The 243793-nt window shown below is 37.8% G+C and overlaps 4 protein-coding genes and 1 non-coding gene across 6 annotated transcripts; 3 read left to right on the top strand and 2 right to left on the bottom strand.

Moving 5' to 3' along the window:
* Positions 1-1044: 1044 nt before the first annotated feature.
* FBXO43 (F-box protein 43) lies at positions 1045-15339 on the bottom strand. The gene is made up of 5 exons (XM_069466177.1): positions 14919-15339; positions 11275-12751; positions 8673-8775; positions 1857-2060; positions 1045-1751 (listed from the first exon to the last, which is right to left on the bottom strand). The coding sequence occupies exons 1-5, from the start codon at positions 15001-15003 to the stop codon at positions 1503-1505; spliced, it is 2118 nt and encodes a 705-aa protein (XP_069322278.1). The 5' UTR covers positions 15004-15339; the 3' UTR covers positions 1045-1502.
* Positions 15340-20142: 4803 nt separating this feature from the next.
* On the top strand, positions 20143-23382 carry POLR2K (RNA polymerase II, I and III subunit K). The gene is made up of 4 exons (XM_069466176.1): positions 20143-20214; positions 20834-20903; positions 21252-21344; positions 22680-23382. Exons 2-4 carry the CDS (start codon positions 20843-20845, stop codon positions 22700-22702), a joined length of 177 nt encoding a protein of 58 aa, XP_069322277.1. The 5' UTR covers positions 20143-20214; positions 20834-20842; the 3' UTR covers positions 22703-23382.
* Positions 23383-29702: 6320 nt separating this feature from the next.
* Positions 29703-95898, top strand: SPAG1 (sperm associated antigen 1). The gene is made up of 20 exons (XM_069465601.1): positions 29703-29842; positions 32076-32235; positions 39639-39764; positions 44444-44508; positions 45029-45138; positions 46074-46179; positions 50526-50656; positions 53744-53850; positions 58433-58650; positions 67765-68039; positions 70529-70639; positions 70789-71127; positions 71516-71615; positions 77578-77730; positions 81836-82002; positions 86650-86782; positions 88583-88709; positions 94099-94263; positions 95300-95671; positions 95767-95898. Exons 1-20 carry the CDS (start codon positions 29703-29705, stop codon positions 95896-95898), a joined length of 3237 nt encoding a protein of 1078 aa, XP_069321702.1.
* Positions 95899-100607: 4709 nt separating this feature from the next.
* On the top strand, positions 100608-100711 carry LOC138382299 (small nucleolar RNA U13). The gene has a single exon (XR_011233386.1). It is a non-coding gene; the product is annotated as a small nucleolar RNA U13 (small nucleolar RNA).
* Positions 100712-107783: 7072 nt separating this feature from the next.
* Positions 107784-164574, bottom strand: RNF19A (ring finger protein 19A, RBR E3 ubiquitin protein ligase). 2 transcript variants are annotated; one of them, XM_069466174.1, is made up of 10 exons: positions 164350-164574; positions 138193-138959; positions 124688-124896; positions 120214-120358; positions 119055-119217; positions 115155-115269; positions 114480-114641; positions 111868-112081; positions 110647-110790; positions 107784-109989 (listed from the first exon to the last, which is right to left on the bottom strand). In XM_069466174.1, the coding sequence occupies exons 2-10, from the start codon at positions 138864-138866 to the stop codon at positions 109299-109301; spliced, it is 2517 nt and encodes an 838-aa protein (XP_069322275.1). In that variant the 5' UTR covers positions 138867-138959; positions 164350-164574; the 3' UTR covers positions 107784-109298. The 2 variants fall into 2 exon arrangements, with proteins under 2 accessions (XP_069322275.1, XP_069322276.1); XM_069466175.1 differs by lacking the exon at positions 164350-164574 and having other exon boundaries at positions 138193-138963.
* Between the last annotated feature and the right edge of the window lie 79219 nt (positions 164575-243793).

Raw genomic sequence — 243793 nt, 5'->3', positions numbered from 1 at the left:
TAGCAATAATGTTCATATGACAGATGAAGATATGATTTGATCTGAGCCACAGAAAGAAAGGACAAAGAAAAGTAGTTTGGATTAAATAAATCAAAAAGTTAACTTTATAAATTAAGAGAATCAAGACTGGAAGAAATTTCCTAAAAACAAAGAAACTTCTCTGATGGAGAAAAAAGTTAAATCTTAAGAGAACAACATTAACTAATAAATTGATCCTGACACAGAAGATGTCTTAGAAAATTAAATAGGAATTAAAAACTGAACTTGGTTAGAATCAAATAAATCAGAAAATATGATGTAAAATTCAGAAATTTTGTAACTTTTATGAAACACAGCTAACACTTTGCTCATATTTATGTTTGGCTTCCAAAAATCCTTTGTGGAATTAGAAAAGATATAGATAAAAATTTAATATTTAGTAGTTAATCAAAATTTTATTGTAAGTAACAAATTAAAATGTTCCCAAATATTTTTATGTCTAATTCATACTTTAAATTTATTTATTAAAATAGCATATAAGAGCTACATTTAAATCTGTAGAGTGTACACACACATATATATACATAAGAGTTACCTAAACACAAAGAAAAAAATTGTGAAACTATCTTCAAATTTCCCCATGGTTTTAGTAATTTGTTCAACAATAGAACTTATCTCTTTTTTGCTGCTGTTCTCCAAATGGAACATGCAAAACCTCAAATCATTTTTGAAGGGGTACTTCCTAAATAACTTAGTAAATCTTATTTTTAAAAAAAAAAAAACTATCTTTTCCAATCGGCCCAAATTTGTCAAAATATTAATACCCAAGGCTATATTAAATAAATTAAATCTGTGACTATAGTTCTAGAATTTTTTAAAGTACTTATTTGAAATGTATGACTTATAAGGGTTTATTAACTAAGACTCCCATTATGAGTAACCACATATTTCCTATGATTTACTTTTTATATCTTCCTAGTTATCAATATTAAGTAAATTTTACTTAACTAGAAGTCTACCCAAATATGCCAAATAAGACAAAGATTGAAATTATAGAGTAAATTCATAGAACTTCTGAAAACATTTTATTTATATTTCATTTCAGTCAAGTACTCATTTTCCAAATCTATAAGGCCATCTGTGTCAAGTTCAAAATTTTTAGTATTTGGAAAACTAATTTTTAAAACTGAATGAAGACCATTTCAACACATAGTGATGAAATGCACAAATTTAAAATGTTACATAAAACAGTAAAATACATGCATATGAAAACACTGAATATTCTTTATTTAAAACACCAAGTTATTAAAATGGATAAAAATGACATAGTAAAATAAAAGTTTTTCAAAACTCATCACTTTAAAGAAAACATACAATGACATAGATTCTAATATATACAAACTAGCAAATAAACCATCATCTGTCATTAATGGGAAGATTTGCACATGTTCAAAATATTCATAATTTTACGTCAGACAAATAAAACACTGCATGGGGGAATGTGTCTTTTATATTTAGTCTCTTTAGAGGCGTTTTAAATTCCGCTTACTCTGGGCACTTCCTGGGACAGCATCTTTTCTAGTTCTTGACTTTGCTGCTTCTCTACTACATTCTTCAGACCCATGATAAGCACACAAACATAACACACAAAAGTCAAAACCACAGGCTTTGCGGCTACACAGTCCCCTTTTCTTATATGGCTGGTACTTAGCAGGGGATTGGCACCTTGGGCAAGGTTTTAAGGCTTCATCAATAAAAAGTGTTTTGGCAACCTGCAGTGAAAGCATATACACTAAATCTTCCGGTTTCATATAGAGAAGAGCTTTATTTCAAACTCTGTAAATATCTTTTTCTAATAACTTATAATAAATACTCACCTTAACATATTCTTCCTGTTTACTACTTAAGGGAGTAACAGAAGAGCTTGCTAAAGGTGTCAAAACTTCTCCCCAGGGAGATAATGTTGACACTTGCTCTTTCTGAGAACTGGATGTCCTAGCCTCTGCTTGCACAGATCGTAAGGCTGCGCGATTTAAAAGATGGAGCCGAGTGGCAGCATCCTCGACATTTAATACAGCCTCCTGTGGTAAAAGACAAGAGGAGTCAATAGCTTTCTGACGCACATGGATTAAACGCTTGGGAGTGGTTTTTTTTTTTTTTTTTTGTTGAGACAGAGTCTCACTTTGTTGCCCAGGCTAGAGTGAGTGCCGTGGCGTCAGCTTAGCTCACAGCAACCTCAGACTCCTCGGCTTAAGCGATCCTACTGCCTCAGCCTCCCGAGTAGCTGGGACTACAGGCATGCGCCACTATGCCCGGCTAATTTTTTCTATATAGATTTTTAGTTGTCCATATAATGTCGTTCTATTTTTAGTAGAGACGAGGTCTCGCTCAGGCTGGTCTCGAACTCCTGACCTTGAGCAATCCACCCGCCTTGGCCTCCCAGAGTGCTAGGATTACAGGCGTGAGCCACCGCGCCCAGCCTTGGGAGTGGTTTTATACCACCAGAATTTTCTCCCTAGACCATTCTTTTTCAGGAAAAAAAATTTTTTTTTTTATCATCTAACATTTAAAAGTCAAAGAACTATATACAAAGAAAAAATTAAAACAATAAATTCTAGCTCTGTCTGCATGATTGGCTATTTTTCCATTTATTTTAACCAAACTTATCCTGAAAAGGACCAGATAGTATGTATCTATTTTAGATTTTTCAGGCCATATCGTTGCAGCTACTCAACTCTGTGGTCCTGGAGAAAGCAGCTGCAGGCAGACAAGAAGTAAACAAAAGAGTGGGGCTATGTTCCAATGAAGCTTACATCAATCAGTAGTGGACGAGTCTTGGCCCATAGACCACAGTTTGCAACCCTGTGTTAAGCCAAGCTCTAAGAAGAAGTGAATCTTTTAAAACTTTGCTATGGGATATTATGAAATTCTCTGAAGATTTCTTACCTTAGCTACATGTCACAAGAACAATGGGACTGGTTAGAAGCCCAATTACTTCTGGTTGATTTTTGCAAATAAGTGGTGCTGATTCATTTCTACAGTTAAATTTTCAACAGCTTTGATATTGTAAAAGGGGAAAAAATCTTTCTCATCTGAACTGGATTGCCTCATTACTCAAATATTTAGTCAAGAAATATGTTAATTACATTGATTGTGATAATCATTTCACAATATATACATATATCAAAGCATCATGTTGTATACCATAAATATATATAATTTCTGTCAATTATACCTTAATAAAGCTGGAAAATATAAAAATAATTAAAAATTAAAAGAAACATGTTCAATGAGTAATCCTTATAGTCTATTTTGTTAAAGTTAGTAATGGGGAAAAAATAGTAAGCTTTTAAAAAACAGATTGACATACTTAACCACTTATCAAAATAAAATGTACTATGGCCTGTAATCCTAGCTACTCAGGAGGCCAAGGCAGGAGGACCAATTGAGACTAAGAGTTCAAGACCAGCCTGGGCAACATAGCAAGACCCTGTCTCTAAAACAATGGAAAAAAAAATTAGCTGGGTGTGGTGGCATGCACCTGTAGTCCTAACTGCTTGGGAAACTGAGGTGGGAGGATTGCTTAAGCCCAGGAGTTCAAGGCTAGAGTGAGCTATGATCACACCACTGCATTCCTGTGCAGCAGAGTGAGACTCCCCCCTTAAAAAAAAAAAGTACTACCAGTGAATCTCTTTACATGTCCAACTTTAATTATGTTTCGTCTCGCTTGATAGTCTCCCTTTACCGCAATTGGCTCCTAACTGTGGAAAGAGCTAAAGCATGAGAAATTACAGTAGGATAAGTACAGGAGACGAGATTAGCTGGTCTTGAAGAACCACATGATTAATAGTTTAAAAATATATGCATAAATGTAATGAATAAATGTAGGTCTTCAGAAATTAGAATGAATACCAATTGAACATATTGAACATGCTGAATCTACCAATTATCTCAAGGACTTGTAATACATCTCTTTATTCCACATTTGCATAAATGATTTCCAGCCTAGGCTACAGTGCATGTCCTAAGAGCACACTAAAAGGAGAATACCTACTGGGTTTCAATGCAGTTGGTAAATACAGTGATTATGCATGCACCAAAAAAATGAAGAAAGGTATGATGTTGAAGCAAATTTCAGCCACAGAAGAAACATTCATTCACTTAACAAATATTTATAGAACACTGAATAGATGTCAAGTGAATAAAACAGTCTAAACTCTGTCCTCATGAAGCTTAAAACATGTGCTATAATACTATCTCTCAACAAGAGGCAAAGCAGTCAACAAACGCATACATTCATCAGTGCCAAAAATTTCCACAATATAGTTATCATCACATTACCAGAAAATATTTAAATGTGAGGGTGGAGTCATCTGATGGTTGTTCATTTCTACAAATGTGAAAGAACAATGAAGAATTAAGAAATTCAATAGAAAAGGTGTGGTATTCTAATTCTAATGCTCATTCTCACTGTTCCAAAGAAAACAGATAAAGTTGAGAGCCTATTATACACACCTGTTCTGTGCCGGATCAGAAGCTTTCCGTAACACTATACAAGTGTGAGGAAAACCATCAAACAACTTCCTTTTATAATTTTTTTGTTTTGGTAATGATCCATTGGTATAGCTCAAGGAGAAAGCAACCAGTCCATATTTGGAATAGGAGGGCAAAGGGCCCCAGGAAGGAGGTCACTGAGAAACAGAATAAACAGGTAGAATACCTGATTTGTTCGGACTCACACAGAGGAGACTTTCAGTTCTGGTGGATAATGGAAGATGAATCAGGGATCTGTATGGAGAAACACTAAAAGGAAAGAAAAGGAAAGAAAGAAAGAAAGCAAAGAGAGAAAAAAAGAAAGAAAGGAAGGAAGGAAGGAAAAGAAAGAAAAGAAAAAGAAAAACTAGAAAATTATTAACTATGAAAAAAGTTATGTGTAATGTACAATATGTTACAGCTGTGAAAAAGTAATAATAATCTCAATAGTTTTATTCACGTCATTCCCTAATTCTGATTCACTATCAAATAGTGATATAATTATAGTCATAAGATAAAAGAAAGGAATTCAGAGGCTGGGTGGGGGGTTAGGTACGTAGTGGTAGTAGTGATGAAAGGTTAAAGAACTAACCTAATCCCTATATAGAAAAAAAGAAATAGCAGTAAAAGCTTATTAGTTAGAAATATGGAAGTAAATACTAGAAGAAACAACTAAAGCATTGAAAGTGATTGCCTTGATTGGGAAAGAATCAAGAGCATGAAGAGATAGCACAAGAGAATGGTGTGTTTTGTTACAAATGTAATAGTCCAATTTGACTTTTTAAACCATATACTTGTATTACTTTTTAAAAAGTTCTGAAAAGCAAAAGAAAATAAGAAAATGAGTTTAGAAAGGAAAAAAAGTATAATTCTTTAAAAAAACAAGTTTTTTTAAAAAAATAATGCCTATAATATGAGGATAAAATATTTTATCTGGAATTACCTTAAGGTAATGTGCTGGCACAGCCACGTTTCTACCTTAGAGGAACTGAGGAACATATGGAGCCAAACTTTTAAATATTAATGGTGCTTGCTTAAAAAACTGTGTTTTGGCCGGGCGCGGTGGCTCACGCCTGTAATCCTAGCACTCTGGGAGGCCAAGGCGGGTGGATCGCTCAAGGTCAGGAGTTCGAGACCAGCCTGAGCAATGAGCGAGACCCCGTCTCTACTAAAAATAGAAAAAAAAAATTATGGACAACTAAAAATATATATATAGAAAAATTAGCCAGGCATAGTGGCGCATGCCTGTAGTCCCAGCTACTCGGGAGGCTGAGGCAGGAGGATCGCTTGAGCCCAGGAGTTTGAGGTTGCTGTGAGCTAGGCTGACGCCACGGCACTCACTCTAGCCTGGGCAACAAAGTGAGACTCTGTCTCAAAAAAAAAAAAAAAAACAAAACTGTGTTTTAAGTCTTTCCCTAGCATGTAAGGCAGCATTCTAAAAGGGTATATTAAGAAGGCAATTAATATCTTCACTAGTATTAGGTTATTAAGTATGAAATGTCCGATTTCCTTAAGTATTAACTTTGACAGTTGATATCTCTGATATTTCACTTTGACACTTCTAGTTTTATTTTATTGTGAAGGTACATCCTCCTCAGTGTTGCAAATGTATGTTTTGGCTTGTGATTATCTTTCAAATTTTTTTTAGAGCAATTTTGTGAAACCATATAAAAAAATTTGTGTTGTGGCCAGGAGCGGTGGCTCACGCCTGTAATCCTAGCACTCTGCGAGGCCGAGGCGAGTGGATCATTTGAGCTCAGGAGTTCAAGACCAGCCTGAGCAAGAACAAGACCCCGTCTCTACTAAAAAAAATAGGAATAAATTAGCTGGACAACTAAAAATATACAGAAAAAATTAGCCTGGCATGGTGGTGCATGCCTGTAGTCCCAGCTACTTGGAAGGCTGAGGCAGTGGGATTGCTTGAGCCCAGGAGTTTGAGGTTGCTGTGAGCTAGGCTGACACCATGGCACTCTAGCCCAGGCAACAGAGTAAGACTCTGTCTCAAAAAAAAAAAAAAAAAAACTGTGTTATTTTTGAATATGAGTTCTGTTGTGGAACCAATGCAGCACAGACCTCAAAATATCAACGAAGTGTTGGGAAAGGCTGTGGCTAATGAACACATAGTATATCGATGATTTGAGAAGTTCCATTCTGGTGATTTTAATCTTGAAAATGAGCCACATGGGCAACCTGAGACCAAGGTGAATAATGATGAGCTGAAAGCTGTAGTGGAACCTACACAGGAATTAGCAGCAAGGTTTGATGTTACTAATCCAACAATATTGGACCATTTGAAACAAATTGCAAGGTAAAGAAGCTGGATAGATGGGTTCCAGATGAATTAAATAAGCATCAGAAGAGAAATTGTCTCAAGCTTGCCTTTCTTTGCTGTTACAACATAAAGACAAACCATTTCTACACCATATTGTTAAGTGTGGTGAAAAATGAATTCTTTTTGACAATCGCAAGCGTTCAGTATGATGGTTGGAAAAAGACACAGTGCCGAAACACAGTCCAAAACCAAATATTTATCAAAAGAAGCTAATGGTGACTGTTTGGTGGTCCAGCGCTGGTATTGTCCACTGCAGTTTCATGAAGCCTGGTCAGTTGATTACAGCGGATGTCTACTGCAACCAATTGGATGAAATGATGAAGATGCTTGCAATTAAGCAGCTGAGATTGGTCAATAGAGACAGGCCAATCCTCTTGCAAGACAACACTTGACCACATGTTGCACAAACAATGCTGCTCAAACTACAGAGGCTGGACTTGGAAACTCTGTCATCAGCTGTATTCACCAGACCTTGCACCAACTGACTACCACTCCTTCCAGGCTTTGGACCACTTCTTGCAAGGAAAAATATTCAATTCTCAACAAGTTGTGGAAAATGCCTTTTATGATTTCATCACCACTTGCTCTCCATGCTTCTTGGCTGCTGGCATAAGCAAGCTACCATTAAGATGGCAAAACTGTGTCGACAGTTTGGGTGCATACTTTGATTAATTGTACTGCTTCTTGTTTGAGATATAATAAACTAAACTTTTGATTTGAAATCAGACATTTCACATTCAATGACCTAATATAATCTCCCAGAACCAGCAGCTGCAGCAGTAAGTAGCCAGGAGTTCTGAATAGATGAGAAGGTAAAACTTTTCTTCAGAATAAAAAGGAAATTCAAAGTTTTAGTTAACAACAATCCCTAAAATTTCATTGTAATGAGAAACCTACCAGTCTATATCTAGGTGTTCATATTTGTTTCTGTTATACTTCATCTCAATTATTACATTTAGTCAAATTAGAAATTTACTTACAGTATGTTATTAAATAATTTTTAGTAGAACAAGAATAAGATAGAGAACTCTTAAAATCTCTTTTGGCTGCAAAGTTGAGTCTGCAATCAAACATAGGTTACTAGAGTAATCAGAAGCCTGTTACACAAAGTAGTGTGTCTGGGAAGAATTCATCAGGTTCTGTAGGACTTTTCTTGTAACTTTAAACCCAGATCTCAAATCCTCAAGGCAATACAGGTACAAATCGCAGGTACAAATCTGCTATGCTTTCTCACCTACAGGCCTGTATATGCTATTCCCTCTTCCCCATCTTCTTTGCCTGGCTAACTGCTAACTCATCATTCAAGTCTCAGCTGAGATACACTCCCCTTGATTCCCAAGTAAACACTCCTTTGAATCCAGTAAAACTCTGAGCTTTCTCTGACACACCTGTATTGTAGTCACTTGTTTACTTGTATCACCTCTGGGGTATGAGCTCCAAGAGGACAGGGACCATGTCAGAAATGTTCACCATTAGCAACTGGCACAGTTACTGGCATGTAATATCCACTCAAAAGACAGGATAAAAATGTTATCAGGGTATCTAATTATGAATAGGATCCAGCATATCATTGATATTCAAATGCTGCTAACAGCACATACACTTAAACAGCATCAAAACCCAACAAGCTGTTCTTGAGGTTATGTAGTCTACTCCACTTAAAGACTAGGTGAAAATGGAGTTTGGGAAAAGTAAAGAGTTTATGAGTGAATCTCTGCTAAATGCAAAAGCTTAAAAGATAGCAAGAAAACCAAATTAGGTTGTCTAGCAGTATGGGATTATTACATATTTATAAAAATCCAATTTAGGAAAGTATTATATACATTACCTCAGAATCTGTTTTCAGTTGTATGATGTAAAATTTCCTCCTCCGATTTGCTCTCTTATCTTGAATAACAATTTCGCGCCAATTTCTGCTTACTTTCCAAACACTATAACAAAAAGATCAGTCCTTATATTGTACATATTCAATAAGATTAACATTTTTTGTGTTTTCTAACTAATAAAAAAAAAACTTGTTTTAAAGATTTTGAGCAGTAAATTTAAACCTAAAAATTTACATTAAAAATATGACCTTGCTCTTCATAGTCAGTGCTAAAAAATATATTTTAAAATAAAAATATGACTTGGTCAACATTGTTGTTCCATATTGAGTTACCATATGAAAGAATTCCTATTAAAATATTAAGTATATGCCAGCATTACATTGAGAGATTACTATTTTATAAATGGTCACATAAAGCCAATGTGGGTCCACTGGGAGACTGATTAAGAGGATTTAACTTCAAATGTGACATTAAGATGAAAAATTTAGAACACAATATGCAGCAAATGATTATCCTCTGTAGCACAAGAGGTTTTATCAATTTCTCCTATTACTGTGTTTAACGAATCTGTCATTTTGATTAAATAAATGTAAGAACAATTAATCCTTCATTGGCAGTACTAAGTGCCAAATCATAAATACTATTATGGGTAGCACCACAAAGTTCCTACTAAAGTTTCTGAGGAGGAGGCAGCTAAAGAAAAAACACAATTTTTGTCCAGTGATTGCTTATGTATCAATAACTTTGACTATATTAATTGTTAAAGTAATTCTCAACTGTTAATCTAGTCTTTTTAATTACTCTGTTTTAACAAATCACTCAAAGGGAATAAGGTGAGGGATAAGAAGACTGTAAAAAAGAATCACTTGGTATGGAGGGCCCCAGGTGATGCTTGAATTGTCAACACTATTCTTCCAGCTACCATGGCCACTTCAGTTGCCATTGCCTCTCTCTAAGCTGATATATGTGCCTTATCTCAGGGGGAAGGAGAGGAATAGGCAGAAAGTCACCCATTAGTGGGGAAGAAATGAACTATATAATTGGGTATTGCCACAAATATTTCAACTGACCGTCAACTCTCTTGTTACCAAGAATGGCGCTGCTAACATAGATACACATTCTGTAGTGCAAATGCTGTAAGTTTTAAGTTTGGAGGGATGGGCAGGAGAGGTAATTGTAGAAATATGACTGAACATCAACTAAACTGCTAGCACAAATGACCACCCAAAACTCTCACCTGATTTTATATATTAACTGGTCCATATCCAATATAAAATAACATTCCTATATCTTAGCCATCTCCTTAATTTTTTAAACAAATAACTTATCTTTTGAACATTTTTAAAAGGCATATATCTATGGGTGCACTAATCTGTTTATTATCCTATTTGGGTTACACCACATATATTCCCAATCAACTCTATTGTAAAAGGTCTTAAACTTTAATAAGAGTTGTTGGAAAAATACTGGATTAGAAATTCAAGAACTCAGCTGTAGACTAGATTAATTTCTATCTCTTTGAGTGACTGTTGGCAGGTCACTTAACTTCTGGGTCTCAAATTTCCTCATCTGTAAAATACATGATTCAACTAGATATCTCAAAAGATTTCCAGCTATGGAATTCTACAATTCTCTACAATAGCCTACAATTAATGTATGGAGGAAAGGTGAAGACGGGCTTTAATAGAAGTACTGGCCATAAAAACAAGAACTCTATGAACCAAACTCTTTATACCTATCAAGATCTCCCCCAACCACCACCTTGCAGAAATCCTGTTCCACTTGACTTCCCTCCTTCCTGGCCATGGCATTCCCAAGGTTCTTGTTTTCTGATAACTCTGCAACTTCCCCAAATTGCAAGCATGAACACAGTCTCATTTTAGTATTTAGTAACCCCACCTCCCACCCTCAATACTCCTAAACATCTTAGTCTTTCTTTAATTATGTAGCAGCCTTCAATCTACTGGAATATCTGCAAACACAAATTCTTCAGTTTTTAAATTCTTGAAATTCCTCAAAGTAATTAATTTTCACTGCTGTGTTAGCCATGAAAATGAAATAATCCACATTTTCTTTGGTCTCTGGAAAGGCCAAACCCTAAAATGAAAGTTAACCATTGTTCTTGGATTCTAGAACTTAAATAATTAAACGGTATCCTTTGTATGTTGTCATTTCTCAGTTACCACAATGCTTTACATTATTTCTAACCAAGTGTCATAACTTTAATACAATTTGCAATCTGACAATAGGATTTGAAGTATTAAATAAATCATTAAGCAACTTCCATGGAATAAAGCTTGCCATTATGAAAATTTAAAGTTCAACTTTTAGTAACTCTCTTTCCAAATGACAGTGATAAGAGCTTTACTCAACAAAAGGCTATATTGTTGCTACCAAAGCAGGCTCTTAAATAGAAGCAACTATACTAACAAGCTCTATTGGGAAGTTCACTTAAACCGTCTTTGATATAGTATAAGACAACCAGAGATAGAGATAATAAAACAAAACAAACAAAAGAATAGGACAACCACTTGAGTCACAGGAAAACTTTCCAACTTAAAGAAACATAGAAGTTTTATTTCATAAGCAACTTTTATTTCTTACCTGCATAGGCTTTCTGCAGTCAAGGAATCTAAAACCATAGCAAGAATATGCTGTAAATTTCTATATTTTAATTCTGTTAAGATGTCTAGTTTTTCTAAACCCATTTTCTTGCCAATCAGTCCTGCAAGTAAACACTGCAGTACATCTATTTTGCCCCCATCCCTTTCTTCTAAGAATTCATGTGCACTGTTTTGCTGAAATCTTTTCCTTTTCCTTTTCATAAAGAGCTCATGCACTAATTGCAAGGCTGGGGTCTTTGATAAATTCTTAAAGCTTAAAGTCAAATCCCCACTCTTATCACTGCTCAGCTGACTCTCTGAGAGGTCAGAAGCAGCTGCTGGTCTTGCTTCAGAGTCAGAGTGGACAGTCTGCTTTTCCTCTTCTGTCTCTGACTGTGAGCCTTGCTCCCGAAGGGTGGACAGTCTTCTTGTCCTTATAAGACGCCTTGACTTTCTTATGGTGGCCCCCACTTTGAGAGTTCCCTTATGTTTCTGAAGCAACTCATGAAAAGAACTCTCTTGGTCAGAGAGGGAATCTTCTGATTTATCCAAGCTAAGTGAGTTAAAACCACTGTCTTCAGGAGTTGAAATATTGCCTCTCACTTCAGTTGAAGGAAAAGGTGCTTGACTTGCATTAAATTTAATATTTGCTACAAGATTACTTATTGGAGTCACAAATATGTCTTCACCTGTTCCACAAGTTGTTCCACTAATAGAGGAGCCCAGAAGTTGGTGATATGTATTCTCATCACTAATGCATAAACTGCTATTGCTAAAGTCATGTGTGATAGAGTCTTTAAAATTATTGCCCTGAATTGGAGATATACATTCAACTTCAAATAGACTATCATCTTGGGAATTATCTATTGTGGAAGTCTTTTGTTGAGAAAAATTAAGTCTCAATTTTTGACTACTTGAAGTCACTTCTTCTGTTTTTAAAGTACTCGTCACTAAAGAGCTAAAATAATTTTGCCTTGGAACATCTGAAGCACTGCTTGTAATATTTTTTTCTAAATCGAGAACTTGGCTTACACTACTTTCTAAAGAATTATTTTGTGATTCAGAGTCTCCTGTTAGAAGAGAGAAAGCTACATCCAACCTTCTGGGCACTAAATATTTTTTCCTACTGATTTTAGGAGTTTCCCAAAGTTCTGGGCTTTTATCCTCTTCCTTCGGAGAGAAGAGAAATTTCTTTTCTGGAGTGGGAGACTCTAAAGGATCTGGTAAGCTCAGGCCTGAAGTTTCAGGATGCTCATGGATTAATGTTGGGCTTTTTTCTTTCTTTCTAAAAAATTCTTCATCTGTATTATCAAAGCTATAAGATTTTAACTCATTATAGGCACTATCTTGAAATGAAGATGTGGAGAAATCTCTGAAGTTGCAGTACTTGAAATTGACAGTAGGAGAGTCCACCTCATTTCCCGCTCCAGGGCTAGCGTGACCTGAGTGCCTTTGTGACATCTTCAAAATCTCTGTTTCTATAAAATGAAAAGAAATTTATTCTTTTTTTGGATGAGAAGCCAGGCAGCTTACACCAAAATACATGATTTGTTAGGAATACAGATAATAATTGAAAACTGTATGGCAATTTTAAAAAGGTACTTTAAAAAACCAAATCTACTTCACAATGAACTGATATGTATCCTACTTAAAACAACTTTTTGACATCATAAAACCATAAAACCATTTTCAGGTTATAAATGCTCACAGATTACTTGACTTAACCATAGTAAGTATCAAGCACAAATTTTTTTGAACTACCCTTAAGGAAAAAACCTAGCAGCAGCATTTTTAGATTATTTTATTACCTTATGATGACTTTAACAGAACTAAAGTACATGAACTTAGTTTTAATATTCTAGTGTCTGTATGCTAGTCTATTTCTTTTAAAAGTTCTGGGATGTAAATAAAACTACTTAAAAAACACTAAGTGCTACTTTTTAAACATGACTTTGGGAAATTCATCAAACTATGAGTGCTGCCGTTAGATCTAACTGCAATAGGCTGAACTCCAGGGTAATGTTGTTCACACATATAACATAGACCTGTTGCAGAAATCTAGTTCCCATGACCATTCACAAGGTCTAAATTCTCAGACTTACATCTTTACAAAGACTCTAAATTACTGACACATTCTTCTTGAGCTAACCAAAATAAACCACCGCACCCTAGATATAGGGCCATTTCAAACTTGGCATGTTGTACTCATTCATATTTCAGTTTCTAAATATTTTGAGACATAAGGCCCAGTTGCTGGCTTGAATTCACAGATAATAGGCAACTATTTGTGGGAAAACCACCCCTTATAATATTCCTTTTTTTTTTTTTAACAACAGAGACCCTGTTCTTGCATATAATATTCTTGAAGTTGCAAATAAAGAATTCAACTCAATTAATTAAAGAAGAACAGTTACTTGGTAATTATATGAGCAAGGAGTATCAGTAGGAAATAGTTTACTCTTTCACCTATTGAACAGTATCATCAAATTCCTTCTTTTTAGAAATCTGAATTAAATCTTAACTCAAAAAAGCTAAGAAAAGAAATCTATTATACTTTTGGTATTTTTCCAGATTATTCAAAAGGCACTTAGAACATTGTTATTCCTTCAAAGTTTTCTCCAGGCTAAATGGCATGATTTTTCTCTAATAAAAGATCTTGGGAAGATATATTTTAGTTGACTGTAATGGAATAGTAATTTATTTAAATCTAAGCTACATCAGTTAAATATGTGAGTGAAATAACTTTGTTACAAAAGCAAATTGCTACTGTAAAAACAAAAAAAAATTATTTCTTTATGGTATAATGATCATTAGAAGATCATTTTTGATGAAAAAATACCTAAGTGTTTTTTAACCTTTTAAATCTATATTCCTTTTTGATAAATCTCACACGTCCTCTTCTGCTATACATTCTCTCAGATCACTAACTTCTGCACATGCTCATGAGCCATGATTATCAAACTCTGCTTTCTAGAATTTGTATTATATTTTAGAACAATTTTTGATTTCCAAATATTAAATTAATAAGAATGTGTTTTAAAATTACATCTCCACCCACGAACTGTTTCCACCCCTGAGAATCATTCTATTAAGTAACAGGTTTCACTCAATGTGATAAAATTAGGTCAGAGTCCTTTTAAAGTTAAAACAAATGTAACTATTCCGCCACTTCACCACTAGGTGTCTCACCATGCTGGAAATTGGGAAACTGAAAGGCAAGTTTCTAGAAACAAACTGGGATCCCCTTCCCCTAAAGTCCACAGATTACTTGTTATGAACAGAAAAAGTGGAGTTTTTTTCCTGTTCATCTACACATTTGAAGTTGCCTCCAAGTGCTTTCTCTCCTGTCATTTTCATCTTCCGACTACACCAAGGCGTTGGTCTCAAAACTTAATGTTGTTATAAGATTACTCATGTGAAATTACGGGCTTAGTTTAATTACTCAACGGTTTTCTGATGGATCAAGCAAGTCTCTTCGATATTCACTTTTTAAAACCAGGCTCCAGGCAAAGAGTTGAGAAAACTTATCTCCAAAGTGCTCTTTTAAAAAAGAGAAAAAGCACCTATCGAATCAGAGAATGAAATGACATTATTTAACTGTATTACAACCAAATTTCCTTCATTTGTTAAAGCGAAAAATCTTACCATCAGCAAATCTTGAGCTACTAGACGTCAAAGTTATGTAGGACTCCAAACAAGAACATCTCTCATCTTTGCCTTTAAAATTCATGCCAAAGAAAGGCCACCTAAAAACTTTAGTTTGAACAATTAATTAAAACGTGCAGCAGCATGGTGAACGCTAAAAGTTGAAGGGAACATAAAGCACATGCTGCAGGGATTATTTTTAACACTTGAAAAGGCCTAAATCATTTTAAATTTCCTCAGCCCTCCAGACAACAGTAATCTTAATTCCTTGTTTTAGCCAACTAGTCTCAGAAATGAGTAAATTTCCCAAATTCGGGTTCCTGAAAAGGCAGTGTGAGGGGCAGCGTTGTCATTTACTAGGCGAGGTGCTATCAGCGGGTGGGTGGGTAACGGCCTCACCGGCGTCAGAGATCCGCTCGGCCTCCCGCGACCCTCCCCAGGCCGGGCCGGCACAGACAGCTGGGGGCGGCCGAGGACGTTGGGAGTCACCTGGAGCGCAGGGAGCGGGGAAGCAAAGGGCTGCCGTTCGCCTCCCAAGTCCCAGCACCTGGAAAACACAGTCGGGGGCGGGGGCGGGGACCTGGACGCCCGGAGGCCCGTTACCGGGCTCAGAGCTGGTGTCCCCCCTTCCCACCCACCCAAAGGCCGACCCACGGGGGCGCGGGCCAGGTAGGGCGAGCCTAGGGCCAGGAGCCAAGCAGCTGCTGCTGGGTGTGCTGAGGAGGAGCCTCGGCCTCGCCCCTAGGGATGCCTGGTTATGGCAACCCCCACGCCAGCTCCGCACCGGCAGCCGCGTTTCCCTCCGTCGGTTTGAACTGCCCGCCCCGAATAACCGCCACACGCTGCCCCGCCCCTAATAACCGCCACACGCTGCCCCGCCCCGCCCCGCCCCGCCCCCCTGCTCCGCTGTGCCCCGCCCCCCTGCTCCGCCTTGCCCCGCCCCGGCCGCCCGCAGGCCCTGGCCTCGCGCTCCCTCTCGCTCTCACCCTTCCACTCGGCCCAAGCCCTCAAGGACTTCCTAGTTTGAAAGGCTCCTCCTCTCCCCTTCCTCACTTTGGGAAGCATTACTGTATTTAGGAAGGCTAACGTGTCCCACAGCGGCATATCATTAGAAATAATGTAGGAGAATATTCACCGTTTCTCCAACCTACCGAGTGTAAAAAGCAGGTTACAAATTGAATGTCTCCTTTTAGGTTAAAAGTGTAGATATACACAAGATAAGGCCTGAAAGGTATGAATAACTTGGTTACACTATCTCTGGACAGGATTATGTTTGTTTTCCAGTTGTCTTTTTGTCTGTATTTTCTTCTCATGTTTCTACAATGAATATATATGGATTTTGTATATATATATATAAAAGAAAAAAGCTATTAATAAAGAACGGACTGAAATGTGTTCATTGCTTACAAACATCCCCTTTTTGGCATCACAAACACCCAAGTACCTTCAATGCCAGATACAATTTTTAAACCCTGATTTTCATCCAATAAATAATTTAGTGAGCTATATATGCCAGGCACAGTCCTGTGCTCTTGACATTTTCTTCCCTAGTCTCCTTATTCTGGCTTCTTTTCCTCAGCCTATTTCCTAAATGAGATGTCTCACTTCAGCATTTGTCTAGTTTATCATTCCTTGCTTATATAATTCTCATTCAGATCTTCAACCATAACTTTTAAGCCAGTAACAGGTGCCACCACCACTGTCCTCTGATTGGACATTTCTCTATCTGGAAGTCCCTTGGTCATCTAAAATCAAACTCATTTACAATTATTAAGTTCCAACTATATTCCAGTTATTGGGCTAGGTACTGGATATACAAAGCTGAGGAAGGCACAGTTACTGTCATTAAGGGGCTCACTGGTACAGTGCAAGTGCTAAAACAGAGAAACAGTAGTAGCACAAAGGAAAGGGAAGAGGAACCTGCTAAGCCTACTAGAGAAGAGGGTGCAGCACTAACTTCATGAAGACCACGACATGAGGTAGATTTTGATGGACAAGTGGCAATTTAAAAGGCAGACAACAGAGAATTCCAAACTTAAAATGTAGAAGAGCAGGAAAATTCCGGACTCAAAACAAATTATGGGCCGGGCATGGTGGCTCACGCCTGTAATCCTAGCACTCTGGGAGGCCAAGGTGGGTGGATCGCTCAAGGTCAGGAGTTCGAGACCAGCCTGAGCAAGAGTGAGACCCCCGTCTCTACTAAAACTAGAAAGAAATTATCTGGCCAACTAAAATATATATAGAAAAAATTAGCCGGGCATGGTGGTGCATGCCTGTAGTCCCAGCTACCCGGGAGGCTGAGGCAGGAGGATCGCTTAAGCCCAGGAGTTTGAGGTTGCTGTGAGTTAGGCTGATGCCATGGCACTCACTCTAGCCCGGACAACAGAGTGAGACTCTGTCTCAAAAAAAAAAAAAAAAAAAAAATTATGCAAGAGCAGTTGGGCACATTAGAGAAACTGCAAATAATTTGTTATAGCTGGAAACTAAGACTTTTTGGAAGAAAGAGCATGAGAAAATTCTTGAGAAAGGAAGAAACCAAGTCCTGGAGAGTTTTGGATACATGTTAAGAGTCTGAAGTATATCCTCTAGGCAATGCAGAGCATTTTAGAAAGGCCACTCTTGTGGTATAATGGAGAAGAGAATGAAGAGAGGCAAGGGTGGCTGCAGGGAGACCAGTAGGAAGCTATTGCATCTCCCCAGTAGATAGTGGGGGTGGAGAAGAACCTGAACTGGACATATTCAGTTGGCAGAATCAACTGCATGGGGCAAGGAATGAAGAGTACAGGCTTTAGAGAAAACAAGATGAATTTAGTGGGAGATTGTTAAGTCTGAGGTACCTGTTGCATTTAGGTAAGGAATTCATTAATTACACATTCTTCAAGACAGCACCTCTCTGAAGCCTACCACACACTCCCAGGAAGAGTGAGTAGTACCCTCTCCAGCTCTTTAAACAAATCTCTATTACAGCTATTTTGCCCTTCCCTGCCCAGCATTTGCAATCCTTCTGCTGAGTTCTGCTGAATTTTCTCTGTGTAATTTATTACCTTCTAAAATCCCACCTTATTTACTTATTTAATGTCTGCTCCCCATCCCTATCTCAATGTTAATAGGACAGGAAATTTTGCCTATTGTTAAATAAAATCCACATAATTCCAAAGCACCATTTAAAGATTGCCCTTTTCTTTTTTTCTACAGTTAATTTATTTTTCTTGAGTTATTTTATTACAGTGGAAGAGTAAAAGAGTATATAATAACTCCTTTCACCCCTCCCTGCCCCCAAAAGGGAAAAAAGGTATCTGGTTATATGTAGCTTGCCCTGAGCTTTATTTATATACTCCAGATTTAAACCACTGAGATATAATTTCATATTCTTTACCCACCACAGTCTTTTGCCTTTTTTATTTCCTTTCTTGGATTAGATGTCATATCATCATTGACTTCAGAATTCTAAAACCCATCTGCTTTCCGCAAAATCTAATGCTTCTTTGTGGGACCATGCAATAAAACACGATGGAAGATTTTCCCAATTACCATAACATTCAAGCTATGCAGATATACTTAAGTGAATATGATTAAGGAAAAAGGAAAAGACAGATATTCGGGGGGAAAGTAGCAACTTGCATCTCCATAACCACATTATAAGGAGTTAAAAGTGCTATTGTCCAGGATGTCAAAACAACTACCCCATTTGGAGGGAGCAATGCAATGATTTCTGGCAACTAGTAAGTGCTCAAGAAATGTTAGTTAATGTTATCATTAATTAATAGGGCTGCTTACACTGACCATGCTCTATAGAGATCCTAAAACTACAGGTTTCTGCTGATAGCAAAAAGAGTGTTAGATTTGGAACTAGCACCAATGTGAACTCTTGTTGAAATTCTGGATCTCCTTGCTATGACCTGTCATTACCCTGCCCTTCTGTAGGGTCCCAGGGTCTATTTATATTCTACATATGTTGATCCATTCTGATCTCTGTAGATTGTTCTGTGGTAGAATCATCTCGGTATTTCAACCAGAGAGTCAAAATCCAAGACAGCTTGCAAATATGAAAGTTGTACTTTTGGGATCACTCCACTATTTTTCTCTTATGACAACAATGGTTCTATCTAATACTTCTTGTAGGGAAGCCTATTTTGACTCTTGTATTGCATTATTTCTTTGGTTGAAAGGACAGGTACTTTGTAACAGGGCTGATGGCCACAATATCTATGTTCTGTATGTCTGTGAAGGAAGAAACTGGGAACTGCTGTTTCCATGGAAATTTTTAAATTGGCATTTAGGAAGACTGTAAAGATCAAGTACCTCAAGCTGGTCTGTGGAGATGCAATCACAGTCTGAACTCCTGGATGTGAATGGTGAAGCTCAAAGTTCTCAAGTTGCCAGGTGGAGGACCAGAAAGGAGTGTAGCCTGCTTTTCAAGATACCAAAAACATAGTGCATGTTGGGAGAATGCAAGCCTGCTTCTCCGAATAACTTTATAATAGTTATTAACAACTAAGTTATTTTTGAATTTCAAGGATTTTATCTTCTTCACCTACTTTTAATATAAGTAAAATGCCTGCCATGAGAAAAGTAAACAAGTATAAACGTTCTGAACCGAACTGATTTATCTCACTGAAATTTTGATCTTTGAAAGAACGCACCTCCACTGAGCAGAACGTTTTGTTTTTTCTATGGAGGAATACATGGGACAGAAAGAGGGTCAGTAGACAGCTAAAGCTACCAAAACCCCTTAGCTTTAAGTGGGAGTTGTTGATGTAGCTACCCTCACACTAGCCTTTGCTTTAAAACGAGTAAAAGGAGTGGGAGAGAGGATGACAGGAACCTAGAGGAGAAACGGACAGAAAGCAAAAATGAAATCACGGAAAGGATAGGAAGCAGCTGCCCCACTACCCCAGCACAGGTACCAAACAATTTGAAAAACAATTTAGAAAGTGTTTTTCTACGTGGAAATCATTGGTGGAGTCGACTCTTCCATGTTCGTCGCTAGCCTAGGATTCCACCGACACTTGTCATCTCGGTTTCTCTTCTAACCTCTGCCCTTCCGGAAAAGTATTACTTTTAACCAACCTCGTTAGCTGAGGGCGAAACAGCACTTATGACTACAGAGTCTAACGTACAAAACTACCCACTTGCTCCCCTGTGCGCAATCCAGGTACCGCCCCCTACTCCCAGAACGGAAGGGGCGGAGACTCTACTGTGCGTCATATGCCAGCGCCGGAAGTTGGCGGCGACGCAGCTTCAAACTGGGTTTTGTTTGGAATCGCGGAGTGAGAAGTTTCTCTGTGCTGCTTAGGTAGGGAATTGGTGGCTTGGGATTCGTGCGTGGGTGTTTGGACCAAAACTGGAAAGACACTTGGAGTTAAAAAGGTCGAATGTGGGGTTAGAGTTGGGAGGGGTGGAGATAGCGTCCATGCTGTCAGCCTTTCCTTATTTTGTTTAGCCGCTAGGAATTATTTCATTTTTTTCCCCTTCGGTTAGCCTGCTCTGTTGAGAGGATATGTTTTTTTGCTATCTCCGGCTAAAGTTTTGAAAAATAGAACTTGTTAAATGAGAATGCGAGCCCTGCAGTTATATCTGAATCCCTTTGCCTCTTAAACTGAGTCCTGCAGAAGTTAATTTCTCTAAGCCTAAGTTTCTTCATCTGTAATACAAGAATGATATTTCCTAGGATTGTTGTGAAGATTATAGTAAAATAACATGTATAAAGTATTTATTATTGTGTCTAGTTTGGAATAAAAGCTCAATACTTGTGTGTTTGGGTGTATTTCGTCCTTTAGACCTAATCCATAGGGTTTAGGAAAAAGTTCAGATTAAGAATTGGACCTTTTTAGCTTTTCCTGAGGAAAATGGAGCCTGGTTGGATTTGTGAGAAGCCCCTCTGAGATATTCAATATTTGATTCTGTGATTTTAGGGACTAACAATGGACACCCAGAAAGACGTTCAACCACCAAAGCAGCAGCCAATGATATATATCTGTGGAGGTATGAGTAGCACTTACATAAATTAAGAGAATTTTACTTCTTAAGTTTTTTGAAATTATTACGTTTATCCTTTGTTTAAATTAATTGATGTTCGAAGTTATAAAGTAGAATACTTTAGCAACCATTTTTTAAAAAATTTCTTAAGATATCATTTTCTCTCCTGGGAAAAGAGCATTGCCTACAACTATTTTCATTCCTACCAAATATATTTAGTAATAGCAGCACACCCTTGAGATTGAGTGTGTTTTAGTGCTTTGGGTTGCCTTGGGTGAAAAATACAGTTAAGATAATTTACTTGTCTGTAATATTTTCCTTTTAGGCATTGAGTAAATGTGTTTTCTTTTCTAGAATGTCACACAGAAAATGAAATAAAATCCAGGGATCCGATCAGATGCAGAGAGTGTGGATACAGAATAATGTACAAGAAAAGGACTAAAAGATGTATCCTTTTAACTATGCTTTCTAAATATGAGGTAGGAGGAAATGAAGGATAATGCTAGAGTTGATAAATACAAATTTCTGGTAAAAATGGATTACAGTACTTTTTCAAAAATAAACATGATTTAGCATTTTCATGGATCAATGTATAGGTTTTAAGTAATCTAAATACTAGTTGATTTTGGTTCTCACAAGTTTATTTTTCAGGGATTCTGTACAGTCATGCTTAAGGACAGGGCTCTATTCTGAGAAATGCAGCCTTAGGTGATTTCATTGTTCTTACACAAACCTACATTGTATAGCCTACTGCACACCTTTGCTATGTGTTAAATAGACTATTGCTTCTAGGCTACAAACCTGCACGGCATGTTATTGTACTGAATACTGTAGGCAATTGTAACGTAATGCTAAATATTTGTATATCTAAACATAGAAAAGGAACAGCAAAAATGCAATGTAATCTTATGGGGACCACTGTTGTATGGGTATATGCAGTCCGTTGTTGGCCAAAGTGTCCTTATGTAATTTGCAACTACTTATGTAAGAGTGTGTGTGTGTGTGTGTATATATATATATATATATATATATTTTTTTTTTTTTTTTTTTTTTTTTTTTTTGAGACAGAGTCTCGCTCAGTTGCCCAGGCTAGAATGCCATGGTGTCAAGCTCACAGCAACCTCAAACTCCTGGGCTTAAGCAATCCTTCTGCCTCTGCCTCCCGAGTAGCTGGGACTACAGGCATGTGCCACCATGCCCGGCTAATTTTTCTGTATATATTTTTAGCTGTCCATATAATTTCTTTCTATTTTTAGTGGAGATGGGGTCTCGCTGTTGCTCAGGCTGGTCTCGAACTCCTGAGCTCAAACAATCTGCCCGCCTCGGCCTCCCAGAGTGCTAGGATTACAGGCTTGAGCCACCGCGCCCAACCTGTAAGTATATTCTTAAGCTTGAGTTTATGGCCAAACTGAATTATATGAGGGGAAATAAAAATAATTGTTTATACTACCTAACGGAAAAAGTGGGGTCACAAATTAACCTAAATACTGAGAGTAAATTGTTATGCGGTAACAGTTTTAAAGATCAACAAATTACTGCCTTTAACATTGCTTCACTGTGTTTTGATGCATTGGTCTTCTGTATCATGGAAAAAGTCATAAAAATTGAAATAGTTTTTTTAGTTCATCTATAATTGTCATAGTAAATAGTAAACCCCATTCTTTTGTGCATTTTAAATTAAATAACAAACTAGCTTATTGCAAGGAGAAGGTGATTTGGAAGTGTTAAATCTTATATATAATTTTTAAGTACTTTTGTTGTCCTTAACTCAGTTTAATACAGTGGTGGTTTTTGATGCCAGATGAAACCTGTGAATTCAGAGGATTGTCTTCATTTATACTTGGATTTGCCCATTGATGTTTCTCATTGTTGTATAGCTTTTGGTTTGACATACAGTAATACTCCCCTCTTACCCTTAGGGGATATGTTCCAAGACCCCCAGTGGATGCCTGAAACCTCAGATAGTACCAAACCCTACATACGCTATGTTTTTCCTGTATGTACATAGCTATGATAAAATTTAATTTATGAATTAGGCACAGTAAGAGATTAACAACAATAACTAATAAAAATAAAACAATTATAACAATATGCTGTGATAAAAGTTATGTGAATGTGACTGGTCTCTCTCTCTCAAAATATGGTATTGTACTGTATCCATCTATTTGGGGACTGTGATTGACCATGAGTAACTAAAACCACAGAAAATGAAACTATGGATAAGGGGGGACTACTGTACTTATGAATACGATTATATACATATTTTGTTTTTAAAACCATATTGTATTTAGGTATCAATATTTTGTATAAAGAAAGGTTTTGTTCAATTACATGATTTTTAATTTTATTGTATATGTAATCTGACACACAATAAAGGTTAAAAGTGCTTCCCCAAACCACACTTTAATCAAAACCTGTCATCTGCTGTCCTCGTTAAAAGTGCAGATTTCTAGAGCCCTTTGAAAGTCTGATTATATAAGTTCCTTGGAAACCACTCTTCCTTGTCACCAACTGTTAATAAACTCTAGTGTCATTTCTTACAGAGTATACCAGTGCACTTGCTTTCACTCTGCATACATCATTTGAGTTCAGTTTTTAATTCATTACATGGTACAGTCCTTCCTGTATTTTCTATATAATGCTTGACTATTTTTTAAATCTTAGAAGAGGGGGCCGGGCGCGGTGGCTCACGCCTGTAATCCTAGCACTCTGGGAGGCCGAGGCGGGTGGATCTCTCGAGGTCAGGAGTTCAAGACCAGCCTGAGCAAGAGTGAGACCCCGTCTCTACTAAAAATAGAAAGACATTATACGGACAACTAAAAATCTATATAGAAAAAATTAGTCGGGCATAGTGGCGCATGCCTGTAGTCCCAGCTACTCGGGAGGCTGAGACAGGAGGATCGCTCGAGCTCAGGAGTTTGAGGTTGCTGTGAGCTAGGCTGACGCCACGCCACTCACTCTAGCCTGGGCAACAAAGTGAGACTCTGTCTCAACAAAATAAATAAATCTTGGAAGAGGGAAGGGAAATTTTAATGGTTGCTTTCTGTAAGGTAAAGTCAACTCCAAGCAAGAGTGGATGAAGCAGGCTATTCAGATACAGTTTCCCCCAGGTGTCATCATTAAGGTCAACAATTCTGCTTTTAGAATCTAAAAAGAATAGGGATTGATTTACACTGAATTATTGGGTAAATGCTTAAATCATTGCCTTGATCTTAGGGATGGGAATTGATGGTCGCACTTACATTCTGTTCTAAGATTCCACAGTTAAAGGTTATGTTGGCCTCCCCAACATTCATTTTAACGATTAGATATATTCCAGTTTTATTAGCTGTGTCTGTGATATTAAAAAAAGCCTTGACATTTTTTTAAAAACACCTGTATTTTTACTACCATCTTCATATACTAAATTCTATAAATTTATTCTATGCTATTTGAAGTGCTGCCATGCTTAGATTTTTAAAGAATGCTTCCTTGGTCCAGGTTTTCCTTTCAATGGCTTTCATAATTTTATAATTTTGCTTTTGAACTTGCCCTTTTTAGACATGGGAGTACCAATATATTGATATCTCTTTATGACAGTCCCCCAAACAGATAAACCCCAGCTCATTGGATAATGTAGTTCTCTTAACTCCTCTAATTTCAGCATAGGTCCTTTGCATATCAGTAGTTTAACTGAATATTGTTATTTGGTTAACCAGACAGAGCAACTTAATGGAAAAAGTATTACTGGACCTCACTACTTTCAGTCAGCCTTTTTCCTCTTTGTGCCCCCTTCATTTATAAACTGGATATAATTTTATCTCTTGCGTACCTGGACAGTTTTAAGGAAAAAGTTGCTATAAAATTGCTTTTAAAATATTTTGAATAGTGTTTTATCAATATGAAAATTTGTAAACTTGAGCTTAAAATTAGCACATCACTTGTCCCTTAATAACTGACTATAGACCTGCTGAAAACCATGCCCCCATGCCCATGTTCATGGGAAAAGCACTGAATGGAGATTTGTTCAAATCCTGCCCCGCTATTCAATGACTGCCTAATTTACTTCATTTCCTTTAACTTCAGCTTCATTATCAAAGTGGAGGAATTGATTGTCAGTACATGGAGGTAACAGCACTTTAAGACTTTGAGAGATTGGAGTTATGAAAAATTCAAAAATGGATGAAATCAGAAATAGGTGTACAGAGGTAGCTGAAAAGGTATAAAAACAAGTTGCTTCCTCATACCTGCACATACGTCCCCACCCCTCCTAAAATAATTTCTGTGTAGAAAATTAGTCAATGTGGAGTGATTATTATAACAAATGACTGACAAATGAGATAGGGGGAAAAGCTTCTGTAAAAACTCTGGGATGGAAAGTGAGCTTGTCTTGTTCCCACTTTAGAATGAAGCCCACTAGTGACTCAAAACTTCATGAACTAGGGGACAGTAAGAGGAGATGAGCTTGCAAAGGTGGGCAGAGGTGAGCACTCTTAGGGCCTTGTGATGGGAATACATTGGGACAGCAAGCAGGAGGGTGACCTGGTTTAAGACAAAAATTACTCAGGCTGTTGTGTGAAATGGACTGTATAGGGACAGGTGGCAGCAGGGAAACCAGTTAAGGCCAATGATAATGGTGGCTGGGCCAGGGCAGTAGCAGGTAAGAAGTAGCTGGTTGTGAGATATGTTTTGAAGTTGACCCAATAGGACTTATTGATGAATTCGCTGGTAAATACGAGCTCAGTAAACAGCATGGGTTTTGGTGTAATTGGATCCATATATCCACACTGCCACTTGTTAGCTGTCTGTAAGACCTTACGAGACCTCACTTTATATATATTTCCTTGTTTCTTGGATATAATATCTTCTTTTATCTCTGTGAAGACTACAGTGATAATTTTCATTTGCCTACATAGTCTGTTTCTTTCAAATTGCTTTTTATCCTTGTTTATTCAGCATACATATATACATAATTATAGCCAGAAGAAATCATTAAGTGTGAGTGAAAAGAAAATGACAGGGCATGTGGAATTACCACCATTCCCCAAATACCTAAAGGATTTCTTCCTATGCTGGAAATAAAGTGATGTGAAATTATGGTAGGCTGAGTGTTTTGGATTTAGAGCATGATTATGGAGGAAGTTTGCTGGCTAGAATGAGGTGTGAAGTGACTTTACATTCTAAAGTTTGAGTCTGTGTCTAAAGCATGCAAATTTAACGTTCTCCAGTACTGGCAATAGAAATAATAATATAATTAATCATAGCTTGAGCATTAGAATTTTTACCACTAGGTGCTTGTTCACAAAACTGTAAGTGTGTAATTCAAATGCAAAAGGGGTAGAGAAATAACATTTATTGAACTGTTAAGTGCTGGGCACTGTACTAGGTGCTTTATGGTCATCATCTATTTTAACTAGTCTGAACTTATAAAACCGAAGTAAAGTTCCTGACAAATGATCACTATTGTTTTAATTATCCGAATTGTATTGTCTTATTCACCTTTGTATCCCTGCACCTACTACGGTGCCTAACTCATAACCGGCACTCAGAAAATGTGGAAGGCATGAAAAGGAAGAGGGAATCTTGACTTTCATTACTCTTGTTTAAAAGGGAAGAGGTTAATAAATCTAAGTTGCAATGCACTCTGAAATTGTAATTACGTTTTTATACTCAAGTAGGAGTAGGTAATTAATTTACCTAGCAGGGAGTACAGAACTCCAGGATATCAGAATAGTGACAACGTCTGAACTCATTCTACAGCAAATTGAAACTCATAGGAGAGGACTCTCCAACGATTCTGCCCAAATAGTCCGGGCGAAGGTGGGGAAAGTGAATCTGAGGCCCGGGAGGCCAATCAGAGGGATGACAAGTCGGGGAGCGACCTAGTCTCCGCCCCCGGCGGTCAGCCAGGCGCTGGGCCGCGGGCCGAGGTGACAGCCCCGCCCCGCCCCCAGCACCTGCAGCGCCGCCGGCCACGGTGCGGCGGCCGGTTCTCCGCTGGGCTCGGGGCTGAGAACAGGTGAGTGCTTCCGTGTGCCTGCCGGCCAGGAAGAAAACACGTCTCGGGTCGCAGTCCCGCCTGCGGGAGCGGGAGCGAAAGACGGAGGCGGAGGAGCAAAGGCTCCGACGGACTCAGGTGACGGGGAGCATGCTACGGGATGAACGACCTTCCTGGGCGGGGGAAACAAACTGGGGGCTTTCCAGGCCGCGGCGGGCGGTGGCGGATGGTGGGGCACGGTCGCAATGGTGGGGTCCGCCGGCGGCAGTCAGCCCTAGTGACCAAGGCCGGGGTGTGGGGAGCGATTTTAGACGGTTGCGGCTGTCGGTAGAGCTCCTGGCTCCCGGCCAGCCTCTAAGCCCGCGGATCGCGCTGTACATAGAAACCGTTGCTACGGCGGGAAGATGCCATTTCCTTTCGCTCTCCGGCCGCAGGGGGCGCTCGGCCTGTGCGTGCTGGAAGGAAGGTGCCTCGGTGGGAGAGACCTAGGTTTTCGCGTTACTAGTCCCAGGCCGTGTGCACCGGAGGTAATGCTAACAGACTGACTAGGAAATACGCGCAGTGGATGTGGATCAGGATGGTGGAGAAGAAATTAAATTCCCCTAGGACCAAAGGGTTTCCCAATTAGAGACCAAGACTTTTCAAACAGAGATGAAACAGAGCAAATATTGTATAACTTGTTTTTTGAAACTTGAGAATTAACATTTAGTAATCTTGAGGATGTGTATCCTACAGAAGAAATAAAAGCATGGTAGTTTTCAGAAAGGATTCTCAGAAATGTTAAAGTAGTGTTCAGAATGAAATTCATTTGATTAGATAATAGATGGCTCTATCATTTCATATGCTTTTTATTATATTTTATTCAAATCATAAAATCTCAGGGGTTGCAAGATACCTTCAGTTCAAGGTAATCTATTTTAATCCAATTACATGAAAAATCTCTCCAACCAAAGATCCTCCACCTTGTTAGAAAAATTCTCCTAAGACAATGCATTCTATTCTGGGCAGCATCAATAATTTAAAAGTTCTTCAGCTTGCCTTCCTGTAACTTCCACCCTTATAAGGTTATTCTTGTGATGGGAGCCATTCATCAATGAGCCCTGCAGATATGATGTAAAAGCCACATCTAATTTTTCTGCTGGATCTCATCTGAAAGCTGAAGAATTGTCATCTATAGTATATTCTAGACCCAAATCAAAGCCAGCAGGAATATGGAAGAGAAGCTGACAGAGTGTCCTCATTTTCTGCAGAGGTCTGATATATGATCAGTTTCCCACATGGCAGTCATGCTGAAAGGAATATACTTATATGAATTAGACCCATTTCTCCTTCTTGTTTTTAAAATTATCACCCAATAAATTCTAGTGCAGTGTTTTGTTTTGTTTTTAAACTTTGGCAATGACCCACACTAAGAAATATAGTTTATTTTGCAAACTTGTGCATTTATAGACACACATAATTTTCATTTATATAGACGTGGAACAAAAGTTTTTATAAAACAATATTTACTTTAATGTTATATGGTAGGTAATCTATTTTTTTATTCTACTCTATCTCATAAAATAATGCTGATTGCAACTCACTAAATTGATTTCATGGGTTGCTACCTGCCATTTGAAAAGCACTGGTATTAATACAATGATTAAGTATATGGGCTCAGCAGTAGTTAGCCTCCTGAGATTCGTATCTTCAGTTCACTTGTTAACTTTCTCATCTGTAAAATGGGAGTAATTATTAATATGTTTTATGAGAGTGGTTTTGAAGATTAAGTGTGCCATCTATGGCACATGGTAATTTAACTCCATAAATATTGACTGTTGTCACTACTCTCTACTTAAAATGAAACCTACCTGATACAGTAGTTGAAGGATTAAATGAAGTGATCTATGTAAAGCACTTAGAATGGTGCCCAGCATGCATTAAGAGATATTTAAGTATTTGTTGCTGTTATTATTATCATCACTAGCAGCGGTATCATTAGAGTAAAACTCTCCAAGGTCTCCTTATTCCCAATTCAGCAATTGTTTCTTAAGGGGTATAAGGCACTATTTATTATGTTAGTCCTGGAGCGATGAGGATGAATAAAGTAAGATCTCTCACAGTCTAGAAGGGAACACAAAGAAACATAATTAAAATATGTGTTACATGCTATGAGAGAGGTCTGTATAGAGTGCTTAGAACACAGTTCTGGGAGCTGTTGATGGCAGTGAGTGGGAGGGAGTATAAGGAGGCAGGAAATGGGAAAGAGGGCAATGTGGGCAATGTGAAGGAAAGTTATAGAAAGGGCTGGGCATGGTGGCTCATGCGTATGGGTAGTCCCAGCTACTTGGGAGGCTGAGGCAGGAGGATCACTTGAGCCCAGGAGTGTAAGACCAGCCTAGGCACTGCAACAAGTCCCCATCTCAAAAAAAAAAAAAAAAAAAAAAACCAAAACTCCAGACCCAGAAAAAAAGGGATGTTATTTATGTTTGTGCTAAATCACAAACGATGACTGGGATGTTAACAAACAGCTAAAGTAGAAGCACGTTGTTCAAAATCAATATTAAAAGATATCTTAAAAAGCAGTTATAGCATCAAAACCTGCCTTGTCATTGTATTCCAGCTTTGCTTAAGTGAAGATCAATTGAGATAATTCATATATGGCATATAGTAATTTAACTTCATAAATATTAACTTGTTATCAGCAAGAGAGAATACCATAGTCTTCCTCCTTGGAAAAAACACTCCACCTCCTTTTCTACAGAAGTACCTACATGGTTATTACTATCCAAATTGAGTATTATTATGTATATTAGGTTTGTGATTGTTTTCTATACTGTATTTCAGCCATGACTGCCAAAGAACATCCATCATTGTGGGGCTTTGGAACAACAAAAACATTTAAAATTCCCATTGAACATTTGGATTTCAAGTATATTAAAAAATGTTCAGACGTTAAACACCTGGAAAAAATTCTCTGTGTGCTCAGGTAAGCATTTAAAACCATTTTGTGTTTCAGTGTGCCAGTTTAATTATCTTGTTGCCTTCTGAAAGTGGAAACTACATTAGAAACATTGGAGAAGGGGTACACAGAGAAAAGACCATGTGAGGACACAGCAAGAAGCACTGGCATCTGCAAGCCAGGAGGAAAGACCTCAGGAGAAACCAACCCTTCTAGCACCTGATCATGGACCTCCATCCTCCGGAACTGTGAGAAAATAAATTTCTATTGTTTAAGCCAAGACAAAAAAAAGAAATAGTAGAGAAAATTTTCAAATATTAAGATTGTTGTTTTTGCCCATGTATGGTAGGTTCCAAAGTAGTGGTTTTGATCCTCTGGTTATTAAATAGTTTGGAGAGTTCTGGCTAAGTGTACTTTCAGCATGAGACTTAGGCTAATTAGCCTACAAGAGTGCATTTTTCTTGCTGCTTCCGCATTTCCTAGGAAAAGGTAAAGTAGCTGTGAAAGTAGCCATTAGGAGGTAAGGTTACCTCACCGGCCTGTGCTGATACAGTTCTTTGGCACTTTCCCACCTCATATCATCTGACAACAAAGGAGGATGACTCACTGCAAACTGATCACATGGAGGATGGTGGAAAGGCCTGAATATAATATTAGAAGGTAGGGGATGGCCAGGCGCGGTGGCTCACACCTGTAATCCTAGCACTCTGGGAGGCCGAGGCGGGTGGATCGTTTGAGCTCAGGAGTTCGAGACCAGCCTGAGCAAGAGCGAGACCCTGTCTCTACTAAAAAAAAAAAAAAATAGAAAGAAATTAGCTGGACAACTAAGAAAAAAAATACATACATACATATATATATATATATATATATATAAAATTAGCTGGGTATGGTGGCACATGCCTATAATCCCAGCTACTCGGGAGGCTGAGGCAGGAGGATTGCTTGAGCCCAGGAGTCTGAGGTTGCTGTGAGCTAGGCTGATGCCACGGCACTCTAGCCTGGGCAACAGAGTGAGACTCTGTCTCAGAAAAAAAAAAAAAGAAGTTGGGGATGAGGGCCTTTTCAAGGGAGAGCCCCATGGTGGTGATTGTCAAACTTTAATATGCATCAAATGTAGTTAATGAAGTCACAAATTTGAGGGCCCTATCCCAGACACTCTACTTCAGGAAATCTGGGGTAGGGCCCTGAAACATGTGTTTTTAACAAGCAGGCTGACAGGAACCCACTTCAATAAACACTGCCCCATGGGGTACCAACCTGTGACACCTCTTTTCTTTCCTCTGAACTTCTTCCTTGTCACTGTGTTCTTTCCCTTTTCTCTTTCATCACCTTTTGCCTCCTGTCCTTCCTGCTTGTCCCCAGCCAGAGCTGATGTAATAACTCCATCATTTCTGAAATGGAAACATGAAAAATCCTATCACTGTTTTCCCTTTGTCTCAGCAGAGTATTGGTCATGTATATTTGGTCAAAGGCTGATTTAAAAAATGTGAAGTTTATGGGATGAAAGAGTTTGAAAGCCACAGTTACAATGTTGGTTCCAAGAAATTCTATCAATAGCCTAATTAAATTAAATTGTATTGACTTGGAATTGTTTTTCAAAATTTAAGTTGGAAATGGGACTTATTTATATTTTTCTAGAAATTTAAGAGTGAACAGACCTACAAGAGAATGGAAAAAGATTGATTTTCCTTAAAAACAAACAAAAAGGAACACATGTCTCCATTTAACTCTGTAAGGAAGGAATTCTGTTTCTTTACTGGTTGAATTTAGGGGTGTTTTGTCTAGGCTGCCTCTCTGCCATTTTCTTCCTATTCCTTTGGAAAAAGAAAACAAAACTGAACTTGAACTGTGAACAGAAACTCTTCATTGAAAAGGAAGTCCAAATTCTCTCTTTGCCAGTCTCTAATACTGAATTTGCATTTATAAGTTTAAAATGACCTCATGTACAAAATGAACATATGTATGTTAAAAAGGAGAGAAAATGTTATTTATTCCATTTTTAAAGCATGTGATGGAAATTGGTTTCTTTGGGGTTCCTTTTTTTTCTCCATTGCATCACTCTGTAGATTAGCAGATAACATAGAGGATATACTGGTTAAGGAAGGAGAGTGGGAAGCCAGCAGCCCAGCCTTCAGCCCTATGCAGCCGTTGAGATCTCTGCAGAAGCCCTCGGCTCCATGGAATCAAGCTTGCAACCCACTAGTCTAGATGATCTCTAAATAATGTGCTAACTGTAAAATTATGATTTTTTTTTTTAAAGATCTGGTGAGGAAGGATATTATCCAGAACTTACAGAGTTTTGTGAAAAGCGCCTTCAAGGCTTGGCTCCTGCAAGTAGAGCTTTGAGGAAAGATAAACCAGCAGCTACAGCATCCAGTTTTACAGCAGAAGAATGGGAAAAAATTGATGGCGATATAAAGGTATAGAGTAACACCAGTTTTTGATCGATATTGTCGTGATATTGCGTATATGTCTACCTCACTTCACCTGAAATCCTAGGCTGCTTTTTTGTCGGTAAAGGGCTTTTGGTGGTATTTACTTAGGTAGTATTGGTTGCTTCTTATACCCAGGTTCTTCTGGTATAAATTGTGAATTTGTGTGTGCACACATACATTCATGTGTGGATTTTAACTGGCTAAATAATGTCCCATCCTATAAAAGAACCATAATTTAATCAGCTTCAATAAATAGTGCTATATAAATGTTTTTTTTTTTCCCCTGAGAAGCCCTAAAGGAAAAACGTGTTTATTCATAATTTTTTTACACCTCTCTGGTTATTTCCTCAGAATAAATTATTAGAATTCAAATTGCTTGATCAAAAGATTTGAATATTTTTAAGGTTTTTGAATCAGATTTCTATGTTCTCAGAAAAGTTGTGCCTTCATCCTCTCCCACCAGAAGTGTATAAAAATGCTCATGGCCGGGCGCGGTGGCTCACGCCTGTAATCCTAGCACTCTGGGAGGCTGAGGTGGGCGGATCGTTTGAGCTCAGGAGTTCGAGACCCCATCTCTACTAAAAATAGAAATTATATGGACAGCTAAAAATATATATAGAAAAAATTAGCCGGGCATGGTGGCGCATGTCTGTAGTCCCAGCTACTCCGGAGGCTGAGGCAGGAGGATTGCTTGAGCCCAGGAGTTTGAGGTTGCTGTGAGCTAGGCTGACGCCACGGCACTCACTCTAGCCTGGGCAACAAAGTGAGACTCTGTCTCAAAAAAAAAAAAAAAAAAAAAAAAAATGCTCATTTCCAAGTAACCTTCATTAGATACTGTAATCTTTTTTTTTTTTTTTTTTTTTTGAGACAGAGTCTTGCTCTGTTGCCTGGGCTAGAGTGCAGTGGCGTCAGCCTAGCTCACAGAAACCTCAAACTCCCGGGCTGAAGCGATCCTCCTGCCTCAGCCTCCCAAGTACCTGGGACTACAGACATGCGCCACTATGCCTGGCTAATTTTTCTATATATATATTTTTAGCTGTCCTGCTAATTTCTTTCTATTTCTAGTAGAGATGGGGGTCTCACTCTTGCTCAGGCTGGTCTTGAACTCCTGACCTCGAGCGATCCTTCCGCTTCAGCCTCCCAGAGTGCTAGGATTACAGGCGTGAGCCACTGTGCCCAGCCTATAATCATTTTTAAACAATTAAATAGTTGGAAAAAAATGATAGCACAGTTGTCTCTTTTTATCCTTGGGAGATATGTTCTAAGACCTCCAGTGGATACCTGAAACTGTGGATAGTACCAAACCCTGTGTATACTGTTTTTTCCTATACATACATGATAAAGTTTAATTTGTAAATTAGGCACGGTAAGAGATTAATAACAATAAAAATAAATTAGAACAATTATAACAATGTACTGTTATAAAAGTTATGTAAATGTGGTCTCTCTCTCTCTTTCTCTCAAAACATCTTATTGTACTGTACTCACCTATTTTCAGACCAAAGTTGACTTCAGGTAACTGAAACTTTGGAAATCAAAATTGTGGCTAAGCAGGGAATATACTGTAGTATATTTTTTGATTATTAGTAAAGTTGAATTATTTTTCATCTATCTGTCACTTGAATTTCTTCTTTTGTTAAGAAATCTCTATTGATTTCTTTTAATCAGCTTTATTGGGGTATAATTTATATTCAATAAAAATTACCAATTTTATAGTGTCCATTTCACTGATTTTTTTTTTTTTTTTTTTTTTGTTGAGACAGAGTCTCACTTTGTTGCCCGGGCTAGAGTGAGTGCCATGGCGTCAGCCTAGCTCACAGCAACCTCAAACTCCTGGGCTCAAGAGATCCTCCTGTCTCAGCCTCCCGAGTAGCTGGGACTATAGGCATGCGCCACCATGCCCGGCTAATTTTTTCTATATATATTTTAGTTGTCCATATAATTTCTTTCTATTTTTAGTAGAGACGGGGTCTCACTCTTGCTCAGGCTGGTCTCGAACTCCTGACCTTGAGCGATCCACCCGCCTCGGCCTCCCAGAGTGCTAGGATTACAGGCGTGAGCCACCGCGCCCGGCCATTTCACTGATTTTTGACCAATGTATGTGATACAGAACATTTCCATCACCCCCAAAGGTTTCCTTTTGAACCCTGGCCTCTGGCAACCACTGAACTACTGTTTCCCACCATGGTTTTGCTTTTTCTAGACTTTCATATAAATGTAATCATACAATATGTTGTCTTTCCTGTCTGTCTCCTTTCACTTAGTTTTTGAGATTCATCTATGTTGTTGCATGTGTCTCTAGTTCATTCCTTTGAAATCGCTAGTAGTATTGAATTGTATGCATATCCCACAGTTTGTTTACCCATTTACCAGTTGAACAAACTGCCAAAATGTTTTCCATAGTGGCTGTACCATTGTGCGATCTTGTCAGCAATATATAAAATGTCCAGTTGCTCTACATTCTGGTCAACATACAGTATTGCCAGTTTTATTAATTTTAGCCATCCTCCTAGGTATTTAGTGGTATCTCATTGAGTTTTAGTTTGCATATCTCTGATGACTTGATGATAAGGTTATTTGCCATCCATGTATCTTTTTTTATAAAGTGTCTTTAAATGGGCCAAATCCTTTGCCCATTTAAAAAAAAATTACATTGTTTGTGTTCTTACTATTGAATTATAAAATACACATTCTTTATTAAGTACATGTTTTGCACATATTTTTTGATACTCTATGGCTTGCCTTTTTATCTTTTTAACAGTAAGAGCAAAGTTTTAAATTTTGATTAAATCGATCTTTCTTTTATTGTGTGGGCTTTCGTGTTCTACTTTAGAAATCTTTGTCTAATCCAGTATCCCTAAGTTTTCTCCTAGAAAGTTTATAGTTTTAACTCTTATATTTAGGTCTCTAATATGTGATGTTTAAATGTTCAAGCACTGTTTAATGAGAAATTATTCTTTTCCCATTGAACTTCTTGGTACTACTGTCAAAATCAATTGAACAAAGTCGGGCATGGTAACATGTGCTTATAGTCCGCAGCTACTTGGGAGGCTGAGGAGAGAGGATCATCTGAGCCCAGGAGTTTGACTGTGGTGCACTATGATCATGCCTGTGAATAGCCACTTAACTCTATCTTGAACAACGTAGGGAGACCTCATCTCTAAAAAACAATTTAAAAAAATCAATTGACCATATATGTGTGGATCTGTTTCTGACTTCCTCTATTCTGTTTCATTATTCTAAATGTCTGTCTCTACTCCAGTACCCCGTTGTCTTGATTGCAATAGTTTTATGTTAAGTCTTGAAGTGAGGTAGTGTAAGTCCTTCTGCTTTGTTGTTCTTTTTCAAAGTTGTTTTTGCAATTCTAGGTCCTTTGCTTATCCATTTCTACAAAATAACTTTCTGTGTTTGAGTTGGGGTTGTGTTAAATTTGTGGATCAATTTTGGAAGAGCTGACATCTTAACAATATTGAGGTTTCTGATTCATTAACATTGTATGTTTCGCTATTCACGTAGGTCTCCTTTAATTTTTTACAGCAATGTCTGATAGTTTTCAGTGTATAGTTCTTGCATGTTTTTGTTAAATTTATTCCTAAGTATTTCTCATATGTTATGCTTTTGTAAATGTTGATTTTTTTTTAATTTCAATTTTTGCTCATTCTAAGTTACCCCAGTTATGAAATTTTATTGTTTCTTCACTGTGGTAAAATACATATAACATAAAATTTACCACCTTAACTATTTCTAAATTTCTAAATAGTTAAGATGGCAAATTTTATGTGTATTTACCACAATTTAAAATAAAAGGTAGGAAGGGCATTCCGGATAGAATGACATGATCACATTGCCACCTATAAAATTGGCCCATAGGAAACTATGATGTAGACAGTTGACCCTTGAACAATGTGGGGGGTAAGGGGTACTGAATCTCCTACAGTCAAAAATCCACATATAACTTTTGATGCCCCCAAAACTTAATTACTAATGGCGTATTGTTTACCGAAAGCCTTACCAATAACAAATAATCAACTAGCACATGTTTATATGTTATATGTATCTATACTGTACTCTTAAAGTAAGCTAGTGAAAAGAAAATGTTATTAAGAAAACCTTAAGTAAAAGAAAATATATTTACTGTTCATCAAGTAGAAGCGGATCATCCTAAAGGTCTTCATCCCCACTGGCTTCACATTGAATGGGTGGAGGGGGAGGGGGAAGGGGAGGGGTTGGTCTTGCTGTCTCAGGTGGCAGGGATGGAGGAGGTGGAAGGGGAGACAAGAGAGGCAGGTACACTTGGTGTGACTTTACAGAGGTACATTGTAATTTCTGTCCAACTTTTTTGTTTTTCCTTTCTCTAGAAATGTATCTATGTGGTACCAATCCTTCTTCCACCACTTCCTTTAGTTTTAGTGTTCTTATCATAGAAGAGTCCATGTCATAAAGGAAGTCAAAAGCAGTCTTGAAAAATCAGAGCCTTCTGCCAGATTGTCTAGTGTCAATTTGTTTTTTGGCACTGCTTCTATGTCTTTGTCCCCATTATCTGGCACTAGTTTGGAAGCACTCATCTCCATCAAGTCATCTGTTAATTCCCCTGGTGTGGTGTCTATTAGCTCTTGAATTTCTCCAAAATCCTTATCTTGGAACCCTCACCTGCACCCCACACAACTTTTCTTTGGCCATATCCACAATTTCTTTCATGATTTCCTTGGTTATAAATCTTGTGAAGTCCTGCACAACATCTGGACACAGTTTTCTCCAGCAGGAATTTATTGTTTCGGGTTTGATGGCTTTCACAGCTTTTTCTTTCTTAAAATTAAAAAAAAAATTTTTTTTTTTTCTTTTTAAAGAGATGGCATCTCACTGTATTGCCAGTTTTGGGTGCAGTGGCTATTCACAGGTGCAGTCCTAGCGAACTACAGCTTTAACTCCTGGGTTCAAGCGAGCCTCCTACCTCAGCCTCTGAAGTAGCTGGGGCTACTGGCTTTTTCTGTAACAATGATGGCATCTTCAATGGTGTAATCTTTCGAGACTTTCATGATGTTCTCTCTGTCAGGGTTACCTTCAATAGCATTGACAATAATTTCCGTAGAGTACCCTGTGTAATGAACCTTAAAGGTCTTTATGATCCCTTGATCTAGAGACTGAATTAGAGATGTTGTGTTTGGGGGAAGGAGACCACTTCGATACCACTGATGATGAACTCGTGGGGTTCTGGGTGGTCAAGGGCATTGTCCAATATCAAAAGAACTTTAAAAGGCAGTCCCTTACTAGTGAGGTACTTCCTGACTTCAGGGACAAAGCATCAGGGGAACCAATCCAGAAAAAGTATTCTTCTTGTCCAGGTCTTCTTGTACAACCAAAAGACCGGAAGCTGGCATTTGTCCTTTCCTTCAAGCCTCCAGGGTCAGCAGCTTTATAGGGAAGGCCAGTACTGATCATAAACCTGACTGCATTTGCGGAAAACAGTGGAGTTAGCCTACCCCTTCCTGCCTTATATCCTGGTGCTTGCTTCTCTTCCTTTACGAATAAGTGTTATTTGTGGCATTTTTTTTCTTAGAATAGGGCACGTTTGTTTACATTAAAAACCTGTTCAGGCAGATATTCTTTCTCCTCAATGATTCTCTTAATGGCATCTGGGAACAAGTGTGCCACCTCTTGGTCGACAAAAGCTGCTTCTCTTGTTCTCTTGATGTTTTTTAAACCAAACCTCTTTCTAAAATTGGCAAACCATCCTTTGCTGGCATTACCTTCTCCAGCTTTAGATCCCTCACCTTCCTTTTGCTTTAAGTTGTCATATAATGACTTCGCTTTTTCTTGTATCATACTAGAGTCTATATCTAGGAATGCCTTCCTTATAGCAATCCTGTACCCACATAAAAGCTGCATTTTCAATATGAGAGATAAAAAGGTATTTTGCAAAAAGTGCAAGCAGTTGCTGGCATAGCTGCAGTGACAGCTTCTTGAATTTCCTTTTCTTTTTTTACAATGGTCCTGTGAACTAAAATAAAATCTTAAGGCTCACCTCCCCCCCCACCAGCTGGGCTGACTGTGGACCCCCTCCTGGCCAAAGAAATATCCTAAAACTAAATTGCCTACCAGGAAGGAGGAGGTCAGACATGCCTCATCATGCCCCCCTCCCTTCTTGGGGACATTCTTTGTAAACCATTAACAGGCCTAAGGGTATGTAAGACAAACCTGCAGGTCCTCAATTTACACAACAAATATGTGTCTGGGTGGCTTATCTCTGATAAACAGCTCCTATGTTAAAACATTCCAAGCCTTTAGACAAAGCTTCATGTCTTCAACCAATTACAATCCAAAGAATCTTTAAACCCACCTATAATCTGTAAGCGCCCCCCCTTAGAGATGGCCCACCTTTTCAGGCCAAACCAATGTATGCCTCCCAAGCATTGATTTATGACTTTACCTGTCACCCCTGTCTCCCTGAAATGTATAAAACCAAACTGTAACCCAACCATAGCGACTGCAATTGCTCAAGGCTTCTTGGGCGTTGCTCCGGGTCATGGTCCTCAAATTTGGCTCAGAGTAAATCTCTTTAAAATTATTTTACAGAGTTTGGCTTTTATTTCCATTGACAGCCCTTACACTGGATTTGTTTGTCTTGAAATGGTGAGCAGCTACAGCTGTAGAGCTCAATCTACGGTACATAGTGAACAATTCAACTTTTTCTTGTAATGTCACGACTATTCTCTGCTTCTTGGGAGCACTTCCAGCATCACTAGTGGCACTTTGTATGGGTCCCATGGTGTTATTCAAGGTTTACAATATTACACTAAACACAATGAATCACTTTGTACTGAAATGCACAATTTACTGGAAAGATAACTGCTCACATGGAGGTGATTAGCATCACACAGCATTTTTAGCAGATACTGGCAACATATGAGCTCACCAGAATAGCAACAGGAGGTGGCTATGAAATTATTACAGTAGTACAGTATGTGCTACAGTTAATTTTCTGCAGTTATAATTTAATACTGTGTCTTTATGTTTGTTTACATTTCTCTCCACTGCAAATGGTGCCGTGTAAGGTCTGTGTGTGCATAAGTTTTTATAAATTTTAACTTTTTATAATTTGTGTATATTTTATGGCAGTCAATGATAAAATAGACTAGTATCTACATATATTTTATGCATTTGTGATATTCTTGACTTTTAAAAATTTTTTTTGATATTTCTAGTTCCTCTGAGTTTTTTCAAATTGTCACAAATCTCCAAAATTTTTTCCAGTACTTTTACTGAAAAAAATCCAAATGTAAGTGGATCTGTGCAGTTCAAACTCGTACTGTTCAAGGACCAACCGTTTCTTATGCCTGGTTAATTATTTCAAACTATATATTTACCTTCTTTTTCTGTATTCCTCTCAGAGTTGGGTATCAGAAATTAAAAAAGAAGAAAATAAAATGCACTTTTCTGAAACTGAAACATTTCCAGCAATGGAAGATAATTTGCCTCCAGTTCGTGGTTCAAATAGCTGTCTTCATGTTGGCAAGGTAGGCCTTTTAGATGTGGGTGGGGTATGGGTGGCAGGGAGAGAGGATTGTTGTTGTTTATTAACGGGCTGTCTCAGTTTAATCAGAGAGCCAAAATGTGATGTCCTCCAGGAGAGCTGTGGAGTGTTTTCAGCTTGCTGTGTATTATTACCGCCTTCAGTGGGCTGTATCTCATCACTTGGAGATCAGACTTGCATCTTGGGTTTATTGCCTTTCTTCTCCTCCTCGTCTTCCTCCTTCTTTCTTCTCTCTTCTTTTTTGTTTTGATATCCTGTCTCTTCCACTCTGAACAGTTTTGATGACACATAAGGTCTAATTCAGTGTGTGAGAATTTCAGGGTCCCATGGTGTTGTTCTTCAAGGTACAATAGAGGTATAGAGGATATGTCTTATTATATAATTTAATTAACCATGAGTTTAAAATATGAAACGGATACTTTTAAGCACTTATACATGTAATTCCTCTATGTGATGTATGTTTTTTCCCTTATCCCCATTTCTCTGTGGTTGGTCCCTATGTTGTCACATGGACCTCTATTTTTAACCCATGGGTTCCATAGGGGCCTGTTGGAGTTCCAGGTCCATTCTACTTAACTTGAGATTGAAACTGGGCTTCCTGGCATCCATCTGACCTTGCTATTTCTTCTAACAGGATGGCTACCCAAGTCTTTGATTCTAGGTTAATTTAGAATGAAAGTTATTATTCTCATCTTTTCTTTGAATCCTGAATTTTATTTTAAAAATATTAACAGCCCTTCATCACTCTGCTCTCTGATAATTAACCTTCCTGGATCTTTTTACTCCCCATTAGGAATTACTCAGGTAACAGAGGTGCACAGTGGATGATGAGGATGTCACCATCTGTAATCAATGACTTCATATTTTTGTTGAATACCCACTATGTGCTAAGTCTATGCCCTGAACATATAACAATGAATAATAATCTTTGCCCTCCAAGAGCTTATAGTCCAGTGGAGTAGACAGGCTAGTGATACAGTGGTTCTCAAAGTATGGTCTGGGGACCCTTGAATTCCAGAGATCCTTCCAGGGAGTCCACAAAGTAAATGCTGTTTTTAAGATAATACTAACACTTTGTTTTTTTTCACTGTGTTGACATTTGCGCTGAGGATAACACTGCTGGTGCCTAAACATGAATCAAGGCAGCGACAGCAAACTGTCCTAACACATACAGTAAAAAAATTCCAATTTTGCCTAAAAATACCTTTGATAAAACAATAAAATATTTACTTTGTTAGATTGTGAGCCTCAAGGACATGGCTTTTTAGCATTTTGTGTGACCAAGTGGGAAGTATGCAGAAAGCACCTCATGGCGCAGTGAAAATGTGGTAGTTATCTCAAGAAAAGCACTTGTGAGCTGACGTATCCACTTTTTCCTGGAACGCAGTTTTTGCTTGTCAGAGTGGCTGACAGACAAACTATGGTTATTCAGACTTGGGTTTTTGGCAGAAATTTTGTTGAAAATGAATGAAGTGGGCCTGTCACATTAAGGAAAATAACTATTTGTTGCCAGTGAGAAAATCTGAGCTTTCAACTGCAAATTAAGGTTTTAATATTTATATGCATTTCTTAAATACCTGCTTGTGACAAAAAATATCCCCTTAGAGGGGATACTTTTCAAAGGACAAAATCATAACAAATTCAGTTTAAAGATCTAATTGGTTTTCATTAGTAATTCATGCATCAGGGTGGCATCTCCTCTAAAAATGTAGAAAATGTGCTCTGCCGGCCACAGCAGAACAGTTGTTTCTTATAAGGTAGTTTGAGCAGGAACAAAGAATACAAAAAGTGGATTGTTTAATATCAGGTTACTTTCCTTATAAGGGTTAAAGCAAAGGGGACTTCGTTATCATGCTGGCTAAAACTGGCCTGTTAGGGGATTTGGCTATTATCTCTCTCCTCTGATTTCTCTGGTCACATAAACAACTTAGTTTTGGTTTGATAATGTGGTACTTTAGCATGAGTGACTCCATTTTGGTTTAGTCTACTGGGGCCTAATGCAGGAGCTCAGTCCAAATCAATGGCCTCCTATAAAGTTTATTTAACATATTTGAAAGACTTTCCTGATGAGCTCCAAGGAATATTAACAAATGTGATTTTTTTAAGTTGTAAATGAAATGTGTGAATATTTGGAAGATCTGCATAACTCCAGATGACTATTAATTTTCAAGAATATGAGAATGTCACAATACCAAAAGTTTGTGCCCCATTGATGTAATATGTTATGCATTATGGCAGTAAATATATAGGGTGCTATGGGAATATGTAGAAGGGCCACATGTCCTAATCTTTCAGTCAGGGAGCATTGCCTTCTTATAATATAAAAATACAGGACAGTGTGGTGCCTACCGCCTGTAATCCCAGCACTTTGGGAGGCCGGGGTGGGAAGATCACTTGAGTCCAAGAATTTGAGACCAGCCTGGGCAACTTAGCAAGACCTGGTCTCTACGGAAAGTAGAAAAATTAGCTGGGCGTGGTGGCAGGCCTGTAGTCTCAGCTACTTGGGAGGCTGAGGCAGGAGGATCGCTTGAGCCAAGGAGTCTGAAGTTACAATGAGCTGTGGTCATGCCACAGCACTCTAGCCCAGGCAACAGAGCAAGACCCTGTCTAAAAAAAAAAGTATGTGTATATATGCATATGTAAATATATATGTGTGTGCATATATATGTACATATATGTGTATATATTTATATAATGTATAAAGTGTACATTATATTTTATCCCATGTACCTGTGTCCATGTCTTGAGAATCATATTAATCCACATTCATTATTTTATTAAAAATTTTTTTTCTTCTTTAGTTATAATTGAAAAATAAAAATTTATATTATTTATGGTATACAACATGATGTTTTCGTATAGCTACACCTTGTGAAATGATTACCACAAGCCAATTCATGTTCATTTTTTGATCCCTTAAGGGGGATATTTTTTGTCACAGGTTGGTATTTGAGAGTCACATATGAATATTAAATACCTCTGATTTCTAATCAGTGTCCTTTTTAAACTAAGCTATACCATCTGTATTAGTTTCCTAGGGCTGCTATAACAAAGTAACACAAAACGGTTGAAATTTTAACCTTTAAAACAAGAGACATTTATTCTTTCACAGTTCTGGAGGCTGGAAGTCCAAAATCAAGGTATTGGCAGGGATGTCCTCCCTCAGAAACCTGCAGGGGAGGATCCTTCCTTGTCTCTTTCAGCTTCTGGTAGCGCCAGTGTTCCTTGGCTTATGGCAACACGACTCTAATCTCTGTTTTCATCTTCATGTGGCCGTCTTTCCTCTATGTGAATCTCTTTTTCTCTTTTTATAAGGACATGTCATATTGGATCCTAATGACCTCATCTTAGCTTGATTGTACCTGCAAAGATCTTACTTTCCAATAAGGTCTCATTCACAGGTACCAGGGGTTAGGACTTTACCAGTTCATTTTGGGAGACACAGTTCAACCCATAACACCATCTTAGCATTGAGAACATTGTCTTATAAGCAGGAAATAAAGTGCAAGCATCAAATGATTCTTATTGAGCCTGTGAGGAGTACATAATACCCCATCATGCAGTTTATACAGATCCTATTAAAAAATATATTGCTAAGTCATCTATTAGCAAACACAAACATAATGATACTGAAGATATGTAAATTGTTTAAAAACAAATCAGTACCTGATTTATTTTATTATTATAAATTCAGCTGTACTTCCCTTTCTTCAGACTACATATATATATATTTTTTAAGTTAATGTATCTTAATACTTACCAAGCATAAAATTGTACTTTCTCTGGGAGATTATTTGTGAGTATAATGGCTATAATTTGTGTTTTTACCAGTCCCTTCTAGTGAAGAACCTGCCCTCTGTCTATAGCAGTGGGCATGTGGCCTACTTTGGGCCACTTAGCACCAAGCTAGTGATTGGTCAGGGGTGGGCATGTGACCCAAGGTGGTCAATCAGAGTCCTTCTCTGGGATTTCTCTCACTGAAGATGGAGAGAAGAGTCACCTCTGTTTCTTCTCTGATGGGGAAGCCTGTGAGGTTATAATCCCAGACTTCTTGTGGTTATGCTTTCTGCCACATGGAGAAAGCAAGTAGCCATAGGGGAAAATGAAATCAATAAGGAGGAGCAGAGACTAGACATGGGGGAGAGGGAGAGCTGGAGAAAAGGCATAGGAATTCCTTTATCCGGCAGCACCCCTGCTCTTTCATCAGTTTGGTTATATCAGCTGATAATTTATTCTTTTTAATAAAAGTCCAAGTCAGGTGACTGTCATTGCAAACAAAACACTACTGACACACACAGCAAAGTAGTTATTCTTGTTTCTCCAATGCCAGGTTTTAAAAGAACGAATCAGAATTTAGTACTTTTTTATTATAAGAAAAATCAGTAATAATCACATTTCACACATGTGAGTTTTAAAATTTTATATATATACTTGAAAGCCTGCAGATTGTCCCCAGAATTAACTATAAACCTAAAATCCTTTTTTAATCTACTGTATCTTATCATGTTAATAATTATAATATTCAAGTTGTTATAACTTCAAGGGTACGTATTTTTCTCATCCTTTCCATTTGGATATCTTAATACTTTACATTGCATTTACAGTAAAATCTGCTGATTTTAGATTAAATATGTCTCATAAAATATGATTTTATTCTTTTAGGAAAAATATTCTAAAAGTAGACCAGCTAAAAAGAAAATTCCAAGGGATTATGCAGAATGGGATAAGTATGTTACATTTCTTTATATAAAATTTGTCACTAAAGTATTCTCTACCATAAAATACTGTAATAACTTCTTAAATAATTGTTATAAACCTGAACATGTCAAGAATACCAAATTAATTCAGTAGAGTACTGAGAGTATATACCCTAAGCACTTTTGATGTTATTTTTTCATTAAATAAAAAAACTACTATATCCTTTTGTTTATAAAACCAACCAAAAATAACTAACATAATCCTTCTGCCCATCTAAAATAAAAAAGAACAAAAATTTAAAATTGAGAGAAATTAGTGACAATTTTAATTACAAAGTTCTGAATAGTTCAGATACAATTAATATTTAAGTCCTCATTAAATTGCATGTTTTCTTAAGAAAGAATGCAGATAACTTCAACTACAAACATATTATGCATTTTTGAATATGCATCCAAAGGCACAGTTGTACAAATACAAGACTATCAATAATAAATTTGTTTTCTGCTAGTATTGTAGTTTTTTTCAGTTTTTGTTTTTCTTTCATTTAAGATTTGACGTGGAAAAGGAATGTTTAAAAATTGACGAAGATTACAAAGAAAAGATTGTAGTAGACAACAAGTCACATTTGTCTAAAATTGAGAAAAGAATAGACACAGCAGGTAATTTGGGGAAAATAAGAATAATTTAGTAGGTATTAAATGTTTTGAGTTATAATAAAAACTGTTGACCTAGAAGATATTTTCAAGTGCTGCAGAATTTTCTCCTAGAGTTGGCCACCCCTAACAAATTAATTTCACTCTTTTACCTACTTAATTTTATGTAATAGTTATAATAATTACATTTGGCAAGACTTTAAAAAATATGCGCCTTATTTTTCTTACCATAATTCGTTTTTCATTCTTTTTTCCAGTCCTCTTTTTCCTCCAAATTCCTCAAATTGTTTTCTTTTTGCCTCAAAACAAAAAGATGCGACAGTTTTGTTTTCATTTGAAGTCCATAGATGTATAGCACCTATACAGTAAAATAAAACCAGTCATAAGAAAATCTAAATCCTCAATAATTGTGAATGATTAAAAAAAGAAAATATCTCTAAACTTAGGAAACCTTTTATTTTCTTATGTTTGTTTTATGATTTTCTGCTTCTATTAAAATAAGCATTCTTGGATTTAAACTTTTTTTTTTTTTTTTTTTTTTTTTTTTTTTTTTGAGACAGAGTCTCACTCTGTTGCCCGGGCTAGAGTGAGTGCCGTGGCGTCAGCCTAGCTCACAGCAACCTCAAACTCCTGGGCTTAAGCGATCCTACTGCCTCAGCCTCCCGAGTAGCTGGGACTACAGGCATGCGCCACCATGCCCGGCTAATTTTTTGTATATATATGTTTTAGTTGTCCATATAATTTCTTTCTATTTATAGTAGAGATGGGGTCTCACTCTTGCTCAGGCTGGTCTCGAACTCCTGAGCTCAAATGATCCGCCCACCTCGGCCTCCCAGAGTGCTAGGATTACAGGCGTGAGCCACCACGCCCGGCCGGATTTAAACTTTTAAATATTCCGTTAAATTATATTTTCACATATGGCAAATAACATTTATTTTTAGGTCTAAATGAGAAGGAAAAGGATTTTCTTGCTACTCGTGAAAAGGAAAAAGGAAATGAAGCTTTCAATTCAGGAGATTATGAAGAGGCAGTGATGTATTATACCAGGTGAGCAGATACCTGTTGTAGTTTAAACTTGCCATTTTAAAAAATGATAATGTTTTAATCAATGAAACAATATAAATAAGCTAAGTAGTCTATGTCAGAATCACTCAATGTATTGTACTTGTGATTTTATGTTTTGTCTGTCTTTTCAGTACTTTTCTCAAACCTCTAAGTGCCCACCCCACTTCCACTTTTACAGAGGGCCTAACTTTTCTATTTTACGGAGAAAATAGAAGCCATCTGAAAGGAATTCAACAGAAAGTCCATATAGCATAAAAAAAGTTAAGAACTTGGCTTTTGTAGTCAGACTGCCTGGATTTTAATTCTGGTACTTATAGTGTTCCCTCCTACCACAGGGCCTTTGCCATTCTGGGTCCTGCATCAAAAATGCTCTTCTTTCCTCTTATTATCTAGTTAATTCTAACTTATCCTTTAGATTTTAGCCCATGACTTGAGTCTTTGGAGAAGTCTTCCCTGACCTTCCAGACTAGATTAAATCTTCATCCCACCCCATCTACCTCATGCCCCAATTTATAGGCTCTTATAGCAATCTTACCACTCCTTTCTAGCACTGGCTGGAAGTACAATTTAAGTTTGTGTGATTTGATATTAACTGGACTGTAAGCTGTGTAAGAACAGAACACACTTGTCAAGATTTTTTACACCATTGCATCCCCAATGCCCAGCAAAGTACCTGGTTGTAGTAGATGTTCAATACATACTTGTATGAACGTTTAAAGTTCTTAATAGTCTATTAAAAATAGAATAAGTTCATAAAAAGTTGTTACAGACAAACTGTGCTTATGGAAACACTAATACCAATTAAGTACTATACTCTGTTTAGTCTTTTTTCAACATTTGGAAAGAAGATAGATTTTTTTTTTTTTTTTTTTTTTTTTGAGACAGAGTCTCACTCTGTTGCCCAGGCTAGAGTGAGTGCCGCGGCGTCAGCCTAGCTCACAGCAACCTCAAACTCCTGAGCTCAAGCGATCCTCCTGTCTCAGCCTCCCGAGTAGCTGGGACTACAGGCATGCACCACCATGCCCGGCTAATTTTTTCTATATATATTTTTTAGCTGTCCATATAATTTCTTTCTATTTTTAGTAGAGATGGGGTCTCGCTCTTGCTCAGGCTGGTCTCGAACTTCTGAGCTCAAACGATCCGCCCATCTCGGCCTCCCAGAGTGCTAGGATTACAGGCGTGAGCCACCGCGCCCGGCCGATTTTTTTTTTTTTCCCGTGTTGTTTGTATCTCTAAAGAAGTGTGTTGCAGACTGAGTGAACGCATAAGGTAAACAGGACATTTGATGGATCATTCATTCAGTACAGCCTCCCTGTACAGACAGGTGGATGTCAGCCTTAATACTATTCTCTCCTTTCTTGCAGATTTCCACCAGTGGAGATTCTCTCGTCTATTACAGGGGAAAAAATCTTAACGTCTTCTTTTGAGGAGTTATATAGTTGAAGAACTAAAACAGCATACTATGATGGTTAAGGGAACTCCAACTACCACTTTCTGACCTCGGGCAGATTCTTTACCTCTCTTGTCTTAGTTTCCTTAATGTGATGAGGCTCTCGTAGTGCCTATTTCAGAGCTTCTCTGAAGATTAAATAAAACAATGTGTTGAAAGGCAGGATAATATGGTGGTAAAGAGAGCAGACTGTCTGGGTTTGAATTTTGACTCTACCATTTACTAGTTTGTGGCTATGGGCACATTATTTAACCTTTCTGTTGCATCTGTTTTTTCATCTGTAAAAATGAGAAGAGCAGTAATATCTTCTCCATGGATTGTAATTGAGGATTAAATGAGTATTGTCAGGTGTGTTTGTGTTGGAGAATTGTTGTCCTGGTCCTGTAGCTCCTTGCTTGGAAGAATTGCGAGCAGAGCCAGTACGATGGAATGAGGACAGACATGAAGCACTTCCACACAAGCAGCCTTTATTGCAAAGTTAAGGATACAAAGTGAAAGTACGGCCCGGGGTCTGTCTCTGCGAGTGGAGAAGACCTTGAGGTCTTAACACACTTCTACTTTTATGTATACACCTTATGATATGCTAAATGGTAGGCAGAATATTCATTATTTTTCTGGGAAAAGGTGGAGAGTTCTTGTAGATAAGGGCTCTCCTCACTTTTATCCTTATAAGGTAACATTCAGGGGTTGCCATGACATTTGTAAACAGTCATGGTGCTGGTGGGTGTGATTTTTACTATGCTAATGTATGTTAATTGGAAAGGTTACCTTTGGTTATGAACTCCTAGTTTCTGCGCATGCTACTGGCCTGGCTGGGAAAAGTCCCTAACCTCAAGTTCCTGCTGTTGCAGGTTTGGTTCTTGATGCTCATTGGCCTGCTCATAGTTGTCCCCCTCCTCTTTTCCTGTGGTTAGCGCTGCCAACTTGCACCTGTCCCTAATAGTATGTATGTAAAATGCTTGGTGCCTGGCCTGTGGGGAGTACTCAGTGTCGGGTACTCTTACATGTATTTTCCATGTCTGGTCTCTACTCAACTGTGTAATTTCTTTATATTAAATATTTATTTTTAATTATCTTAGTAAATTGACCCTTTCTGTGACTTTTCCATTTTCACCCTCTATTCATCTTCTGTATTTAGTAAATTCAGTGTACCAATACCCTTATCTTTCCTATATCTGAGTATTCATTATTTCATGGCATTCCAAATCAACTTTCTAAGCAACAGCCAGATATATTTTAAAATCTTTTCATTAATTATTTTGTACTTACATCCATAGTCTAGCAAAATTTGCTCTCTTGAAGTCTGTATTCCTCATCCCACTGACTACTCTATTCTGTTTCCTTCAATTAAGTTTCTTCTATTAACTTACCTCATGATCATTTCTTTAGAGTTAAATCTACTTTTAGATTACAAACTAATTTGTTTCTATTAACACAATAACAGCTGAACAAAAGATATTGTGATTGCTCCATTTTTTTTCATTTTCTTAAACTATAATATTGTTCCCAAAGAGTCAAAAAATTATGTTTGATATTTGATGTTAACTAAACTGTTTTCTTAGGCGATCTATAGGTATTTAAATTCCCATGTCACCTCTAAAGACTGAGTCAGCTTTAAACCTATTAACTGAATTTTTAAGCATGTATTTACTTATTTATCTATTCATTTATTTATTTATTTTGGAGACAGAGTCTCACTCTGTTGCCCGGGCTTGAGTGCCATGGCATCAGCCTAGCTCACAGCAACCTCAAACTCCTGGGCTCAAGCAATCCTACTGCCTCAGCCTCCCGAGTAGCTGGGACTACAGGCATGCACCACTATGCTCGGCTAATTTTTTGTACATATATTTTTAGTTGTCCAGCTAATTTCTTTCTATTTTTAATAGAGATGGGGTCTCGTTCTTGCTCAGGCTGGTCTCGAACTCCTGACCTCGAGTGATCCTCCCACCTCGGCCTCCCAGAGTGCTAGGATTATAGGCGTGAACCACCGTGCCTGGCCTAAGCATCTATTTAAATGTTGATTTCGTTTGTTTGTAGAATTGTATTTTATTACTTTTGATGTTATAGGCTGTATTAGTTTGCTAGGGTTGCCATAATAAAGTAGCACAGACTGAGTGGCTTGAAGAGAAATGTATTTTCTCAGAGTACTAGAGGCTGTGAGATCAAGGTGTTGGCAGGGTTGGTTTCTTCTAAGACCTGTTTCCTTGGCTTGTAAGTGGCTGTCTTCACTCTGTGTCTTCACAAGGTCTGTCCATACATGTCTGTGTTCTAATATGCTCTTGTTTCTATTTTTCTGTTTCTTTCTTTCTTTCTTTCTTTTTTTTTTAACAGGGCCTCCCTCTGGTGCCCAAGCTGGAGTACAGTGGTGTAATCTTAGCTCAATGTAACCCCCAACTCCTGGGCTCAAGTGATCTTCTTGCCTCAGCTTCCCAAGTAGCTGGGACCACAAGTACAAACCACCATGCCTGGCTAAGTTTTAAATTTTGGGGGGACAGAGTCTCACCACATTTTCCAGGCTAGTTTGAACTCCTTGCTTCAAGCAGTCCTTCTGCCTCAGCCTCCCAAAGTGCTGGGATTATAGGCATTGAGCCACTGCACCTGGACCCTAACATCCTCTTCTTTAAAGACCCCAGTTTTATTGGATTAGGGCCCACTCTCGTGACGTCTTTTAACCTTAGTCTTCTCTAAAAACCCTGTCCCCAAATACTGTCACATTTTAAGGTACTATGGAGTTAGGACTTCAATATATAAATTTTTAGGGGACACAATTCAGCCCATACACAGCCTATAATTTTTTAATTTACAACTTAACCTGAGTTTCTGTATATTGTTTGTTTACCATAGGCCTGCTTGTTGTCAATAAATGTTTCTTTTATAGGAGCATATCAGCGCTTCCCACTGTAGCTGCCTATAACAATCGAGCTCAAGCAGAAATCAAATTACAGAACTGGAATAGTGCTTTTCAGGATTGTGAAAAGGTCTTGGAGTTAGAACCTGGAAACATAAAGGGTAAAAAATATTCATAGAATGCTTTTAAAATTACACTAGGACCCATTAAAGACCATTTATAGACACTTACTATGTTTACATTAAAAATATTTCAGATAAACTCGAATTCTAGATGTCAATCACCACCTTCCTAAATTTACCTCTAAGTTTAACTTGGAATTTAAGTCCTTGATTATTTATACTGAGGTAGCTAATAATCTCAGAAGATTGAATAAAATATATTTTTTTCTTAAAGGAAAATACCTCTAGTTTGCATTTGAATTATCTTTTTATCCAAAAAAATTTAAGTATAATTAATATAGATTTTCTGTGTTTATTAATATAATAAAATAGTAAGCCCACACTGGAGCTCTAGCAGCTTCTTTGTGGGTATTTCCACCTAGATGGCTATATATAATTTATTTTTAATTTTAAATTAATAATAATTTAATTTCAAATTAAACTTGTCCAAAACTGACTACATCTTTCCACTAAAAACCTGGACTCTGTCTTGATTCTCTGTCTCTGCGACTGACCACCTTGTCTTAGGTGAAGCCTAGAGTATTCAAGTCAAACTCTGCTGCTATCAAGAAGGAATCCTTCCAAGAGGGAGTGACATACATTATAATAGACACATTATATTTCTTAAGCACTAATAGCTTCAAATAAATATAAACACTTAATTTTTTTCACATGGACTGTACACCTTTGTACCTACTTCGTTGGGGGAACAGAAACCATGGGTGTGCTAACGGGGAGCCTGGTACATCAGCTGCCGCCGTCATTGTCATGGATTGCCCTCCATTTAACAATAAAGTCCTCTTGGGCCTGTGTTTTGTCCAAACTGGTCTCTATCACAGAGTATGGATGGGCTCCCAGCTTTAGGCAGGTGCCTGGTGAAGGCCTTGCCATTTCCTATGGGCCCCCACCACTGCTATCTGTCAGGCCTTATGCCAAGTACTTTATATGTATTAACTCTATTAATTTTAACAACAGCCTCATTGAGATGCAGACACTATTATTAGCACACTCATTTTACAAAGGAGGAAACCAGGCACAGACATAGTAAGCAATTCACCCGAGATCGCATGGCTAACAAATGACAGAGCCAGGACTCAGTACTGGACAGCAGATTCCAGGGCCGGTGTTGAACTACTGTGCTATTCTTCTGCCACTGGGATGGCATATGTTTGAATTCTTCTTTGAGTAATTTCTTAAGTACTTGAATCTTCACTATTAAAAAACAAATTTAGCAGAACCAAATGTAGTAACGGTAATAGCCATAAAACATTAAGAAATCTTACGTTTGCTTCAGTGAATAACTTTCTCTTCAAAACTTTATTTTTATTTCAAAAGATAATTGTTCTAAATACAGTGTGTTGTCTTGGATTCCATCCTGGAACTAAAAAAGGACATCAGTAGAAAAACTGGTAAAATCCAAATAAAGTCTGTAGTTTAGTTAATAGTATTGTGCCCATGTTAATTTCTGAGTTTTGGCAAATGTACTGCGGTTCTGTAAGATGTTAGTATTAGGAGAAGCTGAGTAAAGGTACCCAGTACAGGAACTCTCTGTACTATCTTTGCAACTTTTCTGTAAATCTCAAATTATTTCAAAATAAAAAGTTTAGGCCGGGCGCGGTGGCTCACGCCTGTAATCCTAGCACTCTGGGAGGCCGAGGCGGGTGGATTGCTCAAGGTCAGGAGTTCGAGACCAGCCTGAGCGAGACCCCGTCTCTACTAAAAAATAGAACGACATTATATGGACAACTAAAAATCTATATAGAAAAAATTAGCCGGGCATAGTGGCGCATGCCTGTAGTCCCAGCTACTCGGGAGGCTGAGGCAGTAGGATCGCTTAAAGCCGAGGAGTCTGAGGTTGCTGTGAGCTAGGCTGACGCCACGGCACTCACTCTAGCCTGGGCAACAAAGTGAGACTCTGTCTCAACAAAAAAAAAAAAAAAAACAAAAAAAAAAACAAAAAAACAAAATAAAAAGTTTAAAAAAAGGTAATTGTGGCTGGTCCGAAGGTAGTGAGTTATCTCACTTGATTGTTCACAGTCAGTTACAGATTGAACTCCTTGTTCTACTACTTTCCCCTCTCCTCACTACTGCACTTGACTAGTCTTAAAAAAAAAAAAAAAAAAAGTAATTGTTATATCACGAATGTTTCTTCATGGAAATTCTGTTCAGAAATCTGAGTAGCACTAGCAATACCAAAACTGTACACAAAGCACAGTGCTCCAGTTTTTATTAAATTTATAACAAAATAATTTATCTTTTAGATTTTCATGGCTCATTCTAAGACTAAAATCAAATTGGTCAAATTTATAACTGTGTTTTAAAATAGCATATTAAAATATGTCAGTATAAATTTCTCACTTTTCAGAATTACCAAACTTTATTCTTTTCAAAATAATGGCTTTTTACACAAAGTTCTCTTACTATACAATGGATAATGATGGGACAAGAGGCATTGATGGTCAGTATTAAATAATTATCAAATTATATGTTGAAAGCTACCTAAAATATCTGATGCAAATTACCAAAGTACTCAATTTCTGAGTCCAGCTGACTTCATCATCAGGATTCTCTATTTCCTGTGTTAAGTAGCTCCTTCTAATGACTTTAGAGATTGCTATACAGATTGCACTAATGAGCCATATTCTTCTGAGCTAGATGCTGGTCACTAATCTACTAAATTTTGATAAGGAATTTTCTAAGTTTTCAAAAAGTGGTAAAATAATACTAGCTATGATTATAAGAAGGAAAACATTATGGTTTAGTGAAAAGCTTCCTGATATTGCAGCACAGTGTGGTACCTGTGAAGGGTTAGATATGAAGCCTCTTAGCCCTTGGAGGAGCTAGTAGAGCCTGGGCTACCAGAGGGCCAGAGGGTCATTAGAGGGGACAGCTGCCTGATGCAGCCTCTTCTGTTTACCTCAGTATCATTTTCTATGTGTGCAAAAACATGCAAATGGCTGTAGGTAAGCTTTGCATAATTCCATGCTGAAGTGTTCTGTTTTACTTACATTCTTCCACTTGTAAAATATGTTATAACCGTAATGCCATAAGATAAAAAATATAACTTCTATTTTGGCAAATTTTCAGCTCTTCTGCGGCGTGCCACTACATATAAACATCAAAACAAGCTACAGGAAGCTATTGAAGATTTGAGTAAAGTACTAGATGCTGAGCCTGATAATGATTTGGCCAAGGTAAGTACAGAAAGTAATTTCTCACCTAATTTTGTAGTTGGCTATTTCTGTATTTATGTTAAAATGGTATCAATCTTGCTGGATAAATTACAGTGAGGGTTAGGTCACAGCTTTAAAAGGTAGGTATATCACAGACACCCCAAAATCTTAACATCTATTTGAAGTGAAAGAAAGCAGGCTCTTAACAATTTTTTTCCAAAACTATAACCTACCTCTGAGTGACAAATATTTAATTTTTCTCTTCCCTGTAGTGTTGTAGGCAATGTTTTTCTCTGAGCTAATCTCACTTTATTTATTAAGTGGGGTGGTATAGAAGTTCCCTGGGTAGGATTGGGGTGAGTTCCATGGCCACAGAACAATGTCTGTCTTTGTGGCTAGCATGGTAAACATGGCATCATGATAGCATGCGCTACCTGGCTGAGCAGAGTGACTCTGATATGCACTTCGGGGATCTGTGTTAAAGCCTAAAGAGTAGAAGTAAGTGTCAACAACTGTGATTTCACCCTACTTGCAAAGTAACAAGGTGGCCTAGCAAAGGATACAAGATATCCTGGGTCAGACACAAAGGCCTTTGTTACTCATGGCACACAAAGCAGATGGGCTTCACATTCATGTCAGTTCCTGTGGCTCCCAAGTCCCACAGGGGTGACAAAGAGTGGCCCAGATGGATTTCATACACTCCGTGGGTTTGTGTGATGGCTAATGAATGCAAAATTTAGGAACTCCTCATCTTTTATAATGGGCTGTAAGTAGACCTGTCCAACTTCTGCTCCACAGGGAAGCATATCTTTATTATACTGGAGAGCAAACAAACCTGCCGTCTCCTCTGCAGGTAAATGCTATTTCTATTTTCCAAGGCTGTTCTCAGTACAAACATCATAAAGATGTCCAGAATTAAGATGGTTTAGCACCATTTATGCTCTCAATATAGGCAGAAATAGGAGAAACCCATGGAGAATTGTCTTCCAATAATAAGTTGTCATTGAGTTCCCACATACACCTATCAGGTAATCTATTACACTCTCTCCGAGTGGCAGCTAATGGCCCTTGTGTATCAGCTGCTTTTGTCAAGTCAGCATTTCCGTGGATTAGGTTTAGGGCCTGGCTCAGGAACGCATCTTTTCCCCATAGTATTTCCTTTTTATAATGGTTATGTTTATTAAAAAGTTAATGTGACAATATTGTAAAATAAAAAAAATTGAAACAAGGAAAACCACCTTTAATTTTACTCCTTGACACAATTTCATGTGTACATATTAAGTTTTAGGCCAAATGCATTTTTTCTTAACCATATGCAAAGGTTAACTCAAAATGAATCATATACTTTAATGTAAAACCTAAGTTATAAAAGTTTTAGAAGAAAACATAAGAGAAAATTTTTATGAGCTTGGATTAGATGAATATTTATTACATATGACATGAAAATTATAATTCATAAAAGTTGACAAATTAGACTTCATCAGAATTAAAAATGTCTGCTCTTTGAAAAAAAGTATTAGAAGAATAAAAAGACAAGCCACAGGCTGGGTGCAGTGGCTCACGCATGTAATCCTAGAACTCTGGGAGGCGAAGGCAAGGATGCCTATAGTCCCAGCTACTTAGGAGGCTGAGGCAGGAGGATCGCTTGAACGTAGGAGTTTGAGGTTGCAGTGAGCTATGATGATGATGACATTGTGGGGCGACAGAGCAAGACTTTGTCTCAAAAAAAATAAATAAATAAAATAAAATAAAATAAACACCAGCCACAGGCTGGGAGAAAATATTTGCAAAATCATGAACCCAACAAAGGACTTGTATCGAGAATATATAAAGAACTTTTAAAACTCAATAATAATAAGAAAATAAACAACCAAACTAAAAATAAGCAAGATATTTGATCTGACACTTTACCAAAAGAGATATGTGGATGGAAAATAAACACATGAAAAGATGTGCAGCCTGAGTATAAAATTGTCCAAAGCAATTTTAAGCAAAAAGAACGAACAAATTTGGAGGCATCACATTACCAGACTTCAAACTATACTACAAGGCTGTGGTAACCAAAACAGCATGGTTTTGGTACAAAAATAAAGACATAGACCAATGGAACAAAAAATAGAGAACCCAGATATATAAAATTACCTACCTATAGCCAACTGATCTTTTATAAAACAGATAACATTGTACACTGGGGAAAAAAACCCTATTCAATAAATGGTGCTGAGAAAATTGGATAGCCACATGCAGAGAATGAAACTGGATCCCTATCTCTCACGACTCACAAAAATTAATTTAAGATGGATAAGAGACTTAAATGTAAGGCATGAAACCATAAGAATTCTAGAGGAAAATGTAGGAAAAACTCTTCTAGATATTGGCCGAGGCAAAGAATTTATGAATAAGACCCCAGTGATAATCACAGTAACAACAAAAATAAATAAACTGGATTTGATTAAACTAAAAAGCTGCTTCTGCACAGCTAAGGACACAATCAACAGAGCAAACAGACAACCTACAGAACAGGAGAAAATATTCATAAGTTATGTATCCGATAAAAGGCTAATAACCAGAATCTACAAAGAACTCAAGCAAATCAGTGAGGAAAAAAAACAAACAACCCTGTTAAAAGGTGGGCAAAAAACGTGAACAGAAGCTTTTCAAAAGAAGATAGACAAATGGCCAAGAAACATATGAAAATATGCTCAACGTCACTAATAATCAGAGAAATGCAAATTAAAGCCACAATGAGATATCACCTTACCCCTCTAAGAATGCCTTTTTATTAAAAAGTCCAAAAACAATAGATGCTGGCATAGATGCAGAGAGAATGGAACATTTATACACTGTTGGTGGGACTGCAAATTAGTACAACCCCTATGGAAAACATTATGAAGATTCCTCAAAGAACTAAAAGTAGACCTACCATTCGATCCAGCAATTCCACTACTGAATATCCAAAAGAAAAGAAGTCTTTCTATCAAAAAGACACCTGCACTTGAATGTTTATTGCAGCACAATTCACAATTGCAAAGATGTGGAATCAACCCAAGTGCCCATCAATTCATGAGTGGATTAATAAAATGTGGTGTATGTATACCATGGAGTACTACTCAGCCATAAAAGGATGAATTAATGCCTTTTGGCAACAATTTGGATGGAACTGGAGACCATTATCCCAAGTGAAGTATCTCAAGATTGGAAAAACAAACCCCACATGTACTCATTATTAAATTGGAACTAACTGATGAGCACACATGTGCACAGAGGAAAGTAAAACTCAGTGGAAATCAAGCAGTGGGGAGTAGAGGAGGTGAAGGGCAGAAACCTACCTAATAGGTACAGTAAACACTATTTGGGTGATGGGCATACCTATAGCCGTGACTCAAGCATTACAAAAGCGATCCATGTAACCAGCAACATTTGTATTCCCTTAATATTTAAAAAAAAAAAAAAAGATGCTCAATATCATTAGTCATTAGAGAAATGTAAACTTAAAACCTCAAGTAGATACCACTATACACATTGTTAAAATACCTAAAATTAAAAAGACTGACCATACCAAGAGTTGTCAAGAACATAGAAGAACTGAAATTCTTGGGAATATAAAATGATACCACCACTTTGGAAAACAGTTTGGTGGTTTCTTAAAAACTTAAACATAAAAACATATACCTACCATATAATCCAGCCATTTCACTCCTATGTATTTACCCAAGAAAAGTGCAAGTATATGTTTATACAAAGACTTATGCACAAATGTTCATAGTAGTTTTATTTGTAATTGCCAAGGCCTGAAAACAGTCTAAAATGTCCATTAGCAGGTGAACATACTATGAGCAATAGAGAGGAATGAACTATTGACACACACATAGTCATGGATGGGTTTCAAAATAGTTATTCTTAGTTAAAGAAGTCAGACAAAAAAGATATATACAATATAATTCTATTTATGTAAAATTGTAGAAAATACAAACTAATCTGTCATTATGACAAAAAGAATAGTGGTTGTAGGGAGAGGTGAGAGGGAGGTATTACAAAGAGACAGGAAGAAACATTTGGAAGTGATGAGTATGTTTATTATTTTGTCAAAACCTATCAACTTGTGTACTTTAAGTGTGTGCAGTTTATATTAATTATACCTCAATAAAGCTGTTAAAAATGAGAGGGGAAAGGAAAGTGGTTTTATATATATACTTGGCATTTTAGTTGGCATAAAATATTTCAGAACTTTCAACATTTTAGAAAACAGCAAGTATAGCATGATTTAATTTATATAAAACTATATATCTCTGTGTATATGTGCATACAAACATACCTAGGAAGATGATCCAAAATGTCAGTAGTGTTATCCGAGTGGCAAGATTTCCACTGATTTTTTTTTTTACTTTTTTATACTTGTTAATCTCAGTTTTTTTTTTTCTTTTTACAGTGGACATATATGATTGCAATCAAACAAAGCAATGAAGTTGCTTTGAAAAAGAAAGTACACCACCAAAAAAGCCTTATCTTAGTTATCTTTATTAATTTTTAATATCTTTATATTTTTACCTGAAAATGGTTTTTTTATTAAAGGAAAACATTTAATATGGTGATTATGTTGCAGAAAACCTTGTCAGAGGTTGAAAGAGATCTGAAAAATTCTGAACCTGCATCTAAGACTCAAACCAAAGGGAAAAGGATGGTTATTCAGGAAGTAGAAAACTCCGAAGATGAAGGTGGAAAGGACGATGGAGGAAAACATGAAGATGGCAGTGGAGATGACAGTAAAACATTTTTTCTATTTTGGTTATGTAAAGAACTGCCTTTTTATATGATAAGCTGGCTCGAATTTTTATTTGTACAGAAATTCTTAGTCTACCAAACTTTATCTAACTTTGCCTGTGAATCCACAAGCAAGTTTAGCTCATCCTTTTAATACAGCTGAACACAATCTCTCAAACCCATTTCTTTCTTAACCTGTCACCTTTTTCTAGTGCTCAATTGAATCCCTGATTATCACTTTTAAATGTAAATGGCTGTGTCTGATGTGACACAGGCCATTTGCAAGTCAACCTTAGAAATCTCTCTTAGGTGACTGTTTTGTATATGTCTACTTGGTGGCAGCAAATGCATTGTTTTCCAAGTGGGTGTGGCTAGCTCTATTTATATGACTAAAATGAATGCATTACTGGAAAATTGCTGTGTGTGCCTGTCAAAAAAATTTTTAAACACAGAAAAGAAATAAGTACAATTTCATTTTTGAAATAATTTTAAAAAGAGAATCTAGACTAGATAAAGCTTCATCTTCATAATATAAAACATTGGAATTATGTCACTTTTGAGGGGCAAGATTTGCCTCCTCATTTGACCAGGACATAAAAACTTTTCCCTCCTTCTTGAGAACCCCTGAGCAACAGGGGGAAAATAATCAATTTTGAAAATCATTCACAAGTAAAAAAATCAACATGTAAGTAATTTGACAGAATAATTTTGAGAGAGAAATATAAAATATTCAGTTCATGCAACTTTTTAAAAAATGAAGAACAAGAAGTATAAGTTTTAAAAAATTAATGAGAAAAATATAAAGTGTACACATCAGATTAAAATATGATCAGTTAAGATAGAATAAAGACAAAGGAACCAAAAAGGAGGGAGGGAGGTAGAGGAAGAGACAGAGGAAGAGCACACCAGAGAGCTGGGAAGGAACAGAGTGCATCAAAAGGATAAAAAAAGGAGAAATTAAGGTAACCAGTTTTTCAAGGATTGAAGCTCACCTTTCAGCCTGATTTTAAGTTCTGGCAGAAAGACGTTCTTCTTCAGGTTTATATTTAGCTTAACACAGTTAGCCAAATGTCTTACAGTTAAAGGAAATCATTTTAAATCATATCTGGGGCAAGATGAAGTATAAACTATATTAATTGCTACTATTTTTAAATTATTGTTTTAAAATTTTACCTGTAGTAAAAATGGACTTTTCTTAGTATACAGTTCTAACACACGTACAATTTCGTGTATCACCACAGTCAGGATGCAGAGCAATTTCATGACTGTTTTGGATGATTTTTTTACCTCCTTCTTGCTTTCCTGTTAGTCAAATCCTTCCTTAACCCCAACTCTTGGTTGAACAGAGAACAGATCAAACTTTTGTTTTCCCTTTTCCAGAATGTCATATAAATGGAATCAGAGAGTTTGTAACCTTTTGAGACTAGCTTCCTTTACTTAGCATGTCACTGAGATTCATTCATATAGTTGTATGTATCATTGGTTTTTTCCTTTGTATTGCTGAGTAGCAATACAGTATAATTCCATCATATGGATGTACTGAAGTTTATCTGTTCACCTGTTCAAGGACATTCAGCTTGTTTCCAGTATTTGGTAATCATGAATATAGCTGCTCTAAACATCATGTGCAGGTTTGTGTGAACATACGTTTTTATTTTCCTTGGGTAAATATTAAGTACCTAACAGCGGGATTGCTGGGTCATTTGGCAAGTGTATGTTTAACTTATGACCAAACTGTTTTCCAGAGCAGCTGTACCTTTTTGCATTGCCATTAGCAACATATGAGAGTTCTAGTTGCTTCACATCCTTGCTAGCATTTGGTATTGTCCATTTTTTTTTTCTTTTTTACCCATTCTATTAGGTGTGTGGTGGTTTCTCATTATGGTTTTAATTTGCATTTTCCTAATGTCTAATCATGGTGAACGTCATTTCATGTGCTCATTTGCTGTCTCTATACCATTTTTAGTGAAGTGTCTGTTCAAATTATTCCATCAATTTTTTTAATTGGATTGTTGTTTTCTTACTGTTTGGTTTTGAGATTTCTTTTTATATTTTCAATGCAAGTCCTTTGTTATAAGATTTGCAAATATTTTTTTTTCCTGTCTATGGCTTGTTTTTTCATTCTTTTAACAGTGTCTTTCACAGAAAAAAAGTTTTTAATTTTGTTGGAGTCCATTTTTTCCAGTTTGTTTTTATGGTCTGTGCTTTTTATGTTATATCTAAGAACATTTTGCCTAACTCAAAGTCATGAAGCTTTTATTATATGTATTCTTTTCAAAGTTTTATAGTTTTATATTTTACATTTAGATATATGTCAATTCTGAGTTAATTTTTATATGAAGAGTGAGGATTAGATTGAATTTAATTTTTTGCATATGGATATCCAATTGTTCCAAAATGATTTGTTGAAAACTCTCCTTACTCTTTGAATTGCCTTTGCACCTTTGTAAAAAAAAAAATCCCACAACCACATTTGCATGGCCAGTAGAATCTAATTCTAAACTCCATTCTTTCCACTGGTCTGTGTGTCTATTCCTGTGTCAGTACCACAGTGTCTTGATTAATATAGTATAGCTTTATAATTAAGTCTTAGAATTGATGTTGAATTTTTTCAAATGCTTTTTCTGCCATCAATTGATTTTATCATGTGGTTTTTCCTCTGTAATCTGTTAATATATTAGATTACCTTGATTGATTTTTGAATGTTGAGCCAGCCTTGAATTCTTGGGATAAACTTCATTGATCATGATGTATTATTCTTTTCATATATTGCTAGATTTTATTTGCCAATAGTTTGTAGAGGATTTGTACATCTGTGTTCATGAGAAATACTGGACTCTACCCTTTCTTTCTTTCCTTCCTTCCTTCCTTCCTTTGTTTTCTTTTCTTTCTTTCTTTCTTTTACTTTCTCCCCTCCCCTCCCTTCCCCTCCCTTTCCCTCGCCTCCCCTCGCTTCTCCTCTCCTCCGCTCTCCTCTCCTCTCTACTCCTCTCCTCTCTGTGAAAGATTGATTCATAAATCAGGCACCCCTTAGAACTAGAAGAGAGTCAGAGACCTCTCCTGGATGTGAGCTTCTTGAATCTATAAATTTATGTCTTTACCAGATTTTGGAAATTGTCTGCCATTATTTCTTCAAATATTTTTTTCTGAGCAACACTATTTCTCCTCTCCTACTGGGGCTGTTATAACACAATTGTTAGGCCATTTAGTGTTATCCTACAAGTCCTTGAGCCTCTGTTCTTTTTTTTCCTTTCAATTTTTTTCTCTCTATTGTTCAGATTGAATAATTTATATGTAAATTCACCAACATTTTCTCTGTCTTCTCAATGCTGCTATTGTACCCATTCACTGAATTTTTAAATTTTGCTTATTATATTTTTTCATTCTAAAATTTACATGTTTTAAAAAAAATTCTATTTCTCTGCAAAGATTTTTAATCTTTCTATTCATCTCAAGTGTGTTTGACTTTATTTCTCGGAGCATGGTTATAATAGTCACTTTAAAGTCTTTGTTGGAGAATTCACAACATCTGTGTTATCTAGAGTTTGTCTTTTTTCCCTTGCCAAACGTTGAGATTTTCTTTGTTCCTCATTTGTCAAGTAATTTTGGACTATATGCTCACAATTTTGAATATTAAGTTATGACATTTTCAGTCCTGTTTAAATTCTGTGGAGAATTTTTTTTTTTTTTTTTTAGCAGTTGAACAATTTGGTTAGGTTGGGGTATTAATTTTCTACCTGACTTCTGTGGAATATGGTTTTAATGACAGTATACTTTTCAAAATCTTTGCAGTGCTATTTGGATCTGTCCCACTTGTGCTCTGCAGTGACCAGCTGGGGCCTGGACAGTGGTCTTTACTCATAATTTAGGTCTCAAAAATTGAGATGTTTAGGGTCAGATTTATGCATATGATCACCTGAAAGGTGAGCCCAGGAGTTCATATACAATTTTATGTAATTATTTTCTTGCCTTCCCTCTTCTTTGTAAGCTTCCCTATACTTTCTGGCTCCCAGAGGTTTCCCTTCTTCTTCCTCTGGCTAGAAAGTCTGGCCTTTAATTTTTTCATTCTATGCACTTCTTATGGCTGTGTGCCCCCAGGACTAAGCAGCAAGAGGATAGCATAAGGTTTTTTGTTTTTTGTTTTTTTTTTTTTTTTTTTTTGAGACAGAGTCTCACTTTGTTACCCAGGCTAGAGTGAGTGCCGTGGCGTCAGCCTAGCTCACAGCAACCTCAAACTCCTGGGCTCAAGCGATCCTCCTGCCTCAGCCTCCCGAGTAGCTGGGACTATAGGCATGCGCCACTATGCTCGGCTAATTTTTCTATATATATATTTTTAGTTGTCCATATAATTTCTTTCTATTTTTAGTAGAGACGGGGTCTCGCTCTTGCTCAGGCTGGTCTCGAACTCCTGACCTTGAGCGATCCACCCGCCTCGGCCTCCCAGAGTGCTAGGATTACAGGCGTGAGCCACCGCGCCCGGCCTGCATAAGGTTTTAAGAACGGAGTGTCCAGTGCCAGAGAAAGAAAGACGAGCAGAGTTGAAAGGGATAAGTAAAGAGGCTTTATTGAGGTGCTCCCGGGTGGGGGTAATGGGTCCCAAGAGAGGGACCGGGCGAGCCCCCTAGTCCCACGAGTGGAATCAGAGAAGCCACCCTGCCCAGAAGTCTGGGTGGGCTTATATACGTTTTTAGGGGTGGGGGATGGGAGTTTCTCTGGAGGGAAGGTTTCGGCGGGAAGAGTGAGGAATTTCTTTGTTTCAGCTTTAGGGCAGGTATGGAGGAGTAAGAGGGGCTCCATTTGAGAGGGGAGGGGTGCCCGCCACCAGCCTTACAGATAGAGTGAGAAAATAAGCAATGAGGAGTCCCCTGACATTGTTGGGACTACAGTTTCTCTGGCCAGAGATAAGAGCTGCCCTCCCTCAAAGTTTTAGGTGCCTGCTTGGCTGCCACTGCCACTGTAACAGCCTGTTGGACCGACTGCCTGAGGGCCGGGATGGGAGGGAATCGAAAAACAAACCAAACCAAAAGGAAACAGGGAATTCTCAACTCTCTCTCCCACAAGGGTCAGCTGTCTTTTTGTTTCAGATAAATAGTAGAGAGCTTCTCCTGAAGCTTTTTCTGTCCACACTAAGTGCACAGTGCTGGGTTTCAGGCTACTTTTGAATCCAGGCCAGGAGATACCAGAGGAAAGAAAAATGAGAAACTCACTGCTGGACTGGGGGTATTTCAAGTTTCTTTCCCCAATCTGCCTGCTACCACTTACTTTTCAGTGTCCTTGTGTAGCTGTTCCATGAATTCTGTCCCAGGTTTTTAGTTTATTCAGGGTTTATTTAGAGACAGAATGGAATATGTTTACTCCATCTTAGCTGGAACTGTCCTATTAATACTATTTTTAAAAAATGATTAGCACATTTGAAGAACTATGGATGTACTTTACATATTTTATTTTTTTTAATCTTCAAGGAACCTGTTAACTATCCATACTCTTGTAGATTAGGCAATAACAACTTAGAAAGGTTAAGTTACTTGCCACATTTGCACAGGTTGTGCATGTGGTTGGGATATAGCCCCAAATCTGAGTGAGTCCAAAGTCTCTCTCCTAAAAGTGGTTACTGGATGCCAACTAAGAGAGTACATGTTTTATAAAACCCAGGCTACCTTGTCAAAGAAACAGATATAATTTGGTATTTATCCACTCTTATGCTCACTGATGTACCAAGAAGTCTAATGAGAAGCTGAACCTATGCTGATGAGCAAGTAAGTTAGGGACTAGCGTGATCATTTTTGAAACTAAAAGGTCCTCCTCACAAATAGAGATAAACAAACAAGAGGGGCTAATCATTTTTAAAAATTCACTAATACTACTTCTGTGATTAGAGATCTGAGTCAGGGCCAGCTGCAATGGTTCATACCTATAATCCTATCACTTTGGGAGGCCAAGGCAGGAGAATCCCTTGAGGCCAGAAGTTCAAGGCCAACCTGAACAACATAGTGAGACTCCCATCTCTACAAAAATTTTTTAAAAAAATTAGCCGGGCATGGTGGCCCACGCCTGTGGTCCCAGCTACTTGGGAGGCTGAGTCAGGAGGATCACTTGAGCCCAGGAGTTGAAGCTTCAGTGAGAGCTATGATTGTGCCACTCTACTCTAACCTGGATGACAGAGTGAGACATTGTCTCAAAAAAAAAAAAAAAAAAGGAAGGAAAGAAAAGAAATCTGAATCAGGATTGTTATAGTATAATATCATTTAACAGATTGATAAAATATTGCTCTTTGAATTAAGCAGTTATCTTTAAGGGGAGTCCCATAGAGAAGCAATATTCCCACTCAGCTCTCCAGACAGCCAGAGCTTTAAGAGAACCATTCTGATCCTGTCATTCATGTCCTGCTCCTTCATAATTATTTTGTAGATTAGGGAATACATAAAATATATAAGATTCAGATACCCAAAATGTCTCGATAGAAAGTATATAAATTTTAAGCTGGGTGCAGTGGTGTGTGCCTATAGTTGCAGCTACTCAGGAGCTTGGGAGACTGAAACAGGAGGATCGTTTGAGCCACATCTAGGCAACATAGCAAGACCTCATCTCTTACCAAAAAGAAAAAAAAAAAAATATATATATATATATATATATATTTATATATTAAGACCAATAAGTTCCCTTTTATCAGGAAAGCAAATCAAGATGAGTTGGAATAAATAGCTGGAAATTCAGAAGTAATCTTTTCAGCCTAAGAAGAAATGAAATCAATTGAACTAGCTTATGCTCACCTCTACCAAGTTACATTATTAGGTGTAGTACAAAAAGAGGTCTAGAGCCTTGGACATGAGAGAAGTAACCCCACTCACTTTTAGGAAAGTAATGTTAAAGCACAGAGGGAAGTTATCAATTTGGAATCTTTGCATATGCTTTTCCATCTCACCACATTCCAAGAAAGAATTCTTGGTCATTATGGGGTCTGTTCCAGGGAGCCCCCGGGGCCATGGAAAAAGGCATCAATTAGTGTTTTAGTGTTTTGTAATGTTGGCTGATAACACTGCTCCTTCATGAGCTCCCCTCCAGCTGGCCAGGCCCAGTTCATCCAGACTGAAGTATAAGATAACCAATGTATTTAATTTAACAACCGACAATTAGTGAGCACCTACCCTGTGTCAGGGACTGAGGTAAGACAACTGACAGGCTTTTTTCACCTCTCCTTCTAAGGACTAATGTTAAGAAATACCTGCCTAATTTGCCAGGATGATTAGGTCTGGGGATTTGAGTTTGTGGGCTTTCTCTTGGAAGCTCCTCATCTATTTGTGTTTTCCTTCCCCAGTAGAGATCACTTAGGAGTGGCCATCATCATACACTGTAGCTGTCAGGGACTTTGGTATTTATTCCATCTGTCTCTTTACAGAGTCTATGAGAAACAGAGGGAAAAAATGAGCATTTAACCCCCTTGGCAGTACTGTTGCTTATTTTCCACTTAAAATGAAATCTAAGAAAATTAAACAGTTACTCACAAACAAAAGAATAAAATATATAAATAGATAAATATCTCTCTTGTCCTAGAATTGGCAGGAATTACACAAGGACTTCTAAGAGTTAAATAATAGAGAAAATCGTAAAGAGAAAGGTGAATAATTTTAACTATGTAAAAATGAAAAATGTATATCATAGGTGCCATAAAAAAATCTAAAAAGTAAATGACAAACTAGGAAAAATGGCAAAGTATTGATAACTTTATAACATGAAAACTTTTTAGAAAACAATAAGAAAAGAATGAAGAACCTGTATAAAAGTGGGCAAAACACATGAACAGACAAATCACTAATGAAGAAATACCAATGGTCAATGAATTTTTTATTTCTAGTGAAAATGAAAATTAAATATACATTATTTTTTCTCCTATTACATTGGCCAAGATGGAAAAAGAGAGTACCCTTTGTTTTCAAGGGTGAGGTGAAATAAGGATTCTTTAATATATATAGATAGATAGATAGATAGATTTCATATATCATAAAATTCATCCTTTTCAAATTCAGTGAATTTTAGTATATTCACAAGTTATACAACTATTACTGCTATCTAGTTCCAGAACATTTTTATCATCCCCAAAAGAAATCTCACACCCATTGCCTCTCGAACTTTTGGCTAAGATCAAGTGTAGAAATCTCATACCCATTGGCAATTACTCCCCATATTACACTTTCCCTGGCCCCTGGCAACCACTAATCTACTCTTGTCACTATGGATTTGCTTATTCCGAATATTTCATGTAAATGAAATCATACAATATGTAGTCTTTTGTGTCTGTCTTCTTTCACTTAACATAATGTTTTCAAGGCTCATCTAAGTTGCAGCATGTATCAGTATTTCATTCCTTTTTATGTATAAATAATACTGCATTATATGAATGATGTCACATTTTCTTTATCAGTTGATAGACAATTGGGTTGTTTGTCCATTTTTTGGCCATTATGAATAATGCTGTCATGGACATTTATGTACAAATTTTTGTATGAACAGATGTTTTAAATTTTCTTGGGTATATATTTGGGAGTGGAATTGTTGGGTTATATAGTAACTCTATGTTTAACTTTTTGAGGAACTGCAGATTGTTTTCCAAAATGGCTACACCATTTTACATTCCCCTCAGCAATGTATGAGAGTTCCAGTTGCTCCACATTCATGACAACACTTGTTATTGTCTGCCTTTTTTGATTATAGCCATCCTAGGGGGTGTGAAGTAGTATCTCCTTATGGTTTTGATTTGCATTTCCCTGAGGACTAGTCAATATAATTAGTCCTCAGGGAAATAATCCAATAATTGGGGTTATGATACATATGATTTATAAATTTTGATTTGTAAATTTGTAAATATTCCTCCCATTCTGTGGGTTGTCTTTTTAGTTTCTTGATAATCCCTTTCATGCACAAAAGTTTTTAATTTTGATGTGTAATTAACTATTTTTTTCTTTTGTTGCTTTTGCTTTTGGCATCATATATAAGAATCCATTGTCAAATCTAAGATCATAAAGATTTACCCCTATGTTTTCTTCTAAGATTTTTGTGATTTTAGCTCTCATATTTAGGTCATTGATCCATTTTGATTAATTTTAAATATGGTGTGCGATAAGTGTCCAACTTGGTTTTGTTAGTTAGTTTTCTGTTTTGTTTTTCGTTTGTTTTTAGTACGTGGAAATCCAGTTCTTTTGTTAAGGAAACTGTACTTTCCCTATTGAATAGATGTGGCACCCTTGCCAAGCAGTTGGCCATAGATGTATGGGTGTATTTCTGGACTTTCAGTACCATTGTTAGAGCCGGTTCCCCTCGGCCCCAGGAACAGAGAGGCAGAGTCACCGAGGCTGCAAAAGGCAAAGGAGTTTATTGGCTAGCCCGAGAGCTAGGATCCAAGTCCCAGAGTGCCAATGCAGTGGCCTCTCCACGAACCAGGACCCTGCCCTGGGGTAAAGGTTAAGCTTTTATACTTTTCTGTATGCTAGTTTTCACACAACACAACACTGCACACGACATACTGGTCTGCACTCCATCCCCCTTTAGTTTATTTGTTCTTTTTTAGAAGTGGCTGATCGCGTTGGCTCCTGATTGGTTGACTCTAAGCTTTGGGCTTTTCGCACTGGTGCCAGTTGTAGTTAACGTCATTTAGGGGAAGAGGAGGGTCTCCGACGGGGAAGGGGGGATGTTGTTGCATACCTTCTAGTTTTTGGTTACAAGCGATACTGGGAACACACGCCCTGCACAAGCCGTTCATGCACTGATCACGTCTTGCTCTTCTTATCTACTTAGTTGGTTGGAGGGCCCCTGGACTCTCCAGCCCTTTATCAGGAAGTAACTTGCAGTTATTTTAGTGAAGACTGCCATGGCTCCACTTATGCTAAGCACCAAGCCAGCAAGCCATATATACAGAAGCAGAACTAGGCTGTTAGCTTCTCACATCCAGGAAGCCTAGCCTATCATGGAGTTACCTTTGCTCTTATCCCTGTTTTTCATTCTAATTAACTATATTTATCAAACAACTAAAAGCAAGCATAGTCACAGAAGCGAATAGCATCAGTTAGAATCAAAGAGAGCACACATTTTCCTACTATCAATTCCTGTTCTTCACCATTCCATTGGCCCAAGTGTATGTCTTTATGCCAGCACCATACTGTTTTGATTACTGATTTTTATGTGTTCATCTTATACTTTGTAACTTAGCTAAATTTGTTTTTTGCTCTAATAGGGTTTTTTGGGAGGGAGGGTGGATTCTTTGGGATTTTCTATATATATAGGATCATGTCATTATGAATAGAGATAGTTTTACTTCTTCCTTTCCAATATGGATACCCTTTATTTCATTTTCTTGCCTAATATATCAGGCTACAACTTCTAGTATACTGTTCAATAACATTGGTGAAAAAGGGCATCCTTTTCTTGTTGCTGATGTTTGGGAGAAAGCTTTGCATTCAGTTCAAATCTGGGTTATGTTGGTTTGTTCCTTCCTTAGCTTTTTCTTTGTGTCTCTGTTGCCTTGTTTATAAAGTGGGAATGATAATCCCTGGTATCAGGATTAATGAATATGTATGTAATGGTCTTGACTCATATTAAGTTTTAAATAAACAGCTATTTAATGATAGTATTCGTCAAACATGAGGGGATACCATGCAAGGGGATTAAAAATAATACATTGACCACTGTTTCTACTGACACTGATTTGTACTTTCATCCAGTTTCCAGTTGAGGACTTGAGTAGCAGATATCAGTTGAAAACTGGAGCCTTGCTCTAATCTTACTGGGTCCCATCCAGGGATTTATCTCTATAACAAAATCTTTTTATTGTTTTAATAATTAAACCTCTTTTGGTTAGAGATCCAAATTGGATGTGATTCTGCTGTGTAGAAAACTATATTAATTAATGTGTTTTTATACTCAAGGTGATCTCACTGATTTTCACTTAGATAATTGTGGTTTTCTATTCTCCCTTTGTGCTTTAAATCTTGGCTTTCCCATTTATGGACAAGAATGAAAAATCATTAAGAATCGGATTAGAATTTGTTAAAAGAGAAAGCTTGGAAATCTCTGTATTTAAGTGCTTTTTTTTTTTTTTTTTTTTTTTTTTGTTGAGACAGAGTCTCACTTTGTTGCCCAGGCTAGAGTGAGTGCCGTGGCGTCAGCTTAGCTCACAGCAACCTCAAACTCCTGGGCTTAAGCGATCCTACTGCCTCAGCCTCCCGAGTAGCTGGGACTACAGGCATGCGCCACTATGCCCGGCTAATTTTTTCTATATAGATTTTTAGGTGTCCATATAATGTCTTTCTATTTTTAGTAGAGACGGGGTCTCGCTCAGGCTGGTCTCGAACTCCTGACCTTGAGCAATCCACCCGCCTCGGCCTCCCAGAGTGCTAGGATTACAGGCGTGAGCCACCGCGCCCGGCCTATTTAAGTGCTTTTTAACAGTGCTTTGAAATGATTAGTTGCTTTGTGTTAAATATTGATACAATCAATAAAATATTAATACATCATTTTCATACTTAAAAATAGTAGATTCAATAATCAATTACTAAAGCTATTAATACCTGAAATCTTTCAATCAAAATCAAAGGAATTTTTAGTTTGAATTAGGCATTGGGATGGAGAATTTGCTGTTTTTAAAACTCCTGTTAAGTTTAAAAATTAGGTACCTATCTTATGTGACTTCTTTGCTAAATTCACTTTAAAATGACTTAAAAATCACTTTGACATTTTTTTCCAAATCTTTTCCTCCTATTCCTTTAAAATAAGGAAAGAGTTCTCCCAACCTTGGGTGCGGTTACTGTATTCATCAAGTTTTAGTAAGTTTTAGTATTCATTCATAAATTGTAAATGGAATGAGAAAGTACGCATTCTGTAAGATCTACCTGAGCAGGTATGGCCTGATGCAGGGAATGGTTTGAAATGCCGGTTTTCACGTCACAAGACCTTCCGGCGCTGGAGGAGTTAAACACAGGGTTGGCTTCAGTCCGGAGCCGCAGCACCGTGTCCTCAGGAAGCCGCAGGGACCCCGGGGGCCGCGTAAGTGCCCCTGGAGGTCGGGAAGCCGCCGGGCTCCGCCCGCGGGGGTAGCGCCGGCCCGGCTTCCCCCGCGAGACCGCCCCCTGCGCCGGGCACCCCCGCGGCCTCCGCGGTAGTTTCTCCTGATGATGCAAACACTCACTTCCCGCACCCACTTCCCCACAGAGGCCGCCGAGCCGCACGCCATGGGCAACATCCAGAAGAAGCTGACGGGCAAAGCCGAGGGCGGCAAGCGGCAGGCCAGGGGCGCGCCGCGGCGGGGCCGGGCGGCGGGCGCCGGCGCGGACAAGCGAGGCCGGCCGCGGGCCTCGGCGACGGCGGGCGGTGGCGCCAACAGGCACCCAGGCAGCGGGCCGGGCGCTGGGGACCCCCCCGCGCCGCCGCCCGCAGCCCCGGCCGGCCCCGCCAGCCTGAAGACCCAGGGCAACGAGCTGTTCAAGGGTGGGCAGTTCGCCGAGGCGGCCGGCAAGTACTCGGCGGCGATAGCGCAGCTGGAGCCCGGAGGTAGGTGTGCTGCGCCCCGCGACGTCCCCAGGCCCGTCGGGCTGCGGCAGGTCACCGGACCTAAGGGGGCCCCCGCGGGAGAGTCACAAGCCGCCTCTTGAATGACAGGCCTTGCATCTGTGCATTCCTTCCTGGTGATTAAGGGCGCTGTGCGACTTGACCTCCGTGAACAATACCTTGGAATGCAGAGCATGTGCCCGGCCTGGCGTGTTTGCATCTGTCCCTGAGGGCTTTCCCTCTGTGGCCATTGCGGGCATAGCTCCTCGGAGCTCTGCATGATCAGCAGTCTCTAGGACTGCAGTGCCACTGGAGACGTCACTCTTGCAATTCTGGTGAACTGTGATCTTGCTAATGGATTTTAACTGTATTTAATTAAATGTGATTTTAGGAAGTGAAAGTGCAGATGATCTAAGTATCTTATATTCAAATAGAGCAGCATGTTACCTAAAAGAAGGAAACTGCAGTGGCTGCATTCAAGATTGTAACAGGTAAACTGCACGTTTTCAGGTTTGTCAAGAGATTGTTATAATGTCATTGTGATGAATGCAATGTTCAATATCCTCCTAAATTTTCTGCATATGGTTCTAATTTCTTAAAACAGTTTTACAGTATGTTAATACTTAAAAATCATAAATTCTCCTCTCTCAGACATACGAAGACACTTATAGAAGATTGTGCAAGCTTTTTTCGTTTCTACTGCTACCACCCTAATTCATGCTCTTTTCATATCACTCCTAGACTACCGGAAAAGCCTGATAACTAGTTCCAATCCACTGTGGCATCAGAATAATGTTTCCTGAAGCATTATTTTGCTCAGATTGTTTCAAACAGGCCTTTAATGGCTCAGTATTGTCTTCCAGATAATTGTAAACTTCTCTGTCACCATGTTGCCCCCCAAACAAATTTTTGCTCCCATTTGGTCCACTGGACCACTTCCTTACACTCGCCCTGTTCTCTGAGGCCTTGCCCTCATTGTCCCCAATGTCTGTAGTGCCCTCTGCACATCTTGGCTTCTGAAATCTCTCCTCAGCTGACCCTCCTCTCTGCCTTCCTGAGTGCCCTAAGCTTCCTGGTCATCTCAGATCTGTAACACCTGCAGTGACACTTCGTCACACCTGTAGGTCCTGTGTTATCCACTGCAGTGGATTTAAACTCCTTGAGGTCAGGAACTGTGTCTTTCCTTTCTTTTTTAATTGACATAAAATAATCGAACATATTTATGGGCTATATAATGGTGTTTTGACACATAATATTTAATGACTAGATCAGGGTAAGTAGCATATCCATCATCTTGGATGTTTATCATTTCTTTGTGTTGGGAACATTCACTATTCTTCTTTTAGCTATTTGAAACTATATATTATTGTTAACTATAGAAACCATGTCTTATACAGCTTTCTACTCCTTGAAGCACAGTAGTTACCCGTGATACTTAATAAATTACCTGTCTGGATGGATAAATATATTTACATAAATAAAACATAGTTTTCTTTTATCATTAAGTATCAATAATAAGCCTGCTTCAGAAGCCTTTTGGTAAGAAGCTACTATTAGTACATCTGAAAAATAAGAAGTTATGTCCTGGTTTGACTAACAGTCCAGATTTACTCCTGTTGTCTCATATAATTATTAATATTACCCCGCAGTTTGGACAGTGAATTATATGGACACTCTGTTGATAAGGTGAGCAATTTATTATTTATTTCATTGGCAGTATCAGTTTATCTAGGTAAAGCTTGCTTGTATACATGCCTGTGGTTTAAAAAGAAGGCCTTGAAGCATTTGGATTTTTTGCCAATTTTATATATTCAAATGCAAAATAAAAATATATAATATTTATATTCTCTTTGCCCTGACTTTAGACCCTGTTCATGGTTATGCTGAGTCACACTAACTAGCTGTTACATTTTCAAGATTCTGGTTGATGTCAAGTTGATTGCTTGAAATCTGCCATGGTAGGATACCATTTAATACCATGAAAACTGGCAAATGCCACAAATCTGGGCTTTTTTCCTTTCCCAGAAAATTCTTAAACATATTTACCATGGCTCATAATGAACTGAGAAGACCATGTGAATTTGTTGGCTACTAGGCACGTGGTGATTTGCAGCCAACATCCTTTCAGCTATGTCTGTTTCTGATATTTACTCCATTGCCCTTGGATTTGTCTTAGGCCTTCCCCACAGTGAGTGAGGTTAAAATTCTTTAGTTAAAACTTCAGACCCCTACAGTTAAGGCTGCTGCAAAACAATGGATTCACTTTGTCCTTTAGTGACAGGGGGGTGGACATTTTCTGGCTAAAATAACATAGACCCAGGAGGAAGTCAGGAATGGGACTCTAGCCATGGTGTCCCAGGAGTCCAGGATGGGGGCTTGTCCTGTGGGAAAGCAGGAGATGGCCTGCCAATGAGGGAGGTGGGTGTCAATTTGGGTAGCTTGTTCTTAGATAAGAGCTGTGTTCTAGGCCAAGGAATCTGGCTGTGCTGGTCGGTGCTGACCTCCATAGAGACCGACCTACTTAGATGTTTTCTTTGATAGCTGGCCTAAGAGTCCCAGCACTGGGCGTGGAGGTAATGCCCAGTAGAGTGTGATTTTACTCTAAAGCAGTGATTCTCAAGCTTGTTTTAAAGCCAGAGAAGCCATGATGTGCTTTTGTGAACCTGTTGAAATATGGATGTATTTACATTTATATGAATTAGGAATAATGTATTAGCAGAAAATATGACTGTGTTTTCTCTTTCACCTCAAAAAGATTGCATACATATTAAAGGAGGCTTATTTTTTATTTATTTATTTATTTATTTTTTTTTTTTGAGACAGAGTCTCACTCTGTTGCCCAGGCTAGAGTGAGTGCCGTGGCGTTAGCCTAGCTCACAGCAACCTCAAACTCCTGAGCTTAAGCGATCCTCCTGTCTCAGCCTCCCGAGTAGCTGGGACTACAGGCATGCACCACCATGCCCGGCTAATTTTTTCTATATATATTTTTAGCTGTCCATATAGTTTCTTTCTATTTTTAGTAGAGATGGGGTCTCGCTCTTGCTCAGGCTGGTCTCGAACTCCTGAGCTCAAACGATCCGCCCACCTCGGCCTCCCAGAGTGCTAGGATTACAGGCGTGAGCCACCGCGCCCGGCCTACTAAAGGAGGCTTATTTTTTAGTTTTTCAGTTAATTATCTTTGCTCTTTGGGAAGTTCCATGAGCTCTTATTACCAGACAAGAGGTATCAGTAGTCAAACATTGAAAAAGAAAACTCATGGGGGCAAAATTTAAAATAAAGGAAAAGCAAGAAACTTCTACCTATGAAAATAATTTTTTATGTATTTTGGGGAAAAACTACTATTTGATTTTAAATATCTAACCTCTGAGGAGTGTGGGTGTGTTTGCATAGTGACCCTTGGGTGAGTAGGGGACCTTTGAGGAACTGGGGCGGGGGTGGGGGGTGGAAAGCACTTGCACTTCCGCCGTCCTCGCCGCAGCATCTGCACAGCTCTCTTTAGACCTGCAGGTGAGACATGAGCAAAAGTTTGAAAGCCATTATTCTAGAAATTACTTTTTGTCCTTATAATTGTTTATCAGCTAAAAAAATATCTTTACTTTTCCCAACTGTCAGAGAACCTTTTTGGTTTATTTAGACCACACCAAAAAATCGTGGGGTAACTTTCCATTGAAGGCATTTTGACAGACTAAAGACAAATGAATGTTACCCTAGTAATTCTTTGCTTTTTTGCTTATCTTTGCTACTTTCTGACAGACTTAAAACTAGAAGACTCTTTAGGGTTTTAACTGTGTTAACTTGAATGGACAGCCTCTTTTGTAAGCTCTGGCTTAAAAGTCCCCTGGGCTTGTTTTTATGAATGGGTGGGTTTTTTCCTTAATGGCATTTCCATTCAAAAGCTCATATTCATTTTCAGGATTGTGGTTAAAGGAAAAAACAAAAAACCAAAACAAAACCTTGAATTTGCTAGGCTAGAAAGTACTAAAAATTAAATGCATCTTCTCATCAGTTTTAGATCCCAAGCTTGGCTCAGGGTCATCTTGATTGGATAAATGACACCTCGGGTGTTGGAAGTCCCCTGTGAAGTGAAGGGAGTCATGTGGTTGTGAGAGGGACACATTTACAATCTCTGTCATGGGGTTAATATCCCCTGAGCATTAAGCTAAGCTAGATTTAAGGCAGTGGTGCAGGTGACAGTTCCTGATGCCCAAAGATCTATTGGGCGTAGTATTTAAGTATGTTTACTTGATTTTAATTTTATTTTTAAAATAACTTTTACTAATTGCAAAAGTAACACATACCTATTATAGAAAACTTAAAAAAAATCAGCACAATACAAAGAATATCATTTAAATCACTCACAATCCTAATACTTAGAGCAAAACTATTTTTCAGAGAAATGAATCTAATTAGGTTTAATAGCATTTTTCCACTTGATCTTAGCAAAAGGCTGAGAAGTGACAGGTTTAATAGCATTTTTAACTTTTGTGGGACAAAGTCCAGAAGGGCTCCCACAAGTACAATTGAGTATCTGTGTGATGTGGAGAACTGTGGAGGAGTCTGAGTGGCAGATGACTCAGAGTTCCTTCATTTGCAGTGTTTTGTGTGTGTGTAGGAGGAAGAGAGTAGGCTCTGAGGGTTCACTCAGGAGTTTGCTGAGTGCCTTTTATGGCCTAGATGTTGCTCTAGGACTGGGAATGTCATGGTGTTCAGGACAGGTGATGCACTTGCCTTTGTGACAATCACATTTGAAAGAACTGACACGTGGGCGCATCACTCCCTGTGTCTCTCAATTTCCTCACCTGCATAGTGAACATACTAATATTTACCTTACAGGTTTGTTGTAAGATCAGATGAGAAAGTCTACAGTGACTAGCATGTAGCAGATACCCTATCAGTGCTTCTTCCTTGCCAAATAATTGTAGACAGGAATAGACAGCAGATTTCTAAGACTATTGGAAAAAAACAAGTTAAACAAAGCATGCTTTCTCACTCATGCTTTCCCTGAGGCAAGTTAAATATTTGATATATAAAGTTGCTTATATCTTGAGTTATCACAAAGAACAAACCTGTAATCTCCAGTGTAGACAATCTAGTGCAGATGCTGGTGAGTAGATTATGTAGAAAGTAGGCTCTTCATAGGAGTTCTGCATGGAAGACTTCTTTACAGCTTCAGGTGATTCCGTTAAAACCAGCATTATGATAGTTTTCAGTTATAAATACAGATGGTCCCCAACTTACGACTTTTTGACTTTACGACGGTGTAAAAGTGATACACAACCACAAGGTTTCAGTCTTCAAGCATTGGTGATTCTTTGACCAAAGACTCTCTGGAATGCCTTTCTGAATTATGATATTTTCAATTTATGATGGCTTTATCAAGATGTAACCATATCGTAAGTTGAGCATCTGTATGGTTCTTTGATTGTTTTATTTCAGAATATAATGAAGTACATTAAATACCAAAATTGCTTTAAACAGTTACTTCAAAACCAAAGAACACAACCTTAAAATATATCTTTAGTGATATTGGAAACACTTCATAGACTACAAGATGAAATTGATGACTTATAAGAAATCATTGTATGTTTAGTTCCTTCATTTCCTTCTGGTCTATTTTTAAAGCCCTTTTGCAGTAAGTAAATCCTAATGAACTGTAGTAAGTTTTAGAGTGCTGATTTGAAAAATGTAATGTAAGTTTTCAGGGTTCTATACTAAGGTGCCTTATTAAATATATAGGTGCAAATAAAAATCTTCTCTCCTTCTTTCCTTCCTCCTCCTTCTCTTCCTTCCTTCCCTTTTTTTTTTTTTTTTTTTTTTTGAGATAGGATCTCGTTCTGTTGTCCAGGCTAGAGTGTAGTGGCATCATCATAGCTCACTGCAGCTTCCAGTTACTGGGCTCAAGCAATCTTCCTGCTTTAGCCTCCCGAGTAGCTGGGACTATAGGTGCACACCACCATGCCCAGCTAATTTTTTAATTTTTTGTAGAGACAGGGTCTGGATATTGCCCAGGCTGGTCTCAAACTCCTGGGCTCAAGCAATCCTCCCATCTTGACCTCCCAAAGTGCTAGGATTATAGGTGTGAGCCACCATGCCCGGCCAGAATTTTCTTTGTAATTTGTCAATAACAAGAATCTGTTCAAACCTTGATCTGTGTCTGGTCCATGCTGTGCTCTTTCAGGACACTAGGTTGGCTGCCAGGGAGCTCACGCGTCAGTGGGGAAAGAGTAAATGCCAGGGCGCTTTGATACTGGTTTACTGGTTTACGAGAGAGTAACCAAATTTGATAACTGCTACTCTGGGTTTGCCTTTCTGGTATTTTGCTAGGTACCCAAGATGAAATATCAGATAGGTGGTACGTATTTGTGAGTTCAGTACTGCAGTATATATTTAGTTAAGTATAAATTAAAGAGTAGTTTGCAAAACAAATGATATGTAACTTTTTTTCTTCTTTAGGGCCCTGGAACTTCATCCATTCTCAATGAAACCTCTTTTGCGACGAGCAATGGCCTATGAGACTTTAGAGCAGTATGGGAAAGCTTATGTGGATTATAAAACAGTGCTGCAGATGGACTGTGGAGTCCAGCTGGCAAATGACAGTATTAACAGGTAATCTAATCTAGGCAACTACCTGAAGTCTAGTTGTCTTATAATGGAATTAGATTTTTTTCCTTCCCTTCTTTAAAGAACATGTCAAAATGTAGACGTGTTCTCAGCTATTTACTCTACGTGAATGATTGCCTTCTTTCACTCCATTAAACCAAGTGGTTCTTTCTCTCTAACTTAATTTCTCACTATTGCTTAATACATTTTGAGTTGTCCTCTGACACCTTTATATTTCTTTCCTTGTTCATTTATTACCATTAAGTGAATATTCTTTTTTTTTCTTAATAACACAGGTGGTTATAGCTCCTATGTGTTGCTTAAATATCTGTGGCGATAGGAAGGTGTTTTCATTGATATCATAAATCTGTACTAACTGTAGGACAGGATCCAAAAACGTAGTGAAAACTGCCATGTTGAATCTTCTCCTCCCACAAGGATTTACAAGTATTCACTGGCACCACACCTGTCAGTGGAAACGTCTCTGTGTTTTTCTCCTTAGGAGAATGGATGTCTTCATGAGCCTGCTAGATATTTGTGTTATATGCCCTTGTAAATAGACATTCATCTAGGATGAGTATTAATTTATAATGGTGAAATAGCAAAGAATTTGGATCTAATTTATTTTGTGATCTGTTTACCCCCTGAGTGAGAATGGGAAGGTAAGAACTTCCAGACTTCATAAACTGCTTTCAGGTGAAATTTGAAAATTACTAGTTATATAACATTTCTAGTTATGTGTGATGTTTTCGGATCCCATTTGCCCAAAGTATAACTTCTGAAGTATTTGTATGTTACACTGTCCCCTGTGACGGTCTAGCATACCATGTCCCACTCCCCCAAAAAAAGACAAAAGGGGAAAAAATGACATGGTCTCTGTCTTTAAGCAAACTAGTATACAGCTGGGGGGAAACTTAATGTAAGACAGGTTGTCCCCAGCTGGGAAAATTGTTAGTAAGGTTGGGGGGATCCCAGGAGGGTCACACCACCTTTGTCTGTGTGGGCTGCGGTGGTTGCAGAGGGAGCACTTGAGGTGGTCTTTGAAGGGCGCTGATAGAACATGAGACCGAGAGCAGAACTGGAGAAAATGAGAATGGCATGTTTCATGTTAATGTATTTTTATATCATGCCTTACCTTCCCACATGGTCCCAGCACTCTTTGGCTGTAGGCAGAGCCGACAGCCATTCCCTGGAGCTTCCACCCGGTGGCTACGCGGAACCTGTCTGATCCCAGCCCGACAGAAGAAAGGGATAAATATTTGGTATTTGTGGCAGAGTGGGACGAGACAGAACCTCAGGCATCTGCCACCTCCTTGATCTTGAGCTTATAAAATCAGGCCGCCTCACCTGGTGCTGCATGGCCACCTCACTGCGTGTCATCTGCTGCCTCCTTGTACGTGCCTGCAGGCCCTTCCCCTTTCTGTGTGGTTAATTCCTTCTCATCCTTTAGGAGAGGACTTGCTTTCTCTAGGAAATGACTTTCCCTGACCCACTGTCTTTCCGTACCCCACACACACACCTTAGTTCCCTTTCTAACACTTCCATATTACCCAACTTCCATATTGTTTTTACATTCTCTGTCTCTCCTGTTTTGTAAAATTCTTTTCCTGTCACTCTAGTGGATGTTCCTTGAGGTCAGAAATTGTGTTTTATCCATCTTTGTAGCTGCAGTGCCTCCTACAGAATATATCCTGAGTAAAAATGTGTTGGATGAGTGCATTCTCCAACAGAGAAAGCATGGTTTAGTCCTGTGCTTGGAGGCTTTGCTTTTAATTTGCCCCATCCTCTGCCTGGTAGTTTTCAAGGTACAGTTGGAGAAAGTAGGATCTTCTCACAGTGGGGTAGAGGTTCTTGTGAAACATAAAGTATTAATAGAAAAACATGTGAAGTATCTGGCAGAGAGGAGGGGCCTGATTAAAGAGTATTTCAACAATCTAATTAGTAGTAGACTGAGTGGTTTAAAGGGAGAAATGTGTCTGAGAGATCATGATTACTCACATATTTAAACATTTTGCATTATGCTTTTTTAAAAAATTGAAATGGATTTCACATAACATAAAACTATTAATACTTTAAAGTGTGCAATACAGTGGCATTAGTACTCACAATGTTGTGCAATCATCACTTCTTTCTAGTTCCAAAACATTTCCAGCACTTGAAAATGGAACCCTGTACCCATTAAGCAGTCACTCTTCGTTCTCCCTTCCCCCAGCGCCTGGCAACCACCAATCTGCTTTCTGTTTCTGTGGATTTATCTCTTCTGGATATTTCATATAAATGGCATCATACAATATATGACCTGTTTTGCCTGGCTTCTTTCACTTAATGCTTTCAGGGTTCATCCATGATGTAGCATGTATCAGTACTTCATTTCTTTTTGGCTGAATAATCCATTACGTGTATGTATATATCACATCTTGTTGATCCATTCATCAGTTGATGGACATTTGGGTTGTTTCCACCTGTTGGCTATTGTGAATAGTGCTGCTATGAAGAGCTGTGTACAAGTTTGTGTTTGAGTCCCTGTTTTCAGTTCTTCTGGGTGACTACCTAGGAGTGGAATTGCTGGGTCATATGGTAATTCTATGTTTACATTTTTGAGGATTGTATTATATTTTTTTATGTAGTCAAGAAGGTTCTTTTATATCTATTGACTTTTAAGACTCAGTCATTTTTTAATTGAATGGTTCTTGTTGCTATCTTGTTGATGAGGAGGCTCTGTCTGGTTTTGCCATAAAATATTTTTAAATAAAATATCCATTTTCTGAAATTTCACTATTCCTTTTTGTGAATCCATATTTATGCTTGCTTTTCCATCTATTCCAGTTCATTATGGAAAATTAAGCAGCAGCAGCTTATTTATTTATTTATTTATTTTTAATTTAAACATCTGTGCTTATTTTGTTTCTGTCTTCCATTAACCATATTCCTCTCTTCCTCTCCAGGAATCTTACATGTTATATTTCTCTGCACATACTTATTTACTCCCTGGCAACACATCATCTCTTTTCAACTGCTTCTTCCTTCCTCTCTGCTGGTAATATAAGTTTTGCTTGAAAATTCTTTTTTCTAAAACTTCTTTTTCTTCTGCAAATGTGGGTGGTTACACATTGATTTTATAAAAATTTATTTTTTACACTTAAACATGAGATTTAGTTGTAATCAAAGGTTGCTATTGACATTTCAGTTTAAGAAACTGTAGGGAGAGTATGTGTATTATATTTGTCTATATGTAAATATAAAGATTTTTTTGTACAAAAAGTATATGAGACTACAGAATTAACTAACTTTGAATGTATTCTACTAATTACCAGTAAATCTTCTCAGTCTTGGGAAATACCTTTTAAAATCAGATTCATCCCAAAGACATAATTCAATTTTGTTTTTAAATTTAAGTTTAACATTTTTGTATATTTAAATTAATGAGAAAGTGATAATTGAGGATGTTAATCTGAATTTCTTGATGGCCATTAGTAAATGTCATTAATACAAGGACTCTTGTAGTAGAGTCTAGTATCCTGTTTTTTATCTTTATTCATATGAAAAGGATATAAGTGGATAATTATAGAGGTGAAAATGATGCAAGGTAAGAAAGAGTATCTTAACCACATGTAAATGTTTTAAGAAAAAGCAATATTCTAGGACAGTTAGCACTCAGCCGTTTTAGCAACCAGTTTTGAACGCCTGTTTTCAACCACTTTAGTGTATGGTTTGGGCACAGAAATTCTAAAGTACTTCTGATTATTTTCAAGAGTAATAACATCCTCAATTTAGTAATTATATTAAATATTACAAGGGGCATTTCTTCTAAGCCTCCAAAAGTTTAGTTTTATATTTCACTTTCTCAAAAATTAAAATTTTTTTAACAAATTAAAAATATCTCATTTTTTCTTTGGTCTAAATAATATTCTAAGTTACATTATTTATGGCAACTTTTAAAAGTCCTTTTGAAAACATTTAGTTTACATGGACAGAAAATAGCTCAGGATTGGGTGTTTCTACAAGGAAGTACACATACACATAGCATTTGTAAATCTTACTCTTGATCTGACTTTCAGTAATACAAAAAACAAATTGCATGATCAATAGAGAAAACTCATTTTCTCTTTAGAATAACAAGAATTTTAATGGAACTGGATGGACCAAATTGGCGGGAGAAACTGTCGCCCATTCCTGCCGTGCCCACTTCTGCACCACTGGGAGGTTGGTGTCCTACAGCAGAGACAACCTCAAACCAGGTGGGAGATTCCAGCAGCCATCACCAGCTGGGCGTCACAGGTAGGGGAAGCCTGCACTCGTTTCTTCTGAAGGTGCTCTTGAGCTGTGTGCATACTTGTATAGTAAAGCAGAGATATAAGAGGATGAACTCTGGCATCAGACCTGGGTTTCAGTCAAGTCGCTGTTCTCCCTCTTTTTAACTACATGGTCTTAAGAAGTTGCTTCACACCTCCCATGTCCTAGTGTACACGAAAGCAGGGAAATATTAATAGCTGTCTCATGAGATGATTCTCAGAAGGAAATGAAGATATGCGTATAAAACACTTAGCACATACGCTGACTATGTAAACCTCTAGTAACCTCTTAATAAAGATTAAGTTAGCATTATTTCTAGTAAGAAAAAGAATTAAGTAGCATATAGCTCTACAGTAGACCATGTATGTGATGAGGCTAAAGGAATAAGATTGATGTGTTTAAAATAATAAAACAAAATTAAACCCCACAACATAAATACAGTCATGTACCACATGATGATGTTTTGGTCAATGACAGACCACATATGACAGTGGCCCCATAAGATTATAATACCACATTTTGACTGTACCTTTTCTATGTTTAGACATGTTTATATACACGGATACTTAACACTGTGTTACAATTGCCTACAGTATTCAGTACAGTAATGTGCTATACAGGTTTGTAGTCTAGGAGCAATAGGTCATACCATATAGCCTGGGTGTGTGGTAGGCTAGACCATCTAGGTTTGTGTAAGTTCACTCTATGATGTTCACATGATGATGAAATTGCCTAACGATGAATTTCTTCAAACATATCCCTGTGGTTGAGCAACACGTGACAGTATACAGTAGGTACTTTTGCCTTCTATCATAGTTGTTAACATACTTGTATTCCCATGGTGCCTACCTTATTACTTTGTGATAGTAAGTATTTAATAAATGTGGCTTCGCTCTTGCTTTCTGCTTCAAAGCCAGCTGAGGCCCCATTTCTCCCATAAGCTTAGACACTCCACGTGTGTCCCCAGGATGAGCTTCATCTTGCAGATACCCTGAGGTCCCTCACTCGTGAAGTCCTAATGACTAGCGCTGGATACTCATCCTCTTTATTGCCTAGAAAGAACATTCAGGGAACATATACCAAGGCTTTCAGATTTAGCAGTCCTAGGAAAATTGTGGAGATCTCCAATTTTCTAGAGTCTGTTATTAATGGGGCCTTACACAAAGCATTTGCTTAATTAAGAGAAGCTATTTCTTATTAACAAAATGCATATATAGCTATGTGGTAGAAAATCATAAGTATAATCAGCTCTTTTTGAATTTTTCCATCTGTATTTGTTTACTAAGAATTAGTGAGAATGGATACCAAAGGTTTAAAGACATTGCAGGATAAAAGCTTGAGGAAGGTTTTTCAGCAAATGTGGGAAAAATCCTCTGTAATATTCTATTTTGGGGTTTATATACCAGGATTCAAAGGAAGTTTCATTTGACCCCATTTTGTGAGATCTTTTGAAATAGCAAACATAGGCAGAAACATTCTGTGATTTGAAGTAAAAGATGAAAAGTTAACTAACATTTTATACAATTTGTACAGAAGGACAAATAAGATTGCGTTTACATTCCAAGTTTAATATTAGTTATTAAGTATGAAATGTCCAGTTTCCTTAAGTACTAAGTTTAGCAACTGATACCTCGGACACTCCACTTTGACACTTCTTGTTTTATTTTTATTGTGAAGGTACATCCTCGGTCTTTCAAACGCACATTTTGGCTTGTGATTATCTTTCACATTTTTTTTTAGAGCAATATTTGTGAAACCATGGATAAGTCAGAAATTTGTGTTAATTTCAAATGAGTTCCATCATGGAACCAACGCAGTACAGACAGCTCAAAATATCACAAAGTGTTGGGGAAGGATGTGGCTAATGAATACATAGTACATCAATGGTTTGAGAAGTTCCATTCTGGTGATTTTAATCTTGAAAATGAGCCACATGGGCAATCTGAGACCAAGGTGGATAATGATGAGCTGAAAGCTGTAGTGGAAGCAAATCCATCTCAACATACGTCTGAATTAGCAGCAAAGTGTGATGTTACTAATCCAACAATACTGGACCATTTGAAACAAATTGGCAAGGTAAAGAAGCTGGGTAGATAGGTTCCACATGAATTAAAGAGCATCAGAAGAGAAATCTTCTTGAAGCTTGCCTTTCTTTGCTGTCATGACATAAAGGTGATCCATTTCTACACCGTAGTGTTACGTGTGATGAAAAATGAATTCTTTTTGACAATCGCAAGCATTCAGCACAATGGCTGGATAAAGATGCAGTGCCGAAACACAGTCCAAAACCAAATATTTATCAAAAAAGCTAATGGTGTCTGTTTGGTGGTCCAGTGCTGGTATTGTCCACCATGGCTTCATGAAACCTGTTCAGTCGATTATAGTAGATGTCTACTGCAACCAGTTGGACAAAATGATGAGGATGCTTGCCATTAAGCAGCTGAGATCGGTAGACAGAGACAGGCCAATCCTCTTGCAAGACAACACTTTACCACATGTCACACAAACAATGCCCTCAAACTACAGACGCTAGACTTGGAATCTCTGTCATCTACCATATTCACCAGACCTTGCACCAATTGACTACCCCACTTCTTCCAGACTTTGGACCACTTGTTGCAAGGAAACATATTCAGCTCTCAACAAGCTGTGGAAAATGCCTTTCACGATTGCCTCTCCCCTCGCTCTCCAGGCTTCTTCGCTGTTGGCATAAATAAGCTACCATTAAGATGGCAAAACTGTGTCGATAGTTTAGGTGCATACTTTGATTAATTGTACTGCTGCTTGTTTAAGATATAATAAACTACACTTTTGATTCGAAATCAGACATTTCATATTTAATGACCTAATATTATAAATTCACTATATGAGAAGATTTTTAGATTACAGAAGTTAAAGGCATATTTTAAATTTTAATTTACGGATTTTTTTAATGTATCAAGCTACTCTGTAGGGTAAAGTTGTTACATAGGTTTAAAACTTTCAATTTTAATATTTTGCATATTTGAAAACTTTGGTTACAAATAATAGAAAATCTGTTCCCTTAAATCCTAAAGGACAGTATTGGCTCATGTAACTGAAAGGGCCCAGACAGACTCTGAGATCCGGTACAGCTCATCAGGGCTCACGCTGTAGCCAGAAATAGTAGAACTATGGCAGTTTTAGGCTTCACATCTGCGCATTTCAATATCCAAAGGGAGAGAGACACCTTTGCTTTTGGTGGCAATAGTTTAAGAATGAGGAAATATGTTGCCTCAGAGCCCAAGCTTTTTTATGTTATTCTAATGGCCTGAAGTGGGCCCTGTGCCCATTCCTGAGCCAGTCTCTTTCATGAAGAAATGCCATGTACTGACTGGCTTAGCCCTGGGTTCTTTCTGATCAGTGGGGTCAGCTTCCCTTGAACACAAGGGCTGAATGGGAGAGGGGTGATAGCTGAATGAATATCGAGGTTCCCTTAGGGGGAAATAGATTCCAAGCAGGGAGTCAGCTGTGTTCACTGAAAGATAATAAGAATAGTTCTGTAATTCTGGATGAACAGTTGGTGCTCTTTGATTACAGATAACAGAAAGCCCAACTCTTAATGCCTTAGGCAAAAAGCCATTTATGAGCATTTACTGTGGACAAGTCCACAGGGTAAAGCAGCTGCAGGGATGGCTGGATTCAGGATTCAGAGTCTCTTCAGCTTTCCATCTCAGCCCCCACCTTGCTCTATTGGCCCCATTCTTAAAACACACTCCCCTTTTTTATCACAAGATGGCAAAATAGCTTCTCCTTTTAGCCCCAAATTCCATGGGAAAGAGCAAGAATTACTTTATAAGAATCTGGCACAAAAATCTTACAGGCTCTCATAGGCCCATTCCTGACCAATCCTTTAGATTATTGGCCATGGGACTATAATGTGCTAATTAATAAAATGAAAATTATCCCAAAGGGTAAGATTCAGGTGGGGTTTGAGTTACCTAAACCACAGGAGCAGAGAGTGGAAGAGATGTGATTTCCCAAGGAAATTTGGGGTGCTGGATAGATGTCCGCTTCAGATTTTAAGAGGTTTGTTTATTCATGATTTATGAGATAGTTATTGAGCCAAACACTGTAGATGTTTGTGTCCCCATTTCATTGACTGATTCTTTCATACCTGCAGCTTCACTGAGGGTCTAAAGTACCCCTGTGCTGCTGTAAAAGTGTTACTTGAGGCAGCATGATTGAGATGACAGAAGACACTGTCAGCCTTGCTAGTTCAAATGAACAGCCATATCTGAGACCCTGCCTCTCGTCATAGAGTCACCTGTGTCTTGGTATCCTTGTTTGGCTTGATTCTCTCCATCTCTGAGGTGGTTCTGTCCTCTGTCAATATGTCCAGAATCCCAGCAGAGAACAGAAGGCATGCCAATATGGATAAAAATGACAGAATTACTTGCATTTTATTTTCTAATTTGAAAATAATAGTGTCATAATTATATAATTATTTTTACTTAGAGCCAATTTCTTTTTAATTTGTCTACAAAGTTTTGTTCTATTTAAACATTAGGTCTAGTTAATTTGCAACAGAAGATTTACTTATAGCTGTACTTAAGATTTTGTAGAGGTGGCTTATATGAATATTTCCTCTCTCTTTTTTGGGGTGTCCCATAGATGAAACAATGTTTAAAGCCCTAAAAGAAGAAGGAAATCAATGTGTAAAGGACAAAAACTATAAAGATGCTCTTAGTAAATACAGTGAATGCTTAAAGATTAACAACAAGGAATGTGCTATATATACAAACAGGCAAGTTTTTTTATAACTTTATATATTTCTTATGTTACTAGCTTTATTAACAATAATCATTTATAATAAATTATTTAATAAAATTGTTTAATTGCCAAAGATTTTTGTTGTGGTTCTAGGAATTTATATAGCAAGTTGTCTTAAGTGAGTGTTTCTGAAAGAGGTGGGGCCGTGGGAGTTCCGGAGAGACGGGAGGTTTGAATAGTCTGTGTCACCAGGTTTTCGCATCTTTGGCTGCTGCTCTGATTCAGCATTTCCTGGCTGTCTGGCCTCACTGCAGCTAGCTGGGCCTGGGCACTGTCCGACACGGGAGGAGCAGGAGCCGATGCCCTTTCAAAATAGTGTCTTACAGAGCAACACCTTGCTGCTTCCGAAGTGCTGAGGGAAGTGACCAGCATGTTTTATAGTGTGCAGTAGGAATGGGCAGATTGTTCTAGAATGCTGCTCCGGGGCCATCTTTGACACATATGGTAACAGATACCTATATAGAATATGGTGATAGAATAATGCCAGCCTTTTTGCCAGAAATGTCACTAAATCCAAGAGATATTTTTCTGTCCTTCTCCTGTTCAGCCTCTGCAGGATGGGGCATTATCAGCCACTCAGTTTTCCCTGAAGACCCCTTCTCTCCTTGGCTGCAGTGGCAGAGAACTCATTGCCTGATTCTCCTCTTCTCCCCCTGTAGGCTTTTCTTTCCCTGGTGTTGTCAGAGTTCCAAAGGTCTAGATCCCTTTTTGTTCCACATACTCTCGAGGCCATTCCATCCTTTCCCCAGCTCCATTTGCCACTTTACTGATGTCTCCCAACTCTCTGTCTTCTGAGTTCCACACCCAAATGCTCCCTTCTCTTCTGCACTCAGGGCTGGTTATCATCCCTGACCAACACCTCCCACCCCCAACCTCCCTCTTCCAGTCAGTCAGCAAGCTTGGGTGGTCCTACCTTAGAAATCCCTCTTTAGTGTGAGCCTTTCTGTGCACCCCCACTGTTATGCCCCTGCTCTGGGCCACTGGCATCTCCCAGATGTCTGCAGCACCCTCCATGCTGTCCTGCATAGCCTTGCTCCCTCTCGTCTCCTTCTCCCAGTTGCAGCTCGAGTGATCTGTCTAGAACATGGTGAACAAGTCAGCCCTTACTCAAAACCCTTCAGCGGACTTCTGTTAGGCTCAGGATGAAGTTCAGCCTCCTTGTCATGATTTACAAGAGACTTTGTGATCTGGCTTGCCCACTCTTCTAGCTTCATCCCTGGGCTCCAGCCATTCGAAACTTTTCTTAATTCATCAAGATCACCATGTTCTCTCCCACCATGGGTCTATGCCCTTGGCCTCCACTCTCCCCTATCTCCATCTTAACCCTCTCAACCCAGTGCCTTTGCATTGGATATTTCTCACTCCACACTCAGGTTTCAACTTAAATGTTACTACTTTTGGGAGGTCTTCCCTGACTGCTCTGCCTCTTGCCTCGGTCCCCCTGGATCTGGTGTGGTTCTGAACCGTGTGCTCCCAGAGCACCTTGTACAGATTTTACTGTGTGTGCTTGTTTTAATGTTCTGTCTCCTCCACTATACTGTATCCTCCTTGTGGGGGTGGGACTGCATATTGTTTGCAGTTATACCCCCAGTGCTATAATTTCATGCACTGCAAGAGAGTGCCATAATTGGAATCAAATGTTAAGTTTCCATTGAAACAGCTGTAGTATAGAAACAGACTTACTGAGTTATTTTCTGATTTTACTTAGCTGTCTAAATTTCTAGATATGCTATCTTTACCTTTCTTAATACTGAGTTCCATTACATTATGCCAGAGCTCTCTGTTACTTGAAGCTGTGCCAGTTTGAAGAGGCAAAGCAGGACTGTGACCAGGCACTTCAGATAGATGATGGGAACATGAAAGCGTACTATAGACGAGCTCTGGCTCACAAAGGACTCAAGGTGAGAAAATCTCCATTTTAATGTGTAAATTTTAGTTCTGAACAAATCAAGTGGTTTTCATGAACATAAATCATGATCATGGAATGAAAGTGAGATTATCCTGGGATTTAATCTTAGTGCTATACTAACCAGTTCTAAAACGTTGGAATAGGCCTCAGCTTTCACCCCTAATTATAACATGGAATTGGATAATTTCTAAGATTCCTTCCAGCTAAAAATTATGATTTATTCTCTAATTTTCCAAGGAGTATTAGGAGTATTGTAAGTTATAATAGGTTCACTTTAAGGAACAGGAAGTTTTGTTACTAAATTACTGAAAGCCACTGGCCATGCTACTGGTTCCTCCAGCAAGGATTGGAGTTGGAGGTGGAGTGGGGGAAGGCATCACATTGGAAGATGGATCACTCAGTGGAAATTGGTAGCAACATATCAGATTTGAACGCTTGTAGTGATCTGGGCCTCAAGCTGCCTGATGGTCAGTGTGAGACTACAAAATGGCATTCTTCTCCAAGAAAACCACACCATTAGTTTAGAAGAAAGAAGGTACTGTATAATTACACTTTTCTTTATGTAGATTCTTCAGCATGAAAATCTTGAATGAATGTTCACATATGTAGAAAATAACATCACAAGAAAAAACCAGAACGTATTAGAAAATGGCATTTACTAAAGTAGTTTTTTTCTGAGACACAGTCTTGCTCTGTCACCCTGGGTAGAGTGCAGTGGCCTCATCGTAGCTCACTGCAACCTCAAACTCCTGGCCTCAGCCTCCCGAGTAGCTGGGAGTACAGGAGCCTGCCATGACACCCAGCTGATTTTTCTATTTTTAGTAGAGACAGGGTCTTGCTCTTGCTCAGGCTGGTCTCGAACTCCTGAGCTCAAGCAATCCTCCTGCCTTGGCCTCCCAGGTTTTGTAACAAAAAATTATTAAGGTCTAATACAATGAAATTCACACATTGTGAGTGTGCAGGTCATTGATTTTTGATATATCTTCTTATAGCTACCATCCCAATCAAGATCAATAACATTTCTATCTCTCTAGAAAGTTCCCTGTGCCCCTTTGAAATCAACCCCTAACCCCAGGCAACCATTCATCTAATTTCTATCACTATAGATTGGTTTGACTTCTTTCTGACTTTATGATAAATATATAAAAGGTACTCTACTCTTTGGCTTATTTCACTCAGCATAACCTGACATTCATCCATATTGTGTGAGTATCAGAAATTGTTCCTTTTTATCACTGAGTTGTATGACTACCACAATTTGTTTATATATTCACCAGTTGATGCCACTTAGGTTGTTTCCAGTTTGGGGCTGTTACAAATAGAGCTGCTGTGACATTCTTGTGCACATGTTTTATGGCTTTGTTCACATACTGTACAGCCAGATGTGGGGGGAGGGGGTGCAGCTTGGCAGGCCATGCCGAGGAGGCTGTGCTTGACCTGAGGGTGATGGGAGCCCCCAAGGGGGTAAATGGTGGCATGATGGGTCAGGTTTGGGGACAACATGGAAGGTGGGTCAGAGGGGCCCAGCATGGAGTAGGAAGACAAGTGAGAGTCCACCAAGGTGAGAAGCAGATGCCTGAAGGAAAGTAATGGCTGAGGGAAGAGAGAAGATATATTAATTTGCTAATAACAAAGTGCCACAGACCTGGTGGCCTATACAACAGAAATTTATTTTCTCACAATTCTGGAGGCTGGAAGTCTGAGATCAAGGTGTCCACAGGGTTGGTTTCTTCTGGCATGTAGATGGATGTCTTCTCCCTGTGCCTTCCCGTGGTTTTCCCTCTATGTGTGTCTGTGCCCAAATGCCCTCTTCTTATTAATATAAAGTACCAGTCATATTAGATTAGGGCCCAACTCTAATAAACTACTAATAATTTTAACTTGATTACCTTTTTAAAGATCCTATCTCCAAATATGGTTACATTCTGAGGTACTGAGGGTTAGAACTTCAACATGTGAATTTCTGGAGGACACAGTTCAGCCTATACCAGAAGGTGAGGGGTTATTTCAAGGTTGGCTGATAGTAAAATTGACAGGACATAGTGAGCAGTAAGATGTGTGGGCAAAGGAATGAAGGGGATGCCTCCCAGGTTCCCGGCTGGGGTGGCTGAGTGGAGCAGTGTGATAATGGAGGGTGTACAGGGGTTGGGGACAAGTTTAGGGATGGGAAGAGGGATAGTTTTGCCCTAATGAGTTTGAGATAGTTCTTTTATTCCTTGCCCATCACTGACAGAAAAATATCTAGGTTTTCTTGGGAGGCAGCAGTCATGTTGTTGCATAGTATTAATATATGTCCAATGGGGACAATCTGTGTGCACGGAATGATCAGAATTTTCTAGATCACAGGCCCACGCAGGCTGCAGTGGAGCCATGCCTGCACTTCTTGCCAGGACTCAGACAGTGTCCGTGTGACCCTAACACCCTCACCTCTCCCATGTTTATTTTGTGAGCAACACACTCATTTGTGAACCTCACGTAAAGATTTCCTAGATGGCGTGTGGCACCATGAATTAAGAATCTTCTTCAAAATTTACTCAACTCTTTGAGTGTGATGGATTTGGGTAAATGAGGGTAGATCCGCATGACTCATGAGTTTATACACGTCTAAACTCCTAGAGCAGGTTTACCTCATACCGGCTGTCTGACTCGTTGAACCTGGTTAGCTGAATAAAAGTCAGAAGCTGTACCTAATGAAAGACTTGAATTGTATACTTCCTTGGAAGGAATTCTAGAAATTGTATTATGATGCAGAAAAATATTCTCAAATTTGAGTAATCCTATCCCACTAGATTATGAGGCTGGTACCTTGTTTTTCTGGTTTGATTTTTTCATAGCTTGATTTGTATGTCCGGTAGTTTAGGGCATGTGCCACGTGAATTTAATTTAAGGCTCTTCAAAGGCTACAACTCCTTACAGAATGTGTCAGAACTCACGCCTGGATGCATCTGCTCAGCACGGCTGTAATGAGGACATGGAACGGGCTCACAGTTTGGAGCAGGTGCCCTGCCTTTAGCTCCCAGCTGAACACTTTGCTTTCCTCAGATTTCTAACTGACTTTAATAGTGGGTTTTTTTTTTTTTGGTACCAGTTTTGAAAACTATGGGCAGTCTTTAATGTACAGCTGTTCTTCACAAGAAAAGATCACTGAACATTTTGCTTTATTTATAATTTTTTCCTCTTATTGAGTGCCAGTTACGTGCCAGGTGTTGGGAGTATAGAGGTGAATAAGACGTGGTGCCTATTTAAGGAATTTACAACCAATAGGGGATGCTACAAGGCCAAAAATATCAAAAAGAAATATGTATAATTATTATGTATCAATAAAAATATAAAAAAGAATATCTAATTGCTTTTATAGTTTGAGCACATCTGTTAATAGGAAATATTATCACAAACACATGTGATTACAGTATTTATAGTATATCATTTCTTAAAGGCCTGATGAGGTTGTTAGAAACTTCTAATGTCCTCCTTTTTGCCAAAGCCACACTTTCTCTTTGTATAAGCTCCACTTTTCCCTCCACTCTGGATGGCTGGTTTCTCACTTCTCTGACAACTGTAGCAAAAGGAGACGCCTCCCTCTTTGTATCCAGCTCAACCTTTGGTTTTCTTAATTGCATCAATGACAATTCATAATTATCCATTTGTTTACACTTTTTTTTTTAATTGCTTCCCCTCACAGGACATAGGCTTCCATAAAGGGGAAGGCCCAAGTCTGTCTTTTCTGCCATGGTCTTCCCAGCTCCCAGCACACGGACGCGCTCAGTGACCATTTGTGAAGTGATGAACCCGGCCCCTTCTCTCACCGCCTCCTTGCTGTGCCCGCCCTTCCTGCTGTCCTGTCCTCTCTTTACACTTGTCTGCCTTTGTTAACACTTATTTATCAAAGTGTATTTCCTGTTTTCTTATGTCTCCTCCAACCAGGCAGGTTGCTCTTTAAACAGAGACTTTCTTGAATACATGAAAATGGTAATAGTGACTCCTGTGATGTTGGACTTCCACTTCCAAGGCCAAAGCCCACAGATCTCTATTTTCAGACCTTCCCCTTGAGGTGTATTACCATCAACCTTCTGGTCATTGCTGCTAGGATCATCCCAAAGATAATTTCTTTAGGCCTCAGTTTCTTCATTTTTAAAATGGGAACAATAAAAATTAATATTTATAGGGCTATTGCAAGAGTAAAGTAATACCTGTAAAATGCTTAGCATGTAAGAGTTAGCTTTTATTACTCCCTCAACTTGCCCTCCTGCCCCACTCCCTTGCCTTTCCCATATGGTCCCCTGCCTAGAATACTTAGGATATAAATACAGTGTCATTTTTTCCCCCCTAGTAGTTTCCAACTGCTGTTGTAAGACAGTGGTATGTGGAGATTTGTTACTAATAGTATATAATGTATTATAGTTTGTAGATAATTTACCTTTTTTATAGATTAGAGCAGATTTAAGGTTACCCTTTAAACATGTCACTCTTGCTGTGGTGATGCTGTGGGGGGAGGAGGAAGGGATATGGCATTACACTTAGTCCTCTGGATGTCACCTGACCACTAGCTTAGCTTATCTGTGGCTCAGCCTCCAGTGCATGCTGTTATTGAGGTGACGTAAATACTTAAAGATGTTACACATCTTTGCAATTCTTTGCCACCTTTGTTTTAATCAAAATATAGGTGTAGTCTATAGTTTCTAGAACATGGCTTTTCACAGTAGACTGATCTTACATAGTATCTGTCTCTGCTGCCATATTCAGTGGCCTTGTCTTATTAATCTTAGATTCCCTTTTCCCCCCTCAATTCCTCCAATGTATTGTCTGACTCTTATAGAAGATTAAATATTGACTCTAGCCTATTTTGAAGAGTAAACAACTCTGAAGGGTTTTATGGAACAAAAGTAATAATTACCATTTGCATAGTTTTTTATAGATTTAAACCATATATTATTTATTCCTTTATTCCTTGGTATAGCCTTGTGAAAATTTGGATAGAGTTTTTATCCTTAGACATAACAAGCCTGAAGCCCAGAAAGGTTAAGTAAGATCTTGTTTGTTTCACTGCTAGTAGGTGCAAATATAAAGATGTTCATTGTTTCATTTATTCATTCAGCAAACAAGTGCCTACCATGTTTTAAGGACTGGGAATTTGTGGTGATACAGAATTGAACTTGAGTTTTCTAATTCTGGATTCTGTGCTCTTTCCTCTATAGTGGATGTTCACTGTGTTTTGGGTTATAATTTATTAGCATACTCACCCCTTCGGCACATTTCATAAGAGTGGTACTAATGGGGACCCCCTGCACACACTCTGCACAGCTCACTTCATCACTCGCAGGCTAATCTAGGCCTCTTCTTTTATTTATGAAAATTATTTTCTCTGTCTTCCTGCTTAACAGAATTACCAGAAAAGTTTAACTGATCTCAATAAAGTTCTCCTACTAGACCCAAATATTGCTGAGGCAAAGATGGAACTGGAAGAGATAACCAGATTCCTTAATATTAAGGATAATACAGCATCATTCAACAAAGAAAAGGAGAGAAGAAAAATTGACATTCAAGAGGTATTTTTATTTGATTATCTTTGAAAGTATTATTTTGGGGATCTTAGACTGGATTCTAAGGTTATATTCACTATGCTTTAAAAAACTTTAAAAAAAATTAAATTTTGTTTGTATTCTGGTTAATGAAAAAATTTCATACAGTTATGAAAACAAAATTTCTCCTTTGCAGTGGTAATTAGTCCCTGTATTTCCCAATGTGAGTCTGTGGATGGTACTAGGAGTCCCTGCATTACCGAAGCTCTTCCTTTCTTTGTCCCCCCTTCCTCTGGCCTGTGACTATACTACTCCCACCGCAGAGAGCACGGAGAGCCTGTGGCCATTGAGCTTTGTTTCAGAGTAGAAACTCACAGGACTGATTGAGTTTCAGGCGCCCTGCAAGCCACACCCCATGGGATTTTCCAGATTGACTCAGATCTATTTAGCACTCTGAAGTAAGACTGCCTCATCGGAGATCTCGGACTACCTCAGAATCAAACCTGTCTTTGTGATTTCAGATAACTCAGATGTTTTGCTTTGCTTTAGTGAAGAATGTCAGGCCATAATTCCTGTACATTCACGAATGCTAATATCATCCCATTTATAATCTTACATTTCCACTAAGAGTAAGAGGCTAATATGTGAGAGAAGCTAGGAAGTTTTTTACCTTTAAAGGAAGAAAAGGCTGTTTTAAGAGAATTGAAAAATGTAAGCACACTTCTCAGCTAAAAAAAAGATTAAATTGTTGTAGGTTTTTATTTTATGTAAAATTTTTATTCATGGGAAGTTCTAAAAATAAAATTTCATTGTCATAGTTTCAATGTCAAATGGTTTTTTAAAACTTCACAAAATACTTTTATGAATTGGATTCTTATACTTTAAAACTTCTCTTCCTAAAAAATTATAGGTTTTACAATTTATTACAACTTACAGATTTTTCACTTAGAACTTGACTAAAATACAGTCTATTTAAGGTTTTCAGTTCCCATTTTGAAAAATGTAACTTAGGATGTGTGTGGTGACTGTTCAGTGTCCCAGTATGTTTCTTTTCCTGACAAAGGTGAATGAAAGCAATGAAGAGGAGTCTGAAAGACCCTCCAAGGAGGTCTCCGCTGCCTGCCTTGCTTCTGAGAAGGGAGACAAAAGCAACTGGCTACCAGAATACTCTGAAAAACTTCAGATCGCCAAGCCTAATAATGCCTATGAATTTGGTCAGGTTATAAATGCTATCAATACTAGGAAAGATAAAGAAGCCTGTGCACACCTTTTAGCCATCACTGTACCAGAAGATTTGCCAATGTTGTTGAGTAACAAACTTGAAGGGGATACATTCCTCCTCCTCATTCAGTCTCTGAAAAATGATCTTATTGCTAAAGATCCTTCATTGGTATATCAGCATCTTTTATATCTGAGTAAAGCAGAAAGGTTTAAGGTGAGTGGAAAAGTATTTTACTAATAGAGATTTATTTTTTAAGGATTTCTGTAACTTAATGTTATTTATACTAATAACGTTTTCCCTTCTTTCAGATGATGTTGACACTAATTAGCAAGGGCCAAAAGGAGCAAATCGAACAGCTATTTGATGACCTTTCAGACACACCCAACAACCATTTTACCTTAGAAGACATACAGGCCCTAAAAAGGCAGTATGAGCTTTAAATCAAGATTTTTCTTCCATGCATGTATGTGTTCCAGTAATGCTAATGAAATGATATTGTATTAGAATTGCATGGATAAAATCTGGCTGAGAAAAGATCCCTTTGTCTGGACTATAAAACATTTTACTTATTTTTATACACAGAACATGTATATTCTATAATCTGCTTTTTATTAGTTGTAAATATTTTCTTATGTACCAGAGCCAACATCTTTATATTTAATAAGTATATTTGGAACTTGTTAAAAATACATTTTAATTTATAGTATACATTTTCTTTTAATAACTCACCTGTTGAAAATTTGAGTTAAATTGCATTCCTTTGAGCTATGAAACAGTCCTCTTAAGTTTGACTGAAATGAATTTCTTTGTAGTTCTTTTTTAAAAGTGAAAGTCATTAACAGTGATTATTATATCACCTTATATCCTGCTGAGATATACATAAATCCCATTTTATACTAGTACCTGTGGGTTAGTCAATTAAAATGAAATGTAACACTGAAGTCTATAACATCAAATGATTATTAAATTGTGTTTATTTAGAGCTATAAGAGGAACTTTTCTAGTATGCCTCATAATTAAGAACAAAAATTGCCAAAAATTTCTACCACTTTTTACTAGATTTCTAAAAGCCACTTTCTCTTATATGTTGCTTATATAAGTAAAAACAACCAACCATTATATAAAAGCAAACTAAGCCTGCATTTATATTTGAATTGTCATGCCTGTATTTTCCCCACACATTTAAATGTCTCCCTCCTCCTCTTCTGTTTCCTGCTGTCATGACTATATTCTTTCACTGTAAAAGGGAAAGTGAAGAACTCTTATCATATTGAAAGCTCCTTTGTTAACTGACTCAAAGTAAAGGTATTTTGGTCTCTGTCAGTATGCTGTTATTTATTCCTGCAGTCTATTGTCAACGCTCTTCTTCTGGAGCACTTTCTTGTTCATTTAGAAATGAAGATGAAAGACTAATAACACTTTTATTATTTTCATGTTTATTATTTTATCTAATCTTATAGAATATTTTCAAAATCATCATGGGTAAAGGGTACCTTTCAAACTGTGCCATTTCTCTTTGAACTGTTCTTTCCTTCCTTCATAAGTGAAAATCTACTATAATGGGTACTTAACTTTAGTCTTCATATAAACAGGTTTCTCCTTTTTGATGGTTATTAAATTTTTGTAAAAGTAAATGATGGCTTGTGTTAGAACTGTACAAAGTTTATTTATAGACAGAGGACCACTGATTTCCTATACATAGCAACTTGAGATTGAGAGTAACTTTAGAGACACAGAAAAGAAACTTTTTCTTTTGTTGACAATCACATAACTCAGCACCTTGCACAGTCCTGATATAGTGACATTAATAACTCTAGGTAATGGTTTTTGAGCTTAGTACTAGGCACTCTGCATAGTTTATTGCACATTGTCTAATTTAATCCTAATAGTAACTCTGTTATAGATCAGGAAAAAGCAGCACAGAGAAGCTGTGTAAATTAACAACGACTACAGATGTTGCACGTGTTCCATCCAAGCTCCGTATCTGTGCAAACTGCCTTTTGAGCTCATATACTCTGTGCTGTGTAATGGAAAATATTAAATATATGAATGGAATAATGGGTAAGGTACCTGGCCTTTAAGGGTTACAGATTATTGGCTGGATACAGTGGCTCACACCTGTAATCCCAGCGTTTTGGGAGGTTGAGGTGGTGGGGGGATCGCTTGAGGCCAGGAATTCAAGACAGCCTGGGCAACATAGTGAGACTCCATCTCTACAAAAAAATTTAAAAATTAGCCAGGTATGGTGGCACACCTGTAGTCCCACCTACTTGGGAGGCTGAGGCAGGAGGATCACTTGAGCCCAGGAGTTTGAGGCTGCAGCAAGCTATGATCATGCCATTGCACTCCAGCCTGGGTGATACAGTGAGACCCTGTCTCTAAAAAAAAAAAAAAAAAGAATTACAGATTAGTGAATGGATATGTAAATTGTATACTAATATAAGTATCTACAGTGACAACACAAAAGCAGGAGTGCCTGGGCCTGCCTGTGAGAGGGTTAGGAAAGGTTTCAAGAGAGAAGTAATGCCACAGCTTGAGTTTGTCATATGGGCAAGAGAAAAGGACATGCCAGGCAGAGAAACAAGATGCAAGGGCATCAGGGTGCATATTCAAGGTGCAGTTTGAATGAAGGTGTGAATAACTTGGCATGTTCAGGAAGCTACACGTAATCTTAATATTAGTGGAACATAGGGTTTGTGATACCTAGAACAGAAAGTTGCATGCCACATATAAAATGGCAGAAAATATCAGAGTTTTAATTATAACAAGTAGTTCCTTTGTGAGTCACGCATTACCACTCTTCACTAATAACCTGATTTTCTTCCCCTTCTTACTTTTACTTTTTAGCTTCTTTGTGATTGTTTGGGGCCACATGCCCAATTCTGCCAATAGAGTTTAGGTAGGAGTGGGAAACTGCTTAAGAGCATAGTCTTGGCATCAGATAAACCTGGAATCAAATCCCAGCTCTACTTAGGAGCTTTATGACCTGACATGACAATCTTTAGTTTCCTCATCTGCAAAAATGGGGATATCCTTCTAGCATTCAGAGTTGTAATTTGTGGTTTGTGAAAAATGCCTGGTGGTTCTTAATAAGTACCTTATCTTTCTTTCCATGTGTATGTATAACTGCTTTCTTCCAGTAAGTGTAATTATCTCACCTATGTTGTTAGGAAAGGATAAGAAAGCTCTTTTCAAATACTGTGGACACCTTAACAAGCTGTTTACTGGATAATAAATGCACATTATGACCCCTCCAATAGAAATATTATAGCCAGAGAGTTAGCTGGCCTTGGACCTCTGGTGCCATCTTCTGGAAATTAGTCCTGTTACAGCAGCCAAGAGATTACTCCACAAGTTGAACTGCACAGAGAATCTATTTGTAATAGTAAGCATCTTTCTTTTCCACCTGTCACTGTTTTGAGGGTGAGCCAACACACACAAACAGTTGTACATTCAGAGTCTGGCATAGGCTGGTTGGCGCTTAGTAAATGTTTGTTGAATTAATGAATCTAGAGGACACTGTCCTATTGGTGCTCTTGTTTCCAGAGTTTAGACTAGAGAGTTCCTATTACTGAGAAGCTTTCAATGACACTCTAAATATTTCTCATTCTTGGAATGTTTGTATAGGGTCACTCGAAAATTTACAGACCAGGGGGTGGGGAATATAAAAATATCTCTTGTGATTCTTAGAAAGTTGGAATTTATGACCTACTGGCAAAGAAGCTGAGTGTGCAATAATTAATATCTCAATTGCACTATTTATGACCCTCTGAATAAAGTATTGTGGACCGTAAATAAAAAAGATGGCCCTGATTTTAATGAATTTATACTTCATTTGGAAAAAATTGGCAAGAGACTCTGACCTCTTCTATGTCAGTTTCCCACCTGTAAAATACAACTAATTATTTGCTATAATTAAGCAGTGGGTTGGGAGGAGGACTACTTCAATAAACACCATTTTGATCACAATTCATATTTGTGCTAGAACAAGGGCAAAGATTTCATTGGGATGGCTATAAATAAAAAAGATGGGCAATAAGTATTGGTGAGGATGTGGAGAAATTAGAAACCCCATACATTGCTGACTGGAATGTAAAATGGTGCAGCTGCTCTGGAAAACATTTTGGCAGTTCCTCAAAAAGTTACACAGAGTTTCCATTTGACCCAACAATTCCAAAACTCCTAGTATTATACTCAAGAAAATTGAAAACGTATGTTCATGCAAAAACTTGTACACGAATGTTCATAGCAGGATTATTCATAATAGCCAAAAAGTGGAAACGGTCCAAATGTCCATCAACTAACTGATGAATGGATAAACAAGAATGTGGTATTATCCAAACAATAGAATATTATTCAGCCATAATGAAGAATGAGGTAGCAATACATGCTGCTCCATGGATGAACTTTGAAAGCATTGAGAAGTGAAGAAAGCTAGACACAGAAGGCCACATTTTATGATTACTTTTATATAAAATGTCCAGAATGGACAAATCCATACAGATAGAAAGTAAATTAGTGGTTTCCAGGGACTGAGAGGAAGGGAGAATGGGAACTTACTGCTAATGGATACAGGGTTTCTTTTGGGGATGATGAAAATGTTCCAGAATTAGATAGTAGTGATGGTTGTGCAACCTTGTGAATACACTGAAAACACTGAATTGTACATTTATTTTTAAAGTGTGAATTTTATGGTATGTGAACTATATCTCAATTTTAAAAAAATGAGAGAAAAAAAAGAATAAACTACCCAAGGTAGTGAACAATTCAGATGCAAACTCTGGGGTCTTCCATCAGTCCTGAAAGGCCACCCATTTGAGCTTGTCAAGAACTTACCCAGAGGAATAAAAGTTAAGGAAGAGTGAAAGACTAAGTATTTCCACCCCGTGATTAGAAATGAGGTAAAGATGTCCACTATTACCATTCCTATTTAACATTGTACTGGAGGTTGAAGCTGGTACAATAAGGAGGGGAAAAAAGTTATAAAAGGCATACAGTTTGGAAAGGAAGAAGTAAAACTGTCTTTTTATTTGCAAACATAATTATCTATATAAAAAATCCTATAGAATCTACCAAAAAGAACCAGCAAGAATTAATGTTACTTACAAAGTTGTAGGATTCAAGATAAATATACAAAAATCAATTCTAGATCCTTTTGTAGTTCCCAAGTATGATGACTGGGTGTTCACGTGCATGTGTGAGATGTGCCTCCCTCAAACCTTGTTAGGTTGTTAGCACATTACCCGTTTAATGTGAAAAGAAAAAAAATCAATTGTATTTCTATATACTAGAAATGAAAAATCACAAATTGAGATTTTTAGAAGATCTGTACACCGAAAACTACAAAATATTGTTGCAAGAAATTAAAGAACTAAATAAAAGGATATGCTGTATTCGTGGGCTAGGAAGACTCAATACTGTTAAGAAACCAGTTTATCCCAAATTGATATAAAGGTTTAATGGTATCTCAATCAAAATCAAAAGCAGTTTTTTTGGTAGAAATCTACAAATGGATTCCAGTATAAATGTAGTATTGAAATCAATGGGAAAAGAACAGATTATTTAACAAATAGTGTCATCACAAATGGCTTTCCATCTGGAAGAAAATAAAACTGGACCTCTATATTATACCAAATGCTAAGATAAATTCAAGACAGATTAAAGCAAATGTAAAAAATTAAAAATTTCACAAGAAAATACCAAAAAGTCTCGCAAGAGACAAGTACAATTTAGGATGAAAGGAGAACTTAACCATGACCAGAAGGTCTGAAATATTACAATTAAACACACTGACAATATAGCCTTCATATTTCAAAAAAATAATGTATGGGTGAAGAGTGTATGTGAAGTCTCTGAACTATCTTTGCAACTTTTCTGTAAATCTAAAAATATTCCAAAATAAAAAGTTTAAGAATAAAATAGAATGTGTGCATGCACACCCACAAAGCTATTGAAGTCAACAGTCAAATGCTAGATTCAGAGAAAAATACGACAAGAGTCAGACTGCTAACAGCTATAGTATACAAAAATCTCTTTCAAACTGATAAGGAGAAAACAACCCAAAAGAAAACAGGCAAAGGATGTAATAGCCAATCTACAAAACAGCAAATTCAAATACCACCCTCAAGCCCCCCGACCCTGCCTCAGACCAACAACAACAACAACAACAACAACGACAAAACATGAAAAGATGTACAAATTTACTAGTCAGGAAAATGTAAAATCAGGTAATAGATACTACTTTATACCAAATAGTGTTGCCAAAATTATAAAGCTCTAATATCTATTATTGGTGGAATGCAGGGAGAAGGGAACTCAGGTAGTGTTAGTGGATTATAAATTTTGACAGCCTTTTTTGGAAGGCAATCTGGTAACCAACCTTTCCATGTATTAGAATGTTTCTTGCAGTGTTTTGTTTTGTTTTTCTGAGACAAGGTCTCACTATATCACCCAAGGTGGTTTCAAACTCCTAGGCCCAAGCAATCTGCTTGCTGCCTCGGCCTCCCAAGTAGCTGGGACTACAGGCATGCCACCACGCCTGGCTCTTTTAGTGTTCTGTAGTGAGGAAAAAACACAACAAAGTGAATGCTCATCAATATGAGAATGTTTGAATAACTGCAGCACATCTATGCCATAGAATTTTTAAGTAGTTATTAAAAAGAATGAGTTGGAGCTATATAGTTGACTTGGAAAGATTTCCTGAAGCTATTACTCAGAAAATCAAGATATATGCATTGTGTATAACTGTACCAACATGTTGAAAACTGTGGCATCATACATATTTGGTTACTTGTGCTGGTTATGTGAAGGTAATGTGGGAAGGGGTACAGAAGTGGGGGGGAACAAAGCAAAAAGGGAAGGAAAGGAAAAAAGAAGGATAGGGAAATAAATCGTTTTGTGCATATTTTACTTAAACTTTCAATAATTGTCTCTAAAACATGTTTATGTTACCTTTAAAGCAACTATGATTTCTTTAGCTGAAAGTATTACATTTTCTTTAAACAACAAAAAGTCCCCAAAAGCAAAATTAAAATGCCTTTTATTAACCCTGAACAATTACATTTCAGTGGCTGTCACATGTTCCACAATATTTATAAACATATTTGGTATAAAACCTTGTTAAAAGTGACTGCCTTTCAGCCACTGTATTGTTTCAAGCAACTTATTTTACTGTACAGTATGATGAAGTAATTGGTCAACTCTGAGGCAAGTCCACAACATCCTCATTCCTTTAGCTGTTATTCTTCTGTCCCATGCATCATAGCAAGCTTATCCTTAACTTCCTCTTCAAATATGAAGTAAACACTGTAAGTATAAGAAAAATAAAAGGAAAGACAAGGTTCCTGCCCTCAAGAGCCTAGAGTTTCGTTCTTTTCTTAAGATGTGTTTTCTGGCCGGGGCGCGGTGGCTCACACCTGTAATCCCAGCACTCTGGATGGCCAAGGCTGGAGGATCATTTGATGCCAGGAGTTTGAGACAAGCCTGAGCAACATAGCAAGACCCCATCTCTACAAAAAATTAAAAAATTATCCAGGCATGACGATGCACACCTGTAGCTGCAGCTGCTCGTGAGACCGAGGCAGGAGGATTGCTTGAGCCCAGGAGCTTGAGGTTATAGTGAGCTGTAACACCATCGTACTCCAGCCTGGGCAATCGAGGGAGACTCTGTCTCCAAAAAAAAAAAAAAAAGTTTGTTTTCCTAGTATCTTAAATACAGAATTAAGAATTTAGGGGTACTTGGTACACCCGGTATTGTGTAATATCTAAGTTTTACCCCCTTCACACAGGACAATAGGTAGCAGAAACAGGTGCTCCAATGCTCTTTAGGCAAAAGGCTGGAAAGAGACAAAAGTAAGTAAAAGTAAGACTATATTTTCACCAGCCGGCCCACATATTCTAGAATTAGTTAACTCTTACAGAAGAGAGAGACTTCCTTTTCATACTGCTCATTATTATATAGATGAAAATGAGCTGCTTCCTAATCCTGAAAACCTAGCTCTCCATGAGATGAAAAAACAAACAATTCAAGCCCAAGTAGCCTTAACAGCAATTTCTCCCAAACATTCAAGGAAGACATCATTCCAATTTTACCCTGATACTGAAGTTTATCTCAGGTTAATATTAGAAAAATTTAATTTACCACATTAACACATTAAAGTAATAAATCACAACTGTATGACACATGCAAAAAGAACAGCCAATAAAATTCAACATATTTGCCAAGGTAAGAACTCTTGGCAAACTAGGAGTTAGAAGAGAATTTACCAAATTTAATAAAGGGTATCTACAAATATATTTGCAGCAGGTATCATAATTAATGGTTGAAACAATGAAAGGTTTCCCTTTGAGATTAACAAGTAAACAATGCTCCATGATCACTGCTATTCAGCATTATACACTAGAAGTCCTAGCCAGTGCAAATGGGCCAGAAAAAGAAATAAAGGATATAATGAGGCTGGGCGCGGTGGCTCACGCCTGTAATCCTAGCACTCTGGGAGGCCGAGGTGGGCGGATAGTTTGAGCTCAGGAGTTCGAGACCAGCCTGAGCAAGAGCGAGACCCCATCTCTACTAAAAATAGAAAGAAATTATATGGACAGCTAAAAATATATATAGAAAAAATTAGCCGGGCATGGTGGCACATGCCTGTAGTCCCAGACTCGGGAGGCTGAGGCAGTAGGATTGCTTAAGCCCAGGAGTTTGAGGTTGCTGTGAGCTAGGCTGACGCCACGGCACTCACTCTAGCCCGGGCAACAAAGCAAGACTCTGTCTCAAAAAAAAAAAAAAAAAAAAGAAAAGAAAAGAAGGATATGATTTAAGGGGAAGAAACGAAACAATTTGAATCCCATCTCTGCCACTTACCAGCTATGCAAGTCTGGGCAAAGTACTTAGTATCTCTGTGCCTCAGTTACCTCATTTGTTTTGTTTTATTTTGTTTTGTTTTTGAGACAGAGTCTTGCTCTGTTGCCCCAGCTAGATTACAGTAGCATCATCATAGCTCACTGCAACCTCAAACTCCTGAGCTCAAGTGATCCTCCTGCCTCAGTCTCCCGGGTAGCCAGAACAGGTATATGCCACCATGCCTGGCTAATTTTTCTATTTTTCTGTAGAGACAGGGTCTTGCTCTTGCTCAGGCTGGTCTTGAACTCCTGGTCTCAAGCAATCCTCCCTCCTCAGCCTGCCAGAGTGCTGGGATTACAGACATGAGCCACTGCTTCTGGCCTCAGTCACCTCAATTGTAAAGCAGAGATAATAAGTGTACCTTCACACGTTTGTTCTGAGGAGTAAATAAGTTAATATTTTAAAAGTGCTTAGAAAGTGATACTTCAAAGCACTTTAAATGTGTTTATTAAATAAAAATATTCAAAAATGATGATTGTGTACACAGATATCACAAACAACTAGAGATAAACTATTAGAAATAAAAGAGTAAGATCTATAAATTATATAAAATCAATGGTATTTCTATATACTATCAGTAATAAACAGAAAATGACATTTTAAAAAGATACTATTATAATAGTATAAAAAATATCAAGTACCTGGGAATAAAATGCAACAAAAGATGTAAAAGGCTTCTATAAGGATAATTATAGATTCAATGTAAACCAATCAAAATTGGTGGAACTCAAAGGTTATTCTAAGATGTTTATGGAAATGTAAAGTACCAAAAACAGTCAAGAAAAACAAGGTGGCAGACTTGCCCTGCTAGATATCAAACTCAAATTCCAAGATTGATGTCGAAATTGTCCATTAACTCACCTTGGAGAAGATGTGTTTCTGAAATGCTCGTTCACCAGGTTATGTCTACATGGCTCCCTCTTCACTTCCTTTAAATCTTTGCGCAAATGTCCTCTAAGCAGAGATCTTTCCTGTTTGCCCTGTATAAAACAGTACTACTTCCCAATAACCTCAGTCACTCTATCACCCCTGCCTCAAATTTTTCATAGCAACCATCATCCGGCTATTATTTTACATCTGGTTACATTATTTTAAGGTATGTGATATTTTTGTCTTTCTTCCAACTATAAGCTCTTTGGAGCCAGAATATTTATTTGGTATTATGCTATCTTTCCAGCATCTACTTCGTTACTTTGTTGAATTAATAAATAAATTGGTAGAAATAACAAAAATTCTGAGTAGCATATGAAGTATAGTGATTCAATTTGAACTAAATTTAAAAACTGCAAACTCCCTTTCACTATTCATCTATTAAATAACTACCTAAATAACATAACTCTCCCCAAATTTAGAATACATTTTGGGCATTCAAAATCAACCAGTATATAAACATTGGCTTTTAGTAATGATGCCTCACAGTTTAATAAGGGAAATAAATGAAACAACAAATCCATACAAAATGAACCATATAAAATGTAGCCTTGAGAATCCTGATGACTCTGAATGCAAAGGCAAAATGATCTATGAAGCAGTAGTTATCTTGCTCACACCCATGTGGGAATTAATAACTCTGATGGTTTTCAACATATACTTTATCTTTTGGTGATCTAAGTCTAGAGACAATATGCTATGGGAAATCTTACTTATTTACAAATTAACCCAATTTCTAGCAAAAATAAGTTACAAGTGATGGATTACGTGCATTTAGCATAAAAAGCTAATTAATTCAGTGTTCTGAAGCTGGGAATTTGTATATTTAAGAGAATCCACCAGTTAAACTGGTAGTCTACATAATCAACAGTACGGCACACTATTATCATCTTTGTATTCTTTTCTCACTGCCAAGTGATTTTTCTTATAGGACTTAAAGAAAAAGTACAAAGGGTTTTAAAAATATTTCAGTGAGTTAAGGTTTGTCTTAAATACCCTGGTATTCTCTTGTTCTAGGCTAGCCCAGAGTTGAGCTCCAGGGGAATCTGGCTCAGTCCTAAATTAATCTAAGTTTGAACGATCTGGGAAGACAAGGACCGTTTTTTTTTTTTTTTTTTGAGACAGAGTCTGTTGCCCAGGCTAGAGTGCCGTGGCGTCAGCCTAGCTCACAGCAACCTCAAACTCCTGGGCTCAAGTAATCCTACTGCCTCAGCCTTCCGAGTAGCTGGGACTACAGGCATGCGCCACCATGCCCGGCTAATTTTTTCTATATATATTTTTAGTTGGCCAGATAATTTCTTTCTATTTTTAGTAGAGACAGGGTCTCGCTCTTGCTCAGGCTGGTCTCGAACTCCTGACCTCGAGCGATCCTCCCGCCTCAGCCTCCCAGAGTGCTAGGATTACAGGCGTGAGCCACCGCACCCGGCAGAGACAAGGAACTTTTGAAGCCAGTTGAAGTCTAAATGAAAATGAAAGTGGTGGTACTGGTTGTGGGATACAAGCAGAAGAGGACAGGGCGAACTGAACGCACTGGCCTCTCAAATGTCATCACTTTTGTTGTATTCCTCCTAAAATCATTTAGCTTTCCATTTCATATTTAGCCTTTTACAGAAATGTCAAGAAGGCAGTCAATATATTCATACAGATCATTTTCATGAAGTATTATCTGTGTACCAGGAAATCAGAAAAACCATCTATGCATTTTATAGAAGCTAAAAGAATAGAAAACATTTGATTACTGTTATGTTGAATATAAATGGCTCAAGTTTCATAATCTAATGTTGCCAGAGTTGAATCTTTTAAACTAGTCTTTTAAGATCTTTTTACTCAGCTGGGCGCGGTGGCTCATGCCTGTAATCCTAGCACTCTGGGAGGCCGAGGCGGGTGGATCGCTCGAGGTCAGGAGTTCGAGACCAGCCTGAGCAAGGGCGAGACCCCCATCTCTACTAAAAATAGAGAGAAATAATCTGGCCAACTAAAAAATATATATATAGAAAAAAATTAGCCGGTCATGGTGGTGCATGCCTGTAGTCCCAGCTACTCAGGAGGTTGAGGCAGAAGGATTGCTTAAGCCCAGGAGTTTGAGGTTGCTGTGAGCTAGGCTGACGCCACGGCACTCACTCTAGCCCAGGCAACAGAGCAAGACTCTGTCTCAAAAAATAAAATAAAATAAAATAAAATAAAATAAGATCTTTTTACTTTTCTAAGGTGAATACTTATAATACTGAGCTCTTTTCACAATTTAATGATAGATCTTTTTACTCAAGTTAAACTCAACAAATTTACTTTAAAAAATAATGAATAAAGAAAGGCAGGAATTAGATATGAAGAAAAGATAGTTTCTAACACTGTTGAAAAGTTCAGCAAATGTTTCCCTTTGGGCTGAGACCAGAAGGCAAACTCATCTCAATGGCTTACAATATTTATGACTACTACATAGCCAATGACTATTCCTATTCTTAAAAAAACACCTGTGCACACACCAAAAGGCAGCAATACATTAGTATTTACATTTATTTCACGTATGCAGTTTACACACTCATTATTGAACAAAATTGGAATGCAAACAAATATACAAATACCATAATAAGCATTATCAAATAAAATAACTGGCACTAGTGTTTTAAGCGTATTAATGGACCTGGTGAGCAAACGTGATGGAAGAAGACTGCAGCCCATGGCATTTTTCTTTTTATGAAAAGAAAATGCTCAGTAGCACCATACTGGTAATACTTAAAAGAAACACATAAGATAGGACATTTTAACTGCTATCATTGAGGTTAACCTACTTTATTTAAGTGAATTATACAGGAAGTTAACAGTACAGGCAGTATTTTGGCCAACTTCTGCTTATTTCAGCTGAACAACTTCCATAAACAGAAGAAAAAGAAAAAATAGCCAACCATAAGTGGACCTTTTGTACTTGGTACAAGCTCTGCACTGTGCTTCGATTTCATGGTTGGAGAAAATACGCATGTGTTAAAAATTGAGGTTATGTAAAGTTATTCACTAAAGCCTGAGTGTGTCTTTGGTAGGCTAATACTTTTTCAGCATTGTTATTAATCACATTCATGCTTATCTATTTGCTGCATTTTTCTATATAATCCAAGGTGACCAGAGAAGACATTATGGAAAACAATACAGCAAAATCCTCAAACAACCAGGCCCTTAAAACCCAGTCTATCCCAAAGGCACCAAGAATCAACAGGGTGCAAATTTCCTCTTTGGGAAAGATGACTTTTTTGTAATACTTATAACCTAATGGGATTTTACTTTGCAGTTTTATATATCTTATTATATTTACTGCTGTCAATGTACTTAATTACCTACCTTTACATTTTTCTTCTAAGATGGCATCAACAATATACAATATATAGAGTACCAGGTATTTCTATTTCAAAGTTGTGCAAAAACTGCCACAATCTTGCTCAAAGTGTCTAAGTATCCAAATGGTAGCAAATGGGCTGCATTAAGCTTTATATATCCACATTGCATATGAAGAAAAAAATGAAATTGATGCCAAGATATAAATAGAAATGTTACAAAGAGTATCATGTACTGAGAATAACCTGCAAAGTTCTTTTAAACACTATCCCTTAGTGGTTTCAATAAAATATCACCAACCACTTATCCCTAAGCCTCAAGTTTTCTTCATAAGAATGCTATAGAACTGCATTAGTACTTTATATTGATTATAAATTAAGCCAAATTTCTATCTAAATACACATAAGCATGTGCTTCAAGAAATGTTTTGTGGCAAATACACAAAACATGCTTTGTTCTTAAGATTTATTATCTTTACAATAATGCACTTTTAAAGCCTTCATTTCATAGTTTGGTAATTAAGATCCACATGGAACACAATGCGTTGCTGAACACAGAAAATGTATCTGCATTATGATTACGAAACCCGGCTTTTGCTGGTAACTTGAAACTTAAAGTAGTTGCATGTAGTTCAACCAGCTCCAAACAAGGTTGTTCAGTGGTAATTATTTTGCAGCATTTATGGGCCTAAATGTCAGTCTGAATTGCAACTTTTAATTCCATTGTCTGATGTGAGTGGTTGTTATTTGTTTCTTTTAGTGCATCACCAAAATATAAATCAACATTAGGTTTTATTCCATTGTTACCATGTTCTTCAGCAATATGATTCAACTGTGGAACTTCTGAACATGAAGCAGTTTTGGTAAGCACAGATATGCTACACTGATGTGGGGAATTTTCCAGACGGTCATTTTCTACCTCAGGAAGAATGTTAACAGTAGCAAAGCGGGCATGATAATCACTGGAACCATGACTACAAGAAGTTTTCATGCTTTCTAGGTCAGAACAACTAAATTCAGAAAAATGACTAGAGTGGGAATCTGCTACAGATGGCATACTGTCACTGAGGGAGGGGGCTTCAAACTCACTTGAGTTCGTGCTTTGTTGTTCTAACAACTGTGCATCCATGTCCTCTCTGGTCTCATTTATCTTCATGTTACCCTTTTTCCTCAATTTACCACTTTTAGATTTTTTTGCTGCTGTTGCTTCTTTGGACCACTTGGTGGCACTGGATTTACCTTCAGGCAAGCCACTGGATGAACCACCAGCATGACTTCGGGTGGCACTGCCATCATCCACACTACTGCTTCCACTGTTGTGCCTGAATTTGGATGGCTTTGATTCAATATCTACTTGCACCTCCATACTGTTGCCTTCTCTGAAACATAAAAGTAACAAATACAAACATAATTTCTGATTTCCTTTTTAATTTTATTCAGATGAAAGCAAAGCAGGAAGGGTTTTTATGTGAAAAATTCAAACACCATATAAAAGCTGTCAGAACATATTAATGCAGAACACAGACTACTTAAAAAACTACCTGAAAGAGAACTTTTTTTATAATGTTTCAATTTTTTTAATAGTAGTAGCAGATGCATTTATTGCTTATGCTACTCTAGGCACCGTGCTACCTTCTTTTTTTAAAAAACAACCTTATTGAGATATAATTTATATACCATAAAATTCACTTAAAGTGCACAATTCAGTGGATTTTAGTATATTCAGACATGTGCAACCGCCATCACCTAACTTCAGAACATTTTCATCATCCCTAAAAGAAACCTATACCCATTAGCAGCCAGTTCCTAAGTTCCTATTCTTCCCTCCAACTCAGCCCCCACCCCAGCTCCTGGCAACCACTAATCTACTTTCTGTCTGTATGGATTTGCCTATTCTGGACATCTCACATTTTCTTTCCTCAAGAATTTAATAGTTGGTAAACCATTTTTCATGATAATTTTGTCTAATGATAGGGATAATTCCTTTAAAATTAATTTAAAAAATACTTATGATTTTATAACAATTTTTTCCTTACTTGTCCAATGGTATGTAGGAATTCAGAATGGATCCTGCCATTGCTTTGGTGCTGGCATTATCACTAACTGTTCCCAAGCTGACTGTGCCAGATTCTCCACTCAGACTGTACCGTTCTTTCTGTACATCTGCTTGTACTTCCAATCTTAAAAGAGGGAGGTATCAGATAAAAACCAAAATTATACATAATATCAGCACTACCATAATATGTATCTTTAAATAATTCAGTTAAGAACCCTAGTAACAAGAAGCTATTTTAGAAACCATTATTTGTTTGTTTGTTTCTTCTTATTTGATTATTCAAATTCTGTTGCAGCACACTGAACAATATCAGCCATCCAAAGGGAATGGGAAAAATTAATTGTCTGCCAAGTAAGGTAGTAACAGAATAACACAAAAAGGATACAAAGGATTTTAACTTAAATATGCTCCATTATTCTCACTAAGGATGTGGTACACTTTGTAATGTTTCAGTGCAAAACACAAAGTCAGAGTACATTATCAACCATGAAACATGACAGATCAGTAAATCAAAAAATCCTGGGGAACTGTATTTAAAATGGCTCTATAAATAACGTCTAATTTTTAAAATAAGAGATAATAATATATACCACTATAACTTAAGAGTTTCTATAGACTACCTAAAAATAAGATAAATATTACTAACTTGTCTTTTAATTCATGTATTGTCCCCTACAGTTAAAAGAAATCAAAGCTAATAAACAGAAGTAAAGAATAGTGAATCAAAGAGAAAACGAGAGAAGATAAAAACACATTAATTTTTCCTACTTATCTATATGGCTATTGGTAAAAGACTTGGTGAAAATGAAGTAACCGTTAATACATAAAAGGACCCACACAGTTCATGCATTCCCGGATGTCCTGACTCCACTTATTCCCCAGGCCTCGGCCAGAGTCCCATCTCCTAACATCCAGCTCTTGTTACTCCCAAAGGTAAGGTCTAGGCTTAAGCACTGCCTTTATTACTTCAGTGTTCACTGAAGCTGCTCCAGCATGATTTATAACATAAAATCTGACAAGTGCACTGAAAAAATTGGTAGAAGTTGTTTTAAACATTACTATTTTCAACTCTGACATAGTAGGGTTATATATAATCATCATGCTGTTTTCAAAATTCTCCCAATTAATAATTTTCTAATTAATAATTTATAGTTAGCAGAAGGCAGAAAAATACAAACCAAAACACGCTGCTATTTCTTACCTGTTAAAACAATTTACCATAGCACTTCCTGACAGACTTCCTGTTATACTAGCTCCAGCCAGTGCCATGGTGCTAGCCGTTTCACTCAGGTTGTCTCGAATGGCTCCTATTCGATCCATGTGGCTTCCACTTGCACTCAAACTGCCAGTCAGACCACCGACACTTCCCTCCCCTATGCTAGGGTTGTGTCTTGCTTCTGCTACTGATGTTGTATCTAAATGCAAATATTTCAAAGTAACTATGAAGTATGATTATCAATTTGCCCTTCTTAAATTCCTCTATGATTTCAGATAAGACATTTTATTATACAAAGTGTAACACACAGTAATGGAAAAGATATCTGGAGTCAAGGACATATAACTATGGGGTAAGAGTAAAGGGAAATATTTTAGAGAACAGTTGGATCAGGGACTAACCTTCAATCTTAAATGGTCACGAATTTTTTTTAAATCCAGAAGATTTAGGAATTCTATAAAGAACTTGATTGTTGAAAATTTTAGCTGACTTTGGAGGAAAATTATGCAATAGTTTTCAATAAGGGTGTCATTTAAAGTGCTTACTATTCTCTAGGTCAATAAGAATGGCCCAAAAGTTGATTTCTACATAACAGTTCTAACTGTCTGTAGCTATTACAAAATCTGCTAACACCAATCTGATATTGCAATCTTACCGTACTCTGTACACGTGCTGTATTGAAGGATTCATTTATTTGTGCCAATATCTGAGTTCCTGTTTATATACCTAATCATATGATGATAAATGCTACGAGGAAAAAAATAAAGCAGAGTAAAGGGGAATAAGAGTGATTGAAAAGTGCATGTATATGCACATCTGTGTAGCATTTTGTACAATGTGATCAGGGAAGGCCTCTTTGACAAGGTAACACTAGCAGAGACTCAAAGGAAGTGAAGGAGTGTACCATATGAAATGGTCTGGGGGAGAGTATTCCAGGCGGGGAGAATTGTAAGTTTAGAAGTAGAAGCATGCTTTGCATCCTCAAAAATCAAGGAAGGATAGCATAAAATAGGAGGGTGACAAGAGATGAACTCAGAGACATTGTTGATCATATGGGGCCTTGTGGGGCATGATAAGGACTTTGGATTTTTTTCCCCCAATACAGTTAGAAGCCACTGGGGAAGTTTTGAGTACAAGACAGACATGATCAGACATGTTTTAGAGGTATGACTATGGCTGCACTGTGCAATAGTGAGTGGAGGCTGAGAAGCTGACAGATCAGTTAGGAGGCTATTACAATAATCCAGGAAAGAAGACAGTAGCTCAGACTAATGGAAGAGCAGTGAAGAGGATAAGAAGAGGTTAGATTATGGCTAAATATTGAAGGAAGCAGCAGAATTTGCTGATAGATACGATGTAGGGTATGAAGGGAAAATAGGGAGTCACTGGAAGTGAAGATTTTTCACTCAAGCAACAGGAAGAACAGGTTTTAGAGCAGAGTTTGGTTATAGACAAGTTAGACTTGAAAACCTTGTCAGACACTCAAGTGCAGATTAAAGAGGAAAATTAGATAGACAAGTTTGAAGTTCAGGGGACAGTTCTACCCTAGATATAAATTTATAGAGAGGCCAGTCTATATATTATTTAATATTAATAGATGAGAAAGGAGAAAGTATAGATAAATAAGAAAAGTTGTCTGAGAACTGAGCCTAGGAGACACATATTTAGAGGTTAGGAGAGAACAGAAGGTAAAGAAGTAGGCATTATCTTTACACATCTGCCCGAGTACTTTCCTAAGACAAATTTCTATAACAAGAATTGCCAGAATATAGAACATGCACTTTTTAAAAAAGGTTTAACTTATACTCCTACTGGAAGTCTATAAAGGCCTTTCTGTTACTCTCTGCTAGTTATTGTTCTAATTCACATTTCTTTGAATAACACCGAGTTGAAGATATTTTCAAGTTATTTATTCGTCATTTGTAGTTCTTTCATGAGCTGCATTCCTCTTTCATGTCCTTTTCTTTCTTTCTTTTTTTTTTTTTTTTTGAGACAGAGTCTCACTCTGTTGCCCAGGCTAGAGTGAGTGCCGTGGCATCAGCCTAGCTCACAGCAACCTCAGACTCCTGAGCTCGAGCGATCCTCCTGTCTCAGCCTCCCAAGTAGCTGGGACTACAGGCATGCACCACCATGCCCGGCTAATTTTTTCTATATATATTTTTAGCTATCCATATAATTTCTTTCTATTTTTAGTAGAGGTGGGGTCTCGCTCTTGCTCAGGCTGGTCTCGAACTCCTGAGCTCAAACGATCCGCCCACCTCGGCCTCCCAGAGTGCTAGGATTACAGGCGTGAGCCACCGCGCCCGGCCTTCTTTCTTAATGATTTATAATGTTTCAGGCAAAATTTAAGATGAAAAGTTTAGGATTTCTAGGACACTATATTTCCATTAGAGGTTAGGTTACCTAGAATTATTCAACTTTCTTTCATCCATGTACCATCTCTTGCCAGTTCATTTTACTGATGTACTTCTGGATGAATATTGTGAGGCCTAGTAAAAAGGAGTGCAATGGAAATTCTGACTTGCATGTTACCTATGGCCTCCCCTCCACTTAAGCTATTAATAAACACATTTTCTGCCTTTGCTTAATGGACTTACCTACAGCTGTGTTAGTGCCACCAACATTTATATCATTTTCATCATCAAATTCAATCCTGACTCCTTTTCCATTGCCCGCTGAGACTCCACAACCTCCACTTCGACAGAGAGAAATTGGAACAACGCCATAGACATAAGCTAACATAATAGGAACACCAATACCTAAAGAGGAATTAAATTAGTCATTATAAACAAACAAACAAAAAAATCACAGAAATGTGAGTTTTAGAAAGTCTTTTCAAGAGAAGGTTTATAGGAGAAAAGTGCTAGGGTTCTGCAAATTTGGCTGGAACACTTGCCAAAACGGTATTTATCCAGCTTTTAAGGAACACAAGCAAATTCAATGCTCCCAGACTTTTAGGTGACACACACAAGAAGGAAAAAAAAAGATAAAGAGATGTAAACTTTTTTTTTTTTTTAAGTGCCGTATTTGGGGCAAAAGGGTAACAACCATTAACAATTTACTAACTGCCCTAAGGCCAGACTCTTGAGTCTATAATACTTTTAACCAACGAGAGATTTTTCTATAGGCTCAACTTAAATTGTCCTTAAATAAGTAAAAATGTAACCCTCTTACAGTTAACAACAATATAACACTTTGTTTTAAATATTCCTTCCACAAAACTTTAACTCCATAAAATTTGAGGTAATTAGTATTTTTCAGCATTTTCTTACCTACAGTCACTGCAGCTACTACCGGAGATACAATTACAGACAATGTTACACCACCTGCTATGGCCAAATTCCGTTTGTGCTTTGAAACATCCTTGCCTTCGTATCGATTATGAATCTTGAATTAAAAATAAAAATGGGGTTGGGGGATTAAAGAGAAAATATATTACATATTTAGATGCAACAGACATACATTTGCTAGAAGTTTAAAGTGATCCTCATACAGTTTCATAGTTGAGTGTCCTAATTCAAGGTAACCCTACTATTGTTCTTAAACCACGTTTTTACAAATAATTAGCTCCTTATTAATACTTTGCTTTCATAAGAAGACAATGATTTAACAGATTTTACTTTGTGTTTAATTTTAGAAATCTTGAGTAAACGGAGTCTTTATAGTTTTATTCAATAGTAGTATAATCATGTACTGAGCAAAGAAGAAGAAATTAAGAATATTATTTTCAACACAGTTATGAGTTGAGTGTTTCATTAACAGGATACTTCTAAGAAGTTTAACATTCCACAGGTTTATTTCTAAATAAGATTCTCTAAATGGTAAAAATTGGCTCCTAGGGGAGGTTTCCACAAACTTTCTTAAAAAATTCATCTTAAAACGTTCTAATAAACAAATATCACTAAATAGAATAATTTTTTCTCAGATCCCTTTCTATGAAGACAAATATTAACAAATGACTAAAAATCCTGGACTCCCATTTATAGCTCAAAGTAAGGGGTAGAGAAACAAAAAAAGAGAATAAATAATGGCTGCCAGAGGACAGGAAATGGATCTACTTAGCGTCTTTGTACCGTATAGGTATTAATAAATAGAATTTAATATATCACCACAAAAGTGGCTTGTGAGGTACTATATAAACTTTGGGAAATAGCTTGGTATCTTTATTCTCATGGTTTGCACATGCCAATAAAGCATATTTTCCCCTCTGTTTCAAGACAGATTCAAAACAGCCTCAAATGTGTATAAGCAGTCTCTAAAATATTTGACATATAAACAATATTACAGATGAGACAATAAAATAACCTATTATGTGGTTATTTTGAAGGCTGTAAAGTACAGTGAGTCTTATGGGATATATGAAACAGTGTAGAAGCTGGGGTCGGAGGTGGGCGAAGCATTAATGGGACAGGAACATGTTTACTTCATAGTCAGAATTCTGTTTCCCAGCACTGACTGTGTTCCCAAAGAATGAGCCTCCTCACTTCCCTACACAGTCTGTACAGGCAGAGATAGCAGACCTTACCCAAGGTACCTTTTGTTACCCTTCAGTACTGCAGCTAACTCCTGCTCCTCCCCACTCCCATAAACTCAGCACTGAAGCAGAGAAAAGCCAAAGCTACAAACTAATGGAGCAGACTTACAAAAGGCAGGCTGCCAAGAGAAAGGCATCTTCCAGAAAATTTTTCAACATCAAGCACCAATGTTCAATTATAGTGATCACATCATCCCACCCACTATTTCTAGTTCAATTTAACTTTTCCTGTTCACTATTTTTTGCCACATTTTCTATTTTTTATTGTAAATGAAGCCTCAGTTTTTGGGTACTCTATTGACTGTTAGGTTTTCCTGGGCTTGCTGGAAGACCTAAACACCACAGAACATTGTTTCAATGGAAAACTAATTCATCAGCTTGCAACCCTTTGGGTACATGTTTGAAAAAAGGAGACTTGTAACTGCACCTAAGACTTGAACAATGAGGTAAATAATCTCTCCTCTATAAATTATTTGTAGGTATGTGCAGAACAACAGTCTCTCTTTCCTTTCTAAGCATCTGAATAAACAAGTTTTGTCTTCAGCACAACCTTGTTTTGGATAACTACATGAAAATTATTATAATCAGCTATTGTATGAGTTTTTTTTTCTTTATTTAAGCTCACTGCTGATGAATCTATTTGAGATATTTCAAAGTTTAGGTTTACTAACTCAAAACTTCTGAAATAAATATTTGGTTTATAAATATCTATGTATGTCATCAGTTCCAAAACTAATTTTTAAAAAATAGTATATAGTATTTTTCTGATTATAAATATATGTTGAATAAAAAAAATTTGGCTGTGATACAGAAGACGATCAACTTTATCCTGAGTTTGGTCCCAAAAGTCAGAAATAGAATTAAAGGAAACAATTTAAAGGGAAACAGATTCTGACTCAACATAAGAATTTTCTAACAATTAATGGCCATTTGACAACAGAATAAGCTGCCTCATCAGTTGGTCCATTTCCCATTGCTGAGGTTCCCAAATGGCTAATGAAACTTATCAGAAACTTATATAAAGAATTCATGCGTCTGGGTTCAAATTTCAGCTCTACTTCTTCCAGCGTAACTGAAGATAAATTACATATGCTTACCTAAACCTCAATATTCTAACAGATAAATTAGAGACAAAAATACCCAGGCTGCAAGGTTAAAATGAGTCAAAGTACATAAAACACCTATCATACAGCATAGGTTGATGACCATTAGTTTCCTTTTTAAAAATTCCAATTCTTTGTTCTGCTCAGGTGTAAGGTTGGAATAAGATAATTTGTAAAGTTACTTAACAATTCTGAGATTTTATTAATTTAGACAGCAGCAGACTTCTTAGGACTTCATAAATTATCCCATTAACCCTTTAAAAGAGAATTATTTGCTTATAATTCATCAATCACAGCCCAGTGGTGGTCATTAATAAATACGATTGGACTTTCACAAGATTGTTATAAGCTACAAAACAGCATATTTGTTATTTTTTTTTTTTTTTTTTTTTGAGACAGAGTCTCACTGTGTTCCCTGGGCTAGAGTGCCGTGGCGTCAGCCTAGCTCACAGCAACCTCAAACTCCCGGGCTCAAGCAATCCTTCTGCCTCAGCCTCCCGAGTAGCTGGGACTACAGGCATGCGCCACCATGCCCGGCTAATTTTTTTCTATATATATAATTTTAGCTGTCCAGATCATTTCTTTCTATTTTTTGTAGAGATGGGGTCTCGCTCTTGCTCAGGCTGGTCTCGAACTCCTGAGCTCAAACGATCCGCCCACCTCGGCCTCCCAGAGTGCTAGGATTACAGGCGTGAGCCACCACGCCCGGCCGACAGCATATTTGTTAATAGCAGTAGTCCAACAGAAAAAAAAGCCTTGAACTGAAGTGGAAATAATTCAAGAATTAGTTAATTATTCTTTGCCTGAGGGCATATGTTATTTAGCTACTTTTATTGAAAAGATCTCACAGACCAGACTTCACAAGGATATATCTGTAAGAAAAATATCAGGCATATATCCTCAAACTTGGTTTTATATTGCAAATGTACTAAAGTTTTCAGATTCAGATAATTTTAAAGCAAGTCTGCTTTTTATGCATATATATAAGAAGCTTGCTAAACACTGAAAATTTATTATCTTGTGAAAAAATAGTAACCGTTTTATATTGAAGAAACTAAAAATACCCTTTGGCCGGGCGCGGTGGCTCACGCCTGTAATCCTAGCACTTTGGGAGGCCGAGGCGGGTGGATCACTCGAGGTCAGGAGTTCGAGACCAGCCTGAGCAAGAGTGAGACCCCGTCTCTACTAAAAATAGAAAGAAATTATATGGACAACTAAAATATATATATACAAAAAATTAGCCGGGCATGGTGGCGTATGCCTGTAGTCCCAGCTACTCGGGAGGCTGAGGCAGAAGGATCGCTTAAGTCCAGGAGTTTGAGGTTGCTGTGAGCTAGACTGATGCCACAGCACTCACTCTAGCCCGGGCAACAAAGCGAGACTCTGTCTCAAAAAAAAAAAAAAAAAGAAAGGAATAAAAATACCCTTTGTCTAAAAACAAATAAACAAACAGAAAAAAGCAAAAAATCGACACTAAAGAAATACACAAAGATTTAGAATAAGATAATGAACTATCAAGGAAGTATGCATTTTACCTTACGGCCCACATACACAGGAATGCCAATAATCATTGCAGGAATAGCAATGCCAGCTATTAAAGCAATTCCTACAGGAGCACCAACAAGTGTTCCCAGCTGCCACAGTATTTTCTTCTTTCTGCTCCAGGGTTTCTTCCCCCAAAAAGTACATCCTGATGGACTAATAGGAAAAATTATAATGTAAAGTAACAGCTGTAAAGCATCACCACAACAAATTGCTACAATACACTAAAGCAATTACTATTAAAAAAACCTTCTCATACTTAGGCATTTTCTCCCCCTTTCTTTGAATTCTGAGTTCATTAAAAGCCAAAAAATTAAGGTCCACTATTAAATTATATTAAGATACAGATAACTGTGATTCACATTAAAAATTTATCCCTATTCCTCCAATACCCTCAAGACCTTCAGTTAGTTTCTGAAGAGAAGAATTAATGCCAAACACATGCTTATTTTATCCCTATGTTAGGCATTATCTGATTATATCATAAACTCACTTTGTGGCCTGAATGAGGAAATTTATATATGAGAAAATTAAATGGAAATATTTATGACTTAGCATTATTACATAGGGTATTAAATACTAACATTCTAGTTTAACAAAAAAAAAAAAAAAAATCTCCATTTTGTATTTTTGACAAGATATTAAGCCCAAATGACTTAGCATAGTAATCTGATTCCTTTTACATTTATGTACCAAGGGTGAGCACAGTGGCTCATGTCTGTAATCCTAGCTCTCTGGGAGGCCAAGGTGAGAGGATCATTTGAGGCCAGGAGTTCAAGATCAGCCTGAGCAACACAGCAAGACTGTCTCTACAAAAAACTTAAAACCTAGCCAGGTGTGGTGGCACATGCCTGTAGTCCCAGCTACTCAGGAGACTGAGGCAGAAGGATGGATCACTTGAGCCCAGGAGTTTGAGGTACAGTGAGCTACAATGATGCCACTAAACTCTAGCCTGGGTGACAAAGCGAGACGCTGTCTCAAAAAAAAAAAAAAAAGAAAAAATTATATAACAATGATAAAAACAATCCCTTTTAGTATTTTATAAATCGCAAGTTTAAAAATGCTTAGGATAACACTTTCTCCAAAAAGAGTTATTCTGTCTTATAATACAAAATTATATTTACAAATAAATAATTCCTTCTATAAACTTACCTTAGATAATGTAAATCAGAAATTTCTTTCATACATAACCAACAAAACTCACAGCCACAAACAGCACATGTCATGTGATTGCAGCTTCCATCATTCATCTTTATTATATAAGCAGCACATCGTGGACATGGCTTTATATCATCAGCTATTGGGAACACAGAGAGAACTTATAAGTAGATAAAACTGGTCTAAAAATAATTTCTAGTAGATTATCAATTACAGCACTGCCAAAAAAATCTTAGGATGTATATAGTTTGTTAACTGATATCTTTAACCTTCTGTTTTTAGTATATAAAGCATTTTTTCCCTTCTTAGAAAGGGAATATATTTGACATTAAAATTTCAAGATATAAACATTTTTCAAACACACCAGTAAAACAATAACAAAAAATAACAAAAGAATAAAAAGAGAAAGGAAAATTAAGGATAGCTCTAGACAAATTCTGAACTATGTAAAGTTTGTCTTTGTCCTGACCCCTTAAAGTTGTCTTCTCTGAGTGGCACTTCCTGTTCTAGAACTTTTCTAACCATCTTCACTTAAATGTGGATATTCTATATACTATTCCTTTAGTGAATGAATACTAACAGAGAGTGACAATGTGATATTAATCTGAAGCACTATAACCAAAGCACTATAAATTAATAATACACAAAGTAAAAATAACAATACAGATATCTTTAGAAAAGCAGCTTTTTCCCAGTATTTTACTTCATACAATAGATATATGGACCTTGCAAAGAATCAGTACCTAGAATAAAAGGGAGGAGGTAAGAGATTAAGGAAGGGTATAATGGAGCCAAGGTAAAATCAAGTGGTATATAACTTTAGGAATCACTGACAACAGAAGAAGAGTTACCTCAAATTATACAACTATTTTGAACTGTTACTATTAGCCAGCTATATTTTCTAATTACACATAGACAGTTTAGAAAAGATATTTATAGTGCTAACCACTGAATTTAAGTATTTGTTCCAATTTATTACATTATAAGCCTTAAGCTATATTCTATTCTCCTTTCTACAAGTTTTACAGTCAAATTTTACCTATGCTTTATCAGTGAATTCAGGTTTCCTTAGCACTTCTTCTAGAGCCAAAGCTATTTTTTAACTTAATAACTGGTCAATGCTCATAATTAGTGTTTTAACAATTCAAGGAATTTTGAGTAAACTGGTAACTCTATGCAGCCAGATCAAGAAAAATGACAATTACTAGAATATAAAAATTAAAAATATCCATAAGTCATGATTTAAATGATCCAAAAACCTTAAAAGTCTGCATTAAAATTTTTAAACACCAGGGTACTAATGGAAAAAAAAGCTGGCTTTTTTACCTGACACAATATCTAGTACATCAAATTAAAGAAATGCTAATCCTATCTGCTTAAGCAGCATGTTAATTGATAAACTTCCTCATTCTAGAGTATTTTCAAGTAGTAGATATCTCGATTAGAGGTGGGAGTAAATACAATACATGCAAGCTTTGGCTCTGATCCGTGCAATACGTGGAACAAACTGAAAGGTAACATTCCTATTTATTCTTAGGGCTCTAAAAACAAAAAACAGCCTTTTAATAGGCTAATATCACATGTTAGACAACCCCACAGGGATGTATTTTTGATAGGTCTCTTTTATGTATCGGTATCCACATTATTCATTCTCTGAATACTTATTTACCTATGAAAGGCTGTTTTGTCTGCTTTGTCTATTTCCTCAAACCAACAAATTAGAAAAAAAATTTACTGTGTACATTATATGATGATAATTTCTTGCTATATATTCTCATAATGCAAAAATCCTAAATGAAATTGCTTTGCCAATTATATGGTCAACTAATTTCCCATTCCCCAAGCATCAATTAAGCCACAGTTCCTTGATAGTAAAAAGACTTCTATTTAAAGAGTTTGGCAAAGCTTCTGTCTTTTTTGATTACTATATTTCTGTTTACTGTTAAAATATGGATCATTGCCAGCTAAGAAAAAAAAAGGTTACAAAACACTATGTTCTCAAATGTTAAGAGTGGTTATGTCTTAGGGTGGTAGTAGGAGGACACAGAGGTAGAGGTGGGGAGCCAATTAAATATTATATTTTTACAAAAGGGAAAAAAATATAGTAATAAAAGATATGGTTCATTTAAAATGTAACTGCAAGAGCATACGCCCCCTAGCAGCTATAAGTGTCTCCCATGGATGCAACACTGTTACCATTTCAAGACAAACATAAACATAACATAAATTACTTAATGTACCTTTATAATTAAGCACACATTTATCTTCAGTGACTGATTAGAAAGAAATAACCCACCAATCAATATTATTATTTTACCAACCAATTATTAAAAGTGCAACCAATTTTTCAATGTATCATAATAATGGGAAATGAAGAATACCAAGATATCGGGAATAACAGTGATTAATAAAACTCTTTTGAATGGTAGCTCCCTCTCCTTTTTCTCTTCTCACAGGTCTCATTTGGCAAGAAGCCAAATTCAAATTTTTAATTCTTTATAGATTACATCAAAAGAAACTATCACAGAGCCATTTTTTCTGAGAGCTTTGATTTTTGAAGCATTGAAGGTAAAAATGCACGGACTTTAAATTTTTAGAACTATGAGATAAGATTTTTAAACAAACATGCAACAAATTCCAACTCAAGTTTATTTTTAAAATAATCACCTTGTGATTATTTACTCTGACAATACTACTGTTTGGCTCAAATCATTTGGCAATGTTTTGTTCAGAGTTATCTTCAAAGCTACTTTATATAAAAAAATCACTCTCATGATCATATAGTGACCTCTTACTTTGGATCCACCCCAAACCAATGATTTCACCTGTTATAATACTCTAGCTGTTAGACTTAGCTCTAAAAGAACTCTTGGTCATGCTCAGAATTCAAACTGTCAAATCAAACTGACATTAAATTGACATGATATAAAGTTATGCCAATATGGCATTCCAGCATAACAGTGCTGAAATAAACATAAAATATACCATGGTGACTACTTTAAGGAATATCAATATTCATTTGGATAACTAAATCATGATGTTTATTTTAAAAAATAACAAAAGCCATCTCTCAGTCATTATTTATTTACTGGTGGTCCAGATATACTCAAATTTCTAGTAGGTGACTGTGGTTTCTCTAAGTTTCTCTACCTCATGTAGCCAGAACACTTACTATAAGCCAGAAAATGTTTCAACCATAAGACATAAGTATTGTTAGTATCTTCATTTTAATCATGAGGTAACTAACTTGCTCAGGCTTACACAAACAGTAAGTGAAGAATATGGGATTTGAATCCAGGAGTCTGATTCGAGAATCCATTTTCTCTTACTCTGTATGACTGTGTGTCCTGTAACCAATAAAGACACACCCACCCCCAGTTATAGGAGAGCAAAATAATTTCCAAGTGAACTACCCAATGGCTACTGCTGACTCTTCAGGGAACAGTTTAGGTATATTTAGGTCCTCTCTAAATTGCTTCTGGACCCATACCTACAAATTACTACTAATATCTTTGAGTTCTACCCCAATCTTCAGGAAAGGAAACAGAAACAAATCAGTAAACAAGCATGAAAATCCGTGTATATTACATAAGGTATTAAATGTTGAATATTCTGTGTTAAAGTTTAATAAGATTTTTTTTCTAGTAGCAGAAAATACATGATGACTATCTCAGTACACTGCTGGTAGGAATGTAAATTGTTTTCTTAACAAATTTATGTATTTTTCAAGTTTTTCTCTGTCACAATCAGCAAGAAAAACATTTTTTCAAAAAAGGACTGAAATTCCAATAAACAATGAAAATTCTGTCAACATGAAATATTAATTTTTTGAATTTTTATTCAAAGAACATTAAGATGTCCAGATTTTTCAAACATTTTTGAGATTTATGAGGTACATACATTGTACATGTACTGATCCCCAGGAAATTTTTAAATTCCTGGCCAAAGACACTTTAAAGTTCTTAGTGTCTTCCCCCACTAAGGTATAATTTTTATATCCTTGGTTCCAGGGATTGGGTAACTTAAGTAAAAAATGTATTTCACAAAATATTTTAAATGAAAAGGATTCCAAGAATAAATACTGTTTTAAATCTGTAATTTTGCGATATTTATACAATTAGAAATAATCTAAAGATAATATATTTAAAATTAATATCTTATTAGAAATATTTGCTAAGTTTTGCATAAGATATTATAGAGCTAACAGTTTGGACTATCTTTGGCTATCTGTTATATAAATCATCACGATACTCCTTATTTTCTTTTTGTTGGACAAAAAATCTTTCCAATCTCAGAACCACTTTCTTTCAAAGGAAAGAATGAGTGCTTCTGGGACAGAAATTCACTTAAAAAATAAATCATTTTGAAAAGTGAAGGTAAAACAGGAACTGAATACTTTATTATATTAAAATAACTAGTATTCTGTATGTGTCAAATTATTTTATAGAAAAAAATCAGACATAAATACCTGCTGCTCCAGACTCTTGACTGTAACTAATGGATGAAGAACGTATAGTTCTCAAACGTAAACTCTGGGCTCTCTCTTGTCGAGCAGCATCACAGGTCTGGTTGGGATGCCAAATCTGTTTACAGTGGTAGCAAAACTCTGTTCCACAGCCTTCTCGCCCGCAAGTTAATTTTGGACAGCTGGCACATCCAAATGCTATCACAGCATATCTTGAAAACAAGAAAAACAATTTAAAATGTGACATAAAACAAGAGATGTTCATTCAGTAAAAAATGGTCCAACTAAAATCTTATTCCTGAAAAACATTTTCTATTTATGCATTAACAGTCATAAACCCTATCTCACCAATATAAAAATGGGGGGAAAAATTAACAGTTTACAAATGAAGACATAAATGGCTTTAAAATATTTGAGAAGTTCAATTTTTACCTTTTACCTTTCAACTTTTAAGCAGGATAATAAATTGTATTTTGGCTAATCCCATTTTTACAAAAACTATATTAAATTAGTATAGTATTTTATACACAAAGAAAAGACTAGAATACACCAAAAATCTTAACAGTGGTTTTCCTGGTACTGGGGTTTTAATTTTCTTCTTATGTATTTATACATACCTGATTTTCTACAATTACTTGTCATTTTTAAAAAAAGAAAGGTTAAAAGAAAAAGATTACTTATTTAAAAATGTAATGATTATGGATAAGCTACACCTGTTAGTTAATGGCACGCTATATCAATTTATAAATTATGTGATAATCTTGTGTTCATGAATAAATTCTCACATTTTTATTTCTAAGATGCGTGGCAAAAGTGGCTTTTGGCGCCAATCTCCTACCAAAGTACACCAACTGGAATTTCTCAATCAAGAAGTTGGGTGGTTTTTTTTTGTTTGTTTTTGTTTTGATTCAGATAAAAGACAGACAGAGAATAGAAGACTTGTGACTATCCCTAATACCTATTATCTGAGCTAATATTTCTGACACTTTAACAATGTTTGACTTCTGGGCACTCTTTGGCATTTATCCCACAGAAATGAAAGTTTATGTTCACAAAAAAACCTGTACATGAATGTTCACAGCAGCTTTATTCACAATAGCTAAAAACTGGCACAAGCCCAGATGTTCTTCAAAAGGTGAATGGTTCAACAAACTATGGTGCATATACACAATCAACAACAAAAAAAATTACTGATACGCATAATAAGCTAAATCTCTGGGGAATTACACTAAGTGAAAAAAGAAGTCAATCTCAAAAAGTTACATACTATATGATTCCATTTATATAACATTTTGAAATGACAGCATTTTAGAAAGGATAAATAGATTAGTAGTTGCCAGGGGTTAGGAACTGGGATTAGGATGGGGAGAGAGTGAGAGAGAAGTAGATGAAGTTATAAAAGAGTAACATGAGGGATCTTTGTTGTGATGGAACTGTTCAGTACCTTGACTGTGGTAGTGGATAAACAAACCTACACATGATAAAATTCTATACAACTAAATACACACACACAAATAAGTACAAGTAAGACTGGTAAAATTTAATTAAGATTGGTAGATTGTATCTCCGCCAATATCCTGGTTGTGATGTTGTTCTATAGCTTTATAATATGGTACCACTGAGGCAAACAGTGTGAAGGGTACACAGGATCTCTCTGAATTATTTCATACATCTGCATGTGAATCTACAATTATTTCAATAAAACTTTCAATTAAAAAATTTCTAGGGGGTTCTAGTTCTCTTTGAAAACAGCAACACACAAATCTTACCTGTGTATAAGAGGCTTTTGTAAATACCAAATATTTCCTTTTGCCTAGAAATTTAGGGGAGTTTTCAGGGCTTTTCTGGTTACTGGCAATAAAATTTAAACAATTATAATTGAGATTTTTATTAAATTTCAAGATAATTTATAAAATTATGCAAGATTTTAAGAGTCAGGGAGTTCCTTCTGTTGCTCCCTTAGTACCTCACCCTGCAAACTTATACATCTCAAATTCCATTTTATTTCTGACAGACCAAGTCTCTAATTACCGTTCTCTCCTTATTTATTTAATTTATTTATTTATTTATTTATTTGAGACAGCGTCTCACTCTGTTGCCCGGGCTAGACTGCCATGGCATCAGCCTCGCTCACAGCAACCTCAAACTCCTGGGCTCAAGCGATCCTCCTGCCTCAGTCTCCCGAGTAGCTGGGACTACAGGCATGCGCCACCATGCCTGGCTAATTTTTTCTGTATATATTTTTAGTTGTCCATATAATTTCTTTCTATTTTAGTAGAGACAGGGTCTCGCTCTTGCTCAGGCTGGTCTTGAACTCCTGAGCTCAAACGATCCACCCGCCTCAGCCTCCCAGAGTGCTAGGATTACAGGCGTGAGCCACCGTGCCCGGCCTAATTACCATTCTCTATCATAGATATGTTCAAACAGGACTGAATCAAATTACCATTCTCTATCATAGATACATTCAAACAGGACTGAATTAAAGGCAATTTATATCAACATTGAGTAATCTGGTATAGCTTCATTTTCCTGAGCTTTAAGATTTCCAAGAAAGCTTATTCATTACAGTCTCAGAAAAAAAGACCCTATACTTTATTTTCTATTAAAGTTATCTAAAGTATCTATGATCTAAAATAAAGTCGTTTAAAACAGTAATTGCAGTGAAAAGAAAATGGCATTCTCTTCTAAACCTCTTCTCTAACCTACCTTTTATTGAAGGAAGGGAGGGAGGAGGGGAAGACAAGGGGCAGAATGGAGAAATTTGTGAATGCAGGGGACAACGCAAGACCAACTATTTTCTGAAGTTGATCATAATTTACTAAGGCAGAAGAAAGGTTCATTTCAGGCTAGCTGGTCCAAATTCCACTTCCACCAATTTTGTGTAATTTTACGTAAGTTACACAATCTCCCTACACACCAAGTTTTCCCATACATAAAACAGGAATTCACTAAAGTTTGGCTTAGCCTCAGTATTCAGTCAAAATCATCATCAGTTTTGGCCTTGGTTTTTAGAAGGCCAGATTAGCAAATGACTGCTTCAATGACATGTCTAGTACCCCTGCACTTGTTCATGACTAATGACCTTGTGATCACACAAGTTACCATCATTTCTACATCAATAATATAAATGATGTTTGTCATTTGGATTGAATATAACATTTAAATACTCATTTTAAGATAACTAGCATTCCAGACATAACTTAGAGTAGATATCTTTTATATAGTGAAATTCTACCAGATAGCTGAAGTATTAATGTACGCTATGTTGCAAGAATAAAATGTTGTAATCTTCAGTGATGATGGTAAAAGCAAAATTCAGGTACAAGCTTAACTTTCAAATAATTAGATAGGGAAATAGATTTAGAGTTAATATGAACACTGAGAGTGCTTTAACTAGATAAATTTAGGAAGAACATATCCTTTATGAGCAAATAAATATTTCTAAAAATATGAGGTAGATTAATAGAAATTAGATAATATAATTCTAACCTCTGTAGAGGTTGTTCAGTATACTAGTATTCTCATCACTAAATAAAACTTTTAAGAACTGACCTAATTTTTAATTAATGATTTAGATTATGAGTCTTAAAACAAAAAGTCCTATTGGGGAATTTCTCACTTATATATGTGTGTGTGTGTGTGTGTGTGTATATATATATATATATATATATATATTTTTTTTTTTTTTTTTTTTTTTTTTTGAGACAGAGTCTTACTCTGTTGCCCGGGCTAGAGTGCCGTGGCATCAGCCTCGCTCACAGCAACCTCAAACTCCTGGGCTCAAGCAATCCTCCTGCCTCAGCCTCCCGAGTAGCTGGGACTACAGGCATGTGCCACCATGCCCGGCTAATTTTTTCTATATATATTTTTAGTTGTTCAGCTAATTTCTTTCTATTTTTAGTAGAGATGGGGTCTCACTCTTGGTCAGGATGGTCTCGAACTCCTGAGCTCAAACGATCCACTCATCCCGGCCTCCCAGAGTGCTAGGATTACAGGCGTGAGCCACCGCGTCCGGCCTCTCACATCTTGACAGTAAGAATTAAAAGCAGAAAATCAGAATGTGCCTTAAATGTGCCCTTTAAAAATTTCATGACAAGTTCCCAAATCTGGCACAATATCCACAAAAACATAAAGGTGTATGGCGAGAAAACTGAGAGAACACTGGAGACCTAAAACACATTTTTTCTCAATAATGAAAGTTCAAAACAACTTCATAAATTGCTTTAAGATGACAATTCCTTATGGTATTGAGTCTAGAGACTTAAGCTTATTGAAAATGCTTATACACAACAAGATTTTTTAGATTTATCCAAATATTCTATGCCTAATACAGTGTTCCTCCTATAAAATATATTACTACAAAACGTTGCCCTGAATTATATATTCTGCTATGAACAAGAGTAGGGATATTATTAAAGTGAATATCTATTTAGAATTTTTAAGATATGCAGTATAATTATCAGGAGCAAACTAACAGCTGACAGTGTAAGGAAATTACTATCAAGTCAAACATTTACTATTTGATTGCTAATTTTTTAAAATTATTTTTTAAAATAAAAATTTCCATCTATTCTTGTATCCCAGAAGTTTATCATAACATGATGGTGATATTTGATCTGGTCTTGGAGGAATATTGAGTTAACATTTGACCAGTTGGCATTTGGTCAAAATGCATTCTCCAAATTAGGATATAATAATAAAAAGAGTTGTGAGATTTAAATAAGACAATGTTTGTCAATTTTGGGGTGGGGAGAGGAAAAAGGAGAGGTAGGGTTAAAGAGGTAGAGAAAGGAAGAGTTTAGTTCATGGCACACTATATGCACTCAAATGTTAGAGATAAAGTATATCAAACTGATTTTATGCTACTTCTCACTTTTTTTAATGAAAAAGCTAAGATGTCCTACCTCAGGACTAAACATTCAAGTCTACTGAATCTGCAAATTCTCAAGAAAAACAGGATTATTTTTAATAATACTGACAAATTTTTCATAAATGTACATTTTGATTACTGTAGAAGTCAATCTAGTATTTTCTTATGCTAACAATTCTTGAGTGTTTACTATATAAGCATTTCATGTTCATGGGTATTCAATTTTAAGAATAAGTGTATTAGATACAATCTGTAATATATCAAGGAATTGAAAACAGAATGTTATATCACTTAAAGAAGATTTTTATTACGTGGGAGCCAAATTTATTTTCTACTGGAAAACAGCTCTCAAAATTATAACTGAAGCAAATGGTAAAACTAAATTAAATACAAAACACTTGCTTTACAGAAAATTTCAGGAATCTTTCTGCTTCAACACAATAGGTGTTATTTGGACAAAGAACGGGCTCGGCAGAAGGTCACAGAAATAACTGAATAATAGTGGTTAACTAACTAAATATCTGTGGCTTAAAGAACACTCAAATCTTGGTTTAGTAAAATAGCTCCATTTCCTTCTACTGAACATTATTTAATTCAAGCCTTACCTTCTTTCTCTATCCTTCAGCAGAAAGTCTCTGGCTACTATACTTGAAATGCTTAAACCTTCCCGCTTAGCAGGAGTGGAAGGATAGGATGAAAGGGGGGAATAGGAAGGGACTGAAATAGGGCAGGCTTTCCAAAAGTATCTTCTGTTCACTGGATTGTTATTAATAAGAGGTGATCCATACTAAGAAAGGACTCAGTGGTCAAGTTAGAAAAATGCTAAGCAAAATTAAAGTGGTTTATTGCTCATTTTTACTATAAGATTGCCAAAAGAATTTTTAACACACCAATGTTCAGTATATAGTCAGCAGTATTTCCTATATTTTTTTGACCATGACATTTATTTCCCAGCAGAGTTTCAAAGTACCAGTGTTTACAAATTATACTATCAAAAACACTGAGGAAGTTGGGATACCAGCTAGGGTGGTATATTCCACCTGGAACAAACTCCTTATAAAGGAACAAAGAAGGCAAGAAACAATATACCTAAAATGAAATATGATTCTAAGAAAGATAAGACAGTCCCAGTAAAGATTTTGATTAAAAAATGAGAAGAATGAAGAGAGATTATCTGGAAATCCAAAATTATTTTTTTCAAAAGCATCAAGAATACCTTTAAAGAACAAAGAAAACATAATCAGAAATATCAAAATAATTTGATTCAGTTAAGGGAAAAAGTCAAGTTTTATATCAGAATCAATAGGCTTATGTTTCCACTTTCAAGAAGTTATTATCACTCTGGCGGAAAACAAAAGATGTACCTGATTAATGTATTTGAGAGAAGGTCTAGACAAAGTGAGTCTCATCTCTTGGTTCCCTTTTTTAGGATCTGTAACCCACCCAGAGGATGTACTCTGTTCTTTCCATTACATGCTGCAGGGGCAGCCCTCAGTTATTCTCAGGCCTACATGTATGATACTAGTTGGGGAAGTCTATCTAATTTAGGGATCTAACTTTGGCTGCATATCTAAAGCCACATTTTTTTAGTCAACTAATTAGTAAGAGAAAACTAACATGTCCCCTGTGTCTTATATATTAACCTGGCTCTGAACGAGGGTATGAGAAGAAGACTCTTATTTTTATTGACTCCCTAAAACACTACCAAAAATCTTAATATCAATTGACCTTTTTTTTTTTTTTTTTTTTTTAGACAGAGTCCTGCTCTGTCGCCCCGGATAGAGTGCAGTGGCATCACCCTTGTTCACTGCAACCTCAAACTCCTGGGCTCAATTGATCCTCCTGCCTCAGCCTCCTAAGTAGCTGGGACTACAGGCACGCACCACTGACGCCTTTCTAATTTTTCTATTTTTAGTAGAAACAGGGGCTCACTCTTGCTCTGGCTGGCCTTGAACTCCTGTCCTCAAGCAGTACTCCTGCCTCTGCCTTTCACAGTGCTAGGATTACAGGTGTGAACCACCATGCCCAGGCAATTGACAATGTTTGGTGTAGGAGTAGTATACAGGTTGAGTAACCCTAATCCAACAATCTGAAATCTGAAATGCTTAGAGTTTACCGCACTATCTAGACACAGATAATATGAACTTTAAACTTCAAAGAAATACCCATATAGCATACCGAATACTTGGTGTTAAAATATACCTGGGTTAATTTTATGGTAAGGAAGAATAAATTAAAAAGAGCAAACTCTCAGTTCAAGCTATTGACTCTTAGAATACTTTCAAGACTGTGTGTTCTAACACATAAAATTCATCACTAGTCATGAGTTACAACTTCCCCTGCAACACAGTTTATTCATTATGGCTCCCTATATACAAAACTTGTTTTCTAAGTCACATATACTTGTTTCCTCTGGATAAAATCAAAGCTGGATCTGTGATCTGTGCAAAATTTGTTAAAGGTAGGCCTACAAAAGCATTTTCAGCATGTCAAAAGATGGTCAGGGTATAGCTAAAACCCTTCTTTGTCAAATAGGAATAAGAGTCTTATAGACATTAATTAGAATTCTAAAAATATATGTTCTTTAGTCCCTAAGCCTATGGCCCCATTTTTCTTTTATCCATTAAGAACAATATCCTCCAACCAGAATAAGTTACTATTGACAGCCATTTAAATGTCATAGCAAACCAGCGTGAAGCTACACATACTTGATTACAGCTGATCACATTACCCCAAGGTATACGACTTAAGTTACTAGCATATAGTCAGACTGGTTCATTCAACAATTTTTTATTGAGCATGGTGGTTAACCTGTGGTTACTTACCACAAAAACCAAACTTTTTTTTTTTTGCTCTTCAGGGGCTCACAGACATTAAGTCATTAATTACATTCTAGTAAAATAAATGCTCCTGTATATTCAAAGCTTCCTAGCCAAGTCAGAAGCACTCACACGAGATGACAGGGATAATGCGTGCTGGTAACAGGGTGGCCTCAGCCAAGAGAAACATGTGATGATAGGAACTAAAACACCAACATTTTGCTATTTGCCTAGACAATGCACAAACTAGGCTTCCAAGGCAGAAGGTAATCAGATATTTTTTACCCAAGATAGCGTCTATACTTCTCCTCTTACACTGCGGTCTCTCACCCCAATTTTTCTCCCTAGCCATGGCCAGATTTTTCTCTCAAACTGTGAGGACTGGCATGTCTTAAAAGCAGACTAGGTAGCCTCACTCTGGATAAATCACAGCAGTCAGATTTGGTCCTTTGGGCCCCTTCTGAAGAGAGGTTTTTAGAAATATTGTCCTTTAAACAGGCTTAATCTGTCCTAGCCCTCAGAAGAGTAGAAAGAATATTAGGTCAAAAACCCCAAGAGATCTCAAATAGAAACCAGGTCAGGTAATTCTCTTTTCTACTCTGAGGTAATAACAGTATTTCTCAAGGTGTGTTAAACTATATGTTTAAGTAAAATTAATCTCAGATACAGAAAATGGCCATATTGATAAATATCAAATGCAAGAGGAAAAATTCTTAATTACACACCTAGCATTTCTGGGAAAAAATCTTTCAAGTGTATTGTACAATGAAAGGGTTATTAAATGTATGCCTGTGGTCCTGGTACTGTTGCTAAGTATTTCTATGAATGACTGCCAAATATTCAGATATTTACCAATATTGCTTATGCCAGATTTAAATAATACATGGAGTTTTACTAAAAAACATCCCTCTGTGGGTTCCAAAGTTTTTAATAAGTTCCAAGAGGGCAGGGATTTTCATCTTTTGTTCATTTAATAATCTCTAGTACCTGGCACATAGGTGCATTAAATATTTGAATGATGTATTTCTGAAGATAAGGAATAATAAATAACAGCTATGAGAAGCTTACTGTATATTAGTAATTTTACAAGTAATAACATTAAAGATCTATCTCACTTAATCCTTATAACAACAACATGTTAGGATAGGGATTCAAAATGAGGTTGTACATGTTCTTGATAAGTAAAACTAACTTTTAATCAAGTCTTATGTAGTATTCTATATTTTCAAAGCATACATACAAATTTTATGTTACTGGGTGACGTTTTCTATGTAATAAAACCATAAAACCTGTAACATCACTAAGTATATTAAATATGCTCTTAACAACCTAGGGAGCCAGCATAAACCAAATATAAATGACAATACATAAACATAATTAATCTCTGTAACATGTTTTCTGCCCTTTGTGGTTAAGACTAATGACAACCATATAATTTATTTATTATATGTATCATCTGCATCCTTGCACTAGAATGCAACTCCAAGAGAAAGACGATCTCTGTATTTTTTTCTCATTGTTCTATTGTCAGGGCCTACTTTAGGGCCAAGCACAAAGTGAGTGCTAAATAAATATTTATTGAAGAACAAATGAATTCTATAAAAAAGATATCTGCACTCAAATGTTTACAGCAGCACAAGTCACAATTGCAAAGATGTGGAAACTACCCAAGTGCCCATCAATACATGAGCGGATTAATAAAATGTGGTATGTGCATACCATGGAGTACTATTGAGCCATAAAAAATGATGAACTACCTATTGTATTATCCTGGATGGAGCTGGAGCCCATTCTTTTAAGTGAAGTATCACAAGAATGGAAAACAAACACCACATGTACTCATCATTAAATTGGTACTAATTGATCAACACTAATGTGCACATATGGAAAGTAACACTCATAGGGTGTCGGGCAAGTGAGAGAGAGGAGGAGGGAATGTATAAATTCACAGCAAATGGGTGCGGTGTGCGAGCTGTCAGGGGGATTGGTATGCTTTTTGGGCAGTGTAAGGGCAATTTATGTAATCAACGCATGTGTACACCCATAATACTCTGAAATAAAAATAAATTAAATTAAAAACTTAAAAAAGAAAAAAAAAAAGACTAATGACAACCAACACCACCAAAAATCAATGTAGAGCCAAATTAATCAAGAATAATACGTCACCCAATTTATGTAATAGTCAAGTGTTTATTTTCATAGTAACAATTCTGTTAAAATAAATGTTTCTATTATTTTATATTTTATACTTGAGTTAATGTTTATCTTTTCAAAATTTTTAGAATACTGAGTCATTTTAGGTTTTTTTTTTTTTTTGAGACAGAGTCTCACTCTGTTGCCCAGGCTAGAGTGAGTGCCGTGGCATCAGCCTACCTCACAGCAACCTCAGCCTCCTGGGCTCAAGCGATCCTCCTGCCTCAGCCTCCCAAGTAGCTGGGACTACAGACATGCGCCACCATTCCCGGCTAATTTTTTCTACATATATTTTTAGCTGTCCACATAGTGTCTTTCTATTTTTAGTAGAGACGAGGTCTCGCTCTTGCTCCAGCTGGTCTGGAACTCCTGAACTCAAACAATCCTCCCACCTCGGCCTCCCAGAGTGCTAGGATTACAGGCATGAGCCACCGCGCCTGGCCCATTTTAGTTTTTAATAATGAAATCTCAATGAGAAAAAAATATGCCAAAATATCCCAAAGTGTGAGTTTCTGAAAAAAATTTTAATTTTACTAAGAACTATCACATATAAGTGCTTATAAAGAATAATAAAACGAATACTCCTTTATCTACCACATAAGAATATTATCAGTAGGCTGATCATATTAATTCACAACCTAAACTGGAACATGAGAAAGGTAATGCTATTGAAAATCACACCGGTACAATAAGCATGAACTGAAATCAGAACCTACGGTTACCTCATTTATTAGTGGCTTTAGAAGTTCCTTGGTTGCCTCTTGCTTGAAGTTCACATAGTCTCCTCTAGCTCTCAAGAGGTAACTAATAAACTAAATGTATTTATCTATTCTATTGTTAACGAACATTTGTGTTTTCTTATTTGTTATTATGAACATTCCTAAACATTTCTCCTGCTGGTACACAAGTAAGAGCTTCTCTACAATTTAACTAAGAATTGAATTGAATTCTCAGTTGTAGAATAAATATTATGTGTGTGGTTTTTTTTTTTTTTTTTTTGAGACAGGGTCTTCCTCTGTAACCCAGGCTGGAGTGCAGTATCATGATCATAGCTCACTGCAGCCTCAAACTCCTGGGCTCAAGTGATCCTCCTACCTCAGTCTCCTGAGTAGCTAGGTCGACAGGTTCATGTTACCATACCTAGCTAATTTTTTAAAAAAATTTTTATAGAGATGGGGGGGGTCTTGCTATGTTGCCCACAATTTTAATAGATAAAGTGGCAGCAAGTGAGCTAATGCCAATGGTCCCCAACCGACTGGTTTCATGGAAGACAATTTTGTAACGGAGCTCTGTGGCCTGGGGGCTGGGGACCACAGAGCTCATCATTCACTTCTACATTCTTTTAGTCTAACTTTTCCCCTTTTATTTAGACAACTTACCTCTGTAATCCGTTTTGATTTTAATTTATTATGTGTGGTGGCAATCTAATTTTCACCCTCAAATAATTAATTTTCACAATTCATGTTGAATAATCAATCCTTTTCCAGTTGGTTTGACATACTTCCCCTAAAATCAAGTTCTCCTTCTTTTTTTTGAAACAGAGTTTCACACTCTGTTGCCCAGGCTAGAGTACTGTGGCATCAGCCTAGCTCACAGCAACCTTAAACTCCTGGGCTCAAGCAATCCTACTGCCTTAGCCTCTTGAGTAGCTGGGACTACAGGCATGCACCACCATGCCCGGCTAATTTTTTCTATACATTTTTAGTTGTCCGATTAATTTCTTTCTATTTTTTTAGTAGAGACGGGGTCTCACTCTTGCTCAGGCTGATCTCAAACTCCTGACCTCAAGTGATCCTCCCACCTCGGCCTCCCAGAGTGCTAGGATTACAGGCATGAGCCACCCCGTCCGGCCTCTAAAATCAAGTTCTTATACAAACTATAATCTGTTTCAGCCATACCTATGGTCTTCTACTAGGTTGATAGTGGTGACTATCCATTATGCTGATGTGATTAATTAACCCAGCACAAGACAATATACAGCTCTTTAGCAACCTGAAAGTTTATGCCCCTGGATTTATTGTCTCAATCTCTCTTGGCTGTAGGTTCTGACACTTAATCCTCCTTTCTCTTTATTCCATCATTTCAGATTTTTTTTTAAAGCTATTAAACATTTAGAGGAATTCATAAAGCACCTCTTGCACTCTGGGGTTCATGGAAGATAGTTAGAAAACCACACTTCTTCTCCAGATAAAACATAACATAGTATGTTCAGTATTTGAATTCTTCCTGTGGGAGTATTTGCTATCATTACTTACAAAATTTTAAACCTTAAATTTGCTATTCAACTTGAAATCTACTCTACTTTCAAAAGTATGATTTACACCAGTGAAAATGCTATGCAGGGGTCCATGGGATCAAGAGTGATACAATCAGATCTAGGCTGTTTTTCTGGCAGAATACTGTTTCCTGCTCAAGTGATTTAAAGGTACTATTTATTAACCTTATTTTCTTCCCATATTTTTCTTGAGAATTTAGCCTTTCATGGATCTGAGTCCCAGAGTTTGCTTCTCCCATTACACCTGGAAGCACAGCTAACCTTGGCTCAGTTTAGACAGTAACTTTAACACATCATTTTGTTGTTTATTTATGTTATAGTACAAGTTCCCTGCAGTATAATTCAAATCTGATACTGAATAGTATCTCTGAGTCCAAAAGACAACTAAGGAATTAATAAAATACTAATTAGGTAATTTTTTAATGCTATATATTATGCAGAAATATTTGATGGATGGTTAAGTGCTAGTGATAACTGAGAAAACTGGGATTTTCACAGGCTGGAAACATTACTTTTCTTCATCTAAATTATGGAATACAGGTTAGATGTAATCTGATAATTCACTACCCAACAAGCTTTTAATAGTGGATTCAATTCAGGTAATCTGAGGCCTGAAATTGTAATTTCATAGATTAAACTCACATCTCAGCCTTGCTTCTGAGATTATACCCAGATAATCTTGGAAATTCTGGGTTTTCCCAAACTCTTATTTATAATCTCTGGTTTACTAAATCATATTGTTTGCGGCTTTTCCTATTCTTAAAGAGTTTATGACTTTTTTCCCTAGTTCTGACAACTGTACATAATAAATGCTCTACAAATAGGGCCATTAACAATAATCAAATATGTAAACAAAATTATTTTATTTTAAATGTTGAGAAAATGGTATTTATAATTCAAAAATTTGAGGCGAATGATGTATTACATCATCCCTAGATCTTGAAACTAGCAAATGTTTATGTATATCAACATGAGCACACTACACACAAGGTACCTTTTAAAAGGGTCATTTAAGTTTATGACCACAAATAACTTCCTCACCACAAACAACCCAGATCATTTCACCTTTTATTCCAAAATAAAAATTCTCCATATGGGTGGGGAAAGCCAATTTTGTATGATAACTAGATCCTGTATTCTACCACCTTATCCTTTTCTTCCAAAAATGGTCTTACGTGATTATGTAATACAGAGACAATATAATGCCTGACACATGATATGCACTCAACATGTTTGTCTATTGAATAAATTCTCTGGTATGTTAAAATTTTTCTTTTGACTAACAGCAAATTCTTATTTTATCCCCAGAGGAAAAAAATTGCCTCAAGAAAATCAAACAATATTTTCTTACCCACAGTCTGGAGCTGGGCACCACCTACAATCAGGATCTGCAACAAGCCACCGTCTAAGCATAAATTCTTCGTATTTTTCCATCAAGACATCATCACTTAATATCAAGCGAATATCATGAGGATTAAATCGTTCAGTACATTCTGGGCAACTGATATTAACTCTACTTTCAGAGATTTCTATCCTTAGATATTGTCGTAAGCAATCCACACAAGATCTGTGATGACAAGTCATTATATCAGGAAATCTGTCTTTAGAATGCCGCAAAAGGCACAAAGGGCACTCTATGAAATCTCCAATTTGCTTGCTGATAGAAGTTAATCCATTATCAGAAGAGGTATTTGTAGAGAAAATAGAGTTCTTATCAGTACACATTTCAGAATGTATACTTTCAATACTTGCAATTCCATCCACCCCACCATTTAGCTCTCTTGATTTACGTTTGTTATCCTTTTTCCTCCGAAACAGAGAGCCTATTGAAATTCTTCTTTTTTTGGGTGCCTTTTTGACTGAAGGCAGGCTCACAGATGAAGCAGAAGACTGAAGATCTCGATCTGAACCCATTTGCCGATGTAAACTCATGTCTAAAATGCTCATGAAAATTAGGTCAGGGTCAGTGTTTACACACAGCCCTTCATTATATTTAGAGATAAAACTTATTTCTTGTTCTTGCATTCAGATTAAGTCATGATGTAAGGAAATCCTACATGGTTCTTTCAGAGGATTCTTGAAAAGTTTGACTTACAGAAGACTGTTATCATAGATGTTCTGAAAATTAAAAAAAAAAAACAAATTAATTTAGTTGTATTCTTAGTTTGCATATTTTTATAAACTCACAAACTCATTATGAAATTTCAAACAATTATGTTCTTTTAACCATTAATATTTTCTTAAAAATAAGGCCAATTTTACATGCTATAAGAGAATATAAAACTAATGTTGAAATAGCAATGAGGACATTCTTTAATCTTTATAAGATTGTCTAGATTTGAGCTGACCTAAACATTTTTAAAATCTTAGATACAACTTCTGATCATTATTGCTCTGACTTCAATGATTCCTCACTGCCTTTAGGAGTTTTTTGTTCCTGTTTTTTATTTTAATTTTTTTTAGTTTTCACACACAGCATTGATGTCTTTGTTTTTAACTGACAATAAAATATACATGTAAATACAAAGGGCTAAGACTAGCTTACACAATCTTGCAGAAGAAAGTCAGAGGAGGGTTCTTAGACTGCCAGATATAATGACTTATTATAAAGTTGCAGTAATTAAGACAGTGTGGTATGTTACAAGGATTGATACAAAGACCAATGGAACAGAACATAGTTCACAAGGAAGTCCCATATATATGAGATACTTGATTTATGACAAAGGTAACATTGCTGAGTGCTAAGAATGGCCTTAAAAAAAAAAAAAAGTACTATGTCTACTGGTTATCCATCTGAAAAAAGAAAAGGAACTTAACCTATGGCTCATCCATGCATAAAAACTGACTCCAGGCTGGGTGCAGTGGCTCATGCCTATAATCCTAGCACTTTGGGAGGCTAATGCAGAAGGATCACTTGAGGCCAGGAGTTCAAGATGAAGATACCATCACTACACAAGAAATAAAGAAATCAGCCAGGCATGGTGGTACATGCCTATAGTCCCAGCTACCTGGGAGGCTGAGGCAAAGGGATTGCTTGAGTCCAGGAGTTTAAAGTTGCAGTGAGCTATAATGATGCCACTGCACTCTAGTTTGGGGCAACAAAGTGAAACCCTGTCTCAAAAAAAAAAAAAAAAATCAATCAATCCCAGATGGTTCATAGATCTAAATACAAAAAGTAAAACCATAAAGCTTCTTCTAGGAGACAACACAAAAGAATATTTCAATGAAAAGATTTCTTAAACAGAACATAGAAAAGCACTAAAAGGACTGATAAACTGGACTATGATAAAGTCAAGAGACAGTATTAAGGGCATGGGAGAAGACATTTGCCATATATAACTAATAAAGGAACACTATCCAGAATATGTAAAGAACACTTACAAATCAATAAGTAGACAATCCAATAAAAACACAGGCAGGGGACTTAACAGGCATTTCACAAAGGATATGAAAAAGTTTTCAACATCATCAGTTATAAGAGAAAAACATATTAAAGCCACATTGAGACCACTACACATCCAGGAGGATGCCTAAAATTAAGACTGACACTTCCAAGTATTAGTAAGGATGTTGAGGAGTAGAAACTCTCATAATACTGGTTGGAGGATAAAATAGCACTACTTTAGAAAACTGTTTAACAATATCTACCAAATTGGACCATACAAATACCCTATTATCTATCAATTTTACTCCTACAAATAAGTGTACAAGAGAAATGAATGTACATATATCAAAAGACATACATAAAAATGTTCACAGCAGCATTAGTTATAACAGTCAAAATACTGGAAACATACATTTTCATCAACAGAAGGGATAAATACCTTGTGGTATATTCACAATCTGGTATACTATAAAGCAATGAAAATGAAAAAATACTGCTAAATACAAAACAAGAAAGAATATCTATCACACAGAAGAGTATGTGCTACAGTTCAATTTATATAAAGTTCAAAACAGGCAGAACTAATCTACAATGTTAGAAGTCAGGATTGTGGCTACCTTTTGTGGAGAGGCACAAAGAAAACTTTCTTAATATGTGTAGTATGTGCAGTAGTTACAAAGGTATGTTCACTTTGTAATAAATCACTGATCCACAAACTAATGATTAATGTGCATTTTTGGATGACTGACACAATTAACAACTGTTTTCTGGAAAAACATTTCACTCAGGCAAACTTTATTCATGCCTGTCAGTGTATATTTTCCCATTATTTGCAGCATTTTTCTTTAAGTCTGAGGAAAATATAGAGTGTGACAGTAGGTTTATGTGAATATTTTCTTCTTTATGTATTTTTACTTTTTCTTGCATCTCAAAATGCTTTCTGTACTCCAAGGCTCAATATATGCATCACAGAAAAGAATTATATAGGGAATCCATCTTGGATCTTGTCCTAAGAATTTATCATTTAAAATATTAAACCAGTGGTTCTTAATCAGTATCGCCTGGGGAATTTTTCCAAATACACACTTTTAGAAATTCAGTAACTATATAATTTATTACCCAGACAAGAACTATATAAGAGTGACTGAAGGTAGTACTAATACTTAAACTGAGACAACAGGGGCAAACTGGAATATGTAGTCATCCTACCTAGGAATCCTTTGCAAAACATTGCAAATAAATAGGCCTCAAAGAGAAACAAATTTGAATATGAAAAATTTTACTATATGGTAAAAAAATAGTACAAATATTCAAACATTAGATACCATCTTTGTGCATATTAGATTGACAAAGGTTGTAAAGGGTTGGTGAGTGTGTAGTGAAAGAAGCATCACACTTATTGTTGGGAGGAATGCAAATCAACATAATTTTGGGGAACCAATTTGGCATTATCTATTAAACTTTAAAATGGAAATATTCTTTGACCAGCAATCCTACATGTAAAAGTTCCTTCTGCAGAAGATATAAGGATACATGTGTACAAGATGTACTGTGCAAGGAAATCCACTGCAGCCTACTTGATAGAAGCAAGAAAACAAAACAAAAACAACACAAACCCCAACACAAAGCCTGGAAATAATTCAAGTCTCCAACAGGGCACTCAAATGAACCAATCTCTAGGTTTAATGATACAGAAAGATCCTCAAATAGAATGCTGAATGAACAATGATCATTACAAAATATTAACAGTACATATGGTATAAGCCCATTTATAGGGAAAGAAACACAACCATACAGGCTTATATAATGCATACATAATTTCTGGGAAAACATGTTAAGAAACCATTAACAATGGTTATCTTGAGGAGTACAATCTTTAGTATTCACTTTCTGCCTTCTGCATAGCTTAAAACTGTATCATGGGCCGGGAGCGGTGGCTCACTCCTGTAATCCTAGCACTTTGGGAGGCCGAGGCGAGAGGATCGCTTGAGCTCAGGAGTTTGAGAACAGCCTGGGCAAGAGTGAGACCTCGTCTCTACTAAAAATAGAAAGAAATCTGCCAAACAACTAAAAATAGAAAAAAATTAGCCGGGCATGGTGGCGCATGCCTGTAGTCCTAGCTACTTGGGAGGCTGAGGCAGAAGGATCGCTTGAGCCCAGGAGTTTGAGGTTGCTGTGAGCGAGGCTGATGCCACGGCACTCTAACCCGGGCAACAGAGCGAGACTCTGTCTCAAAAAAAAAAAAAAAAAAACCTGTATCATGAATATCTATTATAGTTAAAAATAAATAAATAATTGAATCCCACAAACAAAATACTGTATACTATCCTGGAGCTACCCAATCAAAATTTCTGGCATAGTCCCAGCTACTCAAGAGGCTAAGGCAGGAAAATCTCTTGAGCCCAGAAATTTGAGGCTGTAGTGAGCTGTGATCATACCACTATATAGCTGGGCAACATAGTGAGACCCTGTCTTTTAAAAAAATAAAAAATCCACATAATTGAATGACTATCCTCTGTAGAAATAATCCTAGGAAGTGTCTATAAGCAGGTGACTAACGGGGGTTAGGAGTATCTCAGTCACAAGGACTTTGTCATTACCATTAACAAAAGAGGCATGGTCCCTTATCCTCAATGTGATGATCTAGAGAAGAAACATATTATCCTAAGACTAATAATTACAAACCTATATAGACAAAATTAAAATTTGTGTCTCTGTTACTACATCTCTTAAAAATAGCCCAGTCAATTTTTACTAAATTTAGGGGGAGTGTTTGAGACATTATGACAAACTATAGGTTAACACCAAATTCACCTTACAAGAAAGGAAGCCATCTTGCAAGCCATCCGAACAAGATTAAGAGGCCAATGTAACACTGGATTTATAGTCAATATTTCATACCACGACCCCAGAGGTGTGTACATATCCATCCCTCCTTCCCCTCCTCAATGATGTCCAATTTACAAATTTTCATCAATACATTTTTTCCTTATTCTCATTTTGCAGATGGAAAAACAAAGACTCAGAAAATATCAGTCTTATTTCATTGCCATACCTCCTAGGCATATACATATTACATTTTTTAAAAAAATCCCATGAGTATGATAGTTCAGACTAGGTCAACAAGTACAAATAATGAGATCTAATGGATTAAATATAGAATAAATTGTACATACAAACCTAAACGTTTACATGGTATAACAACAGTTTCGGAACAGGAACAGATGATGAGAGGCAGTAAATGCACTTGATGACATCATATAAAATATCCGCAACTCCTAATAATCCCCAGCCTTAGAAGCTCTTTATATAAACTTACTATCACAAGGATTTGTCAAGCTGTAAGTCATTGATAAGAATGCATAAAGAAAAGTAGTGAAGAGAAAAGACAATTTAGGTTGGCCTCTGTGATGGTTAGTTTTATGTGTCGACTGGACGAAGGGATACCCAGATTAGCTAGTAAAATATTTCTGGGTGTGTCTGTGTGGGTGTTTCTAGAGGAGACCATCAGCACCTAAACAGGTAGACTGAGTAAAGAAGATCACCCTCACCAATGCAGGTGGGCACTAATTCACTGAGGGCCTGCATAGAATAAAAAGACAGAGGAAGGGTGAACTTGCTCTCTGCTTAAGCTGGGATATCCATCTACTCCTGCCCCGGTGCTCCTGATTCTCAGGCCTTTGAACTCAGACTGGGACTTACACCACTGGCTCCCCTCGTTCTCAGGACTTTAGGTTTGGACTGAAACTGCACCAACTTTCTTGGGCCTCTAGCTTGCATACGGCAGATGGTGGGACTACTCTGCCTCCACAATTGCATGAGTCAAACCTTCATAATAAATCTCTTTCTATATCTATATCTCTTATTGGTTTGTTTCTCTGGAGAACCTTGACTAATATAGCCTCCATGATGTTATGGTTATTGACTTAGTGGAATCCCTTCCCCCTAAAATAAAAGTATGGATTCAAAATCAAAGATGCTAGAAAAGTCTGGTTACTAAAATAGAAGAGAATATTAAAATACAAGTAGACTGTAAATTATGTATTTTCAACTAGCAATCTAAAATCATAAAAGAGACACTTCTCTAACAGCAATGTCATAAGAAACTCCAGTTAACCTATTAATTAAGCCATGAGAAACGTCCCTCCTTTTCCCTCTTTCCCAGTCTAGCACAATTCCAGCAAGTAACCCAAGAGCCCTTGCCAATCGCTTCTCCAAAAAGAATCTGGCTGGAGAATTAGTTTTATCACTGGCAAAGAAGCCCCACTCCTGACCTTTTTATGTACTTCAATTGAAGAGGAACACCTAAAATTGGTATTGAAAAGGACAAAGACCTGAACCTACTTACCTAATTTTCTGCAGTCCATAGTGTTTATACCTCTTTAAAGTCAAGATTTCTTGATTCCTACTTTTTTATGTGTGGGGAATTAAGAAATAAGAGTGGTGGCCCTAAACAAAGGTGTCAAAACTTCGTGGACCAAAGATCTAGTAAAAATGCTGGTAACCTTGCACTGACTCATTATAAAATACATTTAATTTGGCACCATGCTATTTTTTACACTTTGCAAAAATTACAAAAGTTGAACATTACAGTTGAAGCATCTAACCAACAATTACAATATTGCTTTAAATGAAAATGTGTCTCAGATTTCAAATACTCAACTTATAAACACAGGATAGATAAGAACAATAAAAAAGCTCAATCTATACGAATGTAGTCATGCAACACTTAACGACGGAGATACATTCTGAGAAATGAGTCATTAGGTGATTTTATCAGTGTGCAAACATCACAGAATGTACTTACACAAACCTAGATGGTACAGCCTACTACACACACCTAGGCTATATGGTATAGCCTGGTGCTTCTAGGCTACAAACCTGTACACTATGTTACTATACTGAATAATGTAAGCAACAGTAACACAATGGTAAGTATCAATATATCTAAACATATTTAAACATACATAGAAAAGGAATTTTTCAGCTCCATTATAAGCATATGGGACGACCATTATGTGCAGTCCATCATGAACTGACATGGTACATGACTACAGTAGCCCATGTTTTAAGAAAAGCTGTATGTTATCACTTAGGGTCCTGGCAAAAAACCAAGCATTCTCAAAGAGATAACTGATGGGTACACTTAAGCAGGAATGGGCACGGTTAAAGGAACCAAACAGGTATGTACTTAGGAAACTCCTGTTACCCCTGGGAATGAAGGGGCAGTGAGGGAGTAATTACTGAAAAGGGACTGCCCAATAGAACCTGGAGGAATAAATATCCAGCTTCTTTCTCCTCTGGTGCTCCAGTATGCTACCAGTTCCTCACATTGGCTAAATTCAACCAGAAGCCAGCTGCCTCTAAGGCAGTCTTGAGGTCAACTTTCTGGGGCACAAAGCAGGTTAGAGAAGGGTGAATGAAGAGTGGATCTGGAAGAGCAAACAAAAAACATGCAGTATTGGACATATAAAGAGAGAATTTGGGAGTCAGACCTGGCTCAGCTACTTTTAGTTATAATTTCCTAAAGTACATTCCCGAGTCTGCAATCTCCACTACAAAATATGGATGATACCACTCACTTCAAATAGATGTTACGAGAATAATGTGAAACTGACATATGTTACAAGTGCCTAACAAAGCCTGACACATTGCTAAATGTGAGCTGAAATGAAAGGTAAGATAAACTTATATTTTCCTAGTGCCTTACATAATGTGAAGTTTATAGCAGATGCCTAATAAATACTGGCCAAATAAATGATGCTTTGGGGTTGCTACTGCTCTGTGATCCTCATTAAGCCACACAGACTTATTACATCCAGATTTTTAAACTGTGAAAAGAACATTTTACCCCACAAATGTTACAGGATTCATAAAATATGTTAAGTATCTTGATATTCTACAACATCAAGAATTATACATTTGAAATACTGCACCAGTAAACATCTCATAACCATAAACACTTTAGTAGCATCTAACAGCCACCTATGTGCCTAAATGACTTATGACTCATTAGAGGGTACTCTGGAAAGGGAGAAGGCCGGGCAAAAAGTTTGCAGACAAAAAAAAAAAATTTACTTTCTGAGAGGAAATCCCATCATATGATCAAATATCTGTTTTTGCTTCTGTTATTCAGCTAAAATTAAGTTTCTTCTGTCACTTCTCAAAGAGGTTAAGATATGTAGAAAATCCAATAATTTTGTGCTGATGGTCTAAATGCTAAATATAAGAGCAAAGAGTACCTACAATTTCTAATTTTCACTTCTTTTTTAGATGTTTGACATCCAGATGTATAGCACCTCTAAAATATGCATGTAATAAAAGTAGCATGCAACAATATTTACTAGCACTGTTGAACAGAACAGAAAGAGGACTAAGCCTTTTTTTTTTTTTTTTTTTAAGTGAAGAAGGAATAGGTGCAGAGAATTCCCAGCAGTTTCTACTAATCACTAATTTGGTCACTACTGAAGCCTGAAAGCTACCCTATACTCAAGTGAAAGAGTCATGAAAGAAGGCAAAGAAAAAAGATTCTCTATTTTAAATGATGTGTTCTACATTACAAAAGTGTAATAGGCTATTAACTTCTTCAGCACATGCTTACGTTGACAGGATGGAAGATGAGGAATAAAGAAAAAATTTTAGGGCGTGGTGGCTCACACCTATAATCCTAGCACTCTAGGAGGCTGAGCCTGAGCCTGAGTCTGAGCCTGAGCCCAGGAGTTTGAGGTTGCAGTGAGCTGAGATGACACCACCGCACTCTAGCCAGGGTGACAAAGAGAGACTGTCTCAAAAAAAACAAAAAAATTAAAAAATTAAAATTAAAAAAAAAAAAAAAGAAAAAATTTAATGGCTACATATTTGTATCTAAGATTAGGAAACCAAGAGGAACATTTGCTTTGATGGGAAAGACATTTTTATTAATAGTATTTTTTCATTACAATTCATTTACATTTTACTTTCTGTGAGCTAACCCCATGTTCCTATCCTGCTGCAGGACTTTTTCATATTGATGTGTAAGACCTAGTTCTATATAAAGGAACCTTGCTATCAGTGTCAAATACATCTTTTAAAAAATTGTATTTGATTATATGGCAGTTTTCCAATGCAAAAAATTTCAAAATGTGTTTATGTGCTCAAATTCACATATCTTCTCTTTGTGACTTTGGTTTCTACACCTGGCTTAGAAAATACTTGCCCACTCCAAGATTATATATTTTAAATTCCCTCATGTTTTTTTCTGATAATTCTATAGTTTGTTTGTTTATTTATTTATTTTTGTTTAAATCTTTGAACCACTTCAGTTTATTTTAATGTTAGGAATAAGTAGAGATCAAAATGTATTTTCTAAATGGCTAGGTAGTTATCTCAACACCAGTAATTGAATAATGATCTTTTCTCAAGATTCCCCACTGATGTGATAAGCCACCTCTTGGTATAAGAATCTCCTATATCTAGGTGCTATGGACTTGTCTTGAAAAGGGCTACCAAACTGTTTTGTTCCAATTTGTACTCCCACCAGCCAGAAAAGTGCTTATTTCCCTGAATTCTCACCAGTATCCTTTATTTTAATAGCTATGTACTTCAATTTCCATTTCTTTGATTACTAAACAATTTAAACATTAGTTCACATGCACTATCCTCTTTACTTACTACTTATATGTTTTATTTGTTCATATTTTTGGCACACTTTTATGCTAGAATAGTAATGTTCCTCTTTAATTTTAAAAACTGTTTACTTTCTCCAAACACTTGCCCTTTTATTTTTTGATGTTTTGAAGTACAGAGGTATAAAATTTTAATTTAGTCACATCTACCAAAGGATAGCTTTATCCTTTCAGGACTTTAAATTCTTCCATTACAAAGTCCTTTTGGAGGATGAAACCTATTTGTCCATATATTTACTTTCTGATACTCTTCATTCCTTCTTGTGGATCCAAGTTTCATTTGGTGTCATTTCCCTTCAGCCTCAAGAACTCTCTTTAGCATTTCTTGGTATGCAGGTCTCCTAGCAATGAATTCTCTTAACGTTTATATGGAAAAAAAAAAAAAGATCCTTATTTCACCTTCATTTTTTTTTCTTTGCTCAGGCTGGAGTGCAGTGGTGCAATCATAGTTCACTGCAGCCTTGAACTCCTAGGCTCAAGCAATCCTCCTGCCTCAGCCTCCTGTATAGCTGGGACTACAGGTGCAGGCCACAATTCTATTTTTATTAGAAACGGGGTCTTGTTCTTGCTCAGGCTGGTCTCCAACTCTTGAGTTCAAGCGATCCTTCCAACTCAGCCTCCCAGAGTCCTGGGATTACAGGTGTAAGGCACTGCACCCAGCAGTGCCTTTTTCCTATCTTTTATGTTCAGTAGTTTGATTATCATGTGCCTAGATATGGTTTTCCTTGTTATTTACCCTGCTTGGAGTTCACTGAACTTCTTAGGTTTGAAGTTGACTTAAACTGATTAAAGGAATTTGGGGGGAATTATTTCCTTAAATTTTTTTTACCCTACTGTATTTCTCTGTCCTCTGCTTCTGAAATTCTAATTATTTGTATGACAGTTTAATTTTGTCTCATTGGCCACCAAGGCTCTGTTCATTTTTCATAATCTTTTATTTCATTCTTTAAACTGGCAAATTTTTATTGATCTATCTTCAATTCACCAACTTTCTCCTCTGTCATCTCCAATCTGCTGTTAAATCTAGTGAAATTTTCATTTTAGATATTGTACTTTTCAGTTTTAGAATATTAATTGCTCCTTTTTACAGTTCCCACTTCTCTGCTGAGATTATCCATCTGTTCAATCATTATGATCATATTTTCCTTTTTAAGTCCTTAAAAATATTATAGTCCTTAAAAATATTAAGTCTGCTAACTTCTGCTAATTTTGGGGTCTGCTACCTATTTTGGGGGGAAGTCTTGACATTGAGCCACATTTTCAAATGTCTAGTAATTGCTTATTATAAACTGGATACTGCAGAAGACATGTTGTGGAGACTCTGGAATCTCTTATCTTTTCCTGAAGAGTGATGATTTTTATTATACCTGGCAGTTAAATCACTGGCTAATCAGCCTGAACTGGTGAAGGCTTGGCTTTATGATCTTTTAGAGTGTTTCTGTGGAAATTACAAATGTTTACCAAGTCCCTCTTACCTTAGTGGGAATCATACACCAAATTCTGTCTCTCTTGCAGAGGGCAGCAGCTAAAATCTCTATTCATCTTTTTCTGTCTTCCAGCTATTACTTTCCATTGACTCCTCAGAATCTCCCATGCACATTTCAGGGGACAACTAGGTATTTGAGATTTTCAGGCTATCCTACTATAACTCCCTCCTTTCTGGGATTTATCCACTCAATTTCCAGCCACTCTAATAGTCCCAAATTCCATCCTGACACCTCAAGCCAATAAGACTGTCTTTCTGCTTGAGTTCCAGTAGCCCAGTGCTACAAGGGCTTTTCCACACAAGGAAAGATGTATAAACAAATTGTTTTTGTAAACATCTGGCAGTTTTCCAAGGATATCTTCATCTAGGCTCTGAGATACAGTATTTTTGAATTTTTTTTTTTTTTTTTTTGAGACAGAGTCTCACTCTGTTGCCTAGGCTAGAGTGAGTGCCATGGCGTCAGCCTAGCTCACAGCAACCTCAAACTCCTGAGCTCAAGCGATCCTCCTGTCTCAGCCTCCCAAGTAGCTGGGACTACAGGCATGCACCACCATGCCTGGCTAATTTTTTCTATATATATATTTTTAGCTGTCCATATAATTTCTTTCTATTTTTAGTAGAGATGGGGTCTTGCTCTTGCTCAGGCTGGTCTCGAACTCCTGAGCTCAAACGATCCGCCCACCTCGGCCTCCCAGAGTGCTAGGATTACAGGCATGAGCCACCTCGCCCGGCCAGTATTTTTGAATTTGCATAGGATGCTGTCACAGGAAATCTTAGCATAAGTTTAAGTATGCATCTATGATCTCCACCATATAACCATTTACTTGACTGCTTTTTAAAAATAATCTTTAGACGGTTTTATTAAATTATCCAACACCTGCAACTGTAAGGTCTTCTAGGAATAATTACATTTGTTAAACTTTTTGCCTTTTTGCTCCAAGTAACCTGTTTGTAAGTATTAATTCATTTATTCTTTTAACAGATGCGTGACTATCACATGCCAGATACTCTTCCAAGTGCTAGATATACAACAGTGAACAAAATGGACAAGGTCCCTGTTCTGTGGAACTGTCACGTTAGTGCATCTAAACTAAGAACTCAACAGATATTTCAGAGCTTCTCTTTCCCAAACAGTAACATGAACAACTTTGCAAGGATCTAAATTTTTAAAGAAAAAAACTTGATTTATATTTGGGCATATATGGTAGTCCCATAATCTAAACAAATATTTATAAAATCCATTTTAAAGGTTTCTTCCCAATAGACAATACATACTTTTGACAGCACCTCTATTTTTCACAGTAGCAATGGTTTTCTTAACACCCTAACACTCTGGTAGACAATTTAAGCTGCACAAAAAGAAATCACTAGTTATCTAACCAAAAGATCTAGTATAGAGAATACTTATTTAGTTCACTGTGCATAACTTCAGGAACCAATACTTGTGGCTAAACAGTGGGAGAAATCCTCAAAATTTGACTCACTATTTTGGCTTTGCTCTGCCTCTAGTGTTAAACATTTCTAAGATATTGAGGAAAGGAAGTATCTGTCATTCCTTAGCATCTCCTATGTGTAGTGTTGCAATCAACACCTCATCAAATTTAAATATGGCTATGTACCATTTAAGGTAACAGCTGACTACCAAAAAGTAGAATAATTATCATAAGCCATCCTTTGATCAGACTACAACTAGAAGTAATATACTAGAAATGATATATTTCTACACAAGTTAATTTTGACCCAAAGTAAATAGAGTTTTTGTAAATCTGAACCACATCATTAAGAAGTTTGAGGAATTAAACTGTGTGAATTTTCATATATGGCTTTTTCTTATCAGAGATAAAGCACTAAAGTTCATTATAATGAAGTTTGCCATTACTCAAAAAGGTCATTTAAATGTTTAAAGTTATTATTTTTTTTTTTTTTTGAGACAGAGTCTCACTCTGTTGCCCAGGCTAGAGTGAGTGCCGTGGCGTTAGCCTAGCTCACAGCAACCTCAAACTCCTGAGCTCAAGCGATCCTCCTGTCTCAGCCTCCCGAGTAGCTGGGACTACAGGCATGCACCACCATGCCCGGCTAATTTTTTTTCTATATATATTTTTAGCTGTCCATATAATTTCTTTCTATTTTTAGTAGAGATGGGGTCTCGCTCTTGCTCAGGCTGGTCTCGAACTTCTGAGCTCAAACGATCCGCCCACCTCGGCCTCCCAGAGTGCTAGGATTACAGGCATGAGCCACCGCGCCCGGCCTAAAGTTATTTTTAAGTAATGTCATTCATAATGTATATGCTTACTTACAAGACTTGTTTAACTTGCCAACCTCAAATTTGCAAATGCCATGTTTTCCTCTAATAAATCTATTCCCCTAACATAGCTGCCAAATTCAGATACCAGACAGCAATGCATTCTCTAGGCATAATTCTTGCTGCTCAAATAATATTAAGGAGACAGACTGTCTATAAAATACTCTAACTTATTAAACATCTCTTTAACATACAGCCTGTTAAAATAAAAATATAATAGGTACAATACATTTTTAGAAAAAAATTAAAAATGCTTAAAAATAACCACTAATGCATACACTGGTTTCAAAGAAATCCATGAAATCTCAAATTATATATTAAATTGTGAATATATGTATATTCTAGTGGTAAGATACATCCATAGTTTTCAACAGATTCTCCAAGGAGTCTAAAGTATAACAAAAGGCTGTTACTGCTGAAATGTCAGATTTAACTTGCCAGTAAAAGTTAACATCAGTTTCTGTAAATCTTTTCTGCTTTCACTAATTATCATATACTATTAGTGCAACGTTCATATGTGTATCAATTATGAGCTCAGTTAAAAAATACTTTTATTCCATTAAGATTTGAAGCTGCAACTCTTTCCACAATAGTTAAATTTTGGGAAAGGTTAAAAAAATAACTTTCATCCCTAAACAAATGTTTCTGATTCATCGTGCAAGAATAAATATTACATAGATAGATGGCCTTCCTAGAGTAATCCATCACACGTACTGAAAACAAAAATCAAACAAATAAAGGTTAATCAATATTGTATATTCAAAGGGCAACTGATTATAAATATGTACATATATTATAATGCCATTTATGTCACCTTCACTTAAAATGGCAATCACCACTGGAAAACGTTTTTAAGTTGATTATTCCTTACAAGGCAAGTCAATCTCTATTTAAAATGTAACAGATACAGAAAGGTATATAACATTTAACATACAATGTGAAAGACAGCAATGATGCTAGAAATACAATCTAAATGCCTTTCAATTATTTCAATGTCTCCTCAGAAACACGAGTATATTATATACATATCTAAGGAAACCTGGGTTCTATGATCTCTGCCAAGTGGTTTTATGGCTTTAGTTCAATAATGACCTCTCTGTATCATCTGTAAAACAGAGAACACGCTATTGTGGTAGAGATGATGTTATATGCTTGCCTGTTTCATTTTCCTCCTGAGCACAAAGGAGAACTAAATTTTCCATTCTGCTTGTAGCTAGGTGTGGTTATGTGATTAGTCTTGGCCAAACAATGCAATTTGAGTATAATAATGTATGTCCTTTCAAGGACTGGCCTCTAAATCATCCCTTCAAACATCCATCAAGCTCTCACTCTTCACTCAATGGCTAGTCAAATGTAGTGATTCCTGTGGTTGACTCCACGCAGAACTTGGGGGACAAAAGAGTCGAAAAATAGAAGGAATCTGGATACCTGAATCCTCTACATGGTTGTGTGAGAAACAAATTTTTTTTTTTTTTTTATTTCAGCTTATCATCATGGGGGTACAAAAGTTCAGGCCACATACACTGCCCATGTCCCGCCCATCCCCCCGAGTCAGAACTTCAAGCATGAGATTTTGGGACTGTTACAGACACAATTATTAAAAATAAAGTGGGCAAGACAGGTTGGGAGATAAGATGAGGTAATATAATTTAGAGTAGCTTGAACAGAAAAGTTTTTAAAATACTATACAAATATAGAGTAATGATAGGATATATTTTATTGAGCAAGTAAAGCATGGACTTTGGAATCAGTATATCTCGAGTTCAAGTTCAGCCTCTGAGACATTAACTAGCCTTGTGACACTGGGTTAAATTACTGAGACTCATTTTCTTCAATGATAAAATGGGAATGATAGTGCCACAGTACTACAGTCCACAGATTAAAGATTAGATAACATATAAAGAATTCAGCATAAAGTGTGGCATACATATTAATCACTTAACGAATATTAGCTATAGGTACTATAAATATCTGAGAAGACGGCACAAATGTATCTAAAGCATTTACTGAATAAAACTGTCGGAAGGATTATTACACATTAGATTGGAAATAAAACAAATGTTTGGTTCTTAAATGACTTTTCTAATATAATCAGCTTAGCCACTTGGGAGTTTGGAATATATTATTAAAGTACACGAATTTCTCAAAGGTAAATATAAATAACATTTTCAGTTTTCTCATGTTTATATAGCTAGTGCAAACCTAACTCAAGTGGTCTAATTTAAAAATGGAATAAATATTTTCAACTCAACTACTTATTAATAAGGGAGATAGAGATAATTCACAGGGATAATTAGTGTAGGCAAATACGAGTTTCCAGCAAGTTCTTTGGAAAATAAATGGTTACCAAGACCCAAATATACTACCGTAGGTTCTATCCTAAAATAGTTTCTATGATCTCCTAGAAACAAAACTAAAAGTTCAGAATAAACTATTACCATATGCCACCAAGCCTCCCCAAAGAGCTATTTCTTAAACAGCCTCACAAACATGCACCTGCCACATTTACCTATTTAAGCCCATTCTCAATTGGAAGGTAAAACAGAATGGTGCTTTATGGTTTTTAATAAGAATCATTACAAATAATACTCATTACTCAATCCATTACAAAAAGCAAGCTGCTGCAGAAAGGAAAAAGCATTACTCGTTCCATTTTCCCAATAAAAAGATTAAAAACATTTTGGCTAGCTCATTCCAGGACCTCTTTGATAAGAAAGACAAGCAATACACCAATAGGGAAATGGTAGGGAAAGCAAAGTGCAAAATGCCAGGTATGATCAAATGCCAGAGACATGTAAGTTTTTAAATAGGTTTTTAAAAAGATATTTAGCTGTCAAAATTTCTTCTTCAATTGGTTAAAACACACATTACTGCTGATGAACAGAAGGTAAATGCTAACCTAGCAAAGCTAACCTAATATGAAGGCTTAACCAAGTTTGTCTACTTTTTTTGAATTTCAATTTCCATATTTGAAAACTAAGTGATTAAGACCAGATAATGTCTAAGGTCCCTTAGTTCTGAAAGACCATAAAAATAATAGACAAATGTATAGACAGTTTTAGTACACAGAATACTCCGGGGTTAAAATTAGATAATTAAGATTTTTCTGGGATAAACAAATAATTTTTATTTCTGTTCTTTTTACAATGTCTCCAAATTCTCTCAAGCATTAGTATACTCTTCTGTCTCAGTAAATTTAGTGGAATGAATATTATCTTGGCAAAGTGAATTTTACCAAGTTTCATGATTAATCTAATTCTACTATTTGGACAATTAGAAATATTAAGTGTTTGGGCTAATTTTATCCTAACCACTTTTTCTGGAAGTTTCTCCAATTTTGGAAGCTCATTTGCCTCTTTCTCTGAAAGCTGTGGTCCTCAACCCCCAGACTGCAGACTGGTACCAGCCCATGGCCTGTTAGGAAGGAAGTGAGCACTAGTGAGCAAAGCTTCAACTGTATTTACAAGAGCTCCCCATCGCTTGCATCACTGCCTGGGCTCTGCCTCCTGTCAGATCAGTGGTGGCATTAGATTTTGCATTATGGTGAGTTTGTCCGTGGAAAAATTATCTTCCATGAAACCAGTCCCTGGTGCCAAAAAGGCTGGGAACCTATATCCTAAACAACACAATGGGCAAGAGGGAGGGAAGACCTCTGGTGACCTCAATCATTGTATGTATGTAATTTTATAACATATATGTACACCACGAGGTGGAATACAAACTAAAACAGGTGTATGGTAGAGGTCCTAGAACCTACTTTTAAAATTTTCTTCAAATTATAAAGTAATTCTCAGAAGGAAAAATATCTCTTGGGAAACAAGCAGCACAATAAACAAAACGTGTCTGTTTTCCTTTGGATATACAGCATTCATATTAGCCACTCTCTAAACATGTACCCCCAAAATGAGATAAAAACTCAAATACAAAGGAAATATTATTAACTTTATAAGGAAAGAAAACAAGTAGGGGAATACTTTCTAAAGAAAATAGAAGAAGCTAGGTAGGAATTACATAGCAGGTAAATAATCATAAAATTTATCATTGCTATGGTTTTCTCATCAAGAATTCAAAAGTAATGAAATTGGTTTAACTACAATTCTAAAACATATTATTAAATGAGATATTTAACTATTGACTCCCGGGAGGCATCAATCCAAAGACTAATTTGAAAAAGCAGCCATCAAGAGACAGAGTGGGTCTTTTAAATAAGTCATGGAGATACAAAGAGTGAAAAGGCAACAAACCCTGGACCTATTTCACAAATACTGGTCATGCACAGATACATCTGCCCAAGTACCTATTTGCTCTTCTCAGAAGGCTGCACCAACTTCATGTGGCTGTGGAACCTATTTTTCTAGCGATACAAATATTCTAATCTAACTTCTACACTGTGTAAGTGAGAAAACTGAAATCTATAGCTACTAGATCTAATATATAACCACTAGCCACATGAGGCTATTTAAACTTAAATTAATCAAAATTAAATTTAAATTTCAGTTCCTCAGTTGCTCTAGTCACATTTCAACTGCTCTACAGCCATATGTGGCTATTGGCTACCATATTGGACAGCACAGGTCTAGAACATTTCCTTCACTGCAGAAAGTTCTATTGCATAGCTTCAGTTTAGATATATCCACACAGCTAATGTGGTAGAGCCAAAATCTGAGTGCTCTTTTTACTATCTTACCTCCTAGAGTAAGCCTTCATTAATCACTTGCTGTTTAAATTATGACATTGGCCTCTTTGTTAAAGTCTACTTACAAATATCCATTGGTTTCCCACAGATAAAAAATAAAATTCAAGCTTTACATGGCTTTCAAAGCCCTCCACAGTCTAATCTTAGGCTCTCACTGCTCTACATAAAAATCCCATACTCTAGCCATCTGACCTATTTGTTAACTATCTTAACAAAACATACATAGTTTCACCTCCCTGACTTTTCCTATGTCTTTGTCTTTGCCTGCCATACTCTTTTCCATTTTTCCGCTAAAGTCCTACTCCTCTTTCAAGGCCCAACTCCTATCTTATCTCCACATCTCATTCTAGGTCAGTAATTACAAATAAGCACTACTAAAAATTGCTGCATGCTTTTATATAGAAGTTTACAATTTTCTAAATACTTTATCTAAATATTTTAATGTGATTATTTGCTAGAAGGTGGGAAAAAAGTTAAGCAGAGTAAAGGAGATCTGTGTATGTGTGGTGTACAATTTTAAACAGGGTGATGAGTGTCTCACTGAAAAGGTAACATTTAAGCAGAGATTTGAAGGAGGTGAAGGAAGAGTTAGCCATGTGGAAATCAGGAGCGAGAGCATCCACAGCACAGAGAACAGTCATTACAAAGGCCCTAAGGGAGGAATGTGCCTGATATGTTTGAGGAATAGCCAGGTGGCCAGAATGTGGCCAAAATGAAATGAGCAAGGCAAAGAATACATGAGATAGGTCAGAATGTAATGAGGCCAAGTTGTATAAGGATACAGGCCACTGTAAGGACTTTCACTTTTATTCTAAGTGAGGGGGAAACTTTTGGGGCTTCTGATATGACAGAGTTTGACTCTGAATAGTTTAAAAGGATCATTCTGGTGTTAAGAATAGATAAGTGGGGGTCAAGGAGGGTAATATGGAAAATAGTTTAAAGACTGGCAGTAATCTAGGAAAGATGATGACTCACCAGTGATGGTGATGAGGGTATGTTTTGACGCATAGTTTGAAGGTAAAACTGTTAAGATTTCCTGATGGATTACAAGGGAGGATTTTTGCCTATTTAACCAGAAGGCTGAAACTGCCTGCTATCAACTGAAATGGAGAAGGCCATGAGAAGAACAAGTTTTAGGAAGGAGCCAAGACCAGGAATTCATTTTCAGACTTTAAATTTGAGATACCTTTTATATCTAGGTGGAGATATATATCCAAACACCTGTTTGACAAGCCTGGAGTTCAGGAAAAAAGTCTGGCCTAGAGATGTAAACTTGGGAGTTGTATGGATGATGTGTAAAATCATGAGCACGGATGAAATCACCAAGGAAGTAAATACAGAAAAGTAAGGATTGAGCCCTGTGACATTCCAATGTTAAGATGTGGGAGACAAGAGAAGAATCCAGTAAAGGAGACAGAAAAGGTGGAAGGATGACCACTTAGGAATCTATACTTTAAGAAGACAAAACCTGTTAGTTTACCCCTATTAGTGTGTTACTCACCCCCCTCCCCCAAATGTCAACTTTATCTTAAAAACCATGTAAAGAGCAAAGAAGAGGCAAGTTAGGAGAGAAAGAGAAGGAATAACACAAGCAAAAGTAACAAAATGTATCTTAAAAGATATAATCTATTTCTTAAGCCTATTGAGACTAGAAACTATTAAAATACTTCCTCTGATATTTCTTTTTTTTTTTTTGAGACAGAGTCTCACTCTGTTGCCCAGGCTAGAGTGCTGTGGCATCAGCCTAGCTCACAGCAACCTCAAACTCCTGGGCTCAAGCAATCCTTCTGCCTCAGCCTCCCGAGTAGCTGGGACTACAAGCATGCACCACCAGGCCCAGCTAATTTTTTCTATATATATTTTTAGTTGTCCATATAATTTCTTTCTATTTTTTTAGTAGAGATGAGGTCTCGCTTTTGCTCAGGCTGGTCTTGAACTCCTGAGCTCAAACGATCCACCCGCCTCGGCCTCCCAGAATGTTCCTCTGATATTTCTAAGAAAGCATATGAATTCTAAAGAAAGGTTTATCTAATCTCTGATAGTCACAACATATGATATAAAACAAAGATAAGCACAGGTCTTTGGTTTACTGAAGACTATTGACTATATATTAATTTCCTGTGGTTGTTATAACAAATCATCACAAACTGGGTGGCTGAAGACAACAGAAATTTATTCTCTCACAGTTCTGGAGGCTAGAAGTCCAAAATCCAGCAGGGCCATGCTCCCGTCTGGGGCTCTAGGGGAGAATCTGTTCTTTGCCTCCTCCAGCTTCTGGTGACTATAAGCATTCCTCGGCTTGTGGCTACATCACTCCAATTTCTGCCTCCATGGCCACACTGCTTCCTCCTCCTCTGTGTGTCTGAGTCTCCTCTGTAATTTCCCTCTGCTTTTCCCTTATTAGAACACTTGTCACTGGATTTTGAGGCTACTTGTTTAATCCAGGATAATCGTATCTCAAGATCCTCAATTTAATTACATCTGCAAAGACCCTTTCCCCAAATAAGGTAACATTCACAGGTTCCTGGGGATTAGGATGTGAACTTACCTTTTTGGGGACTACCATTCAACCTACTAAAACATGGTTCCAGAAATTTTTGCTAAGGACATCACTAAAGTGTGCTATGTTTATGCAAAAAGCCAAAGGATATTTAATGTTTGTCCACAGTTTTAAAAATTGTTTTAAAATTAAAGGGTATAGCTGTAAGGAGACATCTATTTGATATGGCTATGTATATAACCAGGTCTCCCAACTGCTTACCAGGTAACCACTGCCACCCTCAGTTTGGATAAAAGAATTACAATCATCGTGCTATATACATCACATAACCCAGAGAAGACAGGCTTTTCTAAATGGTTATTTTATTTTCCCACTTACCCACTCACACTACTTACCAGTCCCCATCACCTCTTTCCAAAGGACCCATTTCATGATTTTGATTCAAGGATGCCTATCTAAGAAGTCCCACTTATTCATATAAACAAAAACTGAAGGACAGATTAGTTCAGGCAATAATTAAATAGATTAGAGGTTTAAAATGTGCTCGAACCAACCTAGTCACCTTTCCTGATTCTATATGTTACAAGAGCATCTTGTATTGATTTATTCATTGTAACTGATTGCAAAGTGGTAGGTAACAGCACACTCAATAAGTAACAGTCTCATGGGAACTTCTTCCTTTTGTTTTTATACCGAGCCTTGTTATGACAAGTTACTAATAATCAAAAGCTCTCTCTTGGAAGTCTGGTCTGAGTTCAGAGTATTTCAAAGGCATAATTAATTTATATTAATCCAACGAAACAGATGATAGCACATTCTCCCTCATTTTATAGACTGGGAAGAGAGTTGCGCACAAAGTCATCTTGGGGGATATATAAAACTGAGAGCAGAGAAGACAGGTACCCTGACTTTCAAATTAACTTTATAATTCCAATTCAATGGCATATGCGATTCTGTATTTGGCCTCAAAAGACATGTCAATTAGAAAAAGACTACCAAAAAGATCAAAAAGACAAAGAATTTCTATGGACAGGAACATGTCACACAAAATGGCCATAGAGCTATACTGTTCAGTATGAATAAAAGAGAATGTAAAGTCACTCATTAATACATACTGAAATAACATTTTGGGTTATATAAATGATATGTTGAGTTAAATAAAATATATTATGAAAATTAATTTCACCTGTTTCCTTTTACTTTTTAAATGTGGCATTAGAAAATCTTAAATAATGTTTGTGGCTCACATTATATTTCTACTAGACAGCGCAGATGGAGAAAAAGTTATAAAATAAATACCTTACATTGTAGATACTTTTATTCAGTTAGCAAATACTTATTCAACACCTATTGCTGTCAGGCTTCATGCTAAGTGCTGAGACCTTAAGAATGAACAAAGAAAATGGTCCCTGTCAGCACTAAGTTTGCATTATCTCCTACATTTCTACTGCACATTTCACATATATCATCTCATTTGTGATCATGCACAAGAATGATTTAATGTAGAAAATTTTACCATTTTGGGGGGCAAATGCCAAGACTTAGAATTTGCAAAATATAAATCAATAGATGCATACTAATGACAGTATTTTTGTGATACAGTATTTATGTTAATACGCTATATAGTATGTATCTGGAAGCTTAATACTATCACATTTCCAATAGCTTCTCCTGGTTTCATGCTCCTCCCTTCTAACTAGTTTGGCTCCCTCCTCATGGCTCATCTCCACCAGAGTCTCTTCAAATGGCAACTTGCCTGCTATTCACATTATAACAGGGCTATTTTTATGCTCATGGGTCTCTGAAGTAGGACAGAGATTAAAAATGTTAAGTGTACATAATTTATGGGGCCAACTCTGTTTTTTGGACCAAAGATTGAGTTTTGAAGTTTCTTTTGGGCTTAAACTAGGGTGATTTTTCAGCTAGGTTTTGCATCATATTAATCAATGCACAAACTTATTTGAGGACTAAAACAACTCCTTATCAGTTCTGTCTTATGGAGACTTTCACATAACAAAACCTTCCCAAATAGGACTTCTAAAACAAATTAATAAGTAGTAATTCTCTAGTAAATGATTTTTAAAATAAAATACTAGGTAACATTGATAGAACTAGACTACATAATGGTTTTAAGGCTAATGGCATAGCTTTCAAAAAATGTTACCAATAAAAATAATTCTTTAGGTGTTCTTGACAGCGACAGAGAGCAATACAAGCAAAACCTATTTTATCAAAAGGTGCTAATTCCTTCTACTTTAATACAGAAAGTATCACAGACATGTGATAGCTATTGAGAAACAAATGAAGTACCCAAGTTTTAAACACCCGAAATGACTTCATTGCCTTTTTTGGTTGACGTCTACCACCATCTGAAATACAGATGTGTTTAGCAAAGGAATATTTTCCTTCAGTCTTTAGCTGTACAGGTATGATTATGCACATGTGTTGTTTCAATGTTATATATCTTCTCTCAGTTAACAAAGAACTGACATCTTATGACTTTAAAAAAGAAAAAAAGACCAAAAAAATAATAATAATTACTCTTGGCTGGAGAAAAAAATTTCCTAAGTAAAGAAAATTTACCTATTCTCTATAAGTAATCAGATTAGCATGTTGCTAAATAGAAGTCAAACCTGAGCCATGAAGCCAAAGTACTCCATATATGATCACAGGTCCTTTCAGACAATCATTAAACTACTACTTTCCTATGATATGCTAGGTTGCCAAATACAGTGCAATATGCAACCAAATGTAAATTTAGAAATTTGACTTTACTTTGGCCTTCAGCCCAAGGTGGCCTAATCGTGGCCTAAACAATAAAAAAAGATAAAAGAGCATATGCTTAGCATAAAACTAGTCTGTATTTGACAATCATCACTTGTTAATAGCATTAGAAAAACAAGAAACAATTCTCTAACATTTCCTATGTAACCTGAAAAGAGAAGATATAAGTGAGCAATTCAGATGCAAATGTAACAAAACTTATCTCCAGCGTACTCTGTGTCCAGCATTTGACTAGGGGCTCTTTACATGTTATCACAAATATTTTGCTGTTTTCCCATTCTTGGAAATTTCAGAAAACTACATTTCTCAATCCTTAGTGCCCTCCAGATTAAAAAAAAAAGTGGGGTGGGGGAGAAATAATTAGAAATTGAAGAATTACTGTGATAAATCTAAATAAACGTTTAAGATAAAATCAGGACCTGCCATAATATACAAGAGGTTCTTTCAAATGGTTAAAAAAAAAAAGTTTACCTTTACCCATATTTAATTCCATCTAACAGCCTCATAATAAATAATATCCTTAATACAATCCCATTAAAAGAGTGGTGACCCCAAGTGTCTTACATTCATAACTGCAAAAATATTGCTTTATGACTTTACTTATGTTCAAATTTGGGAAGTGTATTTACTTTCCACCAAGATGGTGAAGTATCTTAAAAACAGATACTAATCTTAGTGCCTCTCATGTGTTAGGTAAAACATAATATGGTTTTATTTAGTCAAGTAAAAAGACATCAAAAATTCAACAAATTACCACCAGTATTTAAAAAATAAATTCCAACACCCTAGATGACAGTAAAACAGACAGTTCTTTATATTAACTCTAATGATTAACTGTCTCATTTGAGGCATCCCCAAATGAGACAACAATATTTCAAGTAGCTACTATTTGGATAGTAAGAACCAGGTTGTGTTTCCACTCCTAAAATAATGTTGCTGTTTTAAAAATTAATATACTGGAATCCTCTTGGAAGCTTGACATATTAAAAAAGTACACTAACATCAGCTAGCAAATCTAATTCTTTCCTCAGAAAGACACCTTGCAATGACATTAAAACATTTCCCATGGACACATGAAATTTAAAACTTCAGTTAAATCATATACAATAATAAAAAAAAAGAACATTAAGCAGAACATTAACAAATTTTAAAAGTGGGTTTGTTTTTTTTTGTGCACAATTTGGTTTAAGTCTCAAAACTTAATTCTAAATCCTTACCATGGAATTGCATGTAGCAAGGAAAGAACATTTGAAAATAAGATCGCCATTTTCTAAATAGAGAAGTATTTACATTTCTACTCAATTCAGACAGTTCAGTGTTAAAGAAGCATAAACATGCAAATACGGTAAAATTGAATTATAAACAGAAGTGGTAAGATGCGCATTAAAATGGTTAATGGCAAAACTGAAAATAAAACTTAGGCATTACCGTCAGACTTCATGCCAGACCAAAAGGGTCAATGAAATGTAGGTTAAAATAAGAAAAGAAACAAAACAAAAAATAAAAAAAAGACATCCATGTTCTTACAAAAAAAAAAATCACAAACATTTTAAGGCACCGATCAACGGAAAGGATTGTTTTATGCCTCCACTGTTTACTAACATTTAAAACTAGCATTTCCAGCCAACACATACGTTTCAAAATTGTAGCGGCTCTTAAACGCTGTGCTTTCCAACGTCAACCTAACAACATTCTGCAACATTTTGAATAGTAAATATTAAGTAAGGCATCGTTCCTTTATTTCTACCTCCAAGGGCCAATGGGAAAAAATTAAACCTTTCTCTCTCCCATATATAGCCTTAACCACTCTCTTCCCTCTTCTATTTACTGGCCTTGTCTCGGGGTTAATGAACCCTAAACTTCTTTTTCTTCTTCCCATTAATGGAAATGGGGAAAAAGAGTAACGGCAGAGTGGAACCGAGATGATTGGAAAAACTGGGAATGAAAAATACTGGCATTACTGCTGGGGGAGGCTGTGGAACACCCTGAAGGTTCAGGGAAGGTATAGGGAAGACAATTCCGGAAGACCCCTATTAACACACACTTTACCCCAACTCTACATCATTTTTCGTGTGTGTAATTTCTGCTTTAGAAGGGGGTGGTGGTTGTCCTGGATGAACCTTCCCCGGTAGCTGGCTCCCCTGCCCTAGCGCGCCAGGCAACGGGCAACGGGGGGCAACGTCCCCAACGCCGAATTTGCACTGAGGCCCGGAAATCGGTCCCGTTAGGGGCGATTTCACCCATCAGGAATGTGCTCCGCCCCCACCGCCTCCTCGCGGCAGCCGCCCTCAGGACTCCCCTGCTTCAGGGGCCAGGGAGTGCTCGAGCGGAGTGCCGCCTCCGCCCGTCACAACATTGCTGGGCCAGCCGCCGGGTCCACCCGATACCCGGGCCAGGACAGGGCTTGGGGCGGATCCCACGCTCCGCCTCGGCCTGCGCGGCCCAAGAAACGATCGCGCCTGGGCCGGGTGGGGGACCCGGAACTAGCCCGAGGCCTGACCCCCAGAGTCGACCCAACCCTGGCCCCGAGCTAGACACGGAAGGGGGCGCCCTTCCCAAGAGACTTCCGAATCCATTTCCGTCCCGGGAGGGGCGCGAGGGCAGCAGCCGGGCCACAGGTCTTCGGGCCACAAACGGGAGCCGCCCTGCCCTCCGCTCCCGGGCGCAACCTCCTCTGGTGCCCGCTCGTACCTTTAACTCCTCAGAGCTGCAGCGGCGCAGAGCGGCGGGCGAGCAGGCCCATCTCCCAGCGGCGGCGACACAAGCCGGAGAAGTACGGGGAGGGTCCGCCAGACCCGCCCAAGCGCCTCTCAGCTGGGGCGGGGGGAGCAGAGGGGAGGGGTCCCGACGGCCGCTTTCCCGAACTCCTCCTCCGCAGTTGTGGCCCGACGGCTGCTCCAGGAACCAGCGCCGCAATTGCCATTCTCCCCCCTCCCTCAGCCCCCGCTTTCTCCGCCTCCTCCTCCCACCCCTTCCTCCCGCCCCGGCTGCCCCGCCCCGCCCGCGTGCCCTGCGTCATGGCGTCACGCCCACCGGCCCGCCGCGGGCGGCTCTGGGACGCGGTCGTTCCCTTGCGCACGTTCGCCCCGCTCCACCCCGGGTTGGCCCAGAGCGCGGTCTCCACGTCTGTCCCAGGCGCAGGGCAGTCTGCTGCCCCTCCTGGCCGCAGGACTTCGCCCCCGAGCGGGCTGGGCTGTGGGGCAGGTGCCTCCCCGCCGCCTCTCCGTGGCTCCCAGAGAGTCTCCTCCAAGAACAGGTGGGGGTGGCCGCAGCTGCGCCCGAGGTGGAGGGAGACGCGGACTTGAGGACCCTGGCCGTTGGCATTTCCCACGGCATACATTCCTTTGTGTTCTCACGGTTCACCTGCTGGATCGGCAATCCCAGGGAGAGAAGGGCCAGGATGTTGCAGCTCTCGCCCGCTCTGGCGAGAAAATGTCCTCTCCCGAAGAGTGGAACACCCTGTACGTCGCTGCTGCCCTCTTTTCGTTTTAATGGACCTCAGGCTTCGCACAGGCTGCTAGGAGCAGCGCTTAGCCATAATAACACCCTACGTGAGAGTTTGGAGAGTATCTTCCACTCACCTCTTTTATTTCATTTTGTTTTTTATATTTCACCAAGTCATTTACGTATTCAGAATTTCTATTTCAGTCCTTATTGATCTCTAATACTTTCTGAATTACTTTAATACAGCTTTTTGTCCCCATCCCCTCATATCTTTTAAGCCAATCATACCCCCTTTGAATGTTTTAACCTACACAAGACTTGGTATAGATTCTTAGTTGAATAAACATATTCAGTCCAGGCCTGGTTCATTTCCTCCTAGTTTTTCTCTTCAAAATTTAGATCACTCTTCTGTGGAATACTGAGAAACGCATTTGATAGATGCTGGACAGAATGTCCATCTGCCATCTGTTACTTAACTAAATATATCACCCTCTCAATCCTTGTTTTAGTGTGTCTAATTTAAATTAGAAACCACGGAGCCATGATCTTTCAAACTGTACTTGGTATCTTTGGTAACCCAGTAAATGTTTACAAATTAGAAAATTGAACAAGTCAGGCAGTTTAGGTCTAAGTATCTTTGACATCTTAAAGGAAGTAATTGTGAATATGTTTATTTTCATTTATGGGAATTTTAAAGCTGTTATATGTACCTAAAAATGCTACTTGAAAGCTGCCAGCAATTTTATCTATGGGATACTTTAAACCTACAGATAGTACAAGAATAGTAAGTTAAATGGATTTATGGAACGGTATCCATACATAATATAATTCTTCTTAAAAATATATCAACATGTTAAACAATATTTCAGCACAGATGGGGCATTGGCTTGGAAGGGGATTTGAATAAAGAAGTTGTGCAGAATGAGAATGGTCTTACACTATGTACAGTGTCATATTTTCCAGAGATGCCTTTTCTGCTTTTCTTGTCTTCCTAAATATTAGAAGGATTTCCTACTCTTCACAAGGCCAACATAAATCTATTAAGAAGTGAATACCTATCGAACATCTCCACTCAAATCCCCACAGGCACCTCAAACTCAAGGTGTCCAAGATGGAATTTGTTATCTTTTCCTCAAAGTTTGTTTCTTTTATTCACCCAGGCCTAAGCCAGAAATCTAGGATTCTTCCCAGTTAATCTCATTTCTGTCATTTCCAATTCATAATTAACCACCAAGTCCTGTGTATTATGGTGGTAATACACCGTAATGGGAAATGGTGTAAAAGTGGAAGTGGAAGTGAGAGAGAACAATGAGGTTACAATAACAGCTACTCTTTATTAGTACACACTACATGACAGCTACTGTTCTGAGTGCTTTAAAAGTATTAAGCCATTTAATTATCATAAGAGTCCCCAAAGGTAGGGGGACTGTTATTATCCCATTAATAAATTAGGATCTGAGGCTCAATAGGTTAAGTAATTTGCTCAATGTTACATAGCTAGTAAGCGACAGAGCTGGGATTTGGACCATCCAGGCAGTCTCTGACTCCAGAGCTCATACTCTTCTCTCACCGTTACCCCAGCGCCCTCCGTTGGTGTCACAGTCCTAGTGAAAATTCTTTTAGGCACACTAAGCTTCTTGCAGTTCCACAAATCCTCCCTCCTCTCCTCTCTTCCTTCTCTTCTCTCTCTCTCTTTCTTTCTCTCACACACACACACACACACACACACACACACGCCTTTCGTTTTTTGTAGGTGCAACCTCACTTTGTGGTTGCTACCCTGCCTGGAACCCCTCCTCCCCTCTTCTGTGCCTGGCTCATTTATCAACTGTCACTGGTGCTGACAGGCTAAGTCAAGCCCACCTTCCCAGACTCCAGAGCAACCCTGTGCTTACCTCTATAATTTTCTGTATAAAACACCACATTATCATTATTTGTAGGTGTTTCCCACTAAACGTTGAAGGGAAGGAGCGTAATGCCTGACACATAAGGGAGAAAAGAAGAAAGCAAGCAAAGAAGCTTAGCAATGCATGGGACATGCCTTCCCTAGGTGCTGGGAGACACAAACGTGGCAAAGCATTGTCCCTGTCCTCAAGTAGCTTATAAACTTGGCAGGGAAACAGAAAGAAAATCACTCTAATACAGGGGCGAGGAACCTTTTCATGTTGTAAGGCTATATTAATTTAGCTGTAATCAAATGAGGCCACACTCAACAAACTTCAAATAGATACACTTAAAAATGTACATTATTTTGTAAAAATATAATTACTGTGTACTTAATTTCAAAAAATGAAAACTATTTGTTAATTTTAAAGTTAACTAACCTTTTAATGACTTTTTATATCTGCTTTCTGTTGGTAAGCATTTGAATAATTGGTTGCAGCATGGAGGTTGGCAGTTTCAGTTGATCCTCTTGGTGGGTATCAGTCATTTGTGCCCTTAAGGGCATCTTGATTTGGATTAAGTAGGAGAATGTAAATTTGCAGCAAAAAGTGGTTGAAGAGCAAGAAAGCATTCTTTGGGCATGTTGCTGAAGGCCTGTCCATATTTCAATTGGGTCTTTCTTAGGATCAAACCATGACTTTAAAATGTCATCTTCTGAGAACTCAATTCCATCTGTAGTTCTTTAGGTGCCTTGGTGACATCAACTAGACGAGACTAAAAGGCTCATTTGAGTGTGACATCATGATTCTCAAAGTCAGTGAACCTTTCATTGTATTCTCCAATTATTAGGTCTATAACAGCTGCATATTCTTCAGATGATTCACTTACATCATCCTGCTCATCAATGACCTTTCCTAACTGGAGAAAATGTTCGTCTGAAATTACCTTTTGAAGAAGTGTTTTGAAAAAAGGTAGCTTTTTTGGAAATGCTTGGATTTTTTGCCACATATCATATATAGATTTAGTTTTACCTTGCAAAGAAATATTCAAGTCATTTTGATTTGACATGATATCACACAGAAATGCTGCATTCCTGTAGAAATCTTCTTTCAATAATTAATATTGCTGATTCTGTTTTTCATAAAATTGAACCATCTGTTCTCACAGAGATAAAATTTTGACTAACACCTGTCCCTGTGATAGCCAATGCACTTTAGAGTGATACTGCAAATCCACCCTGAATACCCCATCCTTCAACTTTTGCATGTTACAAAACTGATGATGTTGTGTTGCATTTGCAGGCATATAGTTAATAATACTTACAACTTGTTACAAAGTGTCACTTAAAATAGTAGGTTTAGCACAGAGATTTTGCCGACGCAGGATACAATGAAAAGAAATGAGAGCATCTGGATCTGTTAATACTTCACTGAGTCAGTAGTATCAGTTGATTCATCCAAAACGATTGAATAATATATATTTTCCTCTTGAAGTATTGCATGAAGTTGTTCTGTTAAGTTGAAGCCTGATTCTTTCTGCTGATCATTATATTTTCCTTAAAAGAGGCAGTTGTTTGTACTTTGAAACGTTATCGGGGTCTAAGCATCCTACAACTTCCAGAATAAATTCTTTCATAATTTCTAAATCACTGAATGATTCAGCTTCCCTTTTCCTCCAAGTATACAAGCCACTTTATAAGTTGCTTCAGTGGCATTATTTCCAGGTCTTATTGCTGCTTGAAAGAACTATCTTTGCTTTTGCTTTTCATCTTTTAATTTCTGCAATACAATCTTTTGTGCCTCTCCCTCTAATTTAAAATATTTGTGGTCCTTATAAGTGTTATAATGCTGCTGAGCACTGAATTTCTTTAATATTGCTATTGCAGTATCACAAAGCAAGCAAATCATCTTATCTTTAGCAGAAACAAGATAATATTGCAATTCCTAATCCTTATTAAAAAAATCTGTTTTCTTCCTTCAACGTTATCTTGGTCTTCTTTGACATCATGAGCTGTTAGACAGAATTAAAAAATACAGTTGAGCTGTGCTACTATTCACAAATTCCACTTCAAACAGAAACACAGTGCACTGTTTTCAAAAGCTGATAACAGTCTGGCATACTCGACCCCCATAAATTCTAGCCAACCAGCCTCCTGTGTTAGTGGCATCAGTCAGGTGGGAAAGTTAGAACTAAATCATGAGCATAGCAGCCGTCAATTTAGTCTTTATGGCTTACTAATGTTTTAATTGTGTCAGTCAGTCTGGAAGGATTATTTTGTTGAAACTTAATTTTATTCTTTGCTATTTTAAATATGTTGATTTAAAAAAATAAAATAAAACTATAAAAGATGAACAAAAACGTATTAAAAATAAAAGGATTTGTTTTGTAAAATCTGGATTTAATCAAAAGGCCACACTTAAGGATCTAAAAGGCCTTCAGGCCACAAGTTCCCCACCCCCGGTATATACCCTAGGGAAACTCTCCTGCATGTAAAAAAAAAGAGATATGTATAAAAATGCTCATTTATCTCGCAGTTTAAATGAATGAATTTTTTTCTGATGGATGTGTATGGTAAAATAAAAATAAAAATAAATGAATGAACTAAATTTCCATGTATCAACATGGGTAGATCTTAAAAGCAATGTTGAGGTTTTTTTTTAAGGCTATAAAATCATACATTCAGTACAAAATCATTTATGTAAATATTTTGTTTAGTAAAAACTATGTTTGAAAACATAAAACAATAGAATATACTATTTATGCATTTATATTTATATAGTAAAAGTATGACAATGTGAACCAGATAGGTAAAACTTTCAGAATAACAGTTAACTGGGGGAGGTCGGGAATTGGGGTATGGGAAGGTACAACATGGGCTTCCATTCTGTTTATAACACCTCATTTGTTTTAAAAAGTAATGCAAATATGAGAAAAATTAGCATTTATTCTTACAGCAGCTACACAAATTTGTTACCTTATTCTCTGAAAGTTTTTGGATTTTAAAAAATACTTCCATCCTAAGAAAAATAAAATAATACGTACATTCATGCTGGAAAAGAGCAGGAATCACCACATAGAGCGTGAACTCACTAATTTTGGGGTTAAAATTTTTTTTGTAGCAGCTTTAACTAGATGCCCAATTTACCAGTAAAATAACTCAGTAAACCATCTATAGGCCCTCCCTCTCTTTTTTTTTTAATGACATAGAATCTCGCTCTGTCAGCTTGGCTAGAGTGCAGTGGCATCATCATAGTTCACTGTAACCTCAAACTCCTGGGCTCAAGCGATCCTCCTGCCTCAGCCTCCTGAGTAGCTGGGACTACAGGTGTGCACCACCACACCTGGCTAATTTTTTCTATTTTTTGTAGAGATGGAGTCTTGCTCTTGCTCAGGCTGGTGTTGAACTCCTGGCCTCAAGAGATTCTCCAGCCTCAGCCTCCCAAAGTGCTAGGATTACAGGTGTGAGCCACTGTGCCTCACCAGATTACCTGTCTTTGTGTCTTGTAAATTCAATGTGTCCTCCAAAATAAACTAGTTGTAAAAGGTATTCCTCAGTAATTTGATTATGGTGAATTTCTTTATTCAGCTTTCTGTTGGCTGCAAACCACAGGGTGCAGCCCCCAGACCCCTCACAACGTTATCAAGGGCAGCAGAAAGAACAGTCGCCTGGAGACTGTTACAGGCTACATGTTTCTGGCAAAGACACCTCCTCATGGGTCATGATTGTCATTTGGATTGTGCATTCCCAAATCCGATTCCCCAGCCTTCCCTTTTCCTCTCCAACAGCACAGGATTTCACTCTGAGGGTAAACACCCATGAATGCTATCAAACTAGGCTGTGCAATTCCGGTAGTGAGTATTCTTCATTACATTGTTTGGTATCAAGGTTCTGGGTCATAGCTAAAAGTGTTCCAGCTTGAAAATGAATATAATCTTTTGTTTGTGTGTTTTTGTTTGGAATCTTTTCACTGTCTAAATAATAATGTAGTTGAAGAATGCTAAAGCCAGCATTACTTAAAGTGCTATTCTTTGGTTAACATTATATTTTATAGTGAGGAAATTATTCTTTGAATACATTTAAATACAATCCCTTTCAATTATATAACTAGCAAACAGTACCAGTTTGCTCATGCACATTTTTTTCCACGCCTGCCTTGTTTCAAAAATGATAAAAGATGGGTTACAAATACATATAGTACAGCACCAGAAAAATTTAATCTGAAGTTAGTGAAGAAATGGGAACACAGGATTTAAGCCAGGAGTGAGTTAAGTATACAAAGTACATCCTGTTAAATCTTACACACAAGCCGGAAGCAGACCACATATATGGCTGTAAGCATTCTCACAGCCAAGGGAAATACTGTCAGTTCCACAATTAGGAATCCAGAAGACAAGAACAAATGTGGATAATAAACAAGGGAAACACAACTATACCAGGTGCTAAAACCAAAGAAAAAATATTTTTCTAGATATTGTCAGAGAGAGAGAGAAAGTAAATATAGCAACAAGTTTGATGGTTCTTTCTTATAAATCCCTTACTGTACACCCAAAATATTACACCAAAGTGAATTTATTAAGGAAATCTGAAGGCAAGAAGGAGCCATGGCAGGGGATCGAGGGCTGAAGGGAAGGAAGGGGGTGTTTTAGGCACAATCCAGGAGCTGAAACATCACAACAATTGGCCTTGACAGGAGGATCCTTACCAGTATAACCATGTCTTACCCAAGACCCTTTGAGAGTGAAAGGAGGTATTATTAATAATTAATCCTCACAACAGGCATAAGCCATGACTGTCCAGGACAAACATATGGTCACTCCAAGTCATTGCTTATCACTCACTGACATCGTGCTCCTGGTGCAACCTGTCACTGGGGACCTAGTGGGCCAAACTCATCCTGTCCAACAGGGAGTGAGTCTAGCCAGCTCTAGTGATAGGAGACTCTGGGAGTTTCCGGTGCAGGTCACCAGCACAGAGTGGGCTTGCCTGTAAGTCAGCCAAATAGGGAAGGTAATCAAGGAAGACTGCAGTAAGCAATTGGGAAAAATGGCCTGAGAATCCATCAAGAAAAGTTTAGCGGGGGATGTCCAGAGAATGGGTGAGGATCGGGAATAAATCAGATTGCAGGTAATTGCATGGATCCCCTGTAGAGGAAAGAAATATCTTCCTTTCTCCCCAGGACTCTGGGCAGGGCCCAGTGAGAGATCCAGCGGAAGAAAACTCCTTTAAGTTAGGATATTACCATAATGGCTGAAGCGCTTAAGCTGTGATCCTTAAACTTGTGATATGAATTACCTGGAGAGCTTGTTAAAAACTAGATTCCAGGACGCTAACCCCACAGATAATGGTTCTGTTAGTCTGAGATGGAACCCAGGAATCTTTTATAACAAGCACTTCAAGTGATTCTGGTAATGCTGGTTCTAGCCTGCACTTTGGGAAATAACACCATAAAGACTGTTTAAATAGTCCTTCCGGGAGTCTAACCTTCCCACAAGGAAGAGCACCATGGCTGCCTCAGTGAGTAGTACAGTGCTGGTTTCCCCCTGTGCAAGGTACAGGGTGGGATAAGGGGTAGGTGTAGGAGAGATAAGTGGATGGTCAGAGATCAACCTTAAGCTACCTGAAGGACTTTTCTATCAAGGGACCTAGGTTCTCGATTTGGGAAAGTCCTCTCCCCCATAGGCTCCCTATGGGGACCTAACAATTAAGAGAACTTCCCAAGCAGGGACACAGATGACTCCATTTTAAAACTCCTACTTGGAATAACCCCACTCTAACGAGCTTCCTTTTACCTAGAAGCAGTAGGTAACATTTATTCATGATTTACTATATTCCAAGCCTAAATGCTGTATCTACATTTGCTCATTTACTCCTGAGAACAACCCAATGGGGTAGGTAGTTTTGGCCCCATTTGATTGTTGAGCACATTGAGCAGGACCACTATGGTGTACATCCATAGAGTACTGGGCACAGTGTGGTCTATGTCCGTGGCACCCCCTCAGTATGCAGGACACAACCTTGGCAGGGGTACACACTGGTCCTGGAATTGCAGGTCATAGAAGTTGGGTAATGTTCCTGGGGTCCCACAGCTAGAACTGAAGCTCTGAAACCCCATAGATGAGAAAAATGAGGGAACTGTATAAGAAGAAATTTCTAGGACCCTGCTGGGAAGGGAATTGAACCAACTTGGAAATCAGTATATTTAGTCACACAAGGACAGGTAAGGGTGAGAGGTCAAGAAGGGGACATGTGGGTGAAAAAAAATAACAGGTGCATTTGGATTCTCAGAGCCCTTCCAGTAAAAGTTTCAAAATTATTAATTCAGGAAGATGAATGCCCATACATCAATGTCCTTTAAGCCTGTTTCCTCATCGTTATAATGACGGTAATAAAAAGAAGGGTTTCTGTGAAGACTAGGTGAAATAATAAACATAATTTAGCACAGTTCCTGGCACTTAGTAATAGCTCAGTACAGGCATACCTTGGAGAAGTTGTGGGTTCAGTTCCAGACCACTACAATACAATGTGTATTGCAGTAAAGCGAGTGGCATGAATTTTTTGGTTTGCCATTGCACATGAAAGTTATATTTACACTATATTGCAGTATATTAAATGTGCGATAGCATTGTGTCTAAAAACAATGCATATCCTTAATTTAAAAATACTTTATTGCTAAAAAATGCTAACAATCATATAAGCCTTCATCAAGTTGTAATTTTTTTGTTGATGAAGGCTCTTGCTTTGATGTTGATGGCTGCTGATTGATCGGGGTGGTGTTTGCTAAAGGTTAGGGTGGCTATGGCAATTTCATAAAATAAGACACAAAGAAGTTTGCCACATCGATTGCCTCTTTTGAAAGATTTCTCCATAGCATGCAATGCTGTTTGATAGTATTTTACCCACAGTAAAATTGGAGTCAATCCTCTCAAACTCTGCTGCTGCTTTATCAACTAAGTTTATGGAAAGTTTGAAATCCTTTGTTGTCATTTCAACAATATTCACAGCATCTTCACTGGGAGTAGTTTCCATCTCAAGAAACCACTTTCTATGCTCATCCATAAGAAAGAACATCTCATTTGGTCAGTTTTTATCATCAGACCGCATCAGTTCAGTCATATCTTCAGGCTCCACTTCTAATTCTCTTAAATAGTTCTCTTGCTATTTCTACCACATCTGCAGTTGCTTCTGAAGTGTTGAACCACTGAAGTGTTGAACCTCTCAAAGTCATCCATGAGGGTTGGAATGAACTTCTTCCAAACTCCTGTTAATGTTGATATTTTGACCTCCTTCCATGAATCACAAAGGTTCTTAATGGCATGGTGAATCCTTTTCAGAAGGTTTTCAATGTACTTTGCCCAGATCCATCAGAGGAATTACTATGTATGGCAGCTGTAGCCTGAGGAAATGTATTTCCCAAATAATAAGACTTGAAAATCAAAATTACTCCTTGATCTCTGGGCTGCAGAATGGATGTTGTTAGCAGGCATGAAAACAACATTCATCTCCCTGTACATCTCCATCAGAGTTTTTGGGTGCCCAGTGCATTGTGAATGTGCAGCAATATTTTGGAAGAAATAATTTTTTCTGAGCAGTAGGTATCAACAGTGGACTTAAAATATTCAGTAAACCACGCTGTAAACAAATGTGCAGTCATCCAGATTTTGTTGTTCCATTTCTAGAGCACAGGCAGAGTAGATTTAGCATAATTTTTAAGGGTCCTAGGATTTTCAGAATCCTAGGTAAATGAGCATTGGCTTCAACTTAAAGTCACCAGCTACATTAGCCCCCAACAAGAGTCTGACTTCTCTAGCTAGGAAAGTCTTAAATGGCATCTTCTTCCTATAGAAGGCTGTTTTGCCTACATCGGAAATCTATTGTTCAGTGTAGCCACCTTCATTAATGATTTTAGCTCTAGATCTTCTGGGTAACTGGCTGCAGCTTCTCCACCAGCACTTGCTGCTTCATCTTGCACTTTCATGTTATGGAGATGGCTTCTTCCTTAAACCTCATTAACTAACTTCTGCTAACTTCAGAGTTTTCTTCTGTAGCTTTCTCACCTCTCTCAGCCTTCAGAGAATCAAAGAAAGTTAGGATCTTGTTCTGGATTAGGCTTTGGCATAAAGGAATGTTCTGGCTAGTTTGATGTTCTATCCGGACCTCTAAAACTTTCTCCATATCAGCAATAAGGCTGTTTTGTTTCTTTATCATTCATGTATTCACTGGAGTAGCACTTTTAATTTGCTTCAAGAACTTTCTTTTCCATTCACAATTTAGCTAACTGTTTGGTGCAAGAGGCCTAACTTTCAGCCTATCTCAGCTTTTGACATGCCTTCCTCACTAAGCTTAATCATTTCTAGCTTTCCATTTAAAGTGAAAAACATGCAACTCTTCCTTTCACTTGAACATTTAGAGGCCACTGTAGGGTTATAACTGGCCTAATTTCAATATTATTGTGTCTTAGGGAATAGAGAGGACCAAAGACACAGAGAGAGAGATATAGGGAATGGAGGGAATGGCCAATCAATAAATACAACATTTATTGATTAAGTTCACTGTTTTCTATGGAAGTGGTTGGTAGTGCCTGAAAACAATTCCAATAGTAACATCAAAGATGACTGATCACTGATCACCATAACAGATATAATAATAATGAAAAAGTTTGAAACATTGTGAGAATTACTAAAATGTGACATAGAGACACAAAGTGAGCACAAGCTGTTGGAAAAATGTTACCAATTTGTAAAAAATTAAAAAAAAAGCAATATCTATGAAGCACGATAAAGTGAAGTGCAATCAAACAAGGTATGCCTATAAATATTAGCCATTACCAATAGTGTTATTTTAAGATGAGCGGATATAGGATTCAGTGGCTTTTATTTGAAGATAGAGTGTCATAGAAAGTTGTTTTTTTTTTTTTTTTTTTTTTTTTGAGACAGTGTGTCACTCTGTTGCCCGGGCTAGAGTGCCGTGGCATCAGCCTAGCTCACAGAAACCTCAAACTCCTGGGCTCAAGCAATCCTCCTGCCTCAGCCTCCCGAGTAGCTGGGACTACAGGCATGAGCCACCAGGCCCAGCTAATTTTTTGATATATATTTTTAGCTGTCCATATAATTTCTTTCTATTTTTAGTAGAGACGAGGTCTCGCTCTTGCTCGAAGACGGGGTCTTGCTCTTGCTGGTCTCGAACTCCTGAGCTCAAATGATCCGCCCGCCTCCGCCTCCCAGAGTGCTAGGATTACAGGCCTGAGCCACCACGCCCGGCCTCATAGAAAGTTTTTAAAGAAGAAAGAAAACTTTATTCCTCACTGTAATATCATTTTTGGAAGTTTTATCTTTATGTTTTCCTTTTCCTTTCAAACTGTGTTTAATATTTCTGGTGGAATCTTAGCATGAAAAAGGGAAGAAGATACAAGGCATTTAAGTAAGAAGAAACAGTAGGGAAAGGCAACAAAGTACAAAATAACCCCTGCTGGTGCTGGACAGCCTGTTTTTGCAGGAGGACCATCTTCACCCTTCTTTTCTGCCATCCATCCTGTTTGATGGAATTGTCACTGTAGCTGCAGGTATGTTAGTCGAGAAACTCACCAGCAATTACCAAAAACAATTCTGTTTTTAGTATGGTTCCAATTTTAAAAATCCTACCTACCTTTGCCAGGGGAATCCCATCAGAAATATATTAGGGGAAGACATATTTAAATAGTTATTTCCTAGCAAATGTGGTTGAAACCCAAAATGGCTAATTAAAAGTTCATATGATATAAAAAGATAGGCAAGAGATGACATGTAATACCCTGACTACATAAGCTGATATTTAGGGATAGAGGGGAGAACTTTGAACCATTTGTTAACTTGTTGAAATTCATACTTGGGAGTTTTCAAAAACATCACAAGTTGAGCTAAAATGACTGTGCCAAGCCAACATTCCTGTCAATGATCAAAGAGAATAAGATTTTTAAATGATTGGATAACTCAGCAAGTGAGAAAAATATCTGATGTCTCATGGCCAGAGATCTGTATTCAATTTCAAATTGTTTCTAGGGGGTTAATACCCTGTGATAAAAGCAAAACTTTGTACAATATATCCCAAGGACATGAGGGGAAAACTGAATAATTACTACAGAGCTGTGATTTTGAGATGGCTTTGTTCAAATAAAAATTCTCACACCCTAAAGTTGCTACTATAATTTATTTTTTAACACAAAGAAGAGGATATCCAATCTAGATTTTGTATAATGCTAGTTCTGTATATCATATGAGGTCTTTTAAATTATCTTCTGTTTCTTTTTTTTTTTTTTTTTTTTTTTTTTTGAGACAGAGTCTCACTCTGTTGCCCGGGCTAGAGTGAGTGCCGTGGCGTCAGTCTAGCTCACAGCAACCTCAAACTCCTGGGCTTAAGCGATCCTACTGCCTCAGCCTCCCGAGTAGCTAGGACTACAGGCATGCGCCACTATGCCCGGCTAATTTTTTGTATATATATATTTTAGTTGTCCATATAATTTCTTTCTATTTTTAGTAGAGATGGGGTCTCACTCTTGTTCAGGCTGGTCTTGAACTCCTGACCTCGAGCGATCCATCCGCCTCGGCCTCCCAGAATGCTAGGATTACAGGCGTGAGCCACCGCGCCCGGCCAAATTATCTTCTGTTTCAGTGAAGATAGAAGAGGAATAATTGAGTAGCAAGCCTTTTGGGCTGTAGAAACAATACTTGAGACAAACTATTTTCAGAAGTACAAATCTGCAAAACAATCAAATTCAAGGATTTGGATGACTAAAGTAGATGATTAATCTCAGAGAAATATTTCTTTTGTTTCCACCTTAATATTTTACTGATTTATAGACCCAACAGGAAAACAAGTGTGGAATTTTTGTTTTCCTTTAAAATGAACAATGGATTCCCTTGAAATATTACATTTTGAACATTTAGGACATCTGGAGGGGAGTGGAAGTTCCTTTCATTCTCTTCTTCCCCCAAACCCTACTCCTACTTCACCCCCATCTAACAATGAGTTACTGTTTTCTCTTAATTAGGCTTTTAACATACCTTTACGTTAATTTTTCACATGTGAAGAATTTCCAACCTGAGAAATCGAAATATGAGTCTCTGTGTCTGCATCAAGGAAATTTAAAACAAACAGAACTTCATAACAAGACATTTCCAGGCTGGTCCGAAGGTAGTGAGTTATCTCACTTGATTATTCACAGTTACAGATTGAACTCCTTGTTCTACTGCTTCCCCTCTTCTCGCTACTGCACTTGACTAGTCTTAAAAAAAAAAAAAGACATTTCCATAAGAGGTCATAGGAAAATTAATTCCAAGAATCTCTTTTTTAAATAGAAAATCCTGGAAGGGGAAACATGTTTGATATGGAAGACAGAGAACTTAAAAGCTTGAAGGGTTTTGATAGATGGTTTAACTTTTGAGTCTTCCAAAAAGGGAAACCCCTAGTAATTCTTGACATATCTTTATGGTGCCTGCTAATTCGCCCCTCTCTTTGACCTGGCCAGCCCTGTGGTCTCTGATTCTAGTCAGACTGTATCATCTCTAGGCCCTTTCCTTTCAGTAACTCTGGACAAGATGTTTTAACTTTGTACACTGGAATTTGGTTCTCAGCAGCTCCACACCTCCAGCATGCCCCCTGAGTCCTCAAGCCTAGAAGACTGAACAACTCAATTGACAGATTTTCTAATCATTGTTATCAACCCCAATCATGCAGAAAATGCCTTTATGGATGAGATAGGTATTTGTGTGTGAGTATGTTTTATACATACACATCCACATATTTATATACATTTATACACACAAAAATCTGAATAGCTGATAATTTTAATGGACGTAACACATGTCAAGCATGTCTTTAACTCATTTCCTTCCTTCTCTCTTCCCTTTATTTATTTAATTAACAATCCGAAATACATCAATAATTAAAGTTTACAATTAAAGAGGTAACTCATGAGAAAAAAAAAAATCCGGGTTATAAGAGAAAACACATCAGACACAGTCTATGTCTGAACACTCACAGAATTTAGAGTAAAAATGTGAGTTGTATACTTAGCCTGTTACAAATCTATATGCTACAAAGCTATATGCTATATGCTATACTGGTGTTTCAGGCTCTTTGCCTAAAGCCTGCAGAAGCACCTGTCATCTCGTGACCTTGCCAGTGTATCACTGGTCTCAGTCTGTCTCCACCCTTGACCCCATTTCCAGCCTGGCCTTCACCGCCCTCACATGCACACGAGACTCTCTTACTCCATCCTACTCTGCTGGTCATGCCAATTCCCATCTGTCTGCTTTTTCTGCCCTTGCTTCTGAGCTTCAGAAAAATTCTGATTCAATCCTCTTTAAACACATACCAGCTAACCTCAGATTAGCAGCCCCATTATTCGTTTCTTGTTGATTCCAGAGCACAGTTCCTGAAATAACTATTCCTGGCATTGTCTACTTTTGTAAGTCACTAATGTCCACACTGTCTCATTCATTTTATTTAACAAATACTAACTGAGAATCAACAATATGTCATACACCGTGCTAGGCAGTGGGTATTACAATAGGGAACAGAACAAATCTAGTCCCAGCCCTAACAGAGCTTACAGTCTGGTGAGGGAAACAGAGGCTGTCCCTCCCCACGTCCTGCTTCACTGAGGACATCTAATAAGGGGGAAGGCAGCCACTGCTCACCTGCCCTTGCCCCACGCCATCTCTCTCTGCCTCCTCTCCAAGTCTCTCTATCTTTCCCTGTATTTAACAGGAAGAGCCAGTCTTATTTCCTTCCCATGAGTCCTGGAATTCATTCCCTTCTCCTCTCTTCCAGGACCTTATGCCTTATTGGTCTCAATATTTTTTATTCTGAAATCAGTGATACTTATCTTAAACCCTTTGAACAGTCTGCATTAGATACAAAACTGTATTTTGACTTTGTCTGATGAAAGCACTGCTGGACACATTTCCCAATATTTTCAAATTCAGAATTGGCAGGGTTTCTTTGAGTGCTATGTATTTTTTCCTTTTGAAATTTGGTTCTGTCCCAAAACAATCAGCACAGGAGCCAATGAATTGACATCCCTGGATCTGGTCTAAACATTCTGATGAATGGTTCCTCAGCAGATACGTCAGCATTACATCTTTTGAAATGATTTTATCTGGATTGTCTTCCAGGTACTTTCTATTTTGCTATTTAAAAAAGTCCCACACATCTAGGTTTGGTTTTTTAGTTTTTAATCTTAACCTAGCTAATAAATATAAAGAAAAATTATTTTCATGTTCTGGCCTACTAATTTTGGATTGATAAATAAGAGGGTTTAAGTATCTAGGAATTTTTATAAAAATGTCCTGTTAGATTTAGGAATCACGTCTTATACGCTACTGCATTGGTTTCTGACAGACTCCTTCCTATTGGCGATGTCATCCGTGACTTCATTGTGGTCACCACCTGGGAAATCCTGAGTGGATGGTTCCTCAGTTCCAGTGTCTTATTTTTCACAAAGAGGGTGTTAGAAATTTCCCCCTGGGGCTGGGCACAGTGGCTCATGCCTGTAATCCTAGCACTTTGGGAGGCCAAGGCGGGCGGATCATTTGAGCTCAGGAGTTCGAGACCAGCCTGAGCAAGAGCGAGAAACCGTCTCTAATAAAAAAAAAAAAAAAAAAAAGAAAGAAAGAAATGATCTGGACAGCTAAAAAAATATATATGGGTATATATATATATATATATATATATATAGTTGGCGCATGCCTGTGGTCCCAGCTACTCGGGAGACTGAGGCAGGAGGATTGCTTGAGCCCAGGAGTTAGAGGCTGCTGTGAGCTAGGCTGACACCACGGCACTCTAGTCCCAGCAACAGAGTGAGACTCTATCTCAAAAAAAAAAAAAAAGAAAGAAAGAAAGAAATTTCCCCTCGGGAAAACACATGGTTCCACTCTTGAAAATAATACCATAAGGGCATTCCACAAAACAAGTTTACAAAGGTGACAAGAGTGTCACTGATGGCTCTGCTTCATCATTGCTCTTCAAGGCAGTATTTCTTCTCCAGGGACTCAGAATATGTGAGCCAGGAGCATAAATATATCATTTCTTTAATGCTATTGACACTGTCTGACAGTGAGCTATTGTGGAGATTTGTGAGAAAACTGAGAAATAAATCCTAGCAAACAGGTAGGCACTTCAAGTGTTTGAGGTAAGCGTCCCACACTACAATGAGAGTGTGAGAACTCAGTTCTTTTTTAAAGAGCAGCTGCCTTTGCCATTGAATTCATGTATTATGGGAGGAGGGACGAAAGGACCAGTGGTATCTACAACTCCCTCCTTGCACAATGCACCTCCCTTTCTTTGGGTCAGGGAAGACCCACTTTCTGCCACACCCTCACTGTCCCAGTTGCACATTCTCTTTAATTATCACAACTGGCACTTTCCCAGAGCCTTGAGGTACTTAGGACCTGCCAGCAGTGTCGGGGCTGAGAAAGCCATGGAGACTCATGGAAGCAAAGAAGCTGGCCTCTGTTAGGGAGAGATCAGCAGTGGAAATCATCAAGTCCAAGAGACAAGGTGAATTTTAGTTCACTGTGGGGTGTGTCTACATGCAAAAGGTCCAGTCTTAGAGGCCTGGGACAGAGGGTAGCAGAGGGCTTCTAGGTTTTAGCATTTTAAGACAGCAAGTAGTTGTGCAAATCTTACATTAGGGAGATCCTTCCAAATATTGGAAGCAGTTTATAGCCTCATGAAAAGGGTTTTCTATAAACCAAGTGGGGGGATCATAAGGAAATCAGTACCTCCAGATGACAAAGCTAGAATGCAAAGGGCTTCAGTTCCTGTAAGGACATGGGGAATCTAGGATTTGGGTAAAAGGTTTATCAGTTTCACCACATGGTAATGAACTCTTCTCAAAAGCACAGGCCAGATGTGACTAATTCCAGAGCTGTCCAACCCTCCAGAGCTGTCCTGGCTGCTACCCTTTAATTGGCCATGGAAGAAGGGTGGAACAGCTTACAGGCACCAAAGTGTTTGTTCATCCAAAACTGCTGGCACAAAGCAAAAGAGAGTGCAAAGGTTGGCAGTGACTGACCTGAAACCATAGGTTAAAGCCCATCTCTCTCTCTCTTTCTCTCACTCTCTCTCTCTCACACACACACAGATTAGGAAGTTCCATTCTTTTGACTCAAAAAATATCACTTGCATAATTACAAAAGATCTGATTTGGCAGCCATTCATGAGAAAAAAGACCTGGGGATTTTGCTGGTCACAAGCTCAAAATGAGTGAGTTGTGATACAGTGTTGCAAAAAAAGCCAGTGAAATCTTACATTGCATTAGCAACATAAGTATAGTGTCCAGATAAAGGGAGTCAATGGTCCCACAGAACTCAGCAGTGGTCAGGCCTCATTTGGAGGCTTACGTTTAAGTAAATTTTAAAGAAATATGCATGCAAACCAGCATGAATCCAGAGAAAGGCAACTAAGCTGTAGAAAAATCTGGAAACCATGTCACCTGATAACTAGTCAAAAGAATTGTTTGTGCTTGGTTAAGAGAGAAAAGATCAGTATAGAAATGAAGTGTCTTCCAACATTTTAAGGACTGTCTGATGAAAGAAGGAGCAGCCTTATGGTTTGCTAATCCAGAGGGCAAACTGAGAACTGGATTTCAGTTCAACGAAAAGCAGACATTTTAAAGAATCAGCTTCTGTGTGACAGTAAAATTAAATACTTTCCCAAATCATGAACTGTCCATTCCTGAATATGTTCAAGTAGAATTTCAGTGGTCCTGTAGGGGATCCCAATTTTTATTGAGGAGTGATGCTTAAATAGGAGAGGTGGGTTGAGGGCCTCCACAGTCATTCTTAGCTCTAAGAGATCATAATTATTCTCTACCACAACCATTTCCATGTGAACACCACCCATTCCCATTTCTTTCAGAGTTTGCTCCCACAGTCTCCTCAATCTTCTCTGAGATCTTAACCTTTGCTCCCTCCAAATGTTCTTTCCAATTTTTATTCCTAAAGAAGGGAAAAATTGTCATTTTATCTTCTTGTTTTTGCCAATAGTGGACTGTTATTACTGTTTTTTATCTGTTCAGCATCTTTGTGTTTGGAAACACATCCTGATTTCTTTGGGGACCTTCCTCACTCTTGGTTCATAATATTAAAGTGATGACCTGGAAGGATGATCACAGGACCCTTGCCAGGCCTACTAGGGCTTCACACAGTGATGACTTCAGGGATGAACATATGACCCAAGTTCTTCAGTATCTGTTGGTCCTAAGATTTTTACTGGAACTACTATATTAGGAATTGCTGGAGCCACTTATTTGTTCATTGCAAAGCTGGAGTTGCCAGAAGCCAGCATGTGGAAAAAGTCTGTAAGAGAATGAAGCTAACACAGAAAAATGGGTGTGGAGGGGCGTGGAGAAAGAGAAAGAATATCCTGATGATATTGTTGAGTCTCTGGACTTTCCAGTTACACAGGCCAATAAATTCCTTCTTTGATTTAGACCTCTGTCTCTTGAAGCCAAAGGAGTCTGAACAAAATGTTTGTCCTTTTAGTTTCTAGCTCTCTTTTTCTTCTCTCTCCTTTCCATGGCTTCTAAGGCCCATCGAAACTTGGCCCCTTCCCACCTGTCCAGCTTCATCTCTCTCCACAATCCTCTTGAGTCTTTTGCTGTGTGTATAGCGATAATGTGAAAAGGGCAGACAGGTTCCAGGGCTCTGGACTGATATCTGAATCCCTTGCAACACTTTTGCTGGGAACCCTCTTCGCTCCTAAATGCTCTTGTCTCTGAGTCCTCCTTTCAAGTTGATCTGTCTGTCTCTATCTGTGGCTCCTCCATTTTTCTATTCTTTAGATTAGAATCCTAATGCAATATTTAAGACATAATGCATAAGCACCTCCCATATGGGCTAGGTGCTGGCGCTTCAATGAGGAAGACAATATTCACAGCCCCTACCATCGGGGGAGAACACTGACTGCCCTAGCTGTATCCAAATCACAATTTGAACCTTGATTTCACATAATGTAGAAAAGCCATCATCATTCTCTTAACATTTTCCCATTATGATTTCTTTTAAGACATCTTATTTAGAATAGAAAAAAAGATACATGGTGCAAAATTTGAAAGAAACAAAAGGGTAGAATGAAAAGACTCTTTTTTGTTCTATTCCTCAATTTCTACCCTTCAGCTCCCCTTCCCCAGGCAACTATTATTATTAGTTTTATATGTATTGATGGAAAGCAAGTCTGTACACATACAAGCAAATTTATATCTGTCTTCCCCAGCCATACCTCTCCTCTTACACAGTGCTAGCCTTTGCACTCTGCTTTTTCACTCAAGAATGTATCTTTGAGAAATACTTTATCAGTACCTACAAAGGCACTCTGTTCTTTTGGATGGCTTTATAATACTCAACTATACAGATACACCATATATATACCTAAATAATTTCCTATTAGTATGCCTTAGATTGTTGCCAATATTATGCTCCTATAAACACATCTGCAAAGATTATCTGTGTTAATATTATTTCACACATACTGTGAATTATCTGTGGGATAAATTTCCAAAATTGGAATAGCTAGGTCAAAGGATATGTCCATTTTCCATGTTGATATCTATTGTCTAGTTATCTTCTAAAATGATGACATAAATCCCATTGATAAGACAAACAGTCTCAACAACAGTGTATGAGTTGGCCAGGTGTGGTGGCTCACACCTGAATTCCTAGCACGATGGGAGGCCAAGGTGGGAGGATGACTTGAGCTCAGGAGTTCGAGGCCAGCCTGAGCAAGAGCAAAACCCTGTCTCTACTAAAAATAGAAAAAATTAGCTGGGTGTGGTGGCTCACCTGTAGTACCCAGCTACTCAGGAGACTGAGGCAGGAGGAGGATCACCTGAGCCTAGGAGTTTGAGGTTGCAGTGAGCTCTCACTGGAGTGATGGTATGAGAATCTGTCTCAAAAAGAAAAGAAAAGTATGAGTGCCTGTTTTCCAATATTTTATTAACAAAGTGTATTATTAAACATTTTGTTCTTTGCAAATATGTTAGGTGAAAATGTTATCTCATTTTCATTTGAATTTGTACATTTTATTGCCGGTGAAGTTGAGTACCTTTTGTTTTTAAAACTCACTTGTATTTCCTTTTCTAGAACTATTTGTTCATGTCCTTTGCCCATTTTTCTATTAAGTTGTTCGCCTTTATTGATTGGTACAAGCTGTTTATGTTTTATGGAAATTAGCCTCTTTTCTTCCATATGTGTTGCAGTTTTTTTCTAGATTGCTATTTAATCTTTCATTTTGCTTATGGGTTCTTTTTTTGCTTTTCCTTATTTATGTTTGCCAAGAACATGACAATTTCAATCTTCTCTCTTTTTCATCCTCAGTATATTACTAAGTCTTAAAAATTTGCTCCTTCTTACTATGATTGGAAAAGAAAATGAACAGACCATTCATAAATGAGGAAATACAAGCAGCTAATAAATACATAAAAAGTTCAACCTCACAAATAATAAAAAAAATACAAATTAAATTTCATTTTTTACTCCAGGAAATTCACAAAGATAAGTAGAGTGAAACCAACATTGTTATAGTCTGTTGGCAGGAGTGCAGATTGGTTCAATAGCAATTTAATTTATTTAAAAATTTAGTAAAGATTACACTAAAATATCTTTATCCAGTAATGACATGTCTAGGAATCTATCCTGTGAATATAACCATCAGGGTGGACAAAGAGTAATACACAGAGATATTCTTCTACACGGTACTGTTTTTAGCAAGAGAAATGTTGAAAGCAATTTGAAAGCTGTTTCTGTGATTTGAATGTGTCCCCCAAAGTTCATGTTTTGGAAATTTAATAACCAACCCAACAGTGTTGAGAAGTGGAACCTTTAAGAGGTGATTAAGGCATAAGGACTCTGCCCTCATGAATGGATTAATATCGTTATCTTGGGAGTGGGTTTGTTATAAAAACGAGTTCAGCCCTCTCTTGCATTCTCTCTCTCTGTCTCACCCATATGATACCTTCCACCATGTAATGACATAGCAAGAAGGCCCTCATCAGATGTGACCTCTTCAACTTTGGACTGCCAGCCCCCAGAACCATGAGTCAAATCGACTTCTATTGTATATAAACTACCTAGTGTGTGGTATTCTGTGATATCAGCTCAACACAGACTAAGACAGCTGCTGTCCTATGAGTAAATTACATCACATCCATACCAAAGAAAGTCATACAGCTACAAAAACAAAGTTTAAAGCTATTAATGACGTGAAAATGCTCACACCATTATATTAATGGCAGGATACAAAATTGCTTATACAATGAGATCACAACTATATAAAATATATTAAAAACTGGAAAGAAATATGTCAAAGCAGTCGTTATTTGTGTTTAGAGAGATTATGCATGATTTTTTTTACTTCCTTTTACTTTTCTGATTTCTCAAATTTTATAATGTGCATATATTGTATTAGCCTTAAAAAAACTCAAAATCAAAATAACAACATACAAAAAGAATTGAAACCTATTTCTAAAATTTACCCTTTTTCCTTATATATTTCTACTGTGACCACATAGGCCTTCATTTATTGTTCACATTGGTATTATTGCAAGACTCTATTACCCAGTCTAGTTTCTTCCAATATTCTGTTAGATTACTCAAAAACATTGTCTGTCTCTACTTATGACCCCACAATGGCTTCCTATTCCATTAAACATAATGTTTAAATTACCAGCCTACTACACATGCTTTCTATAATTTGCTCCCACTGTACTGAAATTATCCAAGTGTATTTCATACTACTGCACAACAAACATTCTACAACCTAGTTGGAGTGGTCTTGTCACTATGCCCATACCATGCCTTTTCTTTGACTTTGCCCATTCTGATCACTGTGCTTGTAATGCCCTTCCTCATGCTTCTTTTGTGTCCATATCCTTCTCATCTTCAGGAATTTCCACCTCTCCATGTTGGCCTTCACCGTGCCTTTGGCTAATCTCTCAGAGCATGTTCTTTTAATCATAGCCACAACATAATGCTTCATGATTCTGCCACCATTTCTTGTGTGCTAATTTTGACTCTTCAACTGTCTTGAAAGTTCTGTGAAGGCAAGCACTGTTAATCATAATCATAATCTTCTTTTCACCTCCTTCTTGGTTTCTGCAGAGTGCTGAGCAGAGGGCAAGGCTTGGTAAACTCTTGACGAGGCTGCTATGATGAGCAGGTTCTTTGGTAATGTCTTTTCTCCTTTCCTCAGTTCTTGCCTGGTAGCTTCTCTTTTGAGTAGTGCTCAGTAGCAGAAGCAAATTAGATAAAGCCCTAGAACAGTGGGGTTCTCAACCCTGGCTACAAATTATAAGCATTTAGAGAGCTTTTAAAAATATGACAGCTTGCCTTCTCCCTTCCCGTGGCCCACCCCTGTGCTTTAGAATTTAATTGGTCTAAGGTGGCACCAGCTCAGTATGTTCTCTAAAGTTCTCTAGTTAATTCTAATGATTTCTCTGAGTCCTACTCTTTTCAGGCCCCAGCCCTTTTGGCATGTACTCATTCAGCACTTTCCTGTCTTGTTTTCAGGCAGGAAGTCATCCTAGAACTGGCCAGAGACTCCAAAGAGACTGTCTTTAGATAAGTCCTTTGGCATTGGTTATAGCCTTTGTTGTTTTTCAAAGGTGTTTACCTTCAAGTTGACAACTGTCTGCATTGGAGCCTGCTCTGAAGGTTGCCTTTCAGTCTAGGCACCAAGATAAGCCATTGGCTAGACAGACCAGCACTAGGGTTAAAAAAACCTCAGATCCCCCCAAACAAAACACTGTTGTTATACAGTAAAACAATCCAACTGAAGCAATTTGTTTTATTTGGAAATGCAACACACAAAAATTTGTATGACAGAGTTAGAACACAGTGTCAAAGAAAAGAGATTATATAAGTACAAATAGGAAAACCTCAATTATTATAAACCATTATAAATATTCTATTCATGTATTAGTGCATAGCTCCCTTATTTATATAGTAATAATAATAAAACAGCAGCAGCAATAATATTAATACTAATAGTTAACAATTTTTAACATTTACTGTGAACCAAGTACCCATTCTAAATGTTCTGTTTGGATTTTCTCATTTAACCTGACAACCCTGTGAGATAAGTACTGTCATTATCCTCACTTTATAAGACGAGGAAATTGAGGCACTGTATTACTAAAGAATTCCCTAACTGATAAATGGCAGAGTCAAGAGTAGAACATGTTCAAGGCTTACGTTCTTAACTTTCTAGGACTAATTCCTATTTTTTTAAGCAATGAGATTAAAAAAAAATAAAAAAAAGGTCCAAGGCTTCCGAAATATCTGAATTCATACTGAATACTTTTTATTGTTTTTACTTCTACAATTTTCAGTGGAAATTATTCCAAAGTATACTATACACATCACTTCTTCCTTATACAAAGGAAACTGAACACAACCTTACCTTAAAGAGTCAAAGTTAGCATCATAGAGGTTAATTATTTGGGGAGCCTAAATGGCGTCTGATTCGCTCAGGCTTTTTAAGTTTTGTGGAGTTGGGTCATTCTAACCCACTTCACTGGACAATGATAGAGGCCACCTTCCCCCCAACCCCTTCTTAAGGTGGGTGCTGCGGGCTCACACTCCCAGCCCTAGACAGCGGCGCTCTGCCCTACATGAACTTTACAGGCACTCAGCCACAGCCGATTGGACAAAGCGTGAACACGTGACCCAAAGCAGCTATACTATAGGCTGGCCGCCTTCTACGGCCTAAGCAAGTGGGAATAGTTTAGCCAGGAATGGGTGACATGGTCCAGATTCTCCCTTTGGAGAATTTGTTTTGGGAATTACTGGTTATCAGTGGGAGCTAAAAAGATATACAGTACAGGGAGAGCCAGCGGGGTAGAACAAGCAAAACTCTTAAGAAACCAGATACTATCATAAGCACAAGCTGTGTGGTAGAGAAGAGAGGGCAGGGGTCACACACTCAGATGCCTTCCGCAGTCAGGCAGGCAATGCAAATGCGAGAAGAGGGCGTGGCGAAAGTAACCGGGCCTGGTAACGATTCCCGGACTGCCAAGTTCATGCCACGCCCACAGACTGTGGAATTCTAAACAATGTGAGGGCGCCATGCTGGCCAAACAAAATGAGTCTGCAGGCTGAAATAGGTCATGAGCTGCCAGTCTGCAAATTCCAAAGAAAGGACCAGGAAACCAGTTAGGGGCAGGCAGAAAAACCGAAAGACACTGACAAGCACAGAGGGAGGGGAGGCTGAATCACAAAAATAACTCATCACTGAGGTGAACTCCTGACGCTGAAGTCCTGGGCTAACCTTGGATTCTTGATGACGTCCTGGTTCCAGTTTTCATGAGGTTTGGCTCACGAAGCTCCTGTTCTTCCAGAGGCTTGGTGATTTGGCCTTTCCTGAGTTCCCACGAGGCCCTGTGGGGCTGAGATCCCTGTTTTCTTCATTCCTTATAACTCCTTCCCCTAATATTAGATGTAACTTGAGCTGTTCCTCGGAACCAAAAGAGCTTAACGAAAACACTCTAAATGGCCCCAGATTGCTATTTCCCCCCCTTTGGAATTATTGTGCTCCTATTTATAGTTTTTCTGTTTCCTCCTTTGCTGCTAGGCTGTCAACTGTCACTTTTTATTGCTGTAGTGTGCTTGCTTCTACTGGCCATTCTCTCTTTTTTAATAGAGCTACTCATAGGCTTGGACACTAGATCTAGAAGCTTGATGGAATTAAAAAATTAAAAGTAAACAGGCAATGAAAGAAGGGTGAATTTTATAGTATGTAAATTATATCTCAATACAGCTGTTATAAAAATTAAGTAATGAAAGATTTTTAGTGTCACGTGAGCTTTATTTAGTGTGTAGTAATTTGGAAATGCAATTAGACTGTTCAGATGCCTTTCTTGTTTCCTTTTCCACTTTTGGCTTTCGTCCAATCTGTGAATGTCTTACATAAGTATCCTTTGGCTCTGAGGAATCAAAACATACTGAAGCCAGCACAAGGAAAGGGGATTTAAGATATCTGCAGAACCCAACTGAAGAAACTATGTATGATCAGGTAGCTTCTCTCTCTCTCTTTTTCTCCCTCTTTGCTTGGTTTCCTAATCTTTCTTTGTCCTTATTTCACATCTGTTTCATTTTCCTTTCTGCAGACTAGTTATTCTGCATCTCTGCAAATTTTTGAAGTTTCTTTTCCCTCATAACACTCGCTTGCACATGGCTTTGGGCTGCCATGCTGCTGATTTTGGCAGCAACTTCTCATGACCTTGCACCTTCAGTGCCAACACCATCCACTTCGGCCTCTGTGTCTCTGATAATGATTGACTCAGTTTGAGCCAAGTGTCTGCCCCTGGTCAAATGAGCTGGCCAGAGAGCAGGGCAGGGCCCTTACTATTTAAGGAATGCCCTTCCAGTCTGAAGGCAGGCAGGCTGTTTGAGGAGATTTGAAAGCAGGAATGAAGTGATTGGCATTTTGATCAGAGTGAAATTTTTAAATTTCTGAGCTGGGATAGGTAATGTGTTATTACATATTTACTTTTCCTCTTTGTCATTCTTCATTCAGCCCTTAAAGTCCTGCTAACAACAAGCAAATTGTTTGTTGATGATATTACCTATCACCACCTGGAGTTAGATTAGCTATTAATAGTTTAGTTGATAGTTGCTATCTTTGTTTTCATTCGTGTAAAAATGCAAAAAACATTAAAGGCAATTCTTCCTTTCAATTCTTTCCTGTCTTTTCTCAGGACTCTATTACTCAATTATCTCTGTAAAACTAGTTCTTGTTAAAACAAAACATAATGCAGATTTTATTTTTAACAACATAGCTTAAGATTTGTATTTGATATTTCAGTGAAAAATCACTTTAAATTCTACATTCATCTACGCAGGGATGCTTTCCTGACCAAAAAGTCTTCATGAATGTAAGAGTGATTTGAGAATTTGTCTAAAAGGATTTTATACTACAGAATTTTGAAATAATTACAAGCCAATCACAGGTAGAAGAGTTCATTAGTTTTTCAAAAGATGAGAAGTGTTAGAGAAAATATTTCTTCTAATCCAAGACAAGAACAGTTCTATTTTTAAAATAATAAAAAGCAAATTAAATGTTTCTCTGATTTTCATTCTAGCATTTGATTGGTACTAAACAGTTTATAAAATGTTTTCTCGTGCATGATTGGACTTAATAATCAAAATAATGTTCTGAGGTTGGTGATATCATTTCGTACCTGGAAAACAGGCTTAGAGAGGTTACCTGACTTGTCCAGGGTCACAGTGTTATGTGCACCAGGTAAAAACTAAAGTCATCGTATTCTAAATTTTGTGGAGTTTGTGTGGCACTTGCTCTCCCTTTATTTTATCCTTAACATTTGTGAGCTGGATGTAGGGTATCAGTTAAGTGCTGCATTCTTAGTGTTTCAAAACCTGCAAATTCTCACTATAAACTTTCAGTTTAGTTCCGATTTTTTTCTTACTCCAAGGGCTGTACACATTACGGTATAACAAAATGACTGCCTAATTATTTATGATAAATTAAGAGTGCTAGATCGAGGGTTACCACAGCCTGAGACAACGTTTGACCCTGTCCCTCACAGTTGAAATCACACACACTATTTTAATTCAATGTATCCCTTTCTAACCCTTTCTAAATTTTTCAAGCATGTAACTCTAATTATCGAGTTTAAAATGATTTAAAATGTAAATCTCTAAGGAAACCATTCTTGGAAGGAATAACTTTCACTGCTCTCTAAAGAAAGCAAATTAGTCCACTAAGTGAGACTGTGATTGTGTGGTTGTGGTGGTTAGGATGTTAGCCTACTTAAAAGAAGAAATGTTTTTTTAAGGAGATAAGTGCATTTCCTTTTATATGTAAATAGATCCTACTGACTACCCAAAGTGTTAGTCAATTATTAGAGTAGGCACCTAGGGGTTCTACTTAGAAACCTCTCCTTAGCAGTTCAAGTTACTATTTGTATCAAAAAGTAATACAACGATACAGCTTTTAAAAGTCTCTAAGTCAGACTTTTCACAAATTTAAAAATGTTTTCTCCTCTACTATGTCTAAAATGAGCAAGCTTTCACTATGTTTATTATTACACAAAGGGCAGACATTAGATTGGAATTTAAGTCTTCTATGTGCACTATTGACTACATTTTGTTTGGTGCTCACAACAGGATACTCATGGCTGTGCCAAGCAGAGGAATAGTTCTTACTGTCTAGAGAGTATGAACAAGAAATAACCCGTATGTAATAAAATACTAAGGAACAGAAGGCACTTGCCAACAAATGAGGTACTTTTATTTTTAATTCTTACTTCCTTATGTTGATTATATTCCTGATCCTTTTGCTTAAAGGCAATTAGGATCACTTTGGGAAGAAAAATAATTTAGATGTTTGGCCAACAATTTAGGGGAAAGGAAAGAGAGTACAACTACAATAAAAAGGATTTAAGTGGAGAGCTGCAGTTCAGCACAGAGAGGAAAAGTCAGATGTAAATACGAGGAATGACAGCATTAGATCTCTGCTAACAGTATAAGGTTCAAGGCGGATATTAGGAGGGAACTATAGAAGTTGTTACAGTAAGATCCCAGGATTGGAGAATTTTGAATATAAAGAGAGGTGAACAGTCCCCTTTTCCTATACAAGTTTGTGAAAATGTGAATTTAAATCAAATGTGTGAAACTTGAACAATAGAATTATATGTTATAAGGGAGTATTTTATTCCAGAATATAAATATTAATTATATATACATATGAAAATTCTTAGGCATAATCTTTGACAATGTGGTTCTAGCATTTTACTTATATTCTCAATTTTATATTTTCCATCACAACTGAACAAAAATTAACCAGTTTTATGTCTAAAAAGCATCTAAGGAGGCTAAAGATTCCTTCCTTTCTAACTATCACAATTGTATTAAGTTTATAATGGGTTTCTAATTCCCATTGCAACACCTATTTTATGTTTTATTCTTTTAATTAAATAAGGGGAAAATGCAATAAACTATTCAAATAATTGTCTAAACACTGCGAGGCAGAGAAAGATGGCAATATATTTGAAACCAATGTGTTGCCTACCAGGTAGCTCTCCTGTCTGACCTCAAATACCCATTTGTTATCTAAAACACTGAGGATCCAAGTTCAGTACATGAAGACAATTCAGGGACATTGTTTAATACATGACTGTGAACTACCATCAAGGAGGTCAAGTACATGGGAGGTCTAGTGCTGAAATTATTTTTGTTCAGGATATTCACAATGTGTTTAAATCTATATTAATAAGAAAAACATGAGATTAGATGGAAGGAAGATACTTTTAAAATCACGGGAAAAGTTAGTAAAAATGTAGTTATCCTGAAGAGGCAAATGTTGTAGTAAGGGTTCAAAGGAGGGTTTTGTGCATTTTCATTACACTTTCCATCAGTCTGAGGGCCATGCACTCAGGAAGGCCTGAATGATCCTGGGCAGGCTACTTCACATCAACAGGCTTTGTTTTCTACACCTGACATGACAAATGGGAAAATTATTCCTAACTAGGAAAAAAAACATGGTAGATATTTTTAAATGGTAGCAATTTTTTATTACATGGATATTCTAAAGAATAATGCTTCCTGATTTTCATGGATTGCTCTCGCTGCTACCGTGATTGGCAGAAGTCTGCTCTGATTGACATTCGGGGAAAAAATTCACGCCACCAGCAGCAGTGATCATTCCATGACTTAAGCCTCCAATAGCTAGGGTAGAGGTAGTATTTTGCAAAGAGGGGAATCCTTTGATTATATTTGCAGGACACTTTTCCTTCATCACCTTCTGAAATACTTCCTGAGTAGTTCCTATTGTCACTGGCCATAATTACGTTCATCCTCTTTAGCCATGACCATGGCAAAATCTTCTAACTAATCTTTATCTCTAATCTTTTCCCTCTGCATATGACCTCTAGTCAGATCCTTTTAAAATTGATTTATATTTGTCACTTGACTCGTAAGAGCCTGCAAGAACTCCCCATTGCCTACAGAATAGCCTCCTACCCTTTTATTTGACCCTCTGCAATGAGGCTCCAGCCCACCTCTGCAGCCCTATTGCCTCACACTCTTGCTTCTAAAACCCTATTATTCCTCCACATTAAAAATGAGATGTTTTAAGACTCAACCTGTACTTTATAACCTCTGAATCTAAACTTGTTCTGGTTTTTTTGTTTTCTTAGTCTAGAATGTCCTTTACCTGGGTGAAATTCCAATTGTCTTTGAAGATTCAACTCAAACCCTATATTCTCCAATTACTACATCTAGCGGAAATTAGTAGCTTTCTTCACTGCTTTAGGTCCTATAATATGCTATATATTGTAAGTATGAACTTGTTTCTTTTCTAGACTGTAAGCTCCTTAAGAGCAGGGAATTTTCTCATTTATCTTTATGAAATTTTTCTCCTGGAAACCATTGAAAGATGATTGAAGTCATGTCCATGTGAGGTGACTAAGGTGTAGCCTCTCCTGAAGGCTAGGAACTGTATCTGGGGTTCCTTTTGTGGCGATGGGGGTTTTGACATACTAAGGTACTTTTCCAGGAGCATGACATGATAGACTGCTAGTTGCCTACTTAGCAGCTCTTTGTCCTTACTGGGAAAGCCAATCCTTACTTTTTTAGCATTCCATGCAGTGTGGTATGGACATGTGACTTAGTCCTGGCCAATGGAAACTGAGGGAAATCTAGTAGGGAAAGGACTTCTGGGAAGATTTTCCTCCATGTTCAGAGAGAGACACATGAGAATAAACCCTTTGTTCCTTCTTACCTTTGAATATGGCTGTGAAAAGATGTGATGCTTGCAGTTCCGGTGGCCATTTTGTAATTTTGAGGGCAAACAAAGACAATAGCAGACACATTGCCTCAGAATTCTGGTACTGTTGTGCCACTTATTTAACCATTCCCAGAGCTTCCTAGTTCCAGGCTTCTTGTTTTGGAAGAAAAACAAAATGGAGAAATACCAAAACCAAAACAAACTTCTATTTGGGTAGACCAAATTTTTAAACTTGTAAACCAAATACATCCCAACTGATGTACAGAATATGTAATTTGATCCCATGAGTAAAAAGCACAGAATAATCATTGGATTTGGAATTTGCTCTTCAACCACACCCAGAACTCCAGTTCCCACTGCTTTTTCTTGTCTCATCCTATGAGTCCCTCTTGGACTCATTTCTTTTTCTGTCTAACCAAAACTATAACTTCTCATCAATCTCTCAGTGCATTCTCTCTCTTGTCCCCTGCCAAGTCCTTTGTGTTGGCCTTTATCACTCCTATACTGATGATGCTCAGCAATATGACTAAGGAAAATTGCCTAACTATGCAACTAGAGCAATCGCAATTCCAAGAGTTCCAGACTCACGTGGGCCCTTAACATCATTTATCTTCCCTTTTATTTGTTACTGGTTACCTCTCCTTCCCATTCTCCATAGTATCTATGCCAAATCTTAGTTACTTCTCCAGGCTATTTCCCAGCCTTGTCCCCCTTCTTTTATCAGATGATCTTGCCTTCCTCTTCCAGAGAATGTGAAGGCCAAGAAGTGTAACACCATTTAACTTCCCACCCCTCTACTTACACATTTTGCTTTAATTTCTTTCCTTTTTGTTTTAGTGAGGAAGGGATTTATTTGTATCATCGTGAACTCCTGTTCCAATCTCCTTTTGACTCTTTCGCAATCTTGTTATATCACATATCTGTAATTGCTCTTTCTCTCTAATGATAAATATGTTAAAATTTCCTGTCCTCTCCCTATACAAAACCTAACTCAAACTGGATCACAGATCTAAATGTAAAATCTACAACTATAATAAACCTTTTAGAAGAAAACATAGGACCTTGAATTAGGCAAAGATTTCTGAGATAGGACACAAAAGTATGAAACTTAAAAGAAAAAAATTGATAAATTGGACATCATCAAAAATTTAAGCTTCTGTTTTTCAACAGACATTGTTAAGAAAATGGAAAGACAAGCCAAAGACTTGGAGAAAATGTTTGAAAAACACATATCTGATAAAGTATTTGAACCCAGAATATGTAACAACTTTCACAACTCAATGATAAGAAAATAAACAACACAATATTTAAAAAGAGCAAGAGATTTGAACAGATACTTCCCCAATGAAGTGGTTTAAATGATAAATAAGCCCATAAAGAGATGCTCAACAGGATTAGCAGAATGCAAATGCAGTGGGAAATGGAAATGAAAACTACAGTGAGATATCACTGTACACATATTAGAATAGCTAAACTTTAAAAACTGATAATATCAAGCTCTGTGGAAGATGCAAAGCAACAGGAACTCTTGTACATTGTTGGCATGCAAAATGGTATAACCACTTGGGAAAAGTTTGGCAGTTTTCTTATGAAGTTAAACTTATACCCAGTAATCCCTCTCCCAAGGACTTACCAAAAGAGATGATGATATAGGCCCACACCAATGTGCACAATGTTCACAGCACTTTATTTATCATTGCCCCAAACTGGAAGCAGCCCAAATGTTCATCAAGTGAGAAATAGATAAACAATTGTGATAGAGCCATACAATGGAATGCCACTCACCAATCAAAAGGAATAAGCTTCTACATGCAACAACATGGATGAATCTCAGAAGCATTATGCTAAATGAAATTAACTAGACACAAAAGGCCCTGGTCTGACTGTCAAACAAATAGCCTCCTGTTTGAATGTCATTCATACAACGTTCTGAAAAAGTCAAAGCTATGGGGACAGAAATCAGATCAGTGGCTGTCAGGGACTAGTGGGAGGAGAAGGGGACAAAGGGTATTTTGGGGATGATAGAAACACTCTATAATTTGTTGTGGTTGCTACATGACTGCATTTGTTTGTTGAAATTCACAGAACTATATGCTGTAATATATTAATAATAAACTTGAAAAACTATATCTCTTATCTGAAAAAATAGCCCTCAATCATGTATCCTACTCTATTCATTTATTTACTTACTTGAGTGTGAGGTCTCTGTGGGAGGAGGTAGAGACAGGGTCTCACTATGTTGCCTAGGCTGGTCTTGAACTCCTGACCTCAAGTGATCCTCCAGGCTCAGCCTCCCAAAGTGCTAGGATTACAGGTGTGAGCCACCACACCCGACCTATTCATTGCTTACTATATGTCAAACATGTATTAATTGTTGGAGATTTAAGATGGGACAAGACAGTTTGTTTCTGTTTTCAATATATAGTCTAAGGGTTAGTTATAGCCTGATCCTATTCCTTTTCTTTTCTAGTAAACTTTGTGGAAGAGTCATCTAAGCTTAATGTTTATATTTTATCTTCTGTTTGGTCCTTAACTTGCTGCAGTCCAGGTTTCCCCTCCATTTTAATAAAATTGCTCTTGGTAGGCTACCAAAGACCTCCTCTGGCCGAATTCAGTGGAGGCTTTTCAGTCCTTATTTAATTTGATGTCCTTAAGATATTTGGACTGTTCATTCCATTGCCCTTAAACTTCTTCCTTTCCTTGATTCTGGAGGCACCATTCGGTTCTGATGTTTGTTTTTTCATAGACTTCTGTACAGGCTACTCTTTTTTTGGTTACCTAGCAACTTCCAGCGTCCCTCAAGGCCCTAATCCTTAGCTCTTTTCTCTCCTTATGCTACTGTCTTCCAAGGAGGGAGAGAGACGAGCACCTGCCCTTCACCCTGACCCCATCCCTACACTTTTAAGGAGATTTCTTGCAAATCCCACAGAACACTTCCATTAGAATTTAGTCACAAAATCACAACTCAACTGGGATAGGCAGTCCCTTATTTCAGATAGTAAATAAAGTGTCTAGTTAACAATAGAGGTTCTGGTGTGTGTTATGGTGGATTTGGAAAATTGCAATTTTACAACAATCATGGTAAGATTGATGTAGACAAGAATTGTCAGAGAATGCCAAATCTGGGGAGGAAAGTGTTGAAGAGCAGAATATTTGTATGGCCTTAAAGTATTTCCCCACAGATTGCTTATTGGTAACAAGGGAGAAAATAGTTACTATACAGTAGAGAAACCAGACAACATTCTGACCGGATAATCAGAATTAACGTAACCAGTGAGGAGCAGGCAGACATCATGTGGTCTCCAGATGTGACCCTAAGAAGGACATAACATTGCTTGTGTGGTGTTCCCACTGGAAATGCACGACCTGAATCTAATCATGAGAAAACATCAAATAAACCAAAATGAAGGACCAGTCTATAAAATAGCTGACCTGTACTTTTCAAAAATGTCAGTGTCATGAAAGATAGTGAAAAAGCTGATGAACTGTTCCAAATTAAAGGAGACTAAAGAGACACAACAAACAAACGCAGTATGTGATCCTGGACTGGAGGGAAATGAAAGGTCAGGAAGGATACCATTGAGACATTTGACTAAATTTGTAAAGAAATTCCAGAGGGAGAATGAATAGGACCTGATGATTAAGTGTTGAATTTGTTTTCTTTTCTCTATCCCCAGAGCCTCTGTCTTAGTTTAGGCTCACAGCATTTCTCCCTTCAGCCTATTTCTAGAACCTTCCAATTGATAGGGCAAAGTTCATTGTCTTTCTCTTCTGATCCATGCTCCATATTGTCACCAGTGATGTTTTGAAGTACAAGTCTGACCATGCCCTACTCCTAATTATTAACAGAAAACATCGGTGGCTTGCTATTGCCTGTGCCCAGTCTGGCAAACCAAACCCTTTTCCACATGGACCCAGAGCTCCTTTTTGGCCATTTCCCTCCTGCACTCACCTCCCAAACTGCTCAGTTATCGACTGTTCCCTCTACCCTCAGTTGTCAGGACGTAATGCCCAGTGTGACGTAACAAGGACAAGAATGGAATGGAATAAGCCAGCGAGACAGGTAGTTATTTTAAAGCCTTGTTCCTAGTTTGACATACAGGCTGGACTATCAAGTGAAATGACTCCATCAGATTTTTTTAAGAGAACTTATTTTTTAGAGAAATAAATAAGTGTCTACTGTTTGTTGCAACTTAAAGGAAAGGGCAAATGAAGATGTGTTTGTTGGCTGACTTCCATCCTAAAATGTCCAGTGAAGCTATTAGATGCAGCCAGCTAAGGATCTCATTATCTGAGTCAGGATTATTCTCTCAACAGCCCTTTTCCCCTGTCACAGCTGGTGCTGAGAGCCATATGTCATAAGACTCCCTCTACCCTCAAAGTTTAGAACCCTTGCTGAATGGAAAATAAATCACTGCTGTTGAATCAAGTGACCCACGGGGTTCCCAGGAGAATTTGCCTTTATATTTTAGTTAATGTGGTGAAAACTCATGATTTTTCTTACCCATGTGCTTTTCTCCCATTTCCCATCTGTTTACTCCCCATAATTTTGCCAAAATGTGATTCCATCATTCTGTTCAATAAACAAAAAGTGCTTCCTCACTTGTTCTCAGGAATAAGAAAGCCTCACAGGAATTGCATTTGGTGATGAATTGATATAATTCACTTACTCTAGACTTATCAAGTAAAATTACCCGCAAACAAATACTAGTCTAGAATTCAAGATAGAAAATCCAGCTATTATATGTTAATATCTATTCCATGGGCTAGATTGTGATGTAGGCAGCTGAACTCTAGACTTTTCCATGACTTTTATATCCTCCTCAATGTCTATGACCCATTTCTCTCTTTTCTCAAAACTTGCTTTGTGGAAAGTGGAGAAGAGACACAATCAATTAACTTTTATTAACATTCAAATGCCTGATAAGACTTTATATGTCTCTCTTTCCATAATATTTCAGTTTTAACTTAGTGCAAAACTCATTTGCATATGTGTGAGGATGAAAAGCTGGTAGGAGGATTCCAGGCCAGTGAGTAGGGGCCAGGAGGCTGTGTTGGGAAGGATGGGGAAGAGAATCGAGGGGAGGAGGTGTCTTTCCCCTGCTCCTGATTCTTACTCAGGAGTGGTCCTGAAAGACCACTTCTACCTGGGATAAAATACAATTGCTTTGCCTTTTTAATTGTGGAGGCTACAGGTCAGGTAGAAAAGGTAAACTAAAAACTAGGCCATGGGTCCCAAAGCCCCCCAAAATAAGAAAATGTTTCAGATGGCAACTGGACATAAACATCTTTGTGAATTATTATAGTATGGAAGGAGACTCATCCTGTTGGTGCTCTAGTTTGTAGTCTTGTGATTGTTCTGATTTAGACGGTTCTCTAGGGGCAAGTCTATCCACAGGCTTTTCTTCTTCCTGATTTGCTCTTATTCCTTTCCTATAAGCCTGCTTTCTTGCTGGATGATCAATTATGTCTCAATGCTGTTGTTGGTCTTTAGCAGTTATGCCTGCAATTTTAAATAAAAAACTAGCACAAGGGTGTTGACTGGGATGCACCAATAATCTAAGATTATACATTATAGAGAGATAGCCATCTTCAGTTAATTCAACAGAGTCAGTTTGCTGGAGAGAACTCCTAGGAACAGATGAATTGGAGTGTGATGACATTTTTTGGCCAAGATTTTGTTATGTGAGTTTAGGCAAAGTACAACTGTAATGAGAGATTCTAAAAGGGGAGAGGATAAATGTAGCAGGGCTGAATTTGTTCCTTGAGCTTGGGAAGATCCTCTAGGGGAAGAGAGGAAGCAGCTGGAAGGAGAGAAAGGAGTAGTCTTGGAGTTGATTTGGGGGGCCAAGCTTCTCCCTTTAAGGGGAGTGAAATGAGGTGTACAGGACCAAATAACATGGCTGTGACAAGCCTCACCCCACTTTAGGGAAGGTTGTAAGATTTGGCTTGAACTTTCCATGAAGAATGGTGTGGCATTCTGAGGTCAATGTGGGTTGTCAGGGATGAGAGAGGCACAGTGATAGGATTATATCATCTGTTGGACACATTATTTAGTAATAAAAAGAGGCTGAAAGTCATATGATTTATTATTTAAGGTTATAAAAGAGAAGTAAATGTTAAAATATGAATAGAATCAAAAGACAGATTCAAAATGACCATATCAAAACATCAGGTACTTTTTGGGGGCACCCTAGTTTCTAGCCCCTGACTGGAACTACAGGCATATACCTTCTCACAAGGGCAGAAGGCAGGGGATTGATGGCAATGGTGACAACTGACAGGTGTCCCAGCAGTGCAGCAGAGAAAATCAGCAGCTTGTGCATGGCAAAAAAGGAAGAAAGGCTTCACTGGGGTTGGTGTGTTCACTAGGAAGGGGTATTGGGGCAGGCAGGGTAAGATACGCAGTAGGGCATCAATTGTCAAGGAAGGTACCAGATCTCTAGACACTTAGATGAAAAGTCAACTCCATCTTCAAGACCTGGCCATCTGGAGCCTCATTTTGAGGAAGGGCTAATTTGTACTGGGCAGAAGTTTGCAAAGTTGGAAAAACCATGCCATTAATATTTTTTGTAGGAAACCATATCATCCCCAGTGAGTTGATCTGAGAAACACCTATAATATCTATGTATAATCTTCTACTATATCTTTTTACTACCAAATGAGAATAATAAACTCAAACATTCCTCTTAAGACAATGTATAAAAAATGCTTAGCAGAAATCTGTTGCTTAGAAAAATTTTCCTTAAAGTTAAACGCCATTGCGTAATTAAACAACAAATCAAAACTTGTACTCTCCTCTTTGTCAATAAGGAAAGCCCATGAGGGATGCAAGATAGGTGCACAACTATTATCATTGTTCTCCATGAAGTAACTAGGACTTGCACAAGATATTGCAAAAGAGAACTGCCAGAATTGGGTAACTATTATGCATACGGGAGACAAGGAGAGAGAAAGGAGAAAGAAGAGCCAGTTAGGGGGAGAAATAAGTTTCATGCTAGACATGACAAGGTCCAGCTGATGGTAGGCCGTGCATGTGGCAGCATCCAGCAGGCCTGGGGACAGATTGGAACTGAAGCTACAAACTAGTGTCATCTGCTTAGAAATTGGTCCCTGAAGTCATGAGGGACCATGGTGGTGGGGAGTAAGAAGTGAAAGAGGAAAATAGAGGTCAGAGTAGCACAGTTAGGGAGAGAACACCACAATTAGGAAGTGGAAGGAGGAAAAGTGTATAGGCAAAGAGTATTGAGGAGATGGGTCTGGGATGGGAGAAAAAGCACACTATTGTTATGTTATGGAAATGGAGAAAGAAAAATGATCGATAGCATCACACAACCAATAGATTGGCAAGGAAGAAAAGTCCTTGGACTTGGCAAATTGAGTTTGTAGATGACCTTTCAGGATACAGCTTCATTGGATTTCTGAGAACAGAAGCCAGATTGCAGGGAGTTGTGGTATGACAGCAGAGAACATCCGTGATGATTTTCTTTTGTGAAGTTTGATTTAAAATTCTAATGCCAAAAGGCAAAGATTAAAGGTCTGAGTCACCAACGTGGAATTGGGTTTAGGAAGGCTCTGTTGGGCTTTTTGAAAGGCAATAAGTGAACCAGAGAAGGAGAGGAAAGTCTCCTCAATATTTTTTGCAAGCATTTGTAGCTTTCAAACTGCTTTCTTATACTGTCTTTTTTCATCCTCACGAGAAACTTCTATAGGCAGGTCCCAGCATCTCCATCTTACAAAAGAGGATATTAAACCTCCAAGAATTGTGGCTTGTCACAGCTGATTTGTAGCAGCATTGGCACTCAAATCCTGTCTCATTGTCTGCTGCATTCTGAGATTTCATTTCAACTCAGTTAATGAACAGTCTTTTAGGCAATGTGTTAGGATTTGAGGCCTGAGGGTTTTTGCTTTTGGCCCAAATTGAATGACCTATATGGTTACTTCTTAGAGATAAATATTCCATGTCTGTTTTGGTGAGGAGGATGGGGGAGGGAGGAGGATGGGTCAAAAGTCAGCTGGATTAGTGTGTCTCAGAAATGTGAGACAAAGTACGTTCACTTTCTCTTACCGTGGATTGCAGCTAGAATAGTTGTTCTTGGCAGCCTCAGTCTCTCAGTAGATTGATAAGAATTTACTAAGTACTAATTGTATGCCTGAGTTCTGAGTGCCTAAGGGTACAAAGATCAGGCAAGTCCCCATCTAGTTAACAGGACAGAGAATGCAGCAGAGAGTTATCATATATATAATAAATATATACAATCACTATCATAATTGCAAAATTGCTTGGAGGAAATAGTCATTTGAAGATTGCTTTGGCAGTGTTTGGCACATAGTTTTTGTTGAAATGAGTGGATGTTAGTTGAATAAAACAATGAAGTGAATGAATGGAAGACAGTTAATAGAAATATCTTGGAATTTAGTGGATCCAGTGGAGAGTTAAAGAGGAAAAAGCCTACAATGTATGTTGGGGGGTGGTGTTGAGGAGGGAGGTAGGAGTCAGCAGAAAGTCTCCAGGAAGATGGGCAGTGTCTCCAGGACTCAGAGGTGATAGAGTGTGGAACAGAGGTAGGAAGGCATCAGGAAGGCAGTGTGGTAGAAATGAGCCTACGGCTGGGACAAAGGAGACTTGGAAGACAGATAGATGAAAGGAGATCAATGACTAGTTAGTTGCCACCTTTTCTTGTTTTCTGCACCTTTGAAAGAAGCTCACAGACACACCTCTCATTCAGGACTAAGATTGTGATGACTTGTTTGCAATTGGAGTTCTAATTCAGGCACACTTCCAAGCCAATTAGCCTACCTCCTCTGATGCAGTTTTTACTCATTTCTCTGCCTTATTATCTTTGCCACAGGGGAAGAGAGATGTTAATATGTCCTTGTGTATAGGAAAATTTTAGAGTGAACATCACCATCATTTTCTGAAAAGATGGTACTTTGTGCAGCCAATAAGGCACAAAACATTGGGTTTTTGAATGTCAGTCAAGCAGGACCCTGTAATTTAATTGTAAAAGAAAAAGGCAAAGACATGTCATGTTTATTATAAAGAGTAAATTGTTACCACCTTATCCTTTTGCATCATGTTTTACAGATATTTGTTGCCTTTTATTTTGTGAAGACAAAAAAACACTTTTGAAATCCTCACCAACCTCTCATATATACTTCAATTTTCCCCATCAGATTAGCTTAAATGAACTGCTAACAAAAGAAAAAGGTAATTTTTTAATGATATAGGAATTCTAATGGCAATTACAAATAAAGTGGATATTGAAGATATTTATATTTTATCTTGATATCAAATCGCTTTGTTTTTCCTGCACAAGGAAATGTTTATGGGATGTGTAGTATCTGGTCTTTTCTGATTGCATTGTTTTTCTTATTGATAAAATTTTTAAAGGTCATACAACAGACTAACAAATGTCTATTGGACTTGGGTAGGAAAGGTTTTTAATTTATGATGACTTGCTCTGTTTTATAATCTTTCATATTTTGACAGGCTTTAACTATAGGCTGACTCTTCTTGGTCATATTGTTTAGTTCTGCCAAAATATACAGCTATTTAGAGTGAAATATCAAGTTCCTTTTGCACCATAGTTCTTTGCTTAAAATACCTAGTAGTATTTTAATAGGATTTCCAGATAGTTGTATTTTAGTAATGGACTCCACATATTCAAAGAAACAGTACAGTATACTGTAGTGGTTAAGAGAATGAATAGCGAGCAGTTAAGAGATAGGATCTCTGGAGTTAGATGGCCTGAGTACAGATCCCAATTCTGCCATTTACTATTGTAGGATCATGGGCAAGTCACAGTTTCTTTATATGTGGCGATAAGAGAATTTACTTTATAGGGTTATCGTAAGGATCAAGTGAGTTAATACATATAAAATACTTAGGAAAAGTATGGTCCTTAATAAGCACTCAGTATATGCAGGGTCTACCTTGTGGACTATTACTGAAGGGCTTGGTTTCACTTAATGACCTTTTAGTAGATCCATAATATGTGATTCTCTGAACTCTTTTTGTATCTTTATTGAGATATAATTCATAAACCATAAAGTTCACCATTTTAAAGTGTACAATTCAGTAGGTTTTAGTGTATTCAGAGTTATGCAACCATCATTACTATCTAATTTTAAAATATTTTCATTGCCCACAAAAGAAATTTGAAATCCTGGACCCATTAGGAATGGCTGCATCATTTTATATTCCCACCAGCAATGAATGAGGGTTCCAATTTCTCCACACGCTGATGAACATTTATTATTATCAGTCTTTCTTATTTTAGCCATCCTAGTAGCTATGAAATGATATCTTGTTAGGGTTTTGACATGAATTTCTCTAATGACTAATGGTTTTGAGTATTTTTTCATGTGTTTATAGGCTGTTTGTATATCTTCTTTGGAGAAAGGTCTATCAAATCCTTTGTACATTTTAACATTGGGTCTAGGGAGGGGCAAAAACTTACCTAACAGGTACAATGAACACTATTTGGGTCATGGACACACTTATAGCTGTGACTTAAGCATTACAAAAGCAATGCATGTAACCAAAAACATTTATACCCCCTTAATATTTTGAAGTAAAAATAAATAAATAAAAAATGAAATTGGGTCTACACTCTTTTAATCTACTGAATGTCCACTGTAATTCTTTATACATTCCACTATAATTTGTCCATCATAACTCTACCTAATTAAAAATATAATATTCCAAGAAATTCATGCACGTAATTAACCATTTATTTATGAATGATTCTCTCTTTTTTCTGACCATGTTATAAATAATGCTGCAATAAATATTATAGTACATATATTCTCATGCATTTGTTTTTCTATAAAATATATTTCTAGCAGTGTAATTGTACAGTTGCAAGATGTGTACCTAAAATATTTTTATAGATGTGCCACGTTGCTTTCCAAAAAGATTGTACCAGTTTATACTCCCACTAACGATGTATGAGGATACACCTCTCCCCATACAGTCTAGGTTTTCAGTGGGGTCATGGATGAACTAACTTATTTTTCTCATTTCATGATGTCTCTACAGGAAACTCTGTTCACATTATCTTTACAAATTTGGACAGCTTTAAGCATAAGCTTTGCATTCAGGGAAGGATGGAATAATCTCAGCAGTATTGTGAAGAAGCTTCTAAAGTCAGTTAAGAAAATGATAATGCTTTGGTAATTTTAATATGATTTATAAAAATGTCTGCCCTCTGTTTTTATGAGTATTTTATATTTCAAAATGTAATATCTGGTCCCTATGGGATGCTATGGTTATATTGTATATGATTGGTGAGGTTGATGGAAGGATATAATAGAAATTAAGCAGTGTGAAAATTTTCCTGAGTTATTAAAAAATAAATAACTAGTTTGAAAATGTTAAACTGCTTTTTTAAAAAAAATAAGCTTCTTGCCTCTTAAGAGTTAGTTTACAGAGAGACTTACCTTTCTGTGTTCATGTAAACTGTGTCCCCTGAACATTTTGAACATTTAAATTATAGACATTTACCTTATACATTTGGAGTATTTAATAGCATTGATAATCAGTGTTTCAAATGCCAATTGTACTTTTTATGGTTCAGGAGAAAATAGTGATGCTGGCTTTATTTTTTTTAAATTTTTTTAGTGATGGGTTCTTGCTATGTTGCCCGGGCTGGATTCGAACCTCTGGGCTCAAGTGATTCTCCCACCTCAGCCTCCTGCATAGCTGGGACTATAGGTGTATGATACTGTGCCTAGATTCTAAATTATTAATTTGTGTGGTAGGTAGAATAATGCCTCCCCCAAATATGTCCATGTCTTAAGCCCTGGAACTAGTGAACATGGTACATACATGGCAAAGGAGAATTAATACTTAAGATGGAATTAAGGGTGCTAATCAGCTAACTTCAAAATAGGGAGACTATCCTGGATTATCCATGTGGGCCCAGTGAAATGACAAGGGTCCTTAAAAGTGGAAGAAGAAGGCAGAAAAGAAGTCAGAGTCAGAGAAAGAAATATGACAACAGAAGTGAGGTCAGAGTGACACAATGTGAGAAGGATTCCACTTACTGTTGCTGGTTTTGAAGATGGGGAGGGTACCAGGAGCCAAGAAAAGTGGGCAGCCTCTGGGGGCTGAAAAAGGCAAGAAAATGGATCACTTCCTCAAGGCTCCAGAAGGGAATACAGCCCTGCCAATACTTTGACTTTAGCCCAAGGAGATCCATTTTGAACCTCCAGAACTGTAAGATCATACATTTGTATTATTTAAGCAGCTAAATTTGTGGTAATTTGTTACAGGAGCAAATAGAAAACTAATATAATTTGTAAATGTTCAAACTATGGTACTGAGTAGTCTAGTTTTCCCATTGGGTACCATTGTAGCCATTTGAATGTGAACATCTTACAAAGCTTATGAATCTACATTCTGTCTCAGGGCCATAGCTGGCAATCCTTTTGATATTTATTTCTTCACCTGTCCAAATCCAGTCAATGAAGAGATTTCCCCCAGTGTCTAATGCTGTTTTAAACATTGGCAAGTCTGCAGAAGCTGCACAAGGACACCGAATGCTAAATTCTTTTCAATTTATTTGCCAGGTGACACTTGGTTCATGATGATTACATTCTCCAGGATGTTTCTTGGTCTCTTGTTAACATGGAGGTAAAGAATGTCATATAATGTGTTGGTGAAAGAGACTTCCCTTTGTCCTTTTTCTGGGCAAAACTCCTTCTTCTGCTCCTGTCACGCAATGCTGTTGGGTACCTGGTCTCCTCATGGCTATTGGCCTTGGTACCACTGTTTGGCTCAGGGGCAGGCAAAATTCCAGGTCTTCCCTGGTACTTCTGAACCCGGGGTATGACAGCAAGTGTTTCGGTCTCTCTCTGGTGGTGGAGCAGTGCAACACCAGATGTAGGAGCACCTAGCTGGTGGCTCCACTGACAGAATGAAACTGAGGAGTCAAGAGAGAAAACTCACAGTTTGTGTTCTTGGTGCCAGTTATACTTGAGGCCCAACTGCATTGCAGATCTTCCCAAAGTTTATGTGAGCAAATAAGTTCTTTTTTTTTTTTAACCTAAGCTACTTTGAATTGGTTCTGTTTCATTCACTTCGTTCACCTGTAAGGAAAAGAATCCTGATTAACACGTTTGGTAAAGCAGTGTGGCGTCTATAAAATTCCAGTTTGATTGCTCTTGCCTCCAACTGTGGATTAGCAGTTTCCATATGTGCTAAAAATGACCCCAAATAATTGATAAGTCATGGTTACACATTCATTGGCATTTTACAAAATACTTCCACAAGTCAATTTCATTCTGATGAAATGTATGCAGTGATTCTCAAAAAGTGTTTTACAGAACCATATTTACTCAAAATAATCTATGAAAAAATAAGGCTATAAAGATTTAAAAAATGGGAAATGGTGAATGCTCTCTCTTGGAGAGTCATAATGTAGATGAACATATTCAAGGCTCCGAGAAGTCCTCCATTCAATAAAACATCAGATAGTTTATAAAAATAATGAATGGCTTTTAAATGCATGAAAAAAAGTTCAACTTCACTTATAATTAAGTAAATGCAAATTTAAACAGCACTATTTTAACCAATTAGACTGGCAAATATCAAAAAGTATGTTGCTACACTGTTTGGGGATATGAGGAAAGAGAAATTTGCTTGCGTTGTTGAAGGTAGTGTAAATCGCTATATTGTCTTTGGAGGATAACTGACAATATTTATAAAAGATAGATAAAAATACACACACAGGGCTGGGCACGGTGGCTCACACCTGTAATCCTAGCACTCTGGAAGGCCAAGGAGGGAAGATTGCTTGAGCTTAGGAATTCAAGATCAGCCTGAGCAAGAGTGAGACATCATTTCTACTAAAAATAGAAAAATTAGCTGGGTGCCATGGCACATGCCAGCCACTCGGGAGGCTGATGCAGGAGCATCTCTTGATCCCAGGAGTTTGAGGTTGCAGTGGGCTTTGATGACGCCACTGCAATCTACCTGGGGCAACAGAGCAAGACTCTGTCTCCGAAAAAAAAGAAGAAAAGAAAATGCACACACAGTTTGACACCCCTCCATTCCACTTCCAGAATGTTATCTTATTGATATGCTTCTGCATTTGCATGAGGATATTCACTTCAGCTTTTTTTTTTTTCTGGTAAAATACTTGAAATAACCTAAGTGACCACCAACATTACCCTGGTTATATAATTATGATTCATCTATATAGTGGAGTAGTATGTGGCCATTAAAAAAAAGGACTAGATCAAGATTAGGGTTTCTCAATCAGCAGCCCCATTGCCATTTGGGGCCTGATAATTCTTTGCTATGGGAGGATGTACTGGGCACTGTAGGACTCCACCCACTAGTTGCCAGTAGCCCCTGTGCCACCACCCTTCCAGTTGCAATGATAAAAAAAAAGTCTCTAATCACTCCTGGTTGAGAACCACTGATCTAAATGAACTGGTACCTTCCCAAGATATACTACTATTAAGTGAACAAAGAAAGATGCAGAAGTGTATATAGTGTGCTACCATTTTGTAAGATATTTACCTATATTGATCTATATCTTGATTAACCAAAATGCTTATATGAGGGGTCTTCAAAAAGTTTATGAAAAATGTGTATTATGCAAAAACCATGCACGGATTTAAATTTTTTTTTTATCAAAATAAACTTTTAGTAACTTGTTATAACACGCCTGAACAGGATCCAGTTTGAAGCACTAAGAAGGATAAGACATCAGTTTGAAAAGAGCCCCTGTTAGAGCAACATGAATTCTGCTAACATTGAAGCAAGAACAAACATCAAATTTATGGTAAAGCTTGGGTGAAGGAACAGTGAAATCACTGATGTTATACAAAAAGTTTGTGGGGACAAGTGCCTCCAAAGAAATCAGCAGTTTACAAATGATAACTGGTTTTAAGAAGAGATGAGACAATGTTCAAGATGAAGCCTGCAGTGGCAGACCATCCACATTAATGTGTGAAGGAAAAATTTATCTTGCTAGTTCCCTAATTGAAAAGGGCTGATAACTGATAGCAGAGACAAAAGCCAGCACCACAGACATCTCAATTGGTTCAGTTTACACAATTCCTACTGAAAAAGTAAAATTGAACAAGCTTTCCACTTGATGGATGGCAAAACTGTTGTGTCCAGATCAGCAGAGCTTTATGAGAGCAGAGCTTTCAAGGGAAATTTTAAATAAGTAGGATCAAGATTCTGAAGCATTTCTTCAAAGATTGTAACAGGAGATAAAACACAGCTTTATCGATATGATCCTGAAGATAAAGCACAATCAAAGCAATGGCTACTGGAAGGTGGAAGTGGTCCAGTCAACACAAAAACAGACCAGTCAAACCCAAAGGGCATGGCAACAGTTTTTTGGGAATGTTCAAGGCATTTTGCTTTTTTACTTTCTGGAGGGCCAAAGAACAATAACATCTGCTTATTATGAGAGTTTTTAAGAAAGTCAGCCAAAGCTTTAGCAGAAAGGTGCCTGGGAAAGCTTTATCAGAAACTCCTTCTCCACCATGACTATGCTCCTCCTCATTTTTCTCATCTCATTTTTCTCAAACAAGGGCAATTTTGTGAGAGTTTTGATGGGAAATCATTAGGCATCCATCTTATTGTCACAATTCGGCTCTTTCTGACTTCTTTTTATTCCCTAATCTTAAAAAAACTTTAAAGAGCACCCATTTTTCTTCAGTTAATAATGTAAAAAAGACTACGTTGACATGGTTAAATTCCCAAGTCGCCCAGTCTTTAGGGACGGACCAAATGGCTGGTATCATCGCTTACAGAAGTGTCTTGATCTTGGTGGAGCTTATGTTGAGAAATAAAGCTTGTGTTTTTTATTTTTTAATTCCATTTTTTCACAAAATGGTACTTTCTTATTATAATAAACATTTATGGAGCTATATTAGTCCTATGTCAGAGGTCCCCTCATATATGTGTGCAATGGCTCTGGAAGGATAGATAAGAAACTAGTAACAATTGTTGGTTGTCTGAAGAACTGGAAGGTAGAAGCTGAAGTGAGAAGAAGTCTTACTTTTCATATTATGTTCTTCTCTATGCTTTGAGTTTTATCAAGTATGTGTGTTATTTAGAAAAAAGCCTAGAAAATGATTTAACTTTGTTTAACCCGACAGCTCCTAAATTATATAATTCCACAATCTTTTTCCGGAATAACATCTAGAATGTGCTTTGGGAAACATTTCCTTGGTTCACTTTCATTGTATCATTTTTTGAGGATCCAACAGTTTTCCTATTTGAGTGTAGAAATATACTAGTTTTAGAAAGCTTTGATCTGAGGATTATAGGGTAACCCATTTTACAAGCCTGACTTAAGCAGAACCACCATAACTGAGTTTAATTATGACAAAAGGTTAAAAGTTTATTACTCTTGCTTTTCTTTCAAAAAACTTTGCTAACGCAAATAATATTGGTCTTTCTGTATAGCATTCACTTTTAGCGGGCCTAAATTCTTTTTCTTCCTCTGTTTTCTCCAAACTTGGCTTTCAGTTTTGTGTTGATATCCCAGTATTTGCTTGTCTCCTTACTAAACTCTTTGCTGTTTAAGATTAGTGATGGTACTTTCTTATTATAATAAGCATTTATGAAGATATATTAGTCCTATGTCAGTAGTAGTACTATGCTAGTATGTGCCTAGTACTGTTAAAGGCACACTTTGCAAACATTTTCTCTATTATGAATACTGACAACAACCTTGCAAAGGAGACAAGCTTATCCCCATTTTACTGATGAGAAAGCTGAGTTTCCAAAAGTGACTTGCCTGAGGTTACTCAGCTTTGAAGGGATGGATCTAGGATTCAAACTCACATCTGTCACTCTCCAAAAAGCTTGTGCTCTTTCTTCTAAATTCTGATTCCTTATTCTATGATGCTGTCTCAGATCTCTGTTTCCTCAATGATTATTTTTCTGTTGATTTAAATGCATTCCAAGCAAGATTTTTCCAGTTCTCCAAGGACTGTGCTACAAGCAGTCAGAGGATAATAGAAATGTTACTAATGTATCCCATAACAAAGCTGTGTTGTCAAGATTCAAGTTTTATCCCTTATCATCTGTTATATTTTGAAACAAATTTGCAGGAAAATCCTGCCTGGTCTGAGACTGTTATTATTTTAATCTCAGTTGAAGAGATACAACTGCCCAAACTGATTAAATTAAAATGCAATTTAGATTTGAGAAAGTTGCCTGTCTAAAGGAATAAAATGTACAATTTCTCACATGAGTTCTAAATATTCTAGCTGTCCAAGATACATTCGGGTGTCTGCAGTTATTTGCAAGCTGAATTGCCTTTGTGTTTCAGGATAAGGAGGATTTATTCATCTCTGCATTAACTAGTCTCAACCAAATATTCATTGTCCACCCCCGAATTTGTGTAACTTTTCAAAAGGCTGAGATACAATTGCCTTTTGTTTAGCAACGGAAGACTTCAGCTGAGCCTAATGTTAATAGTTTCCTCATTCAGTTACATTTAACCAGATACACAGTTCATTAGGCTCTTGGTTAAGGCCATGGGCATCAAATAAGAATTTTTCAGCAATTAGCTTGGCAGGATTTCTTGCTTTTCTGATCCCTGCAACCAGTTAAAAATCGGTAATGGTTAATGAGATTGTTTTCATTGTGTTTCTTTTAACTTTACTGTAATAGGCCCTTCCTTTAGCATTTTCAGTTATCCTAGTCTTGGTTTTAGATTGCATAAATTAGTGGTTTGCAAAGTATCTTCGGGGGAAGCTAGTACCAAGAGGTGTTCTGCAATGAAAGTTTTATAATCAGATAAGCTTGGGAAATACCACATTCTGCAGTTCCTTTTTGGGTAGTTGCAATGTATTTAATGCAAAAGCAGAATAAAGCCTTTGAGAGGTCCAGTAGTAAAGAAGTGTGTTTAATTTGTTTTAATCTACTTTTAATAAAATATTTTAAAGCATTTTATTTAAATCACCCTCCTTTTTTTCTTCTTTCTTTTTCTTTTCTTTTTAAAAAATTAATGCCTATTAAATCTCGCAGTGAGTTTCATTTTGGAAAACACTGACTTAGACCATTGCAAGGTCAAGCAGACAGTCTGGTCTCTTAACCCTTTTTGTAGAGTGACCATTGGCTAGCTTGGCATGCAAACTCACTGGAACTCTAGGTTTCAAGTGAGACTCCTGGCATAGTTCCCGACAGACACGTAGGCACTCACTAAATGTTCACTGAATGAATGATTCTTTCTTTCAAAAAAATTTTTAACTAAAAAAATTCTTAATTTTTTATTGCATTATTTAAAGTGTATGTGATATTTTCATATACATACACAGAGTGAAATGATTCCTATAGTCAAGCAAATTAACATATCCATCACCTCACTTTAGTGACCTTTCTGTTTTTGTTTTTTTTGGTGATGGTGAAAAATACCTGAAATCTACTCTCTTAGCAAATTTCCAGTATACCATACCATATTTTTAACTATCGTCCTCATGCTATATGTTAGATCTCTAGACTTATTCATTCTACATAACTGCAACTTTGGCCACAATCTCCCCATTTTCTCTCACTCCCCTTTGGGATAGTTTTAAATTTACAGAAAAGCTATAAAGCTAGTAGAGTTCTCACGTTACCACCCCCGTTCTGGTTCCCCTTTCATTAGCATCTCTTAGTATGTTAGATTTGTCACAATTAATGAATCGATATTGATACATTATTATTTAACAAGGTTCATGCTTTATTCAGATCTCTTTAGTTCTGACCTAATATCCTTTTCCTGTTCCAGGAGTCCATATAGGATCCTGCATTACATTTAGTCTCCGTGTCTCCTCAGGCTCCTCTTGGTTATGACAGTTTCTCAGACTTGCTATGCTTTTTTGTGACCTTGACAGTTTTGAGTTGTATTGGTTAAAAATGATTCCTTTTAATTTTTTTTCCCCTTAGCCCTTTTGTTATCTAGTCTGTGGCAATGAATAATTGGCCATTGACAATGAGCCACTGGGGTGCCCTTCACAGATTGTGCGTAAACTTATGAACAACTCCTCCAAATGTGAAATGTGGAACCCCTGAACTGGGAGAGCCCAGAGCACAAGCAAATGCTACATGAACCAGAGTGCAGAAAACATTGCAAGTGTTTTACTCTTCCTTTTGCTTGTACTGCTTTGCTTTTTGCTATTCTGATTTTTCTTTTTTATCTTGGGAAATGAGATTTTTCAGCTTTTCACATCCCTCTGTGAGTCCTGTTTAGATTAAATCTCTCTTCTGTATGAAAACCCAATGGGACTTGACTTTGGCAAACACTTGCGCTCCTGTGGTCTTCATCTCTGGTCTGTGTCTTAAAATGGAGAAATGCTTTGCTAGGCTTATTCTGGTATTTTAACAATCCCTATTCCTGAGCCTAAAAATCTTGCTATAAGATCCCTAGGCACCAAGGTTTTACCAGATCTTCTCTGGTATTACCATCGCTGGGGCTGTTCTTTCTATCAATAAAATAAGACTTATGTTAATCAAGCAAAGGTGCAGGGATTTTTATTTTAAAATAATGTCTTTGTCTTTTTTCACCCAAGGCTTTCCTGATTGATTATTACCATCTTTCAACATTAAGATTTTAATATTCAAAAAAATTGCTGCTTCTTTCTTTTTTAAGGGATTCAGTAACTCCTTTTAGATAATGCTAACTCCTTAGCTTCGTCTGCCAGGACAGTCAACTTTTGCCAAGAGTTTTGAGTTTATCTCTGGCAAATGGTTAGTTCCTAAGCTGAATAAATATTAAACTTTTCCAATAATAGTTGCTTGATTAATCATCTTTTTTAACTGGTGTTACTGCCTCTTGTTGCCATCTTGTCAAAACTGTTAAAGTTTTTTTGAGGAAGAGATGATATGCTTGTGTCAATTGCAGAGAAAACAGGAGCATTTATAAATTTCTGTTAAACGTTTCCCTTTCCTGGCTTTTCATGGATTTGCTTGTTTGGAACAAACTTATGGCGTTGCTTGTCCTTTTCACTGCCTCCCTCTTTCTCTTCTTTCACTCTTTCTTTTCCCCTCTTTGCTTAGTTCTACCTTCCCCTTCCTCCCTCTTCCATGCTAGGCTAAGGTCAAATAAAGTGAAAGTGTGAACAATAGTGTGCACTTGCAGACTTCCCAGGGAATATTCGCAGTTTGTTAATCCAAAAGAATTTCTGACCTAAGACAATGTTTAGGGATAGGGTGAAGAAGGAGGGAGGGTGAGGGTTTGGTTGGGTATTCATTTCTCTTATTTGCCTATACCAGGGGTTGGCAAACTTTTTCTGCAAAGGGCCAGATAGGAACTGTTTTCACCTTTGTGGGCTATCCGGTCTGTGTTGCAACTACTCAGCTTAAGCCATTGTGACAGGAAAGCATATATCAGTGAATGAGCATGGTTGTGTTCCAATAAAACTTTATTTATGGACACTGAAGTCTGAATTTCATACAATTTTCATGTGTCATGAAATAATATTCTCTTGATTTTTTTTTCAAAAATGTGAAAACCATTCTTATTTCATAAGCCATATAAAACCAGGGAGAAGGACAAATGTGGCCTGCATGTTCTAGTTTGTGGACCCCTGGCTCGTACCGAGAGTTCAAGATCATTCTTATACCAACCAATCAACTAACCACCAAATAAACAACAAACAAACCATGCAGTGGGGTTAAAGGAGCTCAGGGAGGTGTCCGGTGGAGGATTTTGTCACCCAGGTAGATAAGGGTTTCTTCTCCCAGGCAGGCACCCCGGTGTGGAAGGGCAGAGCTGTGCCTGACACCCTGTGCCTGCTTGGGTGGAGGAGGTCAGTGAGGGCTGCTGACCAGGAACACCAGCACCTCACAGGCATCCTCACATTAAAAACACCTACCTTTTATAAAGCACTCCCTATGTTCCAGGCTCTCTCCTCGAACTTTGTGATGTGCTATGCCCTCTCCATCACAGCAGGTGCGACTGCCGTCTATGATGCATTCAGAGCTGTTGAATACCTTGCCAGAGTCACACAGCTGGTAAGTGGCAGAACTGGGATTTGAATCCTGGCCTGACTGACCCCTCACATCCTTCTTTCCCTTCCCTTTCCTAGGAAAGGTCACAGAAAATCAAGGCAATTACTGTCTCCATAATCTCATTCTGCCACAGCCACCCGAAAGTAAGCCTTGCCAAGCCAAACAGGAGACAGCTTGTAAAAACTGGCCAGGACCTGCAAGGACCAGCAAACCTTCTAGCTGCTGCCTTCCTTCATTTGCCACTTTAAGGGAGGAGGCAGAGAGGTATAATGGGAACGAGCACTTGAGCTTGACTCCTGGCTCCAGTGTTTACTACCTGTGTGACTAGAGTGAGTGACAAGGTGTGACTAGAGTGAGTCACACCTTGGGTGACTCATTGTCCTTCCTGAACCCCAGTTTTCTCATTTAAAAATGGAGAATAAGTGTAACTGCCCAAGTTGTAAGAATTAAATGAGATGTGGGTGCAAGCACCTGCATGGTGCTTGTCACAAAGTAGGTACCCAATCAATGCTGATACCCTTCAAACAGTCGTTGCTTTCTCGTTCATTCTATTAGCACCTAGTGAGTGGCTACCATGTGCCAGGCACCAGGTAGGCCCTGAGATAAGTAGGTGAGTCAGACGTAGCTCCTGCCCCCAAAGAGCTGACAGTCTAACAGGCATAAACACAAATAAGCTTGACAGTGCTGCAGGAGTATGTGGGGGCCAGGGTGAAAGCACAAAGGAAAAAAAATAGACATTTCTAAGTGGATGGGTGAGGCGCAGAGAATAGGTTTCAGAACAGAGTTTACAGCCAGGTAATTCAAGCTGATCCTGCGGAATTCTTGTGGCTGATCACTCACCAGCATAAATCTTGTCTCATGGAAAAGAAAAAAATGAAAACAAAACAAAATACTTTCCCAAAAAGCACCTAAAAAAAAATCTATGCAAATTTTGGAAAGCAAAACAGGAAACCAAATTACAGGCAGGGGCAGACACTCCTTCCTTCTCAAGTCTCTTGTGCTTACTGCAGGCAGCGTTACAAGTTTCCTGCAGGATGTCGATCAGAGAGAGGAACAGCCTGACTGAAATCATTTGTTCCTCATGAGTTTCTTTAAAAAGAAGCTGATTTCATTTTTTTTTTTTCACATTCTCTGTGGCCTTAGGAAACATCTCCTACAAAAATAGAAATATCTAAAAGCGATTGGGGGAGAAATGATTCCTTCTGAGTCTAAATTGTCCATATGTGACATTGGCATACTGCCTTTGCATTTGCAGTGTTCTTATAGAGTATATGACACATTGCAGTGTGAGAGCGCTAGGGGCAGGCTGCCTGGGTTTGAGTTCTGACTCCACCGTTTACTACTTATGTGACCTTGTGGTTATTGGGAGAGATAAATGAGATGTTGTGTGTAAAGTGATTGCCATGGCATCTGGTCCAAGAAATGTTAACATTTTCCTGTCAGTTCTCATTTGGGGAGACTGTCCTAGATCCCCACCCCCACACCCATCCACATGCTTCTGTAGTTGAAGGGAGAAGGCCAGGAAGAAGGGGTCAGGTGTGGTGCCCCCCCGAGGCTAAGTTCACAGGAGGCGTTGTAATGTAACTCACAGTCAGAAAGAAGAGAAACACTTTCATAGTGTAGTAAAGTCTGAAAGTTAGGTTAACAGGAAGAACGGATGACCTGGTAGGTACCAATGGCAGATTGACTAGAAAGATGATACCTCCAGTGAAAGCCACCAGCAGAGAGGAAACCTCATGCAGAGATGGTCCAGCTAGAGAGGTAGTGAGGTTGACTCCTTGGTGGACTTTCCTGTCCCCAGGGCAGAGCTACAGGCAAAGACAAAGAGTAAAGCCAGAGGCAGTGTGGGGACAGGGAGCAAAGCAAATACAACCTTTCACAGATTCATATTGTCATAGCTTTCTTCCCACCGTCTCTGCCTACATTCCCTTGGGACAGCTGGCACACGCTGTTCCAGTACTCTTTTATTTCTGATGGTGGATGTTTTTTCCGTACCAGACATTCCTGTGGAAAACCTGGACGATCCTGCCGGAGTGAAACAACAGGAGCCAACCGTAAGTGGTTCAAGGGCCCAGACCCAAGTTTCATTTTGTTTCAAAGCAACAAGACAAATCTCTGTTGCAGTGCAAAAAAAAAAAAAAAAGTCAAGTCAGGCCATTTCAGACACAAGATTGTTAGGGTAAAGAACGGGGAGTGGGAGAGGTATGCTCTGTCCCTGGACAGACATTCACCTGAACCTCTTTTGTCTGCTTGAATAATAGGACCATGTGGCATAATCCCCATCCCTGAAAAACATGGTGATTCCCAGGAAATGCTCTATCCATGTGAATCAATGACTGAGGGTGGCGGTTTCAGATACATGAAAAGAAAAGGGGAAGCTTCTTGAGAATAGGAACCCTGCCTCCATCTTTTTCCTGCCCCCACAGCCTAGCTCTGGGCTTGGCATGGCGTGGTCTGTCAGTAAAGGTCATTGAACTGAACACAGCTTAGGAAATGAGGAGAGCTGGCAGGCAGCAGTGTGCCCAGATGCAGGCTGAATGACTACTGGGAGTGGCCTTTAGGGACTGTCTGCACAGAAGAGGAGGAAGAACAGATTAGGGATGCTACCTGGAGGGTCAGAAAAAGGGGAAAGTGAGTTTTGAGAAATATATGTGAGCAAGAAACTGCAGGAGTATCAGCACTTCAAATACTCAAGGCCTTGGGTAGTGTACCCAAGGAGTGTAGTTAGGCCTGAATGTGTGGGCATGACCCACAGAGCTAGATAGCAGGACCTTATTCCTCAGTGACAGAACAGACGAGGCAAAGGACTCTTGGGTGGGTGGTGTGGAAGAATGAAATTAAGAAGTAAATTTGGTGTCAGCCAGAAAATTTGAACTGGAAAAAGCTCTAGCAAAGTAGTTTAAGTAATGAAACTATATACTTCTAGGGAAGCTAACCTACATTGAGTATGCTTTAATTATACAAGACACCATCAGAAAGGAATACCAGAGAGGGCGGATGGAGAAAGCTGTGTTAGGAGACAGTGTCTACTGGCTACAGACACTTCTTTTGGGGGGTACTGTCCTAGACATCATCCCCAACTCCATGTTCCCTGGGGATAATTTATAAGCCTGAAGTCAGGAAATGAACAGATCTTAATCTATCTTAATTCCAATTTGGAAAGAGATAGGATATATTCACATAAAAAACAAACAAGAACAATCTTGATTAGCTATGAAAACTTTATCTTGGGTGTATTGACCTCATAGCATCACACTTGTTGGTCTCATAGCAGTTTTTAAGTTAAACATATCCACGTAGATATCTAAAAACTCTATGTTGTGATCATGACCTTTAAGAATCTGGGACCTTAAGCCCTTTGGTACTGCACCATCTTTTCATTATATGGAGACTAAAGAAAGGCTAGATTATTTCTTCTTTTTGGTTAGTGGGCATCTGGGCGCTCTGCCAACAGCTGGGAATGATCCTTGATGAACGATGCTTGGGCAGCTGAGCAGGAAAAAGCCAAGAGCTTTTTTCATCACAATCAGTGGCAGGCCCTGCAAATGGAAAAGTAAAACACGTTTTTGGAAAAGAAAATGTGAACAATGTCAAGGAAGAAGTACCTCAACTTCATTCACTCATTACTTCCACAAGTATTTTAAATAATTCAGTGAGTACGCTACTGATCTAGGAACTACTGGAGGTGGATTGGGAAGAAATAGAAGATAAGTTCAAAGCATAGTCTCTCATACGAAGGGGCTACAATTTAATAAGAGATGAAGAATATGCAAGACAGCATCTGATAATCCTCACCACTGCAAAGGGCTTTGTTTCAAGAAGAACTACAAGATAGAAGCTACAACAGAGCTTGAACAGGACAATCTAAAACAAACTGATCAGCAATGAGCCATTTTTGGTTTCTTCCTGTGCCGAGAAGTGCTGGCTATTCAATTCCACAAATAACTATTAAGCAACTATTCTAAACAAGAATGCAGTAAGGGTAGGAGAGATTACACAGATGCATAAGCATTGTTTCTGTTTTCACGGAACTTGCTATGTAGGATGGACAGCAAATAAGGACAGAATAATCAAAAGGCCCCGCAGAGTACGACCTGCAGGTGAGAGATGTACAGTACTGTGATATAGCGTAGAGAGAGGGATCCCATCGTGTTGAGGGAAAGGAGGGACATCTGCATGGGAAAGGTGTCATCTGAGATGGGTCTTGAAGGATGTGGAGGACGTTGACAGGCTGAGGTGAGGACTGGCATTCCAGGAGAAGAGGTGCCTCCCAGCCCAGTAGAGTGAGTGGTGGGAGAGGAGGCTGGAGATGCAGACTGTAGACCTTCCACAGCAAGCCAAGGATGTGTCACTTGGTTTGAGGGACATGGGAAAGCATTGAAGATTCTCAAACACGGGTGGCAGGAGGTGGGAGGTGATCTCATTCAGCTGGGACTTGTGGGACAAATTGTGGAGAAGAAAGAATGAGTGAGAAGTTACAAAATATTTTTTAATAGGATGAGTCAAAGATAATTGAACAAAATTTTATTTTTTATATTATTGAGGATTAGTTTTGATTGCAAGTCACAGAAAACTCCCCAAAGAGAGGCTTACCCAAAATATGGGATTATTTCTGTCTCCTGTGAAGGTCCAGTTAGGCAGTCCAGGGCTGGTGTGGCAGCTTTGCAGAGTCCTCAAGGCCCTCTCTCTAGGATGGCCTGCCTCCTCATGGCCCAGGAAGGCCACGTCTGGGTCCTAGGCAGCAAGACAGAGGAGGGCAAAGAGCAGACACACGGTGACTTTTAAGGAAAGTTCCCAGAAGCATCCATGTAATACTTCTGCCCCCATCTCATCAGTTAGAACTTAGCAACAGGACCACACCTAGCAGGGGAAGCTGACAAATGAGGAGTGTTGGCTAAAACCCAGGATTCTGTCACTGAGAGAGAAAGGAAGCATAGATATAGGGGATATCTGGCTTTTTCTGTCATGTTATAGAAATCAAAAAAACAAACAAACAAAAAAAAAAAAAAACAAGGAGAAGAGATTGTAACTTCCTAATAGCTGAAAGTTATTCTCTGGATCTTAATGGAAAGAAAAATTTAAATGACGGTTCTGTCCTAGAATCTTGCCTTAAAGCTGAGTACTCTTGAGACAAAATAATCCCCTTACCCTCAGATAACACTGGATTTGATTCAAATGTCCAAGGCTACCCAAGGCGTTGGGAGGGTTGATTTGTCCAGGTCTTCATGACCCTGCCTTAGTAACCCTCTCTGAGTGGTTTTTAAAAGGAAAATAAATTCCATTACCATTGCTGAACTCATAACATTGCTGAATTCAGTGAACTGCGAAACAACAGTGTGTGAGCATTATGAAAACTCGGTCCTACTCGATGGAAGTAGTGTTGCAGTAATTTCCACAGTCCCTCACTGTGGCTCTGAGGTCAGGAAGCCAGCCCCCTTTGTGCCCTTCTCATCATAGCCATCCCAGTGGTCTCTCCCCTCTACTTTCTTCTGAGAAAGAATTCTGCAGAATCTTCTGAGGGCATTGCTGACGACATGTAACTGTGCTCGGCATGCAACTCATGGCACTCAGACGCTCCCTACTTCAAAACAACTCCTTGGCCCGGCCCCCCAGATCCTCCAAAATCTTACCAATTCAACTAGACTTTCCTCTGAGATTTGGCTGTTGCATTCTGGTATTTTGGGGAAAATGGGAAGGTATTTTGTACTCTTCACTCTATGCCCTTTGCCTCTCGTTGCTGTCACTCGTTGATTAGGTCCATTCATTTAAGTTATACAATGGGGCTTCGCAGCCTAAACCAGACAGGAGTTTCCAATTGGAAGGTTAAGAACCCCAGAGGAGTAACACACCTTTGTTTAAATGCATTGAAATATGTTTATATGGATAAACATATATTCATTATGAGCACGAGGAAATAAACCAATGTACCAATCTGAAGAAATAACTTAAGGCCATTCTTTCTTCCTTAACTTTATTGGGATAAATCTATCTTGGCCCTCTCTCACATAAATTGATTTTGACTTATTTTAATCAAGAAAGGTTTTGGAATGTTTATTGTCACATCATCACTATTTTTCCCCTGCTGTCACTATCCATAGGCCATTCATTGATTTATTCATCCATCCCTTCCACAAATGCTCATCCAGTACCACTCCTGGGTGCTGGAGATACATGTGGAAAAAGTTCCAGTTTTTGTGGAGTTTGCATTCTAGAGCAGTGGCTCTCTCTCACAGATAACGTTTGTTCCCTGGGGTGGGGGCATTTGGCAATGTCTGGAGACAGTTTTGATTATCATTGGTTGGGGAGGGGACGTCCCTGTCACCTAGAGGTAGAGGCCGGGGTGCTGTTAATGCAGCCCCCCGTTTCCACACCCCGTGCTGCAGCCACGCCCCCGCAGCCTTGCACAGCAGGGGTTCCCACCCCCACGGCGCTGAGCGTGGCGCAAGCTGCTCCTGTCCGTCTTCACCTGCTTCACAGCTAAGATGACGATAATTATTACAACAGATGTTAAGGCATTGGGACACCAAGTGTCTATTCCATCTGTTCTTCCAGAGCATCCACCTCCCCACAGGCCTCTGTGTCCCTTCTCTTGTCCCTTGGTGGTGGGGGTGCTGGCTATGTTTAGTGTCTGTTCCGCTCTATATCTCAGCACCAAGTGGCCAGGCCTGTCCCTGATGGCGTAGCCTCTCCCTTGTCCTCGTATGTGCTCCCAGAGTTGCTCTGTCCACACAGGGCCCTCGTGCTCACCTTGAGTCTCCACCAGACCCTTTTCCTACAGCTGGGCCCTGCCCCAGCTCCTCTCTGCCCTGCTATGAACAGGTTCCAGGAATGACCCCGACTCTGCCTGTCAGTCCCACTGCCTCTCTCCCACATGCCCCGACACCCCAGCCCTGGGAGGAAGTGCGCTTCCAAGTCACAGCCCTCCCTCTGGGACCGCAGCTCGGGCTCTGGTTTCCCAGCCCCTCTTAGCTTCCTTCCTGCTGCTGCCCCCCACCTTCTTCAGTGCTTGCAGCAGGCTCAGCGGGACCCCCTCCCTCCTGTGGGCAAAACACGGCAGCACAGGGGCTCGGGTCAGAGGTTCCCTCAGGCACAGTCACCCCTTACTTCTTGTCAGAGTCTAGGGTCAATCCGTGAGGCCAAAGTCCCTGACTCTTCAGGAGGCCTTGGGAGACTGACACCCAATGAACGTCTTTTGGCATAACCAAGCTCACATAGTTGACTTGGTGAGAGTTTTGTATGTATATAAAATAGCAGCCCCACTGTACCTTTTTAAAATTTTCAAATTATGGTATTGTGATATCTAAAGATTGTGGGTTTTTTGTTTTTTTTTTTTTTTCCTGCAGACACCATGGGCCAATTTCTAGCCCCATATGACACCTTGAAAGAAAGTAATTTGCTTAAACACTGTTGTTATTCCTGATTTTTATTAAATGTCTATTGCACTCTCTTTCCCCTTCCTCACTCTTGTTAAGTATTGTGAGAGATTTGTGAGCAAAATCCACTACTTATAGCTGTTTTAATTAATATTCACTTCATTAACGTTAAACATTTTAAAATTTAGTTTTAAATCTTCAAGCTTAACCTATAAATCTAACTATTTTGTTTGTAAACATAGTGACTTTTATATAAAAGGAGAACAATTGCTTTTCCTTGTTTGATTAGTGTTCAATGGACTCATAAACTTAAAAAGATTAAATTTCTTCAAACAACTGACCACCTCTACACATGGAATTAAATTTCCTAACATATATTCAACCATCTTTACAAATTTAATAAATTTGATTTTCTGAAACACTTCAAATGCCTGCTGGGGCAACATTTACAAATGTAGCAAGAAACATCTTTCTATATCTCAATGAACTCTTATAACAAAACTAGTTTATGCAGGTTTATATTAGATTCTCTTGAGCATTCAAGCACCATTTAAGAACATATTCTTATGTTACAACTTTCAAGTGAAAGTCACAAATTATCAATTTATCATTTCAAAATAAAATTGTAAGGCTAATATGTCAGATTCTCTTAAACATTTCAAACTTCTCAGATGACAAACTAACTGATCACAGGGATTAGAAAACTTATGCCTAAAACTTAATACAAAAATGATAGAATGAGGTTGTTTGGCTTCAGTGTCTGTTTTCTATACCTTCTCATGGAAGCAAAGTCATTTTTACTAGTCAAGGGGAGCAGGAAGGTATTGCAAGCAGGCTGGAGTTATTTGGAACTGCAACACCGATGAGATTCGTAAAACTGGGAGCTTTTCCCAGGATGGTTCCATCTGAGCAACAGGTTAACACACTGAGCTTCTTTTTATTGTTGGGTTGGTTCTGCCTACTGTGTCACCAGGGGAGCAATGTGTCACGTGTCCCCAGCGTTTCTTTCAAATTTTACCCTTATCCTATTTTTATCATAGCCTCTTTCACTTTTTAACACACAATTTGGGTAGATAGAATTCTGCAGTCTCCCTTGGGGTGTAGCCTATCTTTTTTGCTAATTGAATTTTCCATCCCTCTTCAGGTTGTAAAACTCTTTTACTTCATTATCTGTTATTATCATTGTTGCAGAGATTGACTAGGTCTTCATTAAACCTGTTTCTTCTGCTTCTTGGGCTAAGTTGAGCTAGACTTAATTTCCCAGCTTCCCTTGCAGTTAGTGTGGCCATGTGACTGAGTCTGGGCCAATGGAATATCCATGAAATATGAGTAGTCCCATTCCTAAAACCTTCCCAGGCTCTATCCTCCGTGATCATTCCTCTTCTGCAGGCTTGACGTAGAGCAGCAGAGCAATCTTGGAAACTTCATATTGAAAATGTTGGAGCCACAATTTGGAAGGAGTTTGGATTGGAGGAGAGCTACAGACTGATCAGGGACACCCATGTTGGCCTTGACCTGAGTGAAAAGCAGATTTCAACTGTGAGGTTAAAGCAATTACATGTCTTTGGGGGTTGTTTATCTTAATTAAAATCCTCATTGACCTCTATTTTATTATCATTATAATGATAATCCTTAAGGTTGGTAATAACAATCAATAAAATTTTGAAAATTCATGTTAACACAGCATATGATTATATTAATTCATGTTAGTTAATACTGCATACCCTGAGTCAATGGGAGAAACCATAAAGCGAAGGCGGCATATTACTGGACAAAGCCACTCTTGGCTGTCACATGAAAATCTGACCTAATTAACTCATTCTTTTCTAATAGGAACTAATGTCATGAGGCTTGTGCACCCTTTTAGATAACTTTAAAAAAAAACCGGATTAAAAAAATCCTCAGACTATTGACAATTAAGTCACTTACAATATTCATGAGATAAAAATAAACCTATTTGCTCAGTTGCAGATATTCACAATTCTATGATCAGACAGAATCCTGATAAACAGGAAGCTACATGATACAATAGACCATATCCTTAACACACCAAACAATGGCAATTACTCAGATTCTCCTAAAGAGACCACAGACACATACTCAAGGGATTATTTTCAAATTTTTAAAAGCATAAATTTCTTTTTTCTTCTAAAAGTATAAATTTCTTTAAAATTTTAAATATCAGTGTAACCAAGAACAATAATAAGGCCTCCTTTTTCTTCTAGTTTCGTTATTTCACACTCTGATTTTGGCATTTGAGGTTGCTAAAGGTTATGGGTTTCTAAAAGTATTATCTATCTTTGTGCACAAACAGGCCTATCATCTGACAGCTTGTACTCGCAGTTTCCCTTTCTTTCTCCCACACCAACTAATTCTGCCATGTGTGGGTTGCAACTGCCCCAGGAAATGTTTTAATCTAAATGGAGGGATACACATTAGATTTCGAAAGTGAAACTTATACATATATTTCTTTTAAAATGAATTTTAGAAACCTTTTCCCCCAAACTTTAAAACTTAAACCTTTACTAAGTTTCTATGAAAAGAACCTGTGGGGACAATAAAAACAGATGTTTGACACTACTGAAATATACAGGAGAAGGACAAAGAGGGAAATGGTAGATATTTAGGTAGGAGTATTAGAGCAAATGTTGGTAAAGCAGAGGATGGGTATGTGATAAAGTTCCTTCCATAAGTTGTGTCAGTTAACAGTGCATTCAAGTAGCAAAAATCTGACTAAAAGTGACTTCAACTAATAGGGGCTTATATTTCTCAAACAACATGAATGCTAAAAGTACAACAATGGTGTTGATTCATCAGCCCAATGATGCACTAGGACTAACATCTCTGCAATTCTCTTGGTTTTTCCTTATCATAACAAAACGACTGCCTCAAGAAGGCTGCTGTAGCTCCAGGCATCACACCACTTTCAAGGAAGGGGGAGGGGAAGAAGGGGGTCACAGTGGCAACATTTCCCCTTTTTATCAGAGAGCAAAAGCTTTCTACAAAAGCTTTCAACAACAGTGGATGCCCGAGAGTGAAGGGCTGGCAGTACTCATGCCTTGTGGATCTCATCACAATGAATTCTTGAAGCTAAATAATGCTACATGACATGCTTTTTCAGTCCATGTTCACATAAGAATCACAAGTAGAACTTCATGTTTTAGAGGAAAATAATGCTGAACTTTCCCATTAATTGTATCCTGCCATCAAATAGTGACTGCTCTTCAGCTCATCTCCTTCCTCCCTCTCTCAAACATTCAAATACTCACAATTATAATAAATCCACCTAAGCTCTCTAATAAGACCCATCCATGAACGTGGAAGAGGAAAGTCCTCCTGGTTTCTGAACATTTACTCTATTCCAAGGAAGAAGCTTGAAAGTCATCTAGCAAAGGAATTTATAGGAAGTAAAAAATATAAAAAGGAAAATTACATAAAATCCAAAAATTTTGAATGCCTACTATAACCTGTTAAAAGAGATTTGAGTTTTAAAAAATAAAGCTATCTTTCTTACCCCTTTGCACTGTGATAATAGCATATCTAGAATGAGTTCAAAGGGACCACTGCTTTCCCAGTTATAGAACCTCCACATTTGGGTGTATTTTATAATACAAGGACAGCACAGCAACTTCCTGTTGAAAGAGAGCAATGGCAGCCCATGCTCCCCACGTGATCCACTCCCACCCGCCCCAAGCTCTGCAACAGAGCAGTAAATTATATTTAAACGGGTCTGGTTTACCTCTGCTTCCAAGCTGCATGTGCAGCAGGGTGTGCTGCAAAGTGAACTGTGCTTGAAAAGCGTGGGTTTGGTAATCACAGGCTGCATTCAGTTACTATTAGCAGCTTGTCTAGCAGAATTTCTCTTCTGTGATATCTTATTATGTTTAAGCAAATGAATTAATTACGGAGCGGCCACTGGCACGATGACATCTCTGAGTTACTCTACTACTGAACACCTGACAAGGGGTCATAATATCCTGGCTGAGTTTGAAGGCAGAGACCCGTGTTATGTGACCTCTCAAGCTAAACAGAGGAAAGAGAATGTGTGCAGGGGAAAAAATTAGATCCACGTGGCCAGTTGTGCACAATGAAGCCTCCTGGACAAGGGCTGCGTGCTCCCCAGCTCAGATATGCCCCAGTTCTATCTCCAGGAGGAAACCTTTGGAGGGAGACATTCTTATCTCTCAGCCTGGAATCCACTTTTAAAAGCCCACATACATAGCCATAAAAAGGAATGAAGGACGGATGCCTGCTACAGTATAGACGAACCTTGAAAACATTAGGCTAAGTGAAAGAAGCCAGACACAAAAGGTCATGTTATCGTATGATTCCATTTATATGAAAAGTCCAGAATAAGCAAATCTGGACAGACAGAAAATGGATTAGAGGTTGCCAGGGGCTAGGGGAAAGGGAGAATGGGGAATAATTGCTAATAGGTATGGGTTTCTTTCTTTGTTTTTTTTTGAAAATACTTGGTGTATTTTAAATGTTTACATTTAACAAATGAAAACTATTAACACAAACAATGCAATAATATATTGCTATTCACAAGATACCTCCAGTGATTCTTTTCCTAATTATTTTTATGACATTTGCCACAATTATTTTTATTGTGGTAAAATACACATAACATAAAATTTACTATCTTAATCATTTTGAAGTATACGCTTCAGTAGTATTAAATACCTTCATAATGTTGTGCAGCCATCAGCACCACGCATCTCCATACCTCTTTCTTCTTATAAAATTTAAAATCTGCACCCGTTAAACAATAACCTCCCATTCATCCCTCCCCCAGCCCCCCAGCGCTTGGCAACCACAATTCAACTTTCTGTCTCACTGACTTTGACGACTCTAAGTACTTCACATAAGGGGAATCATACAGTATGTATTTATCTTTTTGTGACTGGCTTATTTCACGTGGCATGCAGGGTTCTTTTGAGGGGTGATAGAAATATCCTGGAATTAGAAAGTGGTGGTAGTTGTACAATATAGTGAATATACTAAAACCCAGTGAAGTGTACACCGTGTAACATAGTGGATTTTATGCTATGTGACATATATGTCAATAAAAACTTGTTTTTCAAAAGCCATATATGGAAAGCTGATAACTGAGAAATAAATAATGGATATACGAATTCACAAATCAGATGGAATAGCACATATTTAGTATAGCATGGTTAAAAAGAAAAAGCAGCGGAGTGGAAATCAGGAACCACATAACTCACAAAGTCACTTTGGCCTCCCATGGCCTCAGTTTTCTTTTCTGTAAAGAAAACCTAAGTTTCTGTCCACTTTTTGTATTTGATGCTTCCAGTATTTTGTTTTTCTTTTAGAATCTCATCTCCCCTCCCCCAGTGCCCTGCTAGCTGGACTCAAACCGGCAGGCCTTGCCTTCATCTGTTCTGAAACCCACAAAAACAAAGTGGTGAAGCACCGAAACAGGAGATGAGTGAGCCTCTCCAGGAAAATTTCCAGCGTTGGAATTGGTGCTCCTTTAAGTGTTCACCGGGGTGGAAATTTTGGTCTGTATCCAAAGGCCAAAGATACTGTTGCTTCCTGAAAGCATACAGCTTTTAACGATGGTTGGATAAATGCTTTGCAAGGGGGAAAGTCGGTTAACATTTTTTGCTCATAATCTTGAGCTTATTTCAGTAAATGATCTATTAATGTTTAGCTTTCTCTTATTAGAAGGTCTAAGGAGATTTTAGTTATAAGTGGAAAAATGAAGAGTGTCTAAAAAAAAACAAGGAGAAATAAGAGATTATTTTTTACTCTTAGATTATGTGTGTGTGAGAGAGAGATTCTGTTTTATTTTGCACTTTCATCCACTCAATACCTTAGAGATCCTTACAGGGTTGCGATGTAATAAAAACCAAAACAATAAGAATTCTAGGCTGAGAGTCTGGAGAACTAGGCTTTAGATCTGCACCTGACATGGGCTCTTAAAAAATTCACCTATTATGTACTCCATTCACTCATATGTTAGAAAAATTTACCTCTCAGAGGCCTTTGTGACTATATTAAAATATACCTGAAACAGAGGGAGCATCAAAGAAAAGTATACTTAATACCCATCTTATTATTCTCATTTTTCACATTATTTTAAAAAGAATCTTCCAACCTCATTAAAAATCCTCAAAGACTTCCCACTGTCTACACAACAAAACCCAGACTCCTTGGAATGCCATTCAAGACTATCAAGAATAAGGCTCCACTAGCCCAAATGGTGTCTCTGTGTAAATGTGAAAAAACACTCCTTCTTCTGGGTGGTTGCCATGTGGGGAGCTGGGAGAGGCCTGAGTTTCACCCCCCCATCAGCCCACATGGTGGATTCCTTAGTGCCAGGTACAAATTGTGGTTGAGATGGTTCCAGACCCTCTTTCTGGTCTTGCTTTCTGCTGTGTCTTTCTACCACTCCTCTCTGTAATGCCAGAATTTTCCTACCGCTGGGGCTTTCCATACACGTGGAACATCCTCCTCATTCTCCATCAAATTTCTTCTCATTCTTTAAGGCTCGCCTCATCCTCCTCTCCCAAGTCTGATCATTCCTGCAGTCAGAACTCCCCAGTGTGATATTTATCCCATTTTTAAATGGTCCTGTTCTGGTTTGTACTATAGGCTGATGATTGAGCATATTTATTGCTTTCTCACCAGGTTAGAAATCAGTGGCTTCAGGATTTACATTGAATTCACATCTCTAATCCTTACAAGGCCTAATAGAGGACTAGTCCATAGTAGGGCCTTCCTATCTGTTGATTGAATAGAATTGAAGGGATAAGTTGGTATCACAAGGCAAAACAGGGAGAACCACCTGAAACACAGAAGAAAATCTGGGACTTCTCTCTTCGCCTTTCCAGGCAGGTGTTCTCAGATTTTGCTGAGATTACAGACACATGATTCCAACCAAGGGTGGCTCTAACATGCCAGCTGTGACTATAAAAAAAGACTGACTTTTCTCCAATGGTGAATGTAAAAGAGAACCTCCAAATGTTGGCACTGGCAGTGTTGATGGAATTAATGTGTAACAGTTAGGCATTTGATCTCTGGTGCTGTAGGAGAAAGAAATGCCATGTTCTTTTAATTTGCAAAATCCAATAAAGTCTGACTCTTTCCTCAACGACCAGGGTTGGCAGGTGTGGCGAACTAACCTAAGCCAATTTGGGTGTTCAGAAAGAACAATGACTGGTTCTTACTGGTAGCTATTGTTGGGGAGAAGGATAAGTTCTCCTCTACACCCTTGAGATCTTTGACTGGGTCTAAGAATTAAATCTACATAAGACAGATTAACAGGAGAAAAGCATACAAACTGTATTAATTTTTACATATACATGGGGACCTTCACAAGAGTATGAAGACCCAAAGAGATGGCCAATACAGAAAGTTTTTATAACTTTTAGATCAAAAAATGATAAATTTGTGAAGAAATGACAAGACAGGTTTGCGCCAGGGGCAGAAAATCATGGGGGGGGGGTCACTGGGAGATGCATAGAGGGGTGTAAAGCGTTGGAAGATAAGGGCTATTTTAGTAAGTTTATTTGCACAGATCCTTTGCAGCATCAATGCCCAGTCCCTGGTGATAAGGATTATTTTCTCATCCTGGTACAGGGAAGGCATCTTTCATAAAGGAATTTTTATGGCTTGCTATAGGTAGGGAAGCACAAGCCAGGTAACCCTTTCTGCAATCATTCTTTCTCAAGTGCCTTCGGCTTGAAATAATCCATATGCCAAATTGGAGTATTTTGGGGTGGCATGGCCTTAACTCCTTCACTATCACAGTCTTCGATGGTTAAAGTAGGTGACAGCCACAACTACCCTCTCTCCTTACAATGAATGTGAGTTTCAGACTGGATTCTGCCACACACAGAGATGTTCGTTACCAAGCAGGTACAAAAGCAGTCATACAACTTGTTTTACAAGATTGGTGAAGTTGTGGATTTCTGATCTTTAAGACTTTAGAAAGTATCTCACTTGAAAGTTTTACCCGAGAGGATGTGACAGTATTTTGTGGCAGAAGTTGACTAACTTTCTGCTTAGAGTCTTCAATAAGCATGTCAAGACTAGTGCAACATCCTAAACAGGTGACGTTTTAAAGGGTCTGGGAACAAACTACTGGCTCACTTGATTCTCAGACCCTATTCGTGCAAGAGCAGGTGTGATTGTACAACATTTCCAGGTGGTCCACACAGCTTGGTCATCATTCATTTCTCCAGTGAACAATCCTTTCCAGTACCCATTTTGCCAATTAGCAAAGCCTCGGTGTTCTAAGACAAAGCCCAGGGGAATGTGAGTTTCTAATTAGAGTCTTTCAAATGCTAACAAACTACCAGTAGCTTGTATCCTGGTTAAGATACTTCATATATCCGTTAACTGCCCCTGAAGTTTAGAACAAAACTAATGCCCACTGTATGCTGAACTATTTTAAAGCAACTTACAGACAATATAACAGTAGGTTGCATGTGAAATCCAACCTCAAGAATGTGCTGAAGGGGAGGGGTGGGGGTGACAGAGGGAGGGTCTCTCCTTTCTCTGTTGAGATATTACTAGAACACTGAGGTCCATGGCACCCAGGAAACTTGAGAAAGGGTCTCTGGTCTTGAGTCCCTCCTTGTGGTCAAGTCTGCACTGTCCATGTGAAGACCAGCATTCATGGCATGCACATTTTCTGTGTAAACTTGGTCACACAGACCTTCACAGAAATTCCTGGTCCCTAAGCAACATGCGGACGACCCTGACGGGAATCCTACGAGCTTTGAAGTGCTGTGTGGAAGGGGTTTGACCCCACCTCTCCAGAGTCCAGTTCTCTGGCGTTTAGTGCTTCCGGGAGGCAGACCATCTCCTTCCTCCTCTTGTAGCTTCCACCTCCTTCCCTTGGGGGAATTCAATTCTATGTCGTGAGCTTAGACCAGGCAGGGGTAGCAAGCCTGAGGTCAGGCATGAGATTCACATGCAGGTTTCTAAACATTTTTAATTAAGTGACAATATATAAAAAATTGGGTGATTTCACAAACAAAAAAAAATCTGATTTTCTGGCTTTTTTCTCTAAAATTGAAAGCTCTGCAACATTAGGCCACATGCCCACATGACAGTGACTGGCTAGAGCTGAACAGCGGTTTCACCCATTTACACGGGGCGTGAGTGCTACAGTTCACCAGGTTTTACCCTTATCCCTACCGCTCCTCAAACTGATGGTGACCATTTATTGGTATTATTATTTTTTTACTTTTTAAATATATTTTTTAAACAATTTTATTTTATAGAGACAGGGTCTCACTGTGTTGCCAGGTTGGACTCGAACTCTTGGGGTTAGTGATCTTCCACCTTACCCTCCCGAGTAGCTGGGACTACAGCCACTGCGCTGGGCTGGTTTTGTGGGTATTACTAATATTAATCACTCTTGCCATATTTCTTACCTTACAGTAAAGAGGAAAGTGAAATATTTCTTATATCTGCCTCAAAACAATTTTTTTTTAAATCTAGTCTACCTCACTAATGTAAGTGATCTCCCAGTTCCTGGAAGCATTTGTGTTTGAGATCCTTGGGCTAGAATTTTGAAAGTAAAAACCTACTCCTTGGAGCAAGGGGAGCCCAAACCTCCAGAACACAAAGCTCTTGAAAGCAGTGGTTCTCAAACTGGGATGTGATTGCCCTCTGGAGCACATTTGGAACTGTCTGGAGGCATTTTTGATTGTCATGACTTGGGGGTAGTGTCTGGCATCTAGTGGGGAGCAGTCGGGCACGACACTGAACATCCTACAGCACTCATGCCAGCTCCAGCAACAGAACTAACTGTTACATAGTAGCAGCACTTTAGTCTTGGAAAAAGAAAAGCATTGCTCAGACTGATCACTGCCTTCGCTTGGCTCCAAATGCCTTCTGATCATTCCAAGAAATCAAATTTGCTTTCGAAAACAGTGATTTGTAATGATTTGCCATCACTGAGGATATTCAAAATAATATGATACATATTTTAATGAAATCTTCAACTTTAATGGTTTCAGTATGAATGGATAACAATAAAATGCAATAACTTTAATTCACTGAGATTGGTTAGATCAGGAAAAAATTTGTTATTATAAGACAAGAATTATACAATTAATTCTAGTTCTCATCTTTAATCATAGTTTCTTGTTTTCTAGACAAGCGTATAAACACAGGCATATTTTGATATATAAATTTGATCCTTATAATGTAATTTTTATGTTTTGATTAATTTTTATTTTATTTTATTTTTTTTATTTTTTTATCATTAATAACAATTTAATTTTACAGAATCAAAGAGTCTAACAGTGTATCTTGTTAGATACAGTATGTCCTCATAATGTATACATTATTTCTTGTACAATGATATGAAATAATATGGGAAATATTCATGATAAATTATTAAGTGAACAATGCAAGTTAAAAACAACAGTTTCATATTTTTTTCCCCACCCTCCCTTTCCCGAGTCAGCACCTTCAAGTGTTACCACTCCCCAAACGGTGTGCAATGCACTCATTGTGTAGGCAAACCCCCATCCCCTCCCCCACCCCCCACCTCAGTCTGATGTCCAATTGGTGTCGTTCCCAGATTTGTATTTAGGTGATGATCAGGGAAACCAATTTTCTGGTGAGTACATGTGATGCTTGTTTTTCCATTCTTGGGATACTTCACTTAATATAATGGGTTCCAACTCTCTCCAGGAGAACCATAGAGATGTCATATCTTCATCATTCCTTATAGCTGAGTAATATTCCATGGTATACATATACCACAGCTTACTAATCCAATCATGTATTGATGGGCATTTGGGTTGTTTCCACATCTTTGCTATTGTGAATTGTGCTGCTATAAACATTCGGGTACATGTGTCTTTGTTACAGAATGACCTTTTTTCCTTTGGGTATATGCCCAGTAATGGGATTGCTGGGTCAAATGGCAGGTCTACTTGAATCTGTTTAAGGTGCCTCCATAATGCTTTCCACAGGGGTTGCACTAGTTTGCAGTCCCACCAGCAGTGTATGAGTGTTCCTGTCTCTCCACACCCACGCCAACATGTGTTGTTTTGGGTTTTTTTGATAAAGGCCATTCTCACTGGGGTTAAGTGATATCTCATTGTGGTTTTGATTTGCATTTCCCTGATGATTAGAGATGTTGAACACTTTTTCATATGTTTGTTAGCCATTTTTATATCTTCTTTTGAAAAATTTCTATTCATGTCCTTTGCCCACTTTTTGATAGGGTTGCTTGATTTTTTCTTGCTGATTTTCCTGAGTTCTAAATAGATTCTTGTTATCAGTCCTTTATCTGATGTGTAGTATGCATAAATTTTTTCCCATTCTGTAGGTGGTCTGTTTATTCTCTGGACTGTTTCTTTGGCTGTGCAGAAGCTTTTTAATTTAATCATGTCCCATTCATTTATTTTTGTTGCTGCTGTGATTGCCTTGGGGGTCTTCATAAATTCTTTGCCTAGGCCAATGTCTGTAAGAGTCTTTCCTACATTTTCTTCAAGAATTCTGATTGTATCACGCCTAAGGTTTAAGTCTGTTATCCACCGTGATTTGATTTTTGTGAGAGGTGAAAGCTGTGGGTCCTGTTTCAGTCTTCTACAAGTGGCTAACCAATTCTCCCAGCACCATTTATTGAATAGGGATTCCTGTCCCCAGAGTATATTCTTTCCCACTTTGTCAAAAATTAGGTGACTATATGAGGATGGTTCTATATTTGGATTTTCTGTTGTGTTCCACTGGTCTGTGTCCCTGCACTTGTGCCAATACCAGGCTGTTTTAAGAACCATGGCCTTGTAGTATTGTTTGAGGTCTGGCAAATTAATACCTCCCATTTTGTTTTTGTTGCTTAAAATTGCTTTTGCTATACGGGGTCTTCTTTGATTCCATACAAAGTGTATAATTATTTTCTCTATGTCTGTAAAGAATGATGTTGGTAATTTAATAGGGATTGCATTGAATCTGCAGATCACTTTGGGTAGTATAGACATTTTAACAATGTTGATTCTTCCGATCCACGAGCATGGTATATTTTTCCATTGATTAATTTTTAAATATTTTTCTGTGTTCAGTTCAATAAAATAAATATTAAATTTTAAAAAAGTGAAAAATAACTGAAAATATTTCAAGCAGATGTAATATTGTTAGGATAAATGTATAATCTAAGATGACCAGCTTGAAAGGGGCAATAAATACTTGTTTCAATGTGTAAGTTCTGATTTACTTATAAGCTTATTAGTTTATAAGCATAGCATCTACATTCCATCAAAAATTAAATTGAAAGAATGAATTAATGATTTCCTACAAATATAGATTCAATGACATCTCTAATTTTCACAATATTTTACAGTTTTCACAAGGCTTTCATGTAGATTGTGTCACGTAATTATTTGGCAGCCTCTGAAGTAGGCACTATTTTTCTCTGTTAGTAGATGTGAGAATCAGGCTCAAAGAGGCCCAAAGCCATGCTGACTTCAAGCAGCATAGCTTGGGAGATGCTAAGCTTCTTAATTTGCTAACTTAAAAATATATTTTCAATATCGACAAAGTGATCTATAGGTTCAACACAATCCCTATCAAAATCCTTGCTGCCTTTTTGCAGATATTGACAAGCTGATCCTAAAATTCATATGGTAATTCAAGGGATCGGGAATAGCCAAAATGATCTTGGGAAAGAAGAACAGAGTTGGAGGATTCATACTTTCTGATTTCAAAAGTTACTACAGAGCTACAGTATTTATGACAGTGTGGTACTGGTATAAGAATAGACACACAGATCATTCATTGGAATAGAACTGAGAGTCTAGAAATAAACTCTGACATTCACAGTCAATTGATTTTTAAAAAAAATTTTATTTTTAATTATTATAGGCATATAGCAATTATATATATTTGTAAGGGTACATGTGATGTTTTGATATAGGCATTTAATGTGAATTAATCAAATCAGGGTAATTGGGATATTCATCATCTCAGACATTTATCATTTCTTTGTGTTAGGAACATTCCAATTCCACTCTTTAGTGGAACTGGAAGTGTTTTAAAGTGTACCCTAACTTACTGTTGATTATAATCGCTTTGTTGTGGTATCAAATATTATTCATTCTATCTAACTATTTACATTTTTGTACCCATTAACCATCCCCACTTTATCCCTTTCCTCCCTGCTACCCTTTTCCAGCCTCTGGTAGCTGTCATTCTACTCTCTGTCTGATCAGTTATTTTTAATATTTAGCTCCCATGTATGAGTGAAAACATGTGAGATTTGACTTTCTGTGCATGGCTTATTTCACTCAACATAATGTTCTCCAGTTTCATCCATGTTGTTGCAAATGGCAGGATTTCATTCTTTTTTGTGCCTATATAATATTCTATTGTTTATGTGTACCATAATTTGTTTTATCCATTCATCTGTTGATGGACACTTAGGTTGATTCCAAATCTTGGCTTTGTGAACAGTGCTGTTCTAAATATGGGAGTGCAGGTATCTTTTTGATATACTAAATACCCCTCGTTTGGATATATACTCAGCAGTGAGATTGCTGGGTCATATGGTAGTTCTATTTTTAGTTTTTTGAGGAACCTCCATACTGCTCTCCATAGTGGCTGCACTAATTTACATTCCCACCAACAGTGTATGAGGGTTCCCTTTCTGCACATCCTCACGAGCATTTGTTATTGCCTTTTTGATCAAAGCCATTTTAACTGGAGTGAGATGATATCTCATTGTAGTTTTGATTTGCATTTCTCTGATGCACAATCAATTGATTTTTTGACAAAGGTATGAAGACAACTCAATGGGAGAAAAATGTTCTTTTCAACAAATGGTTCTGGGACAATTGGAGAACCACATGCAAATGAGTGAAGTTGGACCTCTATCTCATACCATGCACAGAAATTAACTCTAAAATGGATTAAATATCCAAATGTATGATCTAAAACTATAAAACTCTTTGAAGAAAACATGGACATAAATCTTCATGACCTTGGATTGGCAAAGTGTTCTTAGATCTGTCACCTAAAGTACAAGCAACCAAAGAAAAACTAGAAGAAATAGTTTAGGAGGATTTCTTCAACAGTATAAGTTTCCCCACCTATTATTTACATCTTAAATACCAGTTTTGGTGTGTTAAAGTAATGCTATAGTTAGCATCCTTGGGGAGGGCACAGGGACCTCTAAGGTCAACGTCACAGGCTCATCTCTGGATGCAACAGTGAGCTTTGTTGCTTCTCTGGCCATTCCCAGCCCAGGTGTCCTGCAGAGACCAAGCCCTTGCAAGCCTCTTTGTGATGGTGGTGTCATAGTGTCCTGTCTACTAGATATAACCTCTCTGGGCTCCATCAGTATCACCCCACTCCCCTGTGTGAAGCTTACAAAGGACTTTGCCAACATTTGGCAGATAAAAAAAATGGTAAGCATCAGCCAGGACGACATTTTTTATGAACTCAAACTTTAAATCATTGTGCTATTTCTTGTGGTTTTTTTTTTTTTTTTCTAATTAGTGTTTTTCTGTGGCCTCTTCTTCCTTTACCCTCTTGTGTGACCAGGAAGCCGAGCAGGGCAGCGTGAAGGAAGGCCTGCTTCCTGCCTTGAGTGCTCTTGGTGAGGAAAGCCCTGTTCCCAAGTTCCTGAGTACTCTAGGGTCCCCAAGGAGAGCCTGTGTGAGAATGACTGCCGGTAATTGAGCTACCAGATGCTCCTCTGGCTCAGGAAAGAAGGCTGCCTCTGGCCTCGTCACTCTGGAGAGAGGCAGCTGTACATTTGCTGGTTCTTCCTGTCTGGTGAGCGAGAGAAGGAAGGAAGGAAGGAAGGAGCAACTATTCTCTTTCCCTCCAACTGTACCAAAACCCATGACATGCAGGGCTTTCTCTCAAAGTCCAGTGTGACTTAATTTCAGGTGTCAAACACATTGATCTGCTACTGTCTGCTAATTTCAAATGAGTTAGACAAATGATGACGGAGAGAGGAATAATTTTCTAACCAATAAAATTAATTAGAAATGTAATACTCTAAACTACAATGCCAGTGCCTATAAAATAGCAGCTAAAGCGAGCTGGGGGCAGCAATGGCGTTTGACACGGTGCCAGAGCAGACACATCTGGATTTGACACCTGCCAGCTGGGCCATTTAGGTGCCTGTGCTTGAGCAATTTTCTTAACCTTTCCAAGCTTCAATGTCTTCATCTGTAAAATGGAAATAACATTATCGGCCTTCTAGGTTTGTTATGAAGATTAAATAAAACTTTATATGAGAAAACACCTAACATGGAGTCTGGCACATTTTAGGTACTCAATAAATAACTCACACATGGTGCTAACTACAGACTTAGCGCTTCACACCTATCAGTTTATTTAACCCTCATGAGAACTCAGTAAGGAAGGTAGTGTTACGATCCCCAATGTACAGATGAGGAAACTAAGGCACAAAGAAGTTAAAGAAGTATGCACAGTGTTACACGCCATAAGTAGCAGTCAGGATTTGAATCCATGCCAGCTGGCCCCAGACTTTGTGCTCTTAACCATCTGTACTAGTGCTCTTCTAGTGCGTGTTTTCTTTGTAGCCTTCACTTCTGCCCAAGTGACTACAAAATGCAAATTTTTGGGCCCTTTTAGGAGACAAAAAGCACATGCTTGCTTAGGGAACATGATCTATAAACCCAACGATATGTCACACAGTCTCTTGGCAACAGCAAGGGCACCAGGACAAGTGGATATTCCGGTCAGTGTGTATCTGGTTAGGTCAGAGAGCCAAGGTCAAGATGATATGTGCCTCTTGTTTTCCTGTCCTGGGGCTTCGGCTCTGCCCTTTCCCTTCCATCCCTGGTCCAGGCAGTCATCCCCCAAAACTTATCCTTTCCTTGCAAAGGATACAGTAGCCTGTGGATGGATCCATTCAGACTCATCAGTGCTAGAGATATCATTATGAACAAAGAATACAATTATCACAGTAACAAATGGACCTCTCTTTCCTGACCTTCACCTCTGCTTACAAAGGAGAGTTTTAGAAAAATCTTCTCTGCCCACATCATCTCCGGATTCCCTGATTTTTTTTTTTCCGTGCCTGCCCCTCTATCATAATTTTTGTTTAAGGGACTGGTATTTGTGTCTATGATTTACTAAATGCTAAGAAAAATTCTAGCACTTATTCCAAGGTTACTTAATAACTATTAGAATCCAGTGGAGTTAAAAGAGGAAAGGGTTTAGGAAACCAAAAGACAGCACATCTGAGGATCCCTGCCTCTGTTTCCCAAATTAGGTCTTGTGAAAAAGTTCTTCCCTCATAACATGTCATAGTAAATAATCCTAATAAAGACATCTATGGGGGTGGGGGAGGGTGGTGCTAAAACAAGGCGTATCAAAATTTGGCAAGGCTGAATTTTTATCAGGCAACTATAAACCTCTAAAATTTTATTATGAAAATAATCCCACAGCCTGAAATTCAATGGTATGAAATAATAACAAACACATTGGCCTCATAAGAACTGGCTAATATCTAAGCATTTTTAATGTCGTATAGAAGTTTTCTAATGGAAAATTCTGATTAATGCCAATTTTAAGTCTAATAAATTTCCTTTGCTAGGTGCCTAAGTTATTAAAATTTAAACTTAACCTATGAGCCCTTGGCTTTGAAAAAAATTTTTTCCCTATTTATACTCATATGAGGACATTATGAGAGCACTAACTCTCAATCACTGCTTTTTCAAATCTTACAACTCCCCAGAGTCTTGGTTTTCTGGGCTGTGCCTCTGTGATTGTTTGCCCCAATTCCCTGTTGGCTCTTTAGGTTGTATTGCAGGATGCTTTTCTCTTGCCCATTATGATGGAACTGGATTTCCTAAAGTGCCAAAATCCATCTTCTCTGAAAAGCCCTAATGCATATTATCGGGAATGACTCCATTTCTTTAAAACATTTTAAAAAGTATCCGCAGGATCCAGCAGAACTCTTAATGTTAGTGTCCCAAATTGGTTCCAACTTATCAGTCTGTAAGTATGAGGTGAGCAGTCGCTTTTGTGCAGAGTAATGCAGGGCTCTATGGATAAGGTAAGCATCAGATCTAAATCTTAAAAAATCCTCCTACCAAAAGTAAATTGTCATAAAATCTCCAAAGAATGGAAAATAAAAGAATACATTTTTACTTTTGAATCAAGTTTGTGGATTTTTTTCAAAGAACTTCTTCCCAGTCAATTATTGTTGCCTTCACTCACAAAGGCACTCTCCATTCAGCTGTAAATTTGAGCTAGGCTTGGTCTTCCTCCAACTCGAGTTCACAAACCTATTTCTTCATTTCTGGAGTTGGGCGTCAAGATAAACCTTTTCTCTTTTATCCTCAGAGCTGGAGCTCAAAATCAATCTTCTCTCTGTATAAGATCCTAATCTTTGATGACACGGGAGACAGAGGGAGGAGGACCCAGACCAGACAGGTCCTAAGTGGGCCCGCAGGCATGTCTGAACGGAACCTTCGCTATGGAGAAGCACCGCTGGAGTCAAAGAGATCTGATTACCTCTCAGAGGAAGCTCAATGTCTCTCTGCTTTATGCAGGGGGAAAAAAAATCCTCTGAGCAAGGCCCTGGGAGATTGCCTGTGCATAAAATAGACTCGCTTTCGTACATAAAGTCCATGCTGTGTCCTTTAGCCCTTTTTAAAAGGACTTCCTGGTTCTTGGCACTATTCAGGATCGTTCAAACTAGTGTGTAAGTGTTGGGCAGGTGGTCTTTGGTGGCTGGATAAAGGTTCAACTCCATTTCAGACAGTGCTAACTGTGTGAGAGGGGTAAGTTTCTTCACATCAGCGGCCTCAGGATCCCCCCTGTATGCTCGGGATGGTGAGATGGCCCCTAAAACCTCACAGGGTGGCTGTGTGGGTTCCACGAGACACTGTGTGAGGGCAGCACAATACATATCAATCCCGCTCCCCACATTACTCCACCTGAACAAAGAAGGTAATCGTGTGTGTGGAGTCCAGATGGAATGACACCGATTCACAAAGGGGTTAAATTGACATCAATAACACCCAGGCCAGTACTCGGCATTCCCTGCTCTTGCCAAGCTTACAACAGACCCAGAGCCAGGCGGAGTGTCCATTCCTGAGCCCCAACAGGCTAGTCACTGTTCAAAACAGTATTCCCCTCTGTCTTAGCCTCTCTCTCCCATCCAGGCTGAGCACAGTTGGAGAAGGAGATTAGAGTCTGAGACGTGTCCGCTGCATCCTGCATCTAACCTGCCTCCCTCTTCACTTCCGAGTTCTCATCCCTGGGGAGTGGAGATGGTGGCAGTTCAGGATCTGTGGAGGAGGCTGGTGGGACAGAGCTGCAGGAAGCGGAGCCCCAGAGCTATCCCACAGTCCCCCAGGAGTGCCCACTGTGCATGGCACACTGGGCTAAAGAAGGCTTGTTGACCTTGTCTCAAGTCATTCTCTCAAGAACTCTATGGGGAAGGCAGGGTCAGCGCCCTGCAACTCAGGGAGCTGTAGTAACTTTTTCATTGTCCATAGCAAGTAAATAGCAATGAACCAACTAACCCAGGTTCAAGGCCTGAGCTGGCTGAATCTAAGAGTCAGCACTCTTGACTCAACAGCTGGAGGAACACAGGAGTGCCTAGTGAAAGATTTCCCCAGGTTTTTCCTGTGCTGTACTCTTGGCTGTAGTCTCATCTTGTATCTATCAAAGCACTCTACATGCTATATTTTTATTATTTGTTCATATTTTGTCTCAAAACCATCTTATGGATCTTTGGACAACCAGAATCTAGGCACAATATCAGAGTTATTTAGACAGCTTAGGCAAATACATTTTTTCCTTTGAGTTAGAAGAACTAGGCTGGAGAACAAAATCATGCAGCTCCATTCCTGTTCCCGCTGATGTGCTGAGACATAGTGTCACTGAAGGTCCTGCCTGGACAACTGGAAAAGGAATCATCTAGGCCTAGCATTCCAGAGTCGCAGTCCTGGGTCTTCCCTCTTCCTACCCAGCCAATGGATACCCGGTACGGCGGCTTTTGGGATTGGCTCAGTGAAAGAAGAGAAATATACCAAAGTGTTAGCAACGGTCATCCCTTTGATAGTAAGCATGTTTTATAACCAATTACACATAAACATTGATAAAAAATAAAAATTTAAAAAGATTAAAGCCATCATTTTTAGCTGTTTCCATTAATTAGGAGGACATTTGAACACTTGAAAAGTTTGCCAATGTTTCCTAAGTAGTCTGCACAATGGAAATAAAGTAGGAAGTTGATAGAGTTTTCTGTGTAACAGGAAGATAGAGGCTAAGACCTTCTTCTAGAAAGTTCAGTAAACAGTCTAGGTCTTGGAGCCTGACCTCTCCAAAGAACAAACTCTATGACAGTTATGACATTACAGTCACATCATACTACACCCACACACACATTCTTTTTTTTTTTTTCCTACTATAAGAGCAATATCCATTCATTGCAGAAATTTTGGAAAATACAGAATAAGGAAGAAAAAAATCAACCGGATTTTCACCATCCTGAAAAAGACACTGTTACCGGTTGGGGAATTTATTTTTAGTCTTTGCATATATATTATAACAAAACATGGATCACACTGTAGACATTGCCTTGCAGCCAGATGACATGATATTTAAGGGATGCTGCCTGGGTGACCGAAGCTCATCTCTAGTAGACATAATACAGACATGTGATGGCATTAGCTGGGAGCTGGATCCTTGGGAGTCTGGACAAAGAGAAGGGAAAGCTTAAGTATCCAGCCAAGGGCTTTATTTACAGTCTAAACAAGAGCTTTCCTGGGTGACTTCACATTTATGGTGTAACTCAAGCTCCCTGACAATGATTTCAGGCTACTACCAAAAGGACAAGAGCTGACAAAGCACAGAGAATTCCAGGGCAATATAATGACAAACATTTTAGCTAATACCGATCCATTGGAAAATCAGATTCCTTCCTGCCAGACACTCCAATGAAGACTACAAATGCTCTTCTGAGAGACAGATTTAGTCTTTCAGCACTGAGGGCTGTGTTGAGAAAAATTAAATGTTATGTGGTTTGGAACTTGTGTCTATAAAATGCATGCTGTTGACAATGGTTTCTTCCCACAGTCTACAGAAATAAATTTGTACAAAGAGGTAGCTGGCCCAGTTTATCAAGTGCAAGACCGGAAGCCAGAAGCTCAAATTCAGGCCTCTCAGGCTGACTTGTTATGCAGTCCTCACTTGGTCACTTCTCAATCTCCTCTCCAGGAAAGATGAAAGGGCTGCTAAAGTGATTGATTGTGAGTGGCTTGTTTCTGGGAAGGTAACGTTTGGGGTTTAGTCTCTTATTGCATGAGTTCTTCAAGACTATTTTCAGATGGTATGTGGTTGGTTTTGCACTAACACAAGATCTTGACAGATGAAGTTCATGGCTGAGCATTATGGAGGTGGTTTTGGCCAAGGCATAAGTCATAAGACTGTTAAGGTTCAGCTCAGCAATGCGCAGCTTTCTGGAGCTGTGCTCTGAGAAATGTGTACTTAGTGTTATCTCAGGGAGGGTTTGTATAAACAAAAAGTCCTTTGTAACACCACCCCAAAAGCAGTTCCTATAAGCAAGGGAGAGGAATTCTCTTTAGTCCTGCCATCTCCTTCAGACACTTGCCAGTGGAGACCTTAGATTCTCCTTTCCCAGCAAGTGCTTGAAGCAATGTCCACAAATGAGCAAAGAAAAGCATCTGC

The sequence above is a fragment of the Eulemur rufifrons genome, chromosome 3 (assembly GCF_041146395.1).
Source record: "Eulemur rufifrons isolate Redbay chromosome 3, OSU_ERuf_1, whole genome shotgun sequence".
Lineage (NCBI taxonomy): Eukaryota > Metazoa > Chordata > Mammalia > Primates > Lemuridae > Eulemur > Eulemur rufifrons.
This window is presented reverse-complemented; position numbering and strand designations above follow the sequence as displayed.

Bases quoted from the DNA above. Each gene is read 5' to 3' on its own strand.
- FBXO43 (XM_069466177.1), bottom strand. From the start codon at position 15,003: ATGAATTTTAAAGGCAAAGATGAGAGATGTTCTTGTTTGGAGTCCTAC. The intron at 8,776-11,274 runs GTAAGAAATAAA...TTTTTGTTATAG, and splicing joins ACTGCAGAAAGCCTATGCAG to TGTTTGGAAAGTAAGCAGAA. The intron at 1,752-1,856 runs GTGAGTATTTAT...CTTTCACTGCAG, and splicing joins AACAGGAAGAATATGTTAAG to GTTGCCAAAACACTTTTTAT.
- POLR2K (XM_069466176.1), top strand. From the start codon at position 20,843: ATGGACACCCAGAAAGACGTTCAACCACCAAAGCAGCAGCCAATGATA. The intron at 20,904-21,251 runs GTATGAGTAGCA...TTTCTTTTCTAG, and splicing joins AATGATATATATCTGTGGAG to AATGTCACACAGAAAATGAA. The intron at 21,345-22,679 runs GTATCCTTTTAA...AGTTTAATACAG, and splicing joins CAAGAAAAGGACTAAAAGAT to TGGTGGTTTTTGATGCCAGA.
- SPAG1 (XM_069465601.1), top strand. From the start codon at position 29,703: ATGACTGCCAAAGAACATCCATCATTGTGGGGCTTTGGAACAACAAAA. The intron at 29,843-32,075 runs GTAAGCATTTAA...TTTTTTTTAAAG, and splicing joins AAAATTCTCTGTGTGCTCAG to ATCTGGTGAGGAAGGATATT. The intron at 95,672-95,766 runs GTGAGTGGAAAA...CCCTTCTTTCAG, and splicing joins GTAAAGCAGAAAGGTTTAAG to ATGATGTTGACACTAATTAG.
- RNF19A (XM_069466174.1), bottom strand. From the start codon at position 138,866: ATGCAAGAACAAGAAATAAGTTTTATCTCTAAATATAATGAAGGGCTG. The intron at 120,359-124,687 runs GTATTTATGTCT...TGTTCCCAATAG, and splicing joins TCAAGAGTCTGGAGCAGCAG to CTGATGATATAAAGCCATGT. The intron at 109,990-110,646 runs GTAAGGAAAAAA...TTTATGTTTCAG, and splicing joins TCCTACATACCATTGGACAA to AGAAGGCAACAGTATGGAGG.